Raw genomic sequence first — 245,348 nt, forward strand, 5'->3', positions numbered from 1 at the left:
GATTTGCTTAAGAAATCCTAACCGGGGCAAGACAAAAGACACCCTGTCTAATCCCTCACTCTGTCTCTGTACTTTCATTGAAGATATAAAAACGTTAAAGCGACAAAACGGACTCCCCCCCCGCGCCGCTTTTACCTCATTTTATAAGAAAAAAATGATCTAGTACCATAGAGCTGCAGGAAATGGCTAGAGAGGTCGTGTTACTTCCTGGATTTTCCGGAGGAGAGGGGCACGGAGGTTGGAGGTCTGCTCCAAAAAATGGTGGCAAAGTTTCTTTGAAAAATATTTCCCTGACTAATTTCACCATTTCAATTTGCTCAGTTCTTTGTATTAACATCTACATCATTCTGGGTTTACTTGGAGTGCAAGCCTGCTGGTAAGTGGGTTTTTTTCTTTTATTTTTTAATGTATTTTAAAATAATATTTTATTTATTGTGCATAGGATTTATTAAAATAGTTTTATTCTGTGAGGATTTAAGTTAAGAACTCCCTGTTATTAAGCTTTCCTCAATTAATCTCTGAGTAGATTCCCACCAACTTCAAGATCCCAAGGGCACATCTTGGAAGCTACACCTTTGCTTAGTTTATAGATGACCCCTTTCCTTAAATATGAAAATAAATACATTTATTGTTCAAATGTGTACATCTCAATAGAAATGACTCTCAGGGGTGACAACAATCCACTAAAATAATAATATAAAACAGTAATTACAAAAACAGGAGCAACTGTTATGAAAATTATTATTAAAAAATAAAGAATAAAAATGGAGTTATTAAGTATATTAATTGCAGCAACCACAATACAATACCTCGGTTCTTCTTTTCATTAAACTAGACATACACAATTCCAAGGAATTAAAAGACGCTTGCTCCTGGGGAGGAAAGCTATGGCAAATCTAGACAGCATCCTAAAAAGCAAGGTGACCAGATTTTCAGTAAAGAAGGACACCTTTGACTGGGGCTGGGGGCTTGATTAAAAATTTTATACGGAGCAACAAAAATGTTCATACAATGCAAAAATAGTATTGTAATATTTTTTTTAATTTCAACATAACTACAATTTACAAATATAAATTGTAACTGTTGCCAAACATCAAAATTTTGATCGTGTGACCATGAGGATGCTGCAATGGTCGCTAAGTGTGAAAAATGGTCATCAGTCACTTTCTTCAATGCCATTGTAACTTTGGTCATTAAGCCCATTATACCACTTTTCTTGCCACAGTTCTTAAGTGAATAACTGCAGCTGATAAGTTAGTAACATAAGTGAATCTGGTTTCCCCATTTGACTTTGTCAAAAGATGATTATATGACCCCAGGACACTGAAATCATCATAAATATGAATCTGTTGCCAAACATCAAAATTTTGATCGCGTGACCATGAGGATGCTGCAACGATCGCTAAGTGTGAAAATGGTCGCTAAGTGTGAAAAATGGTCAACAGTCACTTTTTTCAATGCCATTGTAACTTTGGTCACTAAGCCCATTATATCACCTTTCTTGCCACAGTTCTTAAGTGAATAACTGCAGCTGGTATTTTGTATTTTGGATAGAATCTTTTTTAAAATTTGTCTGAGACAATTTAAAAAAAGGATTCTATCCAAAATAAATTGAAGTGAAACCATTTTTAAAAATTCTATGCACAATACTTTGAAATATATTGTGCATAGAATTTTTAAAAATAGTTTTACTTCAATTTATTCTGTGTGGAATAGTTTGAAATGTTTTACTTCAATTTATTCTGTGTGAATTCTTTTTTTAAATTGTCTTAGACTATTTTAAAAAAGATTCTATCCAAAATACAAAATACCAGTTGCAGTTATTCACTTAAGAACTGTGGCAAGAAAGGTGGTATAGTGACCAAAGCTACAATGGCATTGAAAAAAGTGACTGATGACCATTTTCACACTTAGTGACCGTTGCAGCATCCTCATGGTCACGTGATCAAAATTTTGATGTTTGGCAACAGTTACAATTTATATTTGTAAATTGTAGTTATGTCAAAATAAAAAAAATATTACAATACTATTTTTGCGTTGTATGAAAATTTTTGTTGCTCCGTATAAAATTTTTAATCAAGCCCCCCCCCCCCCCCGGGTCAAAGGTGTCCCTCTTTACCAATCTGAAAATCTGGTCACCTTAACAATAACAACATGTAGGAATATCACATCTGACCTGAAATATAAAACCCTTCTAGTCCTATATGAAAATAGAGTTTGCTGAAGACGTTACTCTTAACAATGTGCCTTGTTCTTGCATAGCTTTTTAAATGAATAATAAAAACCTGAAATAAGGTTCTCAGATTGTCTAATAATAGTGTTCACCAATCTTGCAAGTTTTAAGATATGTGGATCTATACTTCGAATTCTGCAGCCATATACAGTGTTCAGAGAGTTGAAGTTTAAATGTCTTAAATTTGCCAAAGTTGAAAAACACTCGTGTCTCCCATTTATTACTGCAACTATAAAGGGATTCAAGGTTTCACAGTCGTTTTTGGAATTCCGTGCATGGAGTTCTCTACTTTCTTAGTTCTGTGGCGCAGAAAGGCAAAGCCCCCTGCGTGCGCATGCGTGGAAGAAGAAGCTGAGCCTATGTTTTGCCCTCGGCCATGGTCGTGTCCTCTGTCTCCCGCTTTGCGTCCAAATACCGCCCAGCGCCTCTAGCGAGCTTGCCGCCTCAGCTGGACCCCAACGAATACCAATGGACCCCCGAGAAACGCCGCGCGGAAGCCGAGCGGGTCGCCCTCCGCTCCCGCATCAAGCGCGACTACTTCCTGCGGCTCAATGACCCTCGGCGGACGCAGCTCCTCGTGAGTAGCGAGAGGGGACGGGGCTTCCTTCCCGAAAGGGAGGCGTCAGGCGCGCCGCGGAGGTCCTCCGTTCTCCTTTCTCGGGGATGTCCATCAGGTCGGGCCGAGGCTTCCAGTGGGCCTTCGCCCTCCGAAGAAGAGTCGTCCGTGAAGAGGCTGCTTGGAGAGCCTGTTGCTTGTTCCTCCTCGATCGGAGGATGCAGGTGGTTGCAAGGTTTGGCGATGCCAGCCCGCTGCGCAAAGTAAAACTGAATCTCGCAACAGGAGTCCGTGGGGATCTCCGCCCCGCCCCCTTTTGCAAATGTTTCATATAGCACAGGAACCTCCAAACTAGACGACTTTGAGACTTTGTGGACTTCAGCTCCCAGAATTCCTCAGGCAGCCAAGTTGGCTGGGGAATTCTGGGAGTTGAAGTCTACAAGTCTTAAAAGTTGCCGAGCTTGGAGACCTCCGATTATAGTACGGGGTGCAGAAAAAGCCACGAAACGAGTGGTAGCATTAAGGTGGGCACAGGGGCTAGCTGCCATAATTTACTTCTTTCGTTGTGTAACTGGGTAATTTTTCATTCTCTTTGGTTTAGGAAGATCCTGCTGTAATTCGTTGGGATTATGCCAGAAGGCAAAACGTGTATCCTAGTTATCGTTTTACTCCTAAAAGTTCCCTATTGAGTCTTCTTTGGGGAGCAGGGCCCTTTGTTTTCTGGTATTATGTCTTGAAAACCAATAGGGTAAGTTTTAAAAGTTTACATCATTCCTTTACATGAGTATATCAATAGTTGGGTTTGCTGGTAGAAGTGACTTTCTGCCTGTAAATGCTTCCGGTGTCTCTAAAATCTAGGGAATGATGGGAAGCATAATGCAGCGTGTCCCCTTTACCATTACTTTTGTGAATTATTTTTCTTCCAAGAGCTGGACAAATAGCTACTTTCCTATGGCGCTCTCTGAGCTTGCTTGTTTTCTTGCAGATGTTTCATTACCCTAACTAGGTAGCACCATCAGTGCTAGTAAGGAGTGCTGTTTGCTGTTAATTTATATATCTCAAGTTCTGCCAGCCTTCTGCCTGTTTGTCCTACAAAGTGTTTGTTGCAGTTCTTACATTTAAGTTGTAGATGAGTCCTGGTTTTTCTTGAATCTTTTCCTGGGTCTTTTGGTTTGCTTAGGATGTTTCTACCAGGATGAGCATCAACCAAAAGACCCAGCAACCCCAGAAGAAAAAACAGGAGTCATCTACAATATATAGTGTAAGAACTGCAACAAATATTATATAGGACAAAAACAGGCAGAATGCTGGCAGAATGCATGATGAAAATTCGTTAATTTCACAACATATAGACAGATTTAACCATAGTTTCAATTGAGAAAATGTGATTATTTTTAGACCAGCCAAGTCCAAAAATGCCAGGGAATTTCTAGAAGCCTGGCACGCTGACAAATCAGCCATCAGCCATCAATAGATGCATAAACACTAACAACATCTATAGACTGCAAAAGAGACAATCAATGAGAATAAGACTCCAGGACCTCTCCAGTAATCAATCAGCAGTAAGGTCACCATAGATTAAATCCAGGTTAACATCAGACCAACAATCAAGTAACCAATACCCCAATCAAGAGATTGCCAAAGAGCAATCAGTAAACAGCCCAACCAAAACATTTCTTAAGACCACCCCCACCCACACAGACCGGTAGAACGCCAGAATATAAACTGACAGCAAACAACACTCCTTACTAAGGTAGCACTGATGATGTTACCTAGTTAGGGTAATGAAGGGTAATGTGCAAGAAAACAAGCAAGCTCAGAGAGCACCAAGGACCCCTCATTTCAACCCTGTTGCAAATATTCTCTTTTACTGCTACCTTTCTATGAAATTCTGTGCTTGAAAATATGGAAGGTGCTTATCTCATTGGGCTGAACAGTGGAGGCCTTTTGAAATCCAGGTCCCTCTGGCGATTGGTACAGTTCATTTCTGAATTTACAGTTAAAGAGACTCTTCACTGACATTGGAACCCACTTTGAAAAAAATCCTTGGTGCATGCTTCCGGTGATTCATAAAATTATAGTTCGCCTATACAATGAGCTAAACAAAGAAAAGGGCACTCTTTTTATTTATTTTTTTGCTTGGAAATAAATTTATTACATTTAAAAGAAAAGGCCATTTGGTATATGTTTTGAAATTTAAGAGACCTGTAAATTTAGTTGTAGGTAACCAAACAATGAATTCTCTTTAATTATTGCCGCAAAAAAAAACACAAAAAAAAAACCACCACATAGAAATAGGACCCGGATTGTTGTTGGGGGCAATATGCTGACTCTGTAAACCGCTTAGAGAGGGCTGAAAGCCCTATGAAGCGGTATATAACTCTAACTGCTATTGCTATTGCTATTTTTAACAATTGCAGTATTTTTATTTCTTTAGTCCTTAAAGTTGCACTTTTCCAGATTTCTGATTCATTTACAGGTAGTCCTCGATTTACAACTACAATTGAGCCCAAAATTTCTGTTGTTAAGTGAGAAGTTTGTTAAGTGAGTTTTGTTTCATTTTATGACCTTTCTTGCCTCAGTTGTTAAGTGAATCACTGCAGTTGATAAGTTAGTAACCTGGTTGTTAATTAAATCTGGCTTCCCCATTGACTTTGCTTGTCAAAGGGTTTCAAAAGGTGATCACATGACCTTGATACACAGCAACGGTCATAAATATGAACCAGTTGCCCAGCATCTGAATTTTGATCACATGACCATGGGATGTTGCAAAGGTTGTCACTGTGAAAAATGGTTATAAGTCACTTTTTTCAGTGCTGTTATAACTTTGAACAGTCACTAAGTCAAGGACTACCTGTATTTTCTGGGGAAGTGTTACCATTAAATTAAGACTACTTAAATATCATAGAAGTAGCCCTGTGCTAGGCAGCATGCTGGTTTAATTTACTTAAGTGGAATTGATAAAATGAATTTCTAAGTTAAAATACAGTTTAATTCTGTTTGAATTCAGTTCTGAGAAACAAGCATTCAGTACTCCCAGTCTTGATCAGTAACATGATTTACATTGTTAGTTTTATTTAGTTATATCAGATTTTTCAAATATATCATGTCATCATCCTTATTTGTGTTAGACAGGCAATTGGACCATGTGAAAGTAAACATTAAAAATGAAGAACAATATCAATACATTATAGCTTAAAGTGTCTACATTTAGTTTATTCCTATACATGTTTAATACTGGGATTTTTTTATACTGCCTTGCAATGTTAAACAGACTAGTATACAATATTTTAATAAAACAAAAAGCTAACTCATAAATTTGCATTGTTAGTTGAATTTTCTCCAAGTAAGGATTGGAGGTGTTTAAGAAGAGGTTGAACAACTATTTGTCCAGAAAGGTATAGGTCTCCTGATTGAGCAGGGGAATTGGATTAGAAGACCTCCAAGGTCTCTTCCAACTTTGTTACTCTGTGATTCTGCTCAGTGCTTGGAAGAAAGTTTCCATTTTGAAATGACTTTAATCCTTGGAATTTCTTTTTCTGTGCAGGATTATAAAGAAAGACTCAAATCAGAAGGCAGATATGACGAGGGATTCCGTACTGGCTATTAAGTCTATGTGTGAAAATTATGTATAAAAATCTTGCTGGAGAAACTTTATTTCTCTGTAAGTCTACTTTCAAAATAAACCTTACTAAATAAATTATGGTTTATTTCATGTCAATAGTATTACTTTATAGAGAGACCTGATGAATTAATAACAATTTTTATTTTTTAAAATAAAGCAAACTATTTCTTTTTCTCCTTCCCAGTTCCCATAATGGCCTGCAATTATGTCATTGAAATCCAACCCTTATATGATTGATTTTCCATATCCCTAAGAATTTTTTTAAAAAAAATTAAAAAAACTATTTAGACATTTGAACATAATGTTCCTTTAATTTCTTAGTTCAACGGGATGTGGGTATTTTCATCTTGAACTGTTCACATCATAATTTATGGGTTTGTTTCAAGTATTTGATAAATTCCTTTCTCATAACAGTTCCTACTGTATTAGTGACAATGGAGAAAAATTTACATTGTAGTTGCATCTTTATGTTTCTGTCTGACAGATCCATTGCTTTTTTAAAATGTGTTCTAAACTTTCTCTAACCTGGTTCAGATGGTGTGAAGGAATTCTCACAGAAATACTGCACTGTGCAGAGTATTTTGAATAAAAATGTAACTGTACAATACTTCAGATTCAGAATTATAAAGGGTCCATGAAGAGGATCCAAAATGGTGACAAACTAGCAGCTTTGGAAATAAGCTTTCAGTTGTACGTCTGGCTTAACCCAGCACTCCAAAATGCCACACAAAGGCAAGAAAAGAACCACACAAGACCTAACAAAGTTACTGGAACCCATAAATCTTAACAACCTAGAGTCATAAAGTGCTTCGGAGTCAGCAACCTGTTGTTAAACCAGTAGGATCCCACCCCTGCCGACCTGGGATTTAACTTGGCACAAGTCCAGGTTACTTGATGAACTGTCTCATCCCATTGGAACAGGCCCACCCACTTGCATTGGCAGAGGAGGTATGCTGTGGGCCCAGTCATTCAGTCTGTCAAGGAATCCCAGTTGGCACAGTCCAGGAGAAGAGTGGCTCCTGCCCTGTCGACCATCGTGCCATTTGAGATGAGGTTGACTCCCTCTCTTCTGACCTTCTGTAAGGCCTGAAGACCTTGCTCTGCCAGATGGCTTGATGACCCAGCGAGGGCATCATGCTGGATGTGATAGATGAATTAAGAGGCAATCCCACTTTCTCCTCCTGCACATCCTGTTCCTTCCATTTTTAACTATAATTCTATTTTTCATTGTAGTTTCTATTTTTCTTGTCTTAAAAATATTTTTCTTTTATGATTTTAATGTTTTTAATGCTGTAAGCCACTCAGTCACTTTGAAACGGGATGGGCAGGAAATAAAGTTAATAAATAAATGTGTGTATATTTCAGTCTGTAGCAATATATAGCCCTAATAATCACCACTTTAATTTGTTTGATGGGCATGGTAGTAATTAGTCCGTATATAGATCTTGTTCAAAAACATGAATTGACACAATTATTATTCCTTTGTTTGCATCCATTTTTTTCTGTATAGTTATTTCATATACAACCCAGGATAAGCTGCCATGTGGAAATACCTCTTGAAAGCTTAGCAGTGTGTGAATAAATGTTATCAACATTTATCCCTGCTATCGCTAAACAAATTATTCTAGCTTATCTAGCTCTTTCCTAACGGCTATCAGAAAGGCAGCATCTCAACTCTACTTGAGTTGCACTTGCAACAACCCTTACAAAAGTAGATCCCTCATTCTCACATTCTGGGAAGAGAGTCTGCATCAGTGCCCTCTGGCTGCCATCTGGAGTACATTTTAATAATCTCCAATACAACCATGTAGGTGTCAATTTCCGTGTTGACATTCCACGCATAACGTCGGCAGAGCTGGATCTCAGATTACAGTAGCTGGTTTGAGACGTGTGTATTTATTGGGTAACGTGATTTATGACACAGAGTGAGGGGAGGAAAGGAAGAGGGGCAAAGTTCAGAAGCAGATAGACAAAGCGAAAGAAATGTCTGCGAATAAGAATTGCCTAATGAAGCTGTTAATAAATTGCTAGTTTTTGTATAAGAGACATTGGCTCTTATTATGTGTTCGTTACAGCATCATTAGGAACATTTACAGTAAGTCGCCATTCAAAGTTCTTGCCCAGCCTCAAAGTCACTTCTCACAGCATCAGTTCTAGCTAATTGTCCAGTGCTGGAATGCATTGCAGAAAGTTTTGGGGAATGGTTTCTGCAGTCCTTGTCTTGATCTGGCCCATTTTCAATTGTTACCTGTGTCTTTCCTCCAACTCCAACCCTACACTTGACCCTGTTCTGTTTTGAAGTTATCTTATTGACAAGCCAAATTGTAATCCCCTTCACCTAATCTTTTCCTCAAGTTCTACTAGGCTGGAAAGAATTTTAAAAAGGGACACATAATAGAAAATGTAAAAATCAAGTAATTAAGAATACATACAGGTGGCCTAGATTTGTAGATGCTCTCGTGAAAGCTAAAAGTCAGAACCTCTTAGATTACCAAAGGATGCTAGGATGCAACAAAAAAGGCTTCTTCAGATACATTTAAAATAATAAAATAGGAACAAAATTGTATTCCAGTGAACAAATTTCAAAGTAATTTGTGGTAATAAAGTAGAACTGTTTAGTTCCTATTTTAGCTTGATCTTTCCAGCAAGAGATTATTTGTTGCACCAGCAATCATGAAAAGCAGGAATTTAGCTGACGCTTAATAGAAATTTAAAAAACATACACTAACCTCGGTTCACCCACGTAGCACCTATCCTCCGCGAGCTGCACTGGCTGCCTATTGGTCTCCGGATACGCTTCAAGGCGCTAGTCGTCACTTATAAAGCCCTTCATGGTATTGGACCTGGGTACTTGAGAGACCGCCTGCTGCCAATTACCTCCACTAGACCGATTAGATCCCACAGATTAGGCCTCCTCCGAATTCCATCCGCCGGCCAGTGTTGACTGGCGACTACCCGGAGGAGAGCCTTCTCTGTGGCTGCTCCGACCCTTGGAACGAACTCCCCGTGGAGATTCAAACCCTCACCACCCTCCAGGCCTTCCGCAAAGCCGTTAAAACCTGGCTGTTCCGACAGGCCTGGGGCTAAAGAGCTGTTGCCCCCGTCTCGAATGGTATGACTGTTGTGTGTTTTTAAATTATGTATTGTCATGTTTGTTTGTTTTTATTTTTTGTCTGTACCCCCCCCCCCTTCCCAGATTTGATTTGTCAGCCGCCCTGAGTCCCCTTCGGGGGAAAAGGGCAGCATATAAATATAATAAATGAAATGAAATGAAATGAATTAATAAAAAAAATCAAGATTACATGGACTGTATCATACTTTCCTGATATCTTTTCTCTCTCCACATCCCCCCATTGCATTTCAGTCTGCCATTCAGACTCTGTCTTTCTCCTTTTGCTTGCCTGATCCTTTCCAATCCATCTTTTCTGCAACTTTGGGCCACAGCACCTTTTTCCTCTGAATTTTGATTTACTGTTTCAGCAAACCATATAAGTTTCAAGAAGAACCAAAAATATGCTGTTTCTCTTTTTTACTCCCCTTATCCCCATTCTTCTTCCTATCCTCTGTGCTTTTTCCTAAAACAAAGTGAACTAGTAGTCCTGAAAATGAGCCTTGTGAATTAATAGCATTCTTTACTGATTAAACAAATTACAGCTATTTTCCTGGTTTTCTTTTGCAAAGAAGATAGGTAGAAGAAATATCTGCTATATTTTGCAGAAAATTATACTGAACATAAACATATACATTGTTCTCCAAATGAGAAATTTTGTATCCTTCCCTAAATGGAAATTTCTCACTCTTGAGCTCAATGATATATTATGTATCTGAGAAATCACCTCATAAAAGAAGTTCTTCAACAACGTAAGTCTACATTGTTAAATCAAACAAGTTTTCTTGGGAGTGCTTTTTTGTTTGTTCTTTTTTAATACTGGGTATGACATAATGGACTTACAGATATTTCCAATTTCATAATGGACAATTTTACATAAACACTTCACATTAGTTATTTTAATTTTTCAGCTAGTAGACATTCATTCTTTCAGATTTTCATACAAAATGGTTAAGATATTCTTCCATGATTTTCTTGAACTACTTGGGAATGAAGAAACTGGATGTGGATACTTTTGGTATCTTCATTTACATTTGTCATTAAAATTGATCTTCAGTGCTTCCCAACATTTGTAGTAATTCTTATCCAAGCTGGTTTTCAGCCCCCACTTGGTCACAGCCAAGCTAAGGGAAGATTCAAACATGAAGGCCTTGGGGGAAAAAACAGAAGGCATATTGCAAGAGTAAATAGAGCAGTATTTGGTTTGAATGAAATGGACAAAAAAAAATACTGCTTTGCCTATTTTAACTGATTTAAGTCATGTTATTGCTATTTTGCTTTTATCATATGTTGGTGCTCATTTTATCATTTGGCTTGTTATATTTTATGTAATTTTGCAGAGAATTTAGATTTTAATATGAAATAAAATATTAGAAAAACTAGGAATTATTGAGCTGATTGTGAAATATTTAGTTTATGAACATATCTTAACTAAAACAAGTTTAGCAGGAAGTGCTACTGTGCAGTGAAATGGGCTATTCTATCACTCAGTGGACAACAAGCATTCATATGAGAATTGCAAAGATTTGTAGTTTTGTAGCGGAGTTTAAAATTGTAACAGGAAATTTTTTCTTTAATAAATTTGATGCTTAGAATGTCTTAGTATTTTACAGTAAAAGTAATACATACAATGAGAGTTAAAGCCAGACATGCTGAAATAAACTATTAAAACACTTTTTACAAATATGTATTTAGGGTCTTATGAAAGAGAGCAAATTGTTGGTTTCCTCAGCTGAGCACAAAATGAGGAATGTAGGCAGATTTCCTCATTTGAACTCAGCAACTAGTGTGTTTCCATTCATGCATACAGTTCTCTTCAGGATTGTCAGTACAACTGCCACTATATATTTTCCCTATCTTAATATTCCAATTAGTTATGAAATTATAAGCTTTGTTTTAAAAAAAAAGTCTGAGAAAAGAAAAGTCTCTCAGTTCCAGTGTGGGCAGGATGAGTCCCTGCAGGTTTCACTCTGCTCATCATTGCCAACTGGGTGGTGCTCATCTCCATTTCAAGGGCCACTGAGCCAGTACTGTCCAAAGACATTTATGTGGTCACATGGCCAGCATGACACCATGGAATTTACTCACATCTACTCATATCTACTCATTTGCATGCTTTTGAGCTGCTAGATGGGCTGGAGCTGGGGCAAATAACACGAGTCACCCTGTCACATGGCACTCAGGTCTTAAATCAGGTTGTCACCTTACCAGCAAACAAGTCCTGCATCCTAACCACTGAGATAGAATAGATAGCTGTCAGCCCCATCGGAGCTCAGTTTGGAGGAGGAGGAGTTGGAATCGGTACTGTCCAACGGGGATGGCACATCTCCCTTGGCATGCTTGGGAGGCTAGGGACAATGCTGTCCCAGGCTCCTTGGGCATTGGGGGAGGTGGTCAACTGGAGCTGCTTGCCCTCCTAGACATAGGGGAGGATGGGCTGCTGACAGGCAGTGGTGCTGACAAGCTGCAGATCCCCTCTGATGAGGAACAGCTGCCTCCACTCAATCCAAGGGCGAGTGGAGCATTGGCAAGCTCAGAGAAGGGCTATGAAGTTACTCAGGAAAAGGTGACCCCATCCCCCCTCACAAGAAACACCTGGAGTGGATTGACTTAAGGAGAAGCCATGGGGAGTTAGTCTTTGCCAGGAACAAATTTGTTTCCGCTTACACTTCCCCAGCTTTGACTAATGCCTTTGCCTCTCCTATCTGTGAGGACTGCCTTTTGCTTTGTATCTTGCCTTTGCCCCGAGGACTGTCGGGTGCCTTGTCTTTACCTTGTGGACCACGGTTTGCCTCATTGGCTCAACCGGGTGGACTGGACCTGGTCTGTGGACTTTTTTTGTTATATGCAGGCTGTTGCTTGCGGGACTGAGGTGCCTGTTTTCAGGATAGCGTGGGGTAGAACCTTACTGGTTGTTGGATAGCCATTTGTTGGAACATTTACTTAGAGCAATAAAGGACTCTCTAGAGGCCTCCCTTGCCTTGACCACTTGGGTCATAACAGCAACTTCCACATTAATGTGGAAATTCTTAGATTTTCCAAACACTTACCATAGTGCCCTCTGCAATTTTCTCGGGCCCTTCCTTGCTTGTGCTGGCCTTCTTAAAACATTCAGCATCTGGTCCATGTGGTATCATCATGCTGTGCAGAGTGGCTCCTCCTGGTAAAAATCCTTGTTCCTTTGCTTCATAATTCCCTTTGATCAAGCCCATAAATTCACTCATACAGTTTCCTGTGGATTTTTTTTAAAAAAAATGTTGATTAAATTTATTGAGATTTGATCCATTAGCAATAGCAATAGCAGTTAGACTTATATACTGCTTCATAGGGCTTTCAGCCCTCTCTAAGCGGTTTACCGAGTCAGCATTTTGCCCCCAACAATCCAGGTCCTCATTTTACCCACTTCAGAAGGATGGAAGGATGAGTCAACCTTGAGCCGGTGAGATTTGAACAGCCGAACTGCAGAACTGCAGTCAGTTGAAGTAGCCTGCAGTGCTGCATTTAATCACTGCGCCACCTCGGGGTAGCTTAAGTCTGGCATGAGTTTGAAACATAAAGAAGACCACTACAGATTTGGTATTTAGCATTTAGTCATATAGAACCAGAACTGTCCAAAGTCCCACTGGATGTTGTTTTTAGAACAAGTAAACAGCAGGGTATTCCTTCCCTCCCTTCACTTTAGTATATATTGTATTTCCAAGAATTGAAATTTGCAGCCCTTTATCTTTCAAACATCTGGCCTAGTTATTAAATTTTGTTAGTAAGTCTTCTGTATCTTCAAATTCAGATAAAACTCAGCTTATAACACTAACTGGAATTACAGCTGCAAATTGTTGGGTTGTAAATCAAGGCAGCACATGATTAGATTTGATATTACAACAATTTTTTTACAGTTCTTAAATGAATTTTGCTGTTAAGCAAATCCATTTCTCCCAATAGCTCTTTTTGCTAGAAACTGGAAGTAAATGCCAGAAACTGGCAGTAAATGTCATGTAATTGTGGAGCACTGCAAAGGGCTATAAAGGTGAGGCAGCTGCCAAGCATCCCAAATGCATATGTGTGTTTACGGCTGATATAACTGAAAACGAGTCATAAGTAGCTTTGGTGTAGGACAGGGTTGTCAAACTATTGATGACATGACACATATTGCAAGTTTCCCCCCCTTTACTAAAATGAGGGTGGGCGTGGCCAGCATGGATGCATGGGGCCCATGGGCTGCAAATTTGACACCCCTGTTCTTAGGACTAAGCAATAAATTAATTGCTTAGGTATAAGCAATAAAATAGCTTAACTGGAACTTAACACACAGTTCTGATTCTTTGTTCCTAACATTTGAGGTGGTCTGTCGTAACTGAGCAATTGTTAAGTGATAGTAAGTCGGGGGCTATCTATATGAAATTACACAGCAAAAATGACATACATACTGTGATAATAAGGTGGCCGGAAAGTGTTGTTGGCCACAGCCCAGCGGGGTGGAAATATAACAAAATCTGCAATTGCCACTCCAGGACGGGTTGATTTTGCAGTTAAGACAGTAAAGATGGAAGGATCCTTTAAAAAAGTGGGATGGGGGAAATTGGCCATTATTAAAAGAATTATGCTAAGCTGAAAAAATCAATTACATTTAAGGCAAATTTAAAGTCATAACTACAAATCATAATTCTTTTATTTCCATGTAAATTACAAAAGAGAAACTTGTAATTTATTTGAGGCTTCCTGAAATCAGAAGTCTACTTTATTTAATTCAAAAGGACTAACCAAAGTACTCTAGGATCAGAACTAAGACCTAACAAGAACTTACTGCATGATCAAAAGCCACAGAATTTATGACCATGAAATTGCTGAGATTGTACTTGTATGGTGTGTAATTCCCATGCCAAGCCACAACGTTGAAGGGAGAGCAGTTCTGTAAGATTAAACAACACAGCTATCTTAAGACATGGAAAATATCTGATATCCAAAATCACATTAAAAAATATCACACTGGGGGCGGGGGGGCGGGAGAGTTCAGGAGATGACAACATAGATAAAGCATATAGTAAATTTATAATACAAATACCATTATAATAAAGCTATAATGAAATACAGCAGCAACACCTGTATTTTCCACTTTCTCCAAAGGGACTCCACCTTGGGAGTGTAACATTTGTATTTTCTTTAAAAGCATTATCTGCCATTAATGGTCCTCATCCATTGGTAATTGACCAGCAGAAGCAAACTGGAAAACCAGCAACTCATTTCACTGACTCCCATGGTTCCAATAAAGGTGGAATAAAACTAACTTGGTTCTAAATGTTAATAAAACAAAGGAGATCATTGTAGATTTTAGAAAGAGATGGCATAGTCATACTCCACTTAGTATCAAGGATGCAACTGTAGAGATGGTCAACAGTATTAAATATTTGGGGGTGCGGATTACTAACAATCTGAATTGGTCTCGTCACACGTCATCCTTAATGAAGCGTGCAAACCAGCATCTGCATTCCCTGCATCGAATGAGAAGAGCAGATCTTTCTTCTTCTGTCCTGGCCATTTTTTACACAGGCAAAATTGAGAGCGTTTTAACAAGCTGCATCACTGTTTGGTTTGGTGGCCTCAGATAGAAGGTCCATACAGAGAGTGGTAAAGATGGCCGAGAAGATTATTACAGATTGCTCTGCCTGCAATCTTTTTCAGATTACAGATTAAGAGTTGGAAGGGAATTTGTAGGTCATTTAGTTCAACCCCCTGCCCAAGCAGGAGACTCTACACCATTTCTGACAGATGGCAGTCCAGTCTTTTCTTGAAAGCTTCAAGGGACGAAGCTCCCACAACTTCTGAAGGAAGTTATATTATTATATTATATTATTATAGGAAGCTTGCTTCCTGTTATTCAGGATACTGCTTATAAATGCTATGTGCTTAGAGGTCAAAACATTGTTATAAACCCCACACACCCACTTTATGGTCTGTTTCTGTTGCTCCCCTCTGGGAGGAGGTTTCTAAGCATTTCTAGCAGGACTACCATATTCTGCAATCTGCCATTTGTCTGGTAAACTTACAAGATTTGTTTCTCTCACCATGTACAGATATACATCTGAACTAGATTGTTGTTTCTCTGTGTCACATAATATATGTATGTAATTTTGTATTATGTATGTATGTATGTATGTATGTATGTATGTATGTATGTATATGTAGTTTATATTGGAGGTGATGACCCTTTGAGAGCTATATGCAAAGAAATTTCGTTTTAATGTATGCCAATTAGCGTACATTCAAAGTGACAATAAAATTATTCTAAGTTCCACAACTTCTGCCTAAGTAATTATGGGTGGGATCTTAAGCAGCATGCAGAAAACTCTAGCACTGTAAGGCAGATAAACTACTGACTATTTTGTTAGGAGATACAGGACTGCAATTTAGTTCTATTTGTATTTTCTGATCTATAAGGACACACATTTTAATAATTTAAATACCATTTATCAAACTTGTATGTTGCTTGACTACCAACAAGTCTTGATTTTTTATTTTTGTTTTCTATTTGTTATGGGTAGGTACATCAAGCGCTTTTTATATTGCCATGCTGCATGCACACATCCTCATCTAAAGTAAGATTATTAGAAATAGAACAATGTTCACCGTTTTTGGCCAATTCCTGAGACCTACAGAAGTATCCAACCCCAAAGCACAAATTCATAAAACAAGACAAAGAGGCTTTCTTTGAGTAAGATGGGCTGTTTAGAAAACAAAATATAAATAGATAATTCACAGTTAAGTAATGAGTATGTTCAGCAGCCTTCAAATATTGGGTATTTGCTGAAAAGAAAACAGAATATTGAGGGAAAGCAGAGCACCCTGCTTGAAGATGATAATCAGAGCATTTGTGGTAAGAGATAGATGGACTTCAGTATTTTGTTGTAAAACTCATATCTAACTTCTGATTGACAAAAATAGAGTAATGATTAATGCAAAGATGCATAAATACAGGAAGAAATGTAATAAATGTGTCAATAGAATTTATTAGTAGGAAAAGATGATTTATTTCAATGTACATAGATGCCCATCTCACTTATGTGTGTGATTAGAATCATGGAGCTGGGACATGAAGCCAGGTGGCTAGGTCCTATTCAGGACAGCAATACATATTAAAGCATCTTAAACTTAGACAGACACAGACAGATTTGAACATATTCAGCAAAAGGGAACCCACCACTGGAATAACTGGTTGCATACAGATAGACTTCAATTTGAGTCCAAAATTTCCATTGCTAAGAAAGAGTGTTTTAAAGTAAGATTTGTCCCATTCTACTACCTTTCTTGTCACCGTTGTTAAATGAATCACTGAATTTTAAAGTTAGTACTGGTAACATGGTTGTAAAAAGATTTGGTTTCTCCATTGACTTTCTTGTAAGAAGATTGCAAAAGGTGATCACATGAACCTAGGATAGTGCAACCATCATCAATACATATGTTCCTCTTCCACATTGATGCTATTCCAGTTATACTAGCTCTTTCTGCAGTCACAGATTCTGTTTTAAACTTGACTTGCACCTCATCTGAATCCTGTGCTTTTACTGTTAATTATGGAATGTTAAATGTTATAAAAGCAAGCACTTCAATTTCCCTGAATAAAATATACTGTGCGGGAAAAGTCTTATATTTTTCTATCAGTTAAAGCAGAAAATGTGTGGTTTTGACATTTTTTGTTCCTCCACCCAAAAAATGAATTTCAGTGTTGAATTCCAGGAGTGTTCATCTTTGTTTCAAGTTAAAAAGTGTTTTGAAAAAAACATTCACTACTTTAGAAGAAAAGCCTAGTTGTGGGCTAGGTTAATATATGAACCTCTCCAAACTAATTTTTAATGAAATTCTTAATTTTCTAAATCCTAACTTCCCACCTGTTTTGCCTCAAAGAGTTTCCCTTGGTACTTGGTGATCACTGTGTAATCCTCAGCTGTTTGGCCATCTTCATACCAGGCAACGGGCACAAGGAAGTCTCGTGGATTAGCTAAGCCATTGGCTCCTAAAAAAAACATAAAGGCTTTGTAACCAATTGTATATTTAAATTTCAGATCAATCTAATCATTGTCACCCGATAGTTTACCATTAGACAAACTACAAACACAACTTCATTTAAAGAATAAAATAAAAAATAATGAAAATTAGTCAACTGCAAGGTCTAAAATTCAAATAAAATTCATATAAAACTATATGAATTACAATACAGTTAATAACCAGTTTAAAATTCAGGAAAATAAGTCTTATTTTAGTTTGAAGACCAGTTAATCCACCTAGGAGAGGGCATTCCATAAATAGGGTGCTCCTACAGAAAATCTCTCCCTACTAAGAGGACCTTACTAGATAATCTTAAAGTCCAGTTAAGGGTTTTACAAGAAAAGGAGGCCCATTGGGTAATCTGATTCTAAGCCTTATAGGCCTTTAAAGGTCAAAACCAGCATTTTGGCTCCAAATCAGCCAGCCAATCTAGATGGCAAAAAATGGCATAGTACATTCACATTAGCCAATCCCAATGAGCAACCTAGTTGCTGTATTTTGAACTAACAGAAGTTTTCAGTTCATTTTCATAGAAAGGCCCACATACAAAGCTCTGTGGAGTATTTTTAATATGTTTAACATTGAATCAGAATCTGGCTTCATTAAGTTTAAATGCATTATTCTATGCCTTCCACTCTGGAACAAGAGAAAACATTTTTCTGCATTACACCCTTGTATAAGACATGCATTCGAATATTTCAAGAGTACAATCGTATCCACACTTGGTTATCTTTTTTGAAGGCTAAACATACCTACCACCTTCCATAATCCCTGATCATCCTTTTTGCCTTTATCTGAATTATCCTAATTTCTTGAATTCTTGTTCAAACATGTCACAACTGGGCAGAATACTCAAATGGAGTCTGATCAATGCACAATACATTGGAAGTATTACCTTCTATGAATTGAAAATTATACTTTTATAACTGTTCATGCAACATAAAATTGCATTTATATTTTGCAACTATATCACATTGATTTCAGTGTACAATCAACAGTTTTCATTCTGCTGCTTTAGCCCAATCTTTATGTACATGGTTATGAAATTTATTCCTGTTTTCAAGGATATGAAACAATCCATATCTGTCATTCTCAAATTTGATATGCCTTCCTTTTACTATTTTAGTCAAGTAATTAATGGAAATACTGAAATAAGGGATTCGACTCTTCCTTGTGATGGCCCATTCAATTTCTCAAAATTTATAGGGAACTTTTGAAGATAAGAGACATTTGCAGTCTAGTCATTTGACATGAGAGAGTGCTATTGATGACTTTTATTCTATCCCATCCAGAGGTTCTATGGCAGTGGTTGCATGGAGGCAATCCAAGTACATCCTTTCCAGTTAGTGAGTTTTGTGCTTCCCTATGCATCGTCTTTCCTTCTGATTGAAGAAATATTATGCATTTTTAAAATATATTTGCGATTTCATATTTTTATACTTACAGAGATATGTGTGCATATGGAAGGGAAGTACAGGGAGTCTTCACTTAATAACTGTTGCTAAGAAACCATTGCTAAGCAATGTGACAGAAACAAAAAAAATCATATAGGCCAGTGGTGGGTTTCCAAGTTTTTTACTACTGGTTCACGTGCACAGAAGTGTCCAGGCAAGTGGGCGAAGCTTCCTGCCACCATTACTACCGGCTCGCCCGATCTGGGCCGAATGGGGAGCAACCCACCTCTGATATAGACTATGGTAACTTGGATGGCAGTTCTTGTGGTTCTGGTTGCGATCGTTAAGCAAATTACACATGGTCATTAAGTGTGATGTCACATGGCCACAACACATGACTGAGACTTCCTGACAGCTTCCCCATTGACACTGCTCCTCAGAAGCAGAAGGTTGCAAATGGTGATCCTGACAGAGGGACACTGTGATCATCATAATTGAGCACCAGTTGCTAACCATCCAAATTGCAACCATATGACTGTGGGGACATTGCAATGCCTGCATCTTCAAGGACCAGCCATAAGACTCCTTGTTCAGTGCTGTCTTTGAATGATTGTTTTAACTGTACAGGAATTTATTTCTGGCTATACGATCATAATAAAAATGGTTTTGATTGTTTCAACCTCTTTATTGTCCTCTCTCTTAGAGATGTGGAAAATAATATAGAGTAAAAGTGTGGTTGGTTGCAAGAGAAATCAATTGGAAGAAACTGGAAAATGAATTCTGAGAAATTGCAGCAATGTTGGCACACTAAAAAACTGAAAGAACTATAAATGTGCATAGCTTGATTTAATGCATAATATCATCATGTACATCTTTATTCTCCAAAGGCTATTTAAATTGCTATTTTCAAAATTCCCAGCCAGCAGTAAAAGCATTACAGTTAGTACCAGTGGTTGTTTTCTCAATGCCTTTATTAGAGCTATGAAGGACTGAGATACCCATCCATTTCTTTGCACCTCCATACCTTGGGGCAGAACTTTAAACTTTTTTTTTTTGCTGTCATGAATCATTTTTCACCCAGTTCCACATGTCTTATGGGTAAAAAACATAAATGCATGTTAGGAGTGATAAATAAATGTATATTATTAGACAGTCCTAATAAGAAAAATGACATAATTATTTTTGGAAGCGGAAATAGTCTTAAGTATATTTACCAATAGGTCCTAGATCAGGTAACTCAAAATGTACACCATATATTTCTAGGATATAGCCTCGAGTTTCTCCAAATACTTCCACCTTAAAACGCATTCCTTTCTAAGGTGGAGACAAAATACAAATGTAAATATTAGGACTGATTATTATTGTTCCAAATAAAAATACACTATCAGAGAATATATCAAATTCCAACTTATATCCATTAAATTCTTCCTGAAAACACTGCATTGCTTTAAAGTACCAAAAAAGATCTATTAAAGGTAGCGTTGAGATAAAGCTATCTTTGTTTATCAGGTGGTGGAGGTATTTTTACAAAAGCATCTGAATTTCTGTTGATATTTCAAAAATGTGTAGCTATTTATTTATTTTGTTTCTATGTTATCATTGCTGGAGGTTGTCATAAAATAGTAACTACCAAACCCCAAGAGCAGAGATAGAATAATGACAAAATCAAGAAAGAGAAAAACAAACATCACTTATCCTATCCTCCAGGGCAATTTCCCTAAAATCTCAGAGGAATGAAGGGTACCATCTCTCTTCCAGGTGGGAGTTCCAAAGTGAGGTGGTGTCAACTGAAAATGCACTTTCCTTTTTGGAAGCCTTCCACTTTAATCACTCATGTTTCTCTTATTTTTCTCCTAATAAAATTGTTTTGAGATGATAACTTATAAACCGTAAGTGCTCTCTCCTGAAAATTTTGCAGTGAAATTTTCCACTATCTATACCAGTGTTTCTCAACCTTGGCAACTTGAAGATGTCCGGACTTCAACTCCCAGAATTCCCCAGCCAGCATTTGCTGGCTGGGGAATTCTGGGAGTTGAAGTCCAGACATCTTCAAGTTGCCAAGGTTGAGAAACACTGATCTATACAAAGAATATTTATCTTAATTTGACAAATGTGCTAATTTCTGAGTTGATTGTGAATAACTGTAAGTCACCTGAAGCAGGAACAAAGACTGCAATAGAAAGAGGTTCCCCTCAAAGCAGGCAGGCACTTTGCTCAAACTTAGATTCAGCTGTAGGATGTAAGTGTTATGAGAAGGCAAGAAGATATTTGTGCCTATGTTATGTTAGAGTGGTGGTAAAAGAAGCAAAGTCTTGACAGATACATGGAATTTATTTTTCTTCCTAGCATTTTCCCACAAATGTAGGGTCCAGTTTTTTTCAGATCAACCAAGTATTGGTTGATCTGAAAAGTATTTCAGTCACCTAAGCTTTATGTCATGGACTGAGAGAGAGTACTGGGCCAAAATTATCCAGGAGACTTATATGCCTAAGGCGGGATGATCGAACATCTCCTGATTTTTACCTTGCTTTAACGAATAGACCAAACTGGCTCTTACACATACATATGTATACATCTGTGTGTGTGAGAGAGAGAGAGGAGGGGGGAAGGGAGAGGGAGAATGAATAAATATGAGGGATATTTCTAAAATGATGTGCTATTAGTCTTGCACATTATCAGAAGAAAATATATACAACATGTTTAAAAACTTACACATGGGTATACAATCACATCTTTTTAGAAAAAGCATAACAAGCAGGCTTTTTTTAAAAGCCATGGAATAAATTCAAACATGGATATACATCAGTGTTCATCTGTCCATTTCCCTCAGGAGTTATAAGGTGAAGAGTGAGGAATAGGCATGATGGCTCTAGTGCTTACCTGAATGACACATATCTCATTCGGCTCCACTAGCAGCTTGCCAAACTCTGTAGTGATGAGCAGTTTCCCTTGCTGTGGTACTGGATGAAGAAAATGTAAGCATAGAATTTTGTTTGTTTACCCAAGATAATATTGTGATTCTGCCCAATTAACATTCCAGTTTGTAAAAGAAACAACAGTGTACAAACTTTCAGAGTAATAATTCGCAACTCACCGATCATAAAGTCTCCATCAGAATTACAAAAACATCTATATTGGGGGGAAAAACAAGTGATTATACAATTTGGGGAAATATATTATGAACTCTAGATTCCGAAGTCATAATCTGAAGAAAGTTTCAATCCTTATCCAGAGAGGAATTATATCCGCTAGCTCTTCATTCCCTTCTAGTCATTGACAGAACTGTCTTTAGTCTGCCATTTCTTCCCCGGAAGGTCGATAAAACTTAATTTTCAAGCAAATTCTTACCAAAAAAATCCATGCTAATGTATGCCTTTCATTTTTCTACTACATGTTGTTTGGGGTTCACATATAGCTGCCAATCTTAGATTTCTGAATTACCGTGTATCAGTAGCTTCCCATCTAAAGGTTATAAAGGTCTCATGTAACCTTTAAGGAGGTTAAAATCCATTAATCAGACAACAAGGTTTGGTAATTTGGGAATCCCCCCTTCCTGTATAAAATATTAATCCTCCTTAGCGGACTACACATCAATTTCCTGGTTCTATTGCTAGACAATTTGCTTTTCTTCTTACAAAGTGAAATTCCAATATTACCAGCAAGGTCAATTGCTTGATCTGGTGATACATAGATTTTTAAAAATTCTCTTGCCAAATAGATAGTCAAATATATCTTGTTTCAGACACACTGAGAGAATAATATTCCTATACATTTCTCTATTGTCACTTTTACTTTTTTGCTATATTTACTTGAAAAGAATGTGATTTTCTGAAATAACCAGGCCAAATCTGAGATCAGTAAAATGTTCTGTTTAACTTTTTTTGGGTGGTGGTGGGGGTGTATGGGGCTAAACTTAAATTTAGGGTTGTCTTCTAAGCAGACAAGGCCTGCATCAAGGTTCATCAAAGTTGCAATGAAGTTTGTAATATTTGCTAAAGAATCAAGTTGGAACCCATCTGCCTCATTTTGTGACATAAACCTTTTAATTATGCATAATATATAGATGAGGAAAGAAAGGAAAAGTTCTTTAATAGTAGTCAAATGAATAGCCAGAGCAGTTGGGCTATCTCCATATATCCACACTTTTAGAAGTTTAGATTGAACCCATGAGATACTCTGACTCCATACAGACCTGTTAATCATGGAGTTGTTACAGATGAAGATGTGAATTGCCAGCCCATTCCCTGACTTTGGCTCACCAGCACCACACAAAGTATATAGTCCCTATGGAAAAAAAAATAATTATAAGAAAGTAATTATAAGTAATTGTAAGAAAACCCAGGTATAATCATTGATTTCCTTTGGTTACCATCATAATGCACGGCAGAATTAGAAATTCAGAACTTAATACAGTTGGTATTAATAAGCTGTCTGTTGAGGAGAAGTTTAACTACTGGTGTTTCAGCAGTTCTGCTTTCCTAAAACTACAGGATATGGATACTTTTGGACTTAAGAGCCAAAAATTTTAGCTTGCTGTTTCAGAAAAATTGAGAAATTCTTTAACACAGGTTTAATTGCCATTGAGCATCCTGGATTCTAGTTTTACACAGATGTCTGTTGGAAAACTTTGACCTGACTTTGTAAAAAGTTGAACAGCAAAAAATGAGTTGGCAAAATGTTCATACAGTTGAAAAGGCACAGAGTGAAATTGATGTGGAGAATATTACCAAAGTTAATTATCAAGGAGAGTTTTAAATATTGAAACATCAATTTATTTAGTACTGTTTGTGCAGGTATATTCAAAAGAGTTATCTGCCATTGTAGTAGGAATTGGAAGTCTGTAAAAGTTGTCATTTTACAGTAATTAGCAAGTGGTCGCTAAACAAAACAGTTATAAAATGAAGACTACATGTAGGTTAATGTGTATGCATGCAAAAATTAAGATTGAAGGTAAGTCTACCATGACCTCAAGTACCTTCTCTTCAAGCTGAAAACTCCATTCTTACTCATATCAGAAAGAGTAAGTGAACAATGCTTTTAATGCTTCTATATGGTTACTTACAGTTACAAAGTCCAGCTTTTTTTGAAAGATTGTAGGGATCTCAAATGGCTTCCATCTCAACTGAAAGAAAGACAAATATCATTCTAAAATAATTGATACCATCTGAGTTATTTTATACTACAATAAACATACTTCTTATATAAAATGTCCAGGTGTGGTCATCATAGTACAAGAAAGTTGCTGAGGAACTGGAAAGAATGCAAGAAAAGCAACAAAGATGGCAAGATGTTTGGAGGCTAAATCCTATGAAGAACTGTGTTCTTCATGCCTAAAGTAGAGAAAACTAAGGAGGGACATGATAGCAGTTTTCTGATAACTTACAGGGAAGGGATTGTGGATTTAGTGTCCATGAAGCCTGGGGAAGGGCAAGAATCAGTAGGTGAATGCTTTGCAGAGCGAGACCCATATTTGAAATAAGGAAGAATTTCCTGACTGCAAAAGCTATAAAGTAATAGAACAGACTGTCCCCTAGAATCATGGTTGTTCCACCACTGTTGGGTTGTTTTTTTAAAGATTTGTCTGGGATGGTTTGATAATTCCTTCTCTGTGCAGGGGAGCTTCCAAGGTTCCTTTGAATCCTATTGTTCTATATTACCGTTATCTGCTTAATATCTCAGTTCCAGTTTTTAGATGAGGAACCACTAATGCTCACTCTTTGAGTAGGAGTTTTGAAACAGCTGTAACCAGCAGATTTAATTTTCAGCCATCACCTTAATCTGATTATCAGATTTATTATTAATTTATTAGCTACCCAACTTCAAAGGAATTGGGCAAATTAATTATGTTATCTTGACAAGTACTTTCTTGAAATCAAAATACATCTGCTAAGAAATTTAGAAGATCAAAACAAGAGATAAATTCAAACTGTCAGGACTTGTTCCAACTAATCCATGCTTTTTTGGCAAGCTGTTTACTGATTGAGTTCTGTTCTGCAAAACTTTCCCAGATATCTATGTTTGACAGTTTGATTAGCAATTCCTCAGTCCTGCACACTTTAATACAGGGATAATGTTTTATGAGATTCATTCAAAGCAGATCACAGAAGTGGAAGGATTTGTTTTGGGAGATTTTAGTTTATGCGGCACATGGGAAAACATTTAAACAAAACTTGTAAAAAACTGAATCAAAGGTGGTTCTTAAAGGACAAGTAATTCCAAACTAAACTAGATAAGGAAAATGGCATTCAAGTGGAAAAGTGCCAGAAAATATAAGAACAGCAGCCAAGCTGGCTCTGGCTAAGCCTGTTGGGAATGATAAAAGTGAACAATAACATTCTGGAGTCAATATACAGAAATGGGAGATTCCCAGCTAGATATGATTACCTGGTTGGGTTCAGGTTCAGTTTCATTCCAGTTGTGTGTCAGATGACCCTGATCAATAGACTGGAAGGGCTTATGGCAAGCAGAAGGCAGAATTCTATATAGCCAGCTAGGGAGAAAATAAATGCAGAGAAAAGAGGAAAGTGTGATTATCCAAGTAATGATAATATTCAGTACTTTGTTGATCTTTGAAATAAGCTACAACTTTATCTAGAAAATCTAGAAAATGCACCTTCTAGATAATTATATTAGAGTAATGGGGGGGGGGGAATCCCTTAAACATACAAATCTGCCTTCCACTGTGGAGTCACTCTTGGTCCCTTAGTTCTCTCTTGCCTCCTGTGCTTTACATTGAACTTTGGGAACTCAGTAGCAGTACCATGGTATCCCCAAGAGGCAGGGGCAATCCATATCAAGTACACTTAAAGTGGGGAGGGGGGGCTAGTTAATGTACAACAATGGCAAAATGAGCAATTGTTTATAGTCTTGACTTGAAGGGTAAAGGGAAAGTCCTAGGAAATTGGACTTAAACAGAGTTTTCCTTTCATTGGTAGGAATTCAAGATTGGTGCAAATACTCAGATGGTGGACAATTGAGAAGTACAGATAGTTCTGCTTTCTAGAGATTGTGACTCCCTGCTTTAAGATCTATGCAGGCTGGATGCATCATGTGTTGGCCACACCCACCTCCGAAGGGGAAAAAGGTTGTGATACATCCAATGTTCTCTCTAATTTTTTTTCCAGTGTGGGCGGAAAAGTATAGTGTTTGAGCGGCACATTTTCATGCCTCAGCACCTGAATTTTTTTCACAGGTGTCACCCAAGACAACAACAAAATCAGTGTTATTTGAAACTCAAAGTTATGTTTATTCAAGGTACCTACTTAATTAAAAGTGTTATATAATATCAGTATCACTTATAATACTGCAAGTCTGCAATATTAAAATACTTGCATAAGTGTTTTCGGTAATGTACACTGTTATTCACTGAAAGTCTGTCTCATTTTACAGTTTCTCACATCTGTCTTTCTTTAACAACCATTCCACTTTAACAACCAGTACACTTTGTCGAGATCAATCTGTGCCACTGAGATCTGGTAAGATCGGATTGGCATCAGCATATCCAAGTGCTCAGTTTGCAGCCAATTGTGAGCTTTGGTCTTGATGGCATTCATCAGGCTGAAACCTCGCTCGCAATCGGCGCTTGACACTTGGAATGTTGTGCAAATGTCCAGCAGACGTGACAGCAATCCAAACTGTTGTTCTCTTAGTACAAATTGAATACATCGTCAAATGAGTGTATTAATCCAGACTTGAATTTCTCCGACATCAGAAATCTGAAGTCACGATACTGTGACTGTACATTTTATCATTGTCACAGCTGCATTATGGACCAGCTGAACTTTCTTGGTGATTTTCAAATAGCAATAGCAATAGCAGTTAGACTTATATACCGCTTCATAGGGCTTTCAGCCCTCTCTAAGCGGTTTACAGAGTCAGCATATTGCCCCCACAGTCTGGGTCCTCATTTCACCCACCTCGGAAGGATGGAAGGCTGAGTCAACCTTGAGCCGGTGAGATTTGAACCGCTGAACTGCAGTCACTGAATACTCTGACTGTACAGCTGATGTGATGCTGACTTCATCCAAATTGTCAAAGAAATGCTGGTATTTTCCAACCAGAGTTCCAATCTCAGTTTCCCCCAAATTAAAAGAGATCACATTTGACAGAGCAGCAGTTTCTAATATATTCCAATCTGTCATCTCGTTGTTTGGAAAACGACTGTCAAGATGCAAGCACAAATGTTCAATAAATCTGAGTATGGGAGCTGTGTCAATGGCTGGGTGGCTCTGCATATATTCGCGAGCTTCGTCATTCCAGTAAGCCGTTTCGCCTAAATACTGCAGGCGAAGCTTGGTTATTCTGACCTTCACAAACTGAATGGCTTTGATTGGTGTCAGGTTGCTTCTATGCAACAGCTTATTCAACTCAGCTAATTCGTAAACAACATCGTCAAACACGATCAATGCAGCACGAACCTGTGGATCCGTCAACTTTCTGTAACAATATTTGCAGACTGGGTCACTGTGTGTTTTTGCTTGCTCTTTACAGTACTCAACCAAAACTGTAATGTTTCTCATCAATGCTCGCAATGCAAAATGTCTGGAAAGCCATCGTACTTCATTCAACGATCTGACGGCTACAGATGCACACTCAAGAACTTCTGTTAGTTCTGCAAATGCCGTTTTCTTCACAGCCATTATTCTTACCCAGCATCACAGATGCACCGTCTGATATAAACATGACCATCTTTTAAATGTCGATGTTGTTTGTAGCATAGAACTCTTTTATGGCTGCTGTGATTGCTGTGCTGTCGCATGTTGGCAACTGTAAAATTCCTACAAACACGGTCTTATAAATCGCGGCATTAGTGGGGCGGAATTTCAGATACAAAATCAACATTTTAGTGACTGGTGCTTTCATCGGCAATAAGAGTATGACAACTGGCATTACATAGATCACACATGACTTCTTTCTGAACAACTGTGTTGATGCACTCCATGAACTCAAAGCCATAATTCTTGCTGCACCAGCTCTCCAGAATGGACACATACTTGCCTACGTGGTCATGTATGACTTGGACTGATAATATTGACACATTCATATTTACAGCCAGCAACACATTATCAATCAAAACTTTGACTTCATCAGCATTGGCATTTCTTCGCAGTGAAACTTCTTTTCTGTTTGCTCTGTCTTCTGCACTGTCAGTCAGTAGCCTCTGCAGCCCTCCAGATTTCTGGCATCGTAATTTAGTGACCGAATCCAGATGAATCTTCTGATTGATATGATGCTTCAAATAATCGATTTTCCAATCATTCCATCAGTTTCCAGTGGTGAATGCGCTGCCTGTACAAGCTTCTTGGCATATCTGGCAAACAACATCATCACTACTTTCACAATAAGTGAAGATGTCGCCCAGTTTTGTTAACTGTTTTCTAGACGAAGTCGGCAGTTCAGTCTGTACTAACTCTCTCAACCATTCTGGTTTAAACTTCATGCTGCACTTTTTCTTCATAACAACATTTATTCCAGTCTTATCAGTAGCTTTACGTTTTGACATCACTTCTTTACAGCAAATGTGCTGTATGTGCATTATGTGTATTTGAAAGCTTAACGACTGTAGATTTTGAAATATTTCTAAACCACATTGTTAAAATAGTGGATAAAGTAAGACAACGTAAAATGTAAAACAATTTCAATAAAACAGTGTTCATAAAAATGACACCACACATTTTGTCAGGAAAAAAGGGAAGATTTGAGTAAAGTGGTCTGTCTTCAATCAATGCTGGAAACAGTACCAATTCCCAATCTAATGGCAGCAAATTCTACTATGTAAATATCCATTAAGTAAAGAAATCTCCCTATACAGGTAGTCCTCAATCTACGACCATAATTGAACCCAAAGTTTCTATTGCTAAGTGAGACATTTGTTAAGTGAGTTTTGCCCCATTTTACAACCTTTCTTGTTACAGTTAAGTGAATCACTGCGGTTAAATTAGTAACCTGGTTGTTAAGTCAATCGGACTTTCCCACTGACTTTGCTTGGCAGAAGGTTGCAAAAGGTGACTACATGAGTCCAGGACACTGCAACCATCATAAATATGAGGCTGTTGCCAAACATCCAAATTTTGATCATGTGGCCATGGGGATGCTGCAATGATCATAAGTGTGAAGAACAGCCGTAAGTCACTTTTTTCAGTGCTGATGTAACTTCAGTCATTAAGAGAAATGTTGTAAGTTGAGGACTACTTGTATTCAAGTTCAATGGATGACTCTCTATGGGAAAAGGATCAAAACTTCCCTCTATCCACATTTTCATAACTGGAACATTTTCTCTAGATAAGGCCCTCATGTAGAGAAGATGATGACTACCTCTTTGGAAAATGAATTAAAAGAAAACATGAAGAGACTGATATTTAAAAAAAGATTATTGGCAAAAGAGGTAGGGGTATTTGTTACTTACGATAAGTGGTCTAGGTCCATACAAGTAGCCCTTGACTTACAACAGTTCACTTAGTGACCATTCAAAGTTATAATGTCACTGAAAAAAGTGACTTATGACCATTTTTCACACTTATAACCATTGCAGCATCCTCGAGGTCACATGACCAAAATTTGGATGCTTGGTAACTGGTTCATATTTATGATGCTTGCAGTGTCCCTGGATCATCTGAATACCTTTTGCGGACCTTCTGACAAGTAAAGTCAATGGGGAAGCCAGATTCACTTAACAACAGGTTTATTAATAACTTCAATGATTCACTTAACACCTCTAGCAAGATAAGCTATAAAATGGGACAAAAGTCATCTAACAAATGTCTCACTTAACAACAAAAATTAAGTAAAGAATGCAAAGGCCAGCATTATGAGGATGGATAAATCTTGGTGTTGCCAGTAAATTCTGGGATATGCAAATGCCAAACTCTCTCTGAAGTATGCAAGTAAAAAGGTTCCTTTAGTTCTTCTGTAGCTGCCTAGTACAAAGACCAAGTTCTCTCTCCTTCTTTCACCATTAGACCTTTTAATTCAGAATCTTTGGAAGGAATGCAGCCAAGGACTCTCAGTAGAAACAAGATAGGGACTGTCAAAGGAACAATGACATTTCAAGGTAATATAATTTGTCCCAGGAGGTAGATTGATAAATCCTTGGTTGCACAAAATTGCTCTCATTTTATCCCCATCCTGTAAATAAGACAATCTTAAATCATCAGCTGTACCAGTATAACAGTGGTGTTTCTTTTCTTATTTCATTACTATCCTCTTATATACTATCTTAAAAAGCATAGTAAGGGAGTCCAGTTTTTATTGATGCTATATCAAAGACACGTCTACAGAAATTAAATATTGATTTGCCATAAAATCAATCTGGGAGAAGCAAGCTGGCAGAGGAAAGGTTTTATTATTTTCTTTTATTTTAGATCTGCCCTCTCATGGCTTCAATGGCTGTAAAACCTGAAATGCTTTGTCATCTATTATCAGTTTAATGATTTCCCCCCCATCAGCTGGAAGTAGAAGTGAGGCAACAAGCTAGGGGAAAACTCTTTCCTCGTGCACTAGGAAACAAGAGACTACCAATTGAGAGTGTCATGCCTATGGCAGCATAGGGATGAACAATGGAGTCAGCAAATATTATACTAGTATAATTTTATGCTGGATCATGGATGGGTGGAATCATGCAGCATTTCAAGGAAACTTAGAGGAAAGAGCATTACAGTACCATGGAAAAGACATCAATTCAACTAAGAGCCTTTCACTTGTGCAATCACACACTGCAGTGTGTCCTTTTTCTGTGACCTCTGATCTGCAGCCAGAGAGAGGAGTAGGCCTTGAGGTAACTGCTGTCATTCCCTCTCAATGTGTCTTAGTACCAGCTATTCCACTCTCCTTGACTTACAACCACAATTGAGCCCACAATTTATGTTGCTAAGTGAGAGATTTTTTTCAGTCAGTTTTGCCCCATTTTGCAACCTTTCTTGTCGCAGTTGTCAAGTCGATCGCTGCAGTGGTAAAGTTAGTAACACTGTTGTTAAGTGGATCTGGCTTCCCCATTGTTTGTTAGAAGGCACCGTCATAAAGATGAGACATTTTCCAACCATTTTGATTTTGATTAAGTGACCATGAAGATGCTGCAACAGTCGTAAGTGTGAAAAATGGTCAGAAGTCACTTTTTCCAGTGCCATTGTAACTTTGAATGGTCACCAAAGGAACTGTTGTAGTCCAGGACTATTTGTACTTTCCTGGAAATTTAAGAGCCTGATATACATCAGAACAACCTCTTGGTAATAAAGGCCAACATTATAACCCCAATATTTCACAGGAGAGTGGAAATGGGGGATGGGGAGTTTGCTTTGGCATCTTGGGGTGTTGCTCTGCAAAGTACAACACAATGCCACAAAACACATGGATTCACCTCCAGAGACTTCCTGATGAGGTTAAGGGCGGAACTAGAGAAGGGAACAAGACCCAAAGACCTGAGGTGCTTCTGTGCAGGGCTTATCCGTTCTTACCTAATGGCCAGGCCGGTTTCTTTCCATTCTAGGCTCCAAGAAGTATATCAGTATGGCTTCGGGCGACCTAGAGGGGGCGCTCTCAACTCAATGTCCTCGGCTTCAAAGTTGCCTGGGGATTTAGAAGCCAATTACAGTGGCGTAAATGCCAAACCAGCCAAATGGCTCTGCCTCAGTGTTTTTCAACCTTGGTGACTTAAAGATGGTGAACTTCAACTCCCAGAATTCCCCATGCTGGCTGGCCATGTCCGATTCCCTCAGTCAACTTATCTCAGTGAAAGTTAGCAAACCTCTAGCCCTGCCTCCCCCCCCCCCGTTCACTTTGGGAACCACTTTCTCCTAACGTAGGCTGGTGGATGGACCGCGTTTCCAGCCCTGCACTGCTTCTCCTCTTCGGGGTCTCCCAGCTTCTATAGGCGGCTGGACCTTCTCCCAATTCGTTTTCCAACGCTTTCCTCTTGGCAGGAGTTTGGCCCCGGCATCTGAGTAACCATGTCCACAAACAACAACATCGCCCCACCACCACCACAAGTTATTTCTGTTGCATTGTTGGTTTGAGCTCCGAGCTTGGCAAGTTGGTTACAAACGTTTCATCCCCATTCGAGGAGACATCTTCAGGAAGCTCGGAGCTCAAATCAACGACATAGCTCAGTCTAGTACATCATGCTAAAAAACACTGCACGGCAGTTGGAAACTGCTGTGCATCATTTCTTTGTCACTTGCGTGGCCACCCAGCCACGAAGTTTAGTGGGAACATTGGATACATCATGTGATGACAACATTTGACACCCCTGATCTATGCCATCAATCTAAATCTTACTTGGAAATGTAATGGAAATGAAAGAATCTAATACATGAATATAATCCTTGTACATTTATTATGAATTCTGGTGTCTAGAGATGGCCTTGAATGATACTCAGAAAAAGCAATGGTGCAATATAGCAATAAGGAGACTGACAATAAGCATATTATCATTGTCACAGCTGCATTATGGACCAGCTGAACTTTCTTGGTGATTTTCAAATGGCAATAGCAATAGCAGTTAGACTTATATACCGCTTCATAGGGCTTTCAGCCCTCTCTAAGCGGTTTACAGAGTCAGCATATTGCCCCCACAGTCTGGGTCCTCATTTCACCCACTTCGGAAGGATGGGAGGCTGAGTCAACCTTGAGCCGGTGAGATTTGAACCACTGAACTGCAGATAGCAGTCAGCTGAAGTGGCTTGCAGTACTGCACCCTAACCACTGTGCCACCTCGGCTCCTAAAGGCTGCTTTATGTGTTGCAAATTGATGTAATCTAAACCAGATGTTCAAGTCTTTAATTACTTTCTCTCTAATACTCCTAAATCATGAGTAGCTTTAAGACTGCTGTAATCAATTCTTTCATAATTGTTGAGTCTCGCTCTCCAATAATGGACTGTGTGTATGTCCTGCTAGTTGAACATTTATGTGTAGGGAAGAAATGGATGAACTGGAGCACAGTCATCCTTTCCAGAAAGACAGCTTTGCTGATTTTGTCAAAAAGGCAAAGGAAAGAAGCCTTTCCATTGCCCCTTGCTGGTTAGAATGTATATTGCTGTCAGTTCCCAAAAAAGTGATACTGCCATTCAATTGTGGGGGGGGGGGGGCTTGGAGTCAATTTACTGGCAGTGCCTGCAACAACTGATATTTTACAACTGGTTTCCTGGCGCCGAAATTCCTGAGATCCCATCACCTTGTAGAGGGATGTTTATGATGGCCATGTGGGACGCTTCACTTTAATGTCTAATGGAAAATAGCCATGGGGATGTATGTTTATTCGGTTCTCACAGCAGTTGATAAAGGAAACATCTTCACACTTGTGTATTGGTTAGAATTTGCATGGGAGGGGTCACTACTACTTTAATCCCCTGCATTGCCTAAGGGGATTCAGATGTTGCTTTGCCTCTAATGGTTTCCATTCTTCTTAATTAAAGGTTCCTTTTGAAATAATCCATTTCAAGAGTCTTCACTTTCTTAAGTTAGGAGAGGAGCCCTTACAATTGCAGAGGGTGGCAATGTTTTGGTGTCCAGAGTTGCTGATGACCAGAGCTGGTCACCTGTATGGTAGATACCAGTATTTGATACTACTCCCTGCTAGAAGAAGGTAATATTGCAACATTAAAATGTTGTTCCAAAAGACTTTTTATTATTAGGGATATATAACAACAATTTAAATTTGAAACAATTTGAAATTCTGTTTTTTTGGACAAAGCAAGAGTCATTGAAGCTAGTCTTGAACACACATGAACACACATCAGTTGTGTCAACTGATTTCAACATTCATCATCATACAAATAAGATATTATCTTTGAACAGGAAACATGTATTTTTTTTTACCCACCAACTTTTTCCCACTTAGTGGGAATTCATAGAAGGAAAAGGCACACAGTGAGAAAAAGGGACGCATGAGAAAACCCTTTGCCTCAGCCCACAAATCCTTCTTTTTTACTAAAGTTTGATTCAAGAGACTTTTGCTCTTCTCCCTTCAATTGTATGCTATGGAAAATGTGTTTGTTCTGCTTAGTTGCAGCATCTGTCTGTTTCTGCTCTTCGCTTACTTCGGTCTCACGAGTGAAACTAAAGGAGTTTTGTTTTTTATCCAGCTTATTATAGATGTTGATTTGGCATGAGAAGAAGTGACCAGCTCAAGGCCACCCCATTAGCTTCTATGCCTAACAAAAGACCAGACCCTGGGTGTTCATGCCTCTAGTCCATTACCTTAATGGCTTACATTTTGTTCTGATGGCTAAGCCTATCACTAATATAGGCATACATAAACCAAAGTGCCTTTCTCTTTGAAAGAATGTGGCAGTGGATTCTATGGCCAATATAATGATGCTATTTCTCCTAAATTCGCACATACCTTCTCCTATTGGAGGATCGTGGACAGGTAAAAGCTGAACCTGAGAGCTGTTCAGCATACAGACCATATGGGCAGACCTGAGGATTATTCTAAATAAATAAGAAATAATTAATTAGAATTTTTTTCTTTAATATGCAGATTACATAAAATTATACTCTTCCTGGATTCAATGAGAGTGATGACTTATTTTATGTCATATTTTGATAAGATTCCACAAGAACACTTTGCATCTTCCTCCATAAGATACTTCTGAATTTCCAGTACAGACCAGTAGGCCCTGTAAACCTATTGAAGGATACAACTGGAAAAATGCAGTTTCTATCACGAGGTTTATGAACAAGGATAATGAGCCAATCTGGCTCTAGTTGAACATAGCCCAAATTTGCTTCTGTTGTAAATAACATAAGTATAACTTTAGACAGTTATTGACAGTCATACTTTTGGAGAGTATCTTTGAACATAGAGATGAAAAATGACTGGCAGAAGCTAACTATACTTAGGACAGGAGTAGCTACCTTAAAAGTTTGTTTTACAACAAGAAGGGAAAGATTTGAATCTGGACTGAGTTCTCTGGAAGAAGCAAATGATTTCACAGGTTGAACTTGAATGAAGTTCCTTCTGCTGGGCAAAATCATGGAAACATCTTCAAGCACAAATAATTCAGTAGAAAGTCTCTTCACCTTCTCAAGCAAGGTTTTCTAGATAAGAGGAGCTCCCTGGTAAAGGCAATGTCCGTACAACAGGCAAGGAAACATCTTCTTGCCATTCTCATCTCCAGGTAACTTTCCTTTTATAGAATTACTTTGTTAGAACAAAAGGTAACCCCATTTTTAAAACTGATGACTCAATGTGTTTCACACAAAAACCATTATCAAACAGAAATACATTCTTCTAGTTATGTTGGCACTTGGGGGAAGGGTGCCCCCCCTTTCTTTGCCTATCCCCGCCATGTAGTTTTATTCATAGAGTGACATCACTTAAATCTTGCCTTCTCAAAAGGCCAGGCTGAACAATTCTTTGGTCTTTTGGCCAAATCTATTTCCCAATATTTTAAATACCTGTCCTTCTGGTAAAGCTCCAGGGCAGTGTGGATCTTCAGAGCTGAATTCATTACCAAATCCTGACATGTACTGCAAAACAAAAGGACATTTTATGCAAAGAAGTATTTCCTACCTTGTTGAAAAATTATAGTTGTGCTTTTTCATATTTATCATTTGATGGGCATGTCAACTTCAGTTACAAATTGGATTCTAGATTTCTGAATTCAATTTCTCTAGCGGTCATTTGATCTGTGCTGGAGGACATGGAAAGAAATCATTTCCCTTATCCCAATACCCTGGTATGGGTTTTAATGGAGTAACTTCATTCTCTTAAGCCCTACCTTGAGGTCACATGGCTTGCAGGTCAAGTGGATATTTGGAGCTGATCTCCACTCTGGTTTTTAATCATCTACATAATATTCATGGTTTAATAAATCCGACTGTTTTTTTATCACTGAACTACCTATAGAGTTAAAAGTGATACAGGCTTTTGTCTATTTCTTAAGAAAATCCTATTTCTAGAAAAAATTTAATGCTGCATGAGTCTAGCCATCTTAGAATCTGATAATGAAATGAATACATTCAAGAAGTCTGTGTGATGAAGGAGGAGCCTTCGAGACCACCGTTGATACTTTTGCCACTGGACGGTACATTTGGACCTAAACCATCCTGCAGAGATGGTGATCAGGAAGACAAAGCCTTGCTGGTTTCAGGGACATTGCAAAGTCCCTGACTGATCCAAGGGAAGTTCTTCAAGCCGGCAGTAAACAGGCAGCCCCAGGCTGATGAAGTTGGGACGGCTCCAGAAGGAAGGAAGTGAAAAGAGAAAATGAGTCCATCTGGTGAGGTATTTTTTCTATTTTGAGAAAGACTGCCTAAAGAAACTTTTTTAAGCCAAATTAAATCCTTAAGCAAAAGAATTAAGTGGCGAAATTAGCCTATATTGGATTTCTCTGGAAAGCTTTTTTTTCTTTGTAACTATACTTTGTGGATTGAAGTGCTCGCAACGTTTTTTGTTTCTCCTCTTAAAGTGAACAGATTAATTTTTCTTCTTCTGTTTTTTGTTACTTTATTTTTTGATTTTTGGATTAAAACCTTCCTTTTTATTTTAACAATTCTTCCTATTACTTGTTATTAAATTTCATTAAAGAACTTTGTTTTCTATAAGCCAGAGATAAATATTAGAAAGTGAAAGGTAGCAACACTGCCACTCGGAGGTCAGAGGCTGGAGTTTTTGAAACAACGTATTTCTTCTCTTTTCCTCTTTGATCTTACTGACTTTGTAGCTGAAGGATTTGCAATTTGTTTACAGAAACTGATAAAGAGCCAAGGGCATGAAATGTTTTCACAGGTGCTCCTTGAGAATTATTTTGGCAGGGGAGAGAAAGGAAAAAATTAAGAACCTTCTCCTTTGAAGAACATAAAAGAACTTGTGTTTAAGTCAATCTAAAATTAAAAAATAAAAGAGGCCTGGAAGGCTAGAGCAGCAGTGGTTATTAGTTTTTCTTTTTCCTCCTTCTTTTTTGGAAACATGGATCAATACTCAGATGAGGAAACTTTAAAATTCCAAAATATCTTGGCTGGAATTCAAAATTTACTGAACCTACTGGAAAGATATGGGAGAATTGAGAAGAAGTTGGAAAAACTAGTGTTCCTCACAGCAAAGATGAAGAGGTTGGAGCACCAAAAATTAAAGGGGAGAATGAAGACATAGAATATAAAGATACGACAATATATGATTTTATTAATGGAGCAAATGTGGGTGAAAGTGGAAAGAAGGGAATATGGAAAAGGGAATTCGATGAACTGGAGTTCTACCTCAGATTCCAAGACACAGAAGAAGAAAAAAGAGAAATGATGATAGATTTAAGAAGAGAATTTTTTTAGAAGCACGATTAACAAACAAGGACAAGCTAATTTTAATAGCAGATGGAGGGTAACGAGATTACCTGAGAAATCCTTCAAGCAACAAAGTGCGGAGAGAAGTCTATAAAAATGTTATAAAGGAGATAAAAAGATTGATACCACAATTGGCAAGAGAGATAAGACTGCTTTGTTACTGGAAAGATACAGGTTGACAATGAAAGTTGATAATAAAAAATTAGTTAATTTTGGTGATCAATAAGTAGGAATTTAGTAATGTTTAGATTGTTTTAGATTGTTATTAAATGTTTATTCATTAACAAATAATTATAATAACAATAATGAAATGATAATGGATACAACTTAATGTACTGGCAAACTAGTAAAAGAAATTTGGATATAAATTGCAAGTTGCGATCTGGGAAAAAGACCTATAAATTTTATTAACCAATTTTTATTCAGATCTTGTCATAAATGTGTAATGTTTTTGGGTTTGACGAGAGAAGGTTGGATATAAATCGTAAATGATTGTTAGCCATCTATAATAATAACAAGGAAATGTCAATGGATATTGTTTAATAATATATATATGCTCTGGTTTTGGCAAAAGAAACTTGGATACAAACTCCAAACAGTGAGTTGGAAAAAAAAAGGGGGGGGGGAAGGTTTAGAAACTTTATTAATTGACTTTTACTTAGAACATGTCACAAAGGTGTAATGTTATTGGAGGATTTTTGAAATAGCTAATGAATGCCATTATGTGGTTATGTGCCATTATTTGAGGTAAAAGCCCATTCAAATAATTGTAGTCAAATGAGAATTGTGGTACATTGATAGTAAGATATACAAAGATTTTTGATTTAAAGTGTATAATCTAATATGAACTATAAGTAATGACTGTGGAAGAAATGCACAAAAGTTATCTGTAACCAATCGACACACTTTCTACAAGATGTAATGAAGGATGATTCTTTTTTGTGTTTTTGTGTAATTAAAATAAAAAAACTTTTTTTTAAAAAAAGAAGTCTGTATGTTTAGCTGCAATTTTCATTCCTATTGTCTTCTGTTTTATTGATTCTACAGAGTTGCATAGTCTCTTCGTTACAACTGATAAAGAGAAGGTTGGCTTATTTTCAGGTTTTAAAAATCTAATTGGGAAATAACTTTCAGGCCACCTAAATACTTTGAAGAGGAAAATTTAAAACTAAGAAGCAGCTTCCAACTTGTGGCACAGCAGAGTTGGCAATGGCATCTACTCCCTCATTGTCAGGCTTAAAAAAACAGGACCATACATGAAGATTCAGTTTGATTTATTACTAAGGCCTGTTACCTGATATGCTACGTAGCATGGGATGATATAATGCTAAAATCTAATGCTAAAAGCACGGGAATCTTTTCAACTGATGGTCAACAACTGGTTAGAGCTAGATAAGGGTCAACAGCAATAGGGGAAGGGTTGGACTTATTTCATTTGTGGCTAAATAATGACTCTAAATTGATCCTTCTTTTTACCCTTCCCCCTGGCTCTGCCAATTCTTCTCCTATATTCATCCATTACTAAAATGATGAAAACATGTCTTATCTTAAAGAAATGAATAAAAACCTGACTGTAGATTTAGATTAATATCCTTTTGGCCTACCAATCCTGTAATGAACCTCCCAGTCTTCCTTCCTTGCTACTACAGCTTTTACTACTGCCAAAGTCCCGACATAGCATATGATATCCCTGTCTACTTAATGTGAAGTCTGCTAAACTGAGGTCTCTTAAATGAAATTGTTTGCTGTGATTCAGAGTAAACTGATTTTAAAAAATTGCTGTTGGAAATTAGTAAGATTTAGCTAGACATGCCTCATTTAAGTTCTGGTCCTGCCTTAGGTGCAATGCCAGTTGGGTCACCTTGAGCCAATCACTTTCTCCCAACCCTGGGAAGAAGGCAAGGGCAAACCACTTCTGAAAAACCTTACCAAGAAAATTGCAGGGACTTTCCCAGGCAATCTCCAAGAATCACAATTGAATGGAACAACAAAAAATAGTATGAATAGAATATAGTATATTATAGTCCTGAAATGTATTTTGGGAACTTAATTCACTATTTTGAAATTTGGGAAAATACTTCCCTTCTTTTTCAACCAGAGCTTTTTAGTTGTCTATTGATTCAAGCTTTTATCATAAATAACTTTAATAAGTTGGAATGTGATCAATTAGTTAAAATGAGTTTTCCCCTAATATTACCAACAAAACAGGATTACATTCAAAATCTCTCTCTCCCCGCCCCATCCATTCATTCTATTTCTATAGCTGCCCAGCTCAATCAAACTAAGCAGATTGTAATTGTACATAAACATTATGGGAAATTGAACCTCAAAATGTCTTAGAATAATTAATATTAGCTGATCATTTTCATAATAGATAGCTGCCAAAAATGTATAGACTGGCAATGCCCTCAATTAAAAAAATGTTTGATCTGTAGATGTGGCCGGAGGCCTTAAAGGATTTAATATGTTCTCTACACAATAACCCAATAATGATTACTTATTTTTTTAAAAAAGTTCCTCTAACACATAATTAGATGACCAAGATTATAAGGCTTTAAATAAAAAACTATGACATCTTGATTCATGAAAATCAATGGAAGGGCATTTTTATTGCTTCTATAGCAGTAACATTTTAATTCAGAGAATTAGTGAAAAATGAAAGAAATGACACCTAATAGGTGTCAACTGTATTTAAAGGATAAAAAGAAAGCTTTACAGAGGGGCTTCAAGTTAGGATTTGTCAAGTGAAGTGTCAGGTAGTTTGAACCTGGTTAGGCTGATGGATCACTAGTTCTAGAACCCTTTCAGAAATAATGAAAAAGCTATTCCCCCAGCTGCACTGATAAATATATTAAGTGTGTGCAATTAATACATTTAGTTTGCTTGATGAGTTAGCTAAAAATATTTTTCTACAATTTGTTAAAACCTGAATTTTATGGAATTGTCAGAATATTTTTTTCTTGCCTTAATGAATCAATTATCTTTTAGCTCAGTATAACTGATGAAATTTAACTTTCCAAATAGATTTCTAAGAGAAAGCTATTAACAGTTAATTGAATCAAGTTCTTATTCAAAATCCATTTTGTTGCATCAGACCCTCTTGATGAAATGGATTGGTTCGATTCATTTGGAAATTATTATACAAAGCTGTTTTGGATTATCCCCAATGTTAAGAAACTCAAAATCAAAAGCATGACGGAGTAATGTTTGTTAAATATTCTTCTCATGTGTTTTTAACACATTCTACATAATTTTAAAATAGCTTAAAGGGAAGGGTGTTGTAATTTCCTGTTTCCCAGCATTTTCTAATTTAGATCTGCAGTTTAAATATGTTAAAATCTATCCGTACAGCAGTTAGATTTGCCACAATCTAAATTTGAAAAGGAATTACAAAGAATGAAAATTTAAATATACAGCTTTAAGCGAACAGGGGGGAAACTCCTTACTTCAAGTAAATGACCCCATGGACATCAGCAATCAAAGCTCTAGCAAGCATCTGGGGCTAGTTTCTGTCTGCTCATAGAAAGCATTTGGATCTACAGCAAGGATTCTCTATAAAATAAGTGATTTCCCCAGTTCATCTCAGAAACGATGAAAGCATTCTAGAACTCTCTTCCGTTTGTTAATGAATGGGAATGAAGGAATTCTGAAATATTTTAGTCAAAGCAACAGGATACAGATTTTCACTGCTAACTTACCTTTAACTCTCTTGTTTCTTCCATGTTTCTTATAATTCCTGAGGATATTGCAAAAGCTAAATGTGTTTGGTCAAATGACTGCCAAAATGGTCTCCAAAATTATTTTCTTTTAGCAGCAACTGGAGAAAGTTAAATAGCACGATGGCAACCCAGCTATTCTGCAAGTGAGAAAGTCCAAGAGAGATTTCAAACTATTTACTCAGTTGAGCATGGGTTTAATGAGAAACAGGCTTCTCTTCTGGAACCAGTGGAAGGATCTCTGCGAATCAACAACTAGGAAAAAGGGGGAGGAAAAAGCTGACTCGTTTTTGTAATTTTATTTCAGACGATAGCAATGGAACCCAGACATGAGTAAGAAAAACAGCATTTCTATCCCTAAGTCTTCAAAACTACACTAAGAACAAGGAGCAAAGAATATCTAAGTGGGGCAGAGCTTTACTGCTACTCATTCCCACTCCGCAGGAAAATGAAAGAAACTAAAGAAACTCTGTGTTCTTCCTTCATATTATGTACATTTGTCTCTAGGCATTTGTTTAGGTTGTGGGGGAGAATGGAACTGGAAAGACATAAAAGCCTCCTTTATTTGTAAAAGGCTTGCCAGTGAGACTGAAATCAAGGAACCAGAGTAGAAAAAAACTGGCAGGTCAGAGAAAATGTTATGGAATGATTATGGTTGATATTAGCCACATTTTAAAAATGCTCTTTTTATTAATAATGGTCTGGTAAATAATGGAGAAGCTTGTCTCAGCTTTTACACCGATTTCCAAAAAATGATGTTTTACAAAAGGCTAGCATCCATTCAACTCCTGCCTTAGGCATGAAAGCCAGCTGAATAAGCTTGGGCCAGTTACACTGTCAGCCCAACTTGCCTCACAGGGTGGTCGTTGCAGGGAAAATAGGAGGAAGGAGCATTAGATATGTTCACCATCTTGAGCGGTTTATAAAAATAATAAAGATAGGATATAAATCTATAAAATTACTTTTTGTGTCATTAAACCCAACATCTATTTCAGCTCCACCCCAGCTGTGGTCTACCATGTTACTGCTACCAATAACAGGAAAGATATCAATGCACCTCATCTTAAGACCTCTACATCAATAGGCAAGTTGGAACAATCTTCCTTTTCGAAACAATCTTTGTTCTTTGCCAGAGGGCTTGCGTATAACAGTTATCCTTATCTTCATAATACAATTATTACTTTGGGTTTCAGCTCACAGAGTATAATCACAAGGGATAACAGTTATTATAGTTGCAGAATGCTTCAAATTCAATTTCTAAACTGTGCTTTAGTGTAGGCAAGTGCCAGATTTGTCTGCATTCTTTAATCCAGATTTTTTTTTAGCAGGCCTCGTGGCAGCTGCTATGGAATAAATGAACTTTACAACAGGCTCTTTCTATTGCAGACATTACCAATATTTGCAACTGATAGTTCATTTAAACAATGGCAGAGGGACATTTCTAAGTTTATATGGCAAGGAAAAAAACCTAGAATTAGATACAACCTATTGCAAGATGCTAATAAAAGAGTGGGTTTGGATTTAGCCAATTTGAAATTGTATTTTGATACACGCTGTTTGGCTGGTTAAAAAAGTGGGTGAACCTTCAGAACAAGAGGCTATTTGATTTAGAGCAGTGGTTCCCAAACTTGGCAACTTTAAGACTTGTGGACTTCAACTCTGCTGGCTGGAGAATTCTGGGAGTTGAAGTCCACAAGTCTTAAAGTTGCCAAGTTTGGGAACCACTGATTTAGAGGGCCATGAATTAAGGTTTGAATGGCATGATTGTCCATGGTACAACACTAGATGTACCATACTAAGAGTTCGGAATAAATATAAAATAAGGTTTTCCAGTTGCCTCTTTGGGTGTCTGCTCATGAAGCTTTTTTTTTTTTTTTTTTAACAACAACAATGGTTATGAAACCAGACTGGTGGACTAATGGTAAAAAAGTATCTTTCAACTCTGGTGTTCCTACCCTAAAGTTGAGTAAGAGCTAGAATTAGGTTACGTTTGCCATTGGTTTACATATCAACAACTGAAAGATTTAAATTAGATTAAAAGATTTGATTTAGTTAAAAATGAATTGGAAATCTTACTGTGTGGTAGTGATGAACATATAATAAGATTTATAAAATATTACTGAAATTGAATTGGAAAGTGAACATGTAAAAACATTGTATGATTCAGTGGGCAAGGAACTTTTGATAGAATGTAAACAATCGGAATATATATGGACAAAAGGTTTAAAATTCACGCTAAACTATAAACTAAACTATAATTTAAAAGAAAATTTTTTATAAGATGATGTACTACTGGTATCTAATACCAGATAAGTTATGTGGACTGTATAAAGGTATTCCAAATGAACGTTGGAAATGTAAAAGTAAAGGCACCTTTTATCATCTATGGTGGACATGTGATAGAGCAAAGACATTTTGGAGTAAGATTCATATTTTAATACAGAAAATTCTTAAAACTAAGATAAAGGTGAAACTAGAAACTTTTATTTTGGGTTCAATCGGAAAAGACTTAGAAAAAAATGGAACTTTGAATTTATATATGTTGACAGAAGTAGGACTACTGTATGCAGAAGAATGGAAGGACACTTCAATTCCCACCATGGACGAATGGCTACAGAAGTTGATGAAGTTGGCAGAGATGGCTAAAATGACTGTTTTGATCAAAGAAAAGAATATAAGTATTTTTGTTGCTACATAGACTGTTTCTGGACTTTGTGCTTGAGGTGAAAAAAAAAATAAAACATTGATTTTGGGTTTTACTGATTAGATTGATTCATTGTTATAGAAATGGCTAGTTTATATTATTATGAAAAGTAAAAAGTTAAGGTTCGATGTTAATGCTTTATTCTTCTGCACACAGAGTTCTTCCAACTTTTGTTTTCTTTCTCCCCTTCTCATTTCTTTCTCCTTTTCCTCCTCACTGTGTCTTACAATTTGCTTTTGTATTTTATACTATAATCTAAGATTATATTTTATAGTATTTTATTCTATAATCTAATAAAATGTTTAAATCCAAAGAAGGAATAGATGAAATTGTACCCAGCTCCTATGGGCAAGCTCTAATAGAATTTGACATATTGCACACCCCTAAAATATATACGTACATTTTCAGACTCTTCTATCTGAAGGATAAGATTTGATTGTGTCAAAATGTAGAGCATACCATAAAATAGGAACACAAAACATTTGTGACCACTAATGTTTAATCCTTCATTGAGATATTTTGTGTTTCTTCCGCAAATTTTCTTTGTATATTTTACCATATAATTAATGACACTTAGAAATTGTTTGAGAAGTAGAATATACTATTAAATAGGTATGCATGGCTATTTTTAAAGTCTTGAATAGTATCATTTATTTGCAAGCTTGCTTTGCCGATACTATTCCTTCATGTTTGAGTCATTATTATTCATAGATATGTTTAAGTCAGAGATCCCTTAGCTCTGATTGCTCTCAGTGACATAGTATCTGTTGGAATAAGTGGGAATGCTGTTAGTATAATTGTTGTAGAATCTCTTTCCTAGCCATCCACTCATCAGTGACTTAATTATTTGTTAACAGCAAATTAATAATGAAGAAAAATGTAATATGAGACATCATACTCTACAACAAAGGGAGGTACTCATTATGTTTCGCAAATAAGTGAATTGCAGCTTCTTTCTAAATAAATCTTGGAAGACAGTTCTGTGAACTCTGATTGGGATAGGATCTAATTTTGCTTAGCACCAGAATGCTGCATTCAACACAAGGTAATTCATTTCATTTTCCACTCTCTATAGATGGCACAGCAGAGAATCAGTCATAGTGAAAATTCTTTACAAAGCCACTTCCCATTCTCTTTTTTTCTGAGAAGCTCGGAATCTGTTAATGGATAAAAATGTCTATATTAGAATTCACAATAATTGTTATTAAAACTATATATAACTTTTACAAATTAGGTTTTTAGAAATTATTGAACAAACAAAGCACTCCTCTGGTTCTACTCTTTAAGGCTACAAAGTGTCCACAGTTTTAAGAGTTTCCTGTAGTACTTCTGGATATATGGTTGCATAAAACAGTATTACAAAATTTAAAAACCCAATCAATGCTTTCTTGATCACTATCAAATACACAGATTGCATCAAAGTAATCTAACCAGAAGTTAACAAAGCAGCTTTTACTGAGGTAAAACATTCCATGTTCTGAAATAAGCATATTTGCTTAGATAGCAATGTTGTTCTTGTTCTAGTCAGAAGCCCAAACTAACCACTATAAATTGTACCCTAAAGACTCCAAGAAGACTTCATGTCTTTAAATACTTATGTGACATTTCCAAACTGCCTTGTCCCCCCCCCAAAAAAAAAAATTCTTGGCAGGGATATATTTAGTCTTAGATTGCCAGCATTCAAACCATTTTCCAATCTGTTTAGCTGTTTCTGGAAAACCATCATGCTTACAATTCATAGTATTGCAGAGATCACTCAGAAGCAATCAGTGGCCCATTGTATCTCATCTATCTAGCATAAGAGTCTGTACTTCAGCTTCTGAAATATCAGACACTTTATTCAAAAAGCTAGTCAATTGATAATTGTTTGATTGATTCAATTGATTGATAATTCAATTGGTAATTTGTTTCACATGTACCTTGTGTTTGCACAGCCATCTGTCTTTCCCTCACTTCCTTCTCCTGCCTCACAGTACTTTAAATCTATCAGTCTAGCAACTCTATGCATCTGATGAAATGAATTGTAACTCATGAAAGTGTGAGCCTTTTAATAAAATGCATTAGTTGGAAAAATGCCATCAGGCTCCTCCTCATTTTGGATTTCACTTGGAAAGGATCTGGTAATGATAATGCAATTACTAGAAATTTACATGTATTGAAATGAATCCCATTGCTTGGGGGAAAAATTGTGCTATACTGATGACATGTGAGATAACCACATAGCTGCTACGAAGACCCAAACTAAACTGAAGCAATCTATCACCAGTTTTTCAGCATTAGGGATTCTGTTGCTTGAGTCTACTGTGTTTTGTGATTTTCTACCAGGTCTCTATTTCCAGCATTTTTACAACCTTTCCTCTTTCTCAATTAATTGCAAATAGCGCAGCATTTTGCAGGAACTGCAGTGTCTTAACCTACTTCAAGATACATATATTGTAAATTGCAATAAATTAGTTTAGAAGTTACAAATGCAAGGATTAAATACACCTGATTCCTGGCAATGCATACTCATTGCCAGAGAGACCACTTGTACCTCCACAGAGAAAGTGAGGACCTCTTTCTCTTTACCTAATCCAATAAACCAATGCATTTAAAAGATTTTAAACATCAGCTCAACTCATGCTATTTATAAAATAAAAAAAGGAAAGGACATATACCTGATTACCATCTCGTATATAGTATCTCTTTTCTATAACCTAAAACACAATAAAAAAAGAAACAGTATTAAATGTGATCCATCCACGATACAGCACCAACAGCCCTGATGCAAACTTTTATCTTTCCCCACTGGGAACAGGGAAACATCTAACAGCAGTTCATGGATGATCTGCCTAGAAAGCATCACTTAGCAATTGAAGCAACCAAACCTTGATGCTGAAGGGTTGCAGAATTTAGGATGAGGAGAAAATGACCTAAGTTTCTCTGCACAATGGAAAGAGCAGCTTGCCCTGATCTTTAAGACATGCATGGATCATTCAAGTTTACCAGAAGAGGAAAAAGTGGCAGAGAGGAGAAAAAATGTTTATAGAAACTACAATTAAAGAAGTAGTAAGAAGAAACCTATAGAATAAGATACATAGAAAATAAGGTTTGGAAACAAACTTGTACTGTATGGATAAATCCACAGGAAATCCACATTATAAAATGTACAATAACATTTAGAAATAGATTTAGAGAGAAATACTCCCTGTTTTCTTTTAAAACATTATTTTTATATAATGAGTCCACCCTGCAACAAAGAGAGACCAAGCTTCAATTCTTATATGTAGTCTGTACTATTTCCCCAAAAGACCCTGTGGTAGTTAAACAAGGGTCAGTTTTCATCTTAACTTGGTTCATAATTTTGGGAACATTTGCTTTTCAAACCTTTTTTCAAATCTTAGTGTTTTCTGTTAGCATGCTACTATGTCATACAATTACAATAATCATCATGGGTAGTTCTGTATAACAAAATTCACATTATTTTGCAGTTTGGATTGTAACAACAAGCCAAAGTTTAGAATTGTAGAACCTTTACAGCCAATAGTCATAGTATAAGGAATATGAATCAATGCTTAGACTATCAGTTAAAGAACCTGTCATAATAAAGGACCAGATATGTGGCTTCTGTGTATCACATACATAAAAAAATAACAAGATTACCATATAGAAGTGTTCATTGGGTCACATGGTAATGCCAAAAGATCCTCATGTCAATTAGCTAACACAAAAGATGACTGGAAATTCACAAGCCTGGGGGCCAGTACAAGAGCTAAAAAGCTTTTCTGAAATAATGAAGTATATTCAATGTGGAACATGTATGTGTGTGTGTGTGTGTGTGTGTGTGTGTGTGTGTGTGTGTGTAGCATACCTATACCCATGAAAACGAAGCACCCATTGCATGTCGACTGATGGGGGAAAAGGTTGGCAGAGCAATGCTGTGAGCCCGAGAGAAAGCAATGATGATCTCTGGCTGAAAAGAAACATCTGGTCAGAGTATAACTGTCTTTCTGCCAGATGAGATAAGACAGATCAATAATAAGGGCACAAAGTTCACCAGCATGATGCATAGAGGTAACTGGCAAAAGAAAAATACTTTCAATGTAAGCAAACATTAAGAAGAATGGCTTCAAGTACTTTAAAAGTCAACTAAGAAAGTACTGAAATGTTCCAAGAAAAAGCCCATTCAGAAATAGAGATACATGTTAAATTTAACAACAACAACAAAAAAAACCAAACAAGAAAAAATGTTGACTAATTCTGAGCAGAGGAATAAATAGTAAAAAAGCCACAACAAACTTGCATTGATGGCCTTTCACAGAAAGCGGAAAGAGACATTTGAAAAGAAATCAATTTAGAAGTAAAAGAACGGAGAACAGAAAGTTTCTGAAAGGCATCAAGACTTCTTTTTCAGTAGGTGGCATAAAATAAGCTTCCAGTCTGTCAGACACATATCCACAAATCTTGTGACAGGAAATTCTTGTGAAGGGGGAGATGACCAAAATGCCATTTGCCCTCAAGGGAGTAGTTTAGGAGATCCAAACTGCATGCACCACCGAAGAAGGTGGTGAGCATGCACTGCTTTGATTGTAACAGATCTTGGCAGGAATCCTGGAGAAGTGAAACAATGCAACACAATATTTAGCAATGTGTAACACCTAAATGTTCAGATGTCACATTTGGCATTTTAGTACAGAATACCTTACTCTGATTTCTTGAAAGTTCTGGTATCGTTGATTGTTTTTCTAAGATGCCCACATGCATATTCAGACATCAGCAGAACAGTGATGTCTCCACAGCATACAGATCAGACCCTCAAATTTAATGGGTTCTTTACAAGTAGTCCTTGATTTACAAGCACACTTAAGCTCAAAATTTCTGTTGCTAAATGAGATATTTGTTAAGTGAATTTTGCCCCATTTATGACTTTTCTTGCCACAGTTGTTAAATGAATCACTGTAATTGTTAAGTTAGTAATACAGTTGTTAAATGAATCTGGGTTCCCCACTGATTTTGTTTGTCAGGTCGCAAAAGGTGATCACATGACTCTGGGATACTGCATCTGTCATAAATATGAATATGTATGAATTTTGATCACACGACAATAGGGACGTTGCAGTGGACATAAGTGTGAATAACAGTAATAAGTCATTTTTTTCATTGCCATTGTAACTTTGTACGGTCTCTAAATGAACTATTGAAAGTCAAGGACTTCTTGTATTAACAGGAAAAGGAATTTTCTTGATCCCCTTTGTTCAATATTTTTTCTTAAAGGTGTAATCTTGTCATAGGTTGCTTTTAGTGATGTTGACAAACTAGACAGACTCTTTTGGATCTTACTGAGTAAAAATATTTTATTATTAAAATAGATTAAAAATAAATTAAGTGCTTATATAAACAAGAATGTGATTTTATTTGTTATATTTTTAAATATTATCTTTTTATAATTCTAGGAGTTGGTTCTTCTTTATCCTACAGTAAAATCATGAGAAGGCTGACTGTCTAAAGGAAGCAATGAAAACAGAGGCTACAGATAGCACAACAACCCTAATAACAGCTGATCTTATTAGTAACAGGCTATTAAAAGCATTCTACATGGTGGCATGTTTTACAAAAGCTGAATAGTCCTGGCTTTTTCTTTGGCACTAAAATAAACATAACAAACCTAATCCAGGTTATGTTCTTGTTGTCATTTCTACAGCCCTCATGTTGATAAGGTGTAAGAAAGAGATTAACCGAATGCAGTTCAAGCAATCCAAGATGAAATACTAAAGCAAAGGGCTTAACATTATTGTTAGGCAAATTCAGGTAAAGCACAAAATTGTGGGAATTGTGCCAGAACCCTACAATTTCTTCTACTTCCTCAATAGGCTGCTGAACCTAGCTGCATACTCTGAGAGGTCTGTGCAGGTTTTATGCAATAAAGCAGGGGTGTCAAATTCGATTTCATTGAGGGCCGCATCAGGGTTATGTTTGACCTTGTGTGTGTGTGTGTGTGTGTGTCTGTGTGTGTGTGTGTGTGTGGCCAGGGTGGGCATGGGCAGCTCAACATCACTCATATTGGGGACCCCATGGGCCAGATCTAAGCACCCACGGGGCGAATCTGGCCCATGGGCCTTGAGTTTGACATCCCTGCAATAAAGACTGTTTAATTTAGATCAAGTTGCAGAAGTCTTTCATTCTGTATTCTGTCAACTGAGAAGAATAAAGATTTACCTTATCAAAAAATCTGCTAAGTTTGACAGCATTGGAGGAACCTGCAGCCAAGTAACGAGGACTTGTACAATCCTGAAAGATCAAAACATAAATTTTGCCTTTAATTTCTTAATTTGCTCATTGGTAGATAGTCCCTAAAAAGTACAGAGGAGTTTTGAAGTGTGAGATGCAACAAATGTTCAAACAAACCTACTGTTGCCAATACGTCAGGCATTTCTCATAAAATATTTTTTTCTAATATGCGGTATTCACTAAAAAAAGCAGAACCAAAGAACATAACACAACTTTCTTTTTGGGAAAAGAGGCACTTGTAGAATATAATCTACCTATTGCTTTCAGATAATTAGAGAGAACTTATCAGACAGCTGTCATTAGTTCCTGAATATTTGAATCTCTTATTTTTAAAAAAACAAATGAACCTCTATGTTTCTTTAGGTACTGTATTATATTAACTGGATAATAGTGACTTTTCTAAAACTTCAATAGTTTTTATTTTCACTAGCAGCTTTAAACAACTAAAATATAATATTTCTTTCTTAATTCTTTTTTTACACTTAGCATTTTCATTTGCGTATTCATTCCACCAAATACAAGCTGAAGCAAAGTTTTATTTTCACATCCAACAGCAATAGTCTTTCTCTCAACGTAATCAGTGTTCTTTCCTTTGGCAGCTTAATGTATCTATCCTATTGCAATCTCCCTCCCACCACTGCTGTATTGGTTACCTGGTTTTGTAAATCATTAGTGAGTAGCAACCAATACACTTGTTCCCCAGAAGACCGAAAACCTGAAGCCCCCATTCCAGAATTACTTGTCAAAGACAGAGCAAGTGTATTTATATACCACCATGTTTTTGACATACTTATTTAGGCACCAGATCATTCTTCACCCAGATAGCCAATTTGATGTGGTGGTTAAGGTTTTGGACTAGGAATGGAAATCCAGATCCTAATCCTCCCTCAACCATGGAAGCTCATTGGATACCCTAGGCCAGTGCCAGTCATTCTCTGAGACAAACCTGTCACAGAGTGCTATTGCTGTAGAGCAAAGTAGGAGGACAGAAAGATCTGTGATACTCTTTTTTATTAGGACTGGAAAAAAATGCCTTTTTGGAGGAAAGATAGAGGGGCAGATTGCTAATAGAAATTCCAGGTAACTGAATGGTAAGGACGAAAATTAAACTATAGAATTCTGCTAGCAATTTTTACAAATTCAAATAATTTGTTATCATCTTTCTTAAATATATAGTTCCCAACTTTGAATTGTCTAATTCTATTAGCTTGCTGTTTCAACACTGTATAATTATGAATAAATTAATGTTTAATTTTGAGAGTAAAAATTAATATCTAGACCTATAAACCTGCATTATGTGCATCAATCTCAATTTAGTTAATATTTTTTATTTTTGTGCTTGCCTTCCCTCAAAGAAGCTGAGATGGTATACTAAATAAATAAATAGCAACCTTTAATTAAAACAAAATCAACAATAATAAAAGGACAGATGTTGACAACGAGACCCAAGATTTAAATGCGTTGAAGCAAAATTCACTTGGATAAAGGAATATGAGTGACTGTTATGCCTGGATCCCCTTTCTTGTGGATCTCCGGTGTGGTTAGAGCATACTGATCTCATATATCGAACAACATTCTGTACAAACTAAAGATAGTCTTGACAAAAGTCATTCAGCGGAAGCTGTGCTACAGCCTAAGGTTTGCAAGACTTGGATTTCTCAATCCTGGCATGCAGCTATAAATATGTTGGGAAAAACTGTTTCCTGATTAAAAGGATCAAATCAGTCTTCAGAGTTATGAAGGTCTTCTGGGCTAGTTACCTACTTTCATCCCCTCCATGTTAAATCTTGCATAATACACACACTTAGAGGAAATGGAGGAAAGATTCAGAGGAGATCCTTGGGCTCTTTTGAAGTTCAAGATATTTGATGCTATGGCTCCCTCTGTAGGCAACTGGAAGACAAAATGGCTCAGCTTATAGTTATCTGGAAATATGAGTCTACTTTAAAAGGGCTTTAAACCTTGTAGTGATCTCATAAGAACCTATGAATGAAGAATTCATTCATATTGTACGATATAGCAATAGCAATAGCACTTAGACTTATATACTGCTTTACAGCTCTCTCTAAGCGGTTTACAGAGTCAGCATATTGCCCCAACAATTTGGGTCCTCATTTTACCAACCTCAGAAAGTTGGAAGGCTGAGTCACCGTTGATGAGATCAGGATCTTTCCATTCCTAGATGGTGAGATTTGAACTGCCAAATTGCAGGCAGGCAGCAGTAAGCAGAAGTAGTATTTCACTCCAGCCACTGCACCACCATGGCATATAGACTCTGGATATGTTTTGAAGAAGTTGAGACTCTGGTCATTCCAGTATTCTTGAAGTCTTCCTCATGAAGGATTGGGGCTCAATTCTACTTACCATATGTACCGTATTTTTGAGAGTATAAGATGCACGGGAGTGTAAGATGCACCAAGGTTTTGAAGAGGCAATTTTTTTAAAAAAGTAGGTAGGTAGATAGAGGGATAGAAAGAGAGAAATACAGTAGGTAGGTAGGGAGAGAGAGAGAGAGTAGTTAGGTAGGTAGGTAGATAAAGGGATAGAGAGAGAGAGAAATAGAGAGAGAGAGAAATACAGTAGGTAGGTAGGGAGAGATAGAGAGAAATAGAGAGAGAGAGAGATAAATACAGTTGCTAGGACGAGAGAGAGTGAGTAGGTAGGTTGGTAGGTAGAGGGAGGGAGGGAGAGAAATACAGTAGATACCGTATTTTGTGGAGTATAAGGCACACCTTCCCCCCCCCTAAAAGAGGGCGAAATTTTGGGTGTGCCTTATACACTGAATGTAGCCCCACCCACCGGCCCCAACCCTTTGGGCAATTTACCTCTTTGCAACAAATAGGGGCTTGCGGAGGCTTCAATACGTTTTAGCAATTCCTGCAGCCTGTAACAGCTGATGATCGGGAGAAATTGAAACTTGCTGTTTGCGTCACATGGCAAATTGCTGGGAGGCAGAATTTTTTTTCTTGTGCTAATCAGGCTGTTTGCTGCAAGGAGTAAGTCAACAACTATAAATGCCTATAGAATGTTCAAATTATTAGACTTATTTTTTAAAGACTGCTTTATTATTATTCTAGACAACTTAAGAAAATGAAGAAGCTTTTTAAAATAAATGCTTGATCTGAAGATACTATTGTTTTAAAAAGTGCTATTCTTTTAAATAGCAGAGAATAACTATACTTCCAGAAAGCACATCAATTTTAACAGCCTCTGTACAAGTATAGTCTGAAATATAACACTACAAACAATGTAGATTGTCTGTACTGTTTGTTGCAAGGAGGCAAACTGCTGAGATGCAGATATTTTTTCCTTCTTTTCCTCCCCAAAATCTAGGTGTGTCTTATACTTAGGAGCGTCTTATACTCCGAAAAATACGGTAGGGAGGGAGGGAGAGAGGGTAGGTAGGTAGGTACGTAGGTAGATAGAGGGGGGTATAGAGAGAGAAATATAGTAGATAGTTAGGAAGAGAGAGTAGGTAGGTAGATAGAGGGATAGAGAGAGAGAAAGAGAGAGAGAGAAATATAGTAGGTAGGGAGGGAGAGAGAGAGAGAGTAGGTTAGGTAGGTAGATGTTTCCAGGTGTATTTATCCATGTGCTGGAGAAGGAAATCGCTGACAATCTGCAACACCTAAGACTTTGTTTCTGCTGGCACAGCACATTATCAATCTAATTCGCATCAATCACTCTAACTAGAAAGCTTTCCAAAAGGAAAAAAAAAAAGTTTTTGCACTCTGCAAACTTCCCAAAAACGGCCCGTTTTTCGCGAAAACTGGCCTGTTTTTTTTTAAAAAGGCAGGAATAGCCTTTGGGGTGCTTACAGAGTGCTCCACGGAGGGGGGGGAAACAAGCAATAAACGGCCCATTTTTTGCAAAAATGGGCCCGTTTTTTGTCAAGAAAATTGCATGCATAGCTTTATGGAAGCTTATGGAGTGCTCCTGAGGGCTTGGGCAAAATTAAGTAAAAAATGACCCGTCAATTCAATTCTATAAGATGGAGCATGAACTGAGTCAATGGATACTGTTTTGGGAGGCAGGTCAGGATTGACTGTTTGGCACATGGGACATTGATCTTAGGTCATACATCTTTTGAGTCAGACAGGACTTGTTTGAGAGTCACAATGTCTCTGAAATTCTCATTCCTTTTAGACTACACAGAGAAAATTCTTGAGAACCATTCTGCTGGTGGAATTAGTTTTATGGCCTTGATTTTTAGCAGATGACTGATCTAAATCTGGAAATGCTTTTCTGTTGCAACCTGGAGAGAAATATAAATGTTTACATTTATATTTGAAATTCTATGGCATAGCCATAGGCAACTGTAGAGCACCAAGTGTCTATGATGAGAGGAATTTGCAATGGATAAATAGACTTAAATCGTCCTTTACTACTGCCTCTTTACAAAATTGGGCAGGATCAAAGAACTGGCAGGAAAGCTGCTGTGTGAAGTTACATTCTTTGATTCTGTCTGCAAGGGGAAAAAAGCTTACGGGTACCTTCCAGTGATAATGGGAAATGAGAAGGATTTATTTCAGGGAAATGATTATTCTCCGAAATAAATTTCTGATCAAAAATAGCATTAATCCAAGCTGACAAAATAAAGAATAATACAAACCAGATTGATTTCTTCTGCACTGAAATCCTCAACCAGAAAAGCAGTTCTGCTCAAGACCTCATTGCGTTTTGTCTCTGGGATTTGATCTAATTTTGTTCCTATGACAAGCAGTGGAATCTGGTTATCAGCAAACTGTTCCCGATCATAGTCTCTGTGAAGGAAAGTGAAGATAAGATATAAAGCAGTTTATGAAGTATTGCAGGTGGCACACTAGCTACAGTTTCCCAAAAAACTCCTTTGCCACAGCCATGTATCAAGATTTGCTCTTTGTTGGGGAACGCAACCCCATCTTTAAGCTGCTTCACCCAATCCCTGAATACAAAAGTATTTCCATTATTTCTGGATTTAATTCCAGGATAGTGATCAAGCATGAAAAGTATAAAGTATCACTAAGGAAGATGACAGCAGCCACTCTTCAAATTAGCCCAGAACATATTTTATTGAAAGTGCAAGGGAATTTTATACAGGATAGGAACCTCAATCTATTTGTAATCGTTTATTACATGTTTTCCCTGCTTGAGATCTCTTACATCACAATATAACAACAAACAAATCTAAGATGGATATGGCAAATGGAAAGTAGAGATAATATACATGTACAAGGCACGTTTATGAAAATCTAGTGTCAGGCCTTCGAGGTAGGCTAGATCAAGAAACAGTCACTGCAAGGATTCCAAAAATGATACTTTGTTGTGGCCGTATATAGTAGCATAATTGTGAAAGCCAGTCCAAGTTTCTCTTATACTAAACAAAATCAAGATGTGGTTATTTTAATTTTTTTTCTCATACTCTCTTCTATCTCTGGATTGAGCAATATCTTGAACATTTTTTCTCTTTTTAATGGAATGGATTGCTCCTTCCTTTCTCCCTTAACAGCCATTTCATATCTGCCCTAAAGTCAGTTCTCTGGTCTTAAACATCAACATTCAGCCCGAGTTTTAGAAAGCTGCATGTATGTTAAATCTTCCATTGCAAAGGCAGGATCTGATCATCATGGAAATGTAGTTCCAATAGTGGAATCCAATTTTATAGTCTCTTTAAAATACCCAAATATCCAGAAAAAAGCAACCATTTGCACTAGCATTCCACACGAACCTAGAAGATTAAAATGGGGCAAACCTCTACCCTCCTACCTTTCATAAAGCATTGAAAACCTGGTTTTCCTCCCAAGTGCTGGGAAGAGCTGTCTGCCTATTGGAAGCTTGATTTCATGCCAGGTTTTGTATTTGGTTGTTATAGTTTTAATATTGTCTTTGTTTTAATTTTTGATCGGGAGTCCCACAGTTTGTTGTAAGATGAGAGAATATAAAAATCTTTCAAATAAATAAATAAGGTCAAGTTAATTTCATCTCTAGTTTTCAACATTCTATAATCTGATAATGGGCTACCTTTTTCTGGTAAGTGCTCTTTAGCAATCTCCTATTTTCCTATCTCCAAATCCCTCCAAATCTGGAGAAAATATCCTGTTTCTATTATTTCTAATTATATATTTTTCATTATTAAAATGTATTCAGTGCAAAGCTATGAATCATTTTAATGAAGTGTTCAGTTTGTTTCGGAGATAAATTCTGACTAGCCGTGAACATGAGCCAAAATTGATGTATTTATCCCAAATATGTTTTTCAAAAGGCAACTGGACTTTGTTTTTTCCTTGAAGACATTTTACTTCTCATCCAAGAAGCTTCTTCAGATCTGATTGAATGGTGGGGAATTGAAAAACACCCTTGGGACTACCATGACCTGGATGATTGAGAATTTCCATAAACAATGTATTTTTCTTATTCTACTTTGTAAAGTTGAATATATTTAGACGTATTTTTGCTATTAAAACTGTTGGCCACTGCTACTCCTTATGTATGAAACACATACTATGACTTTCACACAACCTTTAAGGACAGATTTCTAAAGAGAATATTGCTAGAGAAGGTGGACCTTCTTTTTTCTCTGAAAAGAGCCTACACATTTTCAAAATTTTACAACATGTCATCCTTCCATCTAATTCACATGGCTATCACAATGATAGTGGATGGCTGTATATTCTACCTACTTACCCATTTGTCACCAGAACGCTAGATGGAGTCACGTCTTTGTTGAGAGCTTCCAAATACCATCGATACAAGTTTTGGGAGGACTTTTTGTTGGTTAAATCGTGCACTAAAATGATTCCTAAGTAAGAAAAGTTTTTTTTAATTTTTTTCTCTAAGATTACCAAAAGCATATTAAAAGACAGCAATTATAGAAACAAAGCCAGGTCTCAAAACAGCACAAAAATGAAACTGTGTTTCCCCGAAAATACAACATGTCCTGCTAATAAGCCCAGGCCTGGTTTTTGCCTGGTTTTTGAGGTGGGTGCAAATATACGCCCTCCCCCGAAAATAAGCCCTAGTGAAAGGGTGCTGTGGCAAGTACAGGATGAAGCCCTTCCCTTCCCCAGTCACCCCAGTGCTTCTCGGTTCCTTAACTGGATCAGTTGAGTCGATCCGGCTGCCATTAAAAAAACAGCTGATTTGCAGGTGCTGCTCAGGCCGTGGCCTCCAGCAAGTGCAGCTGCTTTTGCCATCAATTACGGCCACAAAAGCAGCAGGAGGCCAAGTGATGCACCCCAAGCACCTTGCACCGGCCTTCCAAAGGGCACTGTAGCAGCAGTTATCCACAATTTTTTTATCATTATTTCGTCCCGACCCATGTGGCCCAGTGAACCATGTGGATCGGGACAAAATAAAGGTAAAAAAATTGTAGATAGCTGCTGCTACAGTACACTTCGGAAGGCTGGCTTGAGTCTCCTGCTGCAAAAATGGCTGCGCCCGAGACTGCTTTTGGGAGAGGAGGCAAAAGGGAAGCAATCAGCTTCATCTCACCCTTGCTCTCAGCCCCCCCTTCGGCTGAACTCAAGCAGAGAAATGGCCCACAGGGTTTCAGGAGCAAAGTTGAGGCTGACAAGAGTCAGGGCAGGGGGGAATGTCCAGTGCGGCCCCAGCGCTCTTCTTTCCTTGGAAACGGAATCTTGGGAGTGGGAAATGGCATTCCCAGGAAGGGTGGGTATGTCGGTATGTGTATAAAAAACACAAAGCGAGGGAGCCAGCAGCCGCGGATTAAGGAGCTTTGTGAAACGTTATGCCTACACGCAAAGTTTGGCAAGGGAGTGAGAAGAGATACTTCCCTCTCTTGGCAGTGTTTTGCTTGAAAATATTTGAGATTCAGCCAGAGAGACGGAAGAATGAGCCCTGCGAGGAGATGCTGCCGACACTGCTGCCTGCAGACAGAGCGAAGTTCATTGAAGACCTCTCCAGCCAGCCCACAAGACTATCTGAAGGTGGAGGGGGGGAGATTTCCTGCACATCAGCAGCAGCGTTTTCTCACAAGGCTTCTTCCGACATCCCCAGTTGTATGGATTTCTATGCCTTCCTTTACGGGATGTTGCTTCGCACCTGGGACATCGGGAGAAGCCTTGTGCGGAGACACCACTGCCAATGTGCAGGAAATCCCCAACTACCAACGTAGTTTCAACTGGATGAAGAGGTGGCTGGAAGTGGCGTTTGTGTCGGGTTGGGCTTTCTTTGAAAGGCGGAAGATCTGGGGAGCGAGAGATTTAGGAAGCCTGGGCTGGCATGGGTCTGTTTCTCCAGTGAAGCATCTGATTCATCCCCAGGGGTGAACGTTTCACCCTTCGAAATGTCTCTGCCCTGGCTTGGAAGCTGCAGAGGAAGCCTGCCATGCTTGGTGAGGGGGTGGGGGGAGAAGTGACAGCAAGAGGAGCCACCTCTCGCTCCATACCTCTCACTTCTCCCCACCCACCTGCCACCCATCTCGCTAAAGAAATGGTGGGGAAGGGAAGCAGCCTGGATTCTGTTAGCATTGGGGCAGGGTGGGAGGAGTTGGGCTGCGAGACGTGCGTCCTACCCGAGACTTGCAGCTCCGTCATGTTCCTCACTGTTTTGCCCAGGGAAGTTGAAATTGCAAGATTTGTTTTTACAGGGTGCTTCCCTGGACAAAACAGCGAGAAAAAACGGCTCGTTTTTCGCAAAAATGGTTTTTTGTCAAGAAAATTGCATGCATAGCTTTATGGAGGCTTATAGAGTACTCCTGAGGGTGGGGGGGTGGGGATTGAGAAAAAAGGGCCCATTTTTGCTCATTTCTGCCCTCCCCAGCCCCCAGGAGCTCTCTGAAAGCTTCCTACACGCTACGCATGGTCATTTTGGTGAAGGGGCGGGGCTTCAGGAGGCAAAAAATGCTGTATTCCATGTATAAGACACACCCAGATTTTCAGCCTCTTTTTTGAGGGAAACAGGTGCGTCTTATACTCTGAAAAATACGATACATTGTATCCAAGAAAGTGAAGTATTTGAAATTGAAATTCAGCCAATAACTGTTCTTTAATGTAAAATTCTTGTTTGCAATATTTACGGAACATGGTCTACATAAATCAAACCATACATTCTGTAGAATGTAACAGATCTTAAAAATGTATCCATTACCATTAACTGAATTGTAGAACATAAGACGTGTGCTTTTCACACTACTAGCACTGCCTACAGAACCACCAACATCCCATAATTCGATGAAATAGATCTTTTCATCTGGAGTTCCTTCTTTGTAGTCATGAATCTGGCAACAAGAAAACACATAGCATAAATAAATTTAAAATAACAGTAAATTAAAACCAGCATTCCACTACATAATGAAGTACCTCTGTAGAATATAGTAAAGGTGGGCTAAAAAGATAATTAGTTTGGTTCAGCAATGAGTTTCTAAGAATGCAGCTTCTTTGGCCTATGCCCACTATACAGTAGGGTTTTTTTTCCAAATGGTAATGAAGGTAACAAGGTGAAAATTCCTTAATAGGAAAAAAGCAAAAAATAAGCACTTTCCTGAAGATACTTGTATTATATTTACTTATTCTGATGAAAAAAATCCAAATATGTTTTTTATGGAGAATGAATTATCTGAACCATTTAATTTGGCAGTCCCTTTATTACCAATTTTGGTGAAAAAAAATTAATTGCATGAAGATGATCTGCAAGAGTCCTCAAAGCAGCTACACTAAATCTTCAGGTGGATGCAAATATTATGACATCTAAGAGCCAGTTTACTTACAATTTGATCAAATGCACCCCAAATAGTTCACATAGATCAGTGGTGGGTTGCAGGCAGTACGCCCCGGTACGGGCGTACTGGTGCCTGGCGGGAGCAGCGGGTACCGTTCCGGTATGGTGCTCCAGAGGTCCCACCCACCCGCCCTCCTTATCTGTGTTTGAGCTCTTCGGCGCTTCTGCACATGCAGCGTACGGCGCCTGCATGACGTTCTGCCGAGCAACTGGAGCATCACGCAGCGTCACAGGAGGTAAGGACCTGTGTGTGCACGTGCTGCGTGCGTTCATATTTTGGACGCCGGGCCCCATTGCACCATAATGGTTGCAACGGGACCCGGAACCCACCACTGACATAGATCTAATTAATTTTTATATGCATGTTAATACTACAGATAAATTAAAAATACCCCGTGTCAAAGTATAATAAGCAAAGAATACACTACAAAAAAACATGTACCAGACACAATTTCATGATCATTTTTCCTGCTCTTTCTGTCTCTAGAACTCTACTCAACAATCGGCTTTTCAACTTTTCTGTTTTCTGATCAGAGAATGCTTCAAAAGGAAGCCTGGTTAGTAGCTATTCATTATTTGTCCCTAAGAATAATTTTGTATTCAGAAACATTTTTTGAAATAAAGATGGCTAAATATGTCTTGGCAGCCAATCAGTATAAAACATCATCTTTCAAAGAATCAACTGACTACTGTACTCTCCACAAGAACTATAATGAGGATCACAGAATCATAATATATTTGCAAAAATCTGGATAGTTTTCCCCTCTTTGGCCATTATTTTTCTACTTTTATTCAATTCCTATCCCACTGACTTTATATACAGTGCATGTACATCTCTTTTACTGATTTTTATTGCATATTTTTGCAAAGATGCAGAAGAAAACAAAATATCAGTTATAGAAAACACCTGCAAGTTTATGAATATTTAAATACCTCCCCTAGACCATCGCATTTTAAATTTAAACGTGCCTGGGATAAACATATGTCCATCATCCAACAAAAATTAAAATAATTAAAAATAATAAATACATTAAAAAGTAAACAAAAAAAACCCCTTCAAGAGGTGATGGACTGTTAGGTCTTTTTCTGTTGTTCATTTTCTGTTTCTATATTTCTACATAGCTTTCCTTCTCTCCTCCACCTCTGGCCATGTTAGAGTTATCAATAATGGGTAGTGCTCATCAACTAAGAGATACTCTTACATTGCAATTATGCTTTACTTCTGCAGTTAAATGTCACTAATTTTCTGTATGTAAAATATATTATTTCAAAGACATCACAAATTATCAGATGTTTCCACATACACGGACATCAACAGAGCAGCCAACTGTCCAGGATGGATTTCCCAGCATCTGATTGTGACATAATAGGTGAACAAGTGATGATTTCCCCACACCTGAAATAAAGTAATAAAATAAACCTTCAAAACTAACAAACATTTCTGCTGTCATTTTAGTTTTGCTATATAACTGAAATTAAATAGGAACAAACCACCCTAGATAGCTCTTATTGTGTCTCCTACTTAAGCACGGAGTTGGACTAAAAGACCTCCAAGATCCTTTCAAATTCTGTCACTCTATATTCTATGTAACAAGTGCAAAAATTAGATTCAGTATTGTGCAAGTTGGGTTTTCAAAAAAATGAGGGGACTAGATTGTTTGTCTATCTTCAAATGATTGTAAATCTTCCATGGTTGACATATTTATTAATAGCATTAGAGGAGTATGTCATAACTGATGGCAGCCTGTAGGTAACTTGCCTTATCTTGAATAAATCTAAATAAATTTGGTTATTAATCCTTGGACAAATCATCACAAAATCAAAGATCTGTGGTGGATTATACTGGTAAGAGGATGTGGTGGCAGTGGCTTAATGATGCTGGAACTGCTGCCTAGAAATTATTTGCACTTTGGCGGTTCAAGCCTGGCTCCATAAGATGGAGCGAACTCCGGTTTCTCGATCTCTAGCTCCTGCCCATCCACCAGTTCAGAGACATGCAATATTGTAAGTAGATAAATGGGTACTACTTCAGTGGGAAAAACCTAGCTGTGTTCATGTATACGGAGAGCAGAAGCCAGCACTGGACCTGGCCAGATATGAGGCATCATGACAAGAGGTGAGGTGTGGTGAGAGCAGCAGAGGAATCTGGAAGAGCCAGTAACCTCAGTGCCACTGGTTAATTGATGTAAAGCTAGTTCACCCCCTGCAGTGCTTCAAGGATAGAAGGGCAAGCATCAAACAGAATGAACTAGCAATTTGGTTGTCAGGTCTGCTGTGTGTCTAGCATGTGTAGATTTCCCTGCCATTGTATACCATACACTAAATAAACAAACAAATCGCTAAGTAAAAATATGGTCTGTGATTGTACTCTATTCTCTTTTGTTGTTTTGTCACTGTAATTAAGATTGATTTGACTAAAGATTCATAACCAGTTGCTGGGAGGCAAGCACCATATAAATTTGATATATTATTTCTGTTCATAATCATCATATTTAACAGTTCCAGCAGTGAGTAAGGGGCTGGACTGATTATTTCTGTGAACACTTCCAAATCTGGGATTCTATATTCCTGATAGCTTTAATAGGGAAGAAAAAGACTAAATGAAATTTAATACAGACAAATTCAAAGTTTTTTTTACTGCACTCAAATATTAAATACACAGGCATAGAATGACATATGAAACAAATTACAATAGCATATCATACATTTTACTTTGCATAGAATGACATATGAAACAAATTACAATAGGATATCATACATTTTACTTTGCTGAATGAGTTCAAGTGAAGGCTAAATAGCCATCCATTGGAAATGCTTTAATCTAGATTCTTGTATTGAACAGGAGGACTAATTCAATGGTATAAATGGCTCTTTCCAATTCTGGGATTCTATTGCACCCAGAAATATCTTAACAGTTCTCTACATCTTAAAAGGAGAGGGAGGGAAGAGAACTATTATTAATTAACCATCCCTCATCTTGCCTAAAGGTGACTTTATGAGGCTTACCAATCATTAAAACACCAATAAAATATTTAAATTTCAAAACAATAAACAGTCACATTGCACTTGATTTAAAATGGACAAAGATGGGGAGGAAGGGAGCAAAATTCATACGGGGAGGAGCTGGGGCCTTATCTTAGTCCATTAACCTGCTGCAGAATGACACACACCATAGTTATTGAAAACACACTATACACCAATATGTTTGTACGAAGGGCTAATGTTTCTGCAACTGCACCTCTGTAGTATGTTAGTTCGAGAAACAAACAGGTTAACCAGGTGCGTTCGTAGAAACTTTGTTGAAACTCTTATACCATCGAGGGCTATGGCCTCATTTACATACACAGCAGAACACTCTTCACTCCACTGGACCAAATTGAGACGGGAAGTAGAATATGGATGCGTTAAATAACCACGCTTTCTAGAAATCAGAAAAAAAATAGCTGTATTGTCTGTTACACTATTTCTTGTTCTGGTTTCCGAAGAAACCATTTTAAAGCAGAAAAGGAATTCCAAATAACTGCCAATTTGGAGCCCTGCTATATTATTTCTGCCCCATGCCATATAGAGCGGCAGAGCGTGGTTCTTCTTCGTGGAGGACGGCTGCGGTCGTTCCTCACGCCCTCACCCACTCACCTGAATCACCCAACACAAGCACTTTCACCCTTTCTAAGGCAGCCATTTTTCCCCCCTTTAGGGCAATTACCAGAAGCAGCTGCCGACATAGGCCACCCCTCCACTTTCATTCTTCCTAAAATAGACCAATCAGAAATCGATTTGTACAAGCCTATCTTCTATTGGCCGATCACACGCTCTTTTCATTCCAATTGGCCCCAAGAGCTGCGGGGGTGGGGAGGGCCACTTAATGAGATAGGAAGTAGAACATAGTGTGTCGCACGGCAGTGACGTTTCGCGACGGCCGGACTTTCATTTGCAGCCGCCTCGAAGCAAACTTGTGAGGTTAGCGGCAACGGGGAAATTTGTTCGGGAGCTTCGCGTGTCAGTAAGACTCGTTGGGCGAGACAGCCTCGATCTGTTTGTTTCCGAACGCGGAGGCGATTGGGGGTGAAAGGAAGCCGCCATCCCTCCTGTCTAGTTTCAGTGAGGGGTCGGGCTTCGGATTGAATCCTTCTCTATGTAACGCGGTCGTAGTAGCTCGTTTTCTGCAGGTTGAAATGTAGTATGCCAGGGAGAAGGGTTCCATTGTGTAGTTGGCCTTCATTCGGCCTTTTCTTTCTGTTGGCAGCATCGTGAGCCAAGTGCGTCTGCCACTGCACAAACATGGATTATTCTATTTCATTGTTCATAGACTAAATAAATTTACTAGTTGGTCATTCATCCACTCATCACACCCAAAGGAAAAGGTCTGACTTTTCCTTTGGAAAGAAGTATATAAGTGGTTGAAGCAAAATACTCCCACATCTTTCAATCTTTCAAAATATTTTTCTTCCTCCCATCTTGTTTGAAGAAAGATGCTTAGTGCCATGACTCAAGCTACCGGATGTGGGCTACAAAAGGCAATCTAGTGTCCACCAGGAAGTTTGCAGCTGACATTTGGTAGACAGAATAATAGTCCACATGTAATGCAATCTTTAATCTGTTGGTCTTATTAATGAAACATTGTGCCTTAGATGCCATATTAATTGATATAGTCTTCACATACTTGTAATTCTTGTACAGACTGGAAGATAGGAATACAATAGATTTTTTTTCCTGCATGTATAAGAACAGTGAAGAAGGCAAGATTAGAAATAATGTTATATATGCATTTCTAATTTTCTGTTATTTATTATGGTTATAGTTAATTATAGTGGACAGTGGATTTGATACTGCTAAGTGGAAGAAAACAAGAATTTGAATATAATATTTGTTTTGCAAGATAACAGCTATGACAGATCCAGACATTCTCACGGAGGTCCCAGCTTCTCTGAAACGCCTTGCTAAGTATGTAGTACGTGGTTTTTATGGCACTGAACATTCTTTGACTCTGGACATTCTAATTCGAAACACATGTGTAAAGGAGGAAGACATGTTGGAGCTTCTGAAGTTTGATCGGAAGCAACTGCGAGCAATTCTCAACACTCTTAAAGGTGACAAGTTTATCAAATGCAGAATGAGAGTGGAGACTGCTCCGGATGGGAAGACCACCAGGCACAATTTCTACTTTATTAATTATCGTCTACTGGTCAATGTGGTGAAGTATAAGTTGGATCATATGAGAAGAAGAATTGAGACAGATGAAAGAGACTCCACCAACCGAGCCTCTTTCAGGTGCCCTATTTGTTGCAGTACCTTCACAGATTTAGAGGCAAATCAATTGTTTGAACCTAATACAGGTAAGATACAAGAATTCCTCAAAGGGCCATCTTATCTGGTAGAGTTGATTTGGGGATAGAAAAAGTCTATATATTTGGTTGTTCCAAGCTATTTTTTTAAAGGGTTGCAGAAGTCAACAGTTGTTATGGCAATTGAGTTAGCAAGATATTAAGACTTAATAGGAATGAAAATAATGGAGGTGTATTTATAATATAAATATTGCAAAAATATTAAGAGAGAAATATTACAGAGTATGTAACCAAGACATGGTCACAATGTAAATGGTAGGCTTAGTAAATGTGAGCTGCACCAAAGAAAATGCATTTGGGAGAGAATACCTCATTAGGATAGTCTAGTTGCAATCTTGCCCAAAAATGTAAATGTATCATAAGAGAGAAGTTATTTATCAGAATTATTCAGTTGCAAAATTGGAAAGATTCAAAACAGATTATATTAAAAACTCAGGAAAACAAACAATTAGAATGCAAAAGGTATAAAAACTAAATGATGCAATCGGGGAACTATATAAAAATTAATTTTGGTTCATTTCAATGAAAATGCTTGTTTGGAACCTAAAGGACCTTATCCCTGGTGTTTTTAAAGTAGAGTAGCGCCAAATGGACCTTTGTAGAAATAATGTACCAGAGGGCAGAAAAAGTATGCTTCTATATATTTTTTTCTCTCCCATGTGTACACATTCATGATCTTGGAGGCCTTCTCCTTGGAGGGAGAAAACAATAGCCCTGCTGACTTAGACTAATTGTCTATTTTGTCCAATATTTTGTGGCACTTTGGCTAACAAACTGCTGACAGGAAGCTCAGGAGCCTAGCCAGGAGAGCAGTGGCAACTGCTATTGAAGGAAGGTTGTTTCTGATTCAGAAGATAAAACAGTTTTCAAGTCAGTTAGCCACTCTCTGACTGATTCTCCATGAATTTGTCCTGTCTTTTTTTAAAACCATAAATTGGTGGAGTCATCAGTTAAGTAAATTAACTACCACCTAAAAGGTAGGTAAAATACTTTGCCTTCTCTAAGTTTTAATTTTTCACTAAATAAATGATTTTTAAGTTTTACTCTGCACAATCCATCAAATAATTTAACAATTAATTAGCATTTTACATTTCCTAATTTTTACTGATTTATTTTCTGTATAGGGATATTTCGCTGCACATTTTGTGAGACTGAAGTGGAAGAAGATGAATCTGCAATGCCTAAAAAGGATGCAAGGACACTTGTAGCACGATTCAATGAACAAATAGAACCTATTTATGCATTGCTTCGTGAGACTGAGGATGTTAATTTAGCTTATGAATTACTTGAGCCTGAGCCTATGGAGATTCTTGCATTGAAGCAGAGGTGGGCCAGAGTATTAATTTGTCTGAATTTGGTAGTCAAGTGTTGACGGACTTCTCAAATTCTGTTTCTAAAAATATATATCATTGCATATGGACCTTTATGATTTAGCCCAGTGTCTACAGATGATGGTTGTATAATCCCAGTATGATACTAAACACATTTGCCAACACAAATATCTGATAAATTTTAATAAATTGGCTGTAATCATATGCACTCACAGAAAAAAAAACATATTTAACTGAGCTGGACTTCAAACTAATGCATGGAATATATAAACATTTCAACATTTGTTGTTTCTCTGTGGTTCATTTTATTGTAATTTCAATTTACACATTTTTTTCCTTTTCAGAATTGAAGACATTTTTTTCATTTCTCCAAATACATTTTATATAGGATAATAGAGTATTAAAGTACAATGAGATTGTTCTTTAATACAAATCTTAACATAGAGAAAAAGTTAATATCTTGTTAAATTAAAAGAGATTTGAGGGCTTTTTAAAAAGAGTTCTTAGTATCTTAAAGACTGAAACATTTTCATTGCATATCTGAAATCCTATCCATTTGTACCTGAGATGTGGTTCCACTAATTACAGCAATGCTTGCTTCCGAATGCATAGATTTGATTACTAAGCAATATTAAGTAGTAACACAACAGAGACATACTAATATAACATACAACTGTAAGAGCAGATTAACAGAGTGAATTACTGAGAGTTCATAGGCTCTTTGCTGAAAAATAATCTGTTAGGCTTTTTTAATAGGTATTCTGCAGTAAGCAGTTCAATCAATCAATATGTTATCAATGACAGCAAAATGTAAAAGAACAGCAACAGAGTGAAGCAAATAAATGCAATAATGTACTAACAACTAGCAAAATAAGTCACATAATATGTAGCATTTTACGATGTTAATACAGTTTTTACCTGATTGACAGTAAGCAGGGATTGGATATAGTAACCTACAGGCCCCTTTGAACTCAAATATTCTACTGTACTGATTCCATTTTATTTGGCACTGGCTATCCATTCTTCATTTTAGATTATCTGCAAATTTGATAAAATCCCATCTGCAGAAATAGGCAACTTGTTGCCTGTAGTACCACTCAGAATGCCTATTCCATTCTGTACCCTGTTCGACTAATACCTTTTAGATTATGTTAAGTAAAAAAATAAATGGCAAGCTGTCATGTTGCAGAGCTCTAGCGTTAACTGTGATTCTCACTTAACAACCACTTATTCAGCAATAGTTTGAACTTACAATGGTGCTGAACAAGTCCTTAGGAAGGTTGCAGCATCTCCACATGATTGGATATAGTAACCTACATGATTGCCATTTGCAACCTTCACTGCTGGTTTCAACAAGCAAAATCTGTGGAAAAGCCAACGGGGGTTACAAATGGTGACCACATGATAATTGTGCTTAGCAACGCTATGGAGTTTGTTTAGCAATGAAAACTAGGAGTGCTGGAACTGTGTTGCTAAGTAGTTTGGTCATATGATTTTACACTTTACAGACATGTCCCTTAGTGATGGAAATCCTGATTCCAGTTATCATCACTAAGTGAGGACTACCTTTCCAGGAGTACATAGGTGGCTCTCAGAGGCGTTTTTAGAAAAGAGACATTGGAGATAGCTTTAGTCATGTGTTTGTCTGGAGCTGTGTCTTTATTTGTACAATGCTCAGAATTCCTCTGAGGGAGATGTGATAAAAAAAAAGTAAGGTCAAAAAGGAATTTATGGACAAAAATGGTAAGACTGCAATATCCCCGAAGTTTATATTTCCATTGCTTCTAACATTCCTCTAGAACAGATGGCATTTCTGTAATCCAGCTGTAATAAGTGTGTAGTGCTTTTTAAATCCTTTAAAAATGAGTATTATTGATGATCTTGTTGAGAAGTCTTAATGACCTTTTACAATATTGGATAAGCTGTATGTATTAAACTTTAAATTGTACTGTTATAAGAATTTTATTAAGATAATGTACAATATTTCTCTAATTCAAACATATCTGTTTATGATTGTATACAGCAAAGAACGAGCTGTTAATGCATTGGGAAACAGTAATTTACCAAGTGGGCAGCACAGAGAAGCCTGGACAACAAAGGGTCCTTCTTATGGGGACATGTACACTCAGAATGTAATTATTAACATGGAAGATCAAGAAGATGCACATCAGCCAGCAAATGAAGGGAAGCTACCCAGAGAGAGACCAGTCTGGCTGCGGGAAAGCACAGTGAAGGGTGCTTATGATCCTAATGAGGTCACTGAAGGTAAGAAAGGTATAAGGAGAAAAACATTATGAAATCCGAAAGAATGTAAATAGAGAAGCATATACATTACTGTATTTTCCGGCTCATAAGACGACTTTTTAACCTCAAAAAATTATTTCAAAAATTGGGGATCGTCTTATACACCGGGTATAAGAAAGGCCATACTAAAAAAACAAAACAAAAGGAAAAGCAACGCCACCAAGCAAAAAGCCGCACTGCCACCAGTGCAGACGCCGGCCTTTCAATCGATAACCTTGGCGCTCCTCGCCTGGGCACATGGATGGATGAGTGCTGGGATGGCTTAGTAAGGTCTGGCTGGCGGTCTGGAGGAGGAAGGTGCTGAGCTCAAACTACAAAAGCCCGGCAGCGCGGAGGCCTTTAGCCGGCTCTTGGGCACCTGAAAGTAGGGGGTCGTCTTATACGCCCAGTCGCCTTTTATGGCGAAATATACAGTACAAGAAGTATTCAACTTATGGCAATTGGGATTGAAATTTCCATCACTAAGCAATGTGGTTATAAAGCATGACCACAGCATTTAGTGAGAATAATTCATGCAGTCCCGGTTGCCATAATTAACTGAATCCCACCGTCATTAGGGGAGGTAGCTTCCTGCTTGACTTCCTACAACCAAAGTCAGTGGGGAAACCAGCAGGAAATAGCAAGTCCCAGCAGAGGTGTGTGTCACATACTATAACAACTGGTTTGCCCAGAGTGAGAAAATGTGAGGGAGCGCGCGGCATCAAACACGACAATTATATAGGATGGGATAGTGCCAGTGTGGGTAGGTGGGCCCAGCCGCTGGTCAGAACTACTGGTTCACCTGAACTGGTCCGAACTGGCAGCAGCCCATCTCTGAGTCCCATGCTTGCAAGCAATTAAGTGGTTGCTGCTGGATGAGGGATAGAGCAAGAGGGTGTGAGGGAGTGTCAGGGATGGTGTGCAAGAGATGCTGCACAGATTGGGAAGGTGCACAAGGAAGGGAGTGCATAAGTGGCACTATGCTGGTCAGGGAGGGTACATAGGAAGTGCCATCTGTATCATGGAGGGGGAAAGACTGGGAAGAACACCTTCAACATCTAAGCCTAACAATGGATTGTATAGGAAAAAATTGGCTTAACCATAAACTCAGAAAAGTACTATCTAGGATATAGGAAACCTGATATTTGGGCTTCATGGTTGATAAGGAAGAGATAAAGCCAGAACGGAAAGGTAGAAATCCTGAAACAGGTGGAAGTCTCCAAACAAAGGTATTCACTCTTTCCTGGGTTTGGTGGGTTATTGCCAAAGGTTTACATTTATCCCTCATTTCTCTACTATAACTCAACCTCTAACAGACCTAATGAGAAAAACAGAACCCTCTGAAGTACAGTGATCTACAGAATGCCAGGAAGCATTGCAGAAAATAAAAGATGCTTTATGTAAGAAGACAGTACTAAAAGGACTGGATTTGTCCCAACCATACGTTGTACAAATAGATACATCTAACATAGGCTTAGTACTCCTTTACAACCATGAAGGAATGTATGGTTGTGATGACTCTTGGGTTTTGGAGCATATTGACTAAATATACTAAAAAGAATCCATGACACACTACGTGTAAATATTTTTTTTATTTTGCTGCAGTGCAAATTCTTGTGATGTGGTATTTGCTCCTATTACAATTTACAGCTTCTGTTTTCTCTCTTGCAATGTCAGGTTTTTTTAGTTTTATAGTGATTTTTTTCTGTTTGTGTAAATGAGACACTTGAATTTTTACAAATTTCCCCCCTAGTCACTACATTAGTCCTTTCTTCTGTTATTTAAAACAACTGATATCATAGTATGCAAGTCAATAAACAGACTTACATGGATAAAACATGCCTTTTTCTTAAGGAAAAGTTGTAATATTTTTAGAATTACTGTTTTTACCTTTTTAAAGTAACTTTGCAATAATAATTTCAGAAAAAATGTATATTGCAGCAGCCAGTCCTTAATTTTCTGATTCCTGTTGCATTCTGTTTGTCATTAACCAATATATAATTTGCTTATATACATTTATATTCACATAAACTCATGATTCCATTTGCTCATTACCATGTCAGTACTTAATAATTAGTAGAGCTTGAATTTATTGTATAATTAATATTTTTTCTATAACTCCTCTTCTGTTTTTGCTATCTTGTTATTTGTACTCAGTGCTTTGTAGTAAATTGCTACATATCCCCCTTTTAAATTTAAATTTAAATTTTAGGCATTTTTTAAATCCAATCCAATCTTTATTAAGGTCATAGTGCAGAATAAGAGTGTGAGATAATATCACCAAAAAGAAACATAACCAATTTCGTTGTATTTCTTTTGTACAATAATAAATACTATACTATAAGGGATCTAAAAAGTGAAACTCTAAAATGAATTATAAAAAGCTTGAACATGTAAAAGCTAGATAAATTAAAAATACATAGTTAAGGTTAGAATCTAAAAAGGGGCGGTAACATTAGATGCGTATAGGGAAGCATAAAAAGTTAGTTTTTGGACTTTGTCAAGGTATAAAACATCTTAATATGACTAATTAGATATACACTGAATCTACTTTACAATGCTGAGTCCCAACTATAAGCCATACATCATTATCCAATAAAATTGATTGCATAGTACCTAACAACATTTTCTGTTGCAGCAAAGTAAGTATCTGCATACCGTCATGTCCAAATGAATATAATTAAATTATTTAAATACTTTCTTGCAGGTGGTCAAGACATAAACGTGTTACATGAAGATGAAGAGGGACAGGCAGCACTAGATAATAATGAAGAGGTAATGCGTGCTCTGCTCATCCATGAAAAGAAAACCTCTTCTGTCTCTACGGCTGCTATGGGAGGGATTGCTCCTTTATCTGCCACAAATGCCAGTGATTCCGAGAGTGAGACCAGTGAATCTGATGAGGACTCCCTTCCTTGTGCAGCCACTGCTCCCACAACTCTCTATGGGCTGGCAGATGACAATGATGAGGATGAGTTTGAGGTAGTGACTGAAGACCCCATTGTTATGGTGGCAGGACATCCCTTTTCTTACAGCCAAGTAAACCAGCGGCCGGAGCTTGTGTCCCAGATGACTGTGGAAGAGAAAGAGCAATATATAGCTATGGGCCAGCGTATGTTTGAGGATATGTTTGATTAACAACTTCTGCCTGAATAGCAGTAATAGATGATCTTCAACTGGAAATTCTGAAAAAGCAAAAGAATTAGAACTCAACAGAGGAGTCAAAGATCAGAACGTAGGGAAGGAGCTACCACAAATGCAAGAAGGTGTGAGAAACCTGCGGTCAATCCAGATATATCTCCCTTATTTGCACATGTGCATATAGCGCTGTGTTTAGTCTACAGGTTTTCCATTACATTATACTTTTTTATTTTTATTTTGCCTGGAAAATATGAATGCTTTTTTGATGAGTTATTATTTTTCCTCAAAAAGAGGATTGTACTATAGAAGGCATTATCTTTAGTTTACTCTGAACATATTTGCTTGTATCATATAGTTGAAAGACCTTATTGCCTTGCAAGCATAGTGACTATATAGGCTCCTTATTTCCAATGGGTGGACAAGCTAAATGCTTGCCTGCCATATATCTTTGGTGAGGGTAGGGAGAAAGAGAACCTGTGGCCGAAGAGAGTATAAATACAATCACGTTAAATCAGTGAGTATTGGGGACTGTGGTGTACATTTTTTCTGCAGAAGGCATGCTGAAAATAGGAGTTATTGTAGAGGACAAACAAAAAAACTGAATCCAGCCACTGCAATCTTTTCAAATTTATCTGATTTTTAAAAAATGATATCCGTGTGTGACTCTTCTTTGCTAACTTAGTAGATTTTTTAAAAAAATCATTTAATAATTTCATCTGCACTGCAAAAATTTCCAAGGAGGTGACTTTGTTCAAATATAACTTGAATCTAATTTTCTTACCTTTTCCAGAAGTTGTGTTATACATCCTATTTTTGGATGGTTAGTTTGCTTGAATGAAACTTCACTTAGTTTCCAGAAAGAGTAGTCCCAATTACATGTTACATAATCTATGAGGAAAAGGTGAAAACAAAAAAGTTGCTTCTTAACAAACAAGAATGAGGAAAGCAGAAAGTTGCCTTTGATAAAACCTGGACTCTGTTCAGTAAAATATATGTGTCATGACTACGGTAGGAACGATCATCCAAGTAAATGGTGGGGAAAGCAATATATTGTTTTAATAGAAATCTAAACAGCTTTAGTACTTTAAAAAAATTATGCAGGCTTTAGATGCCAATACAGAGCATGACAGAGTCTATTTTAATATTTCAGTGGTACCTTCATTAACTCAATTTTGTGATATTTAACTTTCTAAAACATGTTTTTTTTAAACAATATCATTGTGCATTTTTTTGGAATAGTGGTAGACTACAGATAAAATAATTGTATTTTAAAGCACCAGCATTTCTTGCATATTCCATTTTTATATATCAGAATTGTACAAGTTAACAGGCTTGAGAATTGAAAAGTTAGTGACCATGTGTGTTGCTTTTTATAACTTTCAGATACTTCAATAATCAAATTTTGTTCTACTTTAAAATAGAAATAAAATAATGAGATGCTTCCATTAAGGACTATTGTTTTTAGATTGCAAACAAGCATTTTAAACAGTGTTTTATATTATTTTAATAATATTATTTGAAGAATTACTGAACTATATACAGCTGTTCCCACAAAATGCTTGTCTGTCTATCACAATGTCCTTGTCCTACTGTGTATTTGTATTTCATATTAAGGCTGTATAAATGATAGTTCAAAAGTAGGTCTTGCATTCAAATACCGTTGGGAATGCAGATCTTTTGGAGAATTTGACCGTCATATATTGTATTGACAGTTAAAGGCAGTCTTCCAACTTGGTTGGTCCCCTTTTCAAATGGAAGAAATAAATAATAATTCAAGGGAAAGGTTGCTCACCACTAAATGTCACTGCATCAGAATTAAATCATTATGTTACAGATAGTAACAAACCTGAAGTATAATTTATATATATATATATAGTATATTTAATAGTGATGCATGTAGACAAAAAGTATTCATATACATAAAAGCTTGCCTCTGGACATGGTGGATGTTGGAAGTTTTAAAGAAGAGAGAGGACAACCATTTGTCCAAAATAGTATAGGATCTCCTGCTTGAACAGGGGGTTGGACTGGAAGACCTCCAAGGTTCCTTCAACTCTGTTATTTTATATTCTCTATAAATGCAGCATTGTAGATTCAATTGCAAAAAAGACACATTGGATCATACAGCGATACTCACTTATCTTCTGTCTGCCTAGTATTTTTTCCCAGGATTGTGTGGCTTCCTATCACAGCTACAACATGATCTTAGAAGTTACATTTTGTTTTAGGGTGTTTCATGTGCATCCCACATGGCCTGAACAGTTTTTTTTTGGATTTTGAATTTGAAGCTTAGCTTCAAACCTTTATGGAACTTAAGAAATTCCTAATTTTATAGAAAAATGGAATATTGCAACAAGTGCTGACATAGTGACAGAGTGACTATAGTATATGCTATGGGCTGAGACTTTTCTCATGTTCTTTTGTACCTTTTCTTTGCCATGTCTTGGACCCTATTTAAAAACGTATTTCATATAAGACCCTATTTCTAGTTTTTTAAAAGTACCACTGTCTGCCTTTTAGAAAACAAAACTATTGTTTTAGTAATAAAAAGTTGTATATTATTAATAGAATCATAGAAGGGGCTACTGAGTCTCCAAGCTCAATACGATATCACAGGGGTCTCTTCCACTGGTATTTGTTGCAATCTTTTTTTCTTCCTCATCCCCAACTATAAGAACAAGACTAAAAAAGGGAATGCATCTTCCCTCCTTTTTTAACAAAAAGGATCGAGTGAAATAAGCACAAACTCTACAAATCCAACAACATACACTCATTTTGCAGAAACTGGTGCCATCTGAAGCATGTTACCTGACAATGTGGAGTGAAAATTCCTTAAAATAATTATTACAAAATATTTAACAGTGAAGAAAAACATAGATGAGTGTTGGACTCAGAGAAACAGGATTAGATTCAAAGATTAAATGTCAACAAAGCTAAGCTATTGAAAATTCAGCTTTGGACAAAATAGTAAAAAGAATCAAATCCTTAAGTTCATCCAACCCTCTTCCGCAATAGAGTCTAGAAGACAAGATGTATTGAATTTCCCTTAAAATCCTGGAATACTCCCATTCACCAATCTGGAGCTTCCTTCCTTTTCTTCTGAGTTACCATACATCATTTTTTAAGGATTTAATTTCTATAATTCCTGGCCATATTGGATAAACAGTCTACTTGGTTGTAGAAATGTTTATTCTGAGCTGATGCAGTGAAAATGATTTTAACGGACAGTTGAGATATTTTCCATACTTTTATTCTTTGGACCCAGACATTAAGCTGACTAGATCTGCTCAGCTCCTCCTTTCTGTTCTTATATTCACACATATATTGGGGGCTGTTCACCAAGTTCCTTATACCATTGTAGGGTGAGTTCCATATTGGAAAAGGCTGCCTTAAACAAAGACTGAAGTATAGTAACTTTCTCTATGCAGCATCAGAATAAAATGGTGAATTTCTCTGATGCTTGAGGACTCAGTTTCTAAAAGCAGGTGACCCTGTGTGGCATACAACAAAGCTAAAGCAATATCAAAAACCATTTAAAAGAAAAAAAAAAAACTTAAGAACAGAGCTAAAACAAGTAACAGATGAAGTGATATTAATCATAACGGGACACCTCATTAATTCATCTGCCCTTAGGGTTCCCAAGGCCTACTAACATCACCAAGTCTGGAGATGATGAGGCCACCTCAGGGGGGAAGAAGATTCAACCACATGGACCTCACAATAAAAAAAGGCCCACTGTGTAGGGCCCACCAAATGTAGTTCCTAGAAAGCAGAACCTGTAACCTAGCCCTCTTTGCAGATAAAATCACTGACGGTTCCTCAAATAACCCTATCCCATGCCTTGTGGGGCTTTAAAGGTCAACACCAGCACCTTAAAATGAACCTAGAAACACACTGGTAACCAATGCATCCTGTCAAACAAATGTAACATGTTCTATCAGAAAGACATAACTGCTTGCATTGTTGCATTTTGCACCAGCTGAAGTTGCTGAATAATCTTCAAGGGCAGCCCCATGTACAGCAAAGTTTACAAATTCTGCTAAGGCAAATCCAAAGAAGTCACATTACGAATTTATACAAGTGAATTCAGTCATTACCTTTTAATATAATTTACTCTTAACAGCTATTGCATGTTTGAAGGTTGCAAGAGGGAAAAATGGAATTGCTTACAGCGGATGGCATTGTTGGCTATTAATCATGTAAGTCAGATAAATTTGAGGCTGGCTAAGAGTAAAAAATAAGTGAACATTTTGTTTCAAAATATACTACATTAGGTTAACCATAGGTAGTTAAAACAGCACAAATTTATACACATTGTTTGGGGCAGGAAAGCAGGGACTTGAGAGTGCTGGCCACAAATTTGTTATAACTAGAACTAGAAAAAAAAAACACTTTTAAACATACAGTATTTACACTCAAGCTGTATTATATATTCTCACAAACAATATCACTTTGACTAATATCTTCATACACGGACACAATTATTGAGAAAAAAGATGAGAAAGAACAAACATTTGTGATAATATATCGCCAAAATGCTATTTTTACTATTTTAAGTATGATTACTTTTGCTACCTTAATTATTTGTGACTAAATATTTTGCCTGGTCTTTTTATTATATTCATTTTCAAGAGTGAGAATGTACATACAGGTGAAACTCGAAAAATTAGAATATCACGCAAAAGTTCATTTATTTCAGTAATGCAACTTAAAAGGTGAAACTAACATGAGATAAGACTCATTACATGCAAAGCAAGATAGTTCAAGCTGTGATTTGTCATAATTGTGATGATTATGGCGTATAGCTCATGAAACCCAAATCCACCATCTCAGAAAATTAGATTACATGCAATCAATAAAACAAGGATTATACATAGAACAATATGTACTCAGTACATGATTTGGGCCCCTTTTGCAGCAATTACTGCCTCAATGCGACATGGCATGGAAGCTATCAGCCTGTGGCACTGCTGAGGTGTTATGGAAGAACAGGATGCTTCAATAGCAGCCTTCAGCTCTTCTGCATTGTTCGGTCTCATGTCTCTCTTCTTTCTCTTGGCAATGCCCCGTAGATTCTCTAAGGCAGTGGTCCCCAACCTTTTTATCGCCGCGGACCAGTCAGCCTTTGATAATTTTACCGTGGCCCGCTGAGCGCGCGCAGGGGTGGAGGGGGGTTGTTTTAAATCCACCTTCCCAATTCAACACCTGAATCATATCCCACCTTCCATTTTGTATGTAGATTTTAAGGAATAAACAGCTGAATTAATCAAGGTCAAAGATAAAAAGAGCAAGGGCAAAATTAAATAAGCCAAGGATAGCAATGTAAAAAGAATACAGTATTAAGGAGAGAAAGGAGAAGAAAAAACCTCGCTTCTGCTGAGGTCAGGGAAATGTTTGATACTGATCTGGCTGGGTAAGAGTCCAAGAGTCCATATCGCCAATAACTACGCGTGGGGGGAAAGGAAATGTGTTTTGTGAGGAAGAGAAAGAGCGCGCTTCACCGATGCCCGTTGGCGAAATTTTGGAAGAGAGGCAAGAGACTTCAGGCACCGAGCCCCCACCCCTGGCTGCGGCAACTGGAGCGGGCGGGAGGCAGGGAAGGGGTGGGCAAGACCGCCGCTTTTCCACCATGCGCTGCAATAGCGGCAGCGGCGGCCTGAATCTGGCGACTGCCCCTCACCACCTCAGGCGGCGCTCATACCCTCCCCTTTCCTGCGCTACCGTTAGACTCCTCTCAGCCCCCCACCCACGCCCGCGGAGGGCGCCCGCGCGCCAAAATCGCGCACCCCCATCTCCCCTCAAAAGACCCCCCCGCCCTCGGCTGCCCGACGTTCTCTCTCTCTCTCTCTCTCTCTACCTCTCCCGCCGTTCCTTCTCACAAGCCAAGGCCGGGCGGGGAAGCGCCGTCTCCGTCCCGGGCGCGCCGCCCCTCCCTGGGCAACTCGGTGACGACTGAGCCGAGGAGGACAGCGAGAAAAATAAGAGAGCGGCCAGCAACGACCGCCGGGGAAGCCGCCAGGGCCTCCAAGGGCTCCGCTTCCAGCGCATGGTCCGCCCCCTCCTCGCCTCGCTTCCAGGCAAGCCGACTGAGGCGAGAAAGGAGAAAGAGGCGGAGGCGTTCACTGAGGGGACGGCTAACTCGGGGAGGGGGCGGAGGTGGTGTAGTAGCAGGGGATTCTTCCTCCTCGCCTCACTTGCTCCTGTGCTTCCGCGCAGCTCCCCCCCTCCGGCGACGGCGCTGCATGAGTGAAGAGTCGGCCGTTGCATGGCCCCCGGCCGCTGCGCGGCCCGGTGCCAGGTACTCCACGGCCCGGCACCGGTCCGCGGACCGGGGGTTGGGGATCACTGCTCTAAGGGGTTCAGGTCAGGTGAGTTTGCTGGCCAATCAAGCACAGTAATCCCACGGTCACTGAATCAGGTTTTGGTGCTTTTGGCAGTGTGGGCAGCTAGAAAATGAAGTCAGCATCCCCATAAAGCTTGTTTGCAGAAGGAAGCATGAAATGCTCCAAAATCTCCTGGTAGATACACACTTTTGTTGGCTAGTGTGATGCATGATGAGGCAAAGGAATTGGCAAATAACCTCTCTTAACTTATTTCTTTCTATCTATTGCTTTCCTCATCCTTTGCAACTTTCTTCTTCATCTTTAATGGCATCCATACATCCTTAGCACTGGCTCCTATTTGCTAAATATCTGCGTTATTTTTTCTTCTTCATGATTTTCTGTCCATAATCTTTATAAAAGACGTTTTATTGGAGTAGACTGCACACCAGCCTCTTAGCTGACCTATAACGTCTCTAGCCTGAATGGAAAATGTGCAGCATCAGGGATCATACCCAGGATTTTCAGCTTTCAAATACATGAGTGAGGGTGCAGGATGGAGAGGTGTCTAGGAATGACTGACAATGGTTCCCCACAGTAATAATGATTAAGAACAATAATATTTCAGGAAACGTTTTCATGGTTCTTAACCATAGAAGTAAACAAAGTCTTTAACACATCTCATAATCTGTAACAGAGTTGAAATATATATTTATTGTAAGAAATATTGTATACATAGAAAATGATCCAAATTAATTGAGAATATAGACTGAATTGTGATTATAAATACTGTAAAAGTGCAGCTCTTCCATTTATTCTCCAATTCATGGCATATTTTTTCCTTTAAATAAATAGAAATAATACATATTTTCCCTACTTCTAGAGATATTTAGAATTTTAGCATTATTTTTGGAAGAAATATTAAGCATATGAAATATGCAGGAGAACAAGCACTATTATACAATAATAGCTATAAAACATCTTCCTTTAGTCTAGCTTAAAACATTTAATAAATATGGACATAGGTTTTATCCAACGGTTTTTTTAGATGTGTGGAATTCAACATTTCAGCAGGAATCAAGTTAACTTTTTTATTGAGATCTGCTTCAAATGAACATTATTTAAGTGTAGATACAAATATACACCAAAATTGTAAACAACCTGTGAATAGTTTATTCATTTATTTATTTATTTGCAGATTCTGTTGCATTTGAGTCACTTGAAATTTTACCCAATCAGTTTTCATGCAGGTTCAGCTTCCATTTTGTATTTCAGATTATGGTGATTTTATAACTTTTTAAGAGTCAATGAGAAAAATAGTTATTTAATAAATACATTACCGTTCCAAAGAAAGTGGGGGGAACAAAGCCAAAATAACTGGAACACAATGCAGGATTTTTCCTGAACTGGAAATAACATTTTTAAAGCCTTGCTATCATGAATATTTGTGGAAGGGAGGTATCATATTATATACAAATACCATTACTTCTTGCATCAGACAGAAGGTATCCGTTTAAAAATGGTGTGTGCTATTGTAGTGTTGGTAGTTTGCTGTGAATTGTGCTACTTGCTATGTTTTTAGTTGCTAGAGTTAATTAATGTTAAAGTTACAGACTAAAGTTTAGTTTTGCTATAATCCCTTGATAGTGCTAATTTAACAATATCTAGAAATCAATGCTATTATAAAAGGCAGTGTCTCTCGGCAACTGAATTTTCCCCCCCAAAAAAATTTCAGAGGTTTCAGAAGCAAACTTCACTGGGTTTTGGTCCCATTCCCCATGGAACTTATCAACTGATGCTTACGATAAATTTCAGAGTTCGATGAACCTTATTATCTCTGAAGTATACTTCACGACTCCAAACTGCAGTCCTGAGTGTTAGAGCATTGGATCCTTTTAAGTGGTTCAATGTTTTTCTCAGCCCCGCCTTTAGAATGGAATCGGAGAATCTAGCAGCGCCCCCTCTAGCTCACCTCTGGTCAATCAAAAAGGACAATGACATGGCAGCAGGTAACACCCGATGAGGCTATACGGTTGCGCGCGCACGCGCTCTAGCTGTTCCCACTCCCCTCTCCCCGATAATCGCCGGCGTTTCCTCTTTCAGCCATTTTTTCCCAGCGTTGTGAAGGAGGAAGCGGCAAGAAGGTTCCGGACCCAAGCTGCAGCATTTTACTCCTTTTGCCATTCCTTACGGGCCAGCCTTCGGAGACTTCTGTTTAAGCGGAATCAAATTCGGATCAAATCTCTGAGTTATGTTTTAGCTTTTCTCTAATCTCACTCCTTCGGTCTATGGCAACATCTCATGAGTTGGGAAGTTCCTTCTTTCCACGATTCTTTTGCTTCCTTCTGGTTCCTTTCAACTCCGCTCTTTTTCAAAATTGCAAGCGGATTATCTAATAGTGAGCTTCTCGTCGTTCACCAGCCTTTCCCTCAGCGAAACAATCCTCCCTAGTTTTGGCGCGCGAGCCGGGTGAGTCTGGAGGAGGAGTCACTGCCGCCGCCGCCTTCGCCTGTGGTTTCAGGACCTTGGAGAGCTGCTTGGACGGATCGGTCGGGGAACTGCGGCACCACTCATAGCTAAGCGACTGGAGGATTGCGCAGTCCTCTCTCAATTTGCGGGCGATGCGTGCCCGCAATTCATGAAGTTGTGATTCTACACCCTTTATTCCGTCTACTAGTTGTGACCAGCCTGCTAGGACGCAATTTATGTCCAGGCGTAATTCGTGTTCCTCCACTTTTCATTGGTTTGGATGTTGTGGGTCAACGCCACAGCTGATTTCATCAAAGCCTAATTGGGAACCCTACTTTTTAAGGCCTTTTTGTAGCGAGGATAGCTTACTTTTTAACAAAATAATCCTTATTTGGTTTTGTTTTGATTTAATTAGAATATGAGTGGGTACATCACAATTAATAAACTGTGGTTTTCTTCTGGAGTTGAACAATATAGCAACATTGCAATCAGAGTGGGAGACTGGCATTGTGAGGGAAGAGTGTAGATGTAAAGCAGGGGGAAATATCTCAGATTGCAAGAGAATGTCATTTATTTACAAAGATGGAGGTTAATTGAATACTGAAGAATAGTTAAATACTCACTCCAAAGACTCTAAATATAAAAGTTATCAAGAAAGATAAAGAAGATTCTACAAATATTCCAAAACATGGACTATCTAGGGTAGAAGTGGGGATTTTAAAAAGCAAGCAAATGGACAGTAGCAAACAATTCTTCAGAAGAATCATATTGGAGATTATAATAAAGTAATTGACCAAAGACATTGGCTTGCAGGACTCAATTACTTAAAATAAATATATATTTCCAATAAGAAGGTGTGTTATATTTAAATCTGGATTACTAGTTTTATAAATCTTAATTCTTTAAGAAGGAGCCATAATTAATCCCTTTTAAATGCCTAGCCTTCAGTTTTTTCTTTCCCTAATGTCATTTTTGAATATCCCTTCTTAACATGCCTTCTTTTTAAAACAAAATTAAAATGTTATGTATTTCATTTGAGTTAGAAGAAGATGTCATACTGCTGTATCATTGGAACATTTGAGAATTTTTTTGTGAGAGGAAACAGTCTTTGCTGAATGTGAAATTATATCAAACCCAAGGAGTTCTCATAAGTGAAATTAATCTTGAGAGTTTTTCTACAAAATGAAGAAATTTAGTTTTCACAAAGTTTTGGATGGTTTAACTTCATCCTCTAGTGGAAACTGCAGTAATAGTAGCAGTGGCAGTGGGCCTGGAAGGAATTCTGGGAACTCCGAAGAGGCTGCAGGGACACCCAGGGATGAAATTCAGGAAAGGCTGACTGCAGACTACTTTCGGTTAAGCAAGGTAAGAGCTGAATGCTTTCTGTAAGCATCAACATTCAAAAAAGCGGAAAGCTATAAATCAGTTGTAACTTACCAATTTACATTATCTTAAACATTGACTGCATTTATTTTTCTCACCCCCACACCCAGTTTTATATTTTGTATAATAAATCACAATAAAAACAATTATGGGTTTATTCTAGTTGGTAACAAGCCTGAGACATGATACAATATACTCAATTTGATTAAGCATATTGATTGAAGTGTTTTACAGGTGGGGATGCCTCCAGTCCTTCAGTTGCCCTAGGTGGGCTATTATATGGTTAGTTGGATTTCTGGCTACATTCTAGGAAAATCCCTCCTTTAGGATGGACCCCAAAAGAGTATTGGGGACAGTTGGATTTCAGGAGGCAATGGAAGGATTTTTGTTGTGTAAATGGAATTAACAAACTCATGGCCCATTGCTTTGTTTTTGCTTGTGAGGAAGCTGACTCATACAAACCATGTGTTTGTGACTGTCTCTGAAGGATTCAATGTACAGTTCTTTAGAAGTGATGTTCTAATGTCTTCCAATAAACCAATATTTGTCTAGGAAGGAAGGAAAGAATACCTGTATAGCTAAAATTGCCAGATCAGATAAGAGTCTAGAACTAATACAAAGTTGTATGAGAACTAGAAGGGAATAGGCATTTTCACCTTGGGATTAAGATGATATAATTAAAATTCACAGGAACATGAATTTTGTCTCTATATGAATTTTGTCTCTATATCCTCTGCAAAGCCTCCTTCCTACAGAGCTTTATGCTGAATGCAGAAACTGCTTAAAAGGGACCATGCAAGATGTTTAAAGCAGAATTAGCAATTTCCAATGTCCAGTTTAGCAACACTGAAGAACTTGCGAGAATATATAAATAAACAGTTGTAACTGAGAACATAAATGAAACATTTTATACATCAGTTGAAAAGAACAGTCCAAAATAACAAATGGAAGGGGTAGAAGAGCTATTGTGCCACATCATAATAAGTATCTTGACATAAGAATGGCTCCTACAGGTTTTATTTCTCACTGAAACGCTTAAAGGAAATCTTCCTTTGTTTCCATTGCTTATAATGTGCTCTCTCTTTCCCATTGTACGCCAACAGAACTAACCAACCTTTTTCATCCTGAAAATCACACTTTCTCTTTTTGCTATAGTAGATTGGCTATTCTGCCCCACCCCACTTTTTAGATCATTGAGCTTAAAGTCTTATAAAGGCGTACAAGTGTCACATTGTTCCTTTAAATCTCTTTCAAGAATTGGGGGGGGGGGGGAAGTATGTGTGAAATCATTGTCATTCTGTATCGAGGATCAAGGTTTTTAATGAGCATGCTTTGGAAAAAAACTAAAAATTCCCCAAACACTGTAACATTAAAAAAAATGATTTGAGGGCTCTCTAAGGACACTGCACACAGCCTGTCATCAGTTACAAAATCAAATGCCTCATCTGGCACTTGGGTTCTGATAGACGATGGGAGAAAAAAGGCAGCATAGTATCTTCAATCACTCGCCTGAGAAAGGGGAAAAATCACAAGGAACCTTTCCTATCCTCTAACATCTGAGCTGAAGATAGAATTCATATCTGGTATTAAAGCATAATGAAAAGGACCTTGACAAACATGTAGGAATCATTATCTTGGAAAAGGGGGCTCAAACATTATTTTTGGATGCAGCTCAAGTAGACTTATTCACTGAACTATAAGGAAATATAAGAAATATGCACAGTCAGACTTGCAAGAGTCTGGTATTATAGTCAATAAAAGTAGTTTCAGCCTACCTGTGGAATTGATTTCCTTAACATTTGTACTTTAAAATACTTTATTGCATTCCTATGGCTTCTTATGCCAATTTTTTCCCTGTCCCTGTTAATTAGAAATTATGTGGGTTTTTTAAAAAAAAAAACCTAAATTGAGATGTTTACTTATTGCAAATGAATTGTACATTTTCTGATGCAGAAAGATATGAAGAATTTCATAAAATAATTCCATGTTTTATTATGAAACGTCTACAGATAAAGGAAATGCTTATACTAAACATTATTTTTAAAAACTCAAAAATATGATCTTACAGAATATGACAATTAAATCAAGGAGTTGAAGGGGGAGAAAAACAGTTTCAGGAGAGATTGATTTGTTAGACGTTTTCAGCAAATGCCACAAAGAATCTTATTGTTCTATGATAAATTTGATTTTTCATCAGAAACCACAAATCTGTTCTGTTGATACAGTCCAGAAGTCTGGATGGTTGGCTTGCTCAGGTTTGCATATGCAAGATTTAAAAATCATTGGAAGAAAGGCTACGTAGTACGTACCCTATCCAGCCATGGCCCTTCTTAACTCACAGTCCACATTTCTGTAAATGGGAGATGGCTCTCTGCCATGTACTTGCTCAGATTACCCCTCTGGTGGTTTTTTTGTTAAAAGAGAAACAGAAGTACAGTATGTGGAGAAGGAAGGATAGGGAAAGAAGGGTGTATCAGTCTACCTCCACAGTAGCCTTTGATTAACGTTGGGAATCTCTAAAATGTTAGAGAAGCCCGAGAAATTACCTATCTTCAAGAAGATTTCTCTTTCTGTAGAAATAATAAACACACCAGGAATTTGCTCTCAGATTCTGATTTTCTTTATGTCTCCATACAAGTTATGATATTGGGTGTTTAATTTCAGCTTCCATTCATAAATCTGTTATGAAGTAATCATTTTGTTGTTAAAATCTTAAAATGGATTCCTGTCATATTTTAAACTCTCTGCAATTTCTGCAGAGATAGCTGCAGATCTTGTAGTCTGTCTGAAATATTGGATTTATTTATTTGTTTAATCACACTTATATAGCCATCTATATCATAGTAAAGTGATCTTAAGTGGCTTACAATAAAAATTATTAAAGTAAGTAAACTACAGCTACAATTAAAAGACATCCATAATATTATTAACCACAAGATAGTGAAGAAAATTGGTGTTAAAACCAAGTGAAATTCTTTGCAAGTGGAACCCAAAGCATGCCTCTTCAGCCAGACCTAATGGGATGAGCAGATGTAATCAGGTCCCTCAGATATCCTGGGCCCATGCCTAGAAGAGCTTTAAAGGTCAAAACCAGAACCTTCAATCCGACTTGCAAACTAACTGGCAACCAATACAGCTTGCACAACAGAGGTGTAACATGTGCACATGCAACTGTCCACGTCACTGCATTTTGCACCAGCTGAAATTTGGGGATGCTCTTCAAGGGCGGCTCTGTCTAGAGTGTATTACAGTAGTCTACTCTGGAAATAATGAGGGCATAGCCTTTTCTTTTGCTTTTCTTTGTTCTTAATTATTTGGTGAGCAAGTATAGTACAGTGAACCTCAGAAAATCTGTAATTATCTCTTTCCACATTGAATATTCGTTTATGCTGGAAAGTTTTTAAAATGTTTGTCTTATAATGCATATTTTCTCCCTTTTCCCACTGATTTGAGCTGCATTTTTGTAGTCAACAGGCTGTTCTAGACTGTTACTACCCAAAATTTTCCATGAAAATTCTTCATGCTTCAAAATAAAATTTAAATTTAGTCTTATTTCAAAGTTTGCAATATGTATGTGCATGCATACAATTTATCTGCTCAGTGCATTAAAACCTATATGCTTACTTAATTGATTTTTTTTTAAATCACTGAGTGGCCCCACAGCTTTTTATTTGCTTTAGGAATTAAATTAAGGAAATTAAGGAAGTATAGAAAACATATCTAGGAGGTACAATTATTTTTCCCAACTAAGATTTGTATTTTCTGTTGCAGACAGTTCGTCATGGATTTCCATATCTGCCCACCGTTTTAGCTTTTGACCCAGTTCAAAAGATTCTGGCTGTTGGAACAAGAAGAGGTGCAATACGAATGTATCCTTTGCTGTTGGGCAGTATGATAGTTTCAACTACATTTTACAGTTCTATCAGTTTGTTTAATTTCCTCTTTATTCAGATAAATACAGAATAATTTTTAAACTATGCTTTGCTATTGTTTTTTGTGACAGTATAAACCAAAGTTTGTTTCTGGTCCTATGTGCCTAGTGTTGGTTCTTGGACCTCACTTTGTTTCATAATTATGGACTTGGCTAGATAACGTGATCTTCTTTTGGAACTAGTTTTGTCTCAGCCATTGTGGAATATCTGAAGGATGAAGTCTGCATTCAAGAACTACAGATGGTATCTGGAAAAGACCATAATTACATATCAAATAATGGGGAAGAAATAAGCATTTTGAATGAGTAGTGGGAGATTATTTTATCATGCTTTATACAGTAGCAGGAAATAATCCACATAAACAATTGTATCCATTCTAGTATTTGCTACATTTCCTGCTTTGGAACAGAGGGATGCTATCAATATCCAGACATTTGATTATTTCATTTAGATGATTATTTCAATTATATAGAGAGCACCTTCATCCATAATTCTTCCCAAACACTATTCTCATTCAAGTTAGAAAGTGCCAACTGAAATTGGACTTTAATTTGGGTTCTAGTTCTTTTGGCTAACTTTTGAATTAGTTGTCAACATCTGAGATATACAAAACACTTAAAAATACCAACACTGGGCAGTAATGTATTCCAGAAAAGTCAGCCTAATAAGAATCAAGAATGCTCAGTGGCTCTAAGAACTATAGTATTACTTGTTCAATGTCCCAAAGGTGCTTTTTCATGAGGCACCTGGACTTTCTTGTTCTTTTGAAGACATTTTGCTTCTCATCCAAGAAGCTTCTTCAGCTGTGACAAGATAGTGGGGAATGGAAGGATTTATATTCCTTGCAGACAGCTGGTAATTTGCATCCTTTTAGAGGGTCCATGAAGCACTTGGAGGTTTATCTGTGTCCTCAGGGTCACCTGAGTAGTGCTCCTGGTTCCTGTAGTCTGCGATTTTTTGTCTGGAAATCCATTCTTACTCCCACACCATTCAAAGGGTGTTCATCTCAAATTGTATAGCTAGAGGTCTGTAGAAATTTTCTATATACTTTTTCAATGGAATACTATTACTAATATTGGGGTAGGATGAATAAATTGCTCTGTATGAATCCTTAGGACTCATAATCTAGGATGAAAATAAACTCTAGAAATCTCTAAACTTTTTCACAGTCTGCTTTTAATTAGTAAAAGCAAGGATTAATTCTGCTTTAATTCTGTATTTCTCTTATTTCAACAATCAACCTAAGCAATCTGATCCTTGACTATGGTACTTAACAGATTGGGCAGGCCAGGTGTTGATTGCTATTGTCAGCATGAAAGTGGTGCTGCTGTTTTGCAGCTTCAATTTTTAATTAACGAGGTAAGGCTTCATTAATAAGATTTGTGCTAAAATGACATTGGATTGTTTTAGTCACTGTATCTCAGAAAATAAGGCTTTGAAGTAAGAAAGGTATTAATGAAAATGAAATCTTGATCTAGATTTCCTATTATTCACACAAGTCTGTTTCTTTGGCTTTTTACAGTTTATAAATAATAGCTAATGCTATCAAAATTTAGGTTAAAAATCAGAATAGCTCATAATGGGCAAGTATAGATCTTTTATTTCCATAGAAATTCCATTGTCATTTTTTTTTTTTTTGCTGCAAGTCACCCAGAGTCATCGGATATGAGATTGGCTGCAAATAAATTCCATAAATAATAAACAGAAATTTTAAATAAATGCACAATAAATATATCTTAAATGTGTATCAGTATACCACATATGCCTCCTAGATGGTGGAATACAGTTAATAGCATTTAGGCTTTCAATCTAGAATCTAAATTAGAGACACTAGATCAGTGGGAGAAATACTGGGCTTCAGATGAGCTTGTGGCATTCTGCTTAAAATGTGCTACAACTGATCAGTATTATCCTTGGAGGGTTTTTTAATAAGGGAATGCTGCATGTACATAAATATGATGAGAGCTATTAGTCTATTTCTTCTCTGTCTTATTAAAATCATTCAGAGCTTTGATTGACCAAAACTGTGGTGAGCAGCAGAGCAAAGCGTATATGAGCCTATCTGTGATCATCATGACTTACAAAAAATGTAACTTCGAATATAAGAGGAGAAAATTTAAAGAGCATGAATTAATTAACATAAAATGGGGAAATAAATAATATGACAAAGGAGAATGAATATAGTGATTCTTTGATGAGCATGTCAGGGTTCCGACAGATGCCCTAATTAAACAAAGGTAAATTTTCTGCATCTGATTAGTTGGTCTGCAGATTTCAAATTGACAGTTTAAGCATGAAAGCTAACTAGATGACTTTTGGCCAATCACTCTTTCTCAGACTTTCCATCCTCACAGGGTTCTTGTTGTTGGAAAAATACAAAGAGGAGGCAGGTGTATGAGGCATGTTCGCCACCTTGCTTATAAAGTAATGCAAATAGTTCTCGATTTACAACACTCTGTTTGAAATTACAACAGGACTGAAAAAAATGACTTCTGACCTTTCTCACACTTATGACTATTGCAACATCCCCATGTCACATGATCAAAGCTGAATGGGTTTGTCTATGTGGGGATCCGGTATCAGAGACTTTGTCATCTTTGACTCTGGATGGGGTAGCACTGCAACTTGGGGGTTCTCCTGGACTTGTGAGTCCTATTTGAGGATCAGGTGGCAGTTGTGGCTAGGAGAGCCTTTGCACATCTTCATGTTGTGCACCAGTTGCGCTCTTTCCTTAACCAGGCTTCTTTCTTGTTATGGTTCTTTCTTGTTAGGGTGCTTTGATAAGTGCAAGTTCAGATGACATGCTTCATTTATGGAATCTAAGACAGAAACGGCCAGCGATTCTTCATTCCCTGAAATTTAACCGAGAACGGTAAGGCTCCAAATGTTTTTCGCTCTACTTATCTGATTTGACTTTTGGAATGCTGAAACCTTATTTATTACATTTATGCAAGTAAGCTTAAGCAGCATATGGGCTAGTCCTAGATGAACCAGGGATAAAGGGCCCATGAGTCCAAGGACCCTCGCCTCTGTCCTAATTCACATTTTTTAAATCTTCAAATAGTATAGGCATTCTGTTGTAACAAAATGTTACAACAAGAAATAGAATTTAGACCAGAGATATTTTTATTAGGTATTATCCCAGAGAAACTTAAGAAAGAGGATACTTATTTGATTATACATGTAACTACAGTAGCGAGAATTGTATTTGCCCAGAATTGGAAATGAAACAAGTTACCAACAGATGAAGAGATAATAAAAAAAGATACTAGATTATGCAGAGATGAACAGGTTGACAATGAAAATAAAGGATAAAGAGGAATCGGAGTACTTCAAGACATGGTGAAGATTTTATGATTCGCTGCTGAAAGGAAGCTAGAAAAGAAAGTAAGGAGAAGATACAGAATCCAGACGATGCACTATTAAAGGAAAAAAAGGGGGGAAGCGGGGGGAAACAGAAAAGAAAATGTTAAATATACAAGTTTATATTCAAGAACAAGATATAAAGAGGGGGAAAACATAGTTAGGATAGATTAGTAAAGGAATAAGGAATGATACTAAATTATATTTGGGTTTGCGGAAATACTATCCCAAGAAAACAAACAGATTTGAAAGAGACACCTATAACAACAGAAAAAGAAAGGGAGAGAGGAGGAGAGAATGAGAGGAAGAGGAGGGAAAGAAGAAAGAAGTAAAGAGAGGAGGGTGGAAGGGAGAGAAAGAGAAGGAGAGAGGGTAGGAAGGGGAAGAGGAAGAGTAGGAGTAAGGGAGAGGCAAGGGAAGAAGGAAGGAGAAGGAGAGGAGGAAGGAAAAAAATAGAGAAGGGAGGGAGGGAGAAAAGAAAGAGAAAATAAGGTGATGTTACAACAGGCGGAAGGGATGGTAAATAAAGCAACCCAAATTGTATATTATAACCTATTAAATGGAATAACAAATGTATAAGAATGACAAATGTAAAGAAGAATAACAATTATGTGAATGTATACTTAAAATATTATGTAAAAGAATATTTTTTTAAAAAAATGGCTATAAAAAAATAAAAAGAATAGAATAAGCAATGTTCTGCCCAAGCATTTTGCATGGAATGAGCCAGTTTCCACTTTTCATATTCTTTGTCCAAAGCCATCCTTGACAGATTTAAGTATGATTAATAGTATTATAGCAATAGCATAGATAAGTGTAGCCTTCAGAAGGACATCCTAATTTATTCTGAATCCAATTTTTGCTCTATATTGTAGAAATAATTTTAATGTTGCTGAAAAGTTAGTGCAGCTTTGAATGTCAATATAGTTGTGATTTGACAGTAGAAAATGCAGCCCACAAATAATAGTTTTCATCGCAGCTCAAATTCAGCGGCATATAAAGCAGCATTTTAAAACGTAGTTCATAAATACTAATCTAATGATGTAATTATTTATTTAATAATTTAATTTTCTTGGGCAAGCCTGCCTGTCTTGATTATTTGATAAGCAGTAAGGCAATGAGTGCAAGAGAGTAACTTTGTCGTCAGAATATTTTACATAAATTCAGGAGAGAAACTGTTGTCTGTGCTTTTTATTTTTAAATATAGTTTTTAATTTTTAGTAATGGCTTTAGTATGGGTTTATGTTTGTTGTTTTTAGTTGAATTTGTTTACCATTTCTGATGTTTTTAATTGTTGTGAACTACTTAGAGTTACACATATGAGATGGGCATCTATATGAATTGAACAAAGCATAAAATATGTAATAAATAGTAAACACAGATATATGTGCGTACACATACACACACAGACAAGGAGGTGAGGCCACATTTTTTTACAATTCTGATCTATATGGTCTGTAGATGGCAGATTCCTCTTGCATCAAATCATTCCAAAGCTAACAAGGTCCCAAGCTATCACAACCTTGACTTAGACCCAGCAACCAATGCTTCTCCCCCCAAATGGCTGTTATTTTCATGCTGGGCTCTAGCACGAGTCTTAAAGCTCAGAAGTCAAAACCTCTGGTCCCAGTGACTGACCCAGATTGCACCCTGCAACATTATCCTGAAACACATTTATTTGTCTTCATTCGTTTTTTTCCTTCTTTAGGCAGGCAGATGCATTCCAGAACTGTAGTTTCTACAGCTTTAAGGTTAGACTCATATACAAGTGATTTGTAGAGTAAGCTGGTTGAGTTCACAAATGTGGACAAGGTTCTTGGTGAAGTTTAGCCAAGCATATATGTTTTGAACTCTTGTCTGGATTTAAGAAGTTATAATTCCTTTCCTATGAGAAAGAGCAGTTCCAGTCTTGATACCATCTACAATGATAAATTTCTGGAAATACTATCTTTGGGCAGGTGAGCTTTGCTGTATTCAGATCATTCCTGAATTACTATCTAGAAAATATAGTGCTGAGAATTTCTGTTCAAAGCCTTATAGAATGCTATCTTACCCCTTCCTTCTCCCATGTATATAGTTATAAGAAGTTGCCAAGTGAGGTCAATTCAGGATATATATTGCCACATCATTAATTTACAAAACTGCCTTTTTTATCTAATTTAGATGAGCCACTGAAATTGCTTACTCACCATTCTTGGCTACAGTGATAGAGGGGATGAAAGGCAAGAAGCTGAAGTTCAGTCTAGAAAAAAAGATTATATTAGTCTGTGGTCTATTTATCTAGATGAATGATGCTCAACCTGTTCTGGATTAACATATAGTGCTTTTAGATTAATTATTTCCATTAAAAAGACAAACACCTTCTATACGATAAAGCACCCTTTCTCAACTAAGCTGTGCATCACCAGTTACACTAATTGGAAAAGGAGTGTCTTGTTTCAGTCACCCATGCCCCGATAACATTTTGTTTTGATTACTGCAAGATATTTTACCTGGAAGTGAGTTTGACCACTTCACCTATTGAATCATCCCCTGATTCCCAGTTGATGTTTGGGCCCAATGCAAAGTGCAGAATTAACCTACAAAATTCTTCTACGTTCAGCATCACATGTCAAGAAAAGAACAGCTCTTGTGTAGGGTTCTTCTTTAGACCTTGAGATAATCTCTATGAGCCTGATCTAGGTGCCCATCCATGCCATGCTGTGGAGAGTGGCTGATTAAGCCTGATTGGATGTCTCATTTATTTTAATGCTAGGCAAAGGTTATAATATTCTCTGAGTTCAATTTTCATGCCTTTTAGGGCTACTTTAAAATAATTCTAAAATTTAATATTTTTTGGGTTTAATTTATCTAGGAAATGATAGTTTTAACTCAGCACCCCAAAATTAATTCCATCATCCTTCCAGTTTTTTGTTTTTTTTAAATCTGAGTTTGGGGAAAAAGAACCATACCAACTATGTCCATATTCTAGAAGATTAAAGTTAGAATTAAGATTAAGAGATTGGCACAAAACTCTTCTATTTTAAATGTCTATGAAAATGATGAAACAGTGCATTGGTAGACATATAAAAAGAAAAAGAAGTCTTGCCAATGATAGATAACTCAAGGGAAGAAAGAAAAATGGATTTTTTCCCTAGATTTCAAACTAGACCTGTGATGACCTGGGGCATAGCACAGAGATAACACAAACAGCTGGCAGTTCAAACCGCCCTTTTATTACTCTAAATTTTCCCAAACACTCCCATGTTTCTGGAAGTCTCAGAGCAGAGTGATAACAAACCCACACACACACCTCAAGCAGCCTCTGGCTGCAATTAGTCCAGCCCAGTGCTATGTACACCAGGGCTGCACAGCAACAAATCCAGCAGGGCAAATCAAGGAGTTCAGGAAGCAAAAGATCCAGGTAATTAGTTCCGAATGCCAGAAGGAATGTAAGGACTCTTGGAAAGTTCAAATGTTGGCACTCAACACTCCAGGAACTCAGTGTTTGTTCCCGACAAATGCCTCACCCCACAGCGTCTTCTTAAGTCTCGTTACCCAAGTGTGTCTTGTGAAGATGGGCGGGGCACTCTTCTCCCGAGTAGCCTGCTCAGTCTGCGCTGTTCATGCCTTCTATCCACTCTCTGAGCTCTTGGATCAGGAGTGGGTGATCCTTGCTCCTTGCCTATGCTCTCATGTTCATCCTGCCTCTGTTCCTCCCTCCCATTTTGTTCCAAAGACAATGAAGCTGCCCCCTCAATCTCTGTTGGCTCAGGTTCCAGCTTGTCTTCCCATACAGATTCAGGCTCCGTCGGGGTCATGTCAGGCAAGTGTTATATCTACTCTACCTCTACAAAAGACATTCCTGAGGATAAAGCTTAGGGAAAAAAAGAAAATTCATTTTAAAGCTGGTTGTCTATGGAGATTCTCAGTCATCTAGATCATGGCTGTCCCCAAAATACTTTTTTTCCAAAGGAAACTGGACTTTGTTTTTTCATTGAAGACATTTTGCATCTCATCCAAGAAGCTTCTTTAGAGCTCTGACGTTAGAGTTGGTTATTGTGCATTATGCTGCTTTCTCTTTAGGTATATACATTTAATCTAATTTAATTTAATCTAACACCTGTATGCACAGAAAAGAAAGCCATTGGCAAGAGCTTTTCTGGAACAGAAAATTTGGAGGCTACAGGGGGATTACCTAATGGAGGGCTGGAGTACCTAATGGAGTACCTTGGACTAAATCTCTTGCCAGCATTGTCTTGGTCGGGTCATGTTTTTCTTGCACTGTATTAGTGTGAAACTGGCATTAGCACAGAAGAGTACCATAAGGATACAATGTATATATATCCATCACAAATGTGGACCTGGAATGTGCCAGCCCTGATTAGATTAATGGAATGAGGAAATTAAATAAACGTATGACAACCTCACAGCAGGATAAAGTGGTACCTTCCAATTTTCTGAAATGTTGCATCTTCTCTTGAACATCCAGGAGAGCAGCGGTAGATTGTAGGAAATGAAGAGCATTTGATTACAGTGATTGACCAGGAGCCGTATGCAAATATGCATGTGATGTGAAGATAGCCAGCAAATATATCTTTTCCCCTGCAGAGAGCATGAGGCTCCCTACTTCTTTGGGAATGTGTCTTAGCACTGAAGTAGAGTGCTATGAATCCCTCACTGTCAATGTCCTCTCTTGTACTATGGTAAAAGGATCCCTGTTGTACCAAAAGCTTCTGTATTCTATGAAAAAACAGCAGTGAACTGAAATAAGACACACTTGTGATATTGGTACAAATATATCTAGACTGGGTATTCTATAGATTGTCAGCCCAATATTTTGATCTAGCTCTAATCTTTCATGTCTGGTCTAGGAAAGTAATGGACAAATACTCTTATCTCCTTCATATTAATTACACCTAGGGGCCAAAATATTGCAAGGTGAAAGGAACTAAAGAAAAAAGGTAGATGTGGATGAAAACTCACTGTCAGAATGCCAAATCTTCCCAATAAGGGGAAAAATAGAAGAAGGGCTGAATGTTTGTTGATGTTATAGAGAAACATAGTCCTGAGAATCTTAGCTTTCATTTATTACATACACACACACAGAGAGAGACACTAGATATGAGATAAAATGTATTGTCTGTTATATATAACAGAACACTGTTATATGTTCTTATTCCAAAAGAGAGACGTTCCTACCTTTTTGTTCAATTTTATCAATGTACAAATAGCAATCACTGATATATGTGGTGTTCAGAGAAGGCTATTTTGAGCTCTTACCAATATGTCTGGTTTATATATGCAGATGCTGCACAAATCATACCAGATGTTGAACAATTAAATTAGCTCAGCTACAAGACAACCCAGTTGTTGTTATATTTATTTTGTGATTGGGAATGATAGTGGAGTTACATTGGAGTTACGCTGAGAGTAGGATCTTTTTTTACATAATGGTGTCCTTATTCTGTATTGTGACCTTTTAATGCAGAAGGCACTGATTCTTGAATGATCATGGATAGTTTGCTGACAATGAAGATTCGAAACCTTCACTAATAATTTAGGCTGATATTTGTTCACTCCTTAGGAATAGACTTTAATTCAAAACTATGACATGTTTTTCCCATACTAATAGTTTAACAACCACTATTTCATATGATCTGAGATGAGAAATGCAATATGTTGTTTTTACTACATTTATATAATGTGATTGTGGTGATCAGATGTGACCTTACTCTTCTTTACATCCTCTGGAAAAGGTGCATCCAAATTCCTAATAAGAGTCATATTTCGGCTAGTGTCCCAAAAGTAGTACTACGGTGGGAGGCAGAACTGTCTAAAGTTAAACTTGGTGCATGGGCTTACAATTTAGCACGTTGATTAAAACTATTATTTTCCCCTCAGGCTTGAGTTCTCTCCTTAGAGGAGATAGTTTTGAATCAGTGTCGTTCAGGACCATTTCATAAAAACTCCAGTATCTTGGTTTCTCCAGAGAAGTGCTTTTGATGATGGGATATGAGTGTGCACAGTGCACTTAACATATTAAAGATCTGAAAATCAACAAGATTGAGCTGTTCACAAATGCTTATTTGAGCAATCAAATCTCCCCTTTTAAAGCAGTGAGATACCTATATCAAATAACGGTCCCAAAAATTTTAAAGGTATTAACCTTAGCACGGCACAATGCACTTCCCACAGCAGTTTTGGAGGGCTGATACAAAAAAAACATGAGCTAAGATTGTGCCCGTAGACAAGGAGCCGCGGAAACTAAAGCTCACGGCTTTATACTGCATCTTCTATAAGCATTTATAGACTCACTTTATAATACCTCAACTAATAAAATATCCGATAAATACTGATCTCTTTTATGTACAACTACTGTTATCAGATCAGTACAAAGTAGTTTCTCTGAATGTGGCCAAATTTTATTATGCTGTATGCAAAATTAGACAGACTCTAACTGCACACTAATAATTCACCATGAATCATAATATATTACTTTGTCAGTTTTTATGTTTATTTTTCATTATTATTGTTTTTAATGCTTTTATTTGTACTGTTGGTCTGTGTCTGTAATAAAAACTGATTGCTTTATATAATATGATTGTCTTTTTTCCTAACACAGGATTACTTTCTGTCATCTCCCTTTCCAAAGCAAGTGGCTGTATGTTGGAACAGAGAAGGGAAATACACATATTGTAAATATTGAATCCTTCATACTTTCTGGATATGTTATCATGTGGAACAAGGCAATAGAACTGTGAGTTTTGAATTGTTCACTAATTGTTCATTTTATTACTATTCTGTAAAATGAAAACCAAATTCTCTAAGCCAGTGTTTCTCAACCTTGGCAACTTGAAGATGTCCGGACTTCAACTCCCAGAATTCCCCGGCCAGCCAGAAGTTCAGACATCTTCAAGTTACCAAGGTTGAGAAACACTGCTCTAAGCTATACAGTTAGATGCTGTGGTGCTGTTCTTAGTAATTCTCAACCTGATTTTTACTACAGTTTTTGACTTTTTGCATTGTAGCGATGTATTCCACTGAAAGCAAAGTACTACAACCCAGTCCCAATCTTGCTGCTGCAAAGTGAGAAGACAGTAGTTGCCTACCAAATGTTTTTAGTCCCACTATCTTTCTTTCCTTGGAATCTTGCAAGTTACATTCACAATTTTTGATATCACAAAAGCTACTTATTCATGTAGACCCCTTGAGCTACATAAAGATGCCCATCTTAGTCTGCAGAACACATTTAGGAAGCAGATTTTAGGAGAACTTAAAATGTCTGGAAATTTAATATGGGAGAAGTGGGTGCATATGACTCACTGCTGCTCTGGAGCATGATTAGATGCCAGATGTAGTGAGTGAGTCAGTAGTGAGATAATTTTCTCTGATGAACCACAAGATCACTGATCATGATAAGCATGGAACTCTGCTATCCAGTCCATCAAGCTGTAGAGAGGGTACTGAGAATAGTAGCTGCCTGTCATAAGATATGTCTGCTGTCAAATTGAAAAGACTGTTTACCTGCAATAGTAAAAGTTTGGCTTCCAAGTTGACTACGATCCAGTAGATGGTCAGATGCAGCCCACAATGCATCCTGATCTCCACTATATTTCTTTCTGTTGCTTCTCGGTCTTTGCTTTTCCACTACTATGACCTCCAAATGTTAGCTTTTTTCCTTGTTAGGCTCTGTTTCTTTATCTACTATCTAGTTGCGTACATTTGTGTTCCCAGCTGTTCTACTTGCTCTGCAATCCTGCATTATTTTTCCCCTCTCTGTTTTTCTTGATTTTTCTGAAGAGAGGTGGGCTTTTTTTTATGTATCCTAATCTCTCATCTGTAACTAATTCTTCCTATAAAACAACTCTTCAACTTTTTTGCCCCTCAGGTACTGAAATATTATTTTCATATTATTTTTCTAAGACAATAGTTCTGAAGGCTACATAAATCCTGTTCTCAAATTATATTCCTAGGATTTAATCTGCAATCCCTTGTTGCATTTTTTCCACTTAATCCACCTCTATCTTTTTTTTAAATGTGCAGAATTAAGTACGGTACAGTACTTGAGGTGGGATATGACCAATGCCAAATATGATAGAATTATTCCTTCCAATGATTTAGAAAGTTTACTTCTACTGAATGAACCCAAAATTGCATTTCACATATTGCATTCTCCTAAATAGGTGAATTCAATTTTGCTACATACTGCTACAATTTTGCTACGTACTGCTAATTCATACAATATTTCAACTTGTGATCTATTACTGGACTGGAATAATTTCCACTTGCTTTACTGATTTCTTTTTCTTCTATGAAGACCTTTGCATTTATCTCTATTAAATTTCATTTTATTATTTTCACTAACCTATGAAGATTATTCTCAATGGCATTCCAATCTCCTAGAACGGAGTTGCAAAAGTGCTATTTGGAGGCTCCATGTGGTCTGTCCCTTTTGTTGTTCACAGATCCGCCAGTGCGTGAGGCCAAAAGCCTCATTTGTGCACTTGGGGGAGGATTTAAAAAAAATAGCCCAAAGAGGTCCTTAAGCCTTTCAGATTCTTAAGACTCCAGTTTCATCCCATAACATTCATGAATGCCCTTCGCTCTGTCCTCTTTGAGAGGACAACCCAGGCCTAAGCAGACTTTTAAGCTGATGTGATTGTGAGGTAAATTTTACACTATTAGCTTGCCTATCCAATTTCCTATCTCCTTCAGATTTGATGATAATTTGGTTTATCTCTCCAACTCATTAAAAAACGCTGGAAGAGTTCTATTCTCAAAAGAAGGCCCTGTTAGTATCACACGTGGGCACTTGATATGACTTCCCAGAACAGAAACAGCCATCATGTGAAAAGTTGTTTTACACTTTTCAACTTCATTCTGTGATGGGCACAGATTATAATTGTAGGATTGTCTTTCACATAAGTATGGGATCAAATGTGTGGGTCTTCTGAAAGAAGTTAGTGTTAATTATTCAATTATTTCAAGACCAGATTATTTGAAGGAGATTTCTGGAGAGAACTCAGGCAATTACCCCACACAGTTCTATCTTCAGTGGCATCTGTTCAGGCTTGCATGTGTTTGTCTCGGAGAAAAAAACAGTGTGACATAGAGCAGCCCACACATATCCTTCAAAGGTTCGGCCCACTCCCTGTGTTAAGCATTTCCTGCTCTTAACTTTAAAATATAAAGGATGTAGCTCTTCAAGTGCACTTATAGACATGAGCTTCAAATTTGGTTCCCATAGCCTTACATTTATTTCCCCTAGCCCTAATGCAGTGGCGTGCAGTCAGGGGAGGCGCAGCCTCACCACTGTCAATCATGAAAAGGAAAAAAAATGTAAACGGGAAAAGGCGAGTGCTGAGGTTAGGCTAGCTAGCTGCTGCCACACCGTGAATGACTGCCTATTTAAAAAAGCCTCTAAAAAGCGCCCTCTACTATGAGGCAGGAGAACTGCATGCCTCATCTAGTCTGTGTCTAGTTTTTAGGCACTCGAGCAGAGTTAAGCAAGGGTTAAAAGCCTAAAAAATTCCGAGGTAGTTAAGGCACGCAGTTCTCCTGCCTCATAGTAGAGGGCACATTTTTTAGAGGCTTCAACTCTGTCATTCTGCTTAAAGCTGCAACGTCGCGCTCACTCTTCCTCCTCTCTTTCTCCGTTTCTGATGCCCCACCCACCCCACGCTCCCTCTTTTCCTTCAAATCTCCTTTTTTTCTTTTTTCTTTAATAAATGCAATGCTCAGGCATTCTCTCCTCTCTCGCGACACCCCACTGACTAAAGCACTTTCTTTCGCCCGCCTGAGCTCGCGGCAGCCCGCCTGAGCTCTGCCGCGAGCACAGGCGGGCAAAAGAAAGTGCTTTAGTCAGTAGGGTGTTGGGGGAGAGGACTGCCTCACCAGCCATAAACCTCACCGCATGTCACTGCCCTAATGCAACTTTTCAGGAGCTTTTTACATGCAAAAATAAATCCCTTCCTTAAAATGGAACTGTTAGTAGATAGGAGTTAGTTTTAAGGAGCCTGTTAGATAGTCCAAAAAAATTACTTTTTGGTCTGGGTCCAAAATAAGCACTATGAATTATGCCTTCTCCTGGGAATTTTTAAACCAACTGATGGATTTTTATAGTTGCTTGTTATTGAATCAGCTTCCAATGAACAGCTTCCATTAAAATATGGATCTTTATTCAGCAGAGAGGGATATTCACAGATAGAGAAATCAAACTGTCTGGTATAAGATAGTCAACAAATGCAAGCAGCATCCTGGACTCAACTTTTGAATTCTGTCCATTTACTAAAAGTTTGTTACTGAAGAGGATTTTGTATTGTGAAAGATTTAGCTGGCCAAAAAAAGGTAATACAAGAGCCAGATTTGGCTGGAACCAGGAGAGAGTAACCTTTTTTTTATTTTTTGCATTAAGCAACAAAATGCTAGCCACCATAGTTTAAAGGATTAGTCTGATCAGGATTACTTGTATGTAGGAAAATAAAGGAAGAGAAGCCAAGCACAGTGTCATTTATAGGGCGTACCCACCTTATTTAAAGCTAATCATCCAGAGAAGGCATCATCATCCTTATGAGCAGTCAAAGCAAAGCGTGCTGTGCAAGCTGCTTGGGAACAATTAATTGTAACAGCAAGAGCTAAAGAGCAAGTCATGTTGATGGAGATTTGCAGCATCTTCCTAAGCTCCTCTAGCCTGCAAGTATCTAGGAGAACCATTTCTCAGAGCACTCTATGGAAAAAGTTTGCATTACCCCAGATATCTCATTAGCTACCAGTCAGTTTCAGAAAAATACAAACTAATTAGGCAACAGACATTTCAAAAGCCCCTAGGAAGAGATTTAATCCCTCCTGAATTGATTCTGTGCAATAACTGTTGGATTCACTCTTTACTTGTATTGATAGATTACTTTGTATATCTAAAGAGAGGACCCTAGCCCTTTTTATCCTATTTTCAAGAAGGATAGAAGTTCTACAGCAAAATTCTGTGGTAGAAGCTGCTGCCAGGCTGGATGGAGAGAATATCTGAACGGCTGAACAGGCAGGCTTTAGAACAACCAGGGCCACTTTGGATTGGACTTTCATGCTTTATCATTAGCTCTAAAAGTCCATGCTGTTCTCTAAAGCAAATTTCTTTTTTGCCTTTGTACACTCTGAGCAGGCTTTCAGCTCAATATCTAGGATCATGTTTTTCAACCTCCACAATATGTGGACTTCCTATCGTATTCCCAGAATTCCTCAGCCAGCCATGTTTACCCTCATAGAAAGGGGTTATTTAGCTGGTTCAGTCAGATTTTAAGGTGCTGGCCCAGAAATCAAGAGACAATGAATTTAAGACCTCTTCTAGGCATGAAACTGCTGGGTCATGCCTAGTCCTTCTTTCTCAGCCCAACCCACCTTGCAGGGTGGTGGTTGTGGGGAAAATAGAAGGGTAGGAGCATTAGGTACATTTCTTGCCTTGAGTTATAAATTAAAAAGGTGGGATGAAAAAGAACACTATCTCAGTGTTAAATACGGTACACATTATAATTCTATATAATTTAGATTCACATGTATATAACTGAATAAAATACAACCCATTACATTATATATGTGTATGAGACAAGCCATTTTTCAAAGGTCACAGAAAAAGACTTGCCTTTCGTTCAACACTGGGTTGCCTACCCTTTTAGTAATAATGCTTAGAGCCCAATCCTGTTGAGCTCTGTGCAAGTGCCACTGAGTGATTCTGATGGAAGAGGTGTAATTTGAAATAGGGGGAAATAAGTGATGAAGTTAAACAGAAAAAAATAGATAGAATTGCAACCCTTTGTCTTGCGCCAAATTCATCAAGCAGAGGCTGCCAGCTAGCCGTTTGGCCTAGTGGTTGAGGAACTAGGCTTGGAACTAGGAGACTCTTAGTTCTAGTGCCGCCTTTGGGCCAGTCACTCTCTCTCTTAGCTGACCTCACCTCAAAGGGTTGTTGGTGGATGCTTACAGCTGCAGGAGCATGAGTATCAAACAGATTTGAGATGAAAGATTTTGGTTGTTCATTCCTGGATAATTGCTTTATTGGAATCCCTCTTCTTTCTAGGTTTACTTTTGCTTAGAGCAGCCTTTTATAATTTGGCATCCTTCAGCTGTTTTTGACCAACTCCCTTAATTCATAGCCACAATCATTTTTTGCCTATGTCAGTGATGGTGAACCTTTTTCTTATGGCGTGTCAAAATTGTGTGTGCGCTCTCTATCGTGCGTGTGTGCATGCCCGCACCAAATCAATCCTCCCCACCCATCTGCGCATGCACGTGCGACATCCCCCACGCATGCGCGCGTGACCCCTCCCCAGGTTCCAGAGGCTTTCCTGACCCCTGGGGAGGGCAAAAAATGGCCCCAACGAGCCAACCAGAAGTTCAGTAATGAACTTCCGGTTGGCTTGTTGGGCCTTTTTTTCAGGAATGAACTTCCAGTTGGCCTGTTGGGCCTGTTTTTCGCCCTCCCCAGCCTTTGGAGGCTTTCCTGAAGCCTGGGGAAGGCGAAAACAGCCTACTCCAGCCCTCTGGAAGATTGAGCTGATTGCTGGCGTGCCAGCAAATATGGCTCAGCATGCCACTTGTGGCACACGTGCCGGGCCTATGTGAACTGTTTAAGTATGTGAATTTTTAAAAGTTAAGTTGCTTAGGAATATATTGTGCATAACTCTGAATCAGCCCTTGTTAAAGAAGTCTTTTCTCCTAACTTAAAAAGATCATTATTTTATAAAACATTTATTGTAGTAATAGAATTCTTTTTGGCACCAGTTAATTTTTTTAAGCATTTATAAAATTGAAATATTCATAAGTATAAATGCATGGCTGTTTCAACAGCACAATCCTATGCAAACACCAATGAACACATGAGAATTTAGTTTCACTTAATTCCTATTTTGGTCCAGTCCTCTACAACAGGCAGTTGTGAAAAACAAAAGTTTAAGATTGATAGAAATTATTTAATATTAATATGTAGGACAATTCCACAGCAGATTATTAAAATATGTTCTGTGAACAAAAATATGCTAATTTTATCCATTTTTATTGGCTAGTTTTCTTAATACTTAGAATTCTGTAGACTGTGTCTTTAGTAAGGTGTTTAACAAAGTACTACACATCATTCTGTTTAGCAAGCTTAACTAAATATGAAAATTAAATGGGTATAAAATTCATTAAAAAGTTATATTAGTGGACCGTTCATTAGTTCCTCATCAAGTAGGCTGAAATAGGTATACTCTCTTCCTGGATGCTATTTCTCTCTTCCTACTCTCTAATAATTTTAATGAGCATATTTCCTATTTTCTCACTGAAAGTAGGATCATATTCAGTTTCATTATGTAATAGTCACCATGGCTTCTTAGTTGATTTCCTCTAAAATTATCTGCTAGTTCTACAAAATAAAAATAAATTGTAGTTGCTTTTTCTAGTTTCAATTTTGATTTGCAGATCAACGAAGATTCACCCTGGGCCTGTTGTGCATCTAAGCGATAGCCCGAGAGATGAAGGGAAAGTGAGTAAGAAGTACTCAAGTATTTCTTAGTATTTTTGTTTTAGCAGTTTTTGCCCTTTTGCTACAGATAATTAGGCAACTTAAACACACAAACATCCACAAAAATGGTATGGACAATACAATATTATGGAGAAAAAATAATGCATACTCCTTTTGGGTAAGGTTAAACAAATTTTAATAAACAGAATTTTACTGACCTGAACATACAAATACAGTAAATACTTCTGAACTGTACAATGTATATATTAATATTTTGTAAGTAGGCTGTTGGTTCATTATACATTGACAATTATGTATTTTCAATCAGTTTATTTTGTTTTGCTTGATGCAATGCTGTTTAATTGATGAATAAAATATTATAATATGCTTCAATATAAATATTGATTTAAATTTTTATTCCCCCTCCCCTTAAGAGCAAAATGTCAATCAGATCAGAGATGCTGCCTCTCCAAAGTCAGAAAGACAGCCTCCAGTAGTCTTCCAGAGAAAAGTAAACTGGCCTCTGGGCCACCCTGGAGATAGTCCAAGAATGCCAGCCCAATTAAGAAGGAAGATCAGAGTCTTCCTTGGTAGATAAATCTTTGGCTCCATAACTAATAAAAATAATTTGTTTCCGCTTCATAACTAATGAAAAACAAAGGCAAAACATCTGAAAGAAAACTACTTGTTTAAGTAGATATATATTTTGGGAATCCCTGAATTCTGTAGCAGTAGAAGCTGATGAGAAAATTAACATGAAAAAAGTCAACTAACTGATTTTTCAAACAAAACAGGCTTCTTTTTTCCCCCTATCTTTTCTACCAGCTGGATGCCTAAACTTGGCAAGCCAAGCTGGCACCAGGAGTCCAAGGCCACACCAGAAACTGCTTCATTACCACCGACTAAAAACCATCTGTTCAGCTAAGCCATTCAAGATATCTTGAATTCTCCATACAAAGTATCCATAAAAGCATTTGAAAACTGTTGTAATAATTAAGTATCTGTTCATATTTAAATCACTATTCAAATTCTAAACTTGAGAAAAAATCTGGGTATCTCCTGGATTTACAAATGAATGTTTTGTCTAATCAATATCCTGTATTCACAATCCTTTCTAAAGCTTAGCTAAAATGGTGGACCAGAATACTCCCTATCAAAGACTTATTAAACTAAGAACCAGACTATGTCATTTTCATGATAGATACCTAAACTGGAAGAATGAGGAGCCTTGAAAGTTTTGAAGCATCTTTGCCAATTTAGATCTGAACAAACCACTAAAAAGTTGTGTGCTATTACAGGATTTATATGCCTTCCTAATCACGGAGTCTGGGAAGCTTTGTCATTGCCTTCTAGGATTCATTTCGAAATGCCTTCTCCTAGATATAATGACTTTTATGTTCCTTACGCAGGTGGCTAGTTAGATTGATTGCTGAGAGTAAACATAGGTTCAGCGGACAAAGATTGCTACCTAGCTAATTTCTAGAGATTTTCAGTCATCAAATGATATTCACTAGATAACCTGCTTGATTGAAAATGTGTTATGAGGAAGGTTCCTTTAATTGCGGACCCATTTTGGTGGGCTTTTTAAAAGATTTAATAGACTTCAAGGAAAAAGACGTCTAGCAAACTTTCAGAAGAACTGAAAGCTACAATGTTTATGAATATGGAGTGACATTTCTTACATGGCTGAAATATAGTTTTTTAAAATACATCTGTGGATCTCGTGATTTTTCTGTCTACAAATTTTTATTCTTCAAATTATAATTGTGAAATTACACAATATGAGAGCTTCTTTGCAGTTAAATTACAAAGGTGGGCTTTGACCACTTCCTAATCCAGTTGAGACTGGGAAATCTGTTTTGATGATCTGAGGGCTCCCAAGAAACCTTGGAGAGTATGTGAGGAGTTTCCTAAAAATCTGGCCAGCAGTTCTCTCAGTTGCCTCCCCAGTCTCCGGGTCTTGATACAATCATTCCCAAGACACCACTTGCTATTCACCAATCCAAGAACATGGAAAGGAGGAAATGTTGTCTGGAACACCAGTAGAGAAACACTAGAAGTGAACCTGCAAGAATATAAATATATAATATAAGAAAAGTATCCTTATAGAAAATTGTTTGTGAGAAATCCAAAGCTGAACACCTCAAATTAATATGTCTCTTTGAACTTTTCACTGTTCAGTGACTTGTTCAGCTGCACTAAGTTAGTTAGGGGTGGAAAGACAGTTCCTTTCTTGTTAAATTTATCTTTATACTTAGAATAATTTTAAGAGGACCGTAATCTGATGGTGTGTTAAGTTTGGGAATTGTGTGCTAAAAGCCATTAGAACATACATACATATATACATACAAACATACATACATGTATATTCACTACAGAATCCTATTTTTGTCATGGGATCTGGGTGGGAGGTATAGATTTGCTGGGGCATGGGAAAACCCACATTCCAAAGGGTGGCACCACTTTTATTCTGTTAATTATTTTAATATCAGTTTATTTATTATCTCTTTATTTTTTATGCATTATTCTTATTTAGTTTACGGTAATACATTTTTGTTATATTTAGTAATTATAATAGCATTATAAAAAGCATTAGTTTTTGCCCATTAATACAGCAGTAAGATCATTTCATCGTCTTCTCTACCAACAACAAATGTTGCTTTTCCCATCTGTTCCAGAAGTAGGGGAGATGCAGAGTTTGTTCTAATTAGCAGAGAAGGCTTTGCTAAAGAAACAAATTATCTCCCTCTTCTGGAGAAGTTTCAGTATTTCAGCAGAAAAGGAAGAGGGAATTCAGCACAGGGAAGCTGGAGAATAGTGGTGAGCTGTCTGGAAAAGCTTGGATGAGAATTGCAGGAAGTTGAAGAGACAGAATGTGCTGGGAAGAATCAGGTAGCGGAGGGGGAAACAGTGCCAGGGTGATGCAAAAGAGGAACAGCCAAGCAGAAAGGCAGAGATGCAATGAAGGAGAAGCATTTAAGAACACAGAGGGAGGAAATGGAAAGCAAAGTGAAAGAAGACTTAGATAAGGATGGGAGAGAAAGGCAGCATTGGAGGGGAGGAATAGAAGGAAATGTGGAAGACAGCCAGGCAATAAAGCTGGTGGGAAATGGAGTGGCAAGTGGATTCAGGCCAAGGAAAAGGTTTGGGAATATGAGGGGCATGGTTGCTTTGGGGAATAAATCGACCCCCTTTTCCCTATGACAACCTTCAAGTATTGGTAGACAGCTATCTTGCACTCCTAAGCCTGCTCTGTGTTAGGCTAAACATACCCAACTCCTTTAGCCGATCATATGCTTTAGCTGCCAGTCTTCTTATCATCTTTGTTGCTTTTCTCTGCATATTTTCTAGGGTCTCAGCATCTTTTTTGTATTGTGGTAACCAGAACTTGACATAGTATTCTGAGTGTGACCTTACTAGTGCAGTAAAGAGTAGTGCTATCACTTCTCATGATCTTGATGTTGTCCCACTGTTGATATAACCCAGGATTGCATTGGCTTTTGACAGCTGCAGCACATTGCTGGCTCATATTTAAGTACTGCTCTATTAGAATACTGTTGAAGAAGGTACTATCTGTTCTGTTGATTTACCTGATGATGCTTCTGTTTGCCTATCTTGTTTACTGTAAAGATATTTATTTATATAAAACTGGGTGGGGTCAGCATCTCTGACTCCATTTGGACACTGGCTGTGCAATTCCCTGACATATTATTGCATATGTTACATTTAGCTGCATGTGCTTTACAATAAATATTCTTAACACATATTAATTTGATAATGTTTTCTTTCCCCTCCCTCTTCTCCAGTTATTAATAGGTTATGAAAATGGGACCATAGTATTATGGGATTTGAGATCAAAAAGAGCAGATTTAAGAGCATATTACGATGAGGTAAGCTATTTCTTTCTTTTTTTTAAAGCACAAGGTATGTACAGTTTTCTGGTTTCTAAAATATTACAATGATTAATGTCTTTCATTTGTCTCAGACATGATGCATACTGAATGGATGGCAGCAAAAAGAAATAAAAGTGCAAAGCTCAGATGTACATGAGATAATCAAGATCAGCCATAATTGTGTTATGCTTGCTATATTCCTCTAATTCAATTTATCAAAACCACATTGCCATGTTACTTTAGGAGATCCAGTTCCTACAAGGCATTTGCTTCCAACCTAGTCATAGTCGCCTTCTCAAGAAGAAAATTGGATAATCACATGTCTAAGCTCTGTGCTCTTTGAAAGAAGAATGAGATATTGAATAAATATTTATTTAACATTATCTCAGATTTTAAATAGGCAGAAGGCATACTTTAGAGCTAATGCTCATTAATGTGTGAAACCAGATCCTCTTATTATATACAGTAATATGACGATAAGAAAGAAATTAGCATTCCTTTTTAAGGTAAAGCACCCTAATTCGTATTTCCTGGAATATTGTACCAGCAGGACAATTACTATTATTAAATGTTTCTTCTTCAGATTTTGTGATTTGTTTATACAGGAAATTCCATAGAAAGTTGTGAACATTAGAGAAGGTAACATAAAAAGCCATACATTAATTAAAATTGTCTGATAAACATTTTAAAAAAATCTGTATATGAAATGTTTTTAATTCTTTACAGTAAGCATTAGCACCTGAAAATTAATATGAATTTTATTGTAATGCAAATTGGTGTGGCAACAGGTTAGAACATGTGTGTGTGTGTGTGTGTATTTATATATACACATACATACATACCTCAAGATGGGTGTTAAATACAGTATTGTGAAATTCTTCTCAAATCTAAAGTAGATTTACCTAGAAGAACACTAACATTGTGGATAGGACTTTCTCATTTCATCCTTTTTGCCTGTCATATTTATTTATCATATGTTCTAACCTTTAGTACTGCCTGTGCATACTGTTTAAACAGCTTTTGCTTTCTATTAAAAAAAAGGAGAATTGACTAGGTTTTGGACTGCCAGGGACAGAATGATCTCAACTTTCTAACATACTCTTCACAGAATTTTATAAATTTAATAAATTATGTTTGGGTAATTTACAGTTAGATTCACAGCCTAGATTCTAACTAGTAGAAACCCAATACTGTAACTCAAGTCCTAACCAAGGACCTAAGAGTAATAAGCAATCCCAAAACAACTTGAGCACTACTTGAACACTGTCAATATTAACAAATTTACCATGAATCAGTTGCAAAACGCAGCTTTACTCAGAATAGTTTATCTCCTGCATACTTTCATGCCATCAAACATCCACATCTGCCTGTCCTAGATCCTTGGAAAGTACTCAGTAGGTGAATAGAAATGCCAAATTCAATCTGAACATCTGGCTGATTATGCAATGTACTATAGTAATGCACAGACTGACTACAAACAACAGCCTAACAAAGTAGCATAATGGTGCATTGAAGATCTACAAGAAATACCATTTGTCTGCAAACAAGAACTGATGGAATCATAAAATAAAGAAAGTACCAGTAATAGAAAACGAAGAAGCTAAAATACTCTTGGACTTCAGAATGCAAACCAATAGGCACCAGCCACATAACACCCCCGATTTAATAATTGTTGATAAGAAAGGCAAAAAAATCTGGATAGTGGACATGACAATACCTGGAGATAGCAGAATAGAAAAGAAGAAGCTAGAGAAGATAATAAAACACAAAAACTTGAAAATAAAAGTAGAATGACTGGCAAGAAAAAGCAAACGTAGTGCCAATACTTTGGGTATGGGCATTTTGAATGCAATTCCAAAACATCTGGAGCACCACTTGAACACTTGAACAAAAATCATCAGTCAATTGCAAAAGTTAGTTTTACTTAGAAGAGTTCACATCCTGTGACAATATTTTTAACACCATCAAGCATCCACATTTACCTATCCAAATCTTTGTGAACAGGTGAATAAAAATGCCAAATCTATTCTAAACATCTGGGTGACTATGCAACAAAACATAAGAACACCCTAATTATACAGAAAAACACCTTCCTTGTTAAGATTTGAATTTTGTTAATACACAGATACTAAGGCCTTTAGGTATGACACTCAGTGTGCTGATAACCACTGAGACAACCATTGCCAGTTTATCCCCTAATCTTTCAACTTCGATTTTCAGATCTTGATACTGTAAGATCCTCTCCAATTCTTTGTCTTCTATTGTCCCCAGGTATTGCCACATCAACATCTAGATCCATGATGCTGAACCTATGGGATGTGTGCCAGAGGCGGCACACAAAGCCCTCTCCGTGGGCATGCACGCCATCACCAGCTGCTCTTCTGGTTTCCAGCATGAACAGGCGTGCTGGCCAGCTGGTTTTCATGCGTGCAAGTGTGCTGGAAACCCAAAGACCAGATTGGCCGGTGCACATGCACACACGCGCACACACACAAGTGTTCCAGGTTGGGCGCTCGGTGCCAAAAAGGTTTGCCATTACTGATCTAGATCTTCCAAGGCACCTGGGGGTAGAACAAGAAGCAATGGGTGGAAACTAATCAAGGAGAGAAGCAACTTAGAACTGAGGAGAAATTTCCTGACAGTTAGAAGAATTAATCAGTGGAACAGCTTGCCTCCAGAAATTGTGAATGCCCCAACACTGGAAGTCTTTAAGAAGATGTTGGATAGCCATTTGTCTGAAACGGTATAGGGTTTCCTGCCTAGGCAGGGGGTTGGACTAGAAGACCTCCAAGGTCCCTTCCAACTCTGCTATTGTATTATTGTAATTCTTTTCAAGCACAGTTAAATCTAGTGTGTTATGTGCCAAGACTTTATCAGTTTGCATTCACTAATCCTACAATATATTAACCTGCTCTTCTACTAAGTTTTCAACTGTATGTGCCCACCAAGTTATCATGATTTTAATCAACAACGACAACAACAACAACAGTTTTTCTATTGGTGTGTTCCCAATTTCATTCCTACACTTTACTTGCAATGTATACCAGCTTATACAAAAATGATAACCAAAGAAAGAAAGGTTTGGGTCTGGAAAGGCCAATTATAGATTTCTAAAACAAAATTATATGAAATCAAACCATTAAATGTATAATTAAAAATATTAATATGGTTACTGAGCCAAGGATTGTACTGACCACATTTGATATAAACTGGAAATTTTCTTTAAATTTTGTTTTATAAAAAAAAAAAACTAAAACATTTTCAAGCCATTTAAGGCTTTTAATATGCCTTTTTTATATTAAACCAAACCAGAACTAAACCAGAGATGTAGACTTCATTACTCTATTTTTTAAAAAAGCAAGTTGATTCATTTGTCTTTAGCCATTTCAGCAAATTATTAAGAGGGAGGGTTGACAGGAGATAGGAAATTTGTTTTCAAACAGCTGAAGAGCGAACACACTGCAAAGGATTCAGACTTATTCCCACCTGTGGCTAGGGCAGGGGTTAAATACTCTAAGAGCCATTTGGACCCGTTTCCAAGAGAAAAGAAAACACCAGGAGTCACAAAACCCTTCCCGTACCTGACTGTTTCCTGAGGGGCCACATAACTAGCATATGTAGTTGAATTAAACATTCTATTTTGTTCTGAAACTTTTCTTTTCTTGGATTTATTCATAGCTGTCCTACGGGGAGGGGGGGGGTAGAAAAGCTCAATAAATCGCGTGCTTGCATGTGTCGCACATTGGTGGTTGTCATGCATATTTTGAGCAACAGGGAGCCACAGCAGAGGGATGAAAGAGCCACATGCAGCTCCAGAGCCGTGGGTTGCTGACCTCTGGCCTAGGGCATAAGCCTAGAATGGATGGCATTAAACTTTGAACATATAGAGATTAGATGTTAGGAAGAATTGATGACAGTAAGAGTTGTCCATTAGTGGAAAAGATTACCACATGCTGGCTTCTTCACTGGAGGTTTTCAATCAACTGGATAGTGAATCATGTTAGTGTCTAGTGGATTGGACTTGAACTCTTAGATCTCTTCCAACTATTTGAGTCCAGGATTTGTTTGTTCCATGATCATTTACTGAGTGATTTAAAAGATTTTTAAGCTTTAACCTTAATCACAAATACCAAATCTGCTGCCCTGCTCTCTGCACTTGGCAGAATAGAACTAAATATTGAACTAGCGTCTAAAAATTTCTTTTTATATATTTAACTGCAGCTGAGTTCAGTGGGATTTAGTTTTAAGATGAAAGGTTAGAATTCACTGGTTAATCTAAAGTAATAAAAATGAAGGGGCTGTAGATGGTTGACTGAGTACAAGAATCTAATTTATCACTGGTAGCTATCAAGCTTTTGCTTGAACAGTGAAGGAGAAATTGGTTCCTTTATCAAATTGGTCTTACTATTAGATTTTTTCTTCCAGGCTTTTAGTAACTTCCTGTTACTTAAAGCCATTGTTCCCTGATTTCCCACTTAGAATCAGAGTAAGTATCACATTAACATAAGGAAGAGGATGGTGAAAGTATTCACATTTAATTAGAAACCCAAAAGAATGAAGGAAGTTTTTAGGAAGCTTCTCTTGTTTTTTCTCCTACCCATTTCATCATGTATTCTTGCTCTTCAAGGGGCTTAGTAAGTTAATTAGACCCTGAGCATTTATCACTTTTCATGTTCCTGGTGTTAAACCTTGGTGAATTCATTCTGCATAAATTTGATTTCTCTAGAGACGGTCTCAGTAGCCATGACCATTATATATATTCTCGACAATAAAGAAAAGAGGATATCATTATTTCTGGGAGCTCAAGGTTCTCATTGCGATTTATTGTTCTGTTTAGGCTATTCACTCAATTGGATGGCATCATGAAGGGAAGCAATTTATGTGCAGTCATTCTGATGGCAGTTTAACTCTATGGAATCTAAAAAGTCCCCGTCGGCCTTTCCAGATAATCATTCCTCATGGTAAGATGCCTCCATTGTTGCTGGTATATGTAAGATACAGTTAAAGCATTCAAGTTCTGACCTAAGCAATGCACTTGTGCGTTGGCCCTGATTAAGCAATGAACCTTGCTAATTTCAAGATAGAATTGTAGCGTTTAAATCTGGGATCTATTTATCACGGTTTTCATGATTTTTTAATTGAAACTGCTTTTCATAGTCTAGCCTGTTGTGAATAATGTGTCAGGGGACTCACTATTCTCTTTTTCTCCAGGAATCAAAAATCTAATAGAAGACAAGGTCTATACCAGGGGAAAAATCTCAGTAAAGGATAATGTGCCTTAGGGCTAAGGTTATCTGGATTAGCCAAAGACCAGCTTGGTAGATGGGCAAACCAGAAAATCTTTTAATGTGTGGACTAATTTACCTCTTGTCTACCCAATTGAGAAAAAATGTCTCCATGTTTCTGAATTCTTGCCATATGAAGACAACGGATACTGATATAATTACTTACTGTGTAAATAAGGCGAAAATGTCTAAGAAAAAAAATTGTCCCATGGATAGCCTCCAAAAGTCAAAGAAACAAAGAAAGAAACAAGAGGGCATCTTTTTTTAAAATTCGTCATTAGAATAGGAAGATGAGCCAAACTCTAAGGAGAACTGAAATAAGATTTTGCCTAAGCTGCCAAAATGTCTACAGCCAATCCTGCATGAAATATCATGAATGCAATGATACTAAAAATGAGAAATTCTTCAGAAAGAAAAGCTTGTCTAGAAAAATGAATTGTTACCACTGCCTGAGATGTGCTTTTAGGGAGCAAGCTTGCTCTCTTTGCCAGCTGCCTAACACTGCCTTATTCGGCAAAGGTTGGCATTTTACTACTAATACTAATTTATTGATTAGCCATTAGGCCACATCTGAATCCCCTAGGTGTTTCAGTTCTTTTCGATGCCATAGCTCCAGCTGAGCTCATGAAGTGCATTGGGATGTTGTTCTTTGTTCTATCCCTGGGGTCATCTCCAATCCATGCAGGCCCCTGGAAACATGATCACTTTAGTCTTGTAATTGTTTGTTATTGCTCAGAACAGCCATAGCAACTCTATCTACTGACATTATAGGAAAATAAATGAGTCTTTTCTAAACAATTCCTTTACAGGTAAGATTCAGCAAGATGGGAAAAAAGTTGAATCTTGTAAGCCCATTCTTAAAACAGAATACAAGACCTGTAAAAACAGGTAGGTGCTCTTCTTGATCACACTAAGGAGGTAGCTATGATCCCGAGACAGGGCCTTGTATCTGTTGAAATGAGGCCACTTATGTGATTAGGTTCACTTTTTTCTGCCCCTTCAACTGTGAACATGTATGGCACTGTTAATCAATGTGACCGTTTCTGCATGTACAGGATCTGTAAGAAAAACTGAAACCAGAAAAATGGTTTTGGTTCCTTTTAAGTGTTTTAGGGAAGGATATAGAGACTGACTTCATACATTGCAATCAGGTGTAATTTATTTATCCTTTGTTTATTGAATAAGCTGTATATTATTGATATTAGTGGGGGGGGAGGTACTATTTAAAGGAACTTTCTTGCCATCAGCAAGTGAGCGATGCATTTATGATGCATGAGTTCAGTATATACATTAGTGATCATCTGTACCACAAGAGAGCCCACCTCCTTCAGCATTTGCCATTACTTCTGGATTGGACAAGCAACTTAGGTGTTACTGCTTTGGTTGGCCAAAGCTACAGAAACAGTGAAAGCTGCACAAATATTTACTTTAAACATCACAGATATAAGAGAGAAATGTGATGATCTCATGAGTTTTAGAAAGATCACTTAACAGTAGAAAGATTATTAGTTTTAATTACAATTTGGATGTAATCTCTTCATCTTAACGTGCAAAAATTGCTATTTCAAAGTCAATGAAAAAGTGTGAACTATAATTATTACTATTTTATTTTTTAATATAGTGATCCTTTTATCATTTTTTCTGGTGGACTTTCTTATGATAAACCTTGGCGAAGGCCAGGTCTGACAATCATGCATGGAAAAGCAATTGCAGTGCTTGAAATGGATCACCCTGTGGTTGACTTTTTAACTCTTTGTGAAACTCCATACCCAAATGGTAAGTATGTGTAATAAATTTAAATAATAAATAACGCAACAAATGAAGAATAGTAACTACATTGCATGACATTGCCATGAAAAATTCCATAATCCTTTTATTAGGCCAACTGAAATTTTGTCACAGTTTTAAACTTTTTTTTTTAAACTCTTCATGAGATGTTTAAAAGCCAGGAAAGAAAACAGTGAAGCAAGAAGGAGCTGATTAAGGGTTATAAAAAATGGAAAAGCTGGCAATAATTATAAAAATTCTGTTGAGCCAATTAAGGTACTGGCTCTGTGTATTTTTTAATATTATAGGTAGTCCATGACTTACAACAATTCATTTAGTGACCGTTCAAAGTTACAACTTTGACCATTCAAAGTTACAACTTTGACAGTTGCAGTGTCCCAAGATCACGTCATCACCTTTTGCGACTTTCTTAGAAGTCAATGGGGAAGCCAGATTCAACCATGTTACTAACTTAATAACTGCAGTGATTCACTTAGCAACTGTGGCAAGAAAAGTTGTAAAATGGGGCAAAATTCAATTAAATGTTTCACTTAGCAACATAAATTTGGGCTCAATTGTGGTTGTAATTCGAGGACTACCTGTATTAGGTATTTTGAAACAAAAACTGAGAAGAATTAATTTAAAATAGAGGAAAGAAAGAAGAAAACAAAGAAAACAAATAAAAAGCCAAAAGTGAAAAAAGAAAGGAAATACAAAGAAGTAACTTCTAATTTTGTTTACAAGTTCAAATATAAAATTACATACTTTTTGGTTACAAAAACCCTCTTTTGTTATCCGTTTTTTTCTAATCATAACATAAATCATAAATTCGTTTTTTCATCTAAAAAGTCTATAAGGAATTTCCAATCAACAACAAATATAGATGTTGTCTTTTCTCTAATTAAGCCATCTCTGCAAATTTCATCATCTTCACCTACCATTCCTCCATTGTGCCAGATTTTCCATGTTTCTGCATATGATAATGTTGCTACAGTTATCATAAATAAAAACAAAGTTCTATGACTTTTTCCCAACTATTTATCCATCAGTCCAAAAAGAAAAACCTTAATTTCTGTGGATTTGATTTACTGCAATTTTAAGAACTAATCTGACAGCAATGTGTTATCATCTGTGAAGAATTGGGACCATACATGAAGTTCACGTTAAGAAGGTTCATTGCTCAAGCCTATACACAAGAATCTAGTTAACTAACTGTCAACACTAAACTGGTGCTAGATGAGCGTTAATAAAATTTAAAGGGGGGTGGACTTGGATAATATATGGGAACCAAATTGATTCCTTTCTTGACTCTGACCCAGGCTCTGCCTCTTAATCTCTACATTACCCTCCTCTCCAACTTGCCCTTCACCACTTCCATGGCTTGTTCAGAGACTCCTTTCCCTTCCTACATGGGCTCTTCAGAATCTTGAGTTCTCATGGGAACTTCACAGAGGAGGCAGTGAAACAATTTCTAAGCAATCTTCCTCCCTGCCTTTTGAAACAACCATAGTGTCAAGTGGTTGTTGCTGGAAAACATGAAAAGCATAGTAGGTCCTTCCCCCTTTACCTTCAGGACTTGAAGGCCAGAATTGAGAGGCCCAGCATAATCAAGTGCTCTGCCTGCCTCTGGAAGTGCCAGCAGAGGTTGGTTAAGGCTGATTCCTCAGGTAGCACGGTGTGCTAGGAGCTTGGTCGGTTGTGGCTTCTCAGGGAAATGGTGGAATTGCCAAAGTAACGCAGAAGGAGAACATATCTTGCATTCTCTCAAGAGAGTTCAGTTTCTGGGCAGTCTTTTTAGTAAATTAAATATTGCATACCTTTGCCCTTTCACTCAGAATATAGAATGCAATACAGAATAACAGAGTTGGAAGGGTCTTTGAAGAAATTTCTAATTCAACCCCCTGCTCAAGCAGAAAATCCTATACTATAGAGTTGAGTATTTCTTCTACTTCATATTCTAGTGTCTAGTTTATTTTATGGTCTTATTGAGACCAAAAACTTGATAGAGAGCCAGAATTTGTCTCCTTCAGCTATCAGCGGCCCTTCCTGTCAATGGGCATCCTCAGCTTTCTCATACAACTACTTTGCCTGTTCTCGTTGCTGTTTCAATAGAGTTTGTGCAGCAATTTCTTCTTGTAAAAAATCCACAGTTCCTGGGACAGATCTCTCCTGCTTAGAGTTCTCTGGTAAAGCTCAGACAAAGCTTGAAATAGGGTTATTATAATTGATATGTGGAGAGAGTTATTATATGAAAACTCTGCTAGTGGAAGCCGTGATGGCCAGTTGTTGTGGCCCGGCAGGAGCCATTGGGGCTGCCGCCAGACTCTGACAGCGAGGGGGCTTATGAGTCGACCTTGGAAGAGGTGGAGGACCATGGACAGGATGTCGACTCTGAGCAGGGCGAGGAGAGACTGATTGGCCACCAGGTGGCAGCAGAGCCTTGGATCAGAGGGAGTGTTCAGGGAAACACTCGTGAGTTGTTGCAGGATGCACCCCGTCGAAGGGTTACTTGACTGAAGGAACAACTGAGTACTTACAGGAGATGATTGCGAGCAGTTTTGCTCATTGGGATTCTCTCCTGAGTATAAAGGGAACTGTTGGTGCCACATCTGGTTGCAGGAGTCAACGTTCTCGTTCTCGTTCACATTCACAAATCAAGAGAAACCAACTTGGAGAAGTAAGTTTCCTGGAAGAAGCCTGTTTTGCAGTGCTGTGTTTGTTTATAGGACTTTTATCTCTTTGTTTATTTTGGGCTTGCAGCCAACGAGAGCTTGGACTGATTAAAACATTCTTTGGTATGTCCGTTCTGGCTTTCGTTCCTGGACGGAGAAAGGTGGGTCAGAACAGCCAGTTATCTTGGCTGTAGAGACATTTGGTTAGTCTTCATCTCACCATTCATTGCTGGTTGATGGACTGTTTACTTGAACATTCAAAAGTTGGGACAGTGCTCTCCAAAACCAGGGTTGACATTGATTGCTCATGTTGGAAATTAGTCTATATGCCATGCCTCTATGGTGAAAAATATGGTCCAAAGTTGAACTGTTTCTTTGGCAGTGGGCAATCCCTTCCAAGGTTTGAAAAGAGACATCTTGGTAAAAAGATCCACCAAAATTAGTATGTAATCACTGACGTGGGATAAATCAGTAATCCAGAGAGAGTGGGTGCCATGGGTAGGGGATGGGGGGGTGTGTGTGTGTAAAGATGGGTTGTAACAGCTTCAGATAATAGGATTTGGCCCTTCTGCAATGTGCCATGTAACTCTTGATGTCTGCTGCCATCTTAAGCTTCTTTTAATGTTCTATGCAGTGTTTTGAACACTCCCATGCCCCAGTGTCTGGTTATCATGGCAAAACTGCAAAACTTTTATCTCAAAGGTTGGGAACTACAATTCTTGTGTTTCAAGGTCACTCCCTCCACCATGAATGGGGATATGGTAGGAATATGTTGGTGTTTCTTGGAAGTCATCCATCAGGGCCCACAAGAACTGATCCAGAGATTGTTGAGCCTTGATTCCGGTGATTAGATTCTTGTGTGATTGAGTTGCTCTCAACATTTTGGATGATAGTGGGTCTGATTACTTACCAAAAATGGAAAGATTTTAAAATACTGGTTGCCATCAGGGGATAATAAATTTGAGAATGCTCTGATTTGCAGGGTTGTGCAGTCATGGTCATAAACTGAAATAGATAATAAATCTATCATTTAACTTTTTTCAGTGTTTTTAGCATATTTCAGACTCTATTCTGTGTAAGTTGATTATCATGCATTTTCCATAAGAATAGGCAAATAGAAGATTTAGGTACACATAACATTAATTAAAAGTTAAGTGTTACTCAATATACTTCTGTACATTCCCCCCCCCTCTGCAGTATGCTTGCTATAAATTGGAATAGTCTTTCCATAAGGGTTTAATAGGTTACATGGGAAAAATTATGTAGAAGTATTATAATATTAACACTGCATGTTTATTGGAACAATATTTATGCTTAATCTCCCATGAGGAGACACCAAACCTACCATCAGAATACTATCTGTGTTCCACGAAAACATGATATAATCTATTAAAACTGAACTGCTGTGTTTGGAAAATTCTTTATTAGGATTATATATAAATTCTGTATTTGTTCAGAACAATGGTTATATGGTCCTAATTTAATAATCTAATTTACTAATATTTGTGTTTATATTTTTATTTGTATGTAGAAATTCAAGAACCCTATGCTGTTGTTGTACTATTGGAAAAAGATCTAATTGTTGTTGACCTGACTCAAAGCCAGTAAGTATAATTTCATATGGTGCTAACAATAATTCCTGGGAGAGAAGCATAGATTTGTTCTTTGGAAATATAAAGTCATATGACAAACCAAAGTCAAAATGTTTACAAAACAAACAACTTCAATATTCATTGATATTAGGATTAATATTTTAGATATCTTAGCTGTCTGTTTCTTTGTTAAACATATCCTTCCAAAATTATAGATTCTAGTAAATTATCTAATAAAGATTATAGTTTTAAAAGATGCTTCTCCATTCCCCTATTTTTCTGTATTCACTTATTTTAATCACCATGCCTTTAAAAAAAAGCTGTTTCAGAATCACCTGTTTCAAAGATTCACTAATGGAATCAGTGATCAATTTGCCTAAAGCAAATACTTTGCGAAGGAAACGATCAATAATGTCTCAACTACACAGTTCATATAATTATACACTAAAATACAATTGTGGAGTTTTTGGTGCTCTCTAAATTTGGTTGGTGGTTTGCTTGCAGATGTTTTGTTAGCAAAATAAGAAGCATATTTAGTGTTGTACAGCATGCTGCATCTTGCAGGAAAATCTAGAAGGAAACAACCAAGCTGAGAGAGCACCAAGGACTCTACCATTCAACCTTGAGCTACATATATTCTCTTCTATTCGTAAAGAAGTAAGGCAAGAAGAGGAAAGAACCTACCTTGTGCCATATTCAAATGCAATCAAAGATTATTCCTTTTTCCTCTATGATAACTTGGTGACAAGGTCAAAAGTCTCATAATTTTTTTAGAGGAGGTGGTTTAGTGCATCAAGTAAGCACAAATATTCTAGAAAAAGGTCTTTATTCAAAATACCTTTTCATAAAATATAATGGGAAGGAGAGTTATTGGGAACCTTTTCACATCTTCTTTTTTTTCATTTTTTCCTAATACAAAGGAAAGGAAATGGAACCAATGCACAATACTATTTGATTAGTCCATGCAAATAGTTTTAATATTTATCTCACTGTCTACATTTGTGTCAAGAATTATTAAAAAATTGTGTGTGTGTGTGTCTGTGTCTGTCTGTGTGTGCATACTTAGTAATATGTTCCTTTTCAAATAATTAATGTATTAAGTAATTTTGACTTTAAAGGTTATGCTAATACATGTTTTTCTCACTTAGTTTTCCCATTTTTGAAAATCCTTATCCCATGGATATTCACGATTCACCTGTTACCTGCACAGAATACTTTGCTGATTGCCCTCCAGATTTGATTCCTGTGCTATATTCTATAGGTGCAAAACATAAAAAGCAAGGATATAGCAATAAGGTAAAGAATAAAAAAGGGAAAGTGGTATTGAAGCAGCACTAATTACTGGTGTTCATGGCTATGTTTTATTGTTCTTTGCCTATAGTATAGATATTTTGGTAGGGGTACTGTGTATAACAGACTCTCATGTTGGGCCTGTCCTGTTCTCTTGTTCAGTTCCTACCCTCTTTCTCCCTCTCCCTCTGTCCCCATCCCTTGTTTCTGAGAAGCCCTTGCTCTTTCTCTAAGAGACAAGAACAGAAATAGAGATGGCGAGTAGCGGTGTCACTTCCAACTTCTTGTTACTCTTGTTACAAGAGAATCAGGTTATTATTAATCGGCCTAATTTTTGAATCCACAACAGTTAAAAAATGTCAAATGTATCCAAAATCCCAAATTTGCCTACCTTTGTCATATTTTATGTAGAAACAAATTATTGTTGATACTCAGCTACTATAAACAGAAGGCAAGGATTTCTAATTCAGGGATTGAATTTGATTCAAATGGGAAACAAGCAGCTGTAAATCATATAAAAATGAATCTGGCTGTTTTCTAAAACACTGATTCAGAGTCACACTGAATCTGTTGGTTGGAATACATCTCTTCATGTAGTTAAGGGTGCCTGAGTTCTGAGTTCTATCTGATTATATATATATATATATATATATATATATATATATATACACACACACACACATACACACACACACACACATATATATATACATATACATACATACATACATACATACATACATACATACATACATACATACAATCACACAGATGAAATTCCAGGTTTCTTAATATTGGATCAGATTCCGTAAGCTCTATTTTACTCTATTTTATTCATACACCAAAAGAGGGGGAGGGAACCACCATGGTTAAATATAATAAAAAACATAGCCTAGTAATTAGCTATTAAGTGTTTTTGTTAAGCTTTTGTGTATGTAAATACAAAAGATAATTTGTGAATATTACATTGTCATTGAACCTACTAATGCAGTGATAGATAGATAGATAGATAGATAGATAGATAGATAGATAGATAGATAGATGATAGATAGATAGATGATAGATAAATAAATTTTTTTTTTAGGAGTGGCCTATCACTGGCGGAGTATGGAACCTAGGATCACAAACATATCCTGAGATTATTATTACAGGGTAAGTAAGGAAAGTGCTTTTATAAGATACTGACTGTTGCAAATAGTTGTAGGTTTGTTGCTTGTTGCTTAAAATTTTACTCCATCTTTCTTTATCGTGTGTCTTTAAGGTGAATAACATCAAATATAAAAGTAAAAGTAAAAAACTAAAATTTTACTCCAAATCAAAAGGCGTGACTGAAAAGTCCAGTTAATAAACAAACTAATATCTAGACAGCCAATTTCCAATTTGCTTTTGAAATATAAGTGATTTTCCAACAGAGAATTGAGTGACTTAGCTATTAATAGGATTGCTGTTCCCTTAATCCTTTGTAAGGAAAAGCTGAGAGTGGATGGTTGTCCTGGCTGTTCTTTATCAGACTTCTATTTAATTTTAGTTAGTGTAAGAAATCTCTCTTCCACAGTACATTTCAGATGAGTTATGCAGCCACTTCTAGTGTCTCTCATCCATCTTATGAGAAACTACAGAGAAGATAAATGAAGCGCATACACATTAATTAAGTCCTGATACCCTTCATTCCTTGACAAAACTAGGACTTCCTTCATGATTCTGACAGGCAGTCAAAGAAGAAAACCGCTGCTGAGAAGTTCAAGTGTCCCCAGTGACTATAGATGGCAATTGAGATTTGTCACCTGTGCTCTTATATCACAGGAATTGAAACCTAGTTCAGTCTTGATAGAAGTATATGGTGATTATAATGTTATTATGTCTTGTTTTAATTGGCCTTTACTATATTCTTTTAAGTCATGCAGATGGATCAGTAAAATTTTGGGATGCTTCTGCCAGTAAGTTTTTAAATTTATTTCTGCATTATAAATCCATGTTGCATATTTGAAAAGGAGTGAATTGATTGCAGTTATTGAATCTGTTACTCAAAATATCTGAAATTGGTACAGTCACAGTGTAATGAATTTCTGACAAATTTTAAAATATTGTTTGAAAGAGAAAAATCGCAACAGAGTATGAATGAGTAGGAATGAGTAAGGGTCCAAATAGTATGCCTGCAAAGACACAAGAAATCTTAACACTGGTTAGATTTCTAGTATGGTTTGGTCCTCGTGTGATCTTTTTTTCTGATTCTGCAATTGATCATTAAGATGCTTCCACTTCTGTTTAATTGTGTATTCAAATGATTAATGAACAATTGAAATGATTGAAAGAAGACTGGAGTACGATACATACAGTATAATGTAGTCTGTCCTTCCATTTAAATCAGGGTGTTGCTGCACAAAATGAAGCCCCTTAAGTCATAAGGAATCTCTTTCCCTTTTCCTGTTGCTCAATTCATCTGCTGCCCATCAGAAACAGATTGCTGCTTATATAATATCTGAAAAAATCAAGGGAAGGTTCAGTGTTCTTTTGACAGTACAGGGTGTTTAGCACTGAACTTTGTCCTTCTCTTTTTAAGCTTTTTTGGGGCAAGCACTAAGTACCAGGGCTTTAGACAGTGTGCCTGTACTTTCAATCAGAGGGCCCCAAGTAGTAAAAATCCCAAAACAGTGAAGATAATAGAAAATACAGATTGTAACAATACAATTTATTTCCACTTTCCCTTTTAACATCAAAGTAATATAATAGATCATTTCAATTTTTTCTAGTCACACTGCAAATGCTGTACAAGTTAAAAACTTCAAAAATATTTGAAAAACGGAAGTTGCAAGGCAAGCCATCAGCAGATATGACAGAAGAGGATCCTTATGCAATCCAGTTAATGAACTGGTGTCCTGAAAGTAGAATATTTTGCATAGCAGGTGTCTCTGCATATGTTATTGTTTATAGATTCAGCAAACATGAAGTTAATACTGAAATATCGGTAAGTTTGTATGAGTGTTCCTTATACACTGATTTGCTTACATGAATATATCAAAATTTTTCCTTTAATCAATTATAGTTACCAATAAACATGGCTATGTTTACCATGCAGTTGTTACAGTTGAAAATAACACATTTGGATTTGCAGCTAGCTATTATGGCTTTCCTATATATTTTAAACATTCAAAGGAAGCTGTAATAAGCATACTTTTGAGGGTCACTTGCATTGGAAGAATGTCAGAACCTACTTTTTTGAACCAGCAGATTATTTTGATGTTACAAAAATGATATTTTTCAACTACAATCTGAGTCTGTTAAAACAAAGCATTTTATTGAATGCTCCCATTCTGACAACAGTTTTTATTCTTCTGGATCTTTCTCTCGGAAGAACTGTGTAGTCCTTGGTGCTCTCTGAGCTTGGTGGTTTTCTTGTATATGTTTCGTTATCAAAATAAGTAGCGTCATTACTGCTGGTGCAGGCATAGGAGGATATATGTGCAAGAAAACTACCAAGCTCAGAGAGCACTAAGGATCCCACAGTTCATCCCTCGAGCTTCAAACATTCTCTTCTATTGGTCTCAGAAGAACTTCTAACCATTTTTCCTCCTCATAACCCATGCTTTTAAATCAAGAGAATTTGCAGTTTTGAATTTGTAGTTTATGAATTTTCTTTATTTCAATTACTTCTCAGTGGTCCTTTGGAGTTCCTCACAAACAGCTCCAGAAAAAGTTGGAGGTTTGACAGCCTATGCCTTTCTCCACAGGGAGACCCAGCAGTCCTTCAAATCAGCCCAAGTCCTAGCCTGCCATCTTGGTCCCAACATGTCTAAAGGAACTAAACAGGTTTTAGAGTCTAAGCCATTGAAAGGGGAAGGGATGCCTTGGGTATCACAGCTCACACTTTTAATGGTCTATTGAGACTTATAATTGATTTAGAAAATTTATATAACCATGGACCAAAGAACCCCAAACTCAGAACCACTCGGTCTTCCCAGAGTTCAGTGTCAACCGGTTGCTCCCCATCCATCCCCTAACAGCCTCCAGGCACTGTCAGTAGGAGGCCACAGCATTGTTTAATTCACTACTTACATATGTTTGCAGAAAATTGCAAGTCTACATTGCAGGTCTTCATTCCACATCATCATAAGATAGGTTAGGAAACAAATTCACTTCCTGGGGGCGTGGCCTGTTGCCGAGGAGGGCTCCACCGAGCTCCTCAGAGATCTGGTCTGTATATCTAAATAAGATCATAGATAGCACCCCTTTTTGGCTAAGAAAGGGGCAGGGAGGGTAGCTCCGTAGACTAGGGTCTATTCGTAAGCCACAGCCTTTTTCTTTTTTTGGCTGTGGAAGAGATTAGATCCAGCCGAAGCGGAGCTTTTATCTCCGGCCAGTTCTTCTCAGCTGCCTTTTTTTTTTTTGGCAGCCCCAGACAGGCTAGCCCCCCCCAGGACAAAACAAAGTTTTTTTCAAGCTAGATTTGATACGGGAGGGTACCACCCCTGTGAGATTTATGCTTTTATTACTATCTTAAATACCAGCACCATTCGTCTTAAAGACTTCTTTGTTTAAATAGACTTCAAAATGGCGATTTCTCTCCGTGGATGATTACTGGATGTACTTAGCCGGGCTTATCTTCCTGCAGACCGCTCCTTAACAAAATAAACTCTTTTTCTTTGGAAATAGAGGGGAGCGAAGCGCTGCTTACTTGTTTATTTATTATGGCACCCAGATCAAAGAAGCGTCTTGCTACAAATGTGTCTAAAGAATTTAAAGAATCTTTTTTGGAAATACAGCCTTTGTCTCCTACGCCCTCTACTGGAGAAGTTTTAACACAGGAATATCTCTTTAAAATCTTTGATGCCTTTAAGCAAGAACTTAAGGAATTTGTATTGCAACTTTATGATGATCTAAAATCTAAAGTTAATCAAATGAAGGCGAATACGTTTGCAGCCGTGTCTGCCCTGTCGGATTACTCTGCTGAAATAGAGAACAAATTGGAAAGTCTGGAGAAGGCTAATTTTGATTTGACTACCAATATTCAAATTTTACAAGAAAAAATTAGAAATAACGAAGAACAGCTTATGATGCTAAATTTTGATAGGAAGGCATTTTCAATAAGAGTCAGAGGATTCCGTGAAAAGGAGCAAGAGAATTTGAAACAGACCTTTGCTGAAGCCTTCAGCCATGCGCTGGGAAGCCCGGGACTTAACTTTGATTGGCAGATTCGGAAAATCTATCGCCAGAACTCATTGATAGCGGAACAGCGACAGCTCCCGAGGGATATAATTATACATTTCTCTACAAAAGAATCTAGAAACGCGATTGTGCAAAAGTTTCATAATAACAGTCTCCGAGTTGATGACCAGGACGTGATTGTCTTCAAAGATATACCTTCCCAGATGTTGAAAGCAAGAAGGGACTACACCTTTTTAACTAAAGAGCTTAGGAGTCAACAGATTCGATACAGATGGGAGGCCCCTGCCGGCATCACGGTTACATTTGAGAATCAAAGATTTCGTCTTAACTCTGTTTCAGAGGCTCAAGATTTCTATTGTAGGATTCTGAAGGCGGGACTTCCTGATGCGCTTGGAAGAGAGGAGAGACAAGCGGAAGGAGAAAGCAAACGGCTGGCCATGCGGCTGCAAGATGGAGGGGGTAGCCCCTCCTCCCTCGGAGAAGCAGAAGAACGCAGATCGAGAATTTAGATACTTCAAAAGACTTCCTAAAGTTGAGGACTGAATGGGGGTTTGAGACCTCTCTCCGGTAGAAAAAGTGGACTAATTTTTATCAGAAGGGAAAGCTGGGTGAAACTACTTTGAGCTAGATTCTAAAGTAACGTTAGCATAAATTTGATAGTGGTTAAAAGAATGCGGAATGATTTATGTTGTTTAAACTTTGTTAGATGGGACTATTTTAAAATAGAAGGTTAACTGACTCCTGCTGAAAGTATTATTTGAATATGATCCATGCTATTTAACTTTTATTTGAAGGGAAAGTTGGTTGTAATAGTTTTGAGTTACATTTCAAATAAACGCTAGTATAAATTTGATAGTGGTAAATATTAGACAAGCAAGAGATGAGGGTAAAATGCATGTGGAATGAACTACGTTATTTGAGGTAAATACCAGACAAGCAAGGGAAGAGGGCAAAATTTATGTTGTTTAAAGCTTATTAGAATAGGAAGCCGCTTGGGATTATCTTAAGATAACTGTAAAAAGAATGCGGAATGATTTATGTTGTTTAAACTTTGTTAGAAGCGACTACCTTAAAATAGAAGGTTAACTGACTCTTGCTGAAAGTATTATTGGAATATGTGGAATGATTTATGCTACAAATCGCTCTGAGTTATATTTTAAACAAATGGTAGTATAAATTTGATAGTGGTAAATATCAGACAAGTGGGGGATGAGGGTAAAATACATGTGGAATGAACTAAGTTATTTAAATTCTATTAGAAGGGGAAGTCGGTTGGAATTATCTTAAGATAGAAATTGATTCCTGTGTAAAGTAATATCTGATCTACGCTGCTTAACTTTACTAAGAAGGGGAAATCTGGTTAGATTATTTTGAATTACTGTTTGAAAAAGGGGTAAAGAAAGATCACTTACGTTGTTTAAATTTTACTAGAAGGGAAAGTTTGATTACTTGTCTGTAAAGTTATATTTGAATATATGGCATGAACCACGTTGCTTAAATCTTATTGGAAGGGATCATGAGGTTTAGGAAGGGAACGGGAGAGCCTACAGAAGGTCGGGGTAAATAGCAAAGAAGTAAGAGATGAGAATAAAATATAGATAGAATGATTTATACTATTTAAGCATAGATAAAGATGGGGGGCTGAGATCAACACAAAGAGTGGTTTCTTTTTTTTCTTTTTTCTCTTTTCTCTTTTCTTTTTTTCCTTTTTTTTTTTTTTCTTTCTCTGCTTTTCTTTTTTTTTTTTTTGATATATTACTTTTATTTTTTAATCCATATGTATACAAGATATTTTAGATAGAAGGTAGTGCCAGGTGTGGGCCCTGGGAAGTCGGGAGGATTAGGGATGGGGATTGTGGGGGGTGGGGTGGGGGGGTGTTAATATAGTTTTAATAAGAACAAGAATGTATTTATATACGGTGGTTCTTTTTTTTATTATTATTATTATTATTATTATTTTCCTTGGTTTACTTTACTTTTATCAGATCAAACAATACTCGAATAAAGGCATACACCAAGGAGGGAGGTAGAGGGAAGGAAGAGGGAGGAGTAAGGAAGGAGTAAGGGGAATGTAAGGAGTAAGGGGAGGGTGTCTGGGGAGTAAGGGGAGAAGGAAGGTTTGAGGGGAAAGGGAAGTAGGAGGGGAGTGTTAGAGGGAGAAAGGAAAGTTGGAGGGGGTAGATGGGGTGTATGGAGGATGCAAGGGTTAGGTGGGGTTGTGAATGATGAGTTGTGTTTCCTTTTTATTTGTTCGTTTTATTCCCTTTTTCTTTTTTTTTCTTTTCTTATAGTAAATACCCTGTATATAAATGATTGCAAATGGAATGTGAAAATTGAATAAAATATTTTATACAAAGGAAACAAATTCTGGGAAAGTATTTACTCTTCCTTAATGTCTAGGTTCCTATTAGTCATAAAAATCTCTATAAGGAGCTGGAATCACCTTCATGTTTAGATGAGACCAGAAAAATATATTCTTTGTTTCTGTTTTCAGGAATCTAGACCACAAAACTAATATGGTACAGTAAGAAGACACGTTAGGATACCTTCTTCCTCTGCTTTGTTTTTCAATTCTGCTTTACAATTGACAGTCATAATTTTAATGGGTTCCTTCATACTTAGCCTGGTTTGGGAAGTTTGCAGTTTCCTGGCATGTAGCTGAAATTCTGGAATACTGCGAAAGCAGATTGGCTTCACAACATTGAATCTCTTAACTATATTTCTAAATCTAATCTGAATTTTAATTTTTTTAAAAGTCCTTAGAAATACAGCTCCAGAGTGAGATAGAAGATACCATTAGTCCTGAAGCAGAAATTATGACTCCATTTGCCGATGCCTGTTCCGATTTTTCAACTTTAAAAGACCTCTCAGACAATTGCAATACTCCATCTGAGCGGACAATGGATTGTGGTCCATTTCTCAGGTAAAGAATGTAGACTGATTTAAATTGTTTTTTGTTCTCTGTTCTTTTTCAGCATTTCTAACAAAATTTCTTCAACATTTATATCTTTTCTGCTAAGATTGTAAAGTATCATGCATATTGATACCTTTGTATAAATAGTATCTCATGAATTATTTTCTGTTCTTGTACTAAGAAATTGTTACAGATAGTTCAAATAAGTGTAGTTGCTCACCATTGTACTATTTCTTTATTAAGAAAGACTGTAGAAATCATTCCTCTCATTTGAGATTGAACTCAGCACAGCTGATTTAGTAGCTACCAATAACCATGTACTGCAATAGATTCCTATCACATCTAGAATGGCACACCTCTCCATATTTGTTACAGCTAAGTCCCTAAGCCTATTGTTTGAAGTTACTTCCTCATGAGGATCAAAGGTTCCCCTGAGAACTAATGTTATGTTGACAGTGAATATCAGAGTAGAAGGTGTTTGAATGCTGAATGTCCCAAAAGTAAAAGAATGCTTGAGTTGAGGGAGGAAAGAAGAATGGCAATCTGTGTTCTCCAAACCAATCTTACTCCATCAGTTCTACTTCCTCCTCCTAAGAAGACTTTGATGGTTTCTCACTTATGCTAGATTCTCACATACTGATGAAGCTCAGCTTCTCAATTTCTGAAGAAGAAATGCATGGCCCGTTACTCTGGACGGGAGCCCAAATTAGATTTCAGCACTGATGTTTTCCAGAATTGTAGAATTCATGACATTCTGATTGCCAAATTAGTTAGAAATGGGTTAGATGATTATTATATTAATTTGTAGCTGGCATATAAACTGTGTAGTTATCAGTAGCACTGTTGGATACCATGGGGTTGGTTGTTGGCTAACCCCATGGTATCCAATATCCAAATATCCCTTGATGGCCATATAAATAACATGAACAAGATGGCCAAGAGGATGCTTATAAAATATTTAGTATATAAAATAAGGAGAATAACTAATCTTCAGAAAACAGAAACAAAATTTCCAAATAATTTGGATAGTTTAGAGAAATGAAATGAAGCTAACAAAATTGGGATAGCTCCAGAATGGGATAAGGCTAGAGACAGGAGACAATTTAGCATCCTCTCTTATAGTCACAGAATTTTGTCATGTTATATTTTTAGGCCCTGTATTAATAAAACATTACACTTTATAGCAATAAAAGACTATTATTCCTCCATTCCAATGACTGAATTTTATTGAGAAAACTGAATTTCTTTACCTGTATTTAGTGCCATGCAGTTAAGCCACCATGAGCAGCATTAAATAATTATTCTAATTTTTACCAAGTGAAGAGTGTCCTGCTCTTCAGTTCAACACCATGAAATGTCAGATGATGATAAAAAATAGGGAGATAGAAGAAGTTTAATCTTGCTTTGTTCCACAATGGAAGGGTGAGCTAGGTTTATTCCAATAGCTCTTTAACATTTCTAATCAGGGAGTTATGGTAAAATTGCATTCTTGCTTTGGATGAAAAAGCATCACAAAATTTTAATTACCTTTGCTTCAAGAATCAAAAAGACCTACTATTAGATATAACACTGATTTGTTTTTCAAATAAGATAATATTGGAAACAATTGGGATCATGCAAGCAGTTGAGAGGAAGAAAGTGTCAATCAATACTATTTACACATTTATACACACTCAATGATTGTCACCTGCTCTTCTCCTTAGAAATTACACAGTAGTGTTTTGACTATATTTTCTTGCATTAATTTTTTTTATCAGTGCAAGGGATTTCCAATTGGGTAATCAGATCATTTTGATAATTGTTTTGCCTCTTCTTCTTAGTGTGAAGACTCATGCTATAAGAATGCCCCCTGGTTATCAAGCAGAACTTGTTATTCAATTGATGTGTGTAGATGGTGAGCATCCTCAACAAATAACCAGCCTAGCAGTGAATTCAGCCTATGGATTGTAAGTTATCCCGTTATATCTTCATGTGGGTTGGGTCAGTCTGACTGGCTGGGAAGTGGGAAATCTGAGTCATCTTTAGAGTGGAGGTCTGCCTGGAACCAGTAATAGAATCTGTTCCAGTGTGAGGAAAGCAAATTATTTCTAATAGTTTATCTCCTTTTGTTGGTTTGAGGAAAATGGCAGAAAAGATGGGACCAAGATGCAGATCCCTTATGTAAGATTCAAATGAAAGTACTACGAAAACAACCATTTGCAAAAAAATAGGCCATAAGAATCAAAGATAGCACATCCTCACGGATGTTCTTGCGTTTTTCATAAAACTCAAGCTGAAGCTGTCAAACCATAGAGGAAGAAATGTTAGCATTCTAAAAACTGTTACAGCTGAGTAGTTCAAATCAAGGCATGGATTTTCACTAATTTTTCCATTGGGGTCACCCATCATAAATTACTTTTACCCCATCAGGGATCAATACAAAATTTTCATAATCTCGAAATTGTTGGCATACCTATGAACAAAAAACAGGTATTTTGAGACACATATATTCATAAAATATGAATCCTTCGTCCTTCCATCACCCTCACCATCCTGCCCCCCCTCCTCCTCCACAGGGGAAAAACAGTTCAGTTGCCTTTTGAAAAAAGCACCCTTGAGACAACTATGACATGGATTACTGAGAATCTCCACAGACATTCATAGACTATAGAATCATAAGGTTGGAAAGGATCTCACAAGTCTTCTAGGCCAGAGGTCCCGAATCCTTAGTCAGTGTCCTGGTATGAGGCCGGGGTCCATTGGGAACCGGGCCATCCAAGCGGCAGTTGAGCAAGCGTGCAAAGCTCCATTTGTGCAAGCAGCGGGTACACATCTGAAACCATTCCCTCTCCCTGCCTGCTGCTGCTACTGCCAGTCCGCAGAGTTGGAAAAATTAGGGACCAGTGTTCTAGTCCAGGGGTGTCAGACTCAATTTCATTGAGGGCTGCATCAGGCTTGTGGTTGACCTGGGGGGGAAGTGGCTGGAGTGGGCTGATGTAGACCTCCGTGAGTACTCACTTCCTCCTATGTGCATGCCTAAGTGGGCAGGACCAAGATGGTGCCACAGATCTAAGGCTGGTTGTGGTCCAGCCCGGCTTTAATTTACACTTAATGCCCCTACTTTTTTGGGTTGCAGTGGTGAATAGGGATGCTTACCTCTAGGGCATAATATTGAGGTGGGTGGTGCTTATGGAGTTCCCATATTGCTGGATTTTTCTTCCCCAAACTCCCTCTGAATTGCCACTATTAGACATCATTGTGACATTTCTGTATTAGGCCCAAGTAATTTCCATCTTCTCTTAGCTATGGTGCAGAAGAGGATAAATAGGTTCTCATATACGTAAATGTGGAAGAATCGGGAAGATTCATTGTTCCTGAAAAACAGAAATTATCTTTCCTTACTTTATGCCAGATGTTGCCCACTATTCCAAGGAGTCCATTTGAGATTGACTCATATAAACTCATGTGGCTGGAGCATCCAATATTTTATCTTTTTCCAAATTAACCTGTTTTTACCATCTGGTTACGACAAAATGTCTTATTTTTTTTGTGGCATTTAGATTGCTCTTGATGTGCTCTTAAAGTGTACAATGTTTTCCTTCATGAACCAGCAACTGTCTTTATTTCTTTCTGGTTGTACAGAAAGCAGACCTGAAGGGTGGCCCATAAAACCTTAAGTATGTGTACCTCCTATCAAGAAGAGATTGGTAACTGCCCGAATAACCTGCTTGGAAAGACATTTTAAACTTCCAACTTTCCTCCAGTAATGAAAAGATATAACCCAAAGAAACATGGACTTCTTCTTTGGTTTATTTTGGGAATTTTAGAACCGAATGTGCAAGAGGGAAATCTTTCAGAGCCAAATTGTTCTCATTCCCATCCTTATAAGGATATTTACAAAAAAAGTGACCATATCTGCTAATGCCAAAATTTGATCATATCACTGACAAATGTCAGTGGCCTGGTCTCAGAGCATTAAATATTACATTCTAGAACTATATGACATCTGTGGGCTATGCGTCATCCACCCACGACTTAAGCCAGCTCTTCTTGACAAGCAGGGCTCCCTTTTCAGTGTCTGTCATGAAAGCAAAGGTGAATGATCTATCATCTGATCTGGTTCTTAAAATGAGCTATATTTAATTAATTTGATTTAGATGCCATTTGACTCCAAATTTCTCTGAGGTTCATAGTATAAGAACAATAAAATATAATGTGCATGATAAAAAACAATCAATGAAGAAAAATAAAAATTAAGGATTATCTTATATGTGTCAAGGTTCTAAGTAATACCCCCAACAAAGGAAGATTCCGAGGCTAGGCATTCCTCAAAATTCCATTTTATTAGAGATGTAATATTGGCACATCTGGGAAAACCTGAATTTGAAAGCTTCCCGGTTTTCCCCACCCAAAAGAAAATTAAAGTCTCTGTCCCAGCACCCACAGGTCCATCACATGCTTCTTTGTTTGAAACCTAGTCCAGTTTCAGTACTTGGAAGAGATAACTCCAAAATACTTAAACCACATTTCTTTTCACAGAGTTGCATTTGGAAACTGCAGTGGTCTGGTTGTCGTAGATTTTATGCAGAAGACTAAACTGCTGAGCATAGGAAGCTTTGACCTCTACGGATCGAGTGATCCCTATCAGCTCCACCTTCATTCTCCTCGCAGAAGCAAGCAGTTTAGTGCAGGTAGCAAATACAGTGAAAATTAATTTGAATAACATTTCATTTTATGCTCTGCAATTTTGGAAATGTCTGTGTTTAGAAAATATATGTTGACTAGTTAGGAAAATATATAAAGAACAAGGCTATATGAAAGATTCTAGCAGGTGATTAGCTAAATACTAATAAGAGTAAGATTGCATGATTGTGACAATTTGGTTGGGTACGGCTTAAAATCTTGCTTATCTTGCTAATAAAAATAAAAATAGCTCTTGCTGGATTAAAATGAAGACTTGGTTTATATTCTGATTCCACAATAGAAAATTAAATGCGTATAGTCTTTCCATCCTAAGCCATAATTCAGCAAATGATATATTACAGTTTTGAAACAGAACCACATAAAACACATACTCCCAAGATAAGCCTAATATTGTTTCATAAACACACAAACATACACAGATAAACATTCATGAGACTTATCAAAATTTAGGGAAAGAATAAAAACTTCGCTTCCTCACTGTTTGCCTTTTCAAACATGTTAGGTGTGACTGCTAGGCACAGAACAGTTACAGAATACAGAATAACAGAGTTGGAAGGGACCTTGTAGGTCATCTAGTCCAACCCCCTGCTCAGTAGGAGAACTTATACCAATTCTACTTGTCCATAAAAAAAAAAAGATTGTAATGCTACAGAACTAAAGGAAGCCATTCTTAAACAACAGCTAATAAGGATAAGCTGCTATTAATTTTTCCTTCATTTTGGCAAAAGAGAGATTATTTTTTTTTAATAATCTTTAAAAATGATTTCTGTTTGCCACATAGTTGCATGGCATTTGCTATATGTTCTAAAATAGGACTGAAACATAGAAAGAAGGGAAGCAGAGGCACCATTAGCTGGAGAAAGAAGCCCATTGTATACTCTTATCCTGCTGTTCTTAAATTGATTCTCTTTTTCCTTGTCAGCCCTTTGAGGTAGGTGAGATTAGGAAACCAGTCACCCAGAATATTAGGATATAGTAACAGAATATTGGAAATCTGTCAAAGACCTTCTCTACATCACCTTATCTATCTGTCTGTCTGTCTGTCTATCTATATATATATAAGCCAAATACCACTCACACATTATCACGAAATCTCCAGAATCGTAAAGCCTACAAGCTTGAAATTTGGCATGTATGTTCCTCTTGGCTTTTTAGTGCTTGCTAAGAAAGGATTTTTTTGAAATGACCCATCAGATCATTAGTATTTCTTATACAGTAATTAGCATGTTCTGATGCTAAGGAGTTCTACTCCCCCTCCCTACCTGAAAAGAACTCTGATCCAACTACCAGTTGCTTCACATTCTATTACCTCAGTTCAAACTGGCAGATGTTCCACTCCTTCACTCAGGAGCGGTCTGGGGCTCCTTACAGTAATAAATGTCGGTACTTCACCAAAATATCTACGCCTTCCACCTATGGAACTGATTCAGGAATCAAGGTTGCAAGAGTGATATTCCCTTATGCGTTTCAATCACTAACCACCACTGAGCCAATGGATTGAACCAGAGTGAATCGGATTTCTCCTGCATTGCCCAATCACATAGTTTCATTGCGAAGCACAGATATCCAGCTAATACCTAATATAATCAAGGTGCAGCTGTGTTGTGTTTCTTTCTCACACTTTATAATTTTCTAGGACTTAGATATATTTTCTGTAATGGCTTGACATTGGCCCTGCCCAGTTTCTCTGAGTAAAACATTCCATCAAATTTCCTAAGCTTTTTTTCACCCAAGAACTAGGAGTTTTTATCATTTCTATTTGTCTAATGGACTAGGGCAGGCTTAGTGTATGAACTATTAATGGTTCCATTTTATGTTACACTAATCTGGAATATATTTGAACACCATCATGGAGAATTTACTTCTGGAAAACCATTGGAACATCTCTGAAATGGAAAACGAGCAGAACGTTCCAGAAATCCTTGGAACATCCACCTTTGCAAATAAGTGTGCAAACATATGTGTGGCAAAAACTTGCCTTAATAATGCCCTTGAAGTACAGGGAGGATTGCAGAGGAGTCGGTGTTCTTATGGGGTCCATGCAGTGTCAGACTTTAACCCCCTCTTGAACTGGGCCTGGAAGACATCTAGCAGCTATTGAAAGTGTTTCAGCTGGAGAACAATGTGAAACTTTAGATTCTTTATCCTTTGCCATCATGATGCCACATCCTAGTCTAGCTTCAATGTCTGGACCGTCTGCAAGAGACATCCCATGAAAAGCATATTGCAATAATTTATTCTTGAGGTTACTGATCCATGAACTATTGAAACAGATCTCTCTCCTCCAGATAAAGATCCACATGACAAAGCTGAAGCTGATGAAAAGCCCTTCTTCCTACCAATGTTATAGGATTGCCCTGAGAAACTCCATCTAGAAGAGGCATATCTCCTTTTTCAGCCCCTGGAATCAATAATAGTTACATTTTGTCTGAATTGAGGTTCAGCTTACATCCAGTTTTTTTAAGGTTTGGAGAGTAGCATAGGTCATGGACACAGCAAATCCTGAGCTTGCAGAAAAAGAGAACTCTACCTAAGTGGTATCTACCTATTGGTGATATCTTCATCCAAACCTATCCATTGTTCTTCTCAGTGGCCCCGTATGGAAGACCAGACCTTGGGAGACTGCCTAGCTTGTTCTAATCTAAGTAATCAAGAAGAGGTTTCTCACTATCAATAGCAAACAGTCTCCAAGCCCATTGATTTCCTAACGATAGATCTGCAGAATTCTGTGAATGGTTACAGTCTTTTCTCATCAGTGAGGAAGAGATGCTCCCACTTTCCTCAGTCAAAGCTCAATGATTCAACATAAGTCATTCCTGGATGTAAAATTATATTCTGGTTCTTTGTTTCTTGAAATCTTGGCCATGTACAGGTATCTATTAAATTTGGTACCAGGCTGCTAAATAATATTAGTATTGTTTCCACCTTTTCTATAGAACAGTAAATCCTTGCATTTTTTTTCCATTTAAAAGGTTCCTTCCTGAGTATGTATGTGACAAAATCTATTACTACAGTAGTCCAACCTCTGCTGTCTCAGAGACAAGAAGCCTTTATGAGTTCCGCATGCTGCTTTCTATTATTTATTTCAAAAAATGTCATTTTACTCTATAGTCCCAGTCCATTGAATTGTATCCAGTGATTGAATTCCAGATAGCAAAATAGCATTTGTTGTCAGAATACAATTGAACAATTCCATAACTACTTAAATCTGTTCTTGTGAGTTGCAGATCGCCCAGAGTAAAATGTCAATATATATGTTCAGACTTGTAAGATTCTGTAATAGATGTTCTAATAAAAGTCGCTTTAGGTCTGCATTGTGTCCGCTTTTTACTTTGGTCTACCTTATAGGGCCAACATCAATATTGCAAGTCCAAATGTGCTTCCTTCTTTTCCTCTTTTATCTTCATGTGAATTGGGTGGTGAGAAACGGAGAAGTTTTTGCAAATCACTTTCTTGCCTTGGGATCAAATTTTGTCTATCTGATTTTTGCCCTGGTCCTGGACCTTCCCTCTGTCTATCAAGCCATCTTATTTATTCACTACAGAATGGAATGGAAAAGAACAAAAAGAGGTCTCTTGAGGAAAAGTCTGCTTATATAATGTTGATTGCAATAATTATTAATATATTCTAATTTAATGTTATAATAGGTGTCACAGAGGTACCGGATGGTCCACTTCCAATGGAGCTGGAGCGGTGCAGGTCCCCCACAGCTTCAGGTAATTATTATTTGGGGCCTAGTTGGCTTTAGATTTAGCATCTCAGAATTTCAATTTGAACTTGCTGCCTTAGAAACATGAAATCAAGTCAGAATATGATGAATTACAAATAGTTCCTTAGAAATAGTTTTCATTTTGGACTCATGTATAAAACTTGCAGATTTGTTTACCATCATGTCTCTCAAAATGTTTTAAACCCATTCCCTCCTCTACCAACAGAACTAAATCATCAGCTCATGTCTAACCTATTGGGAATTGGATTATATTAGTTCCTGAGGTGTTGTGTCCTGGCCAGCAGATGGTGCTGTGTAAGTCGCCTCTGATTGGCCAGGACATGCTTGCCAGCTGGTGGGAGAAACTGGGGTTTCTCATTGGTTCCCTGTCTGACAGCTCCAAGTATAAATAGCTGTCAGACAGGGGTTTGCTGTCTTTTGCCTGTTCCAGTTCTGTTAATAAAAGTTCCTGTTGTTGCTAACCGGTCTCCTCAGTCTGTGTCCCTCAGAATTTAAAACTGGCAACAAGGACTGGAGAACCGGATCCTTACTGCGTGCCTCCCATGGCTGCTGCTACTGTGTTTTTGTCGTTCCGGCCGGAGGCTGAATCATGGGATGCATTCATGGAACACTTTGAATGTTTTCTGTTGGCCCATGACTTAACCGATCTGTCTATTGACAGAAAGCGCGGCATTTTCCTCCATTACTGTGGACCGGAGATGTTCGCTACAGCTCAGGCTCTCTCGTCGCCCACCCCGGTCTATTCAATGTCATGGGACCTGCTACTCTCATGGCTGAAGACCCACTACAAGCCCGCACCCTCGCGTTTCGTGCAGCACCAATTCTTCCGACGCTGTGTCCAGAAGGAAGTACAATCCATCAGCCACTATGTGGCTGCCCTACGGGCTATGGCCATTAACTGTGAATTTTCTGACCTGGACGAGGCCCTCCTAGAGCAGTTTATATAGGGCCTCAGAGACGTCCACCTGCATCGCCGCATTCTCTCCCGCTTTGAACTTACGCTAAAGATCACTGTGGATGACGCTCGTGCCTACGAAATGGCTGACCAGTCCACTCCTGATCTCCGCCATTTCTCTCAGCCATCAGCTCCTCAGATTCCTGCCTCCTCTGCCTACTGCCAGCAGGCCTCGGACGTGTTCCAGTCCGAACTGGACCTGGCTATCGACTGCCTTCAGTCGCTCTCTCCTAAGGATGGCCGTTCCTGCCTTAGCTGCGGTGGCCGGCATGCCCGATCTACTTGCCGTTTCTGCGCCGCCGTCTGCCAAAAGTGCAGCAAGAAGGGCCATTTAGCATCTGTCTGCAAATCCGCCCTGCCTGACCAGCGCCTGTCCAGCCTGCCTACTGCTGCCTAACGCCCTCTGGCCCCTCTTGCGGGCCGCCGCCAAAATTGCCTCTCCCTCGGGGACGCTGGCGACGCGTGCCCTGAATGGCTGGTTGACTCGGCCTCTTCTTCCTCTCTGGGGGGTCGGGGTAAGATCCACCTCCGCCTCCTCTTGGAAGGCCGTCCCTGTTCCATGGAGTTGGACACTGGCTCCGCGAGGTCCATTATGTCCTGGGACTCCTTACGCACTCTTCTGCCTCACTGCCGCAAGCACCAGCTGGCTCCTGCTAACTGCCGCTTAAGGGACTATCAGGGGAACCCCATTACGTTGCTGGGCTGCGACCATTTCCTTGTCTCCTATGGCGATTTCCAGGCTCACCTTCCCCTCTTGATTGTTAAAAGCCCTTTAGCCTCCCTTCTAGGATTAGACTGGTTCCGGGCCTCACCCCATATTTTGACGATGTCCTGATCGCCGCTGCTGACAGGTCAGGGCTCGTCAAAGTACTGCAGACGGTCTTGCAGCACTTCCACATCGCTGGCCTCTGCTTAAAGGCCTCTAAATGCCATCTAGGGGTCCCTGCCGTTCCCTTCCTGGGCTACTGGATTGACCAGGCCGGCATTCATCCAGCCCCCTCGAAGGTGGACGCTATTCTAGTTGCCCCGACCCCTACTAATAAGGTTGAGGTGCAGGCCTTCTTAGGCCTCCTCAACTTCTACTCTGCCTTCATCCCCCATAAGGCCTCTCTTGAGGAGCTGCTCCACCGGCTGCTGGACAGCTCCGCTCCCTGGGTTTGGACAAGCTGCGAAACACATGCGCTCGCAGCTGTCAAACACTCCTAAACCACCACCACCCGTCCTGGCCTAATATGATGAACGCCTTCCCTTGCTCCTTGCCTGTGATGCCTCCCCTTTTGGTGTCGGGGCTGTGCTGAGCCACGCCTACCCTGACGGGTCGGAGGCTCCCCTTGCCTTCTACTCCCACACCTTATCCAAGACTGAGCGAAATTACAGCCAGTTGGATAAGGAGGCGCTGGCTGCCGTTGCAGGGGTGAAGCGGTTCCATCATTACCTCTATGGCCGTCCATTTACTATATTCACAGACCACAAGCCCCTCTTGGGGATCCTTGCGGGCGACCGGCCTACCCCTCCTATCATTTCCCTCAGGATGTCTCGGTGGGCTGAATTCTTGGCGGCCTATTCCTACACCCTTGTCCAAAAGCCCGGCCGCCATATGGGTTATGCGGATGCCTTAAGCCGCTGCCCCTTGCCCACCTTACTCACTGCCCCTGCCCCTACGGAGTCCATCTGTCTTATCGAGGACCTTCACCTGCCTATGTCAGCCTCTGACATTGCGCAGGCCTCCCTATCCGACCCGGTCATCCCCTCTGTCATTGACGCCGTCCGCCGGGGCTGGCCTGCCAGCTCTGCGGAGGCTCCCCTTCTTCCTTACTTCCGCCGCCGGACAGAACTTTCTGTTCTCCAGGGCTGCCTGCTATGGGGCAACTGTGTGGTCATCCCTAGCACACTCCACCACGCTGTCCTCACCCGCCTCCATGAAGGGCACCCTGGCATAGTCTGCATGAAAAGCCTAGGGCGAGGCTATGTCTGGTGGCCCTCCATGGATGCGGACATCACGGCTTGGGTGCAAGTCTGTTCGGCTTGTCAGAATGTGCGACCAGCGCCTCCCGCCACTCCGCATAGGGACTGGGACCTTCCCAAGGCCACGTGGAGCCGACTTCATCTTGACTTTCTGGGTCCCTTTGATGGTCTCACCCTTTTCATTGTTGTGGATGCCTGGTCCAAGTGGGTTCAGCTCTTCCCCATGAGGAGCACAACCTCTGGGGCCACCATCCGGGTTTTAGGTTCCCTTTTTACCACCCATGGCCTGCCAGATGTTCTGGTTTCCGATAACGGACCCCAGTTCACATCCACTGAGTTTCCACACTATCTGTCTAGCTTAGGGATTCACCATGCCCCTGTGGCCCCATTCCACCCTGCGGGGAACGGCCTGGCGGAGTGCGCTGTTCGCTCCACCAAAGAGGCTCTCAATCGCATGGCTCCACTGCCCTGGTCTACCCGGCTCTCTACCTACCTCCGTTCGCAACACACCATCCCCTGCCCCTTATCTGGAAAGTCCCCTGCCAAGCTCCTCATGGGCAGGAAACTCCATACCATCTTAGACCGCCTGCACCCCCACTAAACCCCTTCTGCCTTTTCCCAACCTACCCCCCCAGGCTTTTCTGGTGGGTGAGGGGGTGTTCGCCCAGAATTTTGCAGGCGACCTGCAGTGGCTGCCTGGAATCATTACAGATATAACCGGGCCCTGTTCCTACAGGGTCCTCCTCGGCGATGGGAGACATTGGCAGAGGCATGTAGACCAGCTCCGCCGGCGAGTTACGGAGGGTCCCATGAACCATCTGGCAGTTCCAGAAACAACAGGCCCTACCAACGCCACTTGCCAGCCCAACCAACAAAAATACTCTACCTCCGAGTCCGCGCTGCCCGCCACATTCTCGCCGGGACACTTACCGTTACAAACTGGCCCACTGACCAGGGTGGGCCCTCCAGTGTTGCTTGTGCGGCCAATCCAGCGGAGCGGCGAACCCAGCGCTCCTCCTTCAGCGGCGGCCACACCTTTAATGAGACGATCGCAGCGCATGCGCAGACGCCCCGAGTACCTTCGCGACTACGTGTGCTCAGTCCAGGGGAAAGGGGTGTATTGTCCTGGCCAGCAGATGGCGCTGTGTAAGTCGCCTCTGATTGGCCAGGACGTGCCTGCCAGCTGGCGGGAGAAACCAGGGTTTCTCATTGGTTTCCCATCTGACAGCTCCAAGTATAAATAGCTGTCAGACGGGGGTTTGCTGTCTTTTGCCTGTTCCAGTTCTGTTAATAAAACTTCCTGTTGTTGCTGACCAGTCTCCTCAGTCTGTGTCCTTCAGAACTTAAAATGAGGGAGATGTGAAAGAGCGCACACGAAAACTGGTTTAATAAGGCAAATCATTCATAAGGAAACACATGTGAAGTCAGTCACCCACATACCATGAGACAAAGGCAAAAGAGATGTAGAGCACAGGACATAGAAAGGGTGGGGTCAACTTCTGACCTCTATTTTCTGAAAGTTTTCTTAGACTGAGCCGTGGTGACGCAGTGGTTAGAGTGCAGTACTGCAGGCTACTTCTGCTGACTGCCGGCTGCCTGCAATTTGGCAGTTCGAATCTCACAAGGCTCAAGGTTGACTCAGCCTTCCATCCTTCCGAGATGGGTAAAGTGAGGACCCAGATTGTTGGGGGCAATATGCTGACTCTGTAAGCTGCTTAGAGAGGGCTGTAAAGCACTGTAAAGCGGTATATAAGTCTAAGTGCTATTGCTATTGCTAGACATGCAAATATGTAAGCAGGGCAATCTATTCTTTGTGCCAAGACATTTGTATTAGCTTTTTACTAAAATTAATCTTACTTTTATCTTCCTGGAGCCATTTATAAAGATAGAAAGGCATAATTACTGGGAATTGCAAGAATAGACAAAATTAAGTTTTTCTTTGCCTGAATGTTATTCCCATAATTCTGCTTTAAAGAGTAATTTATCTCTCTTTTTCAAACAAACAGTTGATGTGAGGGGTCATGCTGGAGCAGGGACCGTGAAATGGAGAACAGAGTTTTAATTTTTTCTGCCTTCCACAGGGCTGACTGTAGCCAGGCTTTATTATGCCCATGTAGTTTGCAATAAGAGGAAATTTCCAGTGCAATATGTTGTATTGAGTGGACTAGCTTCAAATGCCAGTCTACCCAGTTTAAAATGAGAAGTGTACACAGTTGGGCCAATCTCCAAGGAGCATTATGAAAATAAATAGTTAAAACCAATATGATTTGATATTTTGGGTAAGAGTTATTGGAAATTAGAAATTAGAAATAAAGGCATTGTGCCTTTAAAATGTTGGATATATTTCGTGGTTTCCATCTATAAATGTAAACAGATACCTTTTTTCATAATTAAAATTGTTTTTCTCTCATCCCCATTGCAACCCTGTGGTTTTCTAGTCTGGTCTTACATTTTGAGGACAAGTTAGGGGAATTGGAGAATCATTCACTTCTACTTCTCTATTTAGCATAGTCAGCTTCTGGTCTACTGTCTATTTTCTTCTCCGTTTGTTCAACCTTTGTTTCTACTTTTTGGATTTTTTGTTCATTTTTCGTTATCTCGCTTTGTATTTTCGCAATTTTAACATCCATTCTTCTAATCTCATCTTTCACTTCTCCCATCTCTATTTTGAGTTCTTCATGATGTTTCCTGATCTCTTCATGATTTTTTGAAATTGTTTCTTGTGTTTTCATCATTGTTTCCTGTATCATTATTAACGTTTCCTGCATGCATTGGAGATTCGTTTCTGAGCTCGCTTTATCAATGCCTAATGCACTTTCAATTGTCTGTTGCTTTGAGGGTGAGGATGTTGTGGATGCCGGGTTGGATGCTGCCTTCTTATTCATTTTGCTAATCGCTGTTGTACTTGTCATTTTTATCTTCTGTACAATTTCCCCCCCACAATATCATATATTTCTCCCCACCTACTCCTTCTCCCCTCTTACCAACTCTTTCAATCTTTTCCCTCTTCCGTATACAGTTCAATCCAACAACTTAATTTCTATATACCAAAATTTTCATGCAAATAAATCAATATCTATCTTAATCTGTATATATAAATCAATATGTATGACTATCTATATTATCTATATTATGTAAGATATTACTACATATATCTACCACATAACTAAAGAACAACCAAACTAAAGTTAATATTCCTTACCTACATCCTAATCAATATTCTACTATATTTTTTTATTCACACTATATTTTTTGTTCACACAATAGTCTCCTAGGTGATCCCGTGGGAGGAGTCATTGATGGGATATTCTCAGACCCCATTTACCTTGAGACTGAGGTTAAATTCAGGCCACTCCCCTCTGCCTCACTTCCTGGCTCCCAGTTAATCTCAGTCTTTTGGCCTAATAGGAGACTTTTTTCTTGGCTTCCGATTCCCTCCCTGGGACATCGAGCGTTGGTATGTCCCATCAAAGACTCCTCCCACGGGATCACCTAGGAGACTTTCAGTTGGTCTTACCTGAACTGCAAGTCTCTAGGTTCACATGGGAGGAGTCACTTCCCATCCCAATTGGGCGCTGACGCCGGAAGTACCTGAGCGTTCTTGTTGTATTAGGTCGGTTCGGTTCTTGACTGGTTTGGTTGTTGTTCTTGTGTTCCATTTGCTGTTCCTTACCATTCCTACCAGATTCCTCTTATACCATTGACCTTCGATTAAACTAGAGACCTGCAGTCCAGGTAAGACCAACTGACATTCACACAGTATACAATATATTTAAACTAACACACTCTTAAATTGATTAATCTTATAACCTCACTTTAATAGGTTCAAACTATCACCCCCCCTTAAATATTTTCTTAAAATATGCAATATATTTAAACTAATAAATTCTTAATTTTAATTCTTATATAATATTATTTCATTTGTTAATAATGATAATAATTTCAAAATATCACCAATAGTTCATATATTATATACCATTTATACTCTCTCTTCCAAATACAACATAGTTCAGTCCAATTCATCAATATTTTATCTCACCACGATTCAGTTTACATTTATATTTCTTCTTTCAATATTCTCTTCCAAATTTTTTTTTTTTTAAAAATCCGATTCAGAAATCACAAAGTTACTCTTGTCAATTTTTCAGTAGATTGCATCAGTCAGTTTATCCAGGTTTGTTACTCAGTTCTTATTTCTCTTTTCACTAGATGGTGCTGTTACTCCTCCATCAGAACTTCGATCTTTGCTTTTTCTATGTCTGACTTTAACTCAAATTGTCCAAATATGCTTCTCTCACCGTCTTCACTGTTGTCACTGTCTCATCTGGCTCCAATTCTACTTACTGTCCAAATCGCTCCAATGATTCTCTCTTCCACTCTTTTATTCCGTTCTCAAGCTGTTCTGAGCCATTCTACTGCCATTCTACTGCTACAGGAAATCGTGTGCTTTTCTCTCCTTATCACCGCCTATCTTGAGCTGTTTCCAGCTCGATTCAGAGCTTTGAAGTTCTAGCTCAAAGAGTTTTTAATAAGGTTTATACCATTTTAGTTGTTTTTAGATGTTATCACCGATACTGTTGTGCTGTTATATTCTCTCCCTCATTTGCGGCTGTCACAACTCAGAATCGGCTATGGACGCCGATTTCTTCTCTGATGATTCCAAGGAGTTTCTCTCGTCCGGTAGGGAGGTTGCTTGTCTCCTCACCATCACCCAAACTTTCCCTCTCCCCTGTTGATCCCTCCAGGTTCAACTTCGTCCTTTTACAGGATCTTCATCACAGAAACTCAAGCGAAGCTAGTGGAGCCACCATTCCCTCGCCTGCTCTGCTGTGACATCACCTCTGTGAAGTTTTTATTCACTTTTCTAAGTGCCTCAGAAAATGTTGAAGTTATAATCCATTGGACATGCAGTATAATTCAGGAGTTGGAACATTAATCACATACTGTGGTCTTATCCTATTATTGTGGTTTGGGCTGCCATCAACAGGATTGTTAATGATTCTGTACCAATTGTAGCTTCTGAATATTTTTCAAGGGTAGACCCATGTAGTGTGTGTCTAACCAAATAATGACCAGGGAATCAGGCATGCAGGGCCTATATAATTTACAAAATCTTCTATATAAAAAAATGCACTGGATCTTCAATTTTGAACAAAAATGTGGTATTCATCAAAGAGAAATATTAATATAGATTTTATTACTGGCAATAGATTGAATAAAGTTGTTCTCTTTCTTAATTAAAAAGATATTATATAAAATGTTTTGTAAAATTCTACAATATAATGCCTACCTTTTCTAGTTTTGGTAGAATATAGAAAACAAATAACAATAAACAGACAAATGTTCATTTTCTTAAATGACAATATTTAAAAAATGTGTATAAAGCATAAGTTGAGAAGAAATTGTCAAATAACTGCAGCAATAAAGGTAACCTCTTTTTGATCTTAATGAAAATTCTAATGTAATCTCATGACAGATTCTGTAAATGGACACTGTACAAATCCAACTTCCCTAACTTGCAGTTCTGGAAAACGGCTGTCCAGTGCAGATGTTTCCAAAGTCAGTCGTCGTGTTTCTGGGAAGCCTCCATTTAGGAAAGCACAGTCCGCTGCTTGCCTGGAGATCTCTTTGCCCGTCACAATGGAAGGCGAGTTTCCATTTACTGTAGATATTTCTGTTTTCATCTTTCAAAAAAAAAATTACAATCTATTCATGAATTAACTCTAAAGCAATTAATCATGGACAGAATTAAAAATTGAAAGTCTGTGAGAAGTCCTGCTTAATGTCCAGCTGATCTAACAAACAGAATCACAGATTGCCTTGAGAGAGGAAGAGGTGGTCATAGAATATACATTTCTTTTAACTGGATAATAGCAAGACCATAACTTGTCTTGGTAAATAGCAACTTCATATATTAATCTGTCTTACTTTCCTTCAACAGAAAACAGAGAGAATTCATTCAGCCCTTCTCGAAGTTCTAGCATCTGCAGTATTGACAAAGAATCTAAGGAAACAATCACAGCTTTAAATTTCATGGAATCATTTTCACGGAAAAATGACACATCTTTGTCTCCTTGCCTCTGGGTTGGAACAGGTCTGGGTGTAGTCTTGACTCTTTCCCTTCATCTTCCCACTGTCGATGAATTAAGGCAAACAGAGCCAGTAACAGTTTCACTCAGTGGTAAGAATTTCAGATTGTTATTGTTGCTGAAATATGCCAATTAACACAAAGTGTTAGATTATGTTTTTCTGTGCTCTTGCCTTGGGGCAATTGAAACAGAAAGGAAGATCACTAGGATACCTCTGCTAACTCCGGGATTGCCTATATGTATACAACAGAGTTTGTATATGTCTGTGCATATCTACATGTGTATGTGTAAAGCAGTGTTTTTCAACCACTGTGCCGCGGCAAACTGAAAATAACACAAGCCTATTTCATGAATGAAGACAAATATACATGTCCCAAGATAATGTTGCAGGATCCAATTTGGATCAGTCACCAGGACCAGAGGTGCTGTATTCCAAGCTTTTAGACTTGTGCTGGAGCCCATCTTCAGGGAACTTCTCTCTAGCAGAATGTGTGCTGTTCTGTGTGTGATATTTACAGAGCCTGTGGTATGTGGCTTTTTGGACATTGATTGGGGTGTGTTAATGGCTTACTTTTAAGTTGTTAGCTGTCATTTGCTTGTGCTGCACAGTCCTCGCCTTCTAAATACTTGATAGGCTGGTGGTAAATCAACACTCCTGTTGACTGACAAGGGGCCTGTTTCCCAGGCTTCAATCACTTCCCTGACTGTTTTTGTGTCTGCTCATCCAATAATCTTAGTAGCTGCAGAATCGAATTCATTGGTTGCCTTATACTGCAATGAACAAGGACACACAATCAATTTTGCAGCTACTAACATTGTTGGATGAGCAGGCACAAAAACAGCCAGGCAAGTGATTGAAGCCTGAGAAACAAGCCCCTTGTCAGTCAACAGGATTGATTTAACATAAGCCTATCAAGTACTTAGAAGGCAAGGGATGGGCAGCAGAAGCAAACAATGATTAACAACTTAAAAGCCAGCTATCAACACACCCCAATCAACATCTAAAAAGCCACAAACAACAGGCACTATAAATACCACACACAGAACAGTTCACACATTGCTAGAGAGAAGTTCCCTGAGGATGGGCTGCAGTACGAGTCTGAAAGCTCAGAATACCAAACCTCTGGTCCCGGTGACCGACCCAGACTGGATCCTACGAGTCTATTTCTGCAGAGTCTAGTGTAGATTTGCTCTGGAAAGGATAGTTAAAATGGGAGCAGATTGTGTGGGAAGTGAACCAATAATCCATCCTCAGCAGTTTAATGCATATCCTTTTTCTCAGGAAGAAGCAGAAAAGACTAAGAATTCCAATACTTTAGCTGACAAATTTTTATTTGAGCTAGTGGCAGTCATTGTTTTGATATTGGGTTTTTTTTAAAAAAAAGATCCATGCCAGCATTTGGGTACCATAACCAAAGAAACTTTGATATCATTACAAATTCCTCATTTTTAACTTTTATTCAGGTCTCTTTTTTAATTAAAAGAGAATTTTGTATAACTTTAAAAAGCTTCTTTAATGCAGCAATATATCAAAAGTAACTTAGAACATAACATTTTATGTAATGATTAAAACACAGCAGAACTCTGTGCATGAGCCAAGGTGGCGCAGTAGTTAAATGCAGCACTGCAGGCTACTGCTAGATCAGCAGGTCAGCGGTTCAAATCTCACCGGCTCAGGGTTGACTCAGCCTTCCATCCTTCTGAGGTGGGTAAAATGGACCCAGATTGTTGGGGGCAATATGCTGACTCTCTGTAAACCGCTTAGAGAGGCCTGAAAGGCCTATGAAGCGGTATATAAGTCTACTGCTATTGCTATTGCTATTGAAATGTCAGGAAGAAATAAATTTGTACTAGAGAACATAACATTATTTCAGCATTTTTCATCTATAAGGACTATGAGGGGAATATATTAAGACGTTGGGGAGTGGGGATGGAATTCTTTGATCTGATTGAGTACAATATATCTACATTTAGAGGTCTGACCCTGTCTTGAAATCATAATGATATATGTTTGAATGGTATGAGCAGGGAAAAAAAGTATGTGTGTGTCTATGTGTGTGTGTCTGTGTGTGAGAGAAATAGGGAAGGAGTAAGAAATTTTATAACATAGCTAATATGTACTGGAATCAGTATAAGTGGTTTAGAGATTAATAAATCCTATGAATTCTGTTTTATAGGTACAATTTTATCACTAAAGGGAGCAGTGTTAACCTTTGCTTACTTGGACTGCATGGGAACATTAATACATCCTCCCTATGAAGCATGGAGAGATCCAAACGCCACTGAGGATAGCGAAAGAACCAATAAAAGGAAACTTGTCCTTCATTCTTCATGCTCCCAGAACACAGGAGACCACCAGTTTGCCATTATCTGCTCAGAGAAACAAGCCAAAGTATTTTCATTGCCTTCCCAGATATGCCTCTATGTTTACAACATCACAGACACATTATTTTTGCGAGCAGATGCGGTGACCCTCTCTAACAGTGTTTGCTTGGCATGCTTTTGTGCCAATGGGCATATCATGATATTGAGGTACTTGATACCATTTCATGAATGTAAGCTATGTCCCTTTCTTGCCACACACAATCCTTGAGGTGAAGAAGAAAGTGGCACTCTTCGCTAATTGCTGAACAACGAAGTCTGTGAGGTGATGGTAAAGATGGATCCCTCTGAAGGAGGATTCCAAGGAGATTCTGATCATGATAATGTTTTAAGAAAACACACATACAATATACGCACATCAAGAACTCCAAATTCCATGCAGTTTCTTTACTCAAATTCACAAATCACTTTAAAACATAGCTAGGACCATCCAAGTGATTTCTAGGCCTTTTGGGAGAAATTTCCTGTGTTGATCCTGCTAATTTCAACTTCTGATTGCTTACTTGTTAACTTTGGCAATTATCTTCACAGCTCAGATTATTATAGCTAGTGGTCTTCTCCCAAAGAATAGAATAGACGCCTAAGGAAAGCTTCAATCATTCATCTAATCTCTTAACCTGCCTCCAATACCCAGGCAAACATATGATTCAAACTATCAATCCCAGCTATCTATCTTAAGCAGGGCATTAACTCCACATGCATCTCTCAGGCTCAAGAAGTTGGACTATCTATGTCCTTATAGCTACAGAAGTATTTTATAGTATTTAGATCATTCTCGTAGTTGGCAGAGCCTGGCTGAGTCTGAAGTTTCCTTACTCTTTTTAGTGGCTCATAGAAATGACTTTATATGCAAGTTTAATTTACAAGTGCTAGATAATTTAATTTTGCTTTTGTACAGCATTTGGGTACAATATAATCCAGGAATTTTAACAGAGGAGGAATCCCTACCTGCAATTGCCATAGCAATTGATTGGTACATGCATTTTCTAATCTAATCTTGAGGTTTATAACTTAATGTTGATAATTGTATTGCATTTAATATAACTTATTCCCAAATAATTATTCATAGATCTGCAGCCAGTCATTCTGATTATATTTAAATGCATAATTTTGTTTTGTTTGCTGGAATTACAGCTGTGACAATATGGTAGTCAATTTGTACTGCACAGAATATTGTGTTTAAACCTGTTTCTACAGAATCTACCTATTTATTTTCAGTTTACCCAGCCTCCGCTCGCTGCTAGATGTGAATTTCTTGCCTGAAACAGATACAAGGATTGCCCGGACCTTTTGTTTTACCAATGAAGGACAAGCTTTGTATCTTGGTTCTCCAACAGAAGTCCAGCGACTGAACTATAGCCAGGAAATGTTTGACAATCTGCAGGTAGATGTTGAAATATAATGACAAACATAGCTTCTGTGCGGTAAAAGTGCAATGCCAAAAAAACAAATTTGTTTCCCTGAATCCAAAGTGGTTGAGTTGGAGATGATTTGAGAGTCTGAGAATGCAGACAATACTTATGACATGATAGTTTCAGCTCTCTCTCAAAACGAAAGCTCACTGGCTGCCAGGAAGAATGAGAGTCTTAGTGAAATCCTTTTGAGAATAGTGTTCTTTATAGGCAGGATATGATCCCTAGATGATGAACTCAAATCCTCTTGTACCAAGAATTCTTCAGGGGGAGAGAGAGCTTTGGATTATGAATGAATTGATCATTAGAAACAGTCAGATGGGTTGTGACAGGCATGGAGATTGCATGATGACTTGCCTGACTAGAGCAGGGACTGGATATCATAGATTTAAATAATGGCTAGTCCCTGGGATGAGGCAACTTTGGTACCAATGGCATTGTAAAATGTAGTTCAGCCAGACCTGGAAGCCAAATTTAGTTTGTTAATTTGCAGATTGAAATTCAGGATTCCCAGGTAATATTCTCCCAAACACTACCTGTTCTGCTAGCTGGACAGGTGAAGCTCAGGAGTTTCACTCCATGAGTGGAGGTAGGACTAAGACACATTAAGCACTGAGGAGCCTATGGGGTGCTCTTGGAGCTTGGTTGTTTTCTTGTGGACATTTCATTAGGTAACATCATCAATGCTAGAAGGGAGCTGGGTTTGCTCTGTTTATATACAAGTGGCTTACCCTGTCAGTGTTGTTGGGAGTGCTCTTGGTGGTTCCTTGATTGGGATATTGTTTACTGCCTGATTGTTGGTCTAGTATTAATCTTGCTTATCTGGTTGTTGATTGCTGGTGAAGAAGTGTTTTGGTCTTTTTGTTTCCTTTTTAGCTTTTTGATTCTCTTTTGAATAATATATAGATTTGTTTGAATCCTTGGGAGAAGGGCGGCATATAAATCTAATAAATCTCAATCTCTGGCTGGATTGTCCAAATGCCAAGCTTCAAGGAATTCTCTACTATTTTTGGACTTCACTTGGTCTAGAATGCTCATGAGTACCCGGTTGAAACTATGGTGAAGTCTGTCCATGTATTGTGTAATTAAGGAGTCTTCTGACCGCTAGTTGATGTTCACAGATACACTCTGCTAGTCTTCTGTCCTACATAGTGGCTGTTACAATACTTACACTCTATCTTTTAGATGATTCCTGTTTTTATTTCTGGAGCTACTGGGTCTTTCAGTTTGCTTAGGATGTTTTGGAGGGCTTTAGGTATGCTATGATGATGCCATGTAGTTATAATAGTTTATTAGATGTTTCTGAGATATTTCTGAGGTATGGCAATATTATCGTTTTCAAAACTTGTGCTGATTGTCCTGTAGTGTATTGAGTGTCAGTTACTTTTTGATAAAATTGCGTGGGTGTTCATGTTATTGGAATATATATAGATGAAGTGTGACCAACCTTTTGGCTTGCCGTAATGAATGAAGAGGTATTATCTTGGGCTGCATATAAATATATATATACCGTGTTTCCCCCAAAATACGACATGTCCTGATAATAAGGCCATGCCACATTTTTCTGGTGGGCAAAATATAAGCCCTCCCCTGCAAATAAGCCCCCTGGACAACCCCCCACCTCCAACCAGGCAGAGCGCCGCTCACCAACCTAGCAGTATCCCAAAGGTGCCAAGCCGCGGGAACCGGGGGGGGGGGGCAAAGGTGATCGCGTTACTTGGTGCCTTCGGGATACCGCTAGGTTGGTGAGCAGCACTGTGCCCAGCTGAAGAGGGGAGTTGCCAGGCGGTTGCTCTCTTGCGAGCGGGCTCCCAAAGAGCCAGGCACAACAGCCACCCGGCAAACCCCCTTTCCAGCTGGGCACAGCGCCATTCACTGACCTAGGGGTATCACCAAACTGCGTGAGCACCTGTTCACCGCCGCCCAGCTCTCACGGCTTGGCACCTTCAAAATGCTAGTGAATGGCGCTCTGCACAGCTGGAGAAAGGGGTTGTGCAAGCGGCTGTTCCGCTCCTGCTTGCACGCCTCCCAGCTTCACAATGCTCTGGCCCAGATCTCCGCCGCCGCCATCCCAGCATGGCTTTTTTGGCAGCTTCCAAACTGAGTCTTCCGGCAGTGCCCGCTCTGGGTGTATGCTCTATGGTTGTGGGCTGGCTGTTGGGAGAGCATATAACCATAGAGCGTACACCCAGAGTGGCCACTGCCAGAAGACTCGGTTTGGAAGCTGCCAAAAAAGCCATGCTGGGATGGCCGTGGCGGTGGCAACTGCAGCGGAGGTGCCCTGGCTCTGCAGGGAGAGCTGGGCCAGGGCATCGTGAGGCTGGGAGGTGCGCGAGCGGGAGTGGAACAGCGCTTGCACAACCCCCCTCTCCAGCTGTGCAGAGCACCATTCAAAGGCGCCAAGCCGCGGGAGCCGGGTGGCGCCGAACAGGTGCTCATGCGGCTTGGCGATACCCCTAGGTAAGTGAATGGCGCGGTGCCTGGCTGGAAAGGGGGTTTGCCGGGTGGCTGCTCGTGAGAGTGGTCGCTTCATGGCTGTTGTGTTGCGCTGCTGCGACAGTTTGGGAACCACTGGTATAGGGGGATGTGCTGTTGCATACATTCTAGATGTACCCCTGAATGTTAACCATGATCTGTCATGAAATGTAAAGCTTTGTTTCCATACTTGCCAGCAGGGTTCAACATAGTCACATTGATTACTAAAGGTTTAACAAAATAAATAAATAAATAAAATGAGACGGCCATGAAAAAGATTGAAAAGTCAGGGACAGAGTTTGCCTTATATTGCCTGAAAGTTCAACCGTGTATCATATCCCACAGCATAAGAAAACATCTACTAACTCTAGGAAGGAACTTTTCTGACCAAGAAAGGCTTTTGTGTGACCTAATAGAGTTATCCAAAGTATCCTGTGGGAGGAGTCACTGATGGTTAGTCTCACGTCCAATCTGCCCAGAGACTGAGGTTAAAGTTGAGGCCACTCCCCTCTACTTCCTCTGAATGGCTCCAGTTTAATCTCAGTCTCGGCCCGAAAGAGTACTGTTTTTGCTGGCTCTTCGATTATACTTGAAAATATTTTTTATTTTGCCTTTAATTTGTTTCTTTTTTCGTTCTATCTATCTGATTTTTCCCTCCTTCCTCTCCTTGCATTCCCATCTGTGTTTGCTGTGCACGAGCTTGCTTTGTTGCTGTTGTGGGAGCCCTCAACACCGCTGGCAGTTGTAGGAGGGGGCTCTGAGCCGCATGAGGGGGGGTTTGCTGAGAACCGTGACCCCCTTGAGAGACCGCCTTCTGCCAATTACCTCCCTAAATCGACCAATTAGATCGCACAGACTGGGCCTCCTCCGAATTCCATCTGCCAGTCAATGCCGACTGGCAACCACACGGAGGAGAGCCTTTTCTGTTGCAGCTCTGACCCTGTGGAACGACCTCCCCGTTGAGATCCGTACCCTCACCACTATCCAGACCTTCCGCGCAGCCCTCAAGATCTGGCTCTCCCAGCAGGCCTGGGGATAGGTTCCCAATTTACCCGCCCGAGTGTTTGATTGCTGAATGAAAGTTGTGTTTTTTACTATTTTTTCTTTGTTCACATACTGTTCTGTTTTTGACACTGCACCCCCCTCCCTTGTGGTTGTAAGCCGCCCTGAGTCCCCTCAGGGAAAAGGGCGGCATATAAATCCCAATAAAACTCAGAAAAAAACTCAAAACCTTTTTACATCTGGGGGGGCACTGGGGGGATCGGAAGGCTCCTGGAGGAGCAAGCTCGTCGGTGCTCGCTCTGGCATTGGAGTGCGGGATCATCGGTCGCCATCTTGGAAGGAGGTTTGATCGGCAGTCATTTTGTGGAATGCATGTGGCCAGAGCGTGATATTGGTGCTCCTTTAGCAGTGCAGCACAGCGTCATTCCCCGGGGTCTCACCGAGGTTCTAGCAGAGAGGGTACCCCCATCTTCCCCTCTCTCATCTGCACAGTCTGCAGGTCGCCTTGAGGATCCTTTGGGCCACCCGTTGCCCAGATCCAGGCCTCATTTGGCTCCTCAATCTGCAGCCCCTGGGTCTGAACTGGAGCCTCCATGTCTTTCCCTAGCTTTTCCAATGATCCTGGGAGTTTTCATAATGTAATTGCTCAGGCCATTGCTCAGGGAATCACCACGGGGCTGCAACAAAAATCACAAAATTCTAGATTAAGTTCTCATGGGACCGCACGAGGTCATCCAGACCAACCCGGCACATCAACTGCCCAAGAACACAAATCAGTTTCCCCTTCAACTACCCATTTCTCAGCAGATGCCACATTGGATGCAGTTAAGTACTCTTCTAGGGCTCTGTCCTCCATGGTGTCCAGGTGTCTCCTGTGGCTTCACAATTGGCAGGCGGAGACCAGATCGAAATGGCATCTGGCATCAGCTGATTATGTGGGAGAAAAGTTCTTCGCCACTTCCCTTGACTCCATCCTTGTAGAAGACAAAAATAAACACAAGGTCTTCCCTTCCACAACCAAGCACTCAGCTCAGCGCCTAGCACCTTACCCCAGGAGGCCACCTATCAGCCTCCTGACCGGACTTCCAGCAGCCGAGGTATTCTGCCCCTAGATACCCCAGGCAGGGGGCAGGCAATACTCTAGGGACAGGCACAGGTACCAGCAGCCCACCAAGTGTCCTTTTCAGGGGGGGTGGCCGTCCCTACCACAGAAACAAGTGATTCGGGCTCGATTGGCGGCCACCTTACCTTGTTTGCGAATCACTGGGATTGCATCACATCTGATGCCTGGGTCCTTCAGACTGTTAGGTTTGGTTTGAAGTTAGAGTTCTGTTTCCATCCTCTGAATAGATTCCGCCTCTTTTCTTCCTCCAGGAACCCGGTCAAGCGTTCGCTCATGCACAAGGCTATTCAGCATCTGCTGGATATCCGAGCGGTGGAGCTGGTTCCGGAGGAAGAGAAGGAGTTGGGCTTTTATTCAAATTTGTTTGTATTTCCCAAGAGTCCGGGGGGTGGAGATTGATCCTAGATTTAAAGCTGTTAAATTCTAGACTGGTTTATCGCAAGTTTAAGATGGCGTCCCTCAAGTCCATCCTGGAGGGGATTAAACAGGGGGACTTCCTGGCATCCATTGACCTCATGGAGGCATATCTCCATATCATGATATCCCCAGAGCACCACAAGTTCCTCATGTTTTCTTACAGGGAGTCCATAGGGCTCTCCCTTTTGGCCTGGCTTCAGCTCCCAGAACCTTCACCAAGGTGCTGGCTGTTCCAGTTCACTTGCAGTGCTACCTTGATGATATCTTAGTTCAAGCTGCAACTGCGGAACTGTCCAAGGGTGATCTGGGTCGCACAATTAATACCTTGCATGCCCTGGGATTCTCAATCAATTTTGAGAAGAGTCACCTGGTTCCCATCACTAGGCTTCAATATCTAGGGACAGTCATCAACACAGTCGAGTGTATGGTGTTTCTTTCCCAGGAGCGCAGGGACAGTATTGTGGGGTTGATTAAACAGATTCGCAAGGCATGTTCTGTTCCCATAGTTCTTCTCTCTCAGCTCTTGGGCAAGTTCATCTCATGCATCTCGATAACGCCATGGGCACACCTCCACGCCAGGGAGCTGCAGTGGCTGCTGCTTCCACACCAGAGAGATGGGACAAGTGATTCCATCTTCAAGGTCCTGGTGCCGTCCCAGGTATTCCTGTCCTTCCGTTGGTGAATGTCCCCAGCACTGACCAAAGGTTCCCTGTTCAGGGAACCAGACAGGTTGGTCCTGACGATGGACGTAAGCCTTTTTGGTTGGGGACCCCACCTAGAATCCCAGATAGCCCAAGGCCAGTGGACACCCTCAGATCTACGAAAGAACATAAACTGGTTGGAACTCAGAGTGGTTCACTTGGCACATCGCCACTTCAAGGGGATAGTCAAAGGTCAGCATGTACTGGTCCCGATGGACAATGTTGCTGCCAAGGCCCATGTCAACAAACTCGCTGGCGCTGCGAGATGAGGCAGTGTGACTGGATAACTGGGCAGAGTGAAATCTTCTCTCGATTCAAGCAGAACACATTTCCGGGTTGGAAAATCAACTGGCTCAGCAGGGAGATGGTGGACCATGGGGAATGGCAGCTGCATTCCAGCATTTTTGAGCAGATTTGTCGAAGGTTCAGTCGGTTGACAGTGGACCTCTTCGCCACCCTGTCGAATGCCCAGGTCCAGAGCTTCATCTCATGGTTCCCAGCTCGAGGGGCAGTGGACGTTGATGCCCTGCATTGCAGATGGCCAGTGGGCCTCCTATACCCCTTTCCCCCTCTCCCCGCCTTCCCGGGGACCTGAGGAAGTTAATGCTAGAGAGGGCAGAAGTGATTCTAGTGGTGCCCTATTGGCCCCAGTGACCCTGGTTCACAGACCTGGTGTGGCTTTCTGTCCTTCCCCACTTGAGGAGTCGATAAGGGAGGTGGCTCTGCACCAAGGGAACCTGCTCCATCCAGAGCCCGAGTAGCTTCAGTTGACTGTTTGGCACTTGAGTGGGAGCAATTGAGAGCGGCCCATTTTTCAGCCAGTGATCAAGACCATTAAGGCATCCTGAAGGCAATCTACCCCCCGCATTTATAATATGATCTGGTCCACCTTTGAATCCTGGTGTCAGTCTGCACAAGTGGACCCAGCGTCGGCTTTGGCACCACAGGTGCTGGAATTCCTCCAGGATGGCCTGGAGAAGGGTCTAGCCCACAATAACCTCAGGAGACAGGTTTCAGCATTGACCAGAGTCCTTGGTGGGGGGCTGTCGCTCCCTATCACAGCACCCAGTTATTAAGAGGTTTCTTAGAGGGGCAGCTAATCTTAGACCCACTGTGGTGCACCGGTTTCCCACATTGGACCTTTCCACAGTGCTCCAAGCACTGTCTGGGCTCCCTTTGCGCCCTTGAGGACAGTGATCCTTCAGTTCCTAACCTTTAAGGTTATGTTCCTGGTGGCGATTACCTCCGCCAGGCATGTATCTGAGCTCAATGTGCTTTCATATACGGTGGACTTGTGCACATTTTACGACAACAGGGTCGTCCTGAGGCTTGACCCCTCCTTCTTGCCCAAGGTTAACTCTCCGTTCCATAGGGTTCAGGAGGTGGTTCTTCCAGATTTCTGTCCGGCACCCTCTAGGGACAGGGCATGGTCCTGGCACCGTCTGGATGGGGGAAGGGCACTGTGTATTTATCTGAAATGCACTTCTCCTTTCAGGAGATCAGAGGCGCTTTTCGTCTACTTCCAGCCTTCTACCCTAGGGGCAAGGATGTCACCAGCTACCATTGACAGATGGATCAGGCTGGCCATTACTAGTGCATATGAGGCACACAAGCTTCCGGTACTGGTTGGCATCACGGTGCACTCCACGAGGAATGTGCCACATCTGTAGCCTGGTCTACCCAGGCACCCATCGAGGATATTTGTAGAGCTTCCGCCTGGGCTTTGCCCTCTCCTTTCATCAGGCATTAGAGGTTGGATGCTTATGCTTCAGCTAAGGCCTCTTTCGGTAAGAGGGTACTGCAGGGAGTGCTGGACACTCAAGGGGCTCAGGCCCAATGATTTCCTCCCATGGACATCTAGCTTTGGTATGTCCCATCAGTGAGTCCTCCCACAGGATACTTTGGAGAATATCAGTTGGTCTTACCTGAACTGCATTTCTCAAAGGTCCTGGGAGGTGAGTCACTTCCCACCCGTATTAGTGCGCTGGCTAGCGCATAGGTTCCTGAGCTAGGTTAGTGGCTTTTGGTCAGTCAGGGTCAGGATGGTTGGTGTTGTCTTTCCTATACCCTGCCTTTCCAGGTTCTTCCTTGGAACACTAACCTTCGATTAAACTGGAGCCATGCAGAGGAAGTAGAGGGGAGTGGCCTCAACTTTAACCTGTCTCTGGGCAGATTAGACGTGAGAATAACCATCAGTGACTCCTCCCACAGGACCTTTGAGAAATGTAGTTCAGGTAAGACCAACTGACATTCTCATTGTTGGGAAAATTATTGATTATTCAGAGATGAATTTTTCATCTGGCTTCTGGCAAACAGCAGATAAATTTAAAATTCATCTGTTGGTATATCCTACATACAACCTAATAAACATTCAGGAGCTTCTCTTGTGAAGTTTGAAAAGACTTGAAATGGATTGGGGTTTTTTTGTGCTGTTGTTTGAACAGGACATGCTTGGTGATTTGTTCATTCCCATGGACACGCCAGAGGCCCAATATAGAGGTTTTCTGAAGGGGCTGTTTGGTGGAACTGGTGGAACACTTGACCGAGAAGATCTGTGTAAGTGTTTTTCCCATACAATGTATCACAAAAAAATAGGAATCAAAGTAAAATATAGAAAATGGAAATAAATTGAATATTGTGATAGTATGACACTGACCTTTCTGAAACGGTTGTTCAATATAATATAATTTATATATATATATTTAAATGTTCTAGAAAGTTGCTATGTATCTATGTGCTAAAGGCTACGATGGAGGTACTGAATAATGCCTATTATGTATCCAAAGATAAATATACATTGTATGAATTTCTCACCCAATGATTCCTACAAAAAGAAGGGGGGGAAAGATCGACCCAGATATATGCAACTAGTATTTTATTGTACTAATGTAAGGTCAATCTGAGGAGTCAAAAGCCATCAGTTACTTGCATGAACTTAGTAAAGTCTCATTGTCTGACATCAATAATGCCTACAACTTTCTATTGCATTCAGTATATTCCATTCATCTTAAGACTGACTTCAGACCTCATGGCTCAAACATCTGGCCTAATTTTTGAACTTTCTTGCTTCTCCATTCCCTGCTTTTTGTTACATGTTGCCTGATGAAGAGTTCTTGAGAACTTGAAAGTTTGCATACTCTTCTGTGCCATTTTGGGACAAAATAAAGGTATTACTAGACTCTGGGATTTATTTCATGGACAATATGGGTATATTTACTTTTTATTCTTTTGAGGTTGGGGTGGGGTTCATTGTATGTTGTACCCTTAACTTACTGCAATATAGTATTAATTGCATATACTTGGGTTTCTTGATTACAAAATGATCTGATAGGTGCACAACACACGTTTTCTCCATCTATTGTCCCTAATTTCATCATGAATAGTTTCCCCTAAAATGAAATTGGGGCGTGGAAAGATTACTGTATGTTGGTTGTCTTCTACCATCTGGGAAGAGCCAGTGATTCAAGAAATATACTTGATAAAATTCACAAATAACCTGAATATCTAGAGGGCTCTATATTGGAGAAGATTGTTCTGCAGAGTAAAATTCTAGTGAAGAGATTTATCCCATTCAGAATAACATCTTTTCCGAGAATGGAAATGTTTTCCCATGGTAGCCAGGATTTGTGATGACACAAAGCAGTCCTTTTACAGATATTCCTGAAATATCTCAATAAATAGTACTTATTTTGTACAGTTTATTCTTTATACTATAGCCCAAAAATGGTGGAGTTCTTAAAAGAAGTTATTGAAAAAACATTGCAAACAATTCCAATGAAGAAATTAAAAAAGGAAGGCAACAAAAGAAATAAAAGCACAAAATTAAAAGAAAGTAATATTGGGTAAAAAGTGGATATTAATAACACAAGAGCAATATTTGAAAATTTCACCAGTCCTCTGGGCTCTGGAAGTCTACTAACACAACCAGATCTTAAGGGACCTCCAGGAAATTTTTTTAAAAAGATGCCAGCTTCACTTTGAGAAAAGGATGTTAGATAAAGCAGGGGCTACAGCAGAGAAGGTGCCTAGGACCTACCAAATAAAGTTCTCTAGTAGAAGGGACCCACAGCATGCTGGATCTAGTAGATGTAATTGGGAGGTGTGGTCTCTCAAATAGCTCAGTTAATAGCGAAATGGGCGAAGATAACAGAATTACATTTAGCAAATCACATAGGAGACTGAAAATATCAATTAGAAAAATATCAATTAGTATCAGGATCTGAAAAAACAATCTTGGAACAGTAGATGAGTGCAAACTGTATATGACTCAGCAGTGTGTGGCATAATTATCAAAAGGAAAAAGCAATTTTAGTCTGTATTTAAGAGAAGTATAGTTTTTAAGACCCATAATGATGTGTTATTCTACTTGGTCACATGTTACCTCAGCTATGTTGGCCAGTTACAGACACTATGCTTTCAGAAAGTCACATAAGCAGATTCAAATATGAACAACAGAAATGAACAAGGGACTAAACACCCCCTCCTACCAACGACTGAAAGCATTGAGAATTTTTAATCTTCAGAACTGGCAAAATATACAATTTTGAATTATTTGAAAACATGCCAAATGGAAGTAGAAATTTGATATCTACATCCTGGGAAGACAGGTTCTAAATTCATGTTAGGGGAAAAACATCCTAATCTCAAGTGGAACTAATTATCAAAGGAATTTATTTAAAGGAATACATTCAAATGGAATTGACACAGCTATCTCTTGGGAATGCTTTGTTTTGGATTCATGATGGCCTAAAGTACTTCTCCCAACTCTACAATTCAATAATGCTTTGATTCTGGATCTGAATGGGAATTCTTTATATAATCTACTTCATCTATTGGCATAGACATAGGCAGGGAAGTTTCAGGAAACACAATAAAATGCTTTTAATTCTGTTCCATTTCCAGTTGGCGAAGCAACATCAGGAAAAGCATCTCGTGCGCTTGCTCAACATATTCCCGGATCAATTGAGGGTGTGAAAGGAGCTGCAGGAGGTGCTATTGGAGAGCTGGCTCGTGCACGCCTTGCTCTTGATGAAAGGGGACAAAAACTTGGTGAACTAGATGAAAAGACAGCACGAATGATGTCAAGTGCAGAGGCATTTTCCAAACATGCACATGAGGTGGGTGTTGATTCCGGAATAGCATTTCTTACTTTTACTGTGCATTGAGATGAGGGATACCTTTGAATTGATGTATTTGCTCCATTAGGCAGATGGGCATGTAAATCAGATTTCTTTGAGACCTTCTTACCTATTTTGGGCCATATTTAGTACATTTAGTCTTTTCCTTAATCCAGCAGCAGTGATTGTGGTGAACAAAAATAGTTAAGAAAGAGAAATTGTAATAAATGAATGACTGACAAGCTGGGATAGAAACTGTTTTAACAGCACTGATTATACTTTTCAAAGTAGGTTTTTTACAGGATTGAACCCAGTTTTCAGTTGGCTATCCTGACTGCTACTAATCTTCTCTTCAGTTTTCTGCTGTGTAACTTCTAGGGATGCCAGTACCTCTGTGCTGCCTGTGTTATAATCATACATTTTAAATCTGATTGAGAATTGGCTGATGCGCTGCCCACAACTAACCCAACAGCCTCACCCATTGTCTCTCTCAAACATTCAGAATCACTTGGAAAGATATATGACTCTTTAGCAGAATTAATACAAACAATTGCTTTCACTCCTTAATACCTCCCCAAACAGAAACTGGGTAAATGTTCGGAGGGGGTCAATGAAGGGTACAGTGGTGCTTTAAGCCTCAATTGGTAGTAAACATGTCTTTTGTCTAATATTAGCAAACCCTTCCCCAGGCACTCCCCACCCTTTCCTTTATGGCTCTAATAGCAGCAGTATTCCTGGTCTTGGTCAAGACATGTTACATCAATTCCCCATTTTTTTTTCAAATATCTGATCCAGCATAGTTTACAAGTACCCATATAGCTAGGCAGTTACTGGAAGTAGAGGTTTAGGGTTCGTACTGCAGAATGTTAGGAGGAAAGGAAAACATTCATATCTCCATGTCACTTGAATATTAGTATCTTTATTCTTTCAGGTAATGGTCAAATACAAGGACAAAAAATGGTACCAGTTCTGATTTTCAACTGGGAAGCTGTCTCTGAATGTGCTGTATTGAGACATTAGTGGGAGAAGCTTCAACAGATCAGCTTCTTGGCAGAAGCAGCTGTTGTTCCGTGCCGTTTCCTCTTTCCCTTTCCTGTCCCAGAGAGTCAAAGAAGAAGGTAGTTTTCCAAGGCCACTGCATAATGGATTATTTTCCAAATCATCAATATCTAACAGGCAAAATTTAACTGGCTTTGAATATAAGCTGTGGAAAGGATAATTCCTGGTTTGAAGCAGCATGTATATATTAGATTGTTAATGCAGTTACATGAACAAAATTTTGCATGATTAACTGGCTTCCTATACAAAAAAAGCAAAGCATGCTATGACTAAGGAAAGAGGTTTTATTGTTATGTTCTACAAATACCCAGACTTTTTAAAACATTTCTAGCATGTTGCTTTCAGCTGAAAATAAACTGCATTTCTCTGATTTGACATTTTCCTGTCGGCAAATTTAGTTTGAAAACAGTCATGCATTTAATTAGTTAACAAATAAAGTCACATAAAGTTTAGCGGCCAAACCTTTGTGCTTTCTTTATGAGATGTCTAGTATTTTTAAACAGATGTTACTATTGTATCCAGTATTACATATATTCCTTAAGTTTGTTCCATCGAAGTTCCAGATAATTTTGCAACTTTTCCAAAGTTCATGGGTTATATGCTGCATTATTATCCAAAATCACACATTTTTGTCTTAAACTTTCCTTAAATCTGCACATTTTGTAAAGTTTTTGAACTGAGAAATATCTTGATGCAAATTGTGGTGTATTCTTTGAATTATGTTTCTGGTTTCAATGGACTTGAAAGAAATCTGATTGATTTCTCCAATAATGAGTCTTTGCTTCTACTTTGGGAACTGCAGCAAAAATTTATAAATAAACTATACAAATTACAACTAGTGTTGCTTTTTTTCCATTAATTGTAGTAGAAAACATATCTAGTAAGCAGGTTATATAAAGACATAAATTTCATTGATAAAAGGGATTGCAAGTACCACTTTTGGGAAATCCCCAAATTAGCTCACTGGGTACTAATATAGCCAAGAATGAAGTGAGGATAAAAAGGCTTTTTTTAAAAAAAACAACAACAAAGGAGCACCTTTCATAAAGGGATGGATAACATTTTGACAACAAAGTTTGTGCCAAAACATTATCCCTTCCACAAAAATCTTTGTTTGACTGAGAACTTCTTGATGCATCTACCAAGGAACACCTAGTCTCTCCAAAGAGTAAGGCAGGCCTGAGACAAATAGGTTTATCTGCCAGTCAAAGATGCTGAAGTTACTAAAAGCATAATTCCAGTTTGGAAAAAATGGAACAGAAACCATGCTGTCTAGTAAAAAACCTACTGAATGAACATCTACAATTAACAAAGTCTGTAAGTTGATAAGAGAAGGAAAGGGATTTTGAAAAATAATCTGAAATTCTAAGAAGTCTAAAGTCTGAAATGAACTGAGGCTGATGAAACTTTCAAAACAAAAGGAAAAGCAACACTGAACCAAAGAACATAACAAAAGGACCACAAAATGATGACAGGTTAGGTGGACTGCTCTACTGTATAAAGAAAAGGATATATGAGGGTGTAAAATAGTTTTATAAAATTGTGCGTAGAATGGAGAAACTTATTAAACAAAATTGTCTAGGTTTATTACATAACCAGGGAATGATCTGTTATCTGTTATCACATTTGAATATGCAGTTAAGCATTGTATGGTATTTAAGCCAACAAATGTTGATGTAAATTCTTAGCAAGTTTTATGCTTATATAAGAAAACAAATATAAAAAATAAAATAAAATGGATTTATTATTTACCATATAGTAAATGAAAATTATGATTGAGAACTTTATGGTTACTTTAATTTAGGATGTGCTACAAAATTAGGGAACTGGTCTGGAAGCAAGACAAATAGAAATTTAAAATCCTCCTTTGTACAGTTTAACTATTATACTATCATAAGTTTGGATGGTAATGATAAAAGTTCCTTTAACAAAAACACTTTTAATAAACAATAAAAAGAAAGATAAATTGTCATTATTTCAGTGTTTATAGATTTTCCATTCAGTAAGACAAATACTGGAAAATGCTTCAAATCAGTGCTTCTTAATTCAGTTCATGAAGGTACTTATTCCAGCTGTGCTTTGAGGATATTTTCATCACGGACCAACATGATTATTTATGTGCTTTGAAAATTACTAAATTGGATTGCCCTGAGCAGATTTCCTCACTGGACAATTATTTTCTGTTTGTGAAGGAGTTAATTTTTAAGATTCTAACTTCTTTGTCTACTAAGTTATTCTACATTCGATCAAGCATAACTAATCTTTTCCTTAATGGATCTCCAGAATTATTCTGTGACTCAGATCTCTCTATGAGCCTCTGCTTTTCCAGAAAGATGCAGATTTCATGGTTACAGAATTGGTGACAGAAATCATTGCTCATAGATTTGCTAAGCCATGGTTCATTTCATCATGGTGAATAATAAGCCATAATACATTAACGTGGAAAACAAAATTGAAATAGACTCTATTTTGTGAACCAGCCAGTGAATGTGTGTGTGTGTGTGTGTGTGTGTTCACACTGATTGGTTAATAGGAACAACTGTCCTCAAAGTTTGACCTTAAATATATTTCTAAAGAATAGCACATTATCTAATCCTAGATGTTCCATCATTTCAAGTAATGTGAATCAGAATTTGAAATTGACCATTAGCTTACCTGAAAGGTCCTTTTCTGTACGCTGCGAGGAGAGTCCAAGCATGGGTTAAATTCTGTCTGACTGCCCTGGACTGAATTGAAAGATCTTTAGCCACGTCTCCTTTTCTGGTTCTTCAAATTTTTCTATGAAGGTGTGGACCTGTAACACTGTTCAAATGTGATTCCATTGAGTCTGATCTTAGTTCAAGTCATGATAGATTGTAAAAGTCAAGTCCAGTAATGAAGTCACAATCCACATCAAGAAATGCAATTTGTATTACACACGGAAGCTGTGAGAGAGAGACCTTAGGGCGGGGTTGGACTCTCCTCGCAACATACAGAAAAGGACCCTTCAGGTAAGCCAACGATCATTTTCCTGTACCCTGCTTGGAGAGTCCAAGCATGGGACATACCCAAGCTAAATGTTACTAGTGGGGGAAGAACCTGATTCAATGGTCTCTCCAGCGGAATGAATACCCTGAAGGACTCGTCTGCCAAAGGCTGCTTCTGCTGATGCAAACTTGTCCAATTTGTAAGCACGGATAGTGAAACCCACGTAGCCGCTCTGCAGATCTCTATGGGTGCTTGTGTCGACCAGGCTGCTGTGGACGCGACGCTCCTTGTAGAGTGAGCCATGATACGTCGTGGTACCTGTTTAGACTGGAGCTGATAGGCAAGAGCGATGCAAGCATGCAACCATTGGCCGATGGTGGCGGAGGTGACTTTGCGCCTCATGGTAGCAGGTTGAAAGGAAATGAAAAGCGATTCTAATCGCCTGAACGCTGCAGTGCGCTTGATGTATTTGCGAATGGTTCGATGCACATCCAGCTTGTGCCATCTGCATTCCGTAGGATGCCTTGGGTGTGGACAAAAGTCCAGAAGGATGACTTACTGGCTCTGATGAAACCAAGAGTTGACCTTCAGGAGAAAAGAAGGATCCAAGTGGAGAATGATCCTGTCTGGATAAATGATGCACAAGTCCTCCTTGACTGACAAGGCCACCATCTCCAAAATCCTACGTGCAGAGGTGACCGCGGTCAGGAATATTATTATAATTATTATTTTATTATTACTATTTATTAAATTTTGTATGCCGCCCACTCTCAAAAGAGACTCAGAGAGGCTTACAGTAAAAAAAAAAGGGGGGGGGGATATATAAAAATAAATAAATAACAGTTTAAGATTGCACAACAGTCACAAACCTAAAGTGGGGCTGGGCAACTCAACAGCCCCAGGCCTGCCGGAACAGCCAGGTCTTAGCCGCTTTGCGGAAGGCCGGAAGGGTAGTAAAGGTCCGGATATCAACGGGGAGCTCGTTCCAGAGGGCCGGAGTTGCAACAGAGAAGGACCTCCCCCGGGGTGTCGCCAGCCGACATTGGCTGGCAGATGGAATCCGGAGAAGGCCTAATCTGTGCGATCTGATCGGTCTTAGGGAGGTAATTGGCAGGAGGCGGTCTCTCAGGTTGCCAGGTCCGAATACTGCCTTGAAGGTTAGGTGCTTCAGATCACAGGTATGAATTGGCTCAAAGGGAGCCTCGACTAGAGCCTGAAGCACAAAATTCAACTCCCAGGTCAGGTATCGATGAATGACTGGGGGCCGCAAGTTGGAAGCTCCCTTCAGGAAGCTGCGGATCTTGGAATGACGTGTTAGAGATAGGTGGTCGCTGGCAGCGAGGATGGTGGACAGTGCCGCAACTTGGTGATGCAAGGTGTTAGCCGCCAATCCCTGGACCAATCCTTCTTGCAAAAAGTCCAAAACTTGTGGAATAGAGGCTGAAGTGGGGTTTATCTGCTTAGGTCCGCACCATTTGACGAAGGCTGCCCAGGTGGCCTTATAGATTCTGGTAGTAGATGGTCAACGTGCTGCCTGGATGGTTTGGATACCTTTGAGGAGAGCCTGTCCTTCTCTAGGAGGTCGCTCTCAAGTGCCAAATAGCCAATTGTAGCCATTGGGGCCTCCTGATAGGGCCCCCTGGCTGAGAGAGACCTCCTCTGGAGGAATCCTCCACGGCTTGGTGATGGAGAGGCTCACGAGGTCGGCAAACCAGGCCCGTCTGGGCCAAAACGGTGCTACAAGAAGAACCTCCACCTGTTCTGCGAAGATCTTTTGGATGACACTGGGAAGGAGATGGTGGAAACGCATAGAGGAGACCTGGTGGCCAGTGGCAAAGCAGAGCATTGACCCCCTTCACCCTCAGGGACTTGTACCTGGAGAAGCGAGGGAGGTGAATGTTCTCTGGGGTGGAAAACAGGTCAACTGAGGGAAATGCGAACCTCCGTGTGATCTCAAGGAAGAGGTCCGGATGCAGGCACCACTCCGAATGATCGATCATGGCCCTGCTCATCCAATCTGCCTGGACATTGCTCACCCCAGAAATGTGCTCCGTTTGAAGGGACAACAGGTGTTGTTCCGCCCACTTCCCCAGGCATTCCACCTCCGCCATCAGGGACTTGGAGTGAGTGCCCCCATGGCGGTTGACATGTGCCTTAGTGGCCACATTGTCCGTCAACAGCATCATGTGTTGGCCCTGGATGCTAGGTTGAAAATGAAGAAGAGCTAGCCTCGGCGCTTTAAATTCCAGCCAATTTATGCTGTGCTTGAGATCGCCTTCGGACCACCTGCTCTGGGCGACCTGAGTGTCCAGATGTGCCCCCCATCCGAATAAGCGGTGGCTCTTGTCCATGTTGATTGAGAACCTGTGGACTTGCAGGGCTCTCATGGTTTATCTAGAGGTCTCTGACCGCTTGCTGGCAGGACGGATGTGAGGGATGCCAACACAGCTGCCGGGACCTTTGTAAATGTTCTGGGGGCCAATGACAGGCCAAACAGCAGGGTCCTGTATTGATTGTGTGCTCCTGCATAGTAGAATCTCAGCAACCTGCGATGGGCCTTGCGAACAGGGATGTGAAGATATGCTTCTCTGAGATCTATTGATGTTAGGAGATCCCCTGGCCTGATGCAACTCAAGATAGACTGGAGGGACTGCATTTTGAAGCGTTTGTAATCTTTTTAGATCTAATATCCCCCTCCATCCTCCGGAGATTTTTGGTTCTAGGAACAGGATTGAGTAAAAACCTGACCCTTTTTGACCTGCTATTGCCCTATTGACCTTATCTCCCGAAGGTGCTGGATCTCTTGCTCCATTAGGGACCTCTTAGCTGGGGAGGAGGGGGTGGGACAGCGGATGAAGTGGTGGTGGGGGGAAATGAAGTATAGGGTCAGACCCAGACGGATTGTCTGAAGAACCCACTGGTCTGATGTTGTCTGCTCCCATCGGGCCTGAACTAGTTGCAGGCACCGTCCAATGGGAACCGTCAGCTGGCTGTCACTTATAGCGACGGAAAGTCCTGGAGTCTAATCCGCCACAAAAAGGCCACTTGGAGAAGGGTTGTTGCCTGTCCCTGTCCTGAAAGGGCTGACGGTCCTATGACCGGTCCTCTCCCTGATTGTACCAACGATGGTACTGACCAGTGCTAGTGGACGGTTCTGAGGCACAAAAGGATTGCTTCCTGAAATAACCAGAACCCTTGTGCTCTGTCCTCTTAGTGACAGATGGCATAACTTTCTTTTTGTCCTTGTTTTTGACTAGGACAGGATCTAGGGCTTCCCTGAAAAGCTTTCCTTCCTTAAAGTGGGCAGAGGCCAACTTCCACTTGGATCTCATGTCAGCATTCCAGTGACGAAGCCACAAGAGCCACCTGGTGGTGACATTAGAAGCCAGAGGCCTGGAAGCAAATTTGGCAGAGTTGAGGGTGGCATCTGCAGTGTATTCTGCTACCGCTAGAACTTGTTAAACTCCTGCCTCAATTTGGTGTCCCCTGCCGGAAGCTTAGCCGAAAACTGTCTGAGCCAGATGAGAGAGGCCCTGGACATAAAGGATGCTGAAGTGGCTGTCTTGATGGCCCAGGCAGCCGCCTGATGGGTCTTGTGACAAGCTCTTTCAGACCTCTTGTCCTCCGCTTTCAAGACCTCTAATAGGTCAGGAGGTAAGACTGAGGAGGATGTAAGGGCCTGTACCGGAGCATCCACCTGAGGCAATTTTAACAATTCCTCCAGAGAAGCACCCACTATATAAGAGCCGAGGTGGCGCAGTGGTTAAATGCAGCACTGCAGGCTACTTCAGCTGACTGCAGTTCTGCAGTTCGGCTGTTCAAATCTCAACGGCTCAAGGTTGACTCAGCCTTCCATCCTTCCGAGATGGGTAAAATGAAGACCCGGATTGTTGGGGGCAATATGCTGATTCTGTAAACCGCTTAGAGAGGGCTGAAAGCCCTATGAAGCAGTATATAAGTCTAACTGCTATTGCTATTGCTATAGACCTTTTTATCACTGCTACCAGGCATGGCTAGAATACCTGGTTGAACCCACTGGCGCTGCACAACGTTCAAAAATAATTTAGAAACTGGCACAATCTCCTGGGGAACTACCGGTTCCTCAGAGACCTTTGCTAGGGTCTGAGGGGTCTACTGTCACCTGATCGGTGGCAGTTACTCCCATACGGGTGGCTGTTTTGGACTTATTCAAGATTGTCTTGAATGAAACATGTTTAAACAAGCCAGTGAAGGCTGGTTTATCTGTGACTGCTCCCTCGTCCCCTGAGAACTCCTGCTCTGGAAGGACTTCCTTATCTACAGCTGAATCCTCACTGTCCAGCGAGGAATGGGGAGAGGCGTATCCCTGAGTAGCCTCTGAAGGGGCTGCCTTAGAGGAAGAAGACTTGGCCCTGCAACATCGCTTGGCACGTTGCTTGAGACCCTCTGCAATACCCTGGGATATGGCCTTGGTGATAACCTCCTGCATTTCCGAGGAGGGGGCCGGCCCTTGGTCTTCCACAGGCCTCCTATGCTTAGTGGCCCAGCGGGGCAGAGGATGTTGTGGAGCCAGTGATAGAACTGGAGGAGAATCTTCTGCTTCCAAGGAGCACTGGAACAAATCCACATTCTCACCTATGGATGGCCTGGGAGAGGTGGCTGACTCAGAGTAATCATCTGAAGAAAATTCATGGCCCTCATCCTCACCAACCATGTTGGGTCCTGATTAGTAGGAGCTGGGGCCTCTGGTAATTCCTCTGCAGGAATTGGAGAACTAGCCACTGGTTTTTGCTGGACTTGTTCAGGTTGTTTCTCTGGTGCTCTTTGGCTCCTGGGGGCAACTTGATCTTGGGACTTTGATCTTTTCTTTCCCCCTGCCTGGCTCTGTCTGCTGAGGGCCTCTGAGGCTGCTTTGCTAGCCTGTCTGGTAATGCTCCTGCTACTAGAGGCCCCTGGTTGCATTGCCTCCTGATGGGGGTTGTCTGCCATTGTGTTGTGGCCAGGTGTATTCTGGTCAACACTCACCACCTGGAACACAGTTGGAGTAGTTGCAGCTGCTGATCAGAAGCGGAGAGGTCACTAGCTGAGATGAGTCTTAAGGGCGCCTCCATGAGGGAATCTCTGGCATGAGATCCGATCCTCCAAGTGCTTGCAAATTAAACAGCTGGAGAGAGGCCTCAGGTAAGGACCAACACCTTGCTGTTATTAGTAATTGCCACTTGTGGTGGGGGATGACTGGCCACCGGATTGCCGGACAGAGAAGTCACGCTGCCATCACTCTCCAAGGCTTGCTCCAAAGTGCAGGGAAAAACGTGGCAAAATTGCAAAACAAAATGGCTGCCGGAAGTTTCCCCTCACTCAAAATGGCCACCGCGACTATTACTGCAGCCAAAACACAGCGTGAAATTCAAGCCTGCAAAACGCTGCCGCGAATGGTTGGGTCCTCATACCACTGACCATTGCACCACAACACTGAAACAAGTGCCAGCGGCTGGGCCCCCTCGCCGCTGACTGCTGCGCTAATGCAAAAAGCGAACACGGCAGCTCCCAAGCCGGCCCGCGTAGCCCAGAGAGTCAGAGAAGCCACACACGCCCAGAGAAGCCCAGAACAAGCGCCAGCAGAAGCCAGGAAATTAAAAGCAACTTTAACAGACCATATTTCCTTGCAAGATGAAAAAACATTTTTGCTGGTTGGAAAGTCCAAGTAAAGGTTAAATTTCTGTTGATATGCTGGAACCACTGAAAACATGTCCATTGGACTAGAACTGAATTGAAAAATCTAAAGAACCGGAAGAGGAGGCATGGCTAAAGATCTTTCAATTCAGTCCAGGGCAGTCAGACAGAATTTGACCATGCTTGGACTCTCCAAGCAGCATACAGGAAAACAAGAACTATTTTGACTAACGTAAATCATGAGATGGATTTGAACTTGGCTGACCAACTACTCAGCATTGTCCTCAATGGAACTACATCTACAGGTGAAACTCGAAAAATTAGAATATTGTGCAAAAGTTCATTTATTTCAGTAATGCAACTTAAAAGATGAAACTAATATATGAGATAGACTCATTACATGCAAAGCAAGATAGTTCAACCCATGATTTGTCATAATTGTGATGATTATGGCTTACAGCTCAGGAAAACCCCAAATCCACAATCTCAGAAAATTAGAATATTGTGAAAAGGTGCAATAGTCTAGGCTAAAGTGTCCCACTCTAATCAGCTAATTAAGCCATAGCACCTGCAAAAGGGTTCCTGAGCCTTTAAATGGTCTCTCAGTCTGGTTCAGTAGGAATCACAATCATGGGAAAGACTGCTGACCTGACAGTTGTGCAGAAAACCATCACTGACACCCTCCATAAGGAGGGAAAGCCTCAAAAGGTAATTGCAAAAGAAGTTGGATGTTCCCAAAGTGCTGCATCAAAGCACATTAATAAAAAGTTATGTGGAAGGGAAAAGTGTGGAAGAAAAAGGTGCACAAGCAGCAGATGACAGCAGCCTGGAGAGGATTGTCAGGAAAAAGCCATTCAAAAGTATTGGGGACTTTCACAAGGAGTGGACTGAGGCTGGAGTCAGTGCATCAAGAGCCACCACACACAGACAGATCCTGGACATGGGCTTCAAATGTCGGATTCCTTTTGTCAAGCCATTCCTGAACAACAAACGACGTCAGAAACGTCTTACCTGGGCTAAAGAAAAACAGACCTGGTCTGTTGCTCAGTGGTCCAAAGTCCTCTCTTCTAATGAGAGCAACTTTTGTATTTCATTTGGAAACCAAGGACCCAGAGTATGGAGGAAGAATAGAGAGGTACACACTGCAAAATGCTTGAAGTCCAGTGTGAAGTTTCCACAGTCTGTGTTGATTTGGGGAGCCATGTTGGTCCACTGTGCTTCATTAAGTCCAGTGTAAACGCAGCTTTCTACCAGGAGATTTTGGAGCACTTCATGCTTCCTTCCGCAGACGAGTTTTATGGGGATGCTGACTTCATTTTCCAGCAGGACTTGGGACCTGCCCACACTGCCAAAAGCACCAAAACCTGGTTCAATGACCATGGGATTACTGTGCTTGATTGGCCAGCAAACTCGCCTGACCTGAACCCCATAGAGCAGTGTTTCTCAACCTTGGCAACTTGAAGATGTCTGGACTTCAACTCCCAGAATTCCCCAGCCAGCAAATGCTGGCTGGGGAATTCTGGGAGTTGAAGTCCAGACATCTTCAAGTTGCCAAGGTTGAGAAACACTGCCATAGAGAATCTATGGGGTATATTGCCAAGAGAAAGATAAGAGACATGAGACCGAACAATGCAGAAGAGCTGAAGGCCACTATTGAAGCATCCTGGTCTTCCATAACACCTCAGTAGTGCCATAAGCTGATAGCTTCCATGCCACGCCGCATTGAGGCAGTAATTGCTGCAAAAGGGGCCCAAACCAAGTACTGAGTACATATGCATGCTTATACTTTTCAGAGGTCCGATATTGTTCTATGTACAATCCTTGTTTTATTGATTGCATATAAAATTCTAATTTTCTGAGATGATGGATTTTGGGTTTTCATAAGCTGTACACCATAATCATCACAATTATGACAAATCACAGCTAGAACTATCTTGCTTTGCATGTAATGAGTCTATCTGATATATTTGTTTCACCTTTTAAGTTGCATTAGTGAAATAAATGAACTTTTGCACGATATTCTAATTTTTCGAGTTTCACCTGTATATGGAGGGAAGCATGCAGTTGGGTATTCTAAGCGTCTGTTTGGGGGCCAGATCCCTCCAACATCTTCATAAGTGATCTGCGAGGGGATAGAACGGGAGCTCATCAAATTTTCAGATGACAGCAAGCTGGGGGGAATTGCTAACACTTTAGAAGAGAGGCTCAAGATTCAAAAGGATCTTTACAGACGTGAGCATTGGGCCTTATCCAACAACATGCAGTTTAGTGGTAAGAAAAGTAAGGTCCTGCACTTAGGTAGGAAAAATCAAATGTACAGGTATAAAATAGGTGACATCTGGTTCAACAATAGTAACTTCATACCAGCTTCTATTATAAATTCTGTTCCCCACTTTTGCTTTGCAGGTACAGTAGATCGCAATTAGTGCGAATAAGAATCCCACAAAATGGTATCATTATTCAATTTCTTACTATTCACAGTCGTATTTTTATAGAAAATGTGGTAATTGGTTCCAGCTCAATGGAAAGTCAGAGAAAAAAATTAAACCTAACTGTAAATATTGCAATAAGGGATAAAAAGAATATATTAATGATTTCAATTTTTGGTTCACAGAATAGTTATAGAAAGTAAAGTGAAAGTTAAAAAATCTGCCAGAAATCCAGGCATTCCAACATCTCCAGTTTTAGTATTGCTAGGACCGGTCTTATTCAATTATATCAAAATTTTGCTTTAATGTAATATTTCAAACTTGCAGATATTCTCCGATAGAATTTTCCTTCTGTCCATTTTGCATGAAGATTAGCAATGTCTAAAATCTTAATCACAATTGCTTATGTTCTAACATCAAATATGCATGTTAACTTTGCATTAACTAAATTTTGGGTTGCATTAAATGCAACTTGGTATCAATTTACAATCTGCACTAAATTGTGACTTACCTGAAATCAGATTTTTTATTTATTAACATGTTTTCATTTCTTTTTTCTGTGTAATTATTTTCTATACTGACTTTCTGATGATCAAAGTGAAAGTTCCAAATGCAGTTAATTTTCAAATGGAGCTCAAGAGAAGAAACATGCCTCTATTTATTTTATAGTAAGTGATGAAGTATATTATATTATGAAGCAAATTCATTGACGGATTTCACATTGCATAGAAAAGATAGAGCAGAATAGTAAGGTAGACTACATAGGATTTGTCAGATGAAAAATAAAACAAGAAAGGAATGGATTGCAAATTTTTAAATATAAAACTGTATTCTATTATATCAAGGAACATTCCAATCACCAACCATGCCCTATAATAGACAGATATTTCATGCATGTGCATGTATTTCATATTTTGTATTCCCCTTTACACATAAGAAAACTCATAAACATCATATACATATATGGTTATTGCCTGGCATATAAAAAATCATGGAATTATTACAGAAACCTGAGATACAGATACTCCTTATAGTCAAATTACACACATAGCAAAATAGATTAATTGCATTTTATTATTCATATATTTCATTATGTTCGTGAAATAAGTTAAATATATATTCTTCATAAAAAAGTTGTACTAGTAAAATATAACTCATTCTTCTAGCTGTTCCTAACTGCATTGCATATAAAAAATAATCTTATATTAATATTTTAACAGTTAAATATGGACTTTGGGATCGCTAAGATATTACCAGGAATTAATACTATTTGGTGAAATAATTTTGTAGTGGTTTTTAGTTATATCATGACATTTGAATTATTTTCTTAATAGAATTAAGTGCAGGGGGTTTAGATTTTTTTTCTGAGATATTAAGGAATGTATCAGTGCGAAAGAAAGAAAGATGCCTAAGTGTCCAGCCTACACATTTCCTCATAGAATTGTGCGTTATAAACATCTGTTCATCATTCAGAATTCCAAGTCTTGGAGATCTCCCCAGCTAGGCCCAATTTTGATCCTTACTGAAAGCTTTACTGAGAGTTTCACAGCATTTTCCATTTCATGTTTAACAATCTGTGCCACCTGAAAACAACAACAAAGCCGGGTTAGAAAAATAGCTGAGTGCATGGTTACCATGAGATTCATCAAACTTTCTTTTTTACTGGTTATCAAAGTTGAATAAATCTTTAAAGTGGGTCAGAGTATCTTTGCTATTAGGACAGGAACAATGATTCAGACAATCTGAAAAAGTAATTACACAACTGACTTTCAAAGCATCAATTAATTTTGTCATTTTAAAAAAATGCAGAACTATTTACTCATGAAACTCAGCCCAAGCTGAGTTGGGCTGAATGGCATTTTGCAGCCTGAAAAATCAGCTATTTCAGAGCTGAAGAAGCTTCTTGGATGAGAAGCGAAATGACTTTAAAGAAAAAAACTGAACATCCAGTTGCCTCTTGAAAAAGCATCTTTGAGACAATCATGTCCTGGATGACCAACAAATCTCCATTAGACACTCAGCCAATTTGCACTTCATTCCCTATAGCTCTGAATGCAATTTCTGTCTAAAGTGACTTCTAGAAGATGTAGAACTAAACATAAGGACAAAACTGGATTGGAGTCCAGTAACAATTTTGAAGTTGCTAACTTCCCTTTGGGTTTTTATTGTATTCTTTGCAGTCAGCTTGATAACCATACAGATAACAACCATCTGTAAGGATTTCAAGGAAACTCTATAATCATACCTGAATTATGACCTCAACCAATCCATGCGACCCCCACCCCCCTCAGCAATTCACCTCTCAATGATCGGGAACTGATGTAATCTCTTTACATCATCACAAGACCCTTGCTTAACACACCCACACTTGAAGCCCATATAAACAGAGGAACACTGACATCCCCTAAACCTCACTGAAGATGTTACTTAGCCTGGAAATGAAATATTCAGAAACCAACCCGCAAGCTTGGAGCATGAACCCTCACCCTCATACCTGAATTATGTTATCTTCTGCAACTTCATAGAGAAGTTCATCATGCAATTGGAGTATGAAGAATCCTCCATGTTTGGGATGCATAATCTCCCTCTTTTTCATCCTCTGCGGTTTTCCTAGAAGAATAAACACTGCATATTTAAACATTAAAAAAACAGTTTCAAAGGACATTAAAGTTATAAAACTGTCATTGCTACATGAATGGAAATATATTGCCCTCCAAAGGAAAAAAGTGGTAGTGCTTAGTGAAGAAAAAGGATGTTGGTACCTACCTGATACACCTCTTCTAATAAGGTGGAGATAGCATCCATGCCTGGGTTGACACTGTCCGTTCTCTGATTGGACTGAGTTTGATTACTAATTAATTAGCATCCTTTATAACCCACCCTTGTGAGTGGCTTCACTCAGCTTTCGGTGAAGAAAAAGACAGACTTAACATGTTATCCAAATGGTCAAACTTTAGTAACCAAGAATCTCAGATAATCCAGCTTAACCCTCAGTGCAAAATCAACCATCAACAAATAACTCATGAATACAGAAAAAAGGAACAGTCATCCACAGGGCGGGCTGGATGTTATCTCCACCTTATTAGAAGAGGCATATCAAGTAAGTACCAACGCCCTTTCTCAATAAAGGTGGAGACAGCATCCATGCATGGGATATACCTAAACTGGACTGTCCTCGAGGGTGGGACAAAGACTGTTCTGAATGAGTTCTGTCGGCATGAACCGCCTGTAATACTCTGCAGCCAAAGGCCGTGTCCGCAGATGCAAATTTATCCAATTTATAATTCTTAATAAAGGGTGACGGAGACGCCCATGCTACCACCCTGCATATTTCGTCAAGAGAAGCCTGTGTGGCCCATGCCGTGGTGGCGGCAGCACTTCTCGTAGAGTGGGCAGTAATGCCTCTAGGGGTCATTTCCTGTTTTGATTCGTACGCTGTAGCTATGCATCGTCTGACCCATCTACCTATGGTGGACACCAAGACCTTTCTGCCCAGGGAGGCAGTCTGGAAGGAGGCAAAAGGTGTCTCTGATCGCCGAATGTCTGACGCGCAGTTGATATATATCTTAAGTGCTCGACGTATATCTAGCTTATGCCATTGTTTTTCCAACTGATGGGTTGGGGAAGGGCAGATGTTGGGAAGGACCACCTCCTGGGCTCGGTGGAACCAAGACCCAAGCCTGAGCGCCACCCTGTCAGTGTGGAAGGTACATAAGTCCTCCCGCACGGACAGAGCATGCAGTACAGATATCCTCCTGACAGAGATTATGGCTACCAGGAAAGCTACCTTCCAAGTAAGGAACTGCATAGGAAACGTACGAAGGGGCTCGAATGGTAGCCCGATGAGTGCCTCCAGAACCTTAGTCAGATCCCATGTTGAGTATCGGTGCACCGCTGGCGATCTGAGATTGGTGGCCCCTTTCAAGAACCACCGCACAGTTGGGTGCTGTGATAAGGACTGGCCTCCCCCACAGGTAAGTATGGTACTCAAAGCTGCCAACTGCCTCCTAATAGTGTTAGGGGATAACCCTTTTTCCAGCCCATCCTGGAGGAAGTCCAGGACTTGAGGGACAGATGAAACACTAGGTACAATGTTTCTGGCCGAGCACCAGGTACAGAAAATCCGCCAGATTGCATTAAAAATACGGTCCATGGAGGGCCTTCTAGAGGCCTGTATCGTGTCAATGACCCTGGAGGAGAATCTGTCTGCCCTCAGAGCACTCCGCTCAATCACCAGGTGGTCAGCTGGAGCCACTGAGGGTCTGGGTGCTCCAGCTACCCCTGACTGAGGGCTATCCTGTCCAGCGGGGATCCTCCAGAGTCTCTCCACCGATAGTATTTGAAGGTTGGTGAACCACAGCTGCCGTGGCCAGTGTGGGGCAAGAAGGACGATCTCTGCTCTGGTGCTGATGATCTTGTGGATGACCCTGGGGAGAAGAGGTACTGTAGGAAAAGCATAGAGGAATCCTCGCAGCCAGGGCCTTCGAAGAGTATCCACCCCCTCTGCTCCTGGTGTATAGAACCTTGTGAAGTACCTGGGGAACTGTGTGTTGGATGGGGTGGCAAATAGATCCATGAGCGGGATCCCAAAGCACTGTGTGAGCTCCTGAAAGAGATAAGGATGCAGTCTCCACTTGGCCTGGTCTAGTTTGGCCCTGCTGAGCCAGTTAGCTCTAACGTTTGCCACCCCTGAAATGTGTTCGGCTGTGATTGACAGGAGGTGTACCTCCACCCAGATGTCCAGGATTTTGGTCTCCAGCATGAGATCTCTCAATCTACTGCCCCCTTGCCGGTTTACATGGGCCTTAGTAGCCATGTTATCTGTTAGGATCAGGACATGTTGTCCTGTGATGGAACGTCTAAAGCTCAGTAGAGCCAGTCTTATAGCCCTGAATTCTACCAGTTAATGCTTCGTTCTGCCACCACTGGCCCTGTGCTATGTGTAACCCCATATGGGCTCCCCAGCCATACAGGCTGGCATCAGTGGTTATGGTAATCCTACTGGTTACCCTAAAATGGCATCTCCTATCAATGGTGGGGGAACTCCACCAGAGGAGGGATCTACGAACCTCCCTAGGTAAGTTCACCTTTGCCAGAGAAGTGCTGGTTCTCTTCTTCTGGAACGGGAGTAAGAACCATTGCAGGTCCATGGTGTGCAGCCTTGTCCAGGGTACAATTGCGATGGCTGACACCATTTCCCCCAGTAGTTTGGATAGAGTAGCAAGTGAAACCCTGTGTCCACTTTCCACATCTGCTACCAATTGTCGAAGACTGTCCTGTCGTTCCCTAGAGAGAAAAACCTGTCCCGCCACCAAGGTAATCCAAGCCCCTAGATGAAAGATTGTGGTGGCCAGAGTGAAATGGCTCTTAACTTCATAATGGAGAAACCATGGGAGTGGAGTATCCCTATTGTGGTGGAGAGGTCATCCCTGACCCTGTCCTGTGAGACCAATTGCACCAATATATCATTGAGATAAAGCTGTACCCTTATGGGAACGGTTCTCAGATGTGCTGCCAGGGCGGCAAGATCTTAGTAAAGACCTGGGGTGCTGAGGACAGTCCAAAAGGCAAAGCTCTGTATTGGTAATGACACGAGTTATTACAAAAGCGTAGAAATTGACGGTGTTGTCGGAGGATGGGTACATGCAAGTACACCTCCGTTAAATCAATTGAGGTCAGGAAATCCCCCTCACGAACCTCTTCTAAAATTGTGTTTAACGAATGCATTTTGAAATGTCTATACCATATGTATCTGTTAAGTCTTTTTAAATCTAGAATCGCTCTCCACCCCCACCCCCACAGGACTCGGGAATGACAAATAAAATAGAATAAAAACCTTGATGGATCTGGTCATCCGGCACCTTGTGGATGGCCCTAATGTCCAAGTGGTGCTGGATGGCCAATTGAATCAGGAGCTGTTTCTGCGGGTTGCGAGAATGAGACAACAAAGGAAAAACCTTGGAGGAGTGGAGACGAACTCCAAGGTCAGACCGAACCTGACCTTGGACCTAACCCAGTTGTCGGATGTGATGGCCTCCCACTGGGCAGCAAAATGACTTAAGCGCCCCCCAATGGGAAACCGGCCATCGGTCAGGTTAGGACTTGCGGTAGTATCAGTTACTGCCTCTTCACTTGGCTTGGTTTCCTCTCTGCTGCCTGTATGGCTGCTGTCTTGGGCATTGGCTGAACCCGCCCGTGGCCTAAAGCCAGATGGGGGATAATCACTGTTGCGAAAGGATCCGTCGTAATCATGCGCCCGAAAGTGCTGCCTCCTGGTGTAGGGAGATGAGCAGAACTCCCCCCTTTTGGGTTAGATGGCAAAATCTTACACTTATCCTTGCCCTTGATTAACAAGAGAGAACATCTCCAAAGAGGGTCCTCCCTTGTAAGGCTCGGAAGCCAAACGCCATTTGTGCCTCATGTCAGTTTGCCACTGTCGTAGCCACAGAAGTCTGCGTGAGGCCACCGATAAAGCCATGGCTCAGGAAGCGAATCTAGTGGCACTGAGCATGGTGTCCGAGGTAAATTGCACCGCGGTGACAATCTTATTCAACTGTTGGTGAGCCCTGGAGTCACTGGCAGGGAGCCTCTCTTGCAATTGTTGTAGCCAAAACAAGCTGGACCTGGAAAAGAATGAAGCGGCTGTCGATGCCCACACAGCCCAGGCGGATGCCTGGTGTCCTTGCTGAAGGGCCTGGTCAGCCCTCTTATCCTCAGGCTTGAGGACCTCTGCCTGCGAGCCCGGCATCATGGTATTTGTGTACAGGGCTGCTATGGGAGTCTCGACGGTGGGCCATAGGAGGACCTTGTCCAGCTCCTCTGCGACATTATAGAAGCGTCTATCATTGGTGGAAGGTGGCGACTCAGATGTTGGAGTCGACCACTGTCTCTGCACCATGTTGATGAACAGTTGCAGGGCTGGGATAGTATTAGTTTTCAACTTGTGTTCAATGAACAAGGCACTGGCTGATGGGGCTTGTGAGGGGACTCTGGAGACCTCCGCCTGCCCCCCAAGCTCAGATGAGGCCTTAGCCTTGCATAGTAATGGTTTAAACAAGGCAGGAGGAAAGAGCCCCTTACAGGTGGGCTTATCTGGGATTGTCCTCGCCTCCTCTGATAACTCTGCCTCCCTGATCTCTCCCTCTTCAGAGACAGGGGATTGGCTGCGATGATATCAAGCCGGGGATAGGTCCTCAACCATCTCTGGGGTCACCTCTGCCCTAGGGATGGCCCTCGGAGACTCTGCGGGTGTCTCATAAGCTCTTTCCTGTAGCCCAGCTGCAGTGCCCTGCTTAATGGCTTCTGCGATAATGTCCTGGAAGCTAGTTGTCATGAAGGACATGGCTGGCATGGAGTGCATGGCCGGGATAGGTGGCAACTGCCCACTGCCATGGGGGTGAAAGTGGTCTCCACACTTCTTCCCTGGGGCTGTGATACTATACTGCCCCAGAGCCCAGACGTGTTGATTGGTATTATCGGACTAAAGGACCCCTGGGTCACCTCTAAATGTAACAGAGGCAGGGGACTAGTGCGATTGGTTGCTGTCTGGTCCTTATCTGACCATGAAGAGGAGTGATACAATGTCCTGGGCTTATCCAGATGCTTGGTCTTAGCGACCGACTTTGAGGGGCCTTTGAGCTCTTGTTGGACGTTTTAGAGCTCTTACTGCTGTCCTTTGGCCCTGCAGTCCCTTGGGAGGTGGATGGTCTCGCAGAAGAAAGAGGGGCCTGGATTGCAACTAATAAGCCTGGCCCTGCCTCACGTCTGTCTCTGCTGGGCTCTGAGGGGATTTCAGGCAGACTGATGTCAGCCATCTTAGCTTGCCAAGGGACTTCAGGAGACAAAATGGCATCCGTGCCTCCTCTCCTAACTCCGCCCACTCAAAAATGGCGATTCACGCCCTTTTCTATGCCCGGTCACACAGAAGGGAGCTGGAGTTGTAGGCAATTTGTCCGCTCCTACCAGTAAGCCTGTGGCGCTTCATGGCCAAGCATGCCCCCGGGAAGCCTCAGTAGCCGCGCTGCACTCACCCGCAGAGTTTGAAGGCAACAGGACCCAATCGCGCTGCCATCGCTCTTCCCTGCCTTACGCAGTCTCCAAACTGCCGTGTCTAGCACTATCGTGTAAGCTGCTGAGAGCTCTAAGGAGGCAGATCGCGGCGGTGCTGTTTGATGTATGGGCTCCGCAGCGCAGCAAACAAGCCTTGCAGTTAGAGCTGCAAATGCATCTGTCAAAGTCCTGGTACCTCTGCAGACTTTAAGCGCGCCTTTTGAAAATGCAACTGTCAAGGTCCGGGTGCCTTTTGTGGGCGTTTAGGCGCCCTTTGTAGCAGTAACCAGGGCTGCATTCGAGGCTGTAGCACCAATGGTGTCAAGAAGGCATGGGCCTGTGGGCTGAAACCCTTTGGCTTATGGGTGCTAAGGACCCCCTGCATTGGAGCCAGTCTTTTAAATACGTACTCACACCACAATCCAATGATAGAAGTCAATATTCCAAATCAATCAGCCTGATATTAACCAAACGTAGAAAGAGTAATTGGATAACATGATCGTCCCAGAATGGACTGAGTCAAAAGCTGGGTGGAGCCACTCACAAGGGTGGGTTATAAAGGATACTAATTAATTAGTAATCAGACTCAGTCCAATCAGAGAGCAGATAGTGTCAACCCATGCATGGATGCTATCTCCACCTTTATTGAGAAATAATTGGGAAGTAGAAGTCACCAGGAGAGTTTGTTAAGCCAATAGATCCAATAAAGCTACATTCATATTCAAAAATGAATCTAGAAGCCTTTCTGTAAAGAAATAACTGGTTTTTTCTAATCTGCATCAGTCAGGATGTGTTTAGAGTACCATATATTATTTTGGCATTACATTTTAGCAAAACATTGATATCTTAGACTGTTAGAATTTTAAAAAAACAGGATGATGAGGGAGCTGAACATCAGGTATATTTTCCTGCCTCTGAAATATTTATTCAAATACTATACAGCTGTTGTTATATTTTATAGTGTTATATTGGACTTAGCAGAGGAAAGGCTGGTTTGGGAAGATCCATCAGCTGCCATGTCACTTTTTCCAAGTTTTCTGATTTTTTCTGATCTATGGCATTTGATTCTGATGGGCACTTCAAAGAAGTTGGCTAAGTAAACAAACTGTGTCCAACTATGATCACCTTCCTGAAAAAGCCATTGTATTTTATCTAATGATGTCAGTGCCAAGTGCTTTCCAATGTCCTCATTTTGATTATTTTTTCCCTTACAACAGGGGTGTCAAATTGGGAGGGGTCTGATTTTCCTGCTCTCTTTTGAAAATTAATAAAAGGGGAAAATGCTTATAGCAATAGCACTTAGACTTATATACCGCTTTACAGTGCTTTACAGCACTCTTTAAGCAGTTTACAGAGTCAGCCTATTGCCCCCAACAATTTGGATCCTCATTTTACCCACCTCGGAAGGATGGAAGGCTGAGTCAACCTTGAACCTGGTGAGATTCGATCTGCCCAACTGCTGGCAGCTGGTGATCAGCAGAGGTATTGCACTCTAACCACTGCGTCTCCACGGCTCTATTATATTATAACTGTAAATTACTTTCCAGTCTTAGGAATGACTATGAAATTAAAAATAAATGTAACACTTTACAATAATAAACAATGGATTTCTTTTCATTATTTGAATTCATTCGTTATTGTACTATATTTTTATACCATTACCAGGATTACAGATTTATTTTGTTATTACTCCTGTTTTTTTAATATTACATTTTATTCTTTTTTTGTCCTGTTTGTAAAAATTTAGAAAGGAGATAATTTTTATTGTTATTGTTAAGGATAACATGCAGATGTGGGATACAAGGAGTCTTGGAATACTCCTCTTGTTTCTCTTGTACTTTTCTTTCGAAGCCTAAAGCTTATTCAGATGGTTCTTATAGACATTAAAAATATAAGAAGAGGGAATATTCTAAAAGATGAATATCTTCCTCTCCTGCATAAACAGAAAAATAATATTTTTCTTGACTAAAAATTACTTTTCATTTTGTTAGATGTCTAACTGATGAAAGGCAGAGACAGATATTAGACCTGCCTCTTTCCCCAGACGTTATGGCAGGTCAGATGATAAGAGAGAGGGGCTATTGGCAGAGTCCATCAGTCACTGTCTTTAAATTCTGAGTAAACTTTGAGAGAGGACATCATTTAAGGTCCTGTGGATCAAATGTGTCAGCCTGGCAACCCATGGTTCTCTCCAAATCTTACTTGTTACCTTACCTAATGCTGTTGTCTAAAAAGTAATAGAAGACTTGACTATTTTACTTTCTTGAAACAGCCCTAGAATATTATCCTTACTTGACTATATTTTTCATTTACATTGTAAATGAAAATGTAATTGAGCATTGATTTTAGCTGATACAGAACCCAAGAAAACCCACTCATCATATCGAAATATCTGCTTGGAATATTTAGGGTTCTGAGGCAGGCTGAAAGCAAAACCTGGTCAGGTATACACAGGTGAAACTCAAAAAATTAGAATATCGTGCAAAAGTTCATTTATTTCAGTAATGCAACTTAAAAGGTGAAACTAATATATGAGATAAGACTCATTACATGCAAAGCAAGATGGTTCAAGTCGTGATTTGTCATAATTGTGATGATTATGGCTTACAGCTCATGAAAACCATAAATCCAAAATCTCAGAAAATTAGAATATTGTGAAAAGGTGCAATAGTCTAGGCTCAAAGTGTCCCATTCTAATCAGCTAATTAAGCCATAGCACCTGCAAAGGGTTCCCGAGCCTTTAAATGGTCTCTCCGTCTGGTTCAGTAGGAATCACAATTATGGGAAAGACTGCTGACCTGGCAGTTGTGCAGAAAACCATCATTGACACCCTCCATAAGGAGGGAAAGCCTCAAAAGGTAATTGCAAAAGAAGTTGGATGTTCCCAAAGTGCTGTATCAAAGCCCATTAATAGAAAGTTATGTGGAAGGGAAAAGTGTGGAAGAAAAAGGTGCACAAGCAGCAGATGACAGCAGCCTGGAGAGGATTGTCAGGAAAAAGCCATTCAAAAGTATTGGGGACTTTCACAAGGAATGGACTGAGGCTGGAGTCAGTGCATCAAGAGCCACCACACACAGACAGATCCTGGACATGGGCTTCAAATGTCAGATTCCTCTTGTCAAGCCACTCCTGAACAACAAACGACGTCAGAAATGTCTTACCTGGGCTAAGGAAAAACAGACCTGGTCTGTTGCTCAGTGTCCAAAGTTCTCTTTTCTGATGAGAGCAACTTTTGCATTTCATTTGGAAACTAAGGACCCAGAGTATGGAGGAAGAATGGGGTTTTCATGAGCTGTAAACCATAATCATCACAATTATGACAAATCACGGCTTGAACTATCTTGCTTTGCATGTAATGAGTCTATCTCATATATTAGTTTCACCTTTTAAGTTGCATTAGTGAAATAAATAAACTTTTTCATGATATTCTAATTTTTCGAGTTTCCCCTGCATATGGCAAAAGCTCTGAAAAAGGAGCAAACATTTTATGTCCTTCTTATATGAAAGTAGGTGTTTCCCATACTTTTAAAATGTAGAACATTTGATACTAAATAAAAAAGACAGAGGAATAAAAAAAAAGACTGACCTGACAATATTTTGGGGAATGAACTCTCCAAATGTCCAAAAGATTTTACTATTGAAGGTAAAGCTTCCAGCTGTGTCTGTATATTCACTGTAGCCACCTTGACAATATCTGCAGCAGAGCCCTGGATAATGGTGTTTACAGCTTGCCTCTCTGCCTAAAGTTCATGAAAATCATAGTGCAGAATTGCAAACAAATTAATTGCTATAAATAGGTAACAAAATCCATATTCAACTGAGAATGTTAATTTTTTCTTGGAACTCTCTCTTTCTGTGTGTGTGTCTCTTTTTTTTATAACAACAGCCGGAAATAATAATAGTTCCTGCAGCATTTCTGTGTTTTGTAGTACAGATGAAAACAAACAAATCTAAAGAACTAATACCTACAGTATTAGGTGAGTACAAGCATAATAATCAAGCAAGCAAGCAAACAAATAAATAAGGATGGAATCTTAAACTAAAAAGAGAAAGAAGAACAATAAAGAAATAGTGTTGAAGAAATAGTTTGAAAGCAGTATTAAAGCAATACAACTCCTCTATGCAGTACTTTTACTAGGGAGACCTGTGGCATTGCATGTAAGCATGCAATTTAATACATTTTAGGAGATGAGTTTTAAAAAAAATAAATTTGGTGAGCTCATCATATTAAAGACAATTCAAAACAAGACATACAGTTGGCATTAAAACCCATATGTTTGGGTTGGTATAATCTTAAAACTTAAAGTTGGGAAGATTTTTTTTAAGTGTGCATCAAAAACAAAGAATGCAGATAATTTGTTTGTTAAACTGAGCAAGAAATAAACAGAATGAAATATATTAGAATCAGAAGCCTGTACTGATTTTGAATAAAAAACAGGTGGCTCACAATTGTTAATTGGAAGACGCTCTTTCAGCATATAAGAATTAGGCAACTGACATATCTAGGATTACTATCCACTCAAGATGTGGATCCTGAGTGGGTAGAAATGGTTTGTGTTGCTGCAATTTCATTACAATGACAGGTCAACAGGGAGAAGAAATTAGAAATATAACAAACAATGTTTGAAAATTAATGGTAAGCTCACATACAGATATCCAGAGAACAAGAATAGTAGCACTAGGAAGGTTGAATACTGCATAGATGTATTCATTTTATTTCCTTAAAGAGATGTAGCGGTTTAACATAACTATACCTGAGCCTTCTTGTAAGGATTTGTTTCCTTAATTGCTGGAAGGTATCTATGCCTTCCCATGATTGTCTGCACAAACCCATCCTGGGTACACTTCTTCACTGTCTCTTTCAGGAATTTCTGAATACCTACAAAAACATGAAATAATATTATCTCATTTCTGGGGTCAGCTTTCAGTTCATCACATATAAATCCCTGGTTGAGTCCACACATATACTGCTAATGTTTACTAACAATATCTAACTTCCTTATCTTAGCAACTGTTATTCAACACTCAGACTTCATAGATCTAAGAAATGTCTTACATTATACTGCTTCATGCTTAGGTCTTAGGTTTCCTTACTATTATTACTAGACAAAGGACACTATCGCACTCTTACTGTTTCCATGTGCTGATCTTTAAAAAAAAACCACTGCATTGTTTTCATGGTCACTGTCTTCCAAACATGGGAAACAATGCTCTGACAAGAGGAAGGAGGCAAGAGGTTTTTCCAATGGAGGAATAGCCTGACCAGAAGCTTTCTAGAGTTCTTACATTTCAACAGAAAAGATTAAATGTGCTGCATTTACACACACACACACACACACCTACTAATAAAGAGACACATGTTCTAGATTTTGTAACATAGTGAGAACAAATGGTTCCAGAGCTGATTCCAAACTGCCATGAAGATCTAAATCTGTTGATATATCTCAAATTTCCAGTAATTGTTTACTAAATAGCAGCAGCAATAACTTGTTTTCCCAGAAATGAAGAAAGTTAAGCAAAACACATCCCCCTTCAGAACTCTTCCATACAAAGTGTCCTATCATTGCATGCCCTTAGTTCATTCACACATGCATAAATGAATTTCAGGCTGAGGGGTTCCCCCCCCGCCCCCCAAAAAAGTAAAAGGTATCAAGCCCTTATGCTTCCACTACCTAGGAAATCTGTGAACCAAACAGTTTGGAGTTTCACAATGCAGTTTTATTTATAACACTTTCAGATTCTCATTCTCTGTTTAATATGCACATACACAAACAGATATCAGGAAAGACAGCTTCATCGGTATACATAGTCTACCTTGCAACATCACTTACCAATGAAAATTCCAGTTCCAATTAAGTGAGGACTATTTGTCCATGAATATCATTGAACCAGCATTGTGTTTAGTAAACTACTGAACAAGGATATCAAGAAATATAGATCACCGGCAATCTTTACCTGGATATCTGGATTTGAAGGACTCAATGAAGCACAAAGCATCAGTTTCTTGAACACCCATCTGCTCCCCTAAGGATTTAGCTCCAATTCCATAGATTATTCCATAGCAAATCTAGAAAAATGAAAATCTTCTAATTCACTAGTGAATAACCAACAAGATTCAAGAATAAGACATTTTGCTGGTACAAAACTGCTATTTCATTTGAAATATTAGATTTTACTTGCTGAACAATAGGTTTGTTCAGCTTTGTTATTTTAAGGGCACTATACAGTGAATTGTTGAACTCTGCTTTCCTTAAAAGTCTTTATAAAAGGGAAGACAAATTCCTTCCAACTGAGTTGGACCTGGCCACTCTGTCATGAAGATCTCTCTGCTTTCAGTGACTGAGAATGATTATCAGCCAGCAAGCAAGGTTTTTCTGTTTAAGGAAAAGAGGGTCTCTGCCAGCTGAGGACAGAAGAGATAAGGAAAGCAAACAAGAAGACGACAAAAGAGAAAGGTACGGATAGTATTTAACTTATAACCACAACTGGGAACAGAATTTTGATCACTAAGCAATGTGGTGATAAACCATCATCATGAGCCGAGGTGGCGCAGTGGTTAGGGTGCAGCACTGCAGGCTACTTCAGCTGACTGCTAGTTCTGCAGTTCGGCTGTTCAAATCTCACCGGCTCAGGGTTGACTCAGCCTTCCATCCTTCCGAGGTGGGTAAAATGAGGACCCGGATTGTTGTTGGGGGCAATATGCTGACTCTGTAAACCGCTTAGAGAGGGCTGAAAGCCCTATGAAGCGGTATATAAGTCGAACTGCTATTGCTATTGCTATGTGACTACATTGCCTAGCAATGGCAATCCTGGCATTCACTTTTACTGTTGTTTACTGAATTCCATCAGTTGATAGCTCCCTTATTTATAGCTACCATAACTCTGAATGATCACTGAATAAATAATAGTCAAGAATTATCTGCATTAGGAATTGGGCAGTTCTTAATGGGATAGGTTTGCTAGATTTCCTAAATATGATCTTAAAAAATATTACAGACTCAGTAATAAAATACAATAGTGGTTTCTAGTTAATGAAATACACTCCCAGCTTAGTGGCCAAAGTAAAATGTCTATTTCACAGTTCTATTTTGTAGTAAAGCTGTTTTTTAATTACATTAAATATTAAATGGAATACCATGATGCTTAATTTTCAACTATGATATTCTAAATTTTCAACTTACTAGAAATTTCATATACACTAAACATGATACAAAATTCATATTATATACCTGATTAAATATTAGATATTTAATCATGGGCATAGAGAAAGGTAAAGAAAAAAAAACATTCAGTTGAATTGGTATCTCAGGAAAGATGTACATTTTCAAAACTACCTGCTTAGCTTGTTGTCTTAAATCATTCCCAACCTCTTCGGGGTTAATCTTCTTCCACTCAGCTGCAATGCTTCTAAAGACATCAACGTTGTTACCAAAGGCCCGGAGTAGCCGATTGTCGGAACAAAAATGTGCAAGGATTCTTAACTCAAGCTGAGAGTAATCAGCAGCCAAGATCAAGCCACCTATGGTCAATCACACAAAACAATTTCTAAATTAACTGATTTCCTTCAAATCACAAATAAGGGCTTCTTTCTCTCCTTTACTAATCTTTCAGTGAAAGATATATGGATATAGCCAAGTTCCTACTTCAGTTTCAACAGGTTTATCCCATGATGTAGTTGATATTTGATATATTGTGATAATCCAGTAAAATACAATTCAGAAAAGGCTAAGTATCATATGTTTACATTTCCCCTCAGAATGAAGTCTCTGTGCACACACAGAAAAAAAAAGCTAAATTATAAGTCTTCATCAACAGTGTTCTATGTAGAGGATGGTAAAGAAGAAAGATTTGAAGTCTGGCTTTTCCCGAACAATGACAGTTGTTTATATACAGACATCCTAAGTAAGGAAAATACCAAGTACATAAACCTCTTAAAAGCCTATATGTGCTGTGCTAATTTCGATCTAGTCATACATGTTCCTCATTCATCTATCTACAATTGAAAGAAAGATTTACTTTGTATAACAAAAATTTTGTGATTTTGAAGCTGCTAAAAATAAATTTGAAATGATACTCTGTACTAATGATGAACATCTTATAGCCAAGGTTTATAAAAGGTTGCTACAATTAAACCTAGAAATTGAATATGTTAAACATTGTCTGTTTCAGTGGGCAAGAAGCTTTGGTTATAATATATAACTAGAGCAATGGAAAAATATGTGGGTTAAAGCAAGGGTCCCCAACCTTTGGGCCATGGTTCATTTGGAACTAGGCTGTGCAAGAAGTGGGCAAGCGTACACATGCAGCTCCACTTGTGTGAATGGTGGGCACATGCGCAAGCAGGCAGAGCTCCATTTGTGCGAGTGGAGGGCGGGTGTGCGCCCACCACTCTCACAGAACCATTCCCACACCCCGCCTTTCAAGTTGGAAAGGTTGGGGACTGCTAGGTCAAAATTGAATATAATTCATATTGAATTATAATCTTAAAGAGAATTTCCATAAAATGATATACTGGTTGTATTTAATGCCAGATAAACCAGCAAAGATGTATAAGAGTGTTTCAAATAGTTGTTGAAAATGCAAGTGTAAGAGTACTTTTTATGATATATGGTGGATATGTGACAATGCAAAGAAATATTGGGTAGAAATCCATGTTTTAATTCAAATTTTTTTTAAAATGGACCTACAATAGAAACTTTCTTTTTGGCCTATTAGATAAAGATGTGGGAAAAAATAAGAACCTTGTTGCTACAAAATAATTTTATACGTCCAGAAATGGAAAGAAGCGTCAACTCCCACAATGGACGAATGGATTGAAATAGAAGAGAAGTTGACTGCATTAATTAGGGACAAGAATAAAAATAGTTCTTTTGTAACTTGGAAACCACTTTTGGTGAAAGAGAAAAAAATAAAATTTTGACTCTGGGTTTTGACAATTAAGTGAGTTATTGCTATAGAAATGGCTAATAGCTACTATTTGGTATAACTAAAAAGCTGATATTATAACTTCATTATGTATCTTTCTGCACCGGAAAAGTCATTGCTTTTTGTTTTTTATTTTTCCTCCCCTTATTCTATCCCCTCCATCTTCTTTGCTTTCCCTTTTTTTCCCATTCTTTATTTTTATTTTTATTTTATATTAAGAATTTTTTTTAGTAAATATATATTTCAGAAAAGTCCCTACATGTGTTATTATTAATCCAAAACTTTATACTGTGAAACATCAACAGGTGGCATAGGCATTAATATACTGTATTAAATATAACTAATAATAAAATATAATTAATAATATAATTTACATTGTATTATTGATAGTTTTTATAGTATACTATTAATATTGAAATACTACTATTAATAGTATTATTACGAGTACAAACATTTTATTGGGGAAATTTATCCTTAGAAGTTGTATAAATAATATTAACACCATTTGCAGATAAAAGATAATGAACGGTGAAATTCCTGAAAAACTTATCACCCTGTTTCTGAAAAAAATGGCTTTCCACATGATTCGGTTACAATAAGATCTTAGTGACTGTTGTGTGCAGCCCATGTTCTGATTATATTATTATTAAATTTTTATCTTGCTTTTTAAATATTTATAATTCAAGGTGGCAAACATATCTTATCCTCCTGACTTCTCTACAAGAGCATGACTTGCCCAAACTCACACAGCCAATTTTCTTGTCTACGGAAGGCCTATGGGTATCTATTTTATGAAAAAATTCTTGATGGGATTTCTGTTGTGGAATTCTAAGCATTGAAATTTTATTAAAATCATGAACAAATGCAATCCTTTTTTTTAATGAATGTACAAAAACAAAACAATGTGATTGCCAGCAAAATTATGTTTCTTCTTTTCTAATGTTGAAGGGGAATGACTGTTAAAGTCTGACAGGGAGGGAAAGTTTTCAAAGACAAGATGTGTTTGAAAATAATATTAATCTGAATGAAACAGAAAAAGGTTCAGTGATTCAAGCAGATGGCAGTTGCTGTTGTTAAGCAAATCCTGCATGGTCATTAAGTGCAATGAAGTCAAAACAATTTTAAGGCATTACCTGGAAATGGTACAAAGGCATGTCTCATGCTAACAGAAAATAGTATTTTCTTCCTGTTTGATATTTCTTCAGTTAGACTCTTAGGTCCACATGGTAACACAGAATGTTTTCCACATCTGTAAAATATGTTTTAAATTAAAATATGGCTTATTATTTATTTCAACAAGTAAATTAATATATGTGGTGAATAAATGCAATAAATGTTATGTCATTAACATACAAATCAGCAGTAGCAAATCTCTTCAGCTTGTCCTCCCTGGAAGCCATAGCCCTATGGAGCATATTGCATCATTTCTCTGGATGGATAAAAAGACCGTTGTACTTACCTGAACGGTCATACTCGGTCCGCTGCGTGAGAATCCAAAGGAATGGGTTAATCTTGGTCTGGTTGCCTAGAGACTGAATTGAATAAACTTGGCCATGGTTCTCTTTTTCACTCGGCTCATCAGTTTTTTCAATGGAAGGCATGGCCATTTCAAGAGATGAGAACACATTAATGTCCTGCTAACTGCAACACTCACTTGCCACCTGCGGCCCTGGGCCAAAACGTGAATAGGCGGGGTTGGATTCTCACATAGTGCACTGAGAACGACTGTTCAGGTAAGTACAACAGCCTTTCTCCAGTGCACTGCTTAGAGAATCCAAAGGAATGGGATATGCCTAGGCATACTGACTTAAGGGCAGGTAGATGACTGGTCCAGGGAGTCAGAGTCCGAGTGAACCTCCTGCAGTACCCGACATCCGAAGGCTGCCTCAGCTAAAGCATAGACATCCAACTTGTAATGTTCAATGAAGGGCGATGGAGATGACCACGTTGCCACCCTACAAATCTCAACAGAGGCTTGTGTTGCCCAGGCCGTGGTTGTGGCCGCACTGCATGTTGAGTGGGCTATGACATTCCAGGGCAACGGACAGCCCTGCGCCTCATACACCTTGGCGATACAGGCCTTCAGCCATCTTCCAATAGTGGTGGACGAGACTCTTTGTCTCAAAGAACCGGGAAGGAAGGCAACAAAAAGGGCCTCTGACCGTTGGAAGGACCCTCCAGATCCAGTCCGGGCCCAAAAAGCCTCTTGTCATTATTGCTCGGTGGGGGGAACCGCAGCAGGTTGGAACCACTGTCACTGGATGATATCCAGAAAGAGTTTGGGAGATGGAATGACCTCTTGTTCCAGAACTGTTTCTGAAAACAAGCGTTCCGTGGAATCTAGACCAGGGAGGGTTCCACTGGTGTGCCTTTGCCACTGATGTTAGCAGTAGACTTAGATTTGATGAGCAAGGATTTGAATAGAGTAGGCCAGAAGAGGCCCCCAGGACTGGGGACATCCGGGGGGGGGGGCTCCCTCATCATCTGATAATTCATGGTCACCTTGCTCATCACCCAGTAGCGACTCTTCACTGTGAACACAGGGCGCGGGTGATGGAGGGTCCCCTGCAGGGTTGGGGACAGGCCGTGAAGGTGCCCTCGAATGCCTGGACCTCCTGCCAAGTTCAGAATTAATCCCTTGTGAAATAGCAGCAGAGATAAGCTCCCTGAAATCTCTGGGTAGATCCATAATCTGGTTATCTGCCACACGAAGTCCAGCAGCTGTGGGGGTGAATGTGGCCTCGGACAGAGAACGCCTGGCAGCAGGAGTGGAGTGTCTGGTATGAGAGGCCTGTGCAAAGCTGAGGCCCGATGCACTTGGTGTGGAACCAGAACCTAGGCCCACTTCCTCCTCAGAAAGGCCTTGATATTATCCGGGGACCAATCTCTGGTCGTTATCGAGGGGGAGCCCTGGAGCGATAAAGAAGGCAGAGCTTCTATCTGCAAGGGCAGAGGAGAACTGGGGCCCCTGGATGGTTTAGGGGCTTTAGAGGCCCTCTTAGAAGGGTCCTGGAGCTTGGAACGGGTGTCCTTAGCAGCCACTGAAACAGAAGAGGCCTTAGGTCTACTGGCCATGCTCCTGGTGGTAGCCCTCCCCACCATGCCGGGGGGGGGAACCCTCCCAAGGCCGAACTTCCAGGGGAAACTCCTTCCCCCGATGCTGCAATGGTAGCATGGTCTGCCATTCTCAGTAATTACACACGGAGTGACTTATCGGGGAAATACAGGGCAATCCTGCAAGGGACCCAGCGATCCTGGCTGCTCAATAGGTGATACGCAATCACCGCGAAAGAAGCGCCAAAGCTACCCAAATTGAGATCCCCTGCAGAGATTAGTCAGCGAGATCGAAACCACACTGCTGTTCTCTTCGGAAGCCGGCTTGCAATGAGGCTCTTGGCACTTTAAAATGGCTGACTCTGCTCAGGAGCCTAATTGACACCAAGAAACAACGGCCAGCCAATCAAATACAGCCAATCAGAGATCCGTATTTCCAGGCGCAGCCCCCGCACGCACAATTTGAAATCCGTACCAATATGACAGCTCCACAAGTCTGAAGCGGTAAAGGCAGCATTGAGGGGAAGATGGCGCACCAAGCCTCCAAGCGCAGACAGAGGGGCCCGAGAACGGAGCACCAAACTCACAGCCCTCAGAACCAGGCAGCAATTGAGAACGGACTAACCTGAGCAATCAGGCAGAAACGTCCGTGCTCGTACGCTCTCCCCTGGAGGGGAAAAACCTTGGCAGTGGTTCTTGCCGGCAGACTGGGCTAACCAGCGCGCCTGCCAAACAAGCAACATTACAGATTAACCTAAATAAATAAAGAACTTTAATACCTGAGACTGCTAAGAAGAATCCAAAGGAAAACCTCCTTAAAGATACAGGATAAAATGTGAATATGTCTCTTTAGGCAAACTGAATTGAAAAAACTGATGAGCCGAGTGAAAAAGGGAGGTATGGCCAAGTTTATTCAATTCAGTCTCTAGGCAATCCAACCGAAATTAACCCATTCCTTTGGATTCTCTAAGCAGCCCACTCGAGAATAGAAATTTTCTTTGGTTTTGAGGAGATTTAAGGGTTCAAATAAGTGCCTCCCCAAATTTAGAGGGATTTTTAAATGGGTTTATTAGCCACGGCTTTCCTTAAACTCTGATTTTTCAGGATACTGAAAATTAGTACTTGCTAGCCTTCTTTCTTGGCTCATGAAGTCACAACCTCAGCTGGAGGGTTGGTGTCATTAGAGCTCTTTTCATGAAACTTCCCTTCCCAGAGGTCCTTATCTATTGGGTTTCTGTCACACATTTCTTAACTGACTTCCAGTCCATTCAGATCCATCTGAATTTCAACCAACATATGGGTTTCCCTCTTCTGTATGCCTAGTGACTAAACTGGTGAAAAGGCAGTCAAGAACATCTACTCTCAGGCTCTTCGCACTACCAGCATTTTTGGATTTCTGGCTCTCACTACCACCGCTGCTCCAGATCTTCTTTTCTGGATTACAGAAATATATTATATTAGTCAATCAAATCAATTCATCTTTTAGTCTAAGGGTTACTGGTCTTAAAAGTGGAAATAGTTCTACATCTTTTGATCTTCTTCCGTTTATCAATATATCTTCTCACAATACTAATTCTAGCTGTTTTCAGTTACTTTAGACAAATTGCTGTCTTAGCTATATTTCTGGGTGAGGTTCTAATAAAAAGGTGAGATATAAGTGTAGTAATCGCAATCAATAAATGCAAGCAGAATGTGTTTCTAATGTCACAATAAATCTGATAACTCATGTCTTTTCAGAAATGTGACCCCCAAAATCTGAGAACTGAAATTAAAATTTAAAGAAGTAGAAGTAATGCACTATATTTTTACCTGCTTCTTAAAAGAGGGTGTTTTTGAAAAGGTGGGCTCTCTTCAACCATTGTTGGCATTTCAATCTCGAAGTCTTTAGGTACATTCTGTATATTGGGTTCTCTGAAGCTTATGCGACCTACAAACATAGAGCAAAGATAAATGTAGGCTTGGAAGATGAAAGATAATGCCAAGATAGTTTCTACGAAACATTAAAAAGTGAGTTTATGATGGATGCATGGATTGCAGGACTGCATAGTGCAAAGAGATTTTGTTAAAACTTTGAGGGCAACAGGTGAAAGATTTTGTATTTTAAAACTTTTATATGTTTATTTTAGAGATCGTTCAACATTTTATGCATTTTCAAACATTTCTTGCCTCAAAATTACAGGAAACCATGCTATCAGTCTTCAGCAACTAAAGTTGGGGGGATGCATAGTCCACAAATAATGGTTAAATTTGCTAAGATAATAACTTGCTACCTGTAGCACTTTGAAATTGAGAAACAGGATAGATCCTTTCCATTCCTAGGACAGGGTTGAAAAGTTTCTCCCTTTGTAGTGGAAATATCACTTTGGTTATTGCATTAGTTATCCTTCTCCATTCTAAAATCAGGCCAGGTAAAGGGTGCAATTTCTTCAATTTTTCTAAAACTTCCTATAGAAATAAATAATAAGTTAAACCAATTAAATGTTTTCGCTTTACAAGATTATTTGAAGATTTCACTACCATTGTCCCATTTGGGACAATCATTAGAATACTATCCTTCTAAATTACCAGATAACTTGAGGAAATGCATATTCTTTATTTCTACTGAACATACCTACCAGTCAAGATTGAAGTGTTGTCATTTTATTTATTGCTAAGTAATAAAAATGCCCTTTTTAATTAGCAAATGGTAAAATAAATTATACTTATCTCTCTTGGAGGATCTAATCCCTGGGCAGAATGCTTTAACACTGTTTTGACCTAGGCTTCCTGATACAGTAAAAAGCACAACAAATGGACCACAACAGATCTGTCAGTCTGTTCATTGAGAGAACTTTTAATATTTTCTACATATATAATAAATATTTTCTACATATATAATAAATATTTTCTACATATATAATAAATATTTTCTACATATATAATAAATATTTTCTATAATATATGCATTTCCCTTTTGCAAGCCAACTATAGGAAATATTAACAGAACTGGCAATTCTCTTAGTAGTTATGTGAAATGCTTATTGAAAAGAAAGTAAAAACATTTCATGTAACAGGAACAGTCCACTGATGAATTAAACTTGGGGATAATGAAAGGAAAGTGTGAACATTGATGATTGAGAATATTTACATGTAAGACACCTGAATTTTAAAGTAAATGATGAATCAAGCTATTCATTTGTTTATTTATAAATCAAGCACTTTGCAAACAAACAAACAAATAAAGAATGTTACTGGCCTCCCATCTTACCATAGGGCAACTTTGGGTGACTTATAGTTACATAAAATCTAGAACATGAAAAGTTAAAAACAAACATTAAAACCAAAAACATATGGCGGATGGCAGGGGCAGATTTGGGATCTGTTTACTCAATCAACCACCCTCATCATGCTAATCCCCCACTGGGGCCTTAAGCCAAATGGCAGAGCCATGTCTTTACCAAAAGGTAGAAAGGTATTACTGTAATCCACTAGAATTTAAATAGGCAATTGGATTTCTTATGCTCTTAAGGACTGTTCTTTTGATAAGAAACAGAATTCCTCCACATGATTTTGAAGAACGTGATCTTCCAAGAATTCTGGCTGATGAATGATAATGTAAGTTAGAAATTATTAACAAAGCAGAAATATAGTTCCTCTTTTGAGGTAAAATGGTCATTCCACAAAGTTAAATCACACAAAAACTATACCTTTGTTGTACTGAACTGTTTACTCAGCCTGGCCCGATTCTTGTTTGTTGTTGCTTTTCTAGTACAACCCAACACTTTCTTGCCTCTTTGCATTTTTAGTTCTCCATCTGATGGCAACTTTTGCTCCAGAAATAATACCTGAAAGAGAACACAGCAGTGCAATTGCATCTTATCTTAATGCTCAACACAACTTTTCAAAAAATATTTATATCTTATCCCTCAATGAACAGAAAACAGTGCCTAATACTTTATCTTCCAGTTTTAATCTCCACTTTAACAACGTCTGAGTAGACTATTTAGTTTTCTGCTCTGTCCAAAGTCATTCAGGGAAGTGTGCTCTTGAACACTCAGAACTCTTCTTAGTCCTACTGTCGTCCAGCACTTCACCAGTTATTTAAACATGTTCAGGTTTAAATAGATTATCATCATTGAAATGCAGAGGTATATAATACAGAAAATAATGAGTTGCTGTCTTAATTTTTACTAAAGGTTCTAGTTATGCATTATTGTAAATCTGTTTCACTTCTACAATATACAATGCTGAAACAGACTAAGATGAATCTTTTTACTTTAGGTTAGCTTTGGAAAGGAATCCATGTAAGCTTCCCACATGTTAAAATCATGCCATCAAAAATAGCTGAATTTCAGCAGTAAGATTTTAGACTACTTTGGCACAACAATAAGTACTTTGTTAAAAGACTGGAAACATTTTATGGACTTTTTGGAAAAATGGATAAAAATGAATTGGTGATTTCTGGATTTGCTGATTAAAAGCAGTTGAATATGTAACAAAGGTATACAATATAGTTCTAGAATGGGAGAAATAATTAAAATTATTAAAATTGTTTGTAACTGCTGTAAAGGAGATCGAAGGTGATTCTTTTTTTTCTCATTGTATCTGTATTTTTTTTTGTTCTTTTTCTATTTTTCTTTTACATATTTGTGCTATGAAAATATTTAAGCTATTTGTGGAAGTTGTAAAGAATAGAAATTGAGTGATTTGCCTCCCAAAGCTTCCCACTATCATGTCTCCAAAACTGGGCTAAAAAAATTCCAACACACACACACACACACACGAGATATTAACTGTCACCTGATGTCCTTCCATGGCCTTTCAAAAATCAAGAGACAGAATTACTCTGTTTTAAGCTAATATTGAGGTTTTGCATCAAGAATTTTAAGGAACTGATAGTTTTAGACATATTTTAGAGAAGTTTTAATTTTAATAATTACATTTTAGGCTTTAAATGTTGTTTAAATGAACTGCATCACTGTTTTTAAAATGCAGAATATGAATGCAAAATAATAAGAGAAAAAATAGCTCAGATAGCAAAAAGCATTTTGGGAAGACACTGGCACCAGACCAAATTATGGCTGAGTTAAGCTACAAAATAAAATGACACTGAGTCTCTGAATATGACAGTAAAACAGAGCAATGAAAAAAAATCAGCAAATGACAAACGTGCTCTGTGGTGGCAGATATACCAATTGAGACAACATGAAATGGGTACCTACACCAAACCGATGCTTCTAATTCCTGTCCTCCTCCCTAAAAAATATACAGATGAATCTGTTTTTTAAAATTTAACAAATTTGTAGTCAAACCATTTCACTGAAGGCAACTCTGAGCAGCCAACAACAATAAGATAAAAACAACAAACATCATTGAATGCTGCTTACTAGATTCATTATTTACATATTCATCTAGGATTACATACTGCAAATTAATGAACTGAAGAATGAATAGAAGAGAATATTAATAGCTCAGGGTTGAACTGTGAAGTTCTTAGTGCTCCCTGAGCTTCACTGTTTGCTTGCAGATATTTCATTACCAACTAGGTAATATCAGTGCAAATGTGTGTAGAATTGGAAGAACTCTTCTAACTGGATGCTTACATTTTTTTAATGATATAGTCTACGGAATGAATGAATGGGCACAAAGAATGGGCACATGCCACATGCCAACAATAGTCAATAAATTTGGGGACAAGAAATTAAGCTTATAATTATAAGATATTATAAGCTATTAGCATCCCATGAAGTGTTTTATTAAAAGGTTGTCACAAACTGTGATTTCAGGCAATATTTATTCTACCTTAAACACTACAAGATTGATAGAAAAATGTGAGCAAACATTTTGAAAAACAATTTTAAAACTAACATTGAGAAAACATTTTTTTCGGAAGCAATTAGAATTTTACTGGTTGAACAGAGGCAGCAGACTTCTTCCCATCAAAATTTCATTGATGATGTCTGGATCAAAACGTAATTTGTTCATGTAAGTTCATCACAATACCTCAGCAACATCATCAGGACAGGTCAAGGAGAAACTGTGACCTGCCAGCTGGTATATCCGATTCTCAATCTCATTCAATTTTGCTTCCATAACATGTTTCTGGGCCTCACATTCTACTGTGCTAAACCCCATTCCATTGAGCTCCAGCAAGGCCAAGCAATACTGATTCGGCATCTCCACTTTATGAAAAATATCTATAATAATGACAAAAGAAGCAAAAAATAATTTTAGTTACATTCTACAAAATATATTATATTAGTGTTTTAGAACATTTGAATGAAAGCTGCTCCTTGCTTATATTTTTGTCCTGCCCCTTCATCACCTATCAACTTACTCTCAATCATGTATTCTGCAGAGTATGTGTACAATGCAGAATGAACTTATGTTCCAAAGAATGGAATGCTAACACATTGTTTCAATCTCAAAAAAATAAAAAGTAATCAGGAAATAAACTTGAAAGTTAAAAGCTAATTAGTAAATAACAAGATCTAAATCTACACTGACCATAAAGAACAATTGGCTTAACTATTATGTCACCCAATTCATTTTTTTTTCATTTTCTGTTGATGCTTATAGTGTTCTGATGCACCAAAATCAAAAACATGATTGTCTGAAACTATATGATAGCTAAACATAACATTGTGACACAACAGTCTACAACATTTATATGTATTAGTTTGAAGCTCAGGCTGAATTTTAATCATTTAATGCCTATCATTAAATGATAGTGTCAATCTATAGCCTTTTTACCTTGCAAATTATCCTTTTGCAGTATAATATGGAGTTTTTCCATGATATGGAAGACAAGGACAGACTCTACAGATGCCCTGTATCGTCCAGACTGATCTGTACTGGCACTGAGACCCAGGCTCTGATTTTCCTGACCTGCTCCAATTTTGTCTAGCAAGAATAAGTCCTGAAGAAGGAAATTGGCAACCATATTGTGAAAGGAATCTTCTTTTGATTCAGGGTCCATTAACCAGCATGCTACCTAGAGTGAGAAAAAAATGTTCAGCATTCACAAGATAATATGGAAAAAGCACATTTCTTACAAAAATGCAACAGACAAGGTTTGCAAAAATGCAAATATGTTGTTCACATATCTATATCCCACTTCAGAAGTCAGATTTATAGGATTACTGATTCCCAGAATTCAATAGAACCATGAGTTCCAATGGTCACTCTGTTTTACAGATCTTTGCACTTAGCAGCGATTCCGTGCTAATACAATGGACCTGTGATGGTGAACCTATGGCACACACATGCCACAAGTGGCCCTCGGCGCCCTCTGTGGGCACATGAGCCATTGCCCTAGTTCAGCTCCACTATGCATATGTGCACAGGAGGCAAGGCACATGTGGGAGGCGGGCACGTACATGATGGCCGCGTCTGGAGGATTGCGCATACATGCATTCCGGGCACTCGGTCCGGAAAAGGTTAGCCATCACTGCCATGGGCCACAGTATTCATCTTTTAAATAATATTTATTCATGTGTTAATGTTCTAATATGAGTGTGCCAATATGGGTGGCTGTATTGCTGGTGCCTGTTAATTATGTGAAGTAACTAAATATGCTCTTGGTGTACTGGCTGTTTTGCTGGATCACTCTACAAGCTAATAGGCTTTATCTCAAGACTTGTGTTGGTGTATCAGCTTGTTCATATTAATGATATTCAATATCCAGGTCTTTGTAAGTGGCAAAGGAATTCATGGCTTCAGAGTGATTGACCCAAGTACTCCTGATTCTGACATGTGTAGGCAGCCAATGCTTGACCTCTAACCCCTGGAGCAGTTGATGAATCACCTGGACATGGGACAGCATTTCTCTTAGCTTATTACTATGGACAAATCACTTTCAGATCCAGGTGGTATTAACTTCCACTTGTAATTTCTAAACATAATGGTCAAGATATTCTACATTAGGCACCTCATGGATCTGCATGGCTTCTTGCAGATGCTTGGAGATTTCTCCAGCAATATTGCAGGTAGTTTGGCTGACTGCCCGAGTAGCTACTGGCAATGAGAGGTAAATCAGATACTGGACATTACTGCTCCTGAATGGCTTCTCTGTGGTTAACTTTGGATGGTTCCCTGACTCACAAAAAACTCTGGAAGATGAAGCAACTGAAGAAACACTCAGAGCACAGGGAAGGCAAAGGAAAAATGAACATGGGCACAAGCTCATACCTACACTGTGACGATCACAAATAGCAATAGCAATAGCAATTAGACTTATATACCGCTTCATAGGGCTTTCAGTCCTCTCTAAGCGGTTTACAGAGTCAGCATATTGCCCCCAACAATCCGGGTCCTCATTTTACCCACCTCGGAAGGCTGGAAGGCTGAGTCAACCTTGAGCCGATGAGATTTGAACAGCCGAACTGCTGAACTGCAGTCAGCTGAAGTAGCCTGCAGTGCTGCACTCTAACTACTGCGCCACCTCGGCTCTGGCGAGACATCGTTACTTCGTGTCCTGTATAGTACTGGTGGGCGGTCCAAATCCTTCCTGGGGAATAGGCAGCAATCAGGTTTCCTGCCTGGCTGCTTTGATCACTGCACAACTATTTGCTGTTAAAATCAACCATACCTCCTACAGGCTTTAAGATTGTAATTGCATTGGTTGCTTTGGAGACAGCATTAGTTGCTTTTGTTGATGACATTTGTCAAGTCTAGATGAGAGGGTGCTTTTCCCAATGTTTTTACTTTTTTTGGCAGCCTTTGGGACCACTGGTCACAGCAACCTTTTGGGCTATCTCCAAGTATTGGGGATTGGAAGCACTATTTTATGATAGTTTAATCTTCCTTAGTAAGAGATTCAGTCAATGACATTATTGAAGAAATGACTGATCCAGTGAATGCTTCCTTGTGGACTGCCACAAGCATTGATTATTTTCCACCTGTTTTTTAATGTGCATATGAAGTTGTTAACGGAAGTCATCTGTCAGTTTAGGGCACAGTACTATTATGGGAATGTGTATGTAAACTCTTCATTAGGTCCCTCTGATAATAGTAATAGCACTTAGACTTAAAATTGCTTCCCAGTGCTTTTCAGTCCTCTCTAAGCAGTTTAGAGTCATCATATTGACCCCCCAACAACAATCTGGGTCCTCATTTTACTGACCTCAGAAGGATGGAAGGCTGAGTCAACCTTGAGCTAGTGAAAATCAAACTCACAAACTGTTGGCAGCAGGCAATCAGAAGTAGCTTGCAGTACTGCATTCTAACCACTGCGGCACCAAGGCTTTAATGATAATCTTTCTTCCATCTAAGATAAGCTCTATGAATGTGTGGTTGTCCAAGTCATCTTGGAAGTGCATGTTTGAACTTGCATTCTTACATGTAGTTGTAAGAAGTGAGAACTAGATGGAATCTTGACAAAGAATCTAAACATGCAACAATTAGTATAAGAAAACTCTCTCCTCCCCAAAATATCTTCCTTTTCGGGTTATCCTCATCCTTCCCCATCTTTAGTTTATTGAGTGCCATTATAGAAATAGAAGAATTATAAGAAATGATGTTAGCAAACCTTTGGATCCTCAAAGCAACCTGCCAATGAGATGCCACAGGCCTTCAGGAGAATTTTGTAGTGCTGAATAAAATCGTACACAACAAGTGAAAATGCTCTCTCAGGCTCCTGCAGACGTCGCTTAAGATGTTGCAATCTTTCTTCTACAGACAGGTCTTGATCCAATGGAGGCTGTGCCAAACTGGGACTTACCTCTAAAGAGACAAGAAATGCATACATTAAAGACAAGAGAAAGGAAGAAACCATGACAGTATGTGTTTGTATCTAAATGTGCTTTGTTATACAAGAGCAGAAATCTTCTTTGCCTCTTTCTATTGCAAACTGTATTGAAAGTATTTCTCTTTCTCTTTCATTTCTACATATACCCTTTTTTTGGTCACCTGACTCAGAAGTGCCTCACAAAGATATTTTCCTCTCATTGTTTAGGTCAACGAGGTCCATGCTGGGTCTGGGCTTTTTGGCCCAGGCGAACCATTTCCTAATTACTTTTTAAAAACTGCATAATTTACAGGCATTCTATAAAAAAGAATTGTTCCATGTAAATTAAAAACAAACAAAACCCAACTTCTTTTCAACAAATTCTACTAACTTTAACTTAATTCATTAATATGGAGTTACTACAGTACTGCATGCATATGCTACATTTATTGCCAAGAGCCAAGGTGGCGCAGTGGTTAAATGCAGCACTGCAGGCTACTGCTAGATCAGCAGGTCAGCGGTTCAAATCTCACCGGCTCAGGGTTGACTCAGCCTTCCATCCTTCCGAGGTGGGTAAAATGAGGACCCAGATTGTTGGGGGCAATATGCTGACTCTCTGTAAACCGCTTAGAGAGGCCTGAAAGGCCTATGAAGCGGTATATAAGTCTACTGCTATTGCTATTGCTATTGCTGCTATTGCCTCCTTGGAAATACACAATAAATACATTCTTACCAATCTGGCTTTGAGAGTTCTGCTGCAATGAGATGTAGTAAGCATCCTTTCTACCCCAGCACACGGCTAAGCCAACTACCAGCAAGTCTTCACAGGCATGAACAGGAAATCCATCATTCTTGCAGAGACTTTTATGAGATGTACCTCCTACAGAGCAATCATAGAAACACAGAAGCAGGCTACAATAATTTTAACCTTTACAAGTTTCAATCAGCCATGTAGAAAGCAGTCTTTCTATTTTGGTATTGTTTAACCTTTTAAATGTATAGATCAGGAGAGTCAAAGTCGATTTTATTGAGGGCCACCATCAGGATTGTGTTTGACCTCAGGGCCAAGGTGGGTGTGGCCAACTCAAGGTCACTCACGTCAGGGGCACCTGTGGTGGTCCAAGCTCTCTGCCAGCAAAAATGGGCTTTGGAGCTCCATTTTCAGGTTACGACGGCCTCCTGCAACCCTCTGCCAGCAAAAACGGAGCTCTGCTGTTGCTGGCAGAGGCACCATGGGGCAGTCCTTTGCTGTTTTCAGCCCTCCCCCCCCGTGGGCCAGATCTAAAGCACACACACCCCGGCCCTTGAGTTTGACACCCCTGCTATAGATAAACTATTAAGTTCTGAGCATTCTAATGTAAAATGATGAATTTCAAGAACACTGATAGCATCAAGGAATAGTGTTTTTGCCGTGCTAAATAGTAGGCACAAATATTAGGCAAGTGAGTATTTTGACCATATCATCATTTTAATGCATATTTTCCACCTCCAAGCTGTGTTAAACTTGAATGCTTAGTGGATATAAGCAGATCAGGAGATGTGCATTTGTGTAATGAGGGAGGGTGTGGCCTAAGCATATCAGCACCCTATATCAAGATGTGCATAATTATTAGGCAGCATCTTTTCCTCAGGCAAAATGGGCCAAAAAAGAGATTTAACTGATTCTAAAAAGTCAAAAATTGTAAAAAGTCTTTCAAACGGCTTCAGCATTCTTGAAATTGCTCAGATATTGGGGTGTGATCACAGAAACATCAAGTATTTTGTTGCAAATTATCAACAGGGTCACTAGAAACATGTTGAGAAAAAAGACACACATTAATTGCCAAAGATTTGAGAAGAATCAAACGTGAAGCTACCAGGAACCCATTATCCTCCAGTCCATATTCCAGAACGGCAACCTATTTGGAGTGCCCAGAAGTAGAAGGTGTTCAGTGCTCAGAGACATGGCCAAGGTAAAGGAGGCTGAAATCTGACCACCACTAAACAAGACACATAAGTTGAAAGGGCAAGACTGGGCCAAGAAATATATGAAGACAGATTTTTCAAAGGTTTTATGGTCTGATGAGATGAGTGAGTCTTAACAGACCAGATGGAGGGGCCTATGGCTGCATCAGTAATGGGCACAGAGCTCCATTTCAACTCACATGCCAGCTACGTGGAGGTGGGATACTGGTATGGGATGGTATTATTAAAGATGAGTTAGTTGGACCTTTTAGGGTTGAAGATGGACTCAAAATCAACCTCCAAATCTACTACCAGTATTTTTAGACTTTCTTTAAGCAGTGGTACCAGTCTGCATCTTTCATGAAGAGCATGATCAAAGTTCTCCACTGCATGGGTAGCCAGCAATGGCCTTAAAGATGAAAGAATGATGACATGGCCCCTTGCTCACCTGACCTAAACCCCATTGAGAACTTGTGGGCCCTTCTTAAGAGATTCACGGTGAAGAAAAACAGTACACATCTCTGAACAGTGTCTGGGAGGCTGTGGTTGCTGCTGCACAAAAAGTTGATCGTCAACAGATCGGGAAACTGAGAGATTCCATGAATGGAAGACCTATGACTGTTATTAAAAAAGAGTGGCTATATTGGTCACTGATTTTTTTTTTGAACTGACAGAAATGTTTATTTATAAATTTTGAGTTATTATTCTCACTTTAAAAGATGGAAATAAACAAGTGAGAAAGGCAATTTTTTTGTTTTTTTAGTTGCTTAATAATTCTGCACACTAATAGCCCGTGAGACTTGAATTGCCAAATTGCAGGCAGCAGTCAGTCAGCAGAAGTAACCTGCAGTACTACACTCTAACCACTGCGTCACCGGGGTTCATAATTTGTATTCATTATTTGTGTAATGAAGACAAATGGAAGTATAAACAAGTAGGAATGGAAATTATGTCTTCAATTCTTTGAAATTTCATATCTTTCCATTTATCCTTACTCAGGATTACATTTCTGAGAAAGAGAAAATGGGCTTAAAATGGAGGAGCTAGAAATGTTTTTAGCAATTGCCCAAATATCTCTCCGTTGAAAACCACTGGGGATTTGGCAGAGGGGGTAGATTTATTTTTTTTCTCTGTAGCCCTTGTCCTGATCAAGACAGTTTTTTAATTCAATCTTTCTTTTGCAGCTTTCAAACAAAATTTGGTCCTATTCTATTTTGCTTTCAGAGAATAATTATGTTAATAGACAGGATCTTCACCACGTTTAAATATTTTTTGATCAATTTAATTGGTTGAAAAGAAATTAGATTGTAACAATCCCAATATAGTCTCTTCCTACTTAACTGTAGCACTCATCTTTTTTAAAATTAACTTATGTTAATACTGAAAAGTCCATCTCTGAAAAGTATTTGTTAAGTAAAATAATAGTGATAAGAGCATAGTACCAAACTATAAACTCATTGAGCGATCACCAGCAGATAAATTTATCATAGTCACACATTTAACTTCCATACAGTACTTTCTTCTAGGATATGGTGAGACAGTCTTAAAGGAAGTGAGATCAATGCAGTTTAGAAGTGTTTACGACTCTTCCTGACCGTGTCATGCCGTTCTTCAATTGCCCAATAATTTGCCAACGTTGATTTGTTAAGAGCTTTGCTGTTTCACATCTATAAATGTACATATTCAGACAGTGCTCTTAACTATTGTCTTTAGCAAGATAAGGAAGGTACTTACATTTCTTTTCCTTTGTTCAGTTTTCTGAACAAAGTATCAGTACACAGTATCACTACACAGCTACACAGTTGAGCAACTATCACATAAAGGTCTACTGTACAATTTTTAGACTATCAGCTAAGGTGATGTGGCTAAAATTCTTTTCCAGTTTTCTAGGACTTTTCAAATGTTCTGGCACTTGGCACTATAGGGCTGACCTTATGTTAGCAGTATCATTCAATTTTAAGCCCTGTGTGCTCATGCATATGTGTACAAGTGATCTGTGTGTAAACAAAACATACTGCATTAAGTTTAATGTACATATATATAGAAATTACTGCTTTACTACCTGCAGAACTATCAGTTTTGGTTGATGTTTCATATGAAATACACTTCAATTATGGAGAGCACCTGTCGCCTTAGACAATAATACACTTTTGCATAGCGATAAAATTCTGAATTTATTTCCTTCCAAAATTGTAATTAAATGATCTAATTAATCTGTGATTGGTTGATTTATTTTAAAAAATAGCTTATTCATACAAATTTGGAAATATTGATCTGCAAGCTAAAACACAGCAGACTACTCACCTTGCTTGAACTTTGCACCAATAGCTGATCTGTGAGAAGACAGGGGGATTTTTGTCTTTTCACAAGCTACAGAGATAGAAAATTTTGTGTGTGTTTTCCATTCTTCAATGAACGTTTGGAAGAGAGTTTTATCATTTGCCACATCAATTATTGAGAAATTATCAGCACTGCAAGATGCTGGAGGAATTTTTTCTTGAGATAAATGAAGTGAAAAATCTTCACTTATCACTGAATTATCCTCAAGATTAAGCTCAACGTGTTCTGAATTTTCTGGTTGATGTTGTAATACTTGTTCCTCTGTGTGTAAATCAGATTTATCCTTCTGTAAGAACCGAACATATGGAACTTTATCTGTTGAGATTGTGTTTTTTGCTTTTGTCACAACGGGTATTTCTATGCATTGTGGAGTAGACTCCATGACATTCAGTGGTGAAGGAGGCATTTTGTTCCCATCTATCCAAGAAACACGTTTTCCATTTTTGTTTTTTTCATTAGCTTTACTTTTCGTTAGGCAAATTCTGCCAAAATCTTTGTGCAAGGATAATTCACTTTGACCAGGAAAAAGGGCAAGAGTTCTTGAATCTTTAGTATTCTTAGAAAACTTTAAATTCATTTCGTTGTTTGGCCCCATTTCAAATTTATCATATGAAGGGCTCAACCCTCTATCTAAAACTTTCTGCATTCCTGGACTCAAATCAAATAAAACACCAGATTTGTTCATTTGGTTATCATTTTCTTGTGCACAATCTTTCTGTGGAATTTCACTTACATTCTTTTCACTACTTTTTAGCCTTTTTATTGTCTTATCTGGGTTTTTAGTCTTGCTGTTTTTATGAAAAGGAGGTAAAACTATGCTATTTAATATTTTTGCTTCATGTAAAGAACTAGTATCTGACACTATATAATTACACCCATTTGACAATTTTTGGTTCATAGTGTCATTTGATATAGGTTTATTCAGTCTTGTTTTCAATTCATCTGAGGCATCATATTTTAAAGCACTTTTGAATAAAGAAGGGATTGCCAGCTCCTGTGGAATAGTCTCCACGAGCCTTTCATTGTTATCACCACTCTGGGAGCCATCTATGTGGTTAAAGTCTCCATCAAACAATAAACTATCACTGCCATTTAGATTTGCTTCATTTATATCCAGGCCAGATGGGAACTGGCTGAGAGAAAAGGAACTATTGTTTGGAAGAACAGTGAGCTGTTGTTCTGTTAAGTTTGGAGTTTGATAGTGCCGTAAGAAGCTGTCCAATTGGGAATCTGGTTCCAAGCAAACTGATGTTCCTGGATATTTCTCAGTTTGAGGCCATCCCACATCTGATACTTTACCAAGCAATAATGCTGAATGTCCTTTTCCACACTCTAGTTTATCTTTAACACATATAGAATTTTTTTCTGACATATTGGTACCATTTATACCAATGCAGTTTTTCTGTGTTAGACTGGCTACTAGTTTTTTGTCTTTGAGTTGTTGCTTATTAACAGTTTCATCTGCCATCGGCTGTTGTAATAGTCTATCTGTTTGGGTATCCAGCTGGAAGCTTTCTTCAAATTCTTTGAACACGGGATCCAAAACAGGGGAATAACCATTCTTCATACATTCTATGTTGCTTGAAAAACTGCAGGTATGAGTATTCACTTCATCTATATTTACAACTTGTAATATCCCATTGGGATTTGTAATTGTATTTTTATCCATTATTTGTTTGAAATGAAGTTCAATGTTAGACTTAGATCCAGTTGCAACATCTTTTTTTATGCCTTCTTTCAAGCTTCTCTTCAGAATGTCTTCAGCATTTTCCACTGCTTCCTTAGCATCCAACATCTGTTTCACATGTGAATTTATCATATCTCTGTTTAAATTCATTCGTTTCTTGGCACTAGAGTATATGTCATTTCTTGCCTCTGCCTCAATTTCTTCTATTGGAGCCTTATTATCAATTTCTTCTGCTGAATTACCATCCAACTGCCTCTTATTTTTTTGTTTAACAGATGATATATTTTTAATTTGTGAATTGACACTTGCTTCTGATAAAGTCATGTTGTGGTTATTTTTCCATTTCCGTTGGCCTTCTGTAACACTTCCCTTTGTGGAAAATGTATAAGACGTATCCAATAAAATTGAGGAATTGGGGTTCCATTGCACTCCCCAAACAGCTAAGTCATGCTTTAAAAGTCTTTTAGCCTCCTCTACAATCAGATGGGCTGCTTCACCTTCAGTTAAGCCCTTCATTCCAGACATCCACATAAAATGGGTATTAAGACGCTCCTTGGCAGCTTGCTCATCTTCATCTACGGCTCTGCGAGTGCTGAAGGAAGCAAAACACAAGGTAGTTTTATTTAAAAAATAACTTCAATTTTAAAATATATCTAAGGAATTCATACAGTATCTCTTTTATCTTTGACTAACACAGGAGATATTTTTAGGCAAAGGGAACACTTGACAGAAGACAGATACCTCCCTTCAGACCACCTGTAAAAAAAGCAATGAGGAAGATGGTCTGGTAGGCCGTCTAGAAGGGAAGTATCTGCAGGCTGAGGGAAAGAAGTACTAGAATAAAGCAAGAATGACATTTAAAGTATTTACAGATTGAATGAGTTCAGCAGTCAAGCATGATCGGGCAGATGCTTTTGACAAAGAGGGTTAATAATTGGGGCAACCAAACAAAAATAAAAAAAAGTTGGGAAGGAATGAATGCAGTCCTTTCAGCAGGCCCAAGAAGGTTCCACACCTATTTGCACTCTGATTCTGAGGGCACAGATAATCCCCCATGTGGCCAACAACTCTTCGATTCCCCACACTTACGTTAGGACAGAAGAAGCTTCTTGGATAAGAAATCATTAACTCTAATTTTTTATAACATTTTTATAATTTTATGTTCTTCCAGAATAGAAGAAAATTCTCCTTGGAATGATTTCATATATAAACATTTTAAACAGAAAATGGCAAAATATTTGTGATGAACTAAGGCAGTAATGGCTAACCTTTTTCTAAAGGTGTGCCAAAATTGTGTGTGCACATGCTATAAATGCCCCCCTGCACATGCGTGCATGACACCCCCCCAGCGTGCGGGGAGGGGGAGTTTTTGCCCTCCTCAGGCTCCGGAGGCACTGGAGCTGAAGGCTGCTGCCAAATATGGCTCTGTGTGCCACCTGTGGCACACGTGCCATAGGTTCGCCATCACGGAACTAAGGTTTGGATATTTGGAGCTTTAGAGTTAATGCTGACTTCTGGTGATTGCCTGGATAAATTCCTGCAGTTTTCTTGAGAAGAAGGAGGGTGACTGGTCAAGGGTCACTCCGATGGCTTTGTACCTAAGATGGGGAATAGAACTCATGGACTCCTGATTCCAAGGCTGATGCCTTAGCTGCTACACTAAGTGGTTCTCTGGATTAAGTTAACACTGAAAAAGAATCAGTAACCAAAGAACCATGGAAATAATAGTAAAATATCTAATTAAAGTGACTCATGTAAGGAATTGCTTTACATACATACATACATACATACATACATACATACATACGAGTGATACTATCTTCTGTTCACTAAAAAGACTTACTTATTTCCCAGAAAATTTTTCATTTTGTCAGAAAACCAAACTGCACAAGTAGGAAGTGATTGCGGATAGCAATATTTTTGTCTGGGTGGGATGACAAGGATTACCTAATTATCTGACCAAAACAGTGAAAATCAATATATCAGCTAAATGGTTCGAGAGTAAAAGGTATAAAATAAAGAAAAATTGCAAAGGGAAGCCTGTTTAAGTTCTTTCTTCCCTCCTTGAAGGAAGATTGCAATTATGCTTAACTAGGCAGGAAGAGGGACTTTTGTACTTTCCCTGCTTGCTGTAATCTCTCACTGATGGGGAATCCAAGAGTTTTTGAGCTGTATCCAAGCAAACTATTATCTGGTAACTTAAATTTCCTCAAGTTACACTGCAGAAAAAGGATAATTTTCAGCAATACTGAAATGTTTTCCTACCTTCTGAATGGTGCTGCATTTCTGAAAACATTTTCCACCTCCTCAAGAGTCCCTTTAGCTACATCAGCCACGGTGATAAAACCAGCATTATAAAGAGCTCTAGCACACTGTGCATTTAGCAAAGATATCCGGACAAGATCACAGAGTTCTCTCTGAATTCCAAAGTTAAGGCGACTCTGAAACTGAGACAGCAATTGTTCCATGTTGTGCCATCCCAACCGGTTGCAGAAAATAGTAATCATCCCTGGAATATAGAAATATACATTAAAAATATAAATAGAAGAGGAAAAAGATTGAATCTGCCATTCCATATTAGTGAAGGGTCTGTCTGAAAATTCTCAGACTCTCTTGGTCTATGTTCTCTCACATGAAATAATCTGTGTTTAAATCATTGAGTTGGGCTGCATCAGCAAATGCAGCCCAACTCAAGTCAAGAAAAAAAACTTTTAAAGCATTAAGCCACAAGAATGGATGCCTTTTGAACTTTCATATTTTCTGGCTATGCTAAGAATCAAATGATCTAAAAATAACTTATATACTGTGTTTATGTTCAATCATTACTAGCGTAACTCTTTATCTTCACATTTGTTTGTTTGTACCTGTTAATGAGTTCACCATTACTTTCTGCTTTGTAAATCCTCAACATATTTTTTCTATTTTTTTCTACAAGCATTCCTTGGGTTATGATGACATTTGAGACAAGAATTTGCATTGCCAATCAATGCCATCATCAAACATGTTCAGTAAATCTTGCTCAGTCACAGCTACTGGTATGTTGTGAACGGAACATTCTATCTTGATTTTGTTGTACAAATGGCCCTTGCCCTACTTTAATCTTTACCAGGGCTCCATAATGGAAGAATGAGAATGAATGTAATGAGGTAAGTGTTGTGGCCCAGCAGGAGCCATTGGAGCTGCAAACAGACTCCGATAGCGAGGGACCCTATGAGTCGGTTCTGGAAGATGTGGAGGACCCTGGACAGGGTTCAGACTCCGAGCAGGGACCAGAGAGGCTGGTTGGCCACCAGGAGGCGCCTGAGGCATAGAGCAGCGGTGAAAGCCAAAGGGAGTGTGTCCCTGACGTCAGGCCCTGGAGCAGTGGTCAAGACATCAGGCCCTTGAGCAGTGATGAGGTTCAGAGGGAATTGGTCCCAGACACCCGGCAGAGACGGGCGGATAAGCGCCAGCAGCAATTAAGGAGACAAAGGAGATAATTGGACCCAGGTGGTTGTGATTAGGCTCCTCCCAAGAGAGTATATGAGGAGACTTTGGGAGGAGGCTGTTTGCAGGATTCAACTATTATATTAAAGCTGGAGAAGCTCTGGTGTGTATGTCTTATCTGGGAAGTCTGGGTTGCTACCAAAGTCTTGTCAGTGTATTAATTTACTGTGAATAAATTGTCTAGCAGTAATGTTGTGTTGGCGTGACTCACCGTACGGACGGGGGTCAGAACAGTAAGTATGGAAATTTGTCATCTTTTCAGTTTTGCTTGTTGAGAAAGTGCCTGCATAAAGTACCTACTTAATACCAGTAAATTAAATTGGAAAAATGGAAATTGATTTATTAAACCAGTCTGTCACTTAAATTGCTGTTCATTACATACCAACTTTATCAGTAACTTCTTACCTGCATATGTAGCAGCAGACTGTTGCAAAGACTGAAGCTGTCCACGACTGCAGCCATATTTCTTAGCAACATCCTTTAAAGGGACTTCATTTATTAAATCCAGAAGAGCCAAGCTTGTAAAAAATCTGTATTAATAAAATTAATTAAGATACAATGTGATTATTTCTTTCTGTGAAAAAAGCAAAGCAAGCAAGCAAGCAAGCAGATATTTGATAGAGAGGAAGAAAAATTGATAAAACTGGAAGAAAAAAAGGTAGACAACTATATCCTATGTGACTTTTCTATGTCATGAGAAAAAGAGATTATAAAGGTGCTAAAAAATAACTCATAAGTAATAATTGTTTCCTACTAAACAAGCAGAAATGGCTTGAAATAATAGGCAAATGTTGTGGCACCGTTATACTATATACATCAATAAATAAAAAATTCTTATTACCTTTTGTGGATAGCCATTTGCCTATATTGTTTCTCTGTTTTAGCAATGATGTTGCCTTTGACGGAACAGGCTAAAAAACTTTCTTCAATCCCCACAAGTTGTGCTACTCTTCTCAATGAGGCAGGCAACTTCTCCCACAAGCAAAAGAATTGGTACCAATCGATTTTGGTCCAATCTTCATAAACAGGTGTGACCTGCAAAAAATCCACCCAAACTTGAGTTAGTTTTCAAATTACAAGATTTAATTTATTTGGAGAAACGTTGAACATTTTTCAGAATAAAAAGAAATAAAAAGAAAGAAATCTTATGCTGACTGAAATTATGTTTTACTAACATGAGTCCGAATTTAGCTCTATTACATAATATTCATATGAGATTGCCCTTTGCTTTTTAATTCATCAGTCAGGTAGCATATTGGGACATGTGTTGGAGGGGGAAGAAAGATTTTTGTACTCCACTTACAGTGAGTGAACACTGCGTTTACTGGGAAGTGTATCTGCAGCCATGTACTTGATGGAGGCTCTGATTATTAAAAGATAATCTAGGCATAGAAATTAAATAAATTTGCACACTAGGACAAATAACCTTGCAGAATATCCATATAACTGATGCAAGGGCAAATAGGAACCATGATCTGGAATCATGTTGTGTAAGTGAATCTGAGGAATCTCCAGTGTGCAAGTACATATATTCTTCCGATAAATCCTTAACACCTATATGTTGCCTGGTAAGATGGCTTCCACATTTGGTTTTTGTGTCCTTCTGTACCTGTATCTCAGTGCTTTAAGGTTCAGGATTACTTTATACTCCCCTGTTCTTTGGAATGGTGAACAAAATGGAGAATTCACTTTATTTCTCTATGTTGCATCTTGACTACCAAACAAAATATGTTTGATACATACATTAAATCTAATCCAGTACTGTCATAAACACACACACAGTACACAAACACATACACATTCCTACCAAATAAAGACTATGCAGATCATTCTCTAGAACAAAACTCTTCATTGCTCTCTGGAGATCAGCAAAAATTTCTAGTGCTGCTGTTGGGGAAAAGGAGGAAAACAGTGTAGCAGAGCCAAGATGTGTTGGACGATATATTTCTGCCAAGAAAAAAAATGAAGCACTTATATGCAATGCAACCACAGCCTAGTTTTAGAGTCAGAATATCGATTTTGCTGCAACCAATTGTTGTTAATCCTTTGAAAGTTGTATTTAATTGGAAATTGTATGTATGTATGTATGTACCTGTATAGGCTAGGAATCTAAGATAATAGAATCCTTCATTACTTTTTGACCTAATAGCGATGAAGTGTATGGTTTATTATGATTTAATAAGAATAGATCTAGCCATCTTGTATAGAACTACAGTCATTTAGGCAATAAAGTCCAAACAACAGCTCAGTGCCAAGTCAGAAAATTGGTTTATCTCACAACATGCTAGCAAGGACATTCTGCCAATACCTCCAGTTAGAAGTGGGTTCACTCTTTTGTTGCTTTTAGAAGACAGCAACCTGTTTCACAGTAGAAAGCAAACTGTATGATTATTAAAAGGGCAATATTACAGATAATCCTTGCTTACTGATCATTTGTTCAGTGATCCTTCAAAGTTGTGGAGGCACTGAATGTGTAGGAGAAGGAGTGACAGAACTGGGGACAGAGTTAAAAGAGAGATCAACTTAGAATCTCTAGGAGCCATAAGCAGTCTAAGTCCAACCTCCCTTGAATTCTGTTGACCTATATTCTGTTGACCCATGCAGGTACCAACCATTAGCTGAGAATATTAATGTTCAACTAACGGTTAGCACTTGCTTGAAATTGGCTATGTAGGGATTTTAACTCTACCCTCAAGTTCTGCGACTCCTTCTCCAACAGAATGAATGGTACTTACACAGGTTCTGCCTCTCATAGAACCCTTATAGTCACATTAACAGTTCACAGTTTGAGAGCTAGTTTGGTCTAGTGGTTTTGACACCCTGCTAGAAACAGGAGACTGTGAGTTCTGGTCCCACCTTAGCCATAAAAAACTGGCTGGATGACTTTGGGTTCAGAGTCTCTTTCTCTTAGCCCAACCCACCTCACAGGGTTGTTGTTGTGGGGAAAAGACAAGAAAGGAGTGTAGAAAGGTGTGTTGGATAGTTCACTGCCTTACAAAAATAATAATAAATTTGGGCTCTTGGTAACCCAGCCAACACTTATGATGATTGCAGTGTCTGGCAGTGTGAACACAGATCATGCACTGTGACTCCTACCCTGAGGCTCCCTGTGCTGATGAAGATTTGCATCCTTCTTTCCTCCGCCTCTCTCCTCTCATCCATAGCACCCTGTCTTCCAACTTGGGTGTGGCCTGCATGGGGCTCCCCCTATCCCCCTGTGCCACCATGCTCTTTATCTGGGGCTCCTGCTGCTGCTTCCTAATTAACTGCTTGCACACTTTGAGGTTATAGCGGCAACCAGGACTGCAGGACTGCTGTCACTGACAACATGCTTTACAACTGCAGAGATAGCAATTCCAGTCCAAATTGCCATAATAGTTCAAGGATTATCTATACAGGTAAATATTTTTTTTCTTTTTGTGGGGTCAATGCAAACATATGTGAGAGTAAAACCAATTGTTTAACAAATAGAGGAGCCACATCATCCAGAGGTTCTATGAGACACATGGCGGCCATGAATACATGATGTCATACTTCCTATAGAAGACAATTTTCATAAACTAGGACAGATCAATATGAAAGCCAGTTTCACAGTTTGAGAGCTAGTTTGGTCTAGTGCAGTGGCAGTCAAACCTGGTCCCTACCGCCCATTAGTGGGCGTTCCAGCTTTCATGGTGGGCGGTGGGTTTTTTTTGTAACTCTGCTTTGTAAATTTTATAAAGTAAAGTTACTTCCCTACTTTATAAATCACCATTACTGTGGAACCGGTGGGCGGTCAGAAAATTTTACTACTAACAGAGATACAAAAGTGCGCGGTAGGTATAAAAAGGTTGACTATCCCTGGTCTAGTAGTTATGACACCATGCTAGAAAGCAGGAGGCTGAGTTCTGGTCCCGCCTTAGCCATAAAAACTGGCTGGGTGACTTTGGGTTCAGAGTCCCTTTCTCTTAGCCCAACCCACCTCACAGGGGTGTTGTTGTGGGGAAAATAAGACGAGAAAGGTGTGTTGGATAGTTCACTGCCTTACAAAAATAATAAAATGGGATAAAAATAAATACAATACTAAATAAATAAAACAATACTAAAATAATAAAAAAGTTTTAAGAGGGAGAAAGAAGAGCATGGTTCAGTGAGACTGAGAACATGCTATGAGGGTTAAATCTGTGATGGTGAGCCTATGGCACAGAGGTGGCATGTAGCACCCTCTCTGTGGGCACGCAAGCAGTCACCCCAGTTTAGCTCTCTGCCCATGTGTGTGCGCCTCCCGCCAGCCAGCTACTCGCAGGGTCTCTGCCGTGCATGCACAGCACATGGAGGGCCACGTGCACATGCAGGGGGCTGCACATGCACAAGGGGTGCGCGCACATTGCATTTTGGGGATTCAGGCACATGCACATTCACTTGTGTGTTGGGCACGCGGTCCGGAAAAGGTTAGCCATCACTGGGTTAAGTGCTAAAGGGGCAATGCAGGGGGAGTTGCTTTGCCTTGTTTGAAACCTGATCTGGAAGGCAAAGATGCTCTTTCCCCAACCCTAACCCTCTGCATCACCCTTTTAACACTTAATCCTTCATTGTCTGTTCCCCGGCTCACTGAACCCTGCTCCTGTTTCTCCCATTTCCTTTTAAAACTTTTTTCATGAGGAAATATAGAAACTGCAAAGCACAAACTGTGGCTTATTATCTTGTTTTGAGTTAAAGAGGCCATGCAGAAAGACAGAAGGTGTGAGAAATGCTGCTTTACTGAGGTCAGTTTGCAAACGGCTGCTCCATGTGGCCAGTAAGAACGGCCCACTATACGGAGTTCTGCAGATCTCTGGAAGGAAAGCAAGAATTGTGAGGGGTGGAACAGGCGGACAAAGCAGGCCCAGTACCTTTGGGAACCTGCCAGGGCAAGGATGGAAGGTGGGAAGAGATAGGTGGGCATGCTGCAACCTCTGCAATTCATCAATTAGCATGTTACCTTTGCCAACATCCGATACTGAAATCATGATGAATTCTTTCTCAAGCAGCCACTTTACACAACTCTCAATAGATCCATCACAAATTTTCTCCTGCTTTTTCCTACAGTCCTGGAAGTCTCTCAAACTAGCTGCAAGGAGTGTACAGGATGAATAACTCTGGATGTCTTCTGAAGAGCTAGCTATTCCACTTACTATGATCTATCAGAAAAGAAGGGTAATAAACATACTTGAAAAAATATGCATTACATTTGAAAGTTATCTTTTTAAGTCTGTACATATCAGGAATAGTTTTGTATATTGCATACATTTCAAACACTGACATGTCTTCAAACATGTATAAATCTCTATAACTGTATAGATCTCTATAACTATAAATCAATATTCCCTTAGGATAAACAAACATACATAAATGTACTGACATTTAATTTTTTTATATCTCTCTAATCTTGAAATTGTTTGGCTATGTCTTAGCCATGAAATGTCTATGTTCTTATAATAATAAGCAATAAATGTAGAATGGATAAAATAAAACAACCAAAAAGTGATAAAATTAGAAATTAACATCCAGGCCCTTTTAAAAATATCTGTTTTAATAATTTCCTAAATCCTAACATGGTAGGATCTGATTAGATTTCAGGGGACATTTAAGTTCTCGCACCATCACAGAAAAATGATGCTTGCTGGCCTATATCCCCTAATCTCTGGAGACTACTAATACCATTATCCCTTTTTTTAAAAAAAAATCATTTCACTTTTCAGAATCTCATCATCCCTTTTTTTACATGAGCAGTTACTGTCAAGGAGATTATATTGGTAGATAATTTGAGATTGAGTTTATGTTTATGGTAATTTGAAAATTCCTATAACTGCATTTAGCAGCTTCATAAAAATAGTGCAAAATCTTGTTAACAAATAATATTTATATTATGAACATTTCATTTATTCATTGCATTACATACCTCAAGAATTGCCCGTAACATACTGGAGGTGACTCCTTCTCCATTGAGGCTAAGCAAACAGCTACATAGTGGCTTCATACTACCATGGAGAAGAGTAATTCCTTTTGATTTTTCAGAGGGCTTACATACCAAAATACTCTCACCTGTTACATACGTCATAAATTAGGAAAAAAATTATATTGGTTTAACAGCATTCTCATGCATAAATAATATTTGACCACCTAGGCTGCAAGCATATTTATCCATGACTTCTCAAAGACTTGCTCATGGAAAATAATTTTGACTTTGTTTTGTTTTTAGGACAGGAATGAGCAGGTACTAAACTGCATCTCTCATTTATTTATTCTATCATCATGGTCGATGGTGAGAAATAATGGAAACTGCAGTTCAGCAACAACCAGAAGACCACATATTACTCATGCAGATGTATTGTTATTCTACTTTGTCTAACATGCACTATGCCTAATCTTATTTTTAAAATGATACCTCCCCTTTCCTCAGGGGGGCCACCAGCTGAAGAACAGGGGCCCCATCCATATTGATGGTGGTGGAGGAGGATCTTTTCAGCAAGATAGCACATTTCATCTGGATGCCTTTTGCTAGAGATGAATGGTTTTTGGAGCGCTTTCAGATCACAGAAGTCAATTTAGTTCCATGTTTTAGAAGGCATTATTCCAGCTTTTGAAGGTACAAATCAGTTTGCCATCAGCCCACCACCCTGTTACAAACAGGAAGGCTAAGACTGACCAGTTGCTGCAACACTATTTAAGGTGTTATTTTACATACAGCCAGGACAACTGGCTGTCACTTACACCATTAGCTGAATTTGCATATAATTCTATCCATGAATCAATTGAAATGACTCTGTTCCATGCCTTACACGGGAGGCACCCAAGGGTTTCACCTGCAACCTCACAACAGGTTCTCATCCCTGGGGTCATAATTTTTTCTACAGGAGCAATGCGCTGCTCAAGCACTGTTGGAAGAATAGCTAGACCAAGCTAAACAATTTTTTCAAAAAGTTTGCAGACTTCCATTGGCAATAGGGGCTGACAAATGCAGAGGGAGATAATGTGTGGCTGCCTACCAAACTTTTAGCCTTTTCCTTGCCCTGTTAAGGCCCTATGACAGGTCAATATTGTGGCCTTTCATTTCTAATTGCCACAGTCTATGACAATGCACCCAGTTTTCAGCATTCTTTGCTAATGAAGGAAGCGCCACTCAGCACTTCTATATCACAACAGCATCTACCCCCCCCCACACACACTCCCCGTCACTGTTGAAGGCAAAAAGGAGTTCAAAGTGGAAGAAATAATTGGAGGCAGGAGAAAGGAATACAGAATTTGATTCAATGGAAGGGCTACCCGATTCATGGGAAAATGCAAGGTATATGAATGCTCCAAAATGAATACAACTGTTTTACCAGCCTTCCCAGACAAAATAAGACCTTTCATGCTCCCAGGACTGGATTCAATTCCAGAATCAAAAGAGGAATCAGTTAGTGAATGGGTTAGTCATTCAGAGGAGGACCCTCTATGGGGAGACATCATGACTGGTAAGGCTCTGCCTTCAACTTCGGGTCTTCACTCTACGAGGGAAAGGGGGAAGGACTGTTCTAACAATCTAGATATGTTAATAAAAATGTTTTTTCATCTATAGATGATTCACTTTTTTTGTCTCTGAACCATTATAGAATTGTAAAAATTGTAGAAAAATTCTATCTGTCTATAACTATCTGGATCATTGATACATCTTTTAGATTGCATCCTTGGATAATTTATTCTACAAGAAATGTTTTGGATTTTAAAGTATCATAAGACTCACTGTTGTTCTATTTACAAACATAAACAGATAAAGGGCTCTAAATGCATTTACCTATAGTATCTACTCCTTTCCTTCCAGCTCTTCCAGCCATTTGTTTGTATGTCAAGATATCCAACAATCTGCTACCAAATACAGGAGTTCGGATAATTACCCGACGTGCAGGCAGATTTACCCCCGAAGAAAGTGTAGAAGTTGCTATTAAAACTCGTAGGATGCCTTGACGGAAAGCTACTTCAATCATGTCTCGTTCATCAAATGTCAAACCTGAAAAATAGTTTCAGATCAATATGCTTTACAAGTTTTCATTTTCATTAAAAAATTTCAATTAGTTTACAATAAAATGGTAAAAATGACAATTAAATGTATTAATTAAACATTAAAAGAATTAACAATAGTGGTAGAGGAAACAAAAATATCCCAGCCCAGAGCAGCATCCCTGCTCTTGATCATGCAATCATTCCAAAAAAGACCCTTCTCTGTACAATTCCTACCTGAGGAATGACAACTCTTGACATTCACAACAGAATAGCTTTGCTCACTGTTACAGTCAAAAGCCCAACTTCTTCCTGCCTTTAATTTCAAACTTACTTGAAAAATATGTACTGTTCTTAACATCCCTCACTAACTTCAACTCATTCTGAGGTTTTGCTTTTCTTGCTTATCTTCTATACTTTCAGATTTACTTCTATGTACTTTCTTTAGTGACATACTCCTCTTTCCTTTTTTATGTGTTGTTCTTTACAATTTGTAGATATTCACTTAATGATTTTTCTAACCACATTGGTTTTTACTATCCTCCATTTTTTTCCTTTTAGGATATCCTTTTGTGGATTTATTATCTCTCCTTTTTTGTAGCCATCTATTTTTTTTTGTTCCTTTTACAAACAACTTTGGCTACATGGACTCCTACTATAATGCTCTAACTTAATTAAGGTGTATAGTCTCAAGGTACATACCAGTACATGCACAACAATTCCTGTTAATATATTGACAATTCCAATATTACATGCGCCTTCTTACTTAAAATTCTTAAAATGTTCTGAACTGTTTATTGTGTTCATGCCAAAACCCATGTGATTCTGCTGAGACATAGATTCCCTGCGTGAAATCTATGATTAACTATCTAGTAATAGTTAATCTCATGAAGACAAGGTGGTATTAAAATAAAAGGCACTAGTGTTGATACTTTTATTAGTTCTTCTGGTTAATTTAATACAGATCTTCTTAACAGTGCTACCAAGGTCATTTCCTTGGATTTCTCTTCAACATGAATTATTTTTAACATGCAAGGCAAATCTTCCTCGATTTCCATTACTTCTGTAGTATTTGAATAAGTCTATTCCTTCAATTATTCTATTCTACAGTAATCATAACAATCTTCCGATTATGTTCAATTCATCTTATTTTATGTCCATAGTTTTATTATTCATTATTAAAACATAATTATATATTATATTTTATTATTTTATTATACAGATCACAATAGCCACAATTTGTGTCAACATTTTTTCCTATATTAATTTAGTGGCTTCATAATCTCAACATAATTACTACTTCATTTCCTTCTACCTGAACAGGATTTTTTCTGAAATTTTTTACATCTAGTTTTATTTCCAATCACCACCAGTTTAAGGCCTATAGATCAAACTCAATGTGTTTAAGGCATTCTTCTCCATCTCTACTTGATCACAACCATGCTTGAAATTTCACTCTATCTATGCACATATTGAGAAGTATGATAATAACAAAAAGTGTACCTGCATGGTGAAAAGCAACTCCCCATTTGATGGTCCGGTGAAGAACACTGTCCAAGCCAGAAGGAGACCGCTTTAACTGAATCAGCAACTTTTCTATCCCTTCCTGGCACAGTGTGACTGGTGAAAGGGTTGACATCTTTTGAAGATCTTCAGAAAGGAAAACAGTGTTAAAACCTTATGCTTTCTCTCCAAATCCCTTCCCTTCTTCAATCCCTCCTGACTTACACTTTTGTTGAATACTGCAGAATTCCCTGGCAATAATGTCTGATAATTTCTCACACCAATTCTTTGTTGGGCAAAATACAAGAACTGAATGGCCATCCTGAATTGTCTCATAACACAGAGTCACCATGTGGTCCTCATCTCCCTAATTGTAAAAAGTAACAAGTGGGTATTAGGGCTCTGAAAATAAAATGGAAGGTTTAAATATGAAATTCTTCAAGGCGCGAAAGAAAGAGGATTAGGATTGCCTGAGTTGTATTTGTAAATTGTATTTTGCACCCTGTTATTTGACTAGAGAGTGCTGTTGAGAAGTAAAAGAATATTATAATGAGAAGAACATAATCTGAGGTTTGGATGGTTTTGCTTTTTAATGTAAAAGAAGGTTAAAGTAAATGTTGATTTTAAAAATTATGCTAGGAATGCCATACTAAGAATATGGAATAGATAAACTCAGGCTATGTCCAAAAATGTCTTTATTGATTTCAGCACAAGCAGCATTTTATAGAAAAGAAACAGTGAGCAAAGACAAATGGTTAATATATCAAGATTTGCTCGTAATGGACTATGTAGAATTTAAGATTAAGTCAAAGTATAGTTCACTACAGCAGTATTTAGTTGTCAATGGTTCTCACATACATAAAATGAAGAAAAAGATTTAATGTAGATAAAAAAATAGTTGGGATTTAACAACATAAAACAACATTTGAAATTGATTTGTTTGCAAATGGTGAATATATTATTGCTAGGATGCATAAATATTTGCTGATATTTGAAATAGAAGAAAAAGTTAAAGGGTGCATGATAAAATGGTTAAGAATATTGGTTATAAATATATAACTTGTAAGTTGTTGGGTCATTGTTTCAGAGATATTTGCTTACCTACCTTGTACTCCCCAAAGTCGTGATCCTTTGTGCTCCTTGCTTGCAGCTCCCTGAAAACTTTCTGACTCACTGGTGTTTCTCATGCAGTCCCTTACATATACTTCCTTATCCATACACTCTTCCTGGCCAATGCTGCACCGTGCACATTCTCCCAACTTGTGTAGGAGGTACTGCACAGGTTAGGAACCGTATGGAAGTCCATGAATTGCCATGTGAGACAGGGAAGGTGTACAGGGGGGCAGAGCAGGAAGGGTGTATGTATGATGCAATCTGAGTTGGAGACTACATGGAGTGTGATAAGGGTTGGGTGTATGGGTGTGTGTGAGAGGTGCTGCACATGGAGGCAAGTGCAATATGGGTGAAGAAAGTACAAAGTAATGTGGAAGTGGCAGTATGGTGCGAGCACATAAGGGATTGGAGGGATTCTTCAGGTGGAGGAGACTTTGATTCTGGGAAGCTGATAGTGAACAGCTATCAGCAATCATGATTAAGTTTACACTTCATGCCAATTTCTCCACTAACAGGAGGAGCAATGGAAATGATGATCACATGAGTATATATAGTATATAGATATGAATGGGAGAGAATGTTAAAAGGACTGAAATTCACATTGTGACACCATTTAAGAGAAAATGCTTACATAATAATGTGCTGTTGGCATATGACACCAGAGAAATTATCTAAGGTGTATATATGTCAGTATTGGAAATGTAAAAAACACAAGGTTATTTTACCATACATACATGTAGGACTTGTGAAAAAGTAAAAAAACAAAAGAATACAAATACATATTTGTACATACAAAGAATTTTAAAGACAAACATTCAGATGAAAGCAGAACTTCTTTTATAATAGTATAGGTATATACTACATCCATAAAATATTGCCATAATTTTATATACCCTGTTTCCCCGAAAATAAGACCTCCCCGGACAATAAGCCCAATTGGGCTTTTGAGCACATGTGCTAAAATAAACCCTCCCCAAAAAATAAACTCTCCCTGAAAATATTGCAACCCAGCAGCAGCCATGAGGAGACTATGCTTGCCGCCTCCTGCACCTCAAAAATAATAAGACCTCCCTGAAAATTAGTCCAGGTGCTTATTTCAGGAGTCAAAAAAAAATAAGACCCTGTCTTATTTTCGGAGAAACGCGGTAGAAAAGTGGCATTGTAGCAAACTAATTTTTAGTATAGACAATTACCTTAATATTCACTAAAGGTTGAATTTCTCTCACAACTGCATTTGAAGAGTCATAAATCTTGTTGCCAATTTTTACTTGTTCCATAAGGGGTACTGGACGGAAGTTTGAGTGGTACAACTCTGCATTTAGCCATGAAGCCAGAAGATCCAAGTTAGGAAGAGTGGCACTCATTCCTATGATTTGTATTTTGTTACAAAAAGACTCTTCAATGTTTTGTCTGCAAGAATAAACAAACCTATTTTGAAAACGGATCCCATTGCATAATTATTCATAGAATTGATTAACATATAAATCACATTGATGTGATGATCAATAGTTTTACAAAATGAACTCTGTGTCGATCAACAATTATTACTTCCTACTGACAGGGGAGCATGGATAGTGGAGATGGATTTATATACCAGCATTATCAATTTGTATTGCTGCCTATCCTGTAATTACAACACTGATTGGTATGCACTGTGTTAAAAAACAAAATCAGCAATTAGTAATAAAATAATATTATTCAGGCACAAGTCCAACTCAACCATAAAGAATACAGAATCATACTGATACAATCTCCTAACCTCAGAACTCATGCCAAGGGAACATCTGATCTTCAAGGACTTAAGAAACGCTACCAGGGTCATGGCCCTGCAAATCTCAGAGGGCACACATTATAACAGAGACAGAATGCTTCCTGAGTCCATCTCCAAAAGGCTTTGGTTAATAGAGAGGGTTGGAAGCAATGTCCAATCTACTGGACATAATGGGCAGAAACTATCATGGAGAGTTGATTCTGAAAACAACTTAGCTCCTATCACAAGGAGTTAAAACAGCACCTTGAATTTTACTCAGAAGCCCAATGAAAACCAATGTAACTTGTGGAGCAGTAGTGTAACATGGAAGCAACTGCCTGTTCTGGATAGGTTGCAACTTTTGAGTGATCTTCCAAGATAGCCCTTTGTAGAGTGACCATAAGGTACAAAACCTGAAGTCTTAATCTTCTCCCAAAAGCTTTCTACCAGCCTACTTAATAGTTTAACAGTTTCCTTTACCATTACACAACTTCCACAGCACAACTCTTTTGGCATCTTTTCCCTAACCCTGATGTAAGAGAGAACAAAACATTTTTTTTAGCAAGGCTGGATTAAAGAGATACTTCCCCCGCCACAGGTCCTCATGTGGTGCAGAGGTTTCCTAGGAGGGATTTGCAAAGAATACTAGATTGTATGCTAAAGCACGCAGCCTTCTATATTGGGCAGTAGTGATACAGAAAGATGTTGGAAGCAGATCATTTTCATGAAAATGGCAAAGTCATTTCATACTGCTTGGGAGAAGGCAGCAGTACCACACTTCTAGTTTACTAGGAAAACTACTTCAGTAGATAAGATAAAGCAATTAACAATATAGAGTTGGACGATAAGCCTTTCGGGTTAGATGGCAATCAATATGCTATTGAGGAAGAGCGAAGGTTGGAGTACTAATGATGTTAGGAGGTAGCTAAAGTCCTTCAGTTGCTGATGTTGCCATGCAAGAAAAGAAAATCTGAAGCTGCAAAGATAGAACTAAAGTTGGAACATGGAACATATTGTAAGAAACATAAAAAAGATGGAAAGGCTTGATATGGTGAAAACTGAAAAAAAATGACATTTTAAATAACAGCAAATTGAAAAGATTGGAGTTGGACATTTTCAGTCAATCATATACTGTTTATTACTCAAGACCCATAAACCCCCCCAAAGGAATGGTGTAAGAAAGATGTTTATGGCTGGAGTCTACAATGCCAAAGTTAGAAACAGAAAGGAAGAAAGTGTAATTGGACTGCATAGCCTAGAAATGAAGCAGGAGGATGACTTATCAGTTTCTGCCAATCTCTTTATTTCTAATAAACAACCAAAGCAATACAAACATCAGCAGACAAAGTACACAAAAATTAAACTGGCCATATTACTGGTAAAAGGAGGTGAAATATCTCAGTTAAAATAGGAAAGCAGGTTTTGATTATGGTCACTAGATGAGGACTACCTATATACAGTATTTTATCATTAGCCTCAGCAGTGTTACTACCTGGCTAATCTCACAAACTAAACAGGATTGCTTAATTAAGACTGGGTGGAACATCACCAGGTTCTTTCAGGGGGTAGATATAAATAAAAATGGATTGTTATTTAGTGAATACTTATTTATATAAAGTGAAGAGGCATTTTAAGTGAGCCAAACAATCCTTCAAATAATAAACAATAAAATAAAATATATTAGGGACAATTCCTCTTAAACAAATATATATACTTAACAGCTTTCCCAGAACCCAAGTTAAACACATTAAGGGTATAACTAAACAATGATGTATCCATGATTTAGATATCCATACCAAAATAAGTCTAATTAGAAGTGATCATTAAAAGTGTTTATGGTTGCCAAGCAAATTATTTAACATTTTAACAAAATTCTTAAGCCCCAAATATGCTTATTTTAAAAGATTAAACAGTTAAGAAATCATGATTTTTCATGCTACCTACTTGTTCTTGATTCTTTTAGTCAAAAAACAAATCTTTGCCAGCAGAAGTTCTAATAAATATCCTCTTTGAGAATCTCCTAACATGTGCAATTCATCCACAACAACTATTCCTATAAAAAGGGATGAAGAGAGGGGAGAACGGAATAGTTACAATGTCAAAAAATCTTTCCACAACGATCCCATTAGGATTATTTTCGCCGCTCAGTTCTTTTGTTTAAGGATCAATTTGGCTTTAAGGAAACATTTCTTTGGGCAGCCTTTAGCAAAATAAAAAAATTACCTCACCAGATGGACTCACTTTCTCTTTTCACTTCCTTCCTTCCGAAGCGTCCTGACTTCATCAGCCTAGGGGCTGCCTGTTCACCGAGGGCTTGAAGCACTTTTCTTGGGTCTATCAGGGATTTTGCGATATCCCTGAGACCAGCAAGGCTTTGTCTTCTTGATCACCGTCTCTACGGGACGGTTTAGGTCTCAATGGATCCCCCCAGCGGCAAAAGTGTCAATGGCGGTCTCAGACTGTTGAGACCGCACATTGTAATGTCGCGACGTGGCTCCTCCTTCTCCCATCTTCAGTTCTTTTCATCCTACTGAAAATGAAGACCCTCTTTTTTTTTAAATGCCATCTTTACAAAAGCTAGAAGTTGTGTAGAAGCTTCATTCTTCCTCCATTCATATGATAGAAAGTAAAAAAAAATGGAATGGGGCTAGTAAATTCCATTATATTTCCTTCTTCAATGATTATGCTGTGATCTATGGCAGAATTTCTAGAAAAATAGGCTAGAATTCACAAGATGTCTTGAAAATAATCTTATTCTCATGTAAAAAATGAACTACTTTCCATTTTAAATATTTGACTTTTTCAAGATAAACCTATTTCAACAATATTGGTAACTGTATCATGCACAGTATACATTTTGTAGTCCATTGTGTAATTTAAAATAAGAATAAGACATACCACATCAGATAAAAATAATTAGAACATTATTAGAGAGGTTCTTTGAGGAACCTGTCTTATTGAAGTGTCAGATATTTAGTTTAATTTGCTCTGTGTTGTGGAGGGACATAGAGTTACCTTTTCATTATAGATGAAATGGATTTATAAAGTACTGAAAAAAAGGCACTGGAAACTACAGAACTTCATGTGTGATTTACAGGTAGCTCTCATTACTGCTGATGTTAAAATGCTTGAGTCTACTATTAGAAAGTAGATCTAGGTGGTTATGGTAGGGGCAAAATCTTTGCTGTCATGAAAGAACATCAAGGCAACACTAAAGTTCACTTGGAATACCTAGGCCAGCAATGGCGAACCTTTTTTGGCTTGAGTGCCATAAGTAGGGGGGAGCGCAGGGGGGTCGTGTGCGCCTCACGTGCCCTGACACATGTGCCATAGGTTCGCCATCACTGACCTAGGCAAAGACCAGGACTTTTGAACAATGTACTCTGGACAACAAGGCAGATAGTTTTTTTGCCAGAGCCCAAAAAGACACATTTGGTGAAAACCAAAGACAGCATTTCACCAGAAGAACCTGATACCAAATGTAAAACATGGTGATGGAAATGTTATGGTTTGAGGCTGCTCTGCTGCATCATGGCCTGAGCAATTCACCACCACAGATTCCATTATGAATTCTTCATTGTACAAGAGGATACTTGAGGATAATGTGATATGTCAGAAGATAGAAGCTCAACTGAGGCCTTTCCAACACCACAATAACCTTAAATATTTCTGTAAATCCACTAAAGAAAAATTAAAACACAACTCTACAATGGAAAGTTCTGGAATGACCAAGACAAACCCCAGATCTTAATCCCATTGAGATATTGCAGGATAATTTGAAATGGGCTGTGGCTGTAAGAAATACCTTTAATGTTGCACAGATGAAAAAATTCTAAAACAGTAGGAACAAATTTCATCAGAGACTGGGAGATAATTATAAGAATTTTTTCTAAGATTTATTTTATGACAAAGGGGACAATATTAGATATAAGATCCAAGGGGGTACTTTTTCCACAGAGGAAAAGATATGTTTTTTTTCTTGAAAATATGATTGGAAAGTGAAAAATTGACTTTACTTGTTCAGTTGCATCTTCTTTATACATAATTTGAATGAAGATAAAATATTGATATGTCCACATGTTAAAAAAAATCTTTACATGGAACATTCTTGCTTTTTCACATTTCTGCACAGAGAGCAGCATGCACAGGTTTATTCCAAATCATTTTCTGCCAAACATTCAGCAAAAAGTTTTAATTTTATCTCCTTTACAATCTAGCTACCCCTTATTCATACATCTTCTACATTATTCTTTTTCATATTTTTGTCTTTGCTAGTGGGTAGGGAATGTATGTGAATATATATATTCTCTTTCTGTTGTGAGAGGAAAAAATGGTGTGTGCGTGTGTGTAAAGTAGAAAGGTCCAAGATAAAATGTACATATTTGTGTATGTATGTATGTATGTATGTATGCATGCATGTATGTATATGTATATATATATATGGTGTATGCTTTTTTAAAAGCCAAATCTTTTGATTGTAAACAAAATGTTTTACAGAAATGGCTATCATGCAGAAAAAAAGGATGTACCCAAGTAAACAATTTGTTTCTCATTATTTTTCTTTGAATTAATATTTGTCAACTTACCCAGAGAGTCAAGAGTTTTCTCATCTATGAGTCTATTGACTAGACCGTTGGCTCTCTCAATAGTACAGACTGCAACATCCAGTGCAGAAAAAGGGACTGAAGGAGAAACACTGCCTATATAACCTTCCACTTGCACGCCCTCTTCTTGGAACATAGCCTATTTTTCAGAAAGAAGCATATATATACAGGTAGTGTTCAAAATCAGTCCTACATTTAATTTTAAAATGATTTACAACCTATTAATAGAATGTTAAGATGGATTTGTTTCAGTGTTAATACTTATAAATTGCCCATTCTTTGGCAAGTAAGTAGACAATAAACCTCATTAAATTATTATTTTCCTTAACCCTCAAATGATCATGCCAATAATATATGTGATCTATGTTGCTTCAATATTACTTGATGTCACAACATCAAGATCATTGCCCTGTTCCAGATTTTAAGAACAATATGCAATCCACAGCCACTCAACAAATTCCCACTGCAATTTTAAATCATACCTGTAGGTAATATTTCTTCTCTTTTGCCACAGAGATAAAAGGGAGAATGAACAATGCTTTCTTCCGTGTTTCTAAAACTCTCTTCAATATGAGTAATTCAGCAACAAGTGTTTTCCCTGCACTGGTAGGAGCTGAAAGCCATTGAAAAAGAGGCATCAATTTACAAAAAAAAAAAGATTCCCAGCTAAGACTTTTTTTTTTAATATAATTTTTATTAAACATTATTACCTTTAAAAAACAGAAAGAAAAATACAACAACATAAGAAAGACAAATCAAACATAACAATATAAAGTAAATATACAGCCTTTTGTATCGGCATTCATTAGTTATACATTTTTTTTAAGCGTAAAACATACAGATACAAATACCGTTTTAAACATACAACCCCCCCTCCCCTCCACCCCCCCACGGTGACAGTCATTCACAGCCCAACTTTTTCTTTCCTTCCTCATTGTTAGGTCTCTAAGCCACATCTTCTCATTGCAAAGTTCAGGGATCTATTACAGTACCCATGTTAACTTTCCCCATTTTAAGTCCCTGCTGTTCTCCTTGTCGCCCACATATACCATAGGTTCCAGCTAAGATAATGTTCCATTTCTCCTTTGTCCCTCAGCCAACCCGTCATTCTGTCCATTTCTGCACATTCATAGATCTTTTTAATTATAGCATCTTCCGACGGTATGGTAGTGGATTTCCAAAATTGTGCATAGGTTATTCTTGCGGCCACAATTATATGCAGGCTCAAATGCCATATTGAACTACTTATGTTTTCTGGTTTAATGCTTAGTAGAAGGTTCTCGGGTCTCCATTCCATGTTTGCCCTGGTAACCTCTTTTAACCATTTTTTAATCCTTTTCCAATATTTCGTGGCCTCAGTACAGGACCACCAAATATGGTAGAATGTGCCATCCTTTCTTCCACATTTCCAACACAATGGAGATAACCCAGGGAACATCTTGGAAGACTTTTTTTTTCATTCAAGAACTTTTAAATTATAGACTGTTCATAGAACACACTGATTCATAACTTATATAATTGTGGTTTCATTAAAGATTATAGCAGATTAATTTGTATGGAAAATTGATATAGGGATCCAGAATAGAATTTCACATAGATATACTAAGTCCTTTTCTTTGAACAAAGAAGCTTTCAAGATTATATTATTATAGCTTCCCAGAGTTGGACAGCAAGTTTGATGAATAAATACGACTAGGGAGATTCCCAGTCTCCAGGTCATGGTTGCCCCAAAGGTGCTTTTTTCCAAAGGCAATTGGCCTTCGTTTTTCTTTGAAGACGTTCTGTTCTCATCCAAAAAACTTCTTCAGTTCTGACCCAGAACAACAATGACCCAGAACTGAAGAAGCTTCTTGGATGAGAAATAAAACATCTTCAAGGAAAAACAAAGAATCCAATTCTCTTTGAAAAAAAGCACCTTTGAGAGAATAAATACCATGAAACAAGAATCTCTGTTTTCTGTTCTCCCTTGGTTGAAGGACTGATATCCTTATGAATGTCCATTGAAGCATCTCTCTTTATCTAATACAATATTTTTTTCTACAGCCACTAGCTTGGAAAATTTATCAAGCAACAATGTTATGTTATAGAGTATTTACATATATCTTGTCCTCAAACTTTCTGTAAGAGTTATTCAAAAGTTAGAAGAATATTAGTATTATTTAAGAAATACATTTTGTTCATGTTTTTTCCAACTTTCCCATGATTAAAATGTAATTCAAATCCATGTCATTTGACATTACCAAAAAAACTGTCATTAAAATTAATTTATAATAAAAACAGAAAAGGGAAGTGCACTACTATTCAATTCAATATCTAAATATTTCAGTAAAAACAGTCTAAATTGTTCTCCCTTAAATCCTGAAAAATAAAAAGAAACTGTAGAAAATGGGGGGGGGAAACAGTAAATGTTTTTATTAGTAGTTCTTACCTGAGTAGACCAAGTTCCTTCCCTCCAATACTTGATCAGCCATCAAGCACTCTGCTTGCCATTGGAACATACGAACTACTCCCAAACCATGATATTTCTCCAGGACTGTTTTGGGAAGCCCCCAGTTTGCTAACAATAGTTTGTCACTATTGTCATCAGGAACATCCACATGTTGACATGATTCTAAGTGGAAATCCAGCATTACATTAGCACTTTGCTAATGGTGGTAGATGAGACATACAGTGTAGGGGATTAACAAATATGAAAAAGTAGTAGTGATTTGAAAACTAATCAATTATAATTTATAGTTGCAAGATCAATAAGAACTGACTTTTGCTTCCTGGATAAGATAGTCATAAATATCCACAGAAAATAACGGGAGCTGACAATTACAACAGTACTTAGATGACAAGGCTTCCTGGTAATTAGTGTGAGTTACTGATATGATACAGATAACCACATTTGTTTTACACAGAAACTTGTGCACTTTTTGAAATATTTAATATGAATAAATATCAGAGGTTTTAGGGGAACAATATTCTTGTTGGTTGCACAGGCATATAGATTAGATTTGGCATGTTTATCCACCCATCAAGTTTCTCCCAGGACCTGGGGTAGGCAGATCTTGTTCGATAGTGTTAAGGGTGTCATCACAAGATGTAAAGCTGTTCCAACTAAAGGTGCCTTTTGCAATTGACTGAAGGTGATTTTATCAATGTATTATAACATTGATCCTGATTAACGCTGTTGTGAAAAAAAATCTTTCTCCAAAGATTCCACTACAGGTGAACTAGCTGGCATCTGTATCTTCTGAGCAACTGCAGTTGCATCAAGGTATGGGATCCTTGTGCACATTTGTTATTTTTCTATGTATGCACATGTAAATATGCAATCCCTAACTCACAAGGCACTTCATATTCTTTAGTTTTGACAAAAGTGCCTATTCTGAATGTATGATAACCAGTTGTCAGAGGGATTTATTTATTGCAAAATAAATCTGACAGATAAATGAATCATATAAACGCTTTTGTTTATTAACTAATAGAACAAAATGTTTTCCAAAGTATGAATTAGTTTGATCAAGCAGAATTCAGAAATTATTAGAGGCTTAAGTATTGTAATTCATTTTGAATTGTGTCTTTTCAGATGCGATAACATAAATGTCTCCTGAAATACTGCATAAATGATTTTTTAAAAATTCCATTTTAAGGAGAAACATAGTTAGAGCAGAAATCTTATTTAATGGTTAGAAACTTGCCATAAACATTAGTTTCAAAGATAAATCTTCTGCCTTATGACTATTCAGGAAAATGTGTGATACAGTAAGAAAAATAAAATTAATAAAATAAAATTTAAATAAAAATTAATAACTATCATTTGTTGGATTTATTTAAGAATTCTCATCTGTAATAGTTTTGAGCTCTCTTTTACGCAACTAGTGCTCCAGAACATGTTTCTGCAGTCCTGTACCACAATGACCATTTGACATTTTAATAAGTCAGCAAATGTTGTAACCCAAAAATTCATCTCTGGCCACTGAGTGCTTTATTTGCAGCTCAGGCTTAGTATGCATCGACTGCAATGAAGCCTTACATTTCTAGTCTTTATTTTTCCCAGGCGTTCAGCTTATAAATATATTTCTTATATTTCTCATCGCTTTGAGACTGAACTGAACCCACCTGGCTTACGGGTTCAAAATCTACTTACCTTGTAAGTCGGGAATCCGGAATCTGGAGCTCTCTAAACCGGCAGGTGGGGTGAGCACTGGACCCCTCGTGGCCTCTTCACGGGGGGAAAAGGGGGCCGTGGCGGCCTCCAAGAGCCACGGCCTTGATTCTTGCAGGCGGCCGCCCCCCGCCGCCATCCTCCCGCCAAACCGTTCAAAGCGCCCGGAAGTGTCGTCCTTTACTTGCTACTCCCCGTAAAAGCCTCGCCCAGATACTCCGGGAATTGCGGACACGCGTCTCATTCGCAGCTGCGCATGTCCTAGCATCTATAGAGATATCCGAGGGGATTCGCCATTGGATCGAACCCGCGACTTTGTCTCCTCCCTTTAAACTTTGGCGCTGACATAAATTCGGATTCAAAAGCGGGAATGCCTCCCTTTATCCCAGTGTTTCTCCATCTCAACAACTTTTAACAGATATGGACTTCAACTCCCAGAATTCTCCAGCCAGCAGAGCTGGTTGGAGAATTCTGGGAATTGAAGTCCACACGTTTTAAAGACGCCAAGTTTGAAGATCTCTGGTTTAAGTCCACACATGCTAAAGATGCTGAGAAGGGAGCAGTGTTTCTCAAGTTACTTCCGAAGCAGTCACTCTGTGGTTTTAGCAGGCCTGTAATGGTCCATTCCTTTCTTCCTAACGGATTGACATTAAAATTTTGCCTTCCACGCAGAGCGCAGAAAATACTGGTATTTGGGATTACAGGGCAAAATTAATTAAAGCAGGGGACATGGGCTATGTTGTTTCAAATGTGTTCATTTGCTTACATATAAAAGGAAGGTCAACAAATGCTATACATAAATGTTAATGAAATTGTTGAAAGAAATATCCATCTGGTTCAGTTCCAAGCTGGGAGGAAGACACTGGAAACATGGAGGCTGATTGGAAAGATGGTTTAATGATGAAGCAGAACCACATGGGTTTGAGATCTTGGGCAGCCGACACCTGGAGTCGAGAGTGGGTGGCTTTTATACCTTCTCTTGGGCTTTGCACTTGAACTTCTTGTTTCTGTGCAAGAACATGTATTTCTATTGGCTGTTGTCAGATTCCCATGGGGCCATGTGTGGGTCATAGCTGGCTCTGTAGGTTGTCTGAGCTCCCAGGTTTGGTTGAAGTTTCTGAGGATGATGCAATGAAGGGCCGTTGAGCAATTCCTATTGCAGCTGAGGGCTAATCCTACCTTTGCTGGATCTTGGGTGAGGGTGTTTGCTTTTAAATTGAGCTATCAATCTCTTTATCTCTTAAGTCCTAAGGGCTATTAAGAAAGGTGGGGCTGCTTTCCAAGAGCATGTTTCTCCATTTCTCATCTAGGAAAATTGTGCTTTTGAAATATTTCTCAAACTATTTCATTCTTCTAGGAAAGGAGTAGGTGCTTAACGTTCTACAATATGTTATCACTAAACGTATCTAACAATAACAATTGGAAGGGACCTTGGAGGTCTTGTAGTCCAACTCCCTACTCAAGCAAGAAGCCCTACACCATTTCAGACAAATGGTTGTCCAATTTCTTCTTTAAAACCTCCAATGTTGGAGCACCCCCACATTTCTAGAAGGAAATCGTTCGACTGGATTAATTGTTCTAACAGTAAGGAAAATTATCTCGATTAGTTTCACTCCATTGCTTCTTATTCTGCCTTCAGGTGCTTTGGTTGACCACTTCTTCTTTGTGACACTCTGCTAGATATTGGAGCACTGCTGTCATGTCATCCCTAGCTGTCCTTTTCATTAAACTAGACATATCCAATTCCTGCAACCATTCTTATGTTTTAGCTTCCAGTCCTGATGGCTTCTTTTTCTATTACCTGTTGTTTATTCAAACATGGTTTTCTTCACATAATTACTCTCACAGGCAACATGATAGATGTTAATCCAAGAGAGATGTTAAGATCTGCACATGCAGTACAGCCATCCAATCTATACCATCTCCTGCAGCTGCAGGACAAGGAGGACTGGAATGTTCCTGTGCTCTTTTAGGCAGCTAAGAGCCCACCTTCACTTTGGTCAGCAGCAGATGTGATATTCAGCAGGTTCTGACCAGTCCTGGAGAACTGGTAGCTCCCGAGTCCCAGCTGATTGGGAGGGAATGGGGATTTTGCAGTATCCTTCCCCTGGAGTGGGATGGGAATGGAGATTTTACAGTATCCTTCCCTTGCCACACCCACCAAGTCACGCCATGCCCACCAAGCCATATCCACAGAATGGGTAGTAAAGATGTTTGAATCCCACCACTGGTCAGCAGGGATGGGCACATATCCAACTGCAGTATAGCAAGATGATGATGGCCCAGAGAAGCTTGTCAAAGATGCGGGAAAGAATATCATGAAGAGACCATGTTGGATCATTATCCCTGCCCCAGGTCCAGAGGGAGAAATATGTAAGAGTCAACCTGCTATTAGACTTCCTGAGAAGTCAAAGGAGGAAGAAGAACCTGTGGCTCTGCCTACCTACACAGGAGCTCTAAGATGCAACATGTGACCATGTTCTTCTGGGTCATGACATGGGGGGAAGGTATAACCTGACTCAGTTCAAAAGATGGAGTGGCATCTCACACTTCCTACATAACCAGAATGGCAAGAAAGAGGAAATGGAAGGGAACAGCTAAAGGCCAATTTCCCCAGGTGAGAACTGAATTAGAGGTTGCAGGAATAGGCTTTTGTTTTGTTTTTTAAGTTTTCAGTTTAACCTTGGGTGTCAAGTCTTACCACACATTCTCCCAAGGTTGATTAGATCCAGTTCTGATTATAGTGCAGCCACCTTCTGGGGTTCTACTGTTGAGTGGAGAGATACAGGATGATTAGACCTACATTAGGGGCCAATTTGTGGAAAAGGAGTAATCTGAAATTAAGTTTCTTGAGGAGGACAGTGAAGTAGAGCTCTCTGGCATCTCCTGGTCAGGTGCCATTTTGTCTCCTACCTGCAGTTCTCTAGCTTCCCTGTAGGACTTTGACTGTGTTTCTGTCTGAAATAGCCCCAACTTGCAAAGCTTTCACCATGCCTTTCAGCTGTGCGTTCTGGGAAAAAAGTGACAGTTCTTCAATGGTAATACAGATAAAAACAGGGCACCTCATTGAAATTTCACCCGAATCCCAGGCCCTCTCCTTCAAGATGCTGAAGTTACAATACAATGCAATGCAATGCTATACAATACAATAATACAATACAATAATACAGTACAATACAATAATACAATATAATACAATAGCAGAGTTGGAAGGGACCTTGGAGGTCTTCTAGTCAACCCCCTGCCTAGGCAGGAAACCCTATACCATTTCAGAGGTATAGCCAACATCTTCTTAAAGACTTCCAGTGTTGGGGCATTCACAACTTTTGGAGGCAAGCTGTTCACTTATTAATTGTTCTAATTGTTAGGAAATTTCTCCTCAGTTCTGAATTGCTTCTCTCCTTAATTAGTTTCTACCCATTGCCTCTTGTTCTACCCTCAGGTGCTTTGGAGAATAGTTTGACTCCCTCTTCTTTGTGGCAAACCCTGAGATATTGAAACATTGCTATCATGTCTCCCCTAGTCCTTCTTTTCATTAAACTAGACATACCCAGTTCCTGCAACCATTCTTCATATGTTTTAGCCTCCAGTCCCCTAATCATCTTTGTTGCTCTTCTCTGCATTCTTTCTAAAAGAGTCTCAAATCTTTTTTACATTGTGGCGACCAAAACTGAATGTAGTATTCCGAGTGTGGCCTTACCAAGGCATTATAAAGTGGTATTAACACTTCACGTAATCTTGATTCTATCCCTCTGTTTATGCAGCCTAGAACTGTGTTGGTTTTTTTGGCAGCTGCTGCACACTGCTGGCTCATATTTAAATGGTTGTCCACTAGGATTCCAAGATCCCTCTCACAGTTACTACTATTGAGCAAGGTACCGCCTATACTGTACCTGTACATTTTGTTTTTCTTGCCTAAATGTAGAACGTTGCTTTTTTCACCATTGAATTTCATTTTTTAAATAAAAAATTTATTTTCCAACAAACACAAACAAACAAAAAATATAACATAAAAATTTCTTCAACTAAATACAGTGTGTCGATTGGTTACAAGGTCTTTCTGCGTCCTTTCCATAGTCATCACTTGAGCTTTATCAAAATTCACATATTGTCCATCAAATATCTTTGTATACATTATTATACTTCATTTGTTTGATTATCACTATTGTTTCTCCATTTTAAACAAGATATTCTAAATATGTATCCATTTATATTATAATGATTCATTATATCATCTTCAATATATCCAATAATAAAGAATGTTATATCTTATTCTTTCTATTATTTTAGCATTGATAACATTCTCTAATAATTTTCAATTCCATGTTTTTTTCTATTATTAGTATCAGCAATCTAATATACATGTATACAAATTGTTATAATGGTTAAACATCCATTAAGCATAGCTATTATTACATCCTTTTTATATGAAACATATTAAATTTGAAGTAAATTTATATTATGGCATTTCATTACATCATCCTGAAATCATGCAATGATATTGCATCTACATTTAACTAAATTTTGTGACATTTCATTTCATCATCCTGTATCCTTTTAGAAATAGTGCAGTCCAATATCTCTTGCCATTTGTAGAATCTGTATTCTAAGTGTTTTCTTGATAAGTCTTATGTGGACTTCTCTTGACAACATGTTATTCATTGCATATCTTATAAAGATTCAAAACCCTCTATCTGTTCCTTTCATCAGCTTGACTTTTGTTATCACTGGTACTTCTGCTGAAATTACTCATTGTTTCTCCCAAATTTTCTCCCCTTTCTTCATCTATATTTTGACATCTGAGATAGAGTTCTAGTTCATCGATCTCTCCTTTCCGTACTTCGCACTTATCCACTCTCGATTTGCTGTCAGTGTCAACAACTTTCTTATCACTTTCATATGTCTCTGTGGTTTTTTGAACTCTGTCCTCAAATTTCATCGTTGTTTTATAAGTATTCTCAACTCTTCCCTCCATACTTTCTGTATTTTGATCTATAATTTCAAGTCTCTTTTCAATTCTCTCTGTGATTATTAAGACTTTTTGAATTTCTAGCATAATTCTTTGCAATGTTAGTCCCTTTTCTTCTTCATATTGGGCCATTTTCCCAGGTTATAAACACTGCCACTAAAACATCCAAGGCTTTTGCTAAGTTTCAAACAAATTCAGTAAAGTTTTTCAGGTCAAAACTTTCTCTTTCCTTCAAAGTATAAACAAGACTTTTTCCACTGACCCTTTCAGTAAACAAAGCCAATAGCTTTGTATTATCAGATGTTGCCAAGCCTCTATCCTATAGATGGCAGTGTTACATCCTTTCCCTCTGTTTTTGTCTCTCCAGAAGAGAAGAAAAAAATGTTTAAAGATTATGATCCAGCCGAGCCTTGCAAGGAAAGAAACTTTTAATCCACAAATACAAAAAATGGAAAAAGTATAGAGGAAGAAGGGGGAAAAAGACTATTCCAGTTTAAAAGTAAGAGGCATTTGTAAAAAGTCCATCCATAGAAAACAAATAAAATTAAAGTGAAAAAGATAACACGATAGTTTTAAACCAGGATTAATTCTCTGCTTACTTCCTTCTGTCTTCAATTTTATTTTAACTCTAAGTCTTTTGGGTTTTCTCTTCCCTAATAATAGGAATTTTTCTCATCATTTCGACACATTGTCTCTCCTGTCCTGCTTCCATTTCAGGGGACTGTCCTAACCTCCTGCAGCCATTTTGGCTGCTTCTCTCGTAGCCAGCAAAAAGAGCTTTCTCCTGGATCGATCAGGGACTTTGCAATGTCCCTGAGATCAGTAGGACATGCTCTTCTCTATCACCGTTCCTTCAGATCCAAAAAGGACCATCCAGCAACAGAGATATCGACAGCAATCCTGGAGCCCCAAGATTGTATGTCAAGCCCTGCCCCTCACCACTGAATTTCATTTTGTTAGATAGTGCCCAATGTTCAAGTTTGTCAAGATCCTTCTGTATCTTAAACCTATCTTCTGGAGTGTTGGCTATTCCTGCCAGCTTGGTGTCATCTGCAAATTTGATAAGTTCCCCATTTATTCCCTCATCCAAATCATTGATGAAGATGTTGAAGAGTACTGGGCCTAAAGCAGAGCCTTGGGGTACTCCACTGCATACATCCCTCCATGTAGATGCAGTTCCTTTAAGGACTACATGTTGAGTGTGGTTGGTCAGCCAGTTACGAATCCATCTGGTGGTGATGCTCTCTAACCCACATTTTTCTACTTTATCTAGTAGTAGGTTATAGTCTACTTTATCAAATGCATTACTGAAGTCCAAGTAAATTATATCGACGGCATTCCTCCGGTCCACTAATTTTGACACTTTGTCAAAGAATACAATAAATCTGGCATGATCTGTTTTTGACAAACCCATGTTGGCTTTGGCTATTACTTTGTTTACTTCTAGGTGTTCACTAATTTGTTGCTTATCTTTTCTAGAATCTTTCCTGGTACTGAGGTCAGGCTGATAGGTCTGTAGTTTCTTGGATATATTTTCTTTTCCTTTTTTGAAGATGAGAACCACATCAGCTCTTTTTCAGACCTCTGGCAGTCCCCCGATGCTTCAGGATCTCTGAAAGATATAGTTCAGTGATTCTGAGATCTCGTCTGCCAGTTCCTTCAGAACTCTGGGGTGTAATCCATCTGGTCCTGGTGATTTGAACTCGTCTAGGGTAGACAGGTGCTCACTTACCATTTTCTTCCCTATTTCAACTTGTGTTCCTAATCTGATTTTTGTGGTGCTATTTTTGATAGGTTGGACTGTTTTTTCCCTTTGTGTAAAGACAGATGCAAAAAAAGAAGTTAAATAGTTCTGCTTTCTCCCTGCTGCTTGTCATCTTCTTGCCACTTTCTCCCAGCAATGGACCAATTGTTTTCTTAATTTTTTTCTTGTTTTTAACATGTTGGAAGAAGCTTTTTTTGATATTTTTTACTTTTGTGGCAAGCCTTTCTTCATTGTGAGCCTTAGTTTTCCTCACTTCATCTTTAAAGGCTCGGGCTATTTGCTGATATTCTGCCTTAGTTATGTCCCCCTCTTTCCACTACATTTATCCTTTTTGTCTTTCAATTTGTCAGAGAGTTCTTTATGCAGCCATGCTGGTTTCTTTTGGGAGCTGTTATATTTCTTCTTCATTGGTATTGTGCTAGTCTGGGCTTTTATAATATCATTTTTCAAAATTTCCCAAGCTTCTTGAGTTGTTTTCCCCTTGAGGATTCTCATCCAGGGAATCCTTCCCAAACTCTCTGTAGGTTTATTGAAATTAGCTCTCTTAAAGTCCAAGACTCTAGTTTGACTTTGTTCTACTACTTGTGTTTGCATAACGTTGAATTCCAATATTGCATGGTCACTTGCCCCCAAGGTTCCTGAAGCTTCAACACCTTCTATCATTTCCTCTCTGTTATTGAGAATTAAGTCCAATATGGCTGATTCCCTTGTTCCCTTCTCTAGTATTTGGGAAACAAAGATGTCTGCTAGGTTTGTTAGGAACTAGTTGGATGTTCCACTTGGTGCAGAGTTTGTTTCCCAATTGATGTCAGAGTAGTTAAAATCCTCCATTACTATTGTGGTGTGCTTCCTACATACCTTAGTTAGCTGTCTAGCAAAAAGTTCATCTACTTCCTCTGCTTGGTTGGATGGCCTGTAGTATAGACCTATGGCAATGTCACCCCCCCCCCCCTATAATATTGACCCAAATACATTCAAGATAGTTCTCATCATTGTTGTGGTCTATTTCTGTAGAGATGTAGTTATTTCTTATATATAGTGCAACTCTGCTTCCTCTTTTATTTGGCCTATTTCTTTTAAATAATTTAAAACTTTCTAGCTGTATATTGCATTTGTGGGTTTCATCCCACCAAGTTTCCGTAATGGCAACAATATCATATCTGCCCTAATTTACTTGAATTTCTAATTCAATTCTCGAAGGTGTTTTCATATTCTTCAGGGGAATCCTTTGAATGACAAGAATTCCCCTGTGGCCACTCAAAGAAATTGAAGAGATTCAGAACTGCTACTTCAATGGAATCAGTTGACTTTAGAATAAAGAGAGGACTAATCAGGTTTAAGCATTATAAAGTGTATTAACCCTTAATGTGATCTTGATTCTATATATACTGAGAATACCCATACAATGAAATTCACATAACACCAAGAGACCAGGCCCAACACGCATGACAATCCTCAAACACCCCCCTTCCAAACCTTCCCACCCCAAACCACCCAAGCATCCACACAACAGACCAAGTAATGCTGCCCAACAGCTCACTGATGGTGACTCCTTAGTTCATTGTTGAGTGCAATTATAGCTCTGGGATAAAAACTATTCAGAAGACGTGTGGTCCGAGTTTTAATTGTTCTGTATCTTCTGCCAGAAGGCAACAGTCCAAAAAGATTGTAAGCAGGATGGGAAGTCTCTTGAGAATGTTGTGCAACTTTTTCAAAACAGCGAGATGCGAAGATATCATCCAGGGCTGGTAGCTGGAGCCCAATGATATTCTGGGCAGTTTTAATGATTGCAGAGCTTTTTTGTTCACTGCAGAGCTGCTCCCATACCATGCAAAAATGCTGTATGTCAGGACACTCTCAATGGTGCTGCAATAGTAGGATAGAAGTAGATGCTGGGACAGATTTATCTTCCTGAACATTCTCAGGAAGTACAGCCTCTTCTGTGCCTTCCTCGCAAGCATGTTAGCATTTGTAGTCCATGAGAGGTCCTCTGAGATATAGATGCCCAGAAATTTAAAACTATCAACCCTCTCCACCTGCTCGCCATTTATGTACAATGGTAAATGTACATCTCTCTTCCTCCTGAAGTCAATTATAAGTTCTTTAGGTTTTTTTTGTATTAAGTGTAAGATTATTTTCTTTACACCAGAATGTCAGCCATTGTACTTCCTTTCTATAAGCAGACTCATTGTTCTTATTAATCCCCCAACTGTCGTGTCATCTGCAAATTTCATAATTGTGTTGGTGTTATACAATGGAGTGCAGTCATTTGTGTATAGAGAATAAAGGAAGGGGCTTAGTACACAACCCTGTGCTTAGTATCAGAGTAGAAGAATGGTGAACTCCCATCCTTACTGACTGTGACCTATCTGTCAGAAATCCTTTATCCACAAACAAATCCTCTGATTTATACCCTAATTGGACCTTTTAAGAAACAACCTGTTGGGTAGTATGGTACTGAAGGCAGAGCTATAATCTACAAATAACAACCTTACATATGTTCCCTGTTGATCCAAATGATTCAATACACTATGGACAACAATAGACGTAGCATCATCAGTTGATCTATTACTCCTATATGCAAATTGGTACGGGTCCAAAGTAGATGAAAGATTAGCCTTAATATGGTTCAACACCAGTCTCTCAAAACATTTCATGGCAACAGATTAGCTACTGGTCTATAATCATTAAGAGATACCACTACTATCTGTTTAGGGACTGGCACTATAATTGATGTCTTCAGGCAGGTAGGGATGGAGCACTGCAACAGGGATAGATTGAAAATATCCGTGAACACTCCAGCTAACTCTGCAGTGCAATCCCTAACAACTCGTCCTATGATTCCATAAGGCCCAGCTGCCTTCTGGATGTTAACATTCTGGAAAGCACATCTCACATCAGAGATCTGCAGTAGAAATGGTTGTCTATCGATGGTAGATGTTAGTGGTGTACTATCAATGGTGGATGCTGGAATGATTGTCGTTCCTGTTTCCACCTCAAAATGGCTGAAAAATTGATTTAGCTGCTCAGCCAAAGAATCATTACTGCTAGACAAACTATTTTTATTGTTCTGCCCTGTGATTTGTCACAGACCTTGCCGTATCCGACAAGAGTCCGAGTTCTCAAAAAGATGTTCAATCCTCCATCTGTACGTAGCTTTAGCGTCCCAGACACCCTTTTTCAATTTAGCTCTTGCCTTGCTATACTGTAGCGCATCACTAGAATGGAAAGCAGCATTTCTAGCTCTTAATAAAAGACACACTTCTCTATATATCCAGGGCTTGTTTTAGGTTTAGGTTTAGGTTTAGGTTTATTGGGATTTATATGCCGCCCTTTTCCCTGAGGGGACTCAGGGCGGCTTACAACCACAGGGGGGGGGGGGTGCAAGGTCAAAAACAAAACAATATGTGAACAAAGAAAAGATAGTAAAACACAACTTTCATTCAACAATCAAACACTCGGGCGGGTGAATTGGAAGCCTATCCCCAGGCCTGCTGGGAGAGCCAGATCTTGAGGGCTGCGCGGAAGGTCTGGATAGTGGTGAGGGTACGGATCTCCATGGGGAGCTCGTTCCACAGGGTCGGAGCAGCAACAGAAAAGGCTCTCCTCCGTGTGGTCGCCAGTCGGCATTGACTGGCAGATGGGATTCGGAGGAGGCCCAGTCTGTGCGATCTAATTGGTCGATTTAGGGAAGTAATCGGCAGAAGGCGGTCTCTCAAGTACTCAGATCCACTACCATGGAGTGCTTTAAAGGTGGTCATCAGTACCCTGAAGCGCACCCGGAGACCAACAGGTAGCCAGTGCAGCTCGCGGAGGACAGGTGTAACGTGGGCGAACCGCGGTGCGCCCACTATCACTCGCGCGGCTGCATTCTGGACTAGCTGCAGTCGCCGGATGCACTTCAAGGGCAACCCCATGTAGAGCCCATTGCAGTATTCCAGTCTAGAGATCACAAGGGCTCGAGTGACTGTTGTGAGAGCCCCCCGGTCTAGGTAGGGCCGCAACTGGCGGACCAGGCGAACCTGGGCAAATGCCCCCCTGGTCACAGCTGACAGCTGGTGATCAAAAGTCAGCTGTGGGTCCAGGAGGACTCCTAAGTTGCGGACCCTATCTGAGGGGTATAAAATTTGACCCCCCAGCCTAAGCGTTGGTATATTAGCCAAATTATTGGGGGGGAAGCACAACAGCCACTCGGTCTTGTCCGGGTTGAGTACCAGTTTGTTAGCACTCATCCAGTTCTTAACGGCCTCCAGACCCCGGTTCATCACGTCCACCGCTTCATTGAGTTGGCACGGGGCGGACAGATACAATTGCGTATCGTCCGCATATTGGTGGTATTTTATCCCGTGCCTCCGAATGATCTCGCCCAGCGGTTTCATGTATATGTTAAATAGTAGGGGGGATAAGACCGAACCCTGTGGCACCCCACACGTTAGGGGCCTCAGGGACGATCTCTGCCCCCCGACCAACACCGACTGCGACCTGTCCGAGAGGTAGGAGGAGAACCACCGCAAAACAGTGCCTCCCACTCCCACCTCCCGCAGTCGTCGCAGAAGGATACCATGGTCGATGGTATCGAAAGCCGCTGAGAGGTCAAGGAGAACCAGGATGGACGCATAGCCTCCATCTCTGGCCCTCCAGAGATCATCGGTCAATGCGACCAAAGCGGTTTCTGTGCTGTAACCAGGTCTGAAGCCGGACTGGAAGGGGTCAAGATAGCTAGCTTCCTCCAAGGCCCGTTGGAGCTGAAAGGCCACCACCTTCTCAACAACCTTCCCGATAAAGGGAAGGTTGGAGACAGGACGAAAGTTGTTTAAAATGGCTGGATCTAACGATGGTTTCTTCAGGAGGGGTCTCACCACCGCCGTTTTAAGTACGGCGGGGAAGTGCCCCTCCCGAAGGGAGGCGGTGACAACCGCCTGGATCCAGCCATGTGTCACCTCCCTGCTGTTGGCAACCAGCCAGGAGGGACACGGGTCCAGAATACAAGTGGAGGCACTTACAGCTCGAATGGCCCTGTCCACATCCCCAGAGGCAACGTCCTGGAACTCAACCCAGAACTGGTGTGGCAAGTGATCCTCCTGTGTCTCAGCTGGATCTACTGCGGTGGAGTCCAAGTCCGATCGAAACCGAGCTACTTTGTCCGCCAAGAATTGAGCATAATCCTCAGCCCTACCCTGCAAGGGGTCTCCCGCATCCTTCCTATTGAGGAGGGAGCGGGTTATCCTAAACAGGGCGGCTGGGCGTGACTCGGCGGACGCAACCAAGGCTGAAATATATGATCTTTTTGCAGTTCTTAGTGCTCGGACATAGTCCTTGGTGCAGGTAGTTAAGAGTGCTCGGTTCGCCTCGGACCTATCGGACCTCCACTGGTGCTCTAGGCACCTCCTCCGGCGTTTCTTCTCCCGGAGCTCCTCGGTAAACCAGGGAGGTCTCCGGGATCCACTGACCCGGAGGGGCCGTAGTGGCGCAATCTGGTCGAGAGACTCTGACGCCGCCGAGTACCAGGCGGCAGCCAGAGTCTCCGCCGAACTGTGGGCGAGAGTATCAGGAATAACCCCAAGCTCCGTCTGGAACCTCAACGGGTCCATAAGTCGCCTGGGGCGGAACCATCTGGTCGGTTCCTCCTCCCTACGGTGGGGGTTTGGCCTCCGGAAGTCAAGCCTCAGTAGGCAGTGGTCTGACCACGACAGGGGTATGATCTCATTACCCTTCAGACCAAGATCACACATCCACTGCTCCGAGAGGAATACGAGGTCGAGCATGTGACCCGCTGCGTGGGTTGGGCCCCGAATTACTTGGGTCAAGCCCATGGCTGTCATGGAAGCCATGAACTCCTGCGCCCCATCAGAGCGTTCACCGAGCGATGGCAGATTGAAATCCCCCAGAACTATAAGCCTGGGGAACTCAACTGCCAGCTCGGCTACTGACTCGAGGAGCGAGGGGAGGGATGCTGCAACGCAGTTGGGAGGCAGGTACGTTAGCAGCAAACCCACTTGACCCTTGAGGTCCAACTTTATCAGCAGAGACTCACACCCGACAAGCTCCGGAGCAGGGACCCTACGAGGTAACAGAGACTCCCGGATTACAATAGCCACACCGCCACCCCTTCCCTGGGCTCTCGGCTGATGAAGCACCTGAAATCCCTCTGGGCACATCTCTACAAGGGGGACTCCTCCTTCTGTGCCCAGCCAGGTTTCAGTAATACATGCCAGGTCTGCCCTCTCGTCAACAATTAAGTCCCGGACGAGGGGAGCTTTGTAAACAACAGACCTGGCATTTAGCGACAACAGCCTGAGACCAGGGTCCTGACTACTCACGCCATCTGGTCTTGGAGTGGGACTCCTAGGGCCGGAAGGAGGGATCTCTGTGATGTAGCGAACCCTCCTTCCCCGGTAATGGCCAGCCCTAAGGTCCCCGCCATATCTGCCTCTCCCTGTCACGACCGCTATGCTCCGACCCACTCCCATGTCCATGGTCCCCCCAACCACCCCGGTACCCCCCGCCTTCCCCAGCAGGTCCTCCGAGTCACACATTCTCAGTTATCCACACTAACAGTTCCCACGTAAAATATTAAAACATATAAAATACAAAGGTAACAATTACTAAAAGTGGGCCATTCATTCAATTCCAGCCAACTCCCATACACTCAACATACTATTTAAAATTGCGCAGTTATAATATATAGTAATATGGAAACTGTGGAGGAAGCGGTGGCCTGCTCCTCTCCCTTCTTATGTCCTGGGGAAATGTCCTTAGCCACCAAGTCAAAAGTACGTAATATATAAGGTGGCTGTGTACAAGCAAGATTAAATACAAAGCTCCAAAGTTCATGAACGGCAACCATGTAGTCTTACCCCACTGGTGGAGGTTAGTGGGCTGTATATTCAAAGGTCTC

At 39.1% G+C, this 245,348-nt stretch overlaps 6 protein-coding genes and 1 long non-coding RNA gene across 13 annotated transcripts; 4 read left to right on the forward strand and 3 right to left on the reverse strand.

Annotated features, from left to right (window-relative positions):
• Positions 1–2,554: 2,554 nt before the first annotated feature.
• On the forward strand, positions 2,555–8,799 carry NDUFB4 (NADH:ubiquinone oxidoreductase subunit B4). The gene is made up of 3 exons (XM_032214205.1): positions 2,555–2,810; positions 3,391–3,537; positions 6,337–8,799. The coding sequence occupies exons 1-3, from the start codon at positions 2,610–2,612 to the stop codon at positions 6,397–6,399; spliced, it is 411 nt and encodes a 136-aa protein (XP_032070096.1). The 5' UTR covers positions 2,555–2,609; the 3' UTR covers positions 6,400–8,799.
• Positions 8,800–10,315: 1,516 nt separating this feature from the next.
• On the reverse strand, positions 10,316–41,097 carry HGD (homogentisate 1,2-dioxygenase). The gene is made up of 14 exons (XM_032213242.1): positions 40,927–41,097; positions 35,348–35,419; positions 34,290–34,378; positions 25,339–25,444; positions 24,017–24,076; positions 23,147–23,238; positions 22,049–22,083; positions 21,835–21,914; positions 20,169–20,268; positions 17,404–17,528; positions 14,325–14,429; positions 13,948–14,074; positions 12,574–12,755; positions 10,316–10,673 (listed from the first exon to the last, which is right to left on the reverse strand). Exons 1-14 carry the CDS (start codon positions 40,948–40,950, stop codon positions 10,548–10,550), a joined length of 1,323 nt encoding a protein of 440 aa, XP_032069133.1. The 5' UTR covers positions 40,951–41,097; the 3' UTR covers positions 10,316–10,547.
• Positions 41,098–41,199: 102 nt separating this feature from the next.
• LOC116505827 lies at positions 41,200–43,672 on the forward strand. Its single transcript, XR_004254978.1, has 2 exons — positions 41,200–41,277; positions 41,940–43,672. It is a non-coding gene; the product is annotated as an uncharacterized LOC116505827 (long non-coding RNA).
• A 457-nt stretch (positions 43,673–44,129) lies between these two features.
• RABL3 (RAB, member of RAS oncogene family like 3) lies at positions 44,130–63,413 on the reverse strand. 4 transcript variants are annotated; one of them, XM_032213246.1, is made up of 9 exons: positions 63,269–63,348; positions 60,937–61,028; positions 59,003–59,132; positions 56,579–56,693; positions 54,528–54,678; positions 51,680–51,808; positions 49,844–49,915; positions 46,306–46,344; positions 44,130–44,805 (listed from the first exon to the last, which is right to left on the reverse strand). In XM_032213246.1, the coding sequence occupies exons 1-9, from the start codon at positions 63,312–63,314 to the stop codon at positions 44,740–44,742; spliced, it is 840 nt and encodes a 279-aa protein (XP_032069137.1). In that variant the 5' UTR covers positions 63,315–63,348; the 3' UTR covers positions 44,130–44,739. The 4 variants fall into 4 exon arrangements, with proteins under 4 accessions (XP_032069137.1, XP_032069135.1, XP_032069134.1 ...); XM_032213244.1 differs by lacking the exon at positions 51,680–51,808 and having other exon boundaries at positions 63,339–63,413; XM_032213243.1 differs by lacking the exon at positions 51,680–51,808.
• Positions 63,414–63,509: 96 nt separating this feature from the next.
• On the forward strand, positions 63,510–74,280 carry GTF2E1 (general transcription factor IIE subunit 1). 4 transcript variants are annotated; one of them, XM_032214511.1, is made up of 5 exons: positions 63,510–63,592; positions 64,434–64,968; positions 66,102–66,303; positions 68,332–68,573; positions 71,299–74,280. In XM_032214511.1, the coding sequence occupies exons 2-5, from the start codon at positions 64,521–64,523 to the stop codon at positions 71,727–71,729; spliced, it is 1,323 nt and encodes a 440-aa protein (XP_032070402.1). In that variant the 5' UTR covers positions 63,510–63,592; positions 64,434–64,520; the 3' UTR covers positions 71,730–74,280. The 4 variants fall into 4 exon arrangements, with proteins under 4 accessions (XP_032070402.1, XP_032070405.1, XP_032070404.1 ...); XM_032214514.1 differs by having other exon boundaries at positions 71,302–74,280; XM_032214513.1 differs by having other exon boundaries at positions 63,525–63,592; positions 64,512–64,968.
• Positions 74,281–80,182: 5,902 nt separating this feature from the next.
• Positions 80,183–162,232, forward strand: STXBP5L (syntaxin binding protein 5 like). The gene is made up of 26 exons (XM_032214634.1): positions 80,183–81,886; positions 85,676–85,773; positions 87,114–87,195; positions 88,608–88,708; positions 95,804–95,938; positions 102,628–102,691; positions 106,477–106,560; positions 111,401–111,524; positions 112,658–112,736; positions 113,470–113,624; positions 117,819–117,891; positions 119,028–119,175; positions 120,254–120,321; positions 121,066–121,106; positions 121,920–122,134; positions 127,089–127,255; positions 129,067–129,192; positions 131,765–131,916; positions 135,577–135,645; positions 144,056–144,226; positions 144,521–144,760; positions 146,846–147,200; positions 148,269–148,434; positions 156,625–156,736; positions 159,083–159,297; positions 160,229–162,232. Exons 1-26 carry the CDS (start codon positions 81,704–81,706, stop codon positions 160,268–160,270), a joined length of 3,465 nt encoding a protein of 1,154 aa, XP_032070525.1. The 5' UTR covers positions 80,183–81,703; the 3' UTR covers positions 160,271–162,232.
• A 10,022-nt stretch (positions 162,233–172,254) lies between these two features.
• On the reverse strand, positions 172,255–220,485 carry POLQ (DNA polymerase theta). The gene is made up of 24 exons (XM_032212630.1): positions 220,322–220,485; positions 220,097–220,243; positions 218,391–218,603; positions 216,516–216,658; positions 215,556–215,754; positions 212,403–212,542; positions 211,437–211,630; positions 211,001–211,125; positions 209,375–209,618; positions 205,387–207,701; positions 201,872–202,018; positions 200,941–201,134; positions 198,165–198,405; positions 197,415–197,608; positions 195,119–195,256; positions 193,703–193,877; positions 193,242–193,359; positions 189,512–189,627; positions 186,788–186,972; positions 185,409–185,520; positions 184,208–184,332; positions 183,040–183,193; positions 173,899–174,014; positions 172,255–172,987 (listed from the first exon to the last, which is right to left on the reverse strand). Exons 1-24 carry the CDS (start codon positions 220,446–220,448, stop codon positions 172,874–172,876), a joined length of 5,976 nt encoding a protein of 1,991 aa, XP_032068521.1. The 5' UTR covers positions 220,449–220,485; the 3' UTR covers positions 172,255–172,873.
• Between the last annotated feature and the right edge of the window lie 24,863 nt (positions 220,486–245,348).

This window comes from Thamnophis elegans, chromosome 3 (assembly GCF_009769535.1).
Source record: "Thamnophis elegans isolate rThaEle1 chromosome 3, rThaEle1.pri, whole genome shotgun sequence".
Lineage (NCBI taxonomy): Eukaryota > Metazoa > Chordata > Lepidosauria > Squamata > Colubridae > Thamnophis > Thamnophis elegans.

Bases quoted from the DNA above. Each gene is read 5' to 3' on its own strand.
- POLQ (XM_032212630.1), bottom strand. From the start codon at position 220,448: ATGGTGACTCTGTGTTATGAGACAATTCAGGATGGCCATTCAGTTCTT. The intron at 209,619-211,000 runs GTAAGAAGTTAC...TCTATATTCCAG, and splicing joins GTCTGCTGCTACATATGCAG to GGATGATTACTATTTTCTGC. The intron at 197,609-198,164 runs GTAAAAAGGCTA...TCATTATTATAG, and splicing joins GCAAAAGGATAATTTGCAAG to ATATTTTTCATAAAGTGGAG.
- RABL3 (XM_032213246.1), bottom strand. From the start codon at position 63,314: ATGGCTGCCTTAGAAAGGGTGAAAGTGCTTGTGTTGGGTGATTCAG. The intron at 56,694-59,002 runs GTAATGGATACA...TTTCTTACTTAG, and splicing joins GTTCTACAATTCAGTTAATG to GAATCATTTTAGTGCACGAT. The intron at 49,916-51,679 runs GTAGGTAACTAG...TTGATCTTTCAG, and splicing joins TTAACATGGAGGGGATGAAA to GATTGTACAAGTCCTCGTTA.
- HGD (XM_032213242.1), bottom strand. From the start codon at position 40,950: ATGGAAGAAACAAGAGAGTTAAAG. The intron at 34,379-35,347 runs GTATTTAAAATA...TTATTTATTTAG, and splicing joins GAGCTTTACCAGAAGGACAG to AATAATCCTCAGGTCTGCCC. The intron at 14,075-14,324 runs GTAAGTTCTTGT...ACTTTTTTAAAG, and splicing joins CTGTGGCTTTTGATCATGCA to GATCCTTCCATCTTTACTGT.
- STXBP5L (XM_032214634.1), top strand. From the start codon at position 81,704: ATGAAGAAATTTAGTTTTCACAAAGTTTTGGATGGTTTAACTTCATCC. The intron at 122,135-127,088 runs GTAAGTTTGTAT...TTTTTTTAAAAG, and splicing joins AAGTTAATACTGAAATATCG to TCCTTAGAAATACAGCTCCA. The intron at 127,256-129,066 runs GTAAAGAATGTA...TCTTCTTCTTAG, and splicing joins GATTGTGGTCCATTTCTCAG to TGTGAAGACTCATGCTATAA.
- NDUFB4 (XM_032214205.1), top strand. From the start codon at position 2,610: ATGGTCGTGTCCTCTGTCTCCCGCTTTGCGTCCAAATACCGCCCAGCG. The intron at 2,811-3,390 runs GTGAGTAGCGAG...TCTTTGGTTTAG, and splicing joins CTCGGCGGACGCAGCTCCTC to GAAGATCCTGCTGTAATTCG. The intron at 3,538-6,336 runs GTAAGTTTTAAA...TTTTCTGTGCAG, and splicing joins ATGTCTTGAAAACCAATAGG to GATTATAAAGAAAGACTCAA.
- GTF2E1 (XM_032214511.1), top strand. From the start codon at position 64,521: ATGACAGATCCAGACATTCTCACGGAGGTCCCAGCTTCTCTGAAACGC. The intron at 64,969-66,101 runs GTAAGATACAAG...TTTTCTGTATAG, and splicing joins ATTGTTTGAACCTAATACAG to GGATATTTCGCTGCACATTT. The intron at 68,574-71,298 runs GTAAGAAAGGTA...ACTTTCTTGCAG, and splicing joins TCCTAATGAGGTCACTGAAG to GTGGTCAAGACATAAACGTG.